We start from the raw sequence: 288358 nt of genomic DNA, 5'->3' as shown, positions 1-288358 counted from the left end.
AAATTCTAGAGTATGTTGTCAGTACATCTGATAATTTGATTTTGAATGATGTTTGTGTCATCACTAAGTATTTTAGTCAGCAACAACAATGTTGGTAATATGTAGTGATGCTTTTAACAATGAGCTGAAAAAGAGATGCAGAAGCCCTGGTGTAAAGCTGGCAGTGAACAGAATGGATGACTCCTGAAGCCATTATCTTCCAACAGCTTCTGAGGTTCAGTTCATTTAAACTTGCTGCTTTTGCATTTTCATCAGCTTCTTCAGTTTCTTCTATTTAGTCAAAACTGTGCAGAATTGGATTTCATAAAGCTATTTTTAAACAGTTTGGAGCTTCTAATCTACAAGACATGAAGCACTCTGAGCATTGCACTTCTCCCTAAATATCTTTAGGTTGCATGTTGCTGTTTGGGGGCTATCAAAGGCACAGGAGTCCTAACAGATTATTAACTGTGGCCAGCTATTGTTTCCCCCATTCTGGGCCTTGTTGCACAGTGCAGCTCATTCCATTGGAAATGAATCCTACTGAAGTTGTGCCAGTTGGAAAGTACCAAACATGAGAAATATTTGGTGTGATCAAGTGCCACATTTGACAGAGAAGTTACCTTGGCTTAAGCAATTGATCATGTGGAAGATTTGTACAAAAGCAAAGAAAATGGAAAAGCCTGGTTGCTCAACAATGCAGATTTATCTTGCTGCCCATAAACATTGATGTTAAGGCAAAATGTGTTTATGTCTGGGGTCCTGTGTTGCCAATCTGTTGACAGCAGAAGTGGTTTATGGGGTGTGCATCCCAATCCAAGGGCTCCCTGGTGGCCTCCTCTTCACCCTTCCCACCAGAGAGTGGTGGTCTCTGTGCACATCTCTGTGGTTGTGCTTTAACACAAAGCTGTGATGTGACCCAATTGAATACAAAAATACTCAGTACTAGCAGCTGGGAGCCAATGGGGCTTAAATTCACCTTTTCAGGTTCTGGAAGTGCCCAGACCCTGATGCAGCTGCCCATAAAAGCTGGCACAAGCTCATACACCAATTGCTGACCAGTCCCAGAGTGGGACTTACAGTCCCACTCTTTGTCTACCTGCAGTCAGCAGACAGAAAATGCATGGGCTGCTCCAATTAGTGCCTCTTGCTCTGATGGCTTTGCCATTTATGCCCTGAGGAAGCTGCAGGTCTCTGTTGGCTGGGGCTGCATGGGCTGTCTGAAGCTTTCTGGGTGCTGTGGCAATCCAGCTTCCTCTGATTCCAGTCCATGGGATAACTCAGAGCAGCCAGGTGCTAAAGGCAAGCGGGGCTGGGGCCATTACAGTGAGGTGTCACTGCACTGGGGTGACAGGGGACAGGGGCAAGGTGACCTGGCCACCACTGGTCACTCTGGGCTGCTGGTGAGGACACAGCAAGGGCTCTCCAGTGCTGGAGCCTGGGTGAGGTCACCTGGACATGCTCACCTGGACATGCTTTGCCCCAGCTCAAGGGATGGGGATGTGGAGTAGCTGCTGCCTCTTCCACCATTTGGTCCTCAGGCCCAGGATCACTCCCTGGCACTCTTCATTAATGGAGACTATATCGCATTGCTTTGCTTTCTTCTGGGGTTTTGGGGTTGGTTTGATTGTTTTTCTGGATGGGATGGGAGAAGTGATATGCCAGGATTAGTAGGAAAGCTCTTAATTTGCTGCTTATTGGGTTTTGTGTGTTTTTGGTTTCTCCCTAAAAGTCTTGTCCTAAAGAATTCTCCTGTGGCTTGTCAATGCTTTGCTTTGTGAACATTTAATCCAGCGTGGGCTTCAGCAGTAATTAGTAACATGGATATTTATGGAGACATTCTAACCTGCTTTGTTCATGAATATTTCACCATGGTGGAAATTTCACACCCAATAAATCACTAATGAAAATGTCATTTCCCAGCTGCATTTACCTGATGTGCTGTTAATCTTGCTGTACCCATTGGAGGCAGAATTACTGTCAGATTTGCAACACAGAGAGAAATTGATTTTTAATTAGTGACCCCAATAGTGTAGGTTAAAAATTATTTTTTAAATGGTGATTTAATGGTCCTTTTCATATAATGGCATCAGCTTCATTGCCTGTACTGATGTTTTCTAGGCTGCCATTCAAGCAGATACTTTGAAGGACAACAAAACAAACGTTGGGATTGAAGGGATCAAGGAGAGCAGTGGTGTGGGGAAGGTGGCTCTGAAAGCAAGAAGTGTCAGAGAAACACCATGAAACCCAGTAAGTGCCCTCTGTATTGACAAATCTCACAAGCCAAAAGTGCCAGTCTACTTGCATTTGGTCTCTTCCCAATGTGGTCCTGAACTGGGCCATTCAACTCCAGGATGACATTCCATGAAGGAAATTATTAAAAGATAGATTATCATGTTTTGAAAGATCATAAATTATTTTGCCTAACTGATGAGTTTTATCCATTTTCCTTCAGTAATTTATATCATGGCCAGCATTCCTGTGGACAGACATCTCTAATTTAAGGGAAAGCAGAATGGCATAGCACAAAAAGAGTGTGGCTTCCCTGAGATTGTCACTGCAGGTTGATTTACTAAATGAAGAACGTTAATGAAATATTAGAGTAGGATGATCACTGTTAAAAATGACCAGGAAAAAGGGTATGAATCATGCCATAGGAGGGAGCTATAGCATTCTCCTTTCCTGAAAGTCAGGCTCTCTAGCTGCATTTTATTATCCTGCATATTGCTGATTGCAGATGCTCACAAAAAAAAAAAAAAAAAAAAAAAAAAAAAAAAAAAAAAAAAAAAAAAAAAAAATTATGCACTGGTCAGGGCCAGTGAAGCTGTCAGCTCATTAGATTCTGTCAAAATCTGGATTTGCAGAAATCAGGCCCTGCTTCTGAGCTCGTGGGGGTGTGTGCCCCTGCACAGACAGGTGCTCCTCTGTGTAGCTGTTGCAGGGAGACCTCTGCAGAGAGGCTGTGACACCACCAGCACCAGCTCAGGATTCTCACCTGGAGTCTGCATGAGACAGGCTTGACTGCATCTGTGTTGATGAAGCTCTTGATAAGGCCATATGTTTCTCATGTGTCTACTGCTGTGACTTTTCCTTCAGGAAGGATAACCCAGGCTGTCTGTGGGCTGAATTTTGAGGTCTCTTTGTCTTGATTGTTGAACACACAAGTTGAGCAAATATCCATTATGTCTGATGTAAGGCCTTTTTTTATAACTGTTGCTAAAATATGAATTTAAAAGCTTGAACTACTCATAGTCCACCAAAACCAAACCCAGTTTTTCTATTCACATTGCTAGGCTTTGGAGCAAAGCTTAATTCCTGAATTTAGAGCACTCCTTGTATTTCATGACTAACAACTGCATCATGTTGGAGACCATGGAGCTGTGACATGACTAAACACTCCTGTCCCAGACTGCAAGCTCTTTTCTATTTTATAGAGGCTTATAACTGTGGTGTTATTCACTGCCTTGAGATGACTCCTCTCTCTGAGGTGCTTTGTCTGAATCAGCTCTCCAAAAGCAGCTCTCTCTCACAGGAGCCGTCCTTGCCTTCAGCAGAAACACAGGGCACGCTGAGAAGAGAAGGCAAATGTCTCTGTAAGAAACAGATTAACCATAAGAGTCACTATTGATTCCTTGAGCTGGGTGTAGGGTGGGGGTGTGTGCAAGCTCTCTCAGAGGGAAAGCACCAAGTAAGAAAAGCAGCCTGCTCTGTACATCAAATCACGCCCCAGGGAGTTGTAGGGTAACATAAAAATGATACAGTGCCTTTTGAGGGCTTGTTCATTTGTATTCTGTCTTAATGTGCATTTGCACCATGTTTTGGTGTTTGCAAAAGCAGAGTTGATTTGGGACTATGTGCTTTCCCAGTCCCCATGCTTCCAGGCTGGTGGGACAAAGCCCCCAGTTCCCTCCTGCTTCCCACAGCTTTGAAGAGCAGCCCTGCTGTACCTCTTTTAGGCCACTTTTTTTAAACTGGAGTTAACTATTCTGTGTTGGTGCAGTTTGCCAGCAGATTTGTTCCCCCTGTGCTGATGAGAGAGCTCCAAGCAGCCTGTCCTGAGCTCATCTGAGCCAACCCTGCAGGGCAGGTGGAGTTTACAGGAGTGGATCCCCAAGCTCATATTGTCAAACACTTTGACAAAATGGCAGATGAAATTCATTGTTGATAAATGTGCAGTGATGCACATGGGAGGAAAAACACACTCGGTGATGGTCTCTGAACTAGCTATGAACTCCAAGATCTCTTTCCTGGGTGGTTTTATAGGACTATCCATTATATTGTCAATTCAGCAGCAAAGCAAAACTAAACAAACCAAAACCCCAGCTAGAATGGGAGTAATTACTAGGAAAAGACTGGAGAGTAAACCAGAAAGCATTGCTGTGCAGCTGTATAGATCTGTTGTGTGCTCACATTTTAAACACTTTGTCCAGTTTTGATATCCTACAGACCTCCCCCTCCCATTTCAAAAGGAATAACACAGGTGGGAGCAAGCCACCTTCAGGTAAGATGGTCTCATGTAAGATCAGTTAAAAGGAGGTGCTTCTCCACAGAGCTGTTTGAGCTGTGAAACTGTGCCATTTATTGTGGTGGAGATGGAAGGAGCAGAGAGGTGAATTCTCAGAGCAGTGAGGTGCATTCATGGAGAGGTTTGTGTATGGTACCTCTGGCCCTGCAGGGATCTGAGCTGCTGGTCAGCCATGAGGCACAGCAGGGAGCTCCCACTCCCTGGAGGTGACAGATATGTCAGGCACTCTGCCCTTGGCACCTAGACACAGGAACCTGGACCTTTGAATGATCCTATACAACCTGTCTTTTGTCTCTGTCAAGCCAAAATCCTTGCAAGACTCTTGAGCATTGTGGACACAGATTATCAGCAGGAATTCCTAGAAAGAAGCCTCAGTAATGTCATTCAGCCAGATTTAAGGAGACTGCATAGCCAGACATGTGTCAGATACCCACAGAGCTCAGTACAGAAGCTTATTCTCCAAATATGACTGCTTTTTAAAAGTTATGAACACAGGGGACTTGGCGCTTAGTTTAATTTGAAGTTTCAGGAAGATATGAATGGTTCTGAGACAAATATTTGAGGAGACTGTTCCTTTGGAAGCAAGCTGGCTTGCTGCTTCACCTTTCCATGCTGTGAGCTCTCAGCAGTTACTGGTGGAGCATTAATTTTTTACTATGAAATGCAGTGTCTCATCTTTCATTAATAAATTTTCTCAGGAGAAGAGGTGATGGCATTTAACTGTCAGGACAAACAAGGAAAGCCTTGTGGAAGCTGAAGATTCTGCCTGTTCACCACCAAAGACACTGCAAGGGCAATGGAGCTCTCAGATCCCTGTAGAGGTGCAGTCAAATTCAAAAGATCTTTTCCTGAAGGCCTAAACCTTTTCAGAGAATAAAACCAAGCCAACAACCTCTGCTTGTGAGGGTTCCTCTGGGACACCCTGCTGTCCTTGCTTTGCACTGAAATTTCCAGAAGGAAACAAAACAAACACATCACCTAGTTTGAACTGAAATTGTTGCCTAACTTTCATCTCCAAAACTTTCTACTCTAAAGCTACAGAAAAGAACTTTTATGAACCTGAAGACTTCTGTCCTCCAAGTTCTGCTCACTTCATAGCTGAGTCTGAGCAGCCTGTAGGATGAGATGAGAACTACCCCCTGCCTGATGGATCCAGGTGATGCTGTCTCCCTGTTATTGTATCTTTCTCCACACCTTATTGCAGATAGATCTCTGAAAGTTCAATGGAACAGCCAGTCTCAGCCAGCACTGAGAGAAAAGCAAAATCTTCAGAAAAACAATCTGAGATTTAATACTGGGATATCCATATTTTGGTGTCTCTTGGGACTCATTCAGGATTATGCTGTGCCACTTAAATAGTTAATTCAGAGTTCTTGTGATTTTTTGACCTTGTGTGTCACATGAGTGAATAGAGCCTTTCATATCAAATGTAATTCCTAGATACCCTCAGTGTGTAAGGGAAAATATACATAACTTGCCTGATAAAGTCATGAAAACCTAACAAATAGTGAAAAATGATGGGAGGTTCTAAGAGGGGAAGAGCTGAGTATGTGTGGAACTTTTTACTATAAAAGAATGTCACCTTAGCTCATATAGGCTTCTCATTTTTGCAATTTAGTATTTAATGAAAGGGGGGAAGAAACCCCGTCCACATAATGCTTTAGGGAGTTTTTGATAATCTGTGATTGATCCAGACATAAATGGCATATTCCAAAAGCACTGTGTCTATCTGAAGCCAAGATTTTATTCTGATCACTGGATTAGCCAAAAAAAGGAATTAAGGTTGAAATTTATGCTTCAAACTCTGCCTAGTTCATTAAAATGAATCAAAGGAAGAAGAGCCAAGGGAGCCACAGGAGCCACCAAGGGCTGCTCTGTCAGGTCACTGCTGCAGCACTCACTTGGCTTTGTGCAGTGAAAAGACCTCCAGAGTTGGAAACTCTGAGTGATAATGGATCTGGGCCACAATATCTCTTCCTATGCTATTTTCTGATTTATTGACGACTTTGAGGAGGTGACATAAGCTGAATCCTGAAGCATCAGCTTTTTCACTTGTTTTCTTCTTGAACAAGAAAGTGGAAGGGAGAGCAGAGGGAAGGCAAGCAGGATGCAGCTTCTCCCTTCCCACTGACCAGGGAGCTTGCTGTGGGACTGAAGGTCAGAGAAATCCTTTAAGAGATTGAATGTGAGGCAGGCAGGTGGTTTTGCTTAACTGATTTATAGATGTCTAAGCAAGATTCTCCCACAGCTCAATCTCTCTGCATGCTGTGATACTCCTCTGCCTTCTGAGCATCAGCAGTTGTGCTTTGGCTGAATCCATACGTGAAGCAAAAAGCCACAGCTGGCTTTGTGCTGGAGAGGGCCAGGAGAACTTCCACAAACAATCTGAGAGTTGCAAGGTCTGAGGGCAGCAGTGAGGTCTGCAGGAGCCCCTGTGGACAAATGGGTATTTTATTTTACAGGTAACAAAGTTGTTACTGATGTGTACAAAGGGATGGGCACACTTTGAAATTTATCCTTTCTAGGCTGCTATGTTCCAGCAGTACATAGCCAGAAGGTGAATTTTTGTTCTGCTTGGTCTGGTTTCACTGCTTTAAAGCAGTGTCCAGCCGTCAGAATTTGGAGTTGATCCCTGGCCCCACACAATGGCTCCAGGAGGCATCAGGACAATGAAACCCCTGAACTCTGCTGTGCCTTTTGCAGCACTTTACCTCTGACAGCTCTTCTGCCAGTCAGTGGTAAAGTGGCACCACCTCTGTCCTTCTGCAGGCAAGCAGGAAGGGTCTGTGCTGGATTTTGTAATGCAGGAGTGGAGGTAACCACATCAGCTTTACTGAGATAAGGCAGACAAACTGCCCTGAAAAAATCTGGTTTGTTGTAAATCTCTTCCCAATACCTCTCTTAGGCATTATTTTTAGTACAATTTAGTGTGGTTACCCATCAGACAATAGAATGATGACTTGCTATAGCTAAAACATGTATTAGAAAAAAATTATGTAAATAAGTCAGAGGTAGTCCTAAAAGAGAAAGCATTCATTGCTAAAAAATGTACTTCACCAATGCATAATTCAGGAAAAGTCATCTGTGCACATGTCCTTCCCCTACTTAGACTGAAATTAAGACTTCCAAATGTGTCTCCTGGGGCCAGCCTGCTCTGTCCATGCTCAGCTTGGCTGTCTCAGAGCAGCACCACTGGTTGTGCCCAGTGCCACCACTGTGTTTTATTTCTTACTGTATTCACTGTGTGAATGCCCTGTTGGGAATGGCTCAGATTTTCCAAGATTTTCCAAGCTGTGTGGGGTGTTTAAAACAGGAATGGAGGAATAGAAGGGGGGAGGGATTGAAAACTGATTTAAAGTATTTGAGTTGTAATTATAACTCATCTTCAGTTCTTGGCTGCTTCAGTCTTTCATTGTCTCAGGCCTCCATTGCTGAAGGGTCTGTAGCTGTGTGGTTTTATGGCTCTTTGAAGATGTAATTGAGACTGATTTGTAAATATCCTCACCCTCTCTGTATCTTCTAGCCTCTGAGTGGGATTTTTCTGCTGATTTTCCCTTTTCCCCATTCTTTCTGCATTCTCTGTTTACTTATATGTTTGGTTTTTTTGGAGAGATTGTTCATCTGAACTTAGAGCCCTCCATTTTTTCTCTCCATGACTTTGACAAAATCTCTTGGGAAATTCACCATTCTGAATTCAAGAATTTCCAGGCTGTCAGGTACCTATGGACCCTGAACACATTGGCTGGCCCAGATGGTTTCTATGTTCTTTAATATAGCAAAGTTTGTCCTTCAGGTTTGGTTTGGATTATCCTTCCATTTAATTTAAACAGAATCACCTTCTTCCTACTCAACACCAATTTATTGTTCAAAGTCACACCTGTCATGCCCTCATTGCTTACAAGACTGAGTCTAGAATAGCAAAGCAGTTGTTGGTTCTGTGTCTTAGCATCTTGGACTTTATTCCTCTCAGATTAATAAAGAAACCCCACTCTTCTCAGGGGGAAAAAGAAGAAAATCAAAGGCCAGATTTACAAAGTGGTGGGAAGTTTATCAGAGAGCCTGGAGCTGAGCAAAGATAATTTAATTCTGACGCAAGAAATGCCAAGGAATTAATTGAAATGGTACATGGCTGGAAATAGTTGCACTATGGCTATGAAACCTGAGGAAGAATGTTTAAGAAAAGACTGGATGTGGCACTCAGTGCTGTGGTCTTGTTGATAAAGTGGTGTTAGGTCATAGGTTGGATCCAATGATGTCAAAGTTCTTTTCTAACCTGGTTAATTCTGTGATCCTGTGAAAACCAACTTAGATCTGGCAGTGGAAGTCATTGGCACAGCTGAGTGTGCCAAGAAAAAGTGGAATCAGTGACTGAGGCTGGAGCTGCTGAGCTGTGGAGCTCGTTTGTGCCCCAGTGTCAGCTGCAGGGGCCCTGCCACTGCTGGCCAAGGGCAAACCCTGCTGCTCAGAAGGGCTCAGCACTGGGCTGCAGGGATCATTCATCACAGACGCTGCACTAGTTAACATTGTTAGTACTTGCATTAACAATGCTACTAACTGCTCGTATCACAGAAGGATTCAGAGATCATTTTTCTGCATGAAATGTATGTCAGTGGTGAGGAGAGGCTTGGCTGAGGCTCTGGGTGCTGTGCTGGCAGCAGCAGCTCCACTCCCAGGTGCCTGCCCACGTGTGAGAGCAGCTTCCCACCATGGCTGGCAGGGGCTTGTTGGAGACATTGTGGCAGAGACATTTTTTGAGTAGAAGGCAGTTGCTGCATCATCTTCATTATACCTTCCAAATAACTGGAAAACACATTCCCTCTCAGTGCTTCTTTCCTAAAAAAAACCTACTTGAAATCTGGAACTCCTGAAAAATGTGAGTCAATCACTTCTTACATCCAGCAATTCTCTCAAACAGTGAATTTTAAATAAACTGAAAAGAAGGTCTTTCTGGCTTGGGTCAGGTTTTATCTGAAGGCACAGATCTGAGCTCACAGGTGGATCTCTCTGGATCCCCAGGGGTATCTGCCAGGGGGGTGTGGCCCCCAGAGCTGTACATGCTGTGGTGAGTGAATAGTTTGGCCTTTGACCCTTTATCAGATTTATCTGGAGTTTAACTCATTGCTTACACTCAGCTCAGTGACCCAGCACAGGCCACCTGCTAATGAGCCATCAGCACTGGCCATCAGCCTTGGCTGCCTCAGTATCCACAGCCTGAACAGCCACACCTGCTCAGAGCAGTGTCCTGAGGCTGTCCAGTGTCCTCCACTGCTATTCCAGACTCACTCTCTGCCTTTTGCATTGCTGCTCACGTGGTATTTACTCTCTGCTTCCACACAGGTGATTCACTGTGCTGCCTCTTGGTTTCTAAGTGCTTACATTGCCAGAGCAGCTGTGGCTGCCCCCTCCCTGAAAGTGTCCAAGGCCAGGTTGGACAGGGCTTGAAGGTAGCTTGGGATAGTGGAAGGTGTGGAACAAGATGGGCTTTCAGGTCCCTTCCAAGCCAAACCATTCTATGAATCCATGATTTTCTACCCTCCTATCTAAATTATTATCTGCCTGGAAGCTATAGTTCTGTTATCTCAGCTTGTGCCCCCTTCTACACCCAGTCCCACCTTGGCTCCACACCAAATCCTTCATCCCTGCCCACAGGGTGACTGCTGCACCATTTGGTCACTTTTTATGGAGCAAGGTGTTATCTTAAGTGTGATCTGGTATTGACCAGTTTTATTCTATGCTTTTTCCCAAGTCTGATGTATGGAATTCTGCAGAAGTCGACCTGTGGGCTAACCATTTGATCCCTGCCTAAAACAGAGTGGAGAAACTGGTTGCAGTCATTCTTCTCCCTTGATCTTGGTAATCTCAGCTGAGGTTAATTTGTCAGCAATACAAGCAGGGGAAATGCAGTGTGCCTGATCTGCATGAATGGAGCAGGAGAAAATGCCTTGTGATTTAAATTAATATTGATCCCACTAATAGGAATCAGAGAACCAAAATAAATTACATAAATGGAATAATCAAGACGAAAAATTTCCAAAGAGTAACCTTGTGTTAATGGAGCTGATTTTTCTGATGTCAGGTAAAGACAGGGAACGATAACACACCATTTGTTTGGAAAGATAGTGGGCACTGCTGTCTCCTGCTCTGACTTCCAAGGACTGCTGAGATAGGAAATTATTTCTGAGGACCCGAGATAGACTTGAGAAAAACATATTTTTTTCTGTTTTGCCTGACTCTCTGTGAAAACATCCAAAAGCCTGAGGCTGCCACCACATTTTCTGTGTCTGATTGATAGCCCTATTTCCCTTCATTTGGGGAGTATCCCCAGCTGGCAGGTGTGAGTAACCTTTGCTGGCAGGAGCTCAGGTGCTGCTGCAGGCAGTGCCTGGGAGCTCTGTGCTCCTGCAGAGGGGCAGAGCAGCAGTGCAGGTGTCAGGAAACAGGCAGGGATGAACAGGAGCTGGGGTCAAGGGAACAGTTCAAAGCTTCTTGGCAACAGCCAGGCAGGGTAGATAACATTTTAGATGCTGCTACTCATGTAGTCCCATATCAGCCCTTGCTGCACGTGACATTGCTAAACAGATATTGCCTAACCTGTAACTCCAGCTGTGAGCACTGAGCTTCAATCCATGGGGCAGGAAGGAAGGGGATGATTGTGGGAGCACACTCTGGGCACCCTGGCCTGGTACAGGCTTCTCACAAGGACCTCATGGCCATGTTTTGTTCTGCAGGTGGCACAGAGCAGCAGTGCCTCTCGTGGGATTTGTGCAGGAAGGTTTGTGAGCATCTTTGCCCTCTGTGGGCAGCCTCCTACAGAAACAGGGCACTGTCACTGCTCCTTGTGGGCAGGGCAGAGGAGACAGCTGGCTGGGTCTCTGCTTGCCAGGTGCTGTCTGCTTTGGGAGTAGTTCAGGAGACTTCTCTTGCTGAGGAATTGATAGCAGAGTGGGACTCAGGCAAAGCTTGTCAGCTCTGGGAGAAAAGTCTTGGTAGAAACCCTCAGTCCCACCCATGCTCACCCCTGAGTTCTAACACAGCCAGGCACCAGAAGCACTTGGCACATTTTGTCTCAGGGTGTTCAAAATGGCAGTGATGCCTCATGGGGTGCTTATTTCAAACTGCTCAAAACCTGGTTGGAGATGTTCTGGAGATGTTCTCTTCTCCAGCTCAGCAGATCAAGAATTTGTTTCCACTCCCTACATAGCTCTGTCAGCTGGAGTTCAGGTATTCACTTGAGGGCATTCAGTGACACACACACCTCACTGGGGTTTCCCCAAGAGCAAATTTGGAATATGGCATCTCCCCTTCAGCAGCTTGATCTGTGCCCTTCCTTACTGAAGTGTTCTGTCAGCTTCTCCCACTGCTTTCACCCCTGACAGCTACCATGGTGAAAAACTTTCAGAAACAGACTGTGGAAAGGAAAAGATTTTAAACAAAGTTTGACATTCACTTAAGTTCCTTCTGGAGACTTTGAAACAGCTCAGGGAATTTGGATGTGTCATTTTCATGCTTTCTAGTTCTGTTCAATTTTTATTATGTAGACTTTATTTAAATGTCTCAGACTGCATTAAACATTGCTATTACTGGATGTGGAGCTGTGCTGGATTGTTGTGTCAAATGTATTACACACTGCTTCTTGTTTTTGAAATTTAACATTTTTTCATGACATTTTTTTGACATTATAACTTTAGTCGTTCAAACTTGTGTTACATCAGTACTTTCTTGCATATTTAATACATTTCAGTTCAATTTCTGCAGCAGTTCCCAAAGTTTTCAGGCAAAGCCTTCAAAAATATAGTAAGTATATAAATTAATATAAATATAATATAACTTAATATAACTCAGTATATAATATAAATTAATACATAATTAAAAAGTTTTGAAGAGACTATTCCAGCTATTTTCCCATGGTGATTATTTCCCTGTGTTTGGTAGAGAGCTTGTGTGCTGTGTTGCTCTAGGATGCTGCACACACAAATTCAAGGGACATAAAGGAAAGACTGAGACAGTGGATCTATGAAACAATATGGCTTCATAACAGCTGAAAAGCTGCATTATCCCAAATACTCAGAAAATAATCTTTCCTATCCATTAACTGTACTGGTACTGGAAGAACATTTGCTATCAAAAAGAAATAAAAACAGTCAATATGGAGATCTTAGAAATATTAGCTGGATGTCAGGGAGGGAAAAGCAGAGTGTGCACATATGAACAGAGGACTTTTGCTGAATTGGAGATTAGGCTTCTCTTAATTCTGTCCCATTATTGTGCATTCAGCATGTGCCTGCCTTGTGTTTACAGGAGCACATCAGGGAGTGCTGCACAGGGATGCTGATTAGCACCCTGAGCAGCACCTTCTTCCTGCTTCATGTCACTCATGATGTGAGCTGCTCAGGGGAGAAGCAGAATGCAGGGGAGAATTTCATGCCTGAATTTTGAGCTGTAGCAAAGATGAGGTGCCTGTGGTTTGAGGCATAATTTTCCAGCTCTCTGGGTTTTCTTGCCTGAGTGTGGGACTGGCCTAAGCCTCCTTTAACACTCCCAGTGTTGGTTAAAGGAAACTTGGCCCCACTGCCTTCCTTGTAATTGTGTTTGCTGAACTGTGTGTGTTTCCTGGGATGCTGGGATGGCAGGGCCAAAGCAGGAAAATGGGAGGTCAGCACAAAGCCATGGGAAATTGTGCAAAAAGCAAATGTGGACATAGAAGCAGGGGAAGGAGACATGAAGGAGACCAGGATGCTGTGGTGGGGATGAGGGAATGCAGGGATGGAGCAGCTGGGAGAAACTGGAGGTGGCACTGTTGGGAGACAGTGACTGCGCATCTGGTTAGGGTCTAGAGACTGTGCAGAGGTACAGACAGCCCTGAGGGATATTGAAGGGGATGGAGAAAGTATAAAGGGCAAGAAGCAATAAGTCCTATGAAAAACTTTATAGAAATATTTGAACCTCTTATATAGGAGTCCCTGTGAAAGTCTATAGTGGCTATAACTATAATATATTCATCCTGGGGCCAATAATAATGTTTTATGGAAAAATAAGCTCTGATTTAATTTCTTCTTCATGTTTCTCAAGGGCAAGTATTCTTTGGTAAATATTCTGAACTGGTTTTAGAGCTGGACTACAATTTCTCAATGCAATTTTGTATTAAAGCTATTGCTAAAATTCAGAATCAATTCATGAGAATGGTGTTAGCTCACTGAACTTTGGAAAAGCAAAAAGAGAGCACAGATAGGAACCTGCCTTGCTGTCCTTTTCACCAAGTTTGTGTGTTTTACATTGTGAAGCTGAAAGGCCAAAGCAGCACTGGGGAAATACACTGGTAAAAGAGAAAGTTGTTCTTCCCTTCTTAATTAAAGATAATGAACAATTTAAACTCACAGTTGATTGTTAGAGAACCAAAGCCAGACCCATGAACTTTCCAAATGTACTGAAGTTCCCTGAAGTCTGCATCAGTGAGCTGGCAATGGCTTTGTGTGTAATCACTTGGCTGGATTATTTGGTCTATTTTTCTTTTCTCTTTCCTGCCTGACTCTGGCAAATAACCTCCAGCAGAAGGACCTATATTTGCTTTTTTCTGAGCTTGGTCCTATGGCTCAGCAGCAATTTCAGTGCCCCAGGCAGCACATGCAGTGTGTGCTGGGGCTGAGGTGGCACTGAGCAGTGTCAGAGTGATCCTGAGTGATCCTGATCAGAGGGACCCCATCCCATGAGTGCAGTGGGAGAGTCCTGGCTGCAGTTTCTCCCAGCCTCCCACAGCAGGGGTGGAAAGCTTTAGCAGCCCTTACCCTGCTGCCAGCCAGGCTGTTGCACAGCTCTGTGGCCCAGCTGCTCACAAGGAGAGAGCACCAGGCTCCCATCAGTGACTATCATCAGACTGATGGCAACAGGGAAAAGCCCCCATGGTCTTGTGAGCCCCAAGGGCTGTGTTAGGGCATGCCAGAGACACTTGAGGTACTTCAGATGGGGCTTCAAAAAGGATTGGAAAATGCCCCAGACCCAAGGGACTCTCTTGTTCTGAGCCATTCTTTAGCTCATATGAGGTCTCCTTTAAAAAAAACCAACCTTTTTTATCAAGCTCCCTGACATGCAGTGGAGCTGGATTCAGCAGGTTCAGATTTACTGACTTGCATTCACTGTGCCAGCTTTTGCTGGAGAACAAAGTTGTGTGGTTTTAAATAAAGTTCTCATGTAAATGTAGTTTAGAAGACTTTTAAATAAACAATGAATATCTTCTGTTTCATCCATGAATATAAATTTACATTAATCTGCAGCTAAGTTAACAAATGCTACTTTTTGCTTTAAATACCAAATTTGATGAAAAGAGTATTTTGTGCCAAACTGGTTATAATGATCGTGTAATTGAGGAAATATATGAGACATTAAAACTCTGTGGCATCTCCTTCCCGTGCTAAAGACTGTAAGAGGGATTGATGGGACCAATAAATCCTTTCCCATAGGGAAGAGTGTAGAAAAACCAGGAAGCAGTACAAAATATATCCCACCTGGTACTTTTATGGCCCTATCTGAATGCTGTAATCATTTTAAAGAAGTGTTGATTAGTACCAGCAACAGGAGTTGAATTGGCAGCATCAGTAGCATCAATTTCAACAGCAGCACTGGAGGTCCTTTAGTTCCCATTTTGTGGCTTGGATGCAAATGATTCATCCAGTCAGCAGGTGCTGTTCAATCCATACTAAATATATGGAGCTAACAGATGAAGGAACGCAGAATTTGCACTTAGAGAAATAATTGAATGCCTCAAATGTCACTAAAATTCATTTATTTGAAAAAACATTTTATAGTGCAGACAGAAAGTAGGCAAAAAAGATACAGGCCCAGCTCCTCAGGAGAATAAACATGGCCAAGCCAGTTTATCCTAACTGGAAGTCTGGCATGGAAATAGTTCTTTCCCTGTTATCTGGAGTTTCTGTAGGTTCTACATTTGAACCTCTTCCTGCTAAAACCCACTCAAGCAGCAGTGATTGGCTCCAGTCAGATCATCAAGATTCATCTGGCTGAGCCTGAAGGAGGAGAGGCAAACCATTGCAACTCAGAGAATTGGGAACACCTTTCCAGAGTTGCATAAATGCTCTCCATGAACCTGGAAACCAGCATGATGACATGATGCCATCAGCAAAAAGCATCAATGATTATATTTTGCAAGCAGTTCTTGTCTTTCCATTCAAATCTTGTTTGTTGGGGTTTATGTGTTTCAGTTTCTTCCTGCCTGTGGTGTCTGAGGCACACTATCAGAATGGGAATTGGAAGTCCACAAGCAGCAGACAGTGGAGTGTTGATTATCCAAGGTTCCATACTGACTCAGGCCATTGCTGTTTCACTTTCCTGCTGGCAGATGTATGCATTGAGGCTCATTGTTTCTAGCACTTTTACATTCAGGCTCCCCATCAAAGTTTTGCAAAATGTCAGTTCTGTCACGTATCAAAAGTAAACTGAGGCCATCAGGGGCCATCTCTGAGCAGTGAGTGTGGAATTCAGAGGGTTTGGCAGGATTTGCAACAACCCTCACCTGGGATAGGCTGGGCTAAGCCAGTCCCATTTTCACCTCAGCAGGTGAAATGAGAGCTGTTGGTCTGCCAGTGTGCACAGGGTCCCAGCACAGTGAAATCCACTTATCCACAGAGCATAACATATATTTTTCTCCTCAAAGCCCTTTGACACCCCAGCAGTGTTGTACCATAAATATAACTTTTGCTCTACCTATTAGCCTGGCATTTTCTTTTTGCACTTTTTTCCATGGAACCAGTTTCTACAGAATTTGATGACAAATTGGACTTAGATCAGCAAAGCCTTGAGCGAGCTGGCCATTGATCTTGTGGCAGAATATATTGCTCTGTTATTCCTGGTGGTTCAGTTCCTATCACCATTTCTTTGTTTCATTTCCTTATTAATAAAAGAAGGGTGGCAAATATCTACTGTGTTCATTATCTTTTCTACACCCCAATTTTTTTCTGCTAATTTCCTGATTAGCAGAAATTCCTGATTCCTGATCTTTCCTTCTTATTTTGGTACATTTTCCGTTAAGGCTTTGTAACTAATGGACTCTACTAATTTCCTTTGAGACAACATTCTTAATTGCTGTAATTCTCACTTATTTCTTTTAGGCATCCCTGCTGGCATTGATTCATTTCAATTTGCATTCCCAAATACTCTTACTATAAATACCCAATACATGTAGGACCTGGTCTCTTGTCCTATGAATGCTATACAGATTTTTTTTTGCTTTTTTTTTTTTTTTTGCAGCAAAACTAAATGGTGTCTTATGCTGTAGCCTTATTTTAAAAGATGGGATGTTGTGCCTTGATCATGGTTGTGCTTTGGGTTGGTGGCAAAGTGCCAGGGTGATGTGTTCCACTGTGCACACCTGCCATTTTGGAATTATTTTGAGAATTACAACCTTTAGGGGGTTTTTAATACCAAATTGCCCAAACAGATGAGTTTTCCAGGGATAGAAGTGACAAGTTATGAATAGGACTTGCAAATCTAGAAAAAAAAATAACATGTGCTGGTGACACAAGATTTCTTTATATAGAAGAAGTGTGAATGAGATCATGTGAAGCTGAAGGTCTGCAGCCTGATGAAGGCAGCAGGAACAGCAGGACCAGGCCATTATACAGAAACATTTTACCACTGCATTCACCCCAGTGCCAGGGATGATCCTGCCCCAGGGCAAGGCTCTCCTGCCACTGCCCCCACATCATGTTGGCTTTGAAGTAAACAGCATTGAGTAGATATTTTTGCCACTTTGAACTCATTTCTTGCAGGCCACCAGAAAAGACACAAGGGAAAGAGATTTTAGTCTCAGCTATAAATAAAAAGGAGAAAAGCATAACAGCTCTCTGTCCTGTTCCCAAACTCTGCCTCACTTGGACCTCCAGGTTTCTCATTTGACTTTTCACTCTGTTATAGTTACTTTTTGCAGGCACAGAACTTCAAAATGAGATGAAAATTACTTGGTTACACTTTAGAATGAGTGTGTCAAGATTGCTCCAAACACAGTAAAAATATCCTCTACAGAGGAGTCCTATTTATAGATCAAAGAAATGCAACAGATAATCCACTATTTTGTTAGTATCCCTACAAAAGCATTCCCATGGAAGGGAACATGAAATGTGGCTCTGCAATCAGCAGTTGAAGTAGTTGCAGTTTCTGTATTGATGACAGAAAGTTGCAATGGGCAAAGATTGCTGGAGTGCAGGAAAATAGGAAAGGAATTGCCTTTTCAGCCATTAAGATGATCAATCAATGAATTATGACAAGAATTAAAAGCCTAACACACTAAAATAATATTGACACTGGTGATTCAAATTGCTTTTATAGATTACTTCTGTTTAAATCTGTGTCCACTGCACATCATTTACAAGCAGGTGCTGGGCAGCACACACAACAGGCAGAGGCAGAAAGGACAGAGATCCTCCACTGAAAGGGTGGCCAGGCACTGGAATGGGCTGCCCAGGGAGGCAGTGGGGTCACCATCCCTGGAAGGGCTCAAGGAATGGCTCCATGTGGCATTCAGTGCTGGTTTGTTTTGTGTTTTATTAAAGGCTGGACTCAAGGATCTTGGAGGTCTTTTCCAACCTCAGTGATTCTATGGTTCTATGATTTGTGCTAAAGTGCAGTTCCAGGGTGACCACTGGCAAATATTTGTTGCACCTTTTACTTTTTCCACCTGTGTTTATTTGGAATTCTTTACTTGTTTTTCCATACTCTAATGTCTTTTTATTTAATGGAAAGTATTTGTGACCTATCATCATGTTCAGCAGAGAATCCCATTCTCCCCTGCCTCATTGATTATTGTTGTAAATTTTCCATTCACTGACAAAAATGAGTTCTGTTTTTCTTGTTCTTTATGAAGTATAAAGGGGTTTCATTGCAATGTCTTTAATGCCAATTAGAATGAAATGCAACATTGCCTGGCAGGCAAGCTCACCTGCCAGGCAGCCTTGGAGTCCAGATAAGGCTGTAATGTGCTCTGAGAACAGGTTGTGCTGCTTTTACACCTTCTGTTGTCATCTTTCCTCTTAACTGATGTGCCTTCACACTGCCCTGGGTGCCTGGTGCAGGCACCTTTCCAAAGCAGGCTGTCCCTGTGCAAAATTTTGTGCCCCCAGGTCACTTACCTTCAAGTCAGTATTAGCACCAAGCTGGACACACTGTGATGTGCTGAGAGTGGACCAGGCTTTCTCTGCAGATTTGTTGTGGTTTTAAGTAATAATAAATTGGCTCATTCTCTTTGTGTCTGGGCTTAAAACAGAGATAGATGACTTCAAATGAGAGTGAATTAAAATTCAAGATGTGTTGGGAGCTTGAACAAGCTGGGCTGGGTTCCAGGACGCTTCTTGAAGAGACAAAGACAGGAGGGGAGACAGCAGAAGTGGTGAGAGCAGACAAGAAAAAGTGAAGTGGTGGCTGGCAAGGAGCAGGGAGGGAGTGATTCCCCCCATGCTGAATGGGAAGTGATGTGAAGGAGGTGCTGCTGGGCCTGTACTCTGTATAGAGCCAACTTTTGCTTTAAATTGGTTTTAAGTTAATCAAACTAGGAGGAAAATGCTTTAAAAACATTGCCCCTCTTCCCTTTCATTCTTTCCTCCTACAACTGATGCTGCTTCTGTCTTTGCCATTTTCTGCTTTTTCTCATTTCTACTGTCTCTGTGCAAAATGAAGGAAAATGCTCCTTTTTCCTTGATTCCCTCTCCTCTCAAGCAATCCTCTCTAAAAGAAAAATCTGAAAACAGCTGTACCTCCCTGGGAGTGTGCAAGGCCAGGCTGGATGGGGCTCTGAGCAACCTGGTCTCATGAGAGGAGTCCCTGCCCAAGGCAGGGGCGTTGGAACAAGGTGATCTTTAAGGTCCCTTCCAACCCAACCCATTCTATGATTCTGTGACTCTGTGATTCTGTGACATGGGAAATGCTGCTTCCTTCAGGACAAGTCAAATATCAGGGAGGATATTGATGGCCTGTGGGAGAGTGGGAGAGAGGCTGCAGCCGGAGGGGTCACAGCCAGGATGAGGAGTAGGCTGAAAAAGCATCTCTTTTTCCAATTACCGTTTTGTAAAAAGTGTATATTATTTTTTCTTTTTTTTTTCTCTTTTTTTATTCCTTCTTTTGTAATTAGGTGGCATTCATTGGTATTTTCTTATGAAGAAAATGATGAATGGGTCTTCAGTTAAGACTATTTTGCTTGCAAATGAACTTAAAATAAGTCCATTTAATAAATTATAACAAATGTAATAGAGCTGAAGGGAGGGACAAGTAATTTGTTGATTTTTTTTCCCAAATTAATACATAAAATAAATTTGAGCAATATAATTTTCAGCTGGCTTCATAAAAATAAATAAGCATATTTTACAAAGCACTATTAAAGCAGGAAGAGATGTAAACTAGACAACATTGTGCTCTGACTGGGATTTCATTTTTGCAAAAGAAAGGTGTACTTTGTCAAGGAAAATTAATACTTAATGGTCTCATCCTCTGAAATGTCAAAGGAGATATGAAAGATTTTCTGTTATTATGCAGGATTTTCATCAAGGAAAGCATGTGCAAAAGGTATCCAACCTGCTGCAGAATTGCTCCTCCAGCAGTTTTTCTTGTCTATAAATTCCCAGAATTAATTGTACTCTGCTGAGCTCCTCATACAATGTTAATGCAAACACGTGTGACTCAGTTTGTCCCCTGCACTCTGGGGGCCTTGTGAGTTCACCTGCTGGGTTTAGATGTCCCATGGAACAGACCAGAAGCCAGTCTAAGCCAGAGGTGGAGGTTAAAATCTTGGATAAATTCCTGTCCTAATGGAGCATAAAGAGTCAAGCCAAATTTTGGCAACTGCATCCTGGGCTGCATCTCTGGCAAGAGCAATCCAACTCTTCTTCCTTCCCTGAATTCAGCATCTGCCTCATAAATCCTCCTTCCTGGGACTGCCTGACATAGGAGCACACTTATTTAAGGTCAGAGCTAGCTTTTGATAGCTTCCATAATGGTGACTGCCATTCTTAAGAATATATACTGTAAGAAATATAAATAGACTGGCCTTTGCTGCCTGCTGCTGTTTGTCAAAGTTCTCAGCTGTAAAAAATAAATATGATGGTGCTCCTGGACTGTGCTGACTGGAGCTGTGGGCTGAGCAGAGAGTGGCAAATGGGTCTGCTCTGCCAGGGGCTACTGAAGCCATTTGTTTGGGAAGGGAGCTGTTGTCACTCGAGTCTCAGCAAGCTCTGGCTTTCCCAAGAGCAGGAAATCTCTTCTGAAATCATATAATAGCTTGCACCAAAGTAACACTGTGGAGCTTTACTGTACTCTAGAAACCTCCTCCTCCCCCAGCTCTGCTTCTGCCTGGGCATTCTCTTCACATTCAGATGTACAAGTGGGAGAAGCTAAGTAGGGCTTTCTAGATTACACTTCACCAAGTGAAAATGAAAGCCAGAACCAGTAACTTCAGCAGGTTTTGAGAGCAGCTGAAGAGTCTAAGGGAGTGATGTAATGTGCAAAACACATAGAAGTTCACCATGGAAAAAAATAATCTGAAGTGCTGGCAAGGAGATCTCTCTGTTCTTATGCTAAAGCACCATAGAGATCCACAGAGGTGTTTGTGTGACTGACAAAATCCAGCTGTGTGTGGGGATATTCCTTCCTTGGCCTTTGTGAGCAGCAGTAAAGATGATGGCTGAGGCTTGCTGGGGTTCCCTGGAGTGCAGAGGGTACTTCACTGGCACAGTAGATCTCTCTGGATGCACCACTTCTTCAGCACTTGGCTTTTTTGTCCTTTGTACCCAAGATCTACTCCTGGAATAAGGCCAGGATTATAGTAAAGGATGCTGATGCTATGGAATAAGTGTTTTCATGTGCTGTGCAAAGTTACTTCTCTTTAGAAAATTTTGTTGTGCTGGCACAGCAAAACTCTGGATACCTGTGCATGTCCCTCTTGTCCCAGTCAAGCATAAAGGGCAAACTCTGGGATGTGCTGCTGATGCTTACGGGCTGATAAAAATGCCTAAGTGACTCATGGATTCTTGATTCAGTTGTTCAAAGAAAATTGTTACAGCTAAGGTTGAGATGTACAGATAGTTCAGTCATGTCTTAAATGCAGATGCAGCACCACAGTTAGATGTAGCCTGTGGCATTTAAGATTTATCCATGATATGCAGAGTGGCTCAGTAACACATCTCCAACCCTTGTTCTCCTAAGGAGAACAGTGTAGATAAGTTTGTGGAAACATTTTTGGGGAAAGAAGCAAAAAATCTGCACATCTGGTCCAAAATTCAAAGTGAACTCAAACTCAAACATCTGGGGCATTTTGGAACGGTTAGTTACCATCTGGAAAAATATAAATACATCCCTACACTCTTGATATTCAGGTTTGAAGTTATCTTACATGTAGCTCTTGACAGAAATCTACAGTCTGGATCACTCTAGTCTTCTCATATTCCTTCATCCTTACTTGTGTGACTCCATGCTCAGATCTGTGGCTTGGCCACTGATTTCACATGTAGGTTTTTGTCAAAGTTTCTAGAGCAGCTGTCATGCAGAGAGCTCAGCTGTACAATTCACAGTGGCTGAAAGGTGAACTTGGAAAAACACAAATGTAATTCACATCTTTCTGCTGGTTGCATTTTATGGTGTACACTTCATATTCAACTTCTTAGTATAGAAGATCGTATGAGGACAAAATTGTGGGATTTTTCTATCACAGCTCTTTAACGTATCACCACGCTTATTTTCTTCAAGGCTTCTGACTGTAACTTAACATACATATTAAATAGGTTACACTGAGAATATTCCTGTGCCTCCACTTAGATATTACATCATCCTAGCCTTCACTTGTGACTTTTCCCCAGCTGGGCACAGGCTTTGGCTGGGTGGAGAGTGCTGAGGTGATGCTGCAGGCAAACTCCTCAGCTCTGCTCCCACAGGCGAGGGTGGCTTCAACACTGGTTCTTCCCCCAGAAATACAATACAGCTTGTCAGTGTTATAACAACACCTGTGGGTGTACCAGTTCTGGATTTCTCTGGGTCTGGATTGGAGGCACTTGAGACAGTAGTTCATGTTCAGACTCAGGTGTTTATTATTTCTTATCAGTAAAACAGTCTCACTACTGTGAGTCCAGCAGCTTTTCATTAGAAGGCACAGAATGGCCAATAATCTCTTGTTACAAGGTCTTTTAAGACTCAGCTATCCAATTAAGAACTGACACCTGGATTATTTTCCTTTTTAACCCAATAACTGATCCCAAAGAGCCCACAATGGGACTTTTCTGCCCAATTACAAAATGCCACCCAAACCCATGAAGAAGGAGGAAGAAAAGGCACGAAGAAGAAACCCAGGATGACACCCTGTGCCCTCCATCTTGCTTCCATCCACAACATACTAAAAATCCCAAACCCTCAATTTCTCACCAAGTGATGCACCTACACTGCTCTCTATAATCTATTTCACACTTTTGTGGATTCTAGTCTAACTTGAAGTCTGGGAAACTTTCTCCATGAATGAGGGTCAAAGTCAGTGCTCCCCTGGGGGCCAGGACACCCCAGAGCAGACAGAGAAATATTCCTGGTGCTCTGGGTTTCCACAAACACCCTTTCTTTTTAGGAACACAGCCTCATCTAAGCTTGAGTGAGAGCTTTGTGCTGCCTTTGCTGTCCTTGCTGAGGCGTGGGCGCTCAGCGGCAGCAGCCAAGGGGTGACACCGTGCGACAGGGGATGCCACACACCACACACACACTGAGCCAGCCAGGAGGGGCTGTGTCACCAGGGGTGACTCGTGTGAAGTGAACCGAGTTGGAAAGCTGCTGGCTGCTGTCCCAGCCCTCGGCTGGCAAGGAGGAGCGGGAGGAGGCTGCGGGCAGCGCGGGCTGTGGGCACAGCCGGCTGTGAGTCAGGAGCTCTGGGCTCCCCCCAGCACAGCTCCTGTCTAGCACCACAGTGACTCTCCCTGGGTCACACCACACTCTGGGTTTCAGTTACCAGCAGATTCAGCTGTCCCTCGTGAGGGATTTTGACCTACCATTGATCTACCACCACTCCCAGCCCATGACATCTTGTACCCCTCTGAGACATGGCTGGAATCGTGTCCTTGGCTGTCAAACTCTGAGCATCAGTACAATGTCCTCCTGTACAGACCAGCAGGTGTAAACTCTGCACATTGCAAACCACTGGGAAAGTATTCTTTCCCGATCTGTTGAAATTTTGGAAAGATTTCAGCCCATGCCTCCATCACGCTGTTTTATTCTGGCAACACACATTTGGTTAAAATAACATTGAAAACACTTAAAGACAAAGAACAGAGAGAGGAAGGAAGAAAAATCTTGGTGAAGGCTGAAACAGATTTGCTGCATCTGTCCCTCATTACCCTGTCACCAAGGGGTGCTTTTTGACAGCCTTTATCTGCTTGCATTTCTGCCAAGTTTGGAAATACACCTTGTTCTAGCCTTTCCTGTGAATTTCTCTGCCTTTATGGTTTCTTGGTATCAGGTGACTGTCAAGGAAACACAACTCCCACTCCATTTAGGAAGTACACTTTTTAACTTTAGTGTAGGTAAAGCACTGCTTTTGTTAACAGCCAATGGGAAGATCCCAAACCTTTAGAATGTTTGTGAAACTTCACAAATTTTCCCTAATAACTTGAAAATTTTTTTTGAGAACTAAAGCTTATTTCTGTCCTCCTTGCTTTGATGTCTTTATAAATGCTGGAAGACTGTCTCCCTGTCTGCTGTGGCTCTACATTTATAGCATGCTTACAGCAAAATTCTATTTCTGTTTGTAGTTGTAAGAACTCCCAGGCTGATCCTTAAATAGATCTGATTGCTCTGTAGTCCTTATTGCCTCAATTTGTCTGAAAAATATTGGTCTATTCTTTTGAGGTTATAAATGCATGCCCCTTCTGTCTGCCACCAAGGGTTTCATTGGTGTAAGTAGTGCAGAATACTTAATATCTTCCACATGTGGATTAAAACAGGCTTAATGGAATATAAGTATTTATATTATTTGAATAAACAGTATCTGCTTTTTTTTTTCTGGTTGTTAATTTTGCTCATTAATTTTGTTCATTTACTTTGAGTGTTTTGTTCTGTCTAACAAACCTGTCACAGGGATCAGTGAGAGCTGAGATCAATAATTGCTGGAAGCAAAAGGCTGGAGGCAAGCTGTAGCTACAACAGATGTTCCAGATCTGACTGGGCATGCTGAAGGGCAGTGCTGGCCTCTTATGTGACAGTTTTCCCTGACATATATGGCACTGTCTTTGCAGCTCAGGGGAGGTTTCCCTGCTGGAAGGGTTAATGTCACATCTGTGTCACTCCTGTAGGGGTCAACCATTGCTGTAATCACTCTGGTGCCATTATAAGGTAATGTATTTTCTCTTCCTTTAGTGCTGCAAAATGTTATTGATAGGTGTGTTTGGAAAATGTTACTTATACTAAAGAAATGATTGGCATTTTTCTGCTACTTAAAGCTTTCTTGGTTATTTTCCTTGTGCTCTTTGTACTTTGCTCTTCAACTCACACTTAGGGCTGAGTGGTTGGGAAAAGGGTCTGTGGCAGAGTGAACTGAGATCTTTGGAATTACTGGGGACTTTTGTGTCAGCAAACAATTCAAAATAAAGCTTAAGGAGTACATCTGTCAAATGATTTGAAGAAATTTGAAAGAGTGGAGGATACTGGTGAGAAATTAGGTGTGGTTACAGATAAGACATTTTTCTAAAACAAAGATAAATAATCAGGTTTTGAGATCTGATCTGAGGTTTTTATAAAGGGTTTTCTGTCTCAAAGGGAAGAGGGATGCATCTGAGGCCCTGTATTGCTATGGACTTTACAGATCTTGCCAGGGGGAGGCATTGTTTTAGGAGCTGTCACTGTAGAGCTTTGGCCCCTCCAAAGTCTCCAAAACGTGAGCTCTCCTTCACAAGCAAACCTTGTGGCACCTGCAGTGGCAGCCATTGAGAGCGTGTGTCCCCTTTGTTGTGTCATAAAACCCACTGGTTTTTAATAGAAATGCTGTGTGGAATAAAACCCATTAGTTTTTTCTTTTTTAGCTTTTTAATCAGAAATCCTGGGAGCAATGTTTGTGTTTGATTCCTGCAGGGTCTCTAGCTGAGGTCCAAAGTCACAGCCCAGGGATGGCTGCAGTTCAACCAATACAAGACTTCTCAGATTACCCAAGGTAGTTCACACCCTGTGTACAACCTTCACCTCTACCTCTTAAAGAAATAGCTGAAAATATCTTTGCTCTTATGTTTTCTTCCTCTGAGATATTTAAAGCTCAAGCCCTGTGCAGTGTTTTAATATAATTGTTATGTACAGTTCTCCCTGTGTACTTGCTCACTTCAGCAAACAAAGAATTGCACATCATTGATGTTCAGAGTCTGCAAAATTTATTCCCCAGGGTTGTTTATACATATGCTTGTTTATTTTTTTTCCTCTCCCAATGCTCCTATATGTCAGATGACAGCTGGGAAATTCAAGATGTGTCTCTATGAAATGAGAAACCATTTTGTGTTGTTTTAATAGCCAAGGCAGCAGTTCTAGGAAGGAGGCACCACCTTAAGGCCTAAAAAACCCCAAATATTTATTTCTTGTTCTGCTCTGAAGTGAGGTTCCTGTGCAGCAGCAGTAGGATCAGTCCTGGGAGCCCAGGTGGAGTGTGGCCAGTCCCCAGCATTTTTGGGTAACAAGCAAAACAGCTGTGACACTGTCTGCTGGAGGCTGGTCTGAGCCTTGCACTAAATCAAGGATCACATGGAAGATATTTCAGAGCTGTGCAGGTGATAGTTCCATAAGTGAAGGCAAACACACTGTCCATCAGTCAAACTGGGTATGGAATGTTCAGGTCTGCATCCAGGGTGCCAATTCCTGGAGTCTCTAAGGCTGCAGGTCCAGGGGCTGGGTTGTTGTTTATGTCTGGAGCACTCACGTTACGTGGTGTCACACCATACACTGCACACAGGCACAAGCCACACACAGGTAGAAAGTCTGCCCTGATTTGGGATGGATTGCTTCATGTCCATGGATAAATAGAGAAGCAGTAAGGCCAATCCATGGAAATGGGTAGCAGCCCAAAAATGTAAGCACTCTTCAAGAAGCACCAGGCACACTGCAGCTACAAAAGGCAGAAAAAGGGGCACATGGATCAGCCACAACATGGCTCCTTCCTGATCTTTCTTCTTGGCACCAGCCACACACCCATGCACTTTTCACTCCGTCAGCCCAGGTTAGGTTACACCTAGGGTTGGGCTTCTGAAAATCACAAAGCCCAGAGCTCCAGGCACACTGCAGCTGCAAAAGGCATCCCAAGGGGAACACAAAACTGCCACAACATGCCTTCCTCCACAGCTTTTCCCTTGGAATCAGCCTTACCCTAGGCTGGGTTTAGTGCCTAGGGTTAGGGTTAGGGTTCCAGCTAGGGTTAGGGTTTTTAAACCAGAAATCCCCGAGCTCCAGGCACACTGCAGCTGCAAAAAGCATCCCAAGGGGAACACAAAACTGCCACAACGTGGCTCCCTCCCGGCCTTTCTTCTTGGCACTGGCCTCAACACCATGCACTTTTTACTCCCTCACCGTTGCTCCATAAGTTGTGGCTCTCCTCCTGCTGGGGAAACCCTCCTGGCATGGCCAAATCTGGCCCCAACACCAGGTCTCTGTTTGCCAGCCTGCTCTTGCCTCTGGCATTTTGCTCCTGGGCAAGGTGCAAAGATGTCTCACTGAAACATCCTCATCTGCAGAGGAAAGATTACAATACTTTTCTTCAAAACAGGGATTTTGCTAGGATTAGGCAGTTAATGTGTAAAGTGATGAATGTCCCTGTTAAACACCAGGGGCATCAGTGTTATTGTATAAATAGCAAACAATAATAAAACTATGAAATTGGATAGGCTTCTTAAATAGTTATTTCTACAGTCTGCCAATAACATAGTTTTTTAATCATTCTGAAGCAAATTTGCATGCAAATGTTTCTGCCTCCATTAGCAGAACATTTTGGCAGTTTTTAGTTTAAAAGACAATGTGAGATTAGAAATTAGAACCTGTTCTTCTCTGGCTGACAATGGAAAGCATCTGTCAGAATCCAAGAGATTTCTGCTTCTAGTTAAAAAATGCCACTGTTGCTTAAAGGAAGTATAAAGGAAAGGGAAAATGCCATCTGAGATCTGGTAACATCAAAGGTGGGAATAGTTAAATCCAGTGTTGTGTAAAAGCTTACCTACAACCATCATGGGGGGGAAGAGTACCTGGTAATTTCTTGGCACGTGATCTGCCTTTTGAATTTTGCAAGGTTATGTGTGTTTGATCTCACCCAAGCACAAAAATCAATGAAACCCAGCAGAGTTTTTGGGTGGACTGTGAGGTTTTGAACAAATTCTAACAGAGTTCAGAACAATGTGAGTGAGGCAAACAGATTTTGCTTGATATGAGCTAAAGGAAAATCAGATTTGTTGCCTGGAATCAGAGTCAATTAATGGATTTCTCTGCTGTTTTGAATGCCTTTTCCTACTTATCTCCAATTTTTACTCTCTTCCTCAGAACTGTTTCTGACTTTCAGATTATATAAACAAACATCCTTAGTCCCCATAAGGTGCAGTGTGGTGTTACACCTATTAATGACAGCTGCTGTCAGAAATGCTCCCAGCTCCACTCTTGGCATTGCATTCCTGCTGTCCCCTCTGCACTCGATCTTGCAGAGGTGGCTGGCCAAATTTGTCAGGAAACTATCTCAGTAAAATACCCCCACAAAACCCCATGGCCTGCCTGTCCCCTTTGATCAGCCCAGGCATCGATTTCAGCACAGGCAAGGGGACAGGACTGTGGAGCAGGGACAAACTGTGGGAGGGAATGCAAACTGCTGGTTCTGACTGAAGCCTGCAGCTGCACCAGGAAAATATAATGTGAATATAACTTTATATATAAAATATGAAGTGAAGTTCCTGTGATGGCACTCCTTGAGTGGCAAAGGTGTGATGTAAGGTGGATGAGCTCACACCTTTGGCTCAGAGAACACAGCCCCTGCCCTCTCACAAGGAAGATATCAAAGAAGATGTTTTCATTTGCAGTGTCTTAAAAAGCTGTTCTGATTAAAAAAAAAAAAAAAAAAAAAAAATCTGTTGAGCTTTTGCATTTGTAATGTTGGGAACTGAGCTCTTGTGTAATATGACTCCTGAAGTTTACTAAGGTGTACAAAATGCTACTACTCCTGTAGTAATTACTAACAGCTTGATTGACTGAAAAAGAGCTGTGCAATTTTGTTTTGCAGCAAAATGAGATCCCACTTTCTCTTGGGACTCTGTGCACTGTGTGGTTTCTGCAAATGGCATCAGAGGAAGGAATGAGTTAATCTTTTCCAGTTGATACCTCTCTGATACCTGCAAATTGAATGGGGTTTGATGTATTTTAATTCTTGGCTCCACACAGAGACCAGGTTTGGGATGGTCAGCAGGTAAGAAGGGATAGCATTTCTGAGCTTAGCATGAATCATTTCTATTCTATTTTTTTTCCTGTCAGACTTTAAACTTTACTATTTTCTGCATGGTTTTCATGTACTTTCCTGCACCAGGATGAAATAAAATCATTTCATGCATGACAAAGAAATCTCTGGTCAGTTCTGTTCTGTAAGACCACTGTTGGAAGCTTTAGATAAGTAAAAGGACAACATAACTTTTCAATATCTATTTCAAAGACTTTTTTTTCCTGCTTAATCTTCAAAGACTTTTATTCCATCATAGCTGACATAGTTTGATCACTAATGTATCCACAGTGCTCTCTGTACAGAATGTGGGCATTCCAAGATGATGGGGGTGGTGTTTGCCATTACTGACTGGGTTGGAAGCCACGGGATCCTGCAAGGAAAAGTGTCATCTCTGGCATTTCCAACATCCTCTTATGCACAGGTAAAGCAACGGGAACTTGGCATTCAGAATAAGCCTGACAAGAGTCAGTAAAAAAAAATCCATACAAATAACCCCCTCCAAACCCTCAGGAGGCATTAGAATGAAAGCAACTGGTTTGGAGATTAATTTCTTAGAAATTTCTAAATGCAGAAAAATCTCCACACCTTTGAGTACTAATTGGATGCAAAGCCCATGATTTTTGCATTTGTGACAGGCAGTGAGTGGCTGCTGCAGGATGTGCCTGGGTGCCGTGTGCCCTGTGGCTGGCTCTGGGCTCAGGAGATGGATTTGGTGTCTGTTGGCTGCTCACCCCTCTGGCTGCAGTCACTGGGACTGTGCCACACTGTCTGGTGTTCCAGGAACTCCTGTTGCACCTGCCAGCAAAGAACTCCAGTGCTCCCCTGGACTGTGTCTAAAGCAGTTTCCCAGCCCCACAGCACTGGGGGATTCCCAGTGCTCAAATCCTGCCCAGCCTCAGGCCTGTGTGTGGCCAGGCTGCCTGGGGCCAGGAGGGCACCCAGTGCTGCAGGGCACCCCAGGCACCACGGGAGCACTGGGGCAGGCAGAGTGACCCCACTGCTCTCTCTCAGGGGCAGAAGTTGATCCTGCTCTGCCATAAGTGAGCTCAGGCTCAATCTGTCTTCGACAGTGAGCACGGCCTACTCAGCTTTCCTTACAGCTATTCATCAAAACCTCACCAAGTAATGCTTTCCCTGCAAAGCAGGGGCACAGCCTGGCATCTCCTTTTCCCTTTTTACTTAAAGCAGTAAATCTTCATTTTCTTAGAGCTCTAGGAGCAATTTCTAATCTCCATATATCCCTGCTTATAAAGATGTTACTTATGCAGACATCTCTTCTGCAAAATGTTTTCTGCCTCAAAACACTCAGTACCCTTCAAGCATTCCATTCCCCTTTTAACTCACATCTTGTTTCCAGCCCAGCACCCTGCCCAGCATCCTGTTCTGGCTTTGGCCTTCCACTGACAGCAGGTAATTTGCAACTCATTCCCCTCCATGTGAAAGCAAAGCTGATCATCAGCTTCTTCCAACCCACTCTCTCTTCCCTGAGATAAAAGGCTGTCCTTTCTCACAAGGCAGCAGGGGAAGCATGTCAGGAGAGCAGAGAATTACACAGCCACACTTGTCACATTAGAGGGGAGTCTGATCCTCTCCTTGGGGACCTGTCATCCCCTGTTACAGACCACCCCAGCAGCTCCAGGGCTCTCTCATTAGCATTCACTGTACTTAATGTGGAATTGTAAAACACTGAACTGGAGGAAAACAGCCTGCCTTAAGTCCCGTGGCCAGCTGCAAGCTGTCATAGCAAGCCATGCTCTTCCCGTGGTGCTGGGGCAGAGTTAGGCCAAATGTAAATGCTTGTGGCAACCCTGTCTGGCTTTTATTCAGAAATAATTTGGTAATACTCACAGCACTGAAGAAATGAGTATTATTGAAGAAATGAGTAATAAGAAATGAGTATATATTATGAGTATTCATGTACCCACTGGTGTTTGCTGTGGGTATTTTTGGCACACTCTGAAGAGGCTGCTCCAGGACACAGTGGGACAGAGGAGAGAGCTCAGGGTGCTGGGTGCTCCTGGGTCAGAGTGCCCTCAGCCCACAGCTCTCTGCTGGGCATCTGCTCACCCCACACTTGCCAGGCACTACTCTAAGTTCAGTGGCTTCACCAAGGTTTCTTAAGTTACAAACATAAGAAAGATGAAGATTTGAGCCCAGGCATGACCACAGAAGAAATACCAGAGCAAGAAGCTGGCTGCTTGCAGGGAGCAGCAGAGCAAGGCTGGCAGCTGCGCTGTGTGCAGGCTGGCTCTGCTGGCAGCAGTGCTGGCCAGGCCCAGCAGGAGGGGAATGCAGCAACCACACCTGCAGCAGGGAGGCACCACACGCTGTGCTGGGCTCTGCTGAGCTCACCTTTCCCCACTCTGTGCTTTCTTAGGGCTGGTGCAGGTGCTGCAGCTGCGGAGCTCCTGGCTGGTCACACCGTGTTTGTGTCACTGTCACTGCAGAGCCAGCAATCGGCTCCAGCCCCAGCTCAGGGCAGGTCACAGGCAGGGGCTGGGTGGGACTGAGCCTTGTTCTCCCTGCTCAGTTCCTGCTGTGACACCCCCAGCTTTGCACACCAGAATCACCAGTTCCTGGACACAAAATGCCACCACACTGCAAGAGCACCGACGAGTTCCCTGGGGCCCAGCTACGTCAGTGAATGGCACGACTTGTAATTCATCCTGTCGACAAGTGGGTGTGTTAATCAAGGGGAAAATTTGTGCAATTGGCTGATCCTGATTCCAATTAATTTCCCATTAACAGATTTCCTAAATCACTAGCAGCATGCCTGGTTACAGATGATGCCAATAACTCTTGGCACATATGGCCCTCCTGCCATTGTGGGGGGAGTGGGCTGGTGCAGTCAGAAGGGAGAACTTGGAGGATCCTGGTGCCTCTCTTAAAGTAAGGATTTTTACCTGAATATTTTTACAGAGGGGCTGCTTGCTGGAAGATATATGTCTTGATCTAGACTGATCTCTTTGTAAAGAGAAATTAGGTTTTGTGTGATAAGAAGCAAAATTTGCAGTAGCATGTGCATTGTGAAGTTTGATACTTTTGATTTCTATCCCAAATTAAGAGTTAAGATTCTGTCTTCTGATTCAGAAGACTTTTTACAGGATCTGACCTCTAAAACATGCAGAGTTGTGTGTTAGAGGAGGAAGAAACAATTAGCACACTTGGGTATTGTAAAGGTTGAATAGTGCTTCAGGTTCCTGCTGCTTTGCACTGTTCCACTGTTGAAGAGTTGCCTTAAAATCAGCCTATCAAGGGGACTCTTTCAGAAGAGTGGAGGTTTAAGGAGCTGGGACTTGCTGGATGGGAGCTCTGGATATAGTATCACCCTGAGCAGGACGATATAGTAAAAAAAAGTTACTTTTCATAGAGATCTCTTATAGTTCTGGGTATTTTTTTTAAACCCCTTCTTTAGTATATCAGGTTTCAGTTGGTAGGAATAAGGCCTTTTTTCCTTCCATGGGGGAGCTGCTGGTGCCTCATGGAAGTCAGTGGGAATCCTGCTGTGACTGCAGCTGCTGACCTGTGACTTTATCCTTCAGCTCTGTGCTCTGCAGTGAGCCACCTAAGTTTCCCTCTCTCCTGGGCAGTCTAATTTGGGCTGCTCTTGACTTCTGGTTGTGCCATTGACCCTTGAGTAAGAACTCTGCTATAGGAAAAGAAAAACCTTAGGGTGAACCCAGTGGAGTTACCAATGGTGGGCACTTTATTCAGAGTTGGTCTCAAAGGAGCTTGATGTCATCTCTCATTGAGGGTTGGCCCTGACAAGATTTACTCCACCTGTTTTCTACAGGTTTGTTGTTCCTTTGTCCCTGGAAATGTCTGAGTTTCCCTGCTTTTTGGGTACGTGGCAGCCCCTGCTGTGCCGTAGAGGGACTGGTGTACACAGAACATCACAAGTCAGTGTGCAATAACTTAAAGAATCCTTTGCCTCTGTTGGAAATGGCAGACTTTAGCTTGGGCAGGATTGTCTGCCAGCACCCCTCAGCCCCAGGTGGTTACCCAGTGCAGTTTTGGACCCTGCAGAGCCTGCATTCCCTGAGGAGCACTGCGCTCACCACCAGCCCTGGGAGCAGCTGCTGGAGCAGGATCAGTTACTCAGCCCTGGAATTTAAACAGCAGCAGCATGAGGAAGGGGGGAAAAAAGAAAAACACAGAGCAAACAGTCTGGCTGGGGGAAGGAAAATGAATTTTATTTTATAATTAAGCTACAAAGCAGGATGATAGACTTCATAAACTGAGTTCTGTTTCCCCAGACAAGCCAATTAATGTACATGGTTAGAATGATATGTGTTTTAACAAGCAGCATGAAGAATAGTGTGTTTCAAGTTAGGAAAGTTACAGTTGAAGCCTTTAACATGCACAGTCAGCTAGATACAAAATACCAACAAATCTATCTTAACAAGCTTTTAAAATGTATTTGGAGTAATGAGGAGAAAATATAGGAAGACTTATAAACACACATGAAAGTAATTTCAGCAGTTATAGATTGCATAGCATAGTGAAAGCATTTTAGTTACTGAGCAGCAGTAAAATGTGTTGACTGTTTAATTTGTACACAGTTTTTTTTTAATAGCATTTTAAAAGTTGCCTTTTGGTGGAAAGAATACATAAGGATGTCAACTTATTGTAAGGCAGATGGCTGATGAGAGCTCAAGTCGTCCTTAAGGTTAGAACAGTTGTGTGAGAATAATGCTCCTGAGGATCTGGGATGTACATGGCTTTGGATGGGCCTGTAATCCATTCCAGTTATGGATCCACCAGCAAAGGCATTCTTGGATTAGCAGCTGGATTTCAGGTGTTCTGCTGGGGCCTGTCCTGGCCTCGTGCTGGACAACCTGCTCTTCATTCCATGGGCCACAGAAAGGGCCTAATGAGAAATTGTCTTTTCACCAATGGCTACAATCAAAGGCAGCAGGGGTCCCATTGCTGTTTGTGAAACAACTGCACATTCTTTTCTTTATCCAAAAACCATGCAGGAGTCCCAGAGTCCTTATGAGGCCCAGAAACTTCGTCACAGATGTTTTTACAATTTTGTATTTTTCATCATAGTTCAGTTTAAAAGAACTGCACTTTGAGCAGTAGGAATATAATGATTCCTCACCCTGGCCAAGAAGTTCCATGCTTCCATCTGAGAGGCAGATGCTTTTCAGTCCTAAGGGCAGTAGTTTGCATGATAATAACAAAATTGTACAGACTTACTTGACCATGTAAGAAGTCCGTGTAGCAGATGGGCAGCAGTTACACCCACTGCACATCAGCAAAGGGAAAGGCAGTGGAAATGCTGAATGAGCTGCAAGTCTCAGGAGAGAGGGAATCATTCTGTAAGGACTAAATGGCAACACAGATGTGCAAGAGCAGACCCTACACTTCAACAGCAGAGCATGCTGTTCTCTCTGCATGCTGCAAAGCTCCTTTTTGATGATTTGTCTCCTCCCCTACCCTGGCAATGCCTGAGGAGAATATCTGATTGTAAGGCAGGCTGAGGGCAGAGCTGAGCTCTAAACCCAGCAGCCCTGGAAGTGCTGTGCTGTAGTTCTCTGACCCTTGTTTTCTCTAAGAAATGCTCAGCCATTTGGTCTGATACCAATTGAATACAGCCACAGGTCTTTGAGTTGGAGGTTGTTACTTCAGGGATTGCAGATTTCATGTTCTCATTGGTTGTGTTAAGCTGCTGTTTCTTGACTGCTCATCAATGTGTTTGAATGGCAGGATCAGCAGCAGTGATTTTTGTGCTGCTTGGGTGGGGTTCATGTGTGACTCCCAGATTCTGTAGGCACAAGCCAAGGAGTCCTGGGGGACCTACCAAACCCATGAAAGAGTCCATTCAGTTGTGTCACTGCTGCTGAGCTAAGGGCTGAGGAAAGGCTCTGCTATGCTGAAGATTAGTAAGAGGCCTCAAAATAGCAGCCCAAAGTTTACCTCTCTTTGTGGCTTTGGTGCAATACCCTATGAATCAGCAGCAGTCAAGCCTTGTTCCCATCTCTTTTTCCTCTCTGTGAGATGAAAGACCAGGGCCCCACTTTCTTGAGTAAGAAAGTTTCACCAGCAGTTCCTTCTGCTTGTGGATGGCCCAGCTGTGTTCCCCGAGCAGAGAGCCAGCTCCAGCCCTGTCTGGGCCAAGTTACACTGCACCATCTGCTTGTCATTACACAGGAGTGAGCTGCTTTTCCATCTCTCTTGCACACCTTAATATAACACTGCTGCACTCCAAAACATGCAGGGGGCCTCTTTGCAGAGGTGGATTGTGCACAGTTCAGCTCTGGAGGTGGCATTGGTGCTCCCATTCCTCCCAGAGGTTAACCTGCTGATGCAGCCATAAAAAAGGAAAATTGATTACTAGTTTAGATTAAGCTGTAGCTTTATTTCTCTTATTTTCCATGTGTTTAATTTATCTCTACATTCAGGATCCTTCATGCAAATTATCACTGACTCTGCTTAACTAATTGGTACTTGTATATGCAAGATTGGTGATCACCTATACTAATATTATTGACCCCTGTTTGCCCCTTAGTGTTATCTATTTTTCCCAGGTGAATGCAATTAGAGTGTAATTAATTATCAAATAGCTATGTTCCTTTTATTCTGAGCATTGTAATAATCACTGAGATTGGCACAAAATCCTGAATACGTGGTACATTGTTTTGTGCTTTCCCTATAGAGTCCATTGGAGATTTCCTGGACAACAAACACAAGTAGTGGATACATAATGTATTTCCAGACATATAAAAGTTTCATCCTTGCGGGCCCACTGGGAGAGGGATGCTTGAATGTAACTTTTAATTGTAGAGCTGAGAAATGAAATGCAGATAAGGGATGGTTACTGTAACTGGCACCAGACCAAAGTAAATGTTGGATGCAGCTATCCGTATCCATGAATACATGAGTAACTTTATGCTCTTGCGTTGTTTAATTGGATTCTGTGGGACTGTGAATTTGAGTACTCTTATTCATGTGTGGGTGTTGTCTGAGGATCAGGCTGTTGCGAGTGCTTTCATTGTGGCAGAGGAACAATTTCACGGTGGCTGTGGATGAGGCAGTGTCTGACCCTGCTCTGCCCACCGCGGCCGCACAGATCCCATCTCCCGGGGCAGCGCTCGGCACCGTCGCAATCACAGCAGCACGAGAAATTATTCCCAATAAAAGCTGCAGGCAGGCTCGGGGTGCTCTCCCTGACGGCTGGGCGAGCTGCTGGCCCTGAGCGGCTCCCCGGGCCCCGGTCCCAGATCCCGGGCCCCGGTCCCAGATCCCGGGTCCCGGTCCCAGATCCCGGGTTCCGATCCCTGTCCGGTCCCGCGCGGGCTCCGCGCCCCCCCTGAGCCGGTGCTGCGGCGCCACCTGGCGGCCAGGGGGCGGAGGCGCGGCCGCTCCCGCGGGCGCTCAGGTGAGTTTAGGCGAGCACAGTGGGGCTCAGAGTGAGCTCAGGTGAGTCTAGGGGAGTACAGGAGGGCTCAGGTGAGTTTAGGGGAGCACAGGAGGGCTGAGGTGAGCTTTGGTGAGTTTAGGCGAGCACAGGAGGGCTCAGGGCGGGCTCAGGTGAGTTTAGGCGAGCGCAGGAGGGCTCAGGGTGGGCTCAGGTGAGTTTAGGGGGGCTCAGGTGGGCACCGGCCGCCCCTCCGGCCCGGCGCACCCGTGGGTGCCGCCCTTGCCCACCCCTTTGCCCAGCCCCGCTGGTCTCAGTTAAGCGCAGGCGGGAGCGCTGCCCCTCCATGAGCACGGCCCCGCCTGCGCTCCGTGCGCTCGGTTCTGTCCGGCCGTGCTCTCCTGATGTTCGTAACAGCCCGGAATTGACATTCAAGAGAGAAGAATGCTGCGTGTTCTAATGGTTTTCCGAGAAATTTTCCAAGAGCGGTGCTCTAGTGCTGAGCTCAGCTTTCCATGGCAGGTTTTACTGGTTTGAGATGGAAAATAGCTGTTAAAAATGGAGAGGGAGGAAAAAGAAAACACCTCAAAGTCTGGTGATGACAGGTTGGAATACAATTATCTGAGCTTCTCCTGGCTGGAAAGCCCTGCAATACTGAGGGCTGCAGGAGACTCTTGGAATGATACTGCAAGAAGCTTGAAAAATGTGTTCCATATTGTCCCTAAGCTTTATGTGGCAGGGTGAAACAGCCAAATTTCATTGGTAGAACACATCAGAGTTCCTTATGTAATTCTTCTCTTTCATCACAGTAGTTTTACTTGTGTTCTCTAACATAAGCACTTACCTGAATATGCTGCGGGCATTCTAGAATATCACGGTGTACCTGTGGGCTACACAACACAAATTAGAGGATTTGAAGGATTTATCAAGTTACCACTTTTCTTGCCAGTTTATGCAGCTAAGAAAAGGTGGACCATGAAGTCCAGCTTTCTAATATCCACAAACAGATTTTGGGGCAGAGAGGCTGATTCCAGGTCCATCAGCTGTGAGTGTGGCTTTGATGATTCCAATCAGTTTCCTCTGTCAGAATGTGAATGGAGCAGAGCAAAGAGCCAGTCCATTTTTAACTCTTCCTTCTGATTAACGAAAATAGTAGCATGTAAAGGTAAAGCTTCTTCCCCTAAATCAGGATTTGCTCCCTGGCTGCCATGTAAAAATAACTCCAGAACAATATCTGGAGACACTGGACCTCTCCTCTTTCAGTTGTATCACTTGGAAATTGCTCATTTGCTGAATTGAGGTTGTTCCAAATCTTAGTTTGATGCAAGGCTTGGATTACACAGGCTGTTTTTCAGTGGGATTTACATGAGAAAAGATAGCGTTCTCCACACTCACATACTTTCATTTCTGCTTTTCATTGCTTTTCTTAGTTTGCTGCAATACTGAGAATTGCTTTTCTCTTCACTGAGGGAAGGCTGGTGACTTTGACAGCTGCTGGGGTATCCATAGTCTATCACTCACAACAGCAAGTCACAAGAGCTGAAATTCTGCCTGCATCTCTCAAAATAGGTTAGGTAGTTAGCAGAAACATTAACAGAGCCATTCCTTATACATTATGATTAATTGAGCATGAATTATGAATTATAGTTCACATTTGGTGCTCAGCGTGCTGCTTAGGAACACTTGTCACATGTGGTACTCTTCCATTTTCTAGAAAGAATTAAAGGATGTTTACAGAGGAGAAGGAAGTATTTTGATGTTATGTGGCATAAATTGGAATAGCTTCACTGTTCAGTGATTTTAGTTTGGATTTCATCCAGCATTACTCAAGGGATAATTTTACCCAATTTTTATTGTGTTTCTTCCTTCAGATAGTTTGTTGTTTGTGGGTTGTGTATTCCCTCTCCTCTCCCATTTCAAGGGAGTTCCTGATACTCAGGTCTGTGACTTCAACTTTGTTCCTAATCTAGGTGCTGTAGGGCCGGCCAGCAATATTCTGCTTTTGGGGCAAAAATAATATTTTAGGCTTTACATCTGTTTGGAGTTTTTTTTTAATAAGGCAGAAAATGAGAGTTTTAAAATCAATGTTATTTCACTACATCATTAACATAATGGTAGTGGGGATGAAAGAGCTGTACTGAGCCCAGAAGAAATATTAAAAATTTAATACACTGCATTACATGTAAATCTGGACAGGTATTTATGCCACAATTTTTACAAAGCAGGAAAACATAACTACATGCTGGGACTGAAGAGGTTGTTCTGTTCTGGTGTTATGCTAACATTACATTTTTTGGCTGAGTTCTAAACAGAATAATTCTGGTTAAACACCCCAAAAATTGTGGTTTTTTCACCAAATTCACCCCAGCCTCTGAATCTTCTAATCCAAATCCCCCTCAGTTTGTCCCTCCAGCACATTTCTCTGTGCCACCTCTTTTCTCTCTGTCCCAGCCATGACCTTCAGCTCCCAAGGAAGGTCCTGATTGCATGTAAAGCCCTGGTGACAGAAAGGGGATTGCCTGGGCTGGAGACAGGAACTGATTTGCACCCAGGGGCCTCTGCTGGGCACGTCCTGGGGAGGGCTCTCAGAGCAGCACGGACCCTGTGACTGTGACACAGCAACAGCAGCCTCTCCCAGCATGAACAGCCCCTGCAGGCCCTTCTTTCACTCCCACATCTACACTGCACATTGCAGATCACTTAAATCTTCTCTGGGGTCTGTTCTTTCTTCATTATGTTATTATTAAAATAATCAACGCTTAGTGTTACTTACAATGGGATCAAGTGGGGGGAAAAATGTTCTTCAAGCCACTGATTTATTTTGAAAGTAATTCTGCCCTGTGTTTACTTATACAGATAAATCCAAGGTTCTAATTAAAACAGCTGCATGTGCAAATGTAAATGGATTTTTGCTTCTGCTTTGAAGGTGCTCATACATAGGTCTTGAAATTTCTTTGTGAGCCTCATGGCTCTCCCATGGGATGTTTTCCACAGGCCAACCACAATGTGGGTAATCAATTGTAAAGAACAAATTCTGGTAGTGAAACATCAATTTTTAAAGTAACTGTGAAGAGTAAATTGAAAAGAAGATGTAGTTTGTCTGTAGAAAATTCCCAATCAGAGAAAGTGATGATGGTTTAGAACTGAGGATGTTATCCAGTCTTAGAGACCTTATTTTTACAAGCTCTAATACTTTTGATTTTGAGAAAGATCTTGCAAAACAAGATCCCTCTACATGTAATTTATTTAGAGGCAAGTATGTGCCAGAAGAATACACAAAGTAAACCAGAAAACATAGAATCACAGAAAATCTGAATGAAATTAGTCAGCAAAGACTATGGCATGAACACTATGGCAACCTTCTTATTCAAGGAAGGTATAAGGAAGGGTTGTCTGGATGTTATCCACAGTCTCCTAGAGACAGGCCTTGACAAGCCTAAAAAACAAATGTTATTTATTGTCTAAGGGCCAAGGGTACCACAACAGAGGAACTAGTCCATATTACATCAAATCTAAATATTTTAGCAGTAATTATGGTTATTGTATACAGAGTATAAATATACATTAATAGAATTTTTGAACTGGTGGAATTGGATTGATCTGGAAATTCTCAATTAAAGTTCCCAGTTCCTACAAACTGTTAACCCACCCCTACTGGCACTTAGTGCCATGTCTTAACTTGTCCTACCTCATTATTTAATTAATATTTGTTTCTGTAACACTAATTTTAATAGTGTAGTTTAAGCATATGAGCTAATCTGAAATTCTTTATAATTAAAGTAGAATATATCACTAAAAATGATAATTTGTCCAGAACGACCTTTTCCCTACATTTATAAATTGAAAAAAATATTAAAAAAATCACAGGGACCATTTTTGTAATCTTCTTTCAGCTTGCACAGACATTAATTATGCCTTGGACCTTTTAAAGGGATTTTTTTCCCTAAACCTGCCTTGATTTGACCTTTAAACTAGAGATGATGAAGATTATTCCCTGCAGGTCCAGGGTGAGGTGTTCTATCGGCGGTTTTGATCCCAGCCTCTCTGTGCAGTGCCCAGCTGCAGAGTCAGCCAGCCCGTTTTCCTCACCTCTGCAGTGCTAAACAACCTAGCCTTGGTTTCTTGATGTGAATCTTGATTCTCTTTTATTTTAACAAACAATTTCAGCCCCTAGAACTTCTCAGCCAAAAGGGTGTTCCTCCTATCCCCTGTGCTTTCATCACTCCTTTGGTTTTGACACCTCTCACTTTATTAACTTCACCCACTGTGGGTGTGGTGCTGGATTTAGTATTCTGATCATGGCTGAGACAGTATAGGGTCTATATAGCTTATTCTTTAAATGCTGAGTCACAGCAGGATTGTATTTGGGCCATGAGGAAAGAGGAAGATGCCCATGCTCTCAAGATTTCTGCAGTTTCTGTGCCTACTGAGTTTGTGGTTCTGTTGTGGTTTTGCTGGTACATTTTCTTGCAGAGGGAGGCTATACTACAGTACTTATCTTCTCTGTGCTTGTGCTGGCTCTCGGGGGAAATTTGGCCTTTTTAGTATGCAGTTCAAACACTGTCTGAAAAGGAGTCATGGTTTGGATAATAATTTTTCAAACAAATTTAATACACTGATTTCCTTGGGATGAAGATAAAGTACCATTCCATCCAAGATGCACCTAAAGGGCAACTTGTTTGAGTTAAGTTTACTGAAACAGAAGTGACAGAATATCAATTTGTTTTCTAACTTCATGTCATAGTTGAGAATCAAATAAGCAATTACACAAGAGTAAATTGGATTTATTTCAGTATCAGATTTGCAGTTCACTTGTTGGTTTATTTGATTGAGATAAAATAGCCCTTCATTTTACAGTAAACATGCTCAAGTATTACATTTGTTTTTTGGCTCCTTCAAGAGCTTGTAGTTCCTCAGCCTAGAGTTGAAAACATTCCTGATAGATAACATGTGACTGGCTGACTTAACACCAGAAGCCTCCCCTGTAGCAAGGTGAGGAACAGTCCCAAATGTCTCTCGCTTTGCAATGAGGTGACTTCTAAGCTGGTGCCAATTTATTCATGTCAACTTCTTCCATCATTTGCATTTACCAAAACACCAAAATTAAGTGTAAAAATAAGACTTCATACATATGTATTTGCTTAGTTGAAGGCTTCAACCAAGTGTAAATATAGATCCAAGTTATATGACCCAAATAGGGTAAAACTTTATCTTTTGTTTTAGAAATATGGCATTTTAAGATTCTTCCTAGATTTTTCCAAATGTTCAGATGCCTATAAATAATCCAAATTATCCTACTAAAAGGAAGCAAATTTCAGCAGGCTTCCTCTTTCTGTTTACCAAAGAGCTTTTACTGTAATTTGCTTTGTTACTAATTATGATTTACACAAATGTTGCTGCTCCCTAACGCTACCTAAGCTCCTAGACAGCTCCAAGTATTACTGCAAAGAACTGTATGTGCTCACTTCTTGGCCTCCTGCTCAAGGTGATGGAATTGCTTCCTTCCCCTGCACTCACCCACCATGTATTTTGCAAAACATGTCAAATTAGACTCTCCCAATTCCATTTTCTCAATCTGAATTAATTCCCATGGTGGAGAGGAAAAGATCATGTTGCTTTTGTTTCAGTTCATCTTTAATACAGAATTATTTTGGAACATTCTATTACAAATTACTTCTGTACTAAAAAAGCACATTTTTTATCTAGAATTGTAACGCCTCTCTAGGCCAAACAGAATTTTGATGAAATGTATGAAGCTTTTTGCCAAATCCCTGAGCCACTGAGAGTCATTCCATTCTACACAAATCAAATTCGTGCATTTATAATAAGTGTTAAAGAAAATCCAAACATGACAATTGAGGTTTTACAAGCCTGAAAATTATAGCCTAGCCATGATGAGTGATGTTCTGACAGCAATGAAGTGAAATTTGGCGGCCCAAAGCCGTATTTAGCTGTTTGCTGCAATGGCTGTGCTCACCATGAATTCTGAAGGAGAGATGCAATCTCAGCCATGCAGTTGCAGTGCATGCAACATGCAAGAGACAGGGATCTGAATATCTGCTGGCAGCCAGAGGGGTGAGCTCAGTCAATTAAAAGCTGCATTAGCCTCTGAATGAGGGGCTCAGAGGAGCTGCCCACACAGGGCTCTGCTGGAGCTCACAGGCACTGCCCAACCCCGCTGCCACTGCCCGCTGGGGTGGGAAATGCAGCTTGGTGGGAGCTGCCAGCCTTCCACAAACACTGAATTCAGGCCTCCTGTTTCTGCTCTTTGCAAGTATTTCTTAAGCTATTGTTGGATCTTCTTATTGCAGTTGTTCCTCTAGATTCTTTCAATGAAATAATACTATATATTCATCTGGGTTTATTTTTCTAGCATCCTGATTTGTAGATGGGAAACGTCAAATTCATCTGTGTTTCCATGTGTGCCCCTTTGCTTCACCTGCTAGCACATTCTGTAGTATTGCAGCATATTGGGATGGAAGGGATCCTTAAAACTCATTTTGACCTCGGGGAAAATCAGAAGCACTGAAGCCATTCCAACAGCTTATCCATCTAAACCATTTTTGGAGTCCTCACAACTTCCCTAAATGATCCTGACAGTGCCTAGAAAGTTTTATTAATGTCTTTCTAAACATTTTCTTGTTGTAATTGAACTCAGAACAATTAATTTCTTTTCTCTTTGCAGCAGTCTTATGTATATTTAAAGGCCATGAGCACATCTACTAATAATGTCCCAAGATACATAATACATATTTGCATGTATCTTTTTTCCCCCTTATGACACAGCACAGATAGGCTGTGTCACGGAATTTACCATTTCCAATGTTACCCCATGCTGGATTAAGAACTTGGATAGTTTGCTCAATGACTTTCAGCAAGGGGTGGTAAAGGATACAGGACTTTCTCCTCCACAAGATTTTTAATTGTTCCTCTGACACTTGTGCTTGGTCAACAGTAATATTTTGCAGGTTAGTCTAGAGGAGGAAGCAAATGGAAATGTGAGACAAAGAACAGCAGAGGCAGAAGTGTTTCTCCATGTTCAGAGTGCTCATTTTCATTTCTCCATAGTAAGGCTAAGTGGTTTTTTTAGCCCTTTTGCACAATTACTTAGAAACCTGGGGAGGGGTTGCTGTTTTCACTCATTTTCACTTCCTTTCCAGTCCAGCTGTGTCAGAGGACAAGATCACCATTCTCAAATAGTCTTCACTGCTCTGAAGGAGAGCAGTTTGTGAGAGTGCTGTCTAATAGGCTTCTGACAGAGCCAGCTGGGTAAGTTTAAAATTTATAAATGGATAGTCCAAGCTATGTTAGACAAATTTGCTTGAGGAACTGTAGGAGTGTTCCTGTAAATGTTTTCAATAGATTATCTCCACTAGGGCATGGTGACAAGTACTATCAAGCCTTGGAGGACGTAAGAAAAGTAAGCTGGACGTGTGATTCAAAGATACAAAGGCTCAGATCTTGCCACAATACTGATTTTAGGGGAATGGCCAAGACCCTAAGAACAGGCAGCAGTGTTTTGCAAAAGAAGGGTTAGAAATGTTAGGCCAAGGTGAAGCTAAGAGGTGGTGCCCCTGCAGCCAGACCCCAGGGTAGGAATGGTATCAGCCACTGACTGCTCTGGGTCACTTGCATTGCTGTAAGTCAGGAGCCAGCACAGTGAAGTCCAAAGATGCCCTGCTGTAAGAGCAAAATCAGGCATTTTTTCCATGTGCTGGGATTTATTTGCTGTTCAGGATTTACAGTCATCTCTGGGAATTGCTTCTTGCAGCCACAAAACCAAGTATATACTATACTGAAGCACAGCAATAACAAGATTTGAATGTCATTAGGGGCTGCTCCTACACATCTTGTATTAAAGCAGCTAAGTGTTTAACCCATGAATAGAACTCCTATTATCTTTGCTTTTGAAACCTCAGCATAGATCACTTAACCACTCTGCAAGAAATCCCATGAGAGACCAACAACAGCAGGGAACAAAGTCAGGCAAGAAATAGCAGATTGTATCTTCTAGACCTTTTTAAATACATTTTTCATATGAGTGCAGGCAACTTGAATATTACTCCTAATATAGATTAATGTAAAACAGATTTTTGCAGAGCATGAGGCTCTGAGAAGTTGGCCAGATAGTTTTTTCACTGAAAAGCTCTGCCAATTATATACAGCACAAAGTAGAGAATAATGCATGAAATGCATAATATGCCTTTTTCTTCACTACATGGGACTTAAATTATACAGATCCTCTTTGCTTTTTTCATCTGTGCTCAGATAAATCTCAGTCTGAGGTAAGAATCTGTTCCAGTGGAGCTTATCTAGCAGAATGAGGTACCAAATTTGTTGGTTCAGTTTCCAGGCAAGAATGTGGCCATTTGAGAAGTTTCAGTATTGTATAGGATCAGCTATAGTCTCATCAACAGTTGTGTAAATCTGGAGGATCAAGGTTAAGAAGGTAAGAGCAATGTGAGATCTGCCTGTATATAACTTTTTGAGAAGGAATCTAGAGCCTCTTTTTTGGCTAACAAGCAAATTACCTTATTCACTAAATTATATTTTATGAATAGCAGCTGATCTGCATAGCATCATTTTGTAAGGCCTTAACTCAGCAAAGCTCCTAAGTACATGTTTTGATTGAAGCCCTTGCATATGTCCTCAAATTCAATGGGACCATAAATATCATTAAGTGCTTTCTTGGGTTGAGACCTAATTGCTTGAATTTAATAGGAATTTCAGGTGCTTATTTACATCATGAGAGATATAAAATATTATATTGTAATACTTTCCAGCAAAAGAAAGATCTAATGCAAAACTTTCACTAATCAAGAAAGGTGTGTGCCACTATTACATCAAATTGCAATACTAGAAGCCATCCCAGGGCAAAAGAGCCACATGTCACATGAGTCACCTTGTTGAAAATGCAGATTGTGTTGAAGATCATTGTGTTGTGGATCATTCATGTGTTGTCAAAATTCACTACAATTCAGAAGTTGGATTAAAATTCATCATAACATTTTGTTTGATCTTAAGGGTGACTTGCACAATATATACAAATAACTTGTTATATGGACTTCCTAAAGAATTTATCTTATCCTGTAATGTGGAGAATACTTGAATTGTTTTACGAGCATGGTGTAATCACTTTGGATCTGCTTATTTTCCACTTCACTGAATAATATTTATTTTCTTAATTTTCTCTGACTGTACAAGAAATGTAACACCTTTTAGGATCAGTCCTGGGACAAAGTATTGCAATTTAAATTCCAATCCCTAATCTGTATTCTGTGAGCTACACTTTAATCCATGGCATCTACTTGTCTATTCAAAAGGCCTATACATATATATCCTGGATTTTGTGCATAGAGGCATTTAGGTATTTGAGCAATTCTGCAATGCAGCATGTGAACTGCACAGGCAGGTGTCTCCTGCAAATCATCTCACCACCACAACAGTGGCAAACACTTCCTGGCCCTTTGGAGCAGAATGTTCTCCAGGTGAGTTGTCAGATGTGTGTCATACCCACAACTTAATAATGAAATAGGTGGAAGGAACCAGTAATTTCAGCACTGAGTTGTCAAGGCAAGAACTCTACTATTCAAAAGGTAGAACTGCAGTCATGTAGGTATCTCCATCTTATAAGGCAGACCTGAATGCAGTAGAAGCAGCAGAATTTAGTTTCTCCCTCAGTGAGATCACAGAGCAAACAAGCCTCTGCCTCCAGCAGCCCTCACTGAAGAGTCAGCACATCCACAGTGTTTCTATGTGAGATGAGTATCAATTTTAAAAACTGATGGAGCTGCAATGGTGGGCACCAAACCATGCCCTCCTTAGAAGTGGTTACAACAGGATGTGCTGTACTGTGGTGTAAGTGGGCCATGTCCATGCACAGCTGATTTGTGCAGCTGCAGGCTGACACACCAGCACACAAACCACTGATTCCAGCTGTGTGCAAACCAGCAGTGAGCAGTAGCCTCTGCTCAGGCATGGTCAGCAGCACAGCTCTGCTAATTGCAGGGGAGCTGGTGTGTTTTGTGTGAGGTTGCTGATGTGGGCAGATAGGTTTACCAGCTCTTTTTCCTCCCAGCTCTCAAATTCATCAAAGCAGAAATGATTATGAAGCCCAAACCATACAGACCAACACTGGGATTAGCTCAGTTGTTTGGAGCACAGTGCTAATAGTGCCAAGGTTGTGGGCTGGATCTCTGTATGGGCCATTCACTTAAGAGTTGGACTTGATGATCCTTGTGGGTCCCTTCCAGCTCAGAAGATAAAATATATGACACAGTCATCTCTGCCATACATGGACTAATGCCTTACTTTAAAAAAAACCCCTGTATTTCTTTTAAGGCACATCAAATACCTTGTCTGAAAACTTCCTTTTCTTGTAGCATCCAAATTACAGCCAAACAGGTTTTTGCACCTGCTTTTGCTAATGACTTTCTAAATACAGAAAGATTAATGATAGTTACCAAGTTTGTTAGCTCAAATTTGTATAATTGTCTTTGCTCTCTAATACCCCACATAGCCCATGGTGTTGGCAGACGGGTGTCAGAGGGAAGCTGAAACACTCTTTTGCCAGCTCATCTGTTAGAAACTGCAGCAGGAAATCAGGCTACCTGTTCAGTTCCCCTCTCCCAGGGCAAATGGCACAAATGCACTTCCCCCACTCCCTGCCCTGGGAAGCTTTGTCCAAGGGTTTGGAAACTTTATGCAGAAGCTCAGGCAAATGTCCCTGTCACACACTGGTAAAGAGTCCCAGCCCCACCTGACACATTCTGCTCTCTGGGACTGCCCAATGTGTACAAGGGACACGAGTGCCTCGGTGGTAGAAAATAATCTGTTGAGGCTGCCAATGCTGGGTTTGACATACCATCATAAACAATGTTTCCTGACAGAAAACCTGATTTATGTTAAATCAACCACCACAAAATGGCTCTGTTTATGAAGAACAGTCACACTATTTAATCAGATATGTTTTCAGAGCAAGCTTTTATACAGATGAATTTGTATCATATCAGGAGGTTAAGAATAAAACTTTGTCTTTAAAATACTGTATTTTCCAGTGTTAGGAAAAATGAAAGACTATGGAAATCTTCTTTAAAACCTTGTTTCCTTTCTAGTTATTCTTCTGTCAGCAAGTGATAGCAATAATTCTGTAGAAGTTTAGACACATAGAACATATTCCAGGTGATTACTGGGATAAATCTCTACATACACTTTGCACAGGTATGTCATCATAGTAAATGTAGTCTAAAAACTGTTGGGTGTCCTGAAAAACTGGCTAATCATGTAAACACAACCTACAAAGTCAATCTTAATGAAAAAGTCTCTTTATTCCATCTCTTCTCCTCTGATTACCTTCCATTGTGTACCACTTGTCTTTTTCCATCAAATGGACAGAAAAAAAGCAAAACCTAGGATGGAAGCCCAAGCCAAAGAAATCTTCTGCATCTAAACAAAATGATATTTGCAACAGGCAGTGGTTAATTCTAATTTAGATAATCCAAAGTAGGTCACCTTCATGAGTCTTCCAGACTTTCCAACTTAGCAACTCAGATGGATAATAAAACAATTTTTAGTTAATGAGAGAACATCAGAAAAAAAAAGAACTGCAGGAAGCTGTGAACTGCAGTATCTCCTCACTGAGACAGAATGCCACATGGCAAGAACAGATGGGTAATCCTTCCGTGATTATCCTCGACCACTGGCTGAAAGAAAAAGCTGTCACAACATGGAGGGCTGTATATAAAGTACATCTACAGCCATTTCCCCTTATTGATAGTAAAAGGTTTTATATGCAAGACATTATAAAGAAAAAGGGATGCTTTAATGTGATGGTGAAGGGAATAATTCTTCCATTTTCCTTCACTTCCTGAAGTGGAGCATATGCCAAGGTCTTGAACTAAATTTATCTCTCAGAAGGAAGGTGTAATATACATCCCACATCCATATCAGGTATTTCATACAAACTGAACATAGAACCTGCTTTTATTGTTGTTGAATTCTGACACAGTATGTTCAGTTGATAATTTATAGACAGTGTTACCAGAATGAAATGCTGGTGTCAAAAATTTGGCCTTTGCATATTCATTGACACCAAAGTTTGCATTTGTGATGTGGCAAAATGAAATCAGAGTGGATTAAGAAAGGTTTGCTGGAATCTCAAATTTTACAAAACCACCAGTATGGAAGGCATTTCTTGCATGCAGTGCTCATATCTCCTTTGACTTTAGTTCTGTCCATGCACATAAGAGAGAACCTGAACTTTATAACCCACTTGGAGGGTAGCCTGATATAAAATGAGTACCTGGCAAAGAATCTTGGTTTTGTTTATGAAAAGAAAATATGAAAAAGTGCACATCCATGGTACAGGATACCTGAGTAGGGAAGAACACACATGTAAACCATAGAATGACTGAATTGCAGAACATGAAGTTAATGGTGGTTCTGTGGTTCCAAAAAAATCAAAATACACTTCCTCTACCTTTTAAGTCTAGCAATATACCAGTGTTTAAAAACAGAAAGCAATGTTTTGGGAACTTGTTGCAGAGCAGGCAGTGACCTGTAGTCTGAGATGGTGAAATTCTCAAGGAGTAATTCCTTACCCTGTTTTGCTCTTTCATATTTGATGTTTAGACTAGTAAGACTGCCAGACTCCCAGGGAAAAGGTCTATGTCCTCCATATGCACTAAAGGGATTAGGAGTCTTGTGTTGTTCTGGTAGTGATGGAAGCTAAAAAAAGAAAGACTTTGTCACTTCAGGGAAGAAGCCCAGTCTTCAGATGACATTGCTACTGCATATTACTCATTAAACAGTCTCATGGCCTATTTCCAACCTTTTCTATTCCTAAGGCACATTGGTTAGGTGCTGTGATTTTTTTTTTTTTTTTGATATCATAGGAATATACACAAATTTGCTATTTGTTCTGTATTCTTCACAGATTTTAAGACTGAGTATTTTAGAGATACCCATTCTTGGACAAATCAGTTCATTCACCTTTTTCCCCCTTCATCTCATAACACATATCTGAAATCTAAATTTTGGTGTGATAAGGACTTGACTGTTTTTAAGAAAAATGCTAATCTTCACTCTGAAATAACTTAGTCTTCCAGTGATTACAGAATGTGCTTCGAAGCTGCCTATGAGTCAGGCTGTGAGTTGGAGTTCAGATAAGCCTGCAGTGTTTGTTCACCAGATGGACCATAAGCTCTGCAAAGTAGAGCAAAGGATATTGCTTATTAACACTGCTCCCAACTTCACTTATTTCTTTGTACAAAGTCTGGTTACTTGATGCAATTTTAGACTGTATTTACACTGTTAGGAGGAGGAAACAATTTTTTTTATAACAGGATAGGCAAATCTAGCAAAGTAGATCAGACTAAAATGGAACTGAGTATGGTTCCTTTATTACATCATTTTAAGTAGGCAAGATTGATACCTTCCACTTCTCAAACACACCCACACTGAATTTACATACCTGTGCAGTGGCAAAAAAATATTTAAATCAATTGTCTTGAGATTTTAGAGCAAATTAGCCCAGTCACAGTTGTTACCTGTGCTTAAAACACCAGCTCTTTGACAGTTATGTGCAACCAACATAATACTTATATAAGAATCAAATCTGGTTTTTCTCTTATATATTTTGTGTTAGATACTAATTCTTACCTAACATGGGGAATTTTCAGTGGTAACTCTCTCAAGTGTCTTCTGTGTAACCTGATTAAATATTTTCTGATGCAACACAGCTCAATCAAGATGCCATTATTCATAAATGTTATAATAAGAAAAATAATTTAACAGTTTTATGCAATTCCTGATTTTAGTTTGTTCTTTGGATTGGTACAGTTAATTTCTTCAGTTTCTGTGATTTTTTTTTCATCTTCATATTCTCAAGATGTTCAGCCTTGCCCTCTTCCCTTTTTAGTTTGAATCAGCACAAGAAAAAAGTTATTAGTTATATTCTCTTCCTTCTATTTGGCTGTTTTCTTTAGCTCAGAAGAAGGATGTTTCGAGCAGTTAGTGATCATTGGTTATACCACAATCTCAAAAATGAATGCCATACCTACTGCAATGTCCTTTCCAGATTTTACATGTCTCTAAATATGGGGAAAGGAGGATGTTGAAGGAGGAGTCTGCTCCTCTCTCTGCTCTGCTTTTTCTGTCAGTGCAGAAGTGTCTCATGCTGGGGCTCCCACCCATACACAGGGCTGATTTTACACTGAAGACTCAGATCTTTATGGCCTATAAATTATTGTGGTTTGGATACAAATCTTCTCTCCAGAAGGGCTTTCAGTAGGACATGTGTGAGACTGAGCATGCACTGCTGTTCCTCACTGCCCTATCAGTCACAGTAATTGTATACAGAGATTAGGAACACCCAGAGACATTTTCCAGTATATATGTTACCCCATAAAATCTGGAGGAAATTTTCCAATAGGTCATAAAAATTTTAAGAACTATGGATCACAAGTTCATCCCAATTACTGCTGTGCTCCTTTTATAGAAAGCAGCGTTGCCCTGTGCTGAGGTATTGCCTGCCTTGGATGTTGCTGTAAGGGCTTTTAGCCATTTTAGGGTATCCATGGGAATGAGTCTCCCATTTCCCAATGAGGCATGCAGGACTGGAATCAGGTCCTGAGGCTCTTGGGAGTGCTTGGTCATTTGGCCTGTTCAGAGTCTGTTTCTTTTCTGGCACCATGAGCACCTCCTGCCATCTACAAGCCCAAGAGAAGGCTGCAGGGAGCAATCATTTACTAAGACCATAATTTCCTTTTGAAGAGAAAAGCATTTAATCCCAAACAGAAGATGCTTTCATCTTATATTTGTCAGCGAATCTGCTTGACTGTGTTTACAATGCCCAATTATTTGATAGTTTGGAATAAAAATTATCCATCATCTTCCCAAGCTGTGCAGAACCTGTCAGAATATTCAGGAACACTTTGAGCCCTTCTCATTTCTTTGTTCTATCAGCTCACTTCACTGTACTGTGGGACCAGCAAATCTGATGCATGTGCAACTGGTGTGGAAGCCTGACACTGTCAAAATTTGTTATCATGGGCTCTCTGCCACTACCTCAGCTGGCAAAAATGGGACACGGTTCCACTGCATGAATGGAAGGTCAGCCAGACGATGCTCTGCTGTCACACAGGAGGAGCCTTTCTGGGCTGACTTTCCTGGAAGTTACCAATGATGTGTTTTGACCTCTCTGTTTTAGAGACGCCTCGCAGTCAGCGATACTCAGAGAGTGGCACTCCTTGAAACTGACACATGCTTCATCTGCTTGTGAAATGTTGCAACGAAAGATACCTCCTGTAAAATTTTATTTGTAGCCTCACTGGATCATTAGGAAAATTCCCTTTATAAAGGATGCTTATTATTACTTGTTGGAGTATTATTACTTGGAGTATTATTACTTGTTTCATTTTCTTCAGATCAGAAACTAAAGCACTTTCAATGGAAACAAAATCCCGCTGGTCTGCGCAAATCCTACCTGGCTGTCATTTTAAAAAGCAACTGTTCTTACCAGGAGATAATATTTTTTACCTTTGGATTTGGTTTGTAAAGTGGAATTAGGCTTAGAAAAAGAAGCACTGTGCAGGCAGATTAAAAAACCCTCCCTACTTCAGTCCTATCATCAGATAATGAGATCTCTCAGATTAGAAAGCCAATATCAGTACGGGAGAACAAGGCAGCTGAACTCGTCCGTTATGTTCACTTTTTGAGACACTGGGCATTTAGTTACAGCCGCCTTGAGCCTGGTCCTTGCAGACCTCACCGGGCTGCGGAGGTGTTGCACCTGGCTTGCTCTGGCTCTCAATCCGCTGAGGTGAGATGATGCCAGGGACCCTTTTGCTTCAGGAAAAACAAAACCAAAACCAAAACCCATCAGCTTGGGGAAAGCTGGGCCCTTTTTGCCGGTGAGCGGTCCGCAGGCGGGGGCTGCCGCCCGCCAGGTGCCGCGGCCGGGCGCGGTGAGGCCGCGCTCCCTCAGAAGATGGCAGTCACCGCCCGCCCGCCGCCGGCCGCCCCCTCCCTCCCGCCCGCCCGCCCGCCGGGAGCCGCCACCGCCCCGCCCCGGCCCCTTCCCCTCACGCAGCGCCGGGGCCCGCCGAGCCCCCGCACCGCTCCTCCTCCGCCTCCAGCCCACCCTCCTCCTCCTCCTTCCTCTTCCTCCGCCAACCCCACCCCTGGCCCCGGGCCGGCCCGGCCGCGGGCTGCCGCGCCGCCAGGGCTCCCCGCCGGCTTCCCCCATCCCCACGCGCCGCGAACACCTCCTCCTCCTTCCCCCCCTCCCTCCTTCCCCACCTCCGCCCTCCTCCTGCTGACGTCTGGCTCTGCCCGGCTGAAAACTCGGTGCCGCGGCGGATGCGGCGGCTCTCGGGAGCGCGGCGGCGGCAGCAGCAGCGAAGATGGTGGCGGCTCCGTGCGCCCGGCGGCTGGCGCGGCGCTCCCGCTCGGCGCTGGTGGCGGCGCTCACCGTGCTGCTCCTGCAGACCCTCCTCGTCTGGAATTTCTCTTCCCTCGACGCCGGCGAGGAGCAGCGCGGCGGCCGCGAGAAGCGAGACCGCGGCGGAGAGCAGCGGGGGCAGCCGCAGCGGCGCGGACCCGCCGCCCCGCACGGCAAGGCGCTGGTAGGCGGGGAGCGGGAGCGGCGGTGTCTCACGGCGTCTGGCGGCACTTCTGCCGGGACTGCGGCGCGGGCAACTTGGGGAAGCCGCCCCGGGGCTCGCGTTCCCGCGCCCCGCGTGGGCGCCTCCCGCAGGTGCCGCGGTGCGGGGCCGGTCCTGCCCCGGTCCGGCGGGAGAGCCCGGGGGGCCGCGGGGCAGAGGCAGAAAATGGATCCGTGGGATCCTCTCCCTTCCCCGAGAGAGGCATCTCTCGTCCCATCGCCCGCGCTGCCTGCCGCGGGCATCCCAGCATCCCCGAACTTGGCGGGAGAGCCGCCTGCCCCACACCGTCCTGGGGGTTTGTTTTACTGCTACTTTGCTTTTCCCAGCCGGTAAAGCGCACAGGGGCTATTCTTTATTGCACAGCTCTAAGAGGCCCGGGAGGTGATGGGCAGTGAAATGTAATGCAATCATTTTATTAACCGCTGACAACTCAGGGACACTGAAACTGTGCCCACACAGGATGAGGACCTTGTCTTTTATCTCATTCTTTTGCAAACTCTCCAGTTTTCATTCAAATGTCTCAGGCCTGAAACCAGAAGGGGTTGCAAATCTGGCTCTATTGCCTTTTGAGTTTTCTATTTTTGAGTTTTCTATTTTTGAGTTTTCTATTAGGCATGTGAAAAAGCAAATTAACAGTGTTCTTGCAAACCTCAGAGATGTTTGTAACGCCAGTACCAGTATTCTCCAGCTCAGGAGAAGCTTCCTTCCGTTTTCATTTTATTCTTTCAGCAGTAGGCTTACATTAAGTACGTGATGCCTCTGGAAGTGCATGCCTAGTTTTGTCCGTTTCTCTATTTTTGTTTACATCCTTGAGCGAGAAAGCAGGAACTTGGGGCACAGAGGTGATTTACCGTTGTAAATTACAGTGGGTGGTTTGGCCTGAAAAGGCTGCAAAGAGCTGAGCTCCCAGCACACGGGTACTCCATCACTAACGTTTGGGACAACTTGTCGTACGGACCCATCCACTGAGTGCAGATCCTGCTCTGCTTTCTAGATGTGAAAGTTAAAATTCTAGTTTACTGAATTCAGCTTTTGTTTCTACACATAATCTTATCTTGGTATTTGCTGTGTTCATAAATGTAGCTATTTAAGCTCCACTATTTTTCCTCCATCACCTTGCCCTCTGCCTCTTTTCCTGTCCATCAATCCATCAAGTCTTTTATGCTTTCATCTCATTCTTCTCCAGCTTTTCCTTCCTGATCTCTCCACTGTGGGTTACCAAGGTTGGCAGACGCTGTTACCTGGGCAGGCAGGGGGCCGGGAGAGGGCAGGCTGCACCTGGAGCTTCAGCCCCGCTTCCCAGCTCCCCAGACTTTCTAGGAAATGATCCTCTTCTGTGGGCTCAGGGCTATGTTGGAATATGTTCTCTAAGCAGTTGTCCTACAAATGTCCTGGCACAGTGTCCAGTTTGCCCTGGATGTGCTGGAACGGGTGCTGGGTTCGGGTTGAGAGCTCATTGTTTCCGTGCTGGCCACACGCAGACACTGAATGTGAGTGTTTTGATGCTGGCAGTTATGAATCATGCCTTCTGCATACAGTTTTGATCAAAGACCTAAAGATGGAGCACTGGGGTTCTGAATGGAAAACATGCTTTAAAACACATGCTGAGCGCACCTATTTTCTCCTCATTATCTAAATGACTGGTATGGATCACACTGGGCTGTGCCACAATGTCTGACTTTGATATTAAAAAAATAAAGGGCAACAATGCTCAAAGCAAGTGGCAGCACTTAACAACACTTGGTGTAGAGGTGATTTGGCAAGGCTTCTTCAAGATGACTTTATGGTACTTGTGGTTTTGCTTAGCCTGCACACCGGGTAGGGGCCGCCATCCTTAAAGTTACTTTGTCAGAATACAAAACCTCACACTTAAGCATCCATCTATTGACTGCAATGTGTGCTTGGTGGAAAAGTGACAGGGATATTGTCTTTGTGCAGCCTTCTGCCTTAAAAACTTGGCACCTGTGTTAAATTGGTAGGTGAAGTTACCAGTCTTGCTTATGTTACCAATCTTGATTTCTGACTCAGTTCACGAGGAAAATCTCTGAGAAATGGAATTGTGTATCATCTATGCAAAGGAAGATTTTTTTCCTGTTGCATTGTTTGCACATTAGAATGCAATTTATGTAATATCCAAGCAAAGTTAGTATCCTTCTCGATCCAAGTTTCCCATAGTTTGTGTATGTCAAATTGTTTTGCAACAGTTGGAGAGGCTGACTGGTGTGAATACAGTGGTTCCATTATATCCACATGTCTTGGGTTAAGCGCATCTGAGGGGCCCTCCAAGGATTTTTCAAAGATTTCTCAGTCTTGCATTTTAACCAAAAATAGTATTAATTTCAATGTGTCTTTGGTCTGTGAGTGGAATGGTGAGTTTTAATGCATTTTGAGGAATATATTTTTGAAAGGCTGCTAAATGTTCACCTGTAATGTAGTACTTGATCATGGGTTTTGTACTTTTTTCACTTGCCCTGCTAACTACCCTTATATGACCCTTCATACTAAATAGATATGCAAAGCAGATTTTGGATACTTGGCAGAAGACAGTGCTTTTCAAACCTATGCCTGAAAGTTGCCATATGAGACTACAGTGCTTTTCTTTATCTTGTTTTTAATTTATCTCAGTCCTGTGTTAAAGACTGAAATGGAGGTCCCTATTTTATTTTACTGAGTTAGACATAAGTAGTGTGAGGATTTGGTAATTTGTGTCTGTGGGAAAAGAAACATAATCCTTTAAACCAGGTGTTTAACATATATTTAGATTTTTATTAAGTGCTGTCAGATACGTGCAATAAGCACTATCATTTGGTAGATAAAATAACATTGTGCTGTAGTAAAAGGTTTGCCACTGTACCTGCATGTAATTGAATGGGAATTGCCAACTTGGCAGGAAGAAACAATTTTGAATTGAGCAATTTTGCAACTGAAAACACTTACTGTGCTAGATCCCCTGACCAGCTACACCTGGAGCTTTCATTAGTCATAAGCAGTTTCCTGCAGTTGTTCTCTATTTAATTAAATCAGCTTATAGATATTTCTAAAGAAGTATCAGATGTATGGTTAGCACTGATTTCAGTGTGTACTTGCAACCGTTCTGGCAGCTGCACCCTTTGCTCAAGCTGTATTCATCAGGCACAACTCAAGTGTCAAAAGCACAGAAGAATTAAGCTCCCTTCTGAGAATGGGTTGATTTTTATGGAAGGGTCTTTATCTTTGAAAAGTGTGCAACAGCTTTTTGTGAAAACACTGTAAGCATGCTGCTCAGTCTGGGTTTCCTTAGTGCAGCCTGCTGGCAGTGGTGGAAGGGGCTGGTGGATGGTGTGTATTGGGAACCCAAAGGCAGGAAAATGGGATGCAAATGTCTGCTTTGGGGCTGCTGAGGATGAGAGGGATGTGGCAGCAGAGCATCTGCTGCTGTGATGTTGCACTGACAGGCTGTTGTGCATCACAGGGATGCACTTGTGCTGCCCAGCTGTGGCCCCTGCCTTGGAACTGGGAGTTGAAGGTGCTGTCTGTGGGTATGTGCTGCTCCTTTGTGCCTCCTGCTAGCCTTGGCTTTCCACTGCTGCCTGCTTTGCCATAAAGCAGAAATGCCAGGGCACTCCTCCTGTCAGTTCGGTGAAATACAGCTCTTGCCTGCTGGTGTGGGATCAAAGCATTTCTTCAGTCTGAAATTTTGTGTGTTCTTTTAAAGAAATGGTATGTTTCTTTCAGCATGAAGCTGTCAAAGGAACCAAACATATCGATAACTCAAAATGTTGAGAGCTGTAGAATGAAAAGAAATGTGTTTGGGGTCAGTGAGCAGTTTTAATTCCAAGAAAAAAGTTAAGCCAGGGATGACAGTCCTGAGGATCACCAGTGCCTCTCCTTCATTTCATATCTGTAGTGGGAAATGTGGTATTTCTCCTTCTCCTGGCAGTATGGAGGGTGAGGCTGAGTCCTCCATGGGTTGATCAGCTGAATGTGCTCAAGCCTGTGTTTTCTTGCTTTTTCCTTCCTTGTCACCTCCTGGTGATTCATGCTGAGCTCCACCAGGTTAAAGGTGCAAGAAGCAAAAAGTAATTACAATGTGTGCCTAAACTCTGTAATCCCTGTTGGCTACTGGAGCTAGGAAAGGCATCCAGGAGCTGCTCTGCTCCATGCTAAGGGTTATAAAAACTGGGATCAGTTCTTGTAGCTAGAAGCAAAGCAGCAGCAACTCTAATGCTGGAAAACACCATGGAATCATACAGGAAAGAAAACCCAGGAGGGGTTTACTCCACTTTCTCTAAGGTTCATCCATCAGTTATTTCCCCCAGCCTTTTCCAAATGCTTCCCCAAAGTAAGACCAGTGCAGAATTCACCTTTTGCATCACATAAAAGCTTGGGATTCTTTCAGGTTTGGAGATGAGAGTTTTCTTTTGAAGTGTATTTGCCCCTGGAATGTTTAGATTGTGCAGGTGGATTCCCAGCACTGTTTTGCCAGAAACAAACACACAGCCTGGACCTACCCTGTGCTGAGCATCTGTGTGGGAGGTACAGGACAAGTGAGTTTCTGGATGGAGCACAGCTTTCAGTGCAGCACCAGTGGTAAAGCTCAGCTTTGCACAGGGGTGGCAGCAGCTGTGCCTTGAAGGAGGGAGCCTCTGCCATGGGTGAGGAACTGGGCTGCTGCTGGAAGAGTCACTGTAGTCCCTGGCAGTTCACTCTACAGAGCTGCACTTAAGTGTCAAATAAGCTGTTATGCTCCATAAAACAAATGGGTTTTCAAAAGGAACTATCCTGTGGGGGGAAAGAATGTAAGAAAATAAAGATAGTTCAGCTGCAACTCTTCAGGGGCAAGATTACCTTCTGCACTAGCTACCAAAGATTAGGAGCAGGCCTGCCCTTAATAGGCCACAGCTGTGTCTAATAAGGATGAGTGCTATAAAAGAGTGGGTGAGGAGCATTGTTGCAGTTTGTTGGCTGTGCTGTGATGAAGAAGGAGTCAGTGCTGTGAGGAGTTGCCCATGAGAAATCACCAAGAAGGTATGGGAGCTTTGCAATGAGATGACAACACTATCCCACCACTGGTTTATCCTTTTTGTTTCAATCAGTGAATATATAGGTTCCATATATGTAGACACAATCAAATGGTAGCTATCTGAATATATTCCACTCTAAGTATCTTGTTGATGTAGACCTGTGGCCTCAGTAATTTAATCTGAACACGGGAAATGAGGGAAAAACTGGTTTTCAGAAAAATTTCCAGACCTGAGATGTGCTAAGAAGCTTTATGTGAGCTAATCATTTGTGTGTTGAACTTCAGTCCAGAATGAATCCATCTCTGGAAACGGAGTCTCACTTTAGTACACCAGACTCAGTGAAACTGCTGAGTTAAGGTACTCTGCATTGTGAATAAAATTAATAGCATCAAGCTATTATGTGACCAAAAATGATATATTTCTTAGAGAATGGGTCCATAGTACTGACTTGACTGTTAAATACAGTTTTACTTATTATCAGGGGCTTAATCATGCTGTAATATGGCTTTAATAACAATTGAGAAGGAGAATGGAGACAACTCATCATTTAGTAATGGCAAAGGGGGGAGACAATTCATCTGCAGCTGGAAGGTGCATAATCATTTTTGCAAAGTCTTAGCACTTAACAAGGCACACGTTAATAAAACAAACAAATCTTTGCAGCAAGAGAAGTAATGTATGCATCATTTAAGGGGAGTATTAGAGCCAGATTAGACTGTTGGGCTCCTGCAGCAGTTACCTTGTTAAGCATCTTCTCTGCAGGAGTGTGGGAATGTGTTGTAGGAGATGGATCAGAAGCCTTTTCCAGGCCACTGGTGTATTTTTTGTTGTGTTGTTTTTTTATTCCTTAATGTGTGATGGGATTTTGCAGATGTTCCCTTTGAAATAGAAGCATTTTAATTTTTTAGCAAGAGAAGACCAGCTGTTGTACAGGGGTTGTACAAATCCCATTTACTTCCAGTCAGCTATTGCAAAATGGGTACATTTTGGTGTAAAAGGCCCTCATTACCTGCCACATGTTTTGGCTCTATTCAGAAACATTTTTTCAAAATATTTCTTCTTTTCAGCATTGGAAGTCTGTGATATGGCATCTTATTAGTGCTTGCTGAAGGGCCAAGAGTACAATGGAAGCATGAAGTGATCTTAATTTGTAGCAACAGTCAAATTATATAACCTCAAGGATTAATTTTAATCAAATACTTCCTGATTTTTCTTTATAGTGTTAAAATTAGATCTGGCACTTCACTGAAGCTTTTGCAGTGACTCTTTAATTGGAATACAATGTCCTGTATTTTTTTTTTTTTTTGGCTTAGGCTGATGGGATGTCTGATTTGGACAGAGGCAGGAGCATCCCTGTGTGGATACTCAGAGGGCACGTGGGTTCTGGTGTGTATGGCTGGAGTGTGAGGACTAGCAGTTCCAAGGGTTTGAATCTGAGTTTTAGACTTGGAACCTCAGTCCTTCATTTTTTTTGTTTAAGTAATACTAGGCCTTTGATGCTGTTCCAGAGAGCACATGTTGTCCCAGCTCTGTGGGACAAGGGAAAGATGAAGTCTTGGTTGCATACTCTCATCAGTAACCTCTTGACATCTTTAGCAAGGTGTTTAGGGCCACATAGCTGAGGTGACAGGTAGTTTTGGGCTTTTCACTTATTGGTACTCCAGACTAGTCCTCTTTGGTCTGATAATTGTGGTTTTTATCTCTTTCCTCCAGAGGAGCCAAGCCCTGACAGGTCACAACTTCAGTCCTCCCTTTCACACTTGGTGCTGCTGATTAGGGCTGTTTCCTTTTGTGGCTGTTTGGGTGTTTCCTTTTTAAGCTTGGGTTGAATCTGTTGAATCTCAGACATGTGGGGTCTGAGGCCTTCTCATGAGCAGAGTTGAGTGTCTCCAGAAGGCAATTCAGCTCATTTGAGGTGTGCATCTGTGCAGAAGCCTGTGCCTCTATGCCAGCAAGGCAGGGCATGGTAGTGGTGCTCAGGTACCTGCCATGCATGGAGGAATCCATTTCTCCAGATGCCAGGTCTGCTGTTTGTCTTCCCCAGTCTGCAAAGTGTGCTTGATTGCTTCATTAATGCCCCATCCTTCAAGGAAGCAGTGTGGGTTTGAAGTGATCTGCTCTTGTGAAGCAGTTGAGGTCTTCAGCAAGGACCAGGAGCTTGTCAGCTGCCATGCATTGGTATAACTCCATTAAAGTCAGTACAGACCAGCTGGGGATTCTGGACCCACAAATGTAATTATTGTTATAATGAGAGCATCAAACAAGTAATCATTATTTTTACTCTCTCTTTTCATTTCAAAATGAGAAAATTATTTCCTCTTGGATCAGTGAAAGTAATTTACATTATGCACAATAATGGTCTACATGAAAATATAATTATTATTCATTTGTATGGCACCATCTGGGCACTAGAAGCTTCACAGACACATGTGAGGCAAGGTCCCTGTCTTGAAGAGTTTACAGGCTGAGTAGCAAGTTAGAGCTGCTAGCAGCTAACCAGAGTCACAAATGGAACTTTTCAGTATTACCATCAGGGACCTGTTCAGCACAGGACTTCCACAAACCCTGCTTCAGTGACTCCTGCTCAGAATTTCTCTGTGATTGGCACTATCCAGCCTAGGGGTGGGATAAGTTCAAGGATTGAGTAGCATGAAGGGATCAAGAAAGAGCACAGCAAGAGGCTAGTATTATAATTGGCTGCCCAGCTAGTTTTGGGCAAGTAAAGGATAATTCCGGGCTTCACTTGGAAGCACAAAATGGTTTTCATGCCTTGTGGATCTGTGCTTCCTATGGAGTAATTCCCAAGCTTTACAACAAATACAGGACTGAGTGCTTCACTGAGTGTGAGTGTGCTCTAGAAGTGAAGAGAGCAGGCTTTTATAACTGTGTGGATATAAAAATTGAGCAACATGTAGCATTACCTAAACATATATATGGAGTAACCTTGCTGAGTACTGAAAGGGTCAGCACAGGACACTGAAATCATATGACTTCTTATTTTTAGAGATGATTAGAGAATTCCTCCAAGGGACAAACTATTTATAACATGTCTATAATTTGCTGCTTTTTTTTTTCTTTATGATGAAATTAAACCAATAAATGAATACCAGTTAATTAAAAAAGTTAGCTAAAAAAGATTTCACACTAGTGTGTGGTTGACTCTGAGGTCAGATCGTGAATGCTTCCCACATATATTTTGTTTTCAAGCTACTGTTCTGTTGCTGTTCTATTATTAGAGAGTAAGTGGGATGCTTATTTAAAACAATTCTACAAAGCTGAATGACACTGCAAACTTGAGTTTAACTTGGATTTGGTTGAATGAGTCATGGACACTTATTTCTGCTTCATGCTGCAGCCTTTGCTTGCCCTTCAGATGTACTTTTTGGTTCAGTTATGTTGGTGAAATCTGAGTATTTTTCTTCAAGCTGATGCTATTCGCTGACTTTTTGTGGTGGTCAGTTTTGGATTTCATGCTGTCTGAATTTCTGAGACATATCTCATTTTGTTCTTAAAACTCATCCTATTTCTGGTTATCTTTGTTCTTTATAATTGTCTTCTTTCTGCTTCAGGAGCACACATGGTTCAGTTGAAGTGTCTTCTTTCAAAGAAAAAGCGTGTGAGGTTGTGACTGTATTGACTAAAGTGAAGCAAGCTCCCTGAAACTACATCCAGCCTGTGCACCCTTACTTGGGAGAGGCACAACAAACCTGAAAAATGACATTTCTAGGGGAATTTTTATGGTTCTTTAGAATTGCACCACTGTATGTCACAGAGTTCTACCTGTGGACTCAGTGGGGTGACAGCTGACACCCATCATGAGAAGTCCCACAATTGCCATTAGTTGTCATTAGTTATTTAAGTTACTAATTGTCATCAGTTATTTAAGGAACTTTTTTCTCTGTGTACCTGGAACTCTAATTAAATAGATGGCCATCTGCTAATTATGAAAATGTAAGCTGGAGTTCTCTGTGGAAATAGAGTGTTACCAGAAATCTGGGTTGGAGTCATCTTGAACAGGCATGTAAATAAAAAATAATCTATTATCAAGCTAATCCTGCCTTGTAGAAAAGAATAATCTCATGAAAAGTAGCATCTTGTCTGCAGAGATCCACATTTGGCTAGCTGGGGATACGTCTTGGCACCTAACTATATTGACTTAGGTGTTTACAGGCTTGCTTATGCTCTTATAACTTGGTGTGGGTGCCTGACAGCTGTTTAAATATGTAAATAAGAATTCAGGTGGCTACCTTATGGCACCTAAGTTCAGCAACTTGGCCCACAGTGTGTAAAACCAAGGAAACAAGCAGAGGAGGAGTGAATGTAGTAAACAAAGCTGTTAGTGTGTATGCACTACGAGAATAATAATACTTTTGCACAGCTACTGTGCCTCAAACTGCTTACATTTTGGCATTCACTGGAATTGAGTTTAGTCACTCAGTGGCAGAAATAGAAACTTGGAGGTGCTGCCTGCTAGCAGAGTACATGGAGCAGCACCTCAGCAATGAGCTGCCTTTTTGGCAGTCTTACAACAAAAGATGTGAAAGTCTTCAGTGCAATATTTTGATAAGTCATTGATACTTATTAAAATAATAATTATGACAATAATTATAGCTGTAGCTGGCTCTGACTGAGCTGCTAACTGAGTAGAGGACAGGGGGAGGAGGGTTATGAAATGTTCTTGTGAGCCATCTGAGTGCTGCTCCTCAGCTGTGGGCACACAGATGGGGATGTTTGTGTCTGTATTTTTGTGTATCCAGGACATGGCAGTGCCTGTGTGCTGGGTTAAGGGTCAGGGTTAGGGTTAGGACATGGCAGTGCCTGTGTGCTGGGTGGGTTTAGGGTTAGGGCATGGCAGTGCCTGTGTGCTGGGTGGGTTTAGGGTCAGGGTTAGGGCATGGCAGTGCCTGTGTGCTGGGTTAAGGGTCAGGGTTAGGACATGGCAGTGCCTGTGTGCTGGGTTTAGGGTCAGGGTTAGGACATGGCAGTGCCTGTGTGCTGGGTTAAGGGTCAGGGTTAGGGCATGGCAGTGCCTGTGTGCTGGGTTTAGGGTTAGGACATGGCAGTGCCTGTGTGCTGGGTTTAGGGTTAGGGTTAGGGCATGGCAGTGCCTGTGTGCTGGGTTTAGGGTCAGGGTTAGGACATGGCAGTGCCTGTGTGCTGGGTTTAGGGTTAGGACATGGCAGTGCCTGTGTGCTGGGTTAAGGGTTAGGGTTAGGGCATGGCAGTGCCTGTGTGCTGGGTTTAGGGTCAGGGTTAGGACATGGCAGTGCCTGTGTGCTGGGTTTAGGGTTAGGGTTAGGACATGGCAGTGCCTGTGTGCTGGGTTTAGGGTTAGGACATGACAGTGCCTGTGTGCTGGGTGGGTTCCCCAGGAGAGAGCTGGAGATTGCCAAGCAGTCTGTCCTGCAGGCATCTCATTACCCCTGTGCTCATGTTCCTAATAACAGAGATATGATCAAACAGGTGACAATGTTTTACAGCAGTGCAGTGATAAAAAGGTGCAATAAGCTCCTGGCCATCTGGCTTTCTGTAGTTAGCTCTGTGATATTTGCTGTGTCTCACCTTCACAGCAAGACCACATCATCCCATCCCAAAGCCTGGGTCAGGCCTCAGTGATACTGAAACCAAAGGAAGGATGGGTAGGTTTTGCAGGTAGCACTGTAGCTGTGATGACACTGTCCTGAGCCTTTCTAATCTAATTCAGTATTAAACATTTACCCTGCCCAGGCTGCCACCACATGACCTCCTGTGCTAAGTGACTGCAAGTGATTAATGACTATTTATTAGGAGAAGATGGTCTCAAACCTGCTCAGTTTACAGACAGTGTAAACAGAGATTTCTGCTCCTAACCCTTAACCCCCAGTTAAAAAATATGGTGTTTTTTTCTCTTTGCTTTCTTTTGAAGTTGATGTTTTTCATCCCTGGATGTCTTAGAAAAGGAGGCTGCACTGGCCTTTTCCTGTCCCTCTGTGTGAAGCTGCCGTGGGCATCTAGGGTGTGAATTTAGGGGTGCTTGCTCCCCTTGGTTAGGGCTTCAGTGAAATGTGACATGAAATGGGCAGGAGGACAAGCTCCTCTGTGGGGAAGAACAAAAAGTTGGGTCAGCTGTAAGGCTCCATGGGGCCTCTGAGAGCACAGCTAGTTTAAAAGTTGGATAAATGTAAATGCATTTATTGTGCTTTCAGAGGACAAGAATTTTCCAGAAGTGAATCTTGTGACAAATAGCCATTTTAAAAGGTAGCTGATGCAGAGAAAGAACCAGGTTAATTTGGAATTTTGGGTAGGTTTGTGTAGCTTGGGACCCTAATTCTACAGGTGCTGTGGGATCTGTGGGTTTAAGCATGTATTTTACACAGCAAAACTTGACCTAAAGGTATTTTATGTGCAAATTGTTACAGGGTTTGTTTGCCATTATGCAACCAAATATGTAAGTTAAAAGACTTCAGACAAATTTGATGCAGTTATTCAAAGTGGTTTGGGGTTTGTTCATTTTAGCACCATCATGAGTCTGGACAATGATCTCCCAGAGTGTGATCAATAGCTTATTCTGTAGTTTAAGTTCTTCAGGGGATTTTTCACTTTCTAGTTGCACTGATGTAAATTTACAGTCATTCTCATATCAAGGACCTATGAATGAATAACTGGAAGGTGAAAAAAGGGTCTTGCAGGCCAAATGGTTCATCAAAATCTCCATTTTTGGACAATGTGGACAGCTCAGCAACTGCTGGAGCATTTTGTTGCTTTTGAAGTGTCAGTGTAACTTAGCAGAGCGTATTCAGCAGTCATGCCCTGTGCTCCTGATGCTCCCTGTTTGTGGAGTGGTGTCACCTGGAAGGGATAAGTGAAAGGAAGCCCTTGAAATTCATACTCTCCTGGATTCAGCCTCAGGGGTGTGTTTCCAGTTTAGTTACTAGAACTAGCCCAGCTTTGCTCTAAATTCTGCCACCTAAGCTTCAGTGCTTTCAAGCCTTTGGTAGGCAATGAACGAGGTGCTGTGTGCTTTGTTTGCTTCTAAGTGTTTGTGTATTATTCTTAGTTTTAGCACAGCCTCGTGTACTCACTTCCTCCTCATCCTTGAACAATTCCCTCCTGTTTCTGGGGCTGTTGTCAGTGGTTGCAGAGGCTGCTCCAGGCTCCAGCTGGGATCTATGGCAGTGACTTCAGCAGCTCAGCTGGGACTGTGTTGGTAGGAAGTGGATTAAGGTAACTGGTGAGGAAAGTGCTTCAGGTCTCTATTGCACACTTGGTAAATAGTAACTCCATTATGAAATACTATTTCACTGTTGAATAAATTGGTGTGTGTTTTTTTTTCCTTGCTTGCTGTCATTGGTAAATTGCTGTCTTCCTAACTTGTGTTGTCCAGTTTGAAATACTGTTTCCTGTTGGCTTAAAATAAACCCTTCTGCAGCATTTTCCTGTTTTATGTTGCCTACAGAGAGCAAAACGTATCCTTAAAGGTTTAAATCTGTTGCTACGGTTAGGATAGTAGTTTCATAGCAACACAGAGATACCACAGGTGTTACAATCATCTCTTTAGAAGAGAGTTGGTGGTTTGGTGGTTTCTGTGTTTCTCCCCTTCCTGTTTATTAGAGTAAAATGTTCAAGACTCGGTTTTGCAGCTCTCATGCAAACAGAGGCATGCATGCATACCTGTATTCCATAGTGGTCAAATATTTGTGGTCAAATATAAGCAAGAGTTGCTCAGGCTAGAATTTTCCAGACTGAATGCTGCTTAGAAAGATTTTACTTTGCAGCATGCAGTTTAAACAAGTCTAGGATGTGGCAAGTCATCACTTCATCAAGTTCATGCTCTTTTAGTAGCAGATTCTTTTAGAAAATCTTCATGTTTAGGGTTGGTTCTACCTTTGATCGTTATCCTGTGTAAGAATGATGTGTGGGAGATTTTTGTACAGGACTGATATTGAGACATCTTTGTCAGCTAAATTCCACCTTTCAGTGTTCTCAGTTGTTTGCTATAGGATGAAGATGCAAATGTGTAAGAGCTCAAGTAAAACAGCACACTGGGAATAACCTGTGGTTCTTTAGAGCCACAGTGTCTTCATTAGGACATGGAGTGCAGATGTGGATATAAAATCAGTCAAGAATAGTCTTGGGAATATGATTGTGTTAGGGTGGGTTTTTTATACAGCCTTTGTATTTTCATTGAAATTGTTAAAGTGAAACGGGTCTTCAAATGAAGATTGTTCTGTTGTCCTAAAGTGTTCCAGGATGCTAGGAAAAAAAAAAGGAAAATATTTTATAGTAATTTATAAATATTGGTTCTGTAAAACTAACATATAATGTTCTTTTCTGTTCTGTGTTCTGAATGGAATTACCTGTGGTAGGAGAGATTGGTGGTGCTGGGCAGTTACAGCTTGAATTCCTGCATATTTCTCTTGGCAGTGGTGGAATTATTTAACAATCACTCTTCGTTTTAGTGGTTTTATGAGTGCAAAACCTAAAATTCAGGACTTTTAAGAAAACCTCTTCATATTCTGCTGGCCTTGTTTGGTCCCAGTGAAAGTTGTGGAAAGTTAATAATTTAATCCCATGCTGAATTACTAAGGATGCTCATGTGGGAAGACTGCACTGAGTTTTGCATTATGGAAATATTATGTTGATGGAGATGTGTTGAATCCATCTCTGTTGCATCTTGCTTTAGCTCTGCTTCTCTCAGTTTTTTACAGGTCATGTGCTTCACTGTGTGACTGGTGGACTTCCTTGGGCCAGATTTGAAGGGATGGCTGGGGTTTCTGAATGGGTTTAAAATGCCTGCTTTGTATTCAAGTGGATTACCTGTGTTAGAATTTAATTTAAATGTATTGATCCCCACCTAAGGAGATACACAAATTACACATAAGTGATGATCAGCCCAGGCATCTGCCAGTGTGAGATGAAACTGCAAACATTTATGTTGAAGTTTATGTTTATGCAAACATTAATGTTGTTGTTTTGTATTCAGATCAGCTTGTACAGTGTGTCAGCTCCAATGGCTGGTTTATGGTGTTTTTAACAGTTGCCGTCAGTGGTCTTAGTGTCATTTCCAACCTAAATGATGCCATGATTGTATGAACTGAATTTTGATGAAAAATAAAACCAAGCCTCAGGGTCTAGAAGAAAGGTGCTCTGTCTGTGTGGCAGCAAGTGGAGGTAGATTCCCCTCCCAGCTTTACAAGTGCTGCTTGTGTGGCCTCTCCTGGAGGAGGAAAACACAGGCTGGCTGGCTGTGCTTCCCAGCCCAACAGAAGCACTGAGTCACTGGACAGGGACCAGGCTGGTGTGTACCAGTGCCTGGCAGGCAGCAAACACATGGGCTGAAGCTGCTCTCAGGAGGGATGTGGCCACACATCCGTGTCTGTTTGTTCTTTGGGGTTGTTTTAGTGACAGGGTGGCTATCCTGGATAGAGCAGTCACCCAAAGGAGCTGGGAGGTTTAAAGGGCATTCATGGCTTGGTAAGTGACTCACTGAGGAATGCAGAAGAGAAGGTGCACTTGAAGAAAAGCATGAGATGGTTTTTTTGCCACAGTATCTGTTGGGTTTGCTGTGACTAAGGAGATGGCATAAATGTACTTTGCTGTGACAGATTCTTATTCCAATACCAGTGCAAAAAGTGGCTGTTCCCTTCAGCTTCTGAGTGTAAGTCATGTGCCTGGCATCACCTTGTGCAGGATTCCCAGAAGCAGAGCTCTTTTCTCTGTTTCAGTTTCAGAGTCTTGAATTTGTTTGAGCCCAACCTGAACCTGTCAGTTACAGAACAGTTGCCAGCCCTCGAGGTGCCCAGGTGGGTTGTGCAGGCGCCTTTCCTGCCCCAAGAGAAGAGACCCTTCTACTTCAGCTGTCTGATAGACCCTGGTTTGGTGGGATGGGTGGTCCAGGTGTGCTCAGTGATGGTTAGATTCTGTTACCAGTGCTGCAGGCTGGGGTTGTGCCTGGCTCACTTTGCAGCAGCTGGTTCTGTTTTGGAGCAGTTGGTGGAGGGAGCTCATTCTATCTTTTTTCTCTACATCAGTAATCAGGATCATTTTTCTGTGAGCTGCACACATCTGTGGCCCCAAACCTGTCTCAGCCTGGAGGAAGTCAGTGAAAGGTAACATTTCCCACAGCTCAGTGCTCTCTTGCCAGTAGAGGAAGCAGTTTATGCTGCTTCAATTCTATGCATTTTATTTTTCAGGATTTAACACAGATATTTAGGAAGTCATTTGGTTTGCATGTATCAGCATAAATAAGAGTATCTTCTGAACATACCTAGTTGCAAGCCTAATATTTCTTTTAAGATTACCAATCTCCTTTAGTGTGTGTATGAAGGGGGAAAAAAACCCAGCAAACCCCCAAACCTTTGGCCTTCCAGCTGCTGACTGTGAGCATAAGTCCTTGAGAAGAATCTTCTCTATTATCCCTAATGCTCCAAAGCTTGCTGAATAAACAAAATGAACACAGATGCTTCCTTGCTGGTGAAACAGTTCATACAGAAGACACTACTCAAGGCATTGCTCAGCTGCAACTTCTGTGTGCAGAAATCTGTGGACCAAACAATTCAGTCCTACCCAAGGAAACTTCCTGTGAAGTGGAACAGGCTTGCTGAGCGATATGTTTTGTGTTAACAATTTATTAACCACTTAATGAATTACCCAGATGTGTTTAAATCAGCCAAAAGCTCATTTCTTGCCACATGGAAGTGCTGTGAGGATGCTGCCATGTGCTGAGGTCAAGTCCCATCCTTGGAGGAATGAGCACGTGAACAGACATTTGCCTCCCATCCTGGGGGGCAGTTATGTGGCTCATAATTGAGCAAAACCAGAATCAGTACTGTACAGAAATCCTTTACAGCTGTTTTAATTCTGGGTAAACTCAAGTTATGCTGGTTTTAACAAGTTTGTAAGAAACGTTCTGCATAATGAAAAAGGAATAACTCTGAGTTGGTCGCAGGCTGTATGTTGTGACAAAGTAACTCTTTGCTATTACTCTGGTCAAGTTGCCTCCCAGCCTTTTTTTTTTTTTTCCAATTATTTTCCTTATTTAGACAATTTTTTGTGAGAGTAAGATCTTTAGGCTTATAGAACAGAGTTTGATAATGTAGCTGTGGAGAAGAAGCCAGAAACAATGTCCAGATCCTCAGTGAAGCTGTGCCACAGCAGTGGATGTGCCCTGGGAGCAGAGGGTGCCTGCAGGATGCCCTGATCTTAGACAGCCCTCACAGTTTGCCTACAGACAAGGTCAGGGTTTGTAGAGGAGAGCTGGAGCAGGTTAAGGCTTTAGGGCAAGCTTGAGCAATCTCACCACTTAGGCTCTGTCTGTGTCTGCAGGACCTGCTGTTGTGTTAAAAAAAATAAAAATGAAACACTTGGCATATGTTTGAGAGGACTTGTGTTTTAATAATGATTTCAGACTATGCCTTTCATGGATATTTAGAGGTATCCCTTGCTACTGGAAGGTAACTTTAGTCACTTAGCTCATGAGAAGTTCGAAGCAACTTGTGTAGGATTAAATTATTTTAGAGCAGCTGTTTTCTGTTACTATGCTACTAACTCCTGACTTGCTGGTTGCTGTGCTTATCCCCAAATCCCTTTTTGTTGAAAGCTGGCTGGTTCATTCCCCACCAGGCTGAGCTGCAGTTGCTGTTAGCCCAGGCAGTGTCCTGTCCCTGCTGATTCACCTGCAGGACAACCCATCACTGGGGCAGAGATGAACTCTCTGTTTGGATTCTCCCTTAGCATGACATGGAAATTTGCTTTCATGTCCATGTCTGTGCTCCTCTTTGCTGACACCTTTCTTCTTTCTAAAGATCAGATTTTCCTGTTATCCATTTCATTTTTATTCTCACTGATGTGTATCTCTACTTCTGTTCTTCCATTTCTTTTCTGAACAAAGATAATTTATCGTTTCTGAGCTTTTGAGTAGCAGTTTTGTCACCTTTTTGCTGAGATAGACCAACTTTGATCAATAGCAAAAGAAAGTGGTTGTAGAAATTCACATTGTGCACTTGCATACTCTGTAGAGTGTCTTTGTAGCTGGTGTTTAGCATAATGCCTCTGGAAATGTATTTCTGACATGCAGCTTTTATTTGTGCAGCAAGGGACCCTGGCAAATGCTTCATGTTTGATATGAGCTCACAGTCCTTTCAGATATTGAATAATATGAATGAGGGGTTATCAACACCTTCTCAAAGAGCACTGCAGTGTGTGCCCTACAATGATGCCATAATATGGTGTGGTGTAATGGGGAGGTTGCAAACAGTGTTTGAAATACTATAAACTGTATCAACACTAAAAGCAATTAAATGTGGAAGGAATTTCTTAGCAAACCTGTGAATTTTCTAATGTTGAATTCTCTTAAATGAAGACTAGAATCTGTAGGGGAACTCAAAGTTAGTGCAGGTGTCACAGGGTAATGTCCTGGCCTCAGCAGGACATGTCTGTGCTTGTGGTGTGTTGGAATACCAAAGGGCAGACAGGCAGTGGAGCTCAGGCTGAAGGTGAAGTACTGTTCTTGATAGATTTGTGTGTGATTCATCCACATCACTGTGCTGGAGCTTTGTGTGCTGCTAATGTTTCTGTTAGCTGGGCTCAAGGACACTCTGCTTGGTATTTCTAGTTTCTATCTTTTCAAGATCTCTTATGAGTTAAAATAAAATGGCAATGTCCATTATCCTTTAATATGTAGCATTGAATATGTAGTGAATTCTCAACTCCTCTGAAGTTGGTGGAAAAATTCCCAATCACAGAATTAGCTAGGTTGGGAAAGACCTTTGAGATCAAGTCCAACCTATTACTTTCAAGGAGTTAAGACTTACCTTAAGGCTTGTTGTCCTTTGAGTTATAAAGTCCTGGCAGAGCTGTAAGACCTGAAATATTCAGTGGTGATTGGTAGTGACTGACTGCAGTCAAAGTCACCTGGAGCTTTTCACCAAGTTGACATTTCGTTCTCTAAGCTCAGGTCAATGTTTCCTGTAACATTTCTTACTCAAAATCAAGTTCAGCTTTGGTTCACATCACCAAAGAGGCAAAGCAAGCTCTGCCCTCAGCTGAGGCAGTGCAGTGTGCTGTGACATTTATACTGTGGCACATGCACCAATGTCCTGAGCTCATGTTTAGGCTTCTTTTGCCAATGCAAAGCATTTGTGGATTTTTCTCCCTGCTTTTGAAACACACTTGTCTCAAATACGGTATAAACAAATGCACTTAGAATAAATGCTCCCCTATCCTCCATTTATTGACAAATCAGCCACCCTTACTTAAATATGTATATGTACAATGTACATTGCTATGTTTGTGTGCATATATATGCATATCTCTATGGTGGAGGAGATCTCCATGTGAAGCTAGAGATCAAAGGGTGAATGCTCAGCCTTAAAGGCAGTAGAGTGTCAGCCCATCCCAGCTACTGTATAAAGATTGATGTAGGACTTTGATGCTGCATGAAGCAGCTTTAGATTCCCAGTGAACACTGTTTTGTTGCTTAGAGGAAGGCAAGGATCTGTGGACAGGGAATCTTGAGGAAAGAGAACTTCAACAAATAACAAGGTGAAATTTGTATTCATGCACAGCTCAGGTGTTTGGAGATGTAGGCTGTGCACAGAGTTGTGCTGCTGTGACAAACCAGCTTTTTATTCTTAACAAAATTGTTGCTATTAGTCTCTTGCAGCACATCCAACAGCTCTTGTCACATTTGATTTCAGGTTAAAGCTGTGTAAAGGTTTTTTTAAAGGAACTTTAAATTTTTCTACTCTGTTAGTTGGGAAGTGATGCCTGCCTGGTACTTTTGTATTTTTTTTTCCTTTTTGAAACTTTTCTCTGTGGTATTTATAACAAAAATTGCTAACTAAGTTTTGTTTCATGTTCACTCCATGACAAAATAACTGGCACAATTTTTTCTGTTATAGCTGGAAGGGAAAGCACAATAAAGTAAAGATTTGGGAAGGGAAGTAGTCTGCCTCTATCTAAAACAAATGTTGATAATCTGGTGACCTTTCTAACAGCATAAAGGTGTGGTATCTTGTATTTATTTGCAGTCTCCTTGGTTATAGAGTTTGTAGTGGGATCCTGTCCATCTTTTGCCAATTTCTGTGGGCTTCCCCCCAGTGTTTATGTTTGTATCATCAGGAGTTTGGAGCATAAACAGTTCAGTTTCTGCAAAGGAAAATGAGCTCTCGCTGGTCTGCTGAAGTTATCAGCAAAATAGATGATAAAGAGGTGAGGAATGATGAGTCTGCAGAGTAGTAATGAGCAATTCCATTCCAGAGCTGTTGACAGGACACTGCTAGAGAAAGTTGTGAGAAAGTGATGAGCAGCATCCTGCCATGATTGGGCATTGCCTGAAAGATTAGAAACAAATATTCAAAATAAATTACCCATTTTTATTGTTGCAATGCATTTGTTGAGAGTTTCCTCTGAGGTTCTAAATCCTGGACTAAGATTGGTAGTGCTTCTTTGTATAATGGAGATGATAGCTTTGTTTTAAAAGCTGCATTAAAAATCTCTTTGTCAAATAAATAGCTGATCCTCCTTTCTTCACTTGTGTTCTTTCCTGTACTTTCAAGAGACCTGAAGAGATGTTTTCCCTGTGTGTATGAGTTGCTTCTCAGTTGCAGACAGGGCATGTCATCCTAATTTAACAGAGCCTTGTAACCTCAGCTGAGGTAACAGCTTGTCACAGGTTGGGATGGAGGGGTGATGCCTGTTAAAACCTTGCAGGAGCTGATGCACAAAGTAACTCTTATGCACCTCTATTTTGAGTTGCCTGTTGGCATCTTTCTAGCTTGAAAAAATTGAAAGGACAGATATGACAGCAGAATGTAACGTGCAATGACCTCTGAGCCTTCTCTCAAAGTAAAACATGGTTGCAGTTAGAAAAACTTATTATTTGATGCTCCAGATTAAATCCTGTATTAAACTTGGAGAAATACAAGATGACATAGCAAATGAGGTGCTGACCTTGTTAGTTTGTCATCTGGCAGTTTTTCAGAAACTATCACTGTATTCATTATTTGTTCTCTATTTAAATTAGTTCTTGCTGCCACATTTCAGTTGGTAATGCAGTCTCTAGAATTTTAAACCATATTTAAAATGTATCTTAGGGTAAGAATATATAATGAACCAATCACTATTCATGATAAAGCATCCAAAGATGGATAAATTAATACTATGTGACGAGTCTCTAGTTTTATAATTTCAAATTAATTCATAGCCTGAATTATTGTTTGATTACTAAAGCATTGATAATTTAATAAATCTTGAATTTCTGAGTTCTAGCAAGAATTTCAAATTAATGTTAGAAGTTGCAGTTCAGGCCTCAGTGAAGTTGTCCAGCACTGCTGCAGTAACTTCACCTCAGTTAAATTAAATATAGAATGATCTTTATCTTGGTTCCTGTAGAGAAGTGAACTCTACACTTGAGCCTTGTGAGGCAGACCCTATAGGGATGACTTTTGTTCTGCACAGTGCAAGAGTAGCTTCCCTCATTGTCCTGTGTCTCCTCCTGACTTCAGAGGATGTTACAGTTTATTACTGGGACTGGGAGAAAGGATCAGTCCATGCTGGGAGGCCTCTTGACTCTGCAGGGGTAATACTGCATACAAGGGGACAGAACTCGGAAGTTTTATTCTTGCTGACCTTTTTTTGTGGCCTTTGGTGGCCTCTGTGCCTCATTTTCTTTCTGGATTGAGTCTTTTGTCTCTTTGGATCTTGTAAGTTTTCTTTGAAGCAGGAATGTTATTTTGCTGTATGTTCAGCACAGAGAGGCCCCCACTCCCAGTGGGGTTATTCAGGGGCTTTTGTGTCACATGTAAGGATGCTCTGCATTGTGAAAAAGGCAAAGCAAACAAACCCAGAGAGGAGAATGTGCTTCTGGTTTGAAGGCAGCTTTGCACATAAATATCTGTTTGACTTCAGGAAACTGCAGTTTGTTACAAAAGAAATGTTTGGCTGCAGGTTTCCACACACTTCCAGACTTTGAAGTCTGCATCTTCCCTGCATCTAAATGGTTCAGGAAAAAATGCCTTTTCCAAATGACTATTTTGCTATTTTAACAAAAGTAGTTGGTCGTAGGACTTTTGTGGAGCTAACATTAGAGGCAGGCTGCTTGCTTTCTATTGAAACCTCTTGGATTTGATGGCAAGACTCTTAGGGCTTTATTATTATCTCCTGAAATTGTGCTTAGTGGGGTTTACATTGCTCTATCAGTTTGTCTTTAGAGCTCTGTTACTCTGTTTGCATCTTTGAAGAGCTATTCTACAGCATACTATTTACTAGGAGTTTTGATTCATTTAGCACTTGTTGTCTCCCAGCAGATTGATTTACAGACATGGTTTGGTATGTGTTGCTGTTTGCTGCTTTCAGAAATCTCATGTTGGCAACAAAATGCTGCAATTTCCTAACTATGGTAGTTAAACCAATCCGTGAACTGCAGGGATGGTAAACCTTTCAAAAGTTAAATTTTATCTCATAGAGGCTTATTACTCTGTGAGGAATAAATTACTTCTTTGTAACATTTTCTGCTAAGATGTTCTTCCTTTAGCTTTCTGATTATTCATCAACTTATCAAACTTTTCTTGTTGCCATTTATCCTTTTGTTTTAAATACTTCATAAGTTCTGATTGATTTGCCAAATTTTCCTAGTTTGGGAGAGAACAAGTTTGGGAGCTCTGAAACAGTAGCTATAATACAATACCATAAGAAAATGCTGTGGTATTGAATACAAATTCAAATAAAAATTGGCTGGAAACATTAATTTTCTGCTAAATGCTGCTACATAAAATTCTCAGGGATCTCACATAAATGTTTAATTCCTACAAACAAAGCCCTGAGCAGACACTTTATCTGACTCATTCAAAGTTAAAAAAAGAATTAGTGCTCTCTTTGGAGTGAACCTGCAGGAGTTTGGAAAGTTGCACTGTTAATGTGATTGATTTTTATGTCAAGGATAAATTTTTCCTTCAACATCCAAGTGCAAAGGTTCACACGCCTGCATGGAATAACTAATAAGTGTGTGTGATTTTCAAAGTCTTCAGGAGGCAAAGGAGCAGAGTGTTTCCATACAAAAATGCCTGTTTTGTTTCTCTGGAGAGCAAGAGGCCTGGGTGGACTCTGTCAGGGAGAAGAAACTTGTATTAGGCTTTATTTCAAGATCCTGTCAGATGGGTTTGTGTGATGGGGATGCACAGCTTTTCCCTCTCCAGGATCTCTGGCTGCTGTGGCCTGATCTGCATTTGAAGAGTCTTTTGCAGGCACTGCTTGGGGTGTGATGCTTCAGTCCTGTTGTAAAATCACAGTTACAGATATTGGCTCATTCACAGTGCCTCAAAAGCAGCCAGCCCTGTTAGGACTGTACATTGCAAAGCCTGGCAGTGGTGGGGAGCCCATCAGAATTGCACCTGTGTGCCTTGGGCAGCAGTGCCAGTGGGCTCTCAGTGGCCCCAGGGGTTGCAGCAGTGGGGCACCCACCCCACAGGGGCAGCTGAGCATCACCTCCTCTGCAGCTCTGCTCATGCAGGGAGCTCCCTGGGACATGTGCCTCAGGGAAGAACAGGCATTAAACACTGTCTCACATGCATGTGTGTGAGCAGAGAGAACAAAATCTTAGGAAAAATAAATAAATTTGCTTTTTTCTGTCCAAGCATTCTAGTCATAATGGATGGAAAAACAAAATACCTGAGCTTTGATAACAATGTGGGTAGCCTCTGTCTTCATCTGCATATTTATTTTCACCAGTCTCATCTGAAGTGAGCAGGTTGTGTGTCCTGCACAGGTGCAGGTTTCATTTCTACTCTCCTGCACATGTCCCTGGTCATTGCAAGCACTTTCTGTCTACAGAAATGAGTTGGTGTGAGCTATCATTGTGTCGGTGTTGATTTCTCAGCTGCAGCATATTTGGGTGTAAGGTGATGATCCTGAGCCCCCAAATTAGGATGTATTGCTTTTGCTCCTAACTGTGTTGGTTGGAAATACTTTCAACATTGCTTACCTGCTTAAAATCATTTTCACACAGTATGGATTAGTGTGACAGAAACCTTCCATGCTGCTGCTTAGGTAACAGAAGGATGAATACTTAAAAGTGAGTAAATGACAAGGCAGGAGTTTTATTGGGTGTAGGGGAACTGTTCTGTGCTAGAACATAGCTGTTTCACCTGCCTGTGGGGGTTTCTCATACAGTTTTTCACCACAAATCTAATTCATGCATGGCTGAAAGTCTTGTGCAAAGGGATTCTAAATGCTAGGCAGAGGATTCCCTGAGGAAGTTTGACAAACACAGTAATATAGGTTATTGCATGTTCATTACATGTTTGTAGGCCTTTTTTTAAAAAAAAAGGGAATTTAGATGTGTCCTACAATGCAGATTCTGAAATTCTGATCCTTTGGATAAGGTAGCAGAGGTATTGTTAATGAAAACTGTGTTGGGTACAGCAAGGATTGTGGGTTCCTAGCACTTGAAATGATTGATGGAAGGAGATGAGCAGAAAAGCAAACAGCAGAGGATTATGTTTCAGGGCAGAGCTTAAGCTTTCAGGAAGAGAAAGATTTTATTTTTGCTGAAGTGTCTGTCATGGAGATGATGCTAGCATTGGGTGCTTCACTATGTTCTGCCAGCCCCTGCTGACAGGTAGATGCTCACAAAGAGGAGCTCCCATCTGTGCTTCCTGTAAAGATCTGTCTCAACTTTCCACTTTTAAACTTTCTTTCTCTACCTCTTCCTCCCTTTCCCTGGCTGTTATCACTGTTCCTTATCTTGTCACCACTCTTGGTTTTTGTTTTTCTCTTTTCCGCTGTGGATCCAGCTGTGTGTGCTGTACTCTCACTGCTGCAGCCCTTCCTCTCTGGGTTTCTGCAGGGAGCCTCAGCCCAGCTCTGCTGGCTGCTCGTGGCACCCTGTGCTGAGGCCAGGCCATGCCTGGGCCAGTTCCTGTTTGCTCAGAGTGCTGTGTGGGGGCCACAAAATGGCCCAAAATGGCCCAGCTGTGCAGCCACCAGTGCTAGCTCCTGTCCTCTGCTGCAGGGGGGAAAGTGGGACCAGCAGCACACAGAGTTGGGATGTTAAGGGATAATGTGCCAGGGAAGTTACTGCCACCCTGAGAGGTGACTCTCAAAAGTGCTGCCTGTGGCTTTCAGAGGGGCAGAGTTGTCTCTGGGGAAGTTTCCTAACATTTGTTAGCAAGAGAGTGGATTTTTGAAACCGGTAATACTTGCATAAAGTAACTGCCTGAACTTTCAGGGGTAGTAAAATCAACCTTAGTCTGGGTCTCAGCCAGAGTCTTGAGGAATTTCACTTACAGATTGGATAGTCAGTGTAGAATATCTGACTTTTTATTTATTTATTTGTTAACATTGGGAAATGCACTTTCATGTGTAAAAACTCAGTGTAAGACTTCAAAGAACTAGAGACCAGAAGAGACATTAATGCTCTGCCACCCTCCTAGTGTTGTCATCTTGTTCTATCCCATCCCTTACAATATGGTCTGAATATACAGTACCTGGTAATGACTATACATGTGGGATAATGTGGGCATTAAAGTAAATTCTTAATCTCCTAAAGTGAAAGCATAGAAAACATTCAAGAAATTTTATCTAGAATTTTCATAGACCTAAATTCAAATTTTCCAACTTCTGCTTGATATTAAGAATTATGGTTAATTTCAAACCATTGGATTTTCTTTGTGCTGGAAGATCCATTTTCTGTCCTGTTTGCAACAATAGTTGAGCAGATACCTGAACTCTTAACAGTAGTGTCTGGAGTTTTGTTTTACAGTTTTACTGTGTGGAAAGGTGTAAGACAATGTCTGTGTTTTTACCAAATGGAAAGAATTTCATCAGGAAATGTCTCCACTCCAAATACGTCCAGGTTTTCTTTACTGCAATCAATACAGTTATTCATGGATTTCTGCTCCCAGCTCTCCCGTGGCTATATTTAACATATGTCATTGTACTGGGCTACATCGTTTTAAGAAAGTTGTTATTGTTGTACAGATGTGTGTGCAGTGAGGCCAGGGCTGAACACAGCCAGGGTGCTGTAGAAATGTCTCCTGCTCCTGTAAACATGAGCAGGGTGCTCTGTGTGCTGGGTTTTGCTGAGGGCTGCTTTGTGTTGCTGTAGTGGCTGCAGTTGGCCAGCTCAGAGCATCATCCATGGTGTGCATTCAGCACCTCACAGCTTTGCATAAATACTCAGATTACTCAGATAATCTGTGTAGTGCTGAAAACAATTTGCTGCTGCTGCCTATGGCATTATATATCTGCTTGTTGTGATGAGATGTCCTCTGTTGGCAGAACGGATTTATTTTATTTTTCAGGAATTTTGAGTGTTCTGAAATGAAGTGACTTTTTCTTTTAAAGGTCAGTGGTTACATAGACACAATTAGGAGCATCTTTGCTGTTTTTATTGACAAGGATGAGCCAACCTCACATGTGAGAAGAAAATACTGTATTTTATTTTATTTTTTCTCTCACTCACCTGCTGTCTCCAATTGATTTTCTGTTGAAATGTGATGCTAGGCAGTCAAAATGCATCATTTAAAGTAAAGACTGCTTCCAAACTGAGCTTTAGGATTTTGGGGGTACATATGTGGAACCCACTTCATTCTGGGTGCAACTACCCACAATTTTCAAGAACTTCAATAGAGTGCAGATCTCTGGCACCATCCAGAGGGCATTTCCCACTTTTTATTTAAGTCCCAGTTGAATATTTGTTAACACTTGTAATTTTGAAGAGTGTTTGACACTTAGACATGCAGATGCCTTTAGTGTTGAGTGAAATTGGCTCCTTTTGGAAACCTCAGCTGTGTGTCCTTCAGTGGGACAGTTCCCTTCATTGGGATCACCATTGCTTCCTACTTACATCATGTTGGGATGCCCTTGTTTCTCACATACAATTTCCAACCTGGAACCCTGCCAGCATTGCCTGCAAGAAGTTTTATTGCTCCATTCTACAAACACAGCATTTAAACAACAACAACAAAGTCTAATGTATGGCATGTTTACTCTGGAAATGCTGTTGTGCATGGGATCTGGATGCCTGCTCTCTGCAGCTTGGGTTTGGAATGGGTGTCAGTGTTGGAGTGCCCTGTGGGGTTTGGGATGGGGGTCAGTGTTGGAGTGCCCTGTGGGCTTTGGGATGGGGGTCAGTGTTGTGTGCAGCCCTGTGGGCTTTGGGATGGGGGTCAGTGTTGTGTGCAGCCCTGTGGGGTTTGGGATGGGGGTCAGTGTTGTGTGCAGCCCTGTGGGGTTTGGGATGGGGGTCAGTGTTGGAGTGCCCTGTAGGGTTTGGGATGGGGGTCAGTGTTGGAGTGCCCTGTGGGGTTTGGGATGGGGGTCAGTGTTGTGTGCAGCCCTGTGGGGTTTGGGATGGGGGTCAGTGTTGTGTGCAGCCCTGTGGGGTTTGGGATGGGGGTCAGTGTTGGAGTGCTCTGTGGGGTTTGGGATGGGGGTCAGTGTTGGAGTGCCCTGTGGCTGTGCTTTCTGGGATGAGAGCACAGGCCAGGCACCCTGGGGTGGGTATCAGCTGCAGAGCTGGAGCTGGTACCTGTCTGAGAGGCAGCAGTGCTAGAGCTTGGTTCATTTCCACAACATTGTTTTAATAGGATGCAGTTTACTGAGGCAGAGAGCAAGGCCTGGCTGCAAACTGACCTCAATTAATACAGTGAAATTTCCACCCAGCTTTAGGTAGGAATTAAATTAATTTTTTATTGCTAACTTTTATCTCCTTACAGTTTTGATTTAATAGGCCAATGAGGAGTTATGATTATATTCATTTCAGGTGTCATCCCTTTAGGGTAAAGCCATATTACATGATTTTGAAAAAGAAGATAAATGCAGAGATTATCAAAAAAGTAATTTTTGTCATTTCAGTTGCTCTGTTGCAAACTATGGATTGCAAGTTAACAAGAAAATGGGGTTGCAGCCTTTTTTGAAATGCTGTCACACCTGTTTTTGTGGTGAGCCTTTGAACTCTGAAAGGGTGAGAGCCCTCAGGCAAAGGAGGTACCCCCATGATATTTTGCTGAAGTTGGGCTGTAGTATGAATTTGAAATATCTGAGGGCTTTTTTCCCATCAAATTGTTTTAGATTGGATTAGGTTAGAGTAATCTACTTGACAGTTATGCTGAAAATCTGCAGGATGATCTGGTAAAAAGATTCCTGATTTTGTTTGACCTCAGTACAAGTGTGGTGCCTTGTAAATGTGTAGGGATATGCTGCCACATCTGACGAGGAAATGAAAGGTAGCCCGAGGCCTCACAAAGGGCTGGTGGCAGATCTACAATAAGAAATCAAGACTCATCTCCTGGCTGCCTGAATCTGCCCTTGTTTGTCTGGATCCATGTTTTCTTCTCATCAAAGAACACATCTCTCTTTCTGTCCACGTTATCCACAGGTACTACTACCTTTAGCCATTGCAGGTGGTCTCAGCAGTTTTGAAAAATTCACAGTTATTTACCAAGTGAATGGAAAACTGGAGCTGCTGGATGGCTCTAAAATGGTGATGGAATGGTGTGTCCAAGAGTTCAGCAGTTCACTGTGTGTGTGTGTGCATGCATCATTCATCTTTGCCAAAGCCCAGCTGTGTTTCCCTGGCTTGCCAGGCCTGATGTCCCAGCCTGGCTGGGATCAGAGCCCCAGACCCATGGCTTGGGCTCTTCCACAGGAGATTCTGCTGTGGACAGCTGCAAGGAGGAGCAGCCCTGCTTTGCAGGAGCTACTCAGTTGGTCATGTTTTCAACTTGATCACCTAAACACTATTAACACTATTATCTTAACCCTACCTTCTTTTTTTTTTTTTAATCAGTTGACTCAGCCTGAAAGTGGAACTATGACTTTCATGCTTGAAGTGATATGGTTATTGCAATAAGGATTTTAATAAATTCACAGCTGGCTGTGGTTTGCATAGTGAGCATAAATTAAGTTCAGTGAGCTCTACTGTGTTACCTCCCTGACATAAAAGCTACGTCAGGCAGAAATACTTAAATACACCCTGCAGAAATCCCAAACAAGTCCTCTCCTGCTAAGCACTCTGTGTAGGTTGGTTTAATTTATTAATAAGTTGCTTATCCTTGTTATTTACTGGTATGTGGGAAGGCAGCTTTTGTGTTTTTCTAAGCTACACAATTCAAATTGCTCTTGGCCACGATTTTCAATGACAGTGTATAGAATATTTTGAGGACCATCTGTATAACCCTGAGCTGGCTTCATGGTTACAGTGGCTGTGGTGTGCCAGGTCATCTGTGACAAGTGGCACCACTGGCTCCCAGCTGTTGGCTGTTGTTGGGAGGATATGAATAAGAACAGGTTATTTGATAGTCTGTGAGTGATCAACTTAGCTCTGCTATTTTTGTATGAACCAAAGTAAGGAGCTTTTGCATTACATATTAAGGTGTAGGAGGGCTTTGCTTCAATTTAGCTGGAGATCTTTTTATCACTTTCAGGATACTCTGTGATGGCATACTTCAGACTTCTGCTTGTACTGAGATTCACACCTGACAGTTAAAAAAGAATTGTAATTTAGGTTGCTTGCCTAACACCACTGTTTTGTTTTGCACTTCTTTTTATTTTTAAGCACTAGACCAAGCGGGATGGGGTAACTGTTGGTCTGCTGACTAGACTGGCCTTGCCTTTGGTTCCTTTGGAAGCAGAGCAGTGCAGAATGGCTTTCCTTCCCCACACTCCTGCATTAGTGCAGATTGCTTCCACTGCTGCTCTGAACGTGTCTAGTTACCTTCCACTGCTCTTTGCAACTTGTTCTTGATGCAGAAGTTGCCCAGAGCTTTGAGCTGTGGGTGCTACTGTCCATCCATTATTTGCATTGAATTTAAGCAGTGTCTGATGTCAGCTCAGAAATGTTTATAAATTGTGGTGCAAAATGTTAGATCTGGTGTATCTTATACATGCATCTGCTTCATCTTGTGAATTTCAATGGGCTTGACTGTTTGTGTCTGTGTGTCCATTACAAAGAGCTTGGAAAATAATATTCAAAATGTTATGGTTACACTAAAACTGTTGATGGCCTCCTAAAAATTGAACAGCAAATATCACCATTGTTTCATGTAGTGAAAGGAGAAAAATTTTAGCTAGTATTTTGCAAGAACTACAGACAAAATGGTGTGTAAATGGAGACAATGTTCAGCTGGTGTCTCAGGTTAGCTCTGTCTCAGCTGCATTTTGAGGGCTGGCTCTCTTGGGTAACTGCTGTTTTCAGGAGTCAGTCCTGGCTTCCTTTTGGGTTCAGTCAAGTAGCTTTTTGTCCAAGGAAAAGAAAAGCAAGGCCCTGTAACATCCATAACTGCTTGTAAACCCTCATAATCATTATTGGTTTAATTTGGCTGCCTCCCTCTGCAGTAATCCCAGGTGTTAAGTGTCCCCTGATGTCACAGGTGAGGGCAGCCTGGCAGGAGCCCTGGCTGTGTCCCTGGGAGCAGGGTGCCTGCTGGCAGCCACACTCAGTGGCCCACTTGCACCCCAGTGTAAAACCTGGCTGCGAGGAGCCCTTGGAAAGCCACACTGCCTTGTGCTGCACAAGGAAAATTGCTGCTCCTCAGGGAAATAACAAAGTTGGAGCCCTGGTGCTGATGGTATAGCATGCCAGCACAGAGAGTGTTTGCATTCTCAGAGCTCTCTGCCTTGCCATCAACAAGGACTGATGGTGCAGGACTAAAGGATTTGCCTTCAAGACCTGTTCTTGAGTTGCCATTAGAGTTTATTCATTGCCTGATACTTTTTATTTTCCTTAGACACCATCAACTGGCATATTTGGCTTTAGATTGGAAGGAATTAGTTTGCAGTGGATTGCTGTAAAGTAATACAATAATCTCCCTGTTCAATAAAAGTCTTGTTTATGTGGCATTGTTTTCTTCCCAGGATGTACATGTGAAAGGAAAGAGCACTCTAATTGCTCTTACATCCCATGCAGTGAGAAAGTGGATTTTGGAGAAGTTAATACAAAAAGCAAAGTTACTGAGTAGTCAAATGGATTTATAAAGTGTTAAGCATTTTAAAAAATACACTTTTATTGGCTCCTGAGTAGGTGATCAACTCATGTTACTGAATGTAGGGGTTTCTCTTGAAATTCCATTTTTAATTTTTCATGAGAAATTTAGGCTTAAGTCTTTCTTGCCACCTTAAGTTATTGAAGGCATAAAGGACTTGCTCTGGTAAATTCAGAGAAAGGTTTTCACAACCATTGTGATGCAGCAGAAGGAAAACAATGCATCTGAAGTTTTGGGAGAGCGTTGGTCAAAAAAACATTGCAGTGTTTCTCCTGGTGGGAAGGGTGTGGACATCTTTAATAGTCACTTACTGCAGAGTAATGCTCTGAAATAGAGACTTCCATATCTGAGAGTATAAACAGAGTAAAGGATTGTAATCCCTTAATGGTAGAGGCATTTTGTTTGTATGGGGGTAGTGCTGAGCACATCAGTGTTTGAGTGAATGAGTCCCTGTGTTCATGGAGAGTAATGCTTCCTTTCTCCTGCTGTGAAGCACTTATTAATTATGTGTTTCAAACATTACTTTATGGTATTTTTATCTCCTCATCAGTGATCTGCTCATCTGGATCTTTCATTACTTCCAGAAAGTCATGGCCAGGATTGATGCAAGCCAGACCACCCTGGCCCCTGCTCCTGTCCTCCTGAGGGCTGTCTGCAGGTTTGAGCTCTTAATTGCAGTACTCTGAGTCATCTCACTTCAGCATTGTAACTCCTCCTTTTCAGGGCTTTGTGTATTACTTTTCCTCAGCTAGCAATCAAAAATTCAGAGGCTCATTTCCTTGCTTCCTTTTTCGGAAATGAGCTGTCTTTTTTAGGAGAACTTGAGGATAAAGCCCATGCATTACTATTTAAAGGTCCTGATTAGCACATGTTGAAGAAGGTCATGAAGTTTCTTAACCTTCAGTCCATTAAAACAGATCAGAAGGGCTGTGCATTAAGTTTCTGCTTAGAAACCCTGCCTTCAGATAGCCTGTTCCCCTGAAGCAGAGCTCATACTTTCTCCTGGCCATTAAGGAATGAATGAATGAGAGGATATGTTTGGTTGCTTTCAAAGACATCTGTTTAAAAAGCCAGTGATTGCTGTTTTGATGATCCTCTCTTTACAAACCTACCCCTTATGTCCTTTCCAAAGTCAGATGTGGTGACTTGCTCTTTATTAATTGAAATGAAAAACATCCCCAAAGTCAAATTCTGATATGATACAGGTATGGAATGTGATAGGCATGAGCAGTGTCAGCTCAAGCATACATGCATGATAGGGCAGGCGCAATATTAGCTGATATTCAAGCAGACTTATGGTTCACTTCCCCTGAAATTTTCAGTTTATTTGCTATAAAAATAATACAAATAAATTAAATGTTTTCTTCTGAAGGTTAATTAGTACACAGTTTTAAAAAAATAAAGCCATTTCCTTAGAATTGAACACTGTCAAAATTGACAGATTTTGCTGTGGAAATTTTGTATTTTAAAACTTGTTACCTCTCTAAAATAGAATTATTCTAGGAGAGAGATAATGTTGAAAACCTGTTTTATTTTTCAAATACAGGAATCTTGTTATTTATAGTTTAAGAGGTGTTTGATATATGCATTGACTTTCCTTAAGGGAACTCTTGCTCTCGGAAACTACCAAAAGAATGAGCTGAGGTGTGTTTCCTCTAGATAAAACTGAATTTCCTATCTGCAGCCCAGCAGTCACCTGTCAGTTGCAGAATTGTTAGAATAAGAAATACCTTCTTCAGATTTCTTTTTGTCTGAAACACTTGTGTCTTGTATAATATTGCCATTAGCAATGTCATGTTCAGTAAATTATCTGCCTCTGACAGAGCAGCAGTGTTTATTTACGCTTTACATCAGTGATGGGATCTTCAAGAAAAGAGTTGTTGTACATGTAGCAACTTCTTGTAATTCTTTTTTTTTACTAAGCCTGGATGATCAGTCTGCACTCTTCTCAGAAGTTCTGGTTTGTTCCAGCCAGTAGGAAACTTTTCCTTATGCTTGGGTGAGAACCTGTCTACAACTTCCCACTAGTTTACAGTTTCTGTGTTGATTTACTTGAAGGTACCATGTCAGAAACTGAAGTAGGTACTCCTCAGTTTTAGTTTAAAAATCAAATATGCAAACAAACAAAACCAACAAACAATAAATCCAAACCTCTCCTCTGGGCATTTGAGATGAGCTGGGTTTAACCATTCTGCCTTTAGTTCTAGGTGAGTTTTTCTGTGCAGCTGAGGACTCAAGATGTTGGGAAACACCCTTTAAATATGTAAAATTCATTCCTGTCTTGTCAAATTTTAATTTCCATCATAGTAACTCCCTATCCCAGATCTGGGCACTGACTTACAGGCAGAAAGTGCCCATGTCCTGTTTTTGTGACCGAAGGCACCCTGAGTGCCAGAGAGCTGAGGGCTCTGTGCCTCACTGGTCCTGTCTCAGTGGATTCCTTGGCCATGGAGGAGTTCCTCTCTGAAACAATGATGTGCTATCTGCATCCCCTCTCTCTCTGTGCTCTGTTTTCTTCCACTAACTGAAAGGAAGTTGTAGTTTCACAAGAACCTACTTGGCTTTCATTCCATAAGGAAGATAATTTGTTTTGTTTTGTTCTCTTGACTGGGTCAGCAATTATATCATAAAAAGGATACAGCTGCAGTGATTCAAATCAATTAGCCAAAACATTTATCAAGGTACTAAAGCCACAAAATCACACAATTAGTGGTGAAGCAGTAACAGCAAGTTTGCCTTTCATCTCAGTGCTTTTACAGGTTCTTGATTCAGAGAAGTAGAATAGAGAGTTAAATTCTTGAGCATAGAGATAACTCTGTAATGAAAACCTCGAGTGACCAGTGTAGTTGTAAAATATATATTTGCCCAAGCAAATTGTCAAAACTAAGGAACATGGAGGTCAAGTGCCTCTGTGCCAAAATGTGTTGATATCCTTGTGGCATGTCTTCTGCTCTCAGCATAACCTAAGAGTACTTAACTGGTCTCCTTAAGCTGCTATTGCATTTTTTTAGATTTTTTTTACAAGTTTTACTGAGAGCATGTATTAGCCTGTAAATTCAGCCTTCAGCCTCCACCAGATAAGATACTGTGGAGGAAAATCTTTCAGCCCTGGGTTCTAGATGCAACAATAAGGTACTTGTTTATATGGTTTTTCAATCTACATTCAGAGATGCTAAAAGTGTAGACAGATTTCAAATGATGATTTAATTGTTTACAAGTGAGTGTTTTCTGCAGCATATAAAAGAGATGAACTAATCCCCAAAGGCTTTTTGATATAACTTGAACAGATGATTTCCTGACATTGTTATATATCCTGGTTTAAGGCAATGAATAATTAGCTATTTAAGTTTAAAAAAAAAAAATACCTTGAGAGCTAGATGTCAGCTGAAAAGCTGTCAGTAAATTGGGAACAGCTTTGCATGTCAAGTTGATTATAGCAATGAATAAAAGGAATTACAGGAAAATGAACCATGCAGTGTGCAGTTTTTAACTTCAGTCTCCCCACAGTTTCTCCCATCTCATTCTCCAGATTCCTAGGGTGCTTGGATACTACCAAGCTGTGGAGTTCCCTTTCACAAAATCCTTTACTGTGGGCAAGTTTTTCTTGTTGTTTACTCTTCTTCCTCAATGTGCAATGACTTGAAAGTTCACATTCAAGGATTTCCCCCCTCCAGCCCCAAGTGCCATTAATAGCATCTTTTGTCTGAGTTCCTGAAATCTGGAAAGCCACTTACACACAGCTTCAGTCCCAGGCAGCTGCCTGGGGTCAGGCAGGCAGCTCTGCCCCCCCTGCACATCCTGCAAGCTGCCATGTTTATCCTCCAGTAACAGAGATTATTTTATGTTTTCCAAAGTGGATTGGATGTGACAGAGCAGTTGCTAGGTCTGAGCTGAATGTTTGTGAGATGAATCTGAGCTGCAGTGAAGAGTTGTGGGGCCTTTTATTCACAGCCACAGACAAAACCAAGCCAGTGCTCTTGATCATAAGGCTACTGTGGACACACAAACTAATTAGGATCTTACAAATCTGTTTCATTGAAGCAGATGGGAGTGATTTAATGTTCTTTGAATTATTCAGCTTGAAAATAAAATTGTGCATCTATATTAAAGATATGAATTTAGATGGGCTGAAATCCTCTGACACCTCCCAGTGTGGAGGCAGCACTGACTGCAGTGCAGGGAATGGAGATGCTTTGGCAGGAATCAAAGGACTCATGTTCATGTTCTTACATGAGCAGTTGTCACTGTGCCATCTGAAGGCCAGTGCAAAATGAAGCTGCTGTAGGGCCATCTGGATGACAATTGCTGTTTACCAACACACAATACCTGTCTGATGTGTGCAAGTGGCAGATTTTGCCTCTCTGTCATCATTGTGGCTGTAGTGAGCCAAAGCAGTGCTGGAAGCCTGTTCCAGAAGAGAGAGGGAGCCTCTCTTGGCAGAGGCAGATGTGCTGGTTATGCAGAGGTGGCTTATTGAAAATAGGCTGCAGATGGTGTGACAGCAATGATGCATGGAAGAGGGGTTAGAGGGAAGGAAAAGAAGAAAAACCTGGAAATTAGGGATGGAGGTGAGAGGTTCCTCACTGACTGCTTCCCCACTCAGGCAATGAGCAGCAGTTGCTTTGCACTGCAATACTGCAGCCCTTTCTTTTGCCTGTGCATGTTTCTTGTCATGTCATCAAATGTGTGATGTGGAGTAAGGTTTGCTTAAGAACGGTTTGAAATCGTGGGGTTTGGGTACTGTTATTGTGTCCCATCTTAGTCCAACATGTTGGCTCCACTCATCATTTGGAAATAAATGATCCTTTGGGGCTGCAGTGATTTCCATGGTGGTGCAGCACAAGTCCAGAGCAGTGTGCACCAGGGTAGGGTTCAAACCTGAGCTCCTACAGTGTATTACTGAGCACTTGGCTGTTTATGAGGGGCTTAATAGCATCACATGAATGGATTGGTAGCTAAATGAAGGATTGACTAAGCTAATCTCTGTGAGAATCCTCTTTAATGAGTTAATGAGGTGTTCTTATGGGCTCCCTACACACACAGATGCTAATGAGAGCTTTTCTAACTTACCAAGTGATGAAACTTGGATCTGCATCCAGGCTGATAATAAAAATGATGGATAGGTTCTGTTATTTGGGAAAAATATGTTTTAGTTCTGGCATGAAAACTGCAGAAGGGAGCCAAAACTGCTGTTCTACCTGCATATTCTTTATCTTTTCCTGTAGCTTATTGATAAAACTCAAAGTCTAGTGCTAAACCCTCAATACTGCCCAAGCTGAAAATCAGCTGCTGTACTTAAAAAAAAGTAAATTATGTATTTCATCCTTTAAAGATCAATGTTACCAAATTCTGTTGTTAAAAGTTTCATTCAAACTTTTCAAAACGTTGTTTGTTGGGTCAGGATTTTTTTGGTCATATCTGTTGTTTTGGGTTAGGGGTTTTTGTTTGTTTGTTTCTTTAATTTTCTCCTCCCCTGTCATAAAGATTGGAGTGTAGTAAGTTCATGCAGAGGAAGTGTCTGGTCCTAAATGGATTTATCAGGGACTTTAATCCATAACCCCACAATTTTTTAAGCTGTATCAGGGAGATCATGAAAACACAACTTGGTGGGATTTAAGGCATTTGTGTTATTTTTAGTGGTGGGATTTTCTTTTCCTGGCTGTGTTGCACTGGGAGGTCTCAGCCTTCCTCTTGTCAGTGCACTCCTGCATTCCTGACGTGTGCCAAGGGCTGTGTTGTGCCACACATCCCGTTTGGCTCTTGGGCAGCAGGAAATGCTGTTGACTTCAGGGTGGCCAGCAGGGAAGGAGATGTGCAGGGCTGTGAGGGTGATGGTGACAGGCTGCTGTGGCTGCAGCATGCCAGCCCTGCCTGCCAAGGATCTGGGAGCAGGATCCTGGTGCTGGACGTGTCCCCCTCACCTTCCAGCAGCCTTGCACCCGTCAGACACAATCGAGCTTTAATGCAATCATCAGATTTTGTTGGCGTGCTCTTTAATCCTCGTTCCAGGTCATTAATGAATTTGTTCAATATGACCTCCCCTCAGCTCAATACAGTGCCATTTATCATTATCATTTGTTTACAGTCCTGCAGCCAGTTCTCAATTCCAGTACTGTGCTTGCCCCTTCCCAAGTCTTTTTGAATTAATTTTTCAATTAGGATTTCATGAGACACATGTGCTGTCCTGAAATCCGGGAAATATGACCTCCTCTGTGTTCCTTTCATCCACTGATCTCTAACTCTATCAAAGAACAAATAAAGCAATTAAATTTGTCTGGCAGGCTTTATTCTGTATGAAGCTATATGGGCTGTTTCTCGTTCTATTACCCTCAAGACTTTTAACTGGATTCTCTTAAAGCTGATTTTCCCTTGCCTTTCCCTTTCCCCCAAGACAGACCCAGGGCTGTGTTCCCAGCCTCTTGGTGTCCTCAGTTTATTCTTTTGAAAGATCCTTCTCATGAGAATAGCAGGATGGAAAGGCTCAGGGCAGGACCCCAGCTCTGTGCCAGGCTCTGCCCCTCTCTGGGAGGGCTCTGGGTGGTTCAGGAGGGTTCAGACCTGGAGCTGCTGCTCACAGCAGAGTTTGGTGACTCCCCAGTGTGGCTGTCACTGAGCAGCCGTGCTTTGCTCTGCTTTGAGAGCAGGGACTGCAGGGGTGTCTTTTTCTGTGTGCAGTGCCAAATCTGGTGAAAATGTGCTTTCTTTTTGTTGTTGTTGTTATTGGGGTGATGCCAACACCACTTAAGCTGGCCCACCACCGTGTCTCTCTCTTTTTCCAAGTGCTTTGATGTGGATTTCCAGCTCGATTACCTGTGATAGCTCCAAGTGCAGCGTGCAGCCCCTGTGCTGACTGGCTGATTTCTGTTCACAGCCCCCCTCGGCTTTGAAACTGGCCCTGCCCTGTTCTTTTCAGCTGCTCCTTTAACTTTGGAACATGTTCCTTACTGTGCAGGCTTTAATTTGCTTCTGGCAACTTACTTGTCTGGAAACTTGAAATGAGCCTGATCTTTAAATTTGGTCAGGGTCTTCTTGCTGATTTTATACACCGTGTCCTGTGTCAGATAATATTCAGGCAGATTGTTCTCATAACAGATGCTGACTGGAATGGTTGTCAGACAGGACATTTTTTCCCCTATAAATGCAATGCTTCTACTCTCAAGTGAATTAGTGTCTCCTTCCATTTGCTTTTTATGTAGCTGTTTAAGACACTTGGTTACTCTATAAATATAGACTCCTCCAGCTCTATTAAAATGTTGCATAAGGACATGTGTCATTTTTTTCTTTTACTTTTTTCCTTTCCATCACTAGAACTACAAATAACCCACATCCATGAGTGTAATTACACTCAAAATCAAGCCCAGGCAGTACCTCCTGGGGTGCCCTCTTGGAGGCTTCCCAAGCAGCATCTGCTGGGGAAGTGGGCATGAAGCTGTGGTTCACAGCAGCGAGGGCGTGTGGGACTTTCAGAGATGAGCTGGGGCATGGGGAAAAAGATCTTTGTCAGCAGCATCCGGTGCACTTTGCCATCTCTAAGCAACCCACTTATATTGATCCATTAGATTAGTGTTCCTTGCCTTTTTACACATTTGCATTTCATGCTGAAATTCCTTTGCCACCTGAAACCAACGGTGCAGTTTGTTAGAACAACTGAACAGTGCAGCAAAGCTGTGGCTCCTGCCAGCTCTTAATAAATTATTAAGGAAAGCAGGACAGTTGACCCTTGCTGTGAGCTGGTCAGATCTATCATTCTTAAGCACAGATTTGGAAAGTGGTGTTGGAGCAGCTGTGCTGTATTGAGGTGTCAGGGCTGAAAGATAAGTGTGCCTGGAGTTAATAAGTGAAAACATTAACTGTCTGTCGCTTGTACCTGTGAGACAGCGTGTCTGGCCTGGGGAGCTGGCATAGCCAAAATGTCACAGCAGTGCTGGGACAGCAGCATCTCAGTGGCCAGGCATATTTTACAGGCATCTGGGGAAACTCCCTCTGCTATCAGTGAGCTGCAGTTGCTGGCCCTGGCTATGTTCACAGCTCTGTGCTGAGCTGGCTGCAGCAGATACTTTCCAGGTGGTAAAAGACACCAAAGACAGGAATAATTCCAGCTTCATTTGTAACTGGAACAGTAATAGACAGAAGATTCAGTGTGTGGCTTAAATGTTCAGTAGGATGCTATGGATTTATTTTGGGTAATGGTTTTTATGGAGGTATTAGGGAGTGCTGGGCTATTTCTGGGCACTGACTGTTATTGTAAGCTAAGGAGTAATAGGTGTTGCTGCAGTTCAGGTTCTGTAGATGACTACAGTCTTCTGTGCAATTCCTGCAGACAAGAGAAGAGTTTTATCTTTACTGAAAAGCAAGGAACTAGCAGGTCTTAGATTTGACTGACCTGCTCTTCCACTGCTGGATAAGCATGTGATTGTTCATTTGGGAGAAGACACAGACCCTCAGATTTTTGGCTTTGAAGATTTATTTTACTAGCCAAGGATTAGAACAGTTTGTGCCAAAGGCTGCAGTAGTTTCTGGTGGCAAAATAACCAGAGTTGGGATAGACAGGGGAGGAGAGGTGGTGGAGTGGTAGCCCTGTATGTGTGGAAGTGTTTTGAATGTCTAGAGACTATGTTTTATACTCAGGGGTGTTACCCAAGAGTATAGAGCTTTTATAGAGCTGATCTTCATCTTAAATTTTGGTGGTGTCCTGGATTAACATGCCCTCCAATTCTTTGCACCTTCTCAGCAAACTAGTTGAGAAAATGATCTTGAGTAAATACATTTTCACCCAGTGGTTTGTGTTTAGTTAGGATCAGTTGTGCAATTTGGCCACACAAACAGTTCATTTGTCAAAATTAAGGGCTGGCAGAAGCCATGTGGGCTCATGTTGGTGCTGAAGAGCAGGTTGGTTAAGCTGTGCACCACTGAGGCTGTTGGCAGTGAGGGCAGCTCGGTGCTTTGGAGCAGCCCCTGCACACTCTGGTGGCCTGAGAGCTCACAGGAGCTGCAGCACCACCCAGCACCTCTGGCTGGGGTTGTTCCACAGCCACATCTTGTCACTGCACTCCACTCAGACCACCCTGGAAATGCTCACTCTTTGCAGACGTTGGTGCAGCTTCTGCTGGTGGGCAGTGTGATGAAAGTCAGCTGTGCAAGACCATTTTCTGGGTGATGCAGGATTTCCTGTACCCTGCCCTGCAGCTCGTGCCCCAGCTGGCAGGACTGGCACTGCTGGGAAGTCACTCTTCCCCAAATAAGTCAGCATGTGAGATGGCTGGTGCTGCAGAGGCAGCTGTTAATGTGACTTGTAGCCAAGGGTTACAATTAAGGTTACTGAACACTTCCTGTAATTAGAGGCTGGGTTTCAGTGCAGGGACGTGTCTGCAGGGAAGCTCCTGCCTTGGTGCCCTGGTGCTGCTCCAGGGCACTCGTGTCACCACCATCCTCAGGGTGTGTGGGAGGTTCCCTGGCTTGTGCTCCCCCTCACTAGGGGAGAGGTGGCAGAAACTCAGGGAAATGGCACTCCAGGCAGTCACTCCAAATCCTGTTGTCTTGTTTTACTTTTCATTTCTGTGAATGTACAAAGGTTTTGAGCCACATTGGAGTGTAGGATAAAAACCCCAGGCTGGCAGGCTAACAAACCTCTGGGTCATAAAATGAGTCAGCAGAAGAGACCAAGTGACAGTGCCCTGGGATAGCTGTAATCCTCAACTGCAAATTGTAAAAACAGCACTGCCCACACAGGGAGCTGCTGTTCCCTGGCTCTACCTTGTAGGCTGCAGAGCAATTGGAGAGAACATGTGAAATGTCACTTCTAGGTGAATATCTTGTATTTTTGTCTGAACCTGTGGTTTCATGGGAAGAAGTATTTGCTGTTGGTGCTGGCATTTGTTATTGCTACTTGCCTTCTTACCCTGTCCTAGCTGCTGGTTCTTCCTGCTTCTGCCTCTGCTGGCCACCTCTGCTGCACCAGCACAGCTCTCTTTGCCTAGTGGCATGAGCTGACTGAAAGAACTAATTCAGCTGTAAAGTGACATAGAACTAATCAATAAAACTAAAAAAGAACTTTACAAGCCAGTTCTCCTGTGTGTCTCAGGGTCCAGCTGCACAAAACCTGGAATCCTGCAGTGCAAGAGCTGAGGTTCTGGGGTAAGGGCACCTGTGACTGGCACTGCTGCTGGGGCCATTGCCTTGTGTCAAGCCACACAGAGATCCATGCTGACTCCAGGGATGCAGAGAAGTGATTAGCAATGAGTGAAAACTGCTCATCAAGTGTAAAAAATCCTTTGGAGTTTCTGCCCCACTCAGCAAAGCTGAACAGAGCTGCACTGGTACCAAAGGTGAGCAGTCCAGAGTGATGGGAGGAGCAGGGAGCAGGAGGTTTGTCTGCAGGAACAGCTCCAGTGCAGCCAGCAGCACTTGGAGTCTGAGCCCTGGGCTTTCCTACACTCAGGCTGAGGTCATGTGTGATTAGAAGATAGAGTCACCATAGTCAAACCTGGTGTCTCTTGAAACTGCTGGAAAATATCTTTTGTGGCATGGGGGAGAGGCATGTCTTGTGGTCAAGGTCCTAGACTTTGCAGGTTTCTCTCATATTTCCCACATGACTTTGGAATACTTGGTTTATTTGTCTGTACCTCAGTTCCTCCAACCCTTCCTATCTTTTAGTTTTGTTTTGTTTTGGGAAAGTTGCAAAGTATTTGAAAACATGTCTATTTCCTTTATGGGAGTGAGACATGAACCCATTATGAAAGACACAGTGGCCAAACCCCAGAGCTGAGCTGCTGCTCTCAGTGTCACCTTTCAGTAGTAAACAGAATCTTACCCTGATCAGTCTTTAGAGGTGATCAATGTGTCAGGCTGTTTATACAGCACTGCCATAGTGTTTACACTCCAATCCCACTACAGATTTCATCTGATCACAAGCACTGGAGATTAATGATTCACAGCACTTGAAAAATGGCAGGCTGAAATTTCAGATGGGATGATTGCTGTTGTCCCTGGGGTTTAGTTGTCACAGCTCTTGTGGTTCTGTGTCAGGCTGCTAAAACCTGCTAGAATTAAAGTGGAACATACACAGACCAACTAAAACTTTGCCTGGAATGGTGCCAGTTATTCTGTTTTTCCTGAGTGTTTCTGTATGATAATTTGCTCTCTTGCCTTTCATTAGCAGCTAATAATCAATGAGGGCAGGCAGGTTGGACAAAGCACAGAGGTTCTACCTTTAAAAAAGAACTGTGGTACCCTCATCCCTCACATGTGGGCTATTCCTGGGCATACTGTCATCTATAACTGTGCATCAGGCCGTGCACAGGAGCTGGAGGAGAGCTCTGGGATTTACCAAAATACGACATTTATTTGGCATTAGGCAGCTGATTCTAAGAACATGCCTCTTCCTGCAATAAGTCAAAGTGTTTCTGACTTTGGGCTTGAATTTTAAAACTAATTTTTGCTGTTGAAAATCAAATTTGACTGTATTTATGTCCTCCCACCTTCTTCGTCCTCCTCAGTTTCCTTATCCCTTATTATTACTCAATTTCCTTATTATTCCTTATCCTTTCCTTGCTTCAAGAGGAGAATTGGGATGTATTCTCTGCAGTTGTGTTTTGGGGACCCTCAGATCCAAGAGCTGTCCTGAGTGTACCTGTAACTGCACAGGTGGAGTGGGCAGCTGAGAACAGAGTGAAAGAAAACCTCTGTGCAGGGCAGAGGTGGCATCCAGAGACAACCCAGCCACATCCCTTTGTTCCACAGTCAGTGGAGTGCAGGCTGAGAGGCAGCAGTGTTGGGCATTGAACTGCAGTTGAGAGAAACGTTTGGGGTTTTTCCCTATTACCATCTCTAGCAATTGTGCAAAACAATATGAGCTGGGCAAGGAGTTAACCTGGATTGTTCATACTTTTGCCCATAAAAGCCAAGCTTTTTCTCAGATAATGTGTAAGTGAATGTGGCATTTGAGTGTTGTTTGTTCTAATGATGGGGCAAAACAATCTCCCTTGCAATGCTGCACAATGGTGACTGCACAAGTGAATACCACTCACCGCAGCCAAATGAGGGAGGAAATAAACAGGAAAAACTGTGGATCACAGGCCCATGCTGATGCATGGTGAAATAATGCCATTCAAAACCTGGTTTATATTTACAGCTTTCATTGGCCAGGAAGCTTTGGAAATTAGTAATTAACATAAGAAATCCGTTCTATTCAGGAAATATTGGACTGAGCTTGTCTAGCTTTTAAATAGTCTGAAGCCTTATCTCTTGCAGGAATCCCCTAATCTTTCCAGGATGTTTTATACATACAGTAGCTACTTCCTCTTATGGAAATACTGTCATTTGGAAGTGAACAGTGCATGTTGAAAAAGCTTTTGTCTGTAGTCAAATTGGCACCGACTGAGAAAATCCAGATGATCTCCCAAAGGGGAGCCTGTGCAGCTGAGCTGTGCTTTGTTACAGCAGTATTTTGCTTTTTGTATTTAAACACACTTAGTATTCTGTCTGCCCCACGCACCTGCTAGTGTTGTGATCCTCCTGTTATGATATAAATGTGAGTGGCACAATGGAGGACAGTGTTGTGACCAAACTAGCATTGCTTAAGAGTCCAGCTGCAAAATGGATGAGTTTATCCCAGCTAAGTCTCTGTGAGTGTTGCCCTCATTTGTTTTAGAGTAAGGCAGTCCAAGGACACAAGTCCTCTCACCTCATCTCTCACCTTCAGATGATTTCTTTCCTCCTCTGGCTTAGCTGATGACATGATATTTGAATTTCCTTGAGGTTTCTCAGTTTCCTTCCACTCTTGGTGTCGTTTGGCCCGTTGTCAGATAATATCTACTCCATCTGTGTCATCATGGAGCTCTGGTGTTAAATGTAACCTCTCATCAGCCTGTTTAGAGTTAGCAGTGTGACAGAGGCAATAATGGGCTTTTTCACCTGTGCACACTGTGCTGCCTGACCCATGGCTTGCTGAGTGGAGGAAAGGTGTGTCAAGGCTTTCAGGGCCAATTTCCTCCTTAAACTTTTTTTTTCCTGGGTTCATAGCTTGTTTTTCCTTTAGTATATTTATACTGATTGTTAAAAGCTGCTTTATAGGCATAATTAAAAGTAAAAGGGATATATAGTTTCTTGGAGGAAGCCCACTTTTTTTTTCCCCGTTCTGTGATTTAGCCAAAGTGAGAATCACAATGGCTTCAACTTCAAAATTAGTCTCAGGAGCCCAATAATCTGATAGACAAGAATTTTCTAAACTAAAAGTGTCTAACTGAGACAGATGTGATGGATTTGAGAGAAGCACCATTGACCTGGTTCCGCTCTGTTAGGCTTTCCAATTAAACAGGATGTGGAGAGCAAGACCTTGCAGAGTAATACCTGGACCAGCAGGACTGAGGTTTTAAATGTTCCTTATACTTTAAAGGATGTGCTTTTAAAGATTTTGCTTGAGAGCTAATCCCAGAACACTAATGATGGAGTTTCCTACAGGGATGTTATCTCTTGCTAACCTTTTAATTAACAGGCTAAATAGACGATTTTGTGCTTTTGTGTTTAGAAGTTCTTTAATGAGGTTTGAATCCTCTCGCCAAGCTAAGCCAACAGTTCAGATTTTGACACCAAGGAAGATGCCAGACTGCAAAAAATGTACAGTGCACTTGCATTATAATGTGCAGAACTGGAGTGAAGCTTTAATTAGGAAGAAATGTAATGGAAAACAAAATAGCCACAGCTAACTGCAGCTGTTGAGAGGAAAAATTTTGTCAAGGATGTGGCCAACTCTTTCACCATCAAGTCTTGTTCAACTTTCTGAAAAGGTCTTAATGCCTTAAAACTACAGGAGCACCAGTCAAATATTAGTCTGATGTAAAACCAGTCAGCTGTAATCAAAGAATTGTAAAAGAGAATCAAATCAAAGATGTCAGGGCCTGCACATGGCCCTCTGGTATACTCCTGTTACTGCAACTTCTTTTGTCATCCAAATATTGTAGAGATTCTGTGAGTTCTGTGTGATTTCCAGATGTCAGGAAAAGTGGTAAATGTTAAAAATGAAAAAATAATCCTGCATCCTGCTTCAAGCAGGTGTGTTTGTTCCTGATATCACTACTTTGGACCAATAACAGCTCAGAACACCTTCTTTTCCACTATTCCAGAGTAATGGCTGTTTCTGTCTGCTCTCTTTGTAGATTGAACCTCCTAGTCCCTACACCAGCTTGGAGACTCAGGTTAGTACCACCCCCACCCCACTTCTTTCTGACAAGAGATTCTCTGAAGGAGAGGGCTGGGCTGGTGTTGCCCACCACCTTCATGGTGTTTGCTGCTGGGGGTGTCCCTGCAGAGGGTGCAGGTGTAGCAGTAGCTCCTGACATGACTGGCTGGGCAAGGGCAGAAGCAGCTTCCTGACAGGAAGCAGCAGGTGCAGAGGATGAGGAAGGACCTGGTGTGAAGCTGCAGAGCAGCAGAATTGACTTGGGTGTGCTGGAAGAGAGGACACAAGGCAGAGTGAGCATCCTTTCATGGTGTTCTCATTTCTGTTTGTGTATTCTGCTTCCCAGCCTTTTTCCAATTCCTGCTGCTGGTGTTGCTCTCAAACACTTGTGCTGCTGATTTTTTCTTCAGACATTACAATGAAAGGTAATGAATCTGTGGAGCTGCCTGGCACCAGAAGGTCAAAATGACAGAAGGGATTTTACAAAGTCACTGATGCTTTGATTTGTGTTTTCTAACAAGGCAGCATCATTGATTTCCATTCTTGCTGATCTTTGGGAGACAGCAAGGGCTATGGAACTTGCATACTGAAGATGAGTGTTTATTCAGAACACATTTCCAATGCCCCTGAGTGACTGCATAAATATTTCTACCTTTGTCTTCTGCTCGCCTTTCTCTGGAGAAAGCTTTTGACTGTTTTGTTATTTGTTTCAACAAGCCTACTATATCTATTTTATGGACCTCACTTCAGAGCCAAGTCCTCGTGAGTCAAAACTGACAAGGAAGGATCACACAGAATTTGTTAAACACAGTGGCATTAGAAAGTGGTATCAAAACACAGTGTATGTCATAAAGTACTGATCTGTGCATGCTGTTGAACTAGAAATGCACAGTAATAATGAAGACTTACATTATTGCTGACTTGAAATAGTGTAAGAACACAAGTTTGTGTTAGTGAAGGTGCTAGGGGAGAATGCGCATGTGAATGTGAGCAAGAGAACTTTTCATTTGGAGGAGAAGGAAGTGATAAGTTCATCAGCTCCAGCTGCTATGAATTATGGCTGAGGGGTGCCTTTAGCCCCAATAGACCTCTTCCTTACCCTGCCCTGCAGCCTGCATCCTCTCTGACCTGCATGGCATTCCCTCTTCAGGTCCCTTAGCTGCTTGCTAAGACTCCCAGCAAGAGTGCCAGTCCCAAAGTTTCTGTATTTCCAAGGGACCTTAATATTTTTGGGGTCAGGGAAGGCAGAGATGCATTATTTAGTGAATAATAAAGGTAGAAATTAAGTGTATCCTCCTACATATTGGTATTTCTGGCAGTGTTACTGAAAGCCACGTCTGCTTTTGAAGCCATTTTCTGTAGAAAGCTGATTTCTTCTGATGTTGAAATAGATGAGGAGAGTCAAAACTTCTTACAGGCAATGCACTTGTGTGCCAAAGTGTTGTAGACTGGGGGACATGCAGGAGCTGAGAGCAGAAGGTGTCTGGAGTGGGGAGGGATCAGACTGTCTCTCTGTGAGAGGCAGAAGTGCATCTGGAGGACCTTCTCAGCTGAAGGTCAGGGTGCAGCTTTGGTTTCTAGGGATGTATTTCTCTTTACCTCAAAAACAATTCAGATTAACAGTGGAAGTTGATGGTTTACATCCTGACTAAGAAATTAGCAGTCTTAGCTAAAAGTGTCTCTGATTTCTCTGCTCTGAAAAAGCACTTTGAGAAGAATAACATCAGCAGCTTTAACATTTTACAGGCTTGAACAGGATGTTAGCTCCTATGGTTAGTAAAGAATCTCCAAATTTGCAGAAGTTTCCTGCATGCTTTATTCTCCTCTTTTTCTCTGGGGGCAGATGGGAGCAGAGCATTGCACTGCATTCATTTGAATGGACTGGTGAGCAGCTTCTCTGCTGGGTGGTTTCCTGCACAGCCTTGGCATGAATCAGCTCATTTGAGAGTTTTTCTCCACTGCCTTCTGGTTTCCTGTCTCGCCTTGGTTTGGTTGGTATTTTGAATGTTGACATTCCCAAACCATGCTGTGTTCTGGAGGCCTTCTCATGAATTTTTCATATAATTTCCCCTCCTTTCCCTGGTCTTTCAATCAGCCATACAGCTGTTGAAAATTTACAGGTATGGCTGCAAGTGGCTTTCTGAAGAGAGAGTGGGTGCTCTTCAGTGTGCTCAGCTTCAGCAGATCTCTTTGAACTCCCATATAAAGACATATTTTGGTTTGTGTGCAAATGAAGAGAGGGAAGTATTGACTTGAGAGCTAAGCAAGTGTTCTCCCTGATATTTTTCCAAGAAAAAGATGCACAATTCCCTCATGTTCTCTCTTGTAGAGGCTTATCAAAGCAGTTTGTTCAAATTGGACCTGCCAAATCACACTACTTGTGCTAATCAAATAATATAGTGGGGATCAGTGTGATTCATTTATACCTACCTGTGCTGGGACAGTGTGTCACAACTTGATACAGTCAGGTAAGTTTCTATTTTTCCTGGTTTCATTTTCTTTCCCCCAAGTGTGATTATATAGCTCACAAATAACTATTCTTCAGCTTTTCTCATGTTAAATGGTGTGTAAAAAGCATGAATAATGTAATTTATAAATTTGGTGCAAGAGATTAACAACTACTTAATCACTTCTGTTCAAGGGAATGGCAAATTTATTTGCAGTATGTTGCAGATGATTCTCATCTAGGGTAAAACCCAGAAACTTGGCCTTAATTGGAAAAAAAAACCATTTGAAAACAAGCCTCCCATTTCCTATCTCTAAATCTCACTGTGGGCTAATGCCAAATCCAGAGAGCCCTGAGGTGTTTGATAAGGTCACATCAGGATTCTTTTGAAGGGCTCAGGCTTGTTTGCCTGCACTAACACACAAAGAGAAACTGAGCAAACTCTGGGATGAAGCAAACAAAAAGAGAATGGAAGCTGTTTTCAGCAGCTTAGATGTTTATACATTACATCTGAAGCAGTTGTGACTGTTTGTGACTCCTTTTCTCACAATTTCGGATGTTATCTCCATTAATGAGATTGTGGCTCTTTCCATTTTGCACTTCCCATCTTCCATTTCACAGAAATAGCAGGAGCCAAATGGGACAGCTTTAGCAGCAGTTAGCCCAGAGATACATTTTGGCCTGGTTTTCCATTCCCTTGGAGTTTGTGATTGTCTCTGGGTTACAAAGGTGGTGGTTGCTGTCCTTCCAAAGCTGGGGCTTTGTGCCTGTTACAAGCTGTGTGATGGTTTTGTGCCTCTTGGAACTACTTTGATTTTTTTTTGTTACCTCATGTGTTAGAAACCTGGGGATTTTTTTCAGTTTTAGTAAATATTAGTGCAAAAACCACATGAATCCAGGAAGCTTGGAGCCTGTAGAAAAAGAATGTCTTGCAGTTTTTGTGACAAGATAATTGTGATTGGTAACACCAGAAGCATCGAGTCTTTAGTAAAATCCTGTTGTGAAGATAAAGGAAACTTCCAGGGTAATTGCTTTTCAGAATGCAGGTAAATATTTTTCTTCCAAAGCTTTAGTTTGGGGAGTGAGGAGGGATCCATGGCAGTCCATGACCTGCCAAGGCAAGGAAAGAGCTGACCTAAGGGGACATGGCCAATGGGGAAAGTTCTGCAATTTCTGGTGGTGACAGTGCACACGGTAATTGAGGATTTTGCACTCAGCTGTCAAAATGAAGAGGAAACAGCATGTTTTCCTTCCTGCTGAGGAACATGAAAATACAAGTAGAATTCATGAGCTTCCCACTGAAATCTTGATAAAGCAGTCCCCATAGAAGCATGCACTGCAATCAAATTGCTGAGCTGCTGTTCTCTAATAATCAGATACACTGATTTTGGCAAAGATAAGCCCCAAAACACAGTGGCTAGAAATATCCCCATTGTTAAATCACACAGGAAAGAGTTTAGGTATTATAAGGAGAATACATCTTCAAATGTATCTGCTGAGTGGGTCCCTTTTGGGTACAGGTGGAAAATTGCCTGCAGCACTAACTGGGTATTATTTGCATTGAAGATGCTGAGGTACGATCTCATGCAGTATTTTGGGAGGTTTCAAATTCTCCTGCACACACTGTGTAACTTTTGTTACCTACAGTCCTTGTATGGGATTCAGCCATGGATGCAGAATGGAAACTCTTAATGGCTTTGAACTCGCACCTATGAACAAGCTGAGAAGTCTGGCATTGAAGGCCACTGGAGTTCTTTGCAACAGTCTCTTGCATGAAAAGGCTACACACTGAGTGTTGGAAACCTTCTTCCAATGCTGGGAAGCTTGAATTTTATATGAAACCTCTTTAAAAATCAAGTTAAAAAAAAAAAAGGCTTACATAAAGCTTTCTAATTTATGTAATAAAAAAAAGGACCTGTCAGCTCACAGTGACTTGGGTGCTTGTAATAATGGGATTCCTTTCTCTTGTTCTTTGCAGGCTGTTTGATATTTTCAGCATGTTTTCAGTCTGCTTGGTGCTTGTAAAAGCTGTCCCATGGACAGGGCTGAGAATGAAATTTCCTCTGTGAGAGCTGCAGCCTGGGCGAAGTTCCCAGAGCCAGCACATGCAGAAGGGAACTTCTGGGATGGACAGGAGGGTATTTTCTGTTCTTACCTGAACTCTGCAGCCACAGCTTGCTATGCATCCTTGCTCTCATTTAATTAAGCCTGAACTACAGCTTGTGTTCTCTGCATGTCAGCTCTGGGTTGGATTTCTTTTTGTTCCCAGAAGCATTCCTGAGCTGTCCAGTGGCTTGTCTGCCCCTTCTATATGCTTATTTGATAAAACATACTTGTCTTTTCTACAAATGAGCAAGTTTTAATTGTCCCTAAGTCCATTCAAGCGTGATGAAGCTTCAGGAACATGAGCTGTTCTTATGCAGTTGTCTTTAATTATGAATATTTTTAGCAATGCACGTACCAAAGTCTTATGCTTCCAAGGTATGATTTTAAAAAATTAGGGAAATTGTGATCTTTCCCAGCAGTACCCTTTTAATTTGTTCTGCATTCAAAATGCTTAGCAGCTATAGCTACGTTTGGTGGAGGAAAGGAAATGGAGTTTTGTCCTTGTCTGTTTTTATTGTATAGGGCAAATTGGCAAAAGGGAAGATATGTTAATTATAAAGTATTTAAATTATGTTAATTATAATCAATTGCTCTCAGAACCAAATGTGTCATTCTGATTCTGCTGTACTGTAAAGCTATTCTGTGCTGTTACACTCTGCACTTCAAATGACATCACAGAATAGGAAAAATCTTGATTTTTTTTCCGAGTAATGGTTTTGGAGATAAAACATAAAATATTCATATTTGATAGCATGAGGTCTGGCTAATTGCTTAAATAAAGCTCTAAGGCACATCTTTGCTCATAACAAATAGTTGTACTAACAAAAATATTTGGAGACTAATTAAAGGCTCGGGTATCTGTTTCATTTCTTTGAGTGAAATAAATGTAAGAGTTGTTCTGATAAATATATCTAGGAATAAAGAGGTACTTCATATCTCACTGGTTGCAAATACAATATGTATTTCTGGCAGTTGCAATGTTGAAGTGAGGGCTGTAAAGGATTTTAGTGCTGCCTCCTTTTTCCTGTGTGTCACTTGCTGTCAGAACATCAAAACAAGAACTCACCTATTATTTTCCAGTGCTGTGCTGGGTGGGTCCATTCATCCCCTGCCAGGCTGGCATTGCAGAGCATGCTGAGTCACAGGCACCCAGTGAGCAGTGAGGAGAATGTGAGTTGGCTTGCCAGGGTGAAGGTTGTGCAGCAGGCAGGACAGAAAGCTGTGTGCAGGTGACCTGGTTCATGTTACCCTCTGTTTTCTGCACAGCATTTCTTGAAAACTCTCTGGGATGCATTTTACTTTGGGGTTGGTTTGAAATGATACTGAAACGTGGGGTCTGTTTGTGTTCTATTTCATTTTCTGTAATAGCTACAGCTGAACACAACTGAAAAGGCTTTTGTGATGCTGCTTTTTTCCCCACACACACTCCTGCAATTTTCCTCAGGTTATGCTGGGAATAGACCTCAGTGGCATAAATAGCTTTTGCATAGCAAAGTGATTTGAAGTGTTAATTCTATTAGTGGGATGGAGAAGTACAGCACAGAAAATAAAAATGCACCAAGAATGTCTTAGAAACAATCAGATAATAATTGGATAAATATAGACGTGCACAGCTGTGTTTTACATGCAGATCTAGTTACAGTAATTTTGTAGTAGCAGGGCAGTTTTGAAGTAGCTGTGCCCATTTTTGTGTAACACACTGGGACTTGTGTCTGTTCCTGTATTGCCCCTCCCTGGAGTCCTGGGGCTCTTGCTCCCAGTGCACAGCAGTGGATGAGTTGTGTGGAAGATCCTTTTGCTCACCTGCCTGGGCTGCTGCACAGATCACAGGGGCATTTTTCACATTCACCTTCCTCCTCCTCTGCCTCATTTTACAGCCCTGTTGATGTGGCTGTGCAGTCCCAGAGTCTGGCTCACTGTCAGAGCTCCCCAGTATCACTCAGGGAGGAATTAACTGGGCTGTAGGCCCACTAAAAGTCCATCAGTAGCTGGTAAATCCCACGGAGATGCTGAGCTCTGTGTTACCTGCTTCTGTGTTCTGGCTTCTGATTGGAAAAATGGCTGCAACTGGATGGGCTGTAGTGCTGAAGCCAAAGCAAGATTTAAAAGAAAAAACACAAATGTTTGATTGTTTTGCCTTACAACAGTGTTTATTGGCACAGTTGATGAGGATGCTGAGGCAGTGGGCAATCTGTCAGTTGTAACTCCCAAAGCTGGTAGCTGGACATTTGTGATAGAATTTGTCTGAAAACATGTTTCCATGGGAAATGAAGGATGGAAGCTAATAATCTTGGGTTACTTGAAATACTCCCTGTATTTCCTCTTCAGGAAAAAAAAAAACAAAATTGTGACTTGCTGGTGTGGCCCCTTGTTAGTACTGTTGGGAAATGTGTGGTTCAATGTCCTTTCCATGACTGAAACTCTTGTGCTGGCCCAGGCCAAACAGGTGATTTTTGCAGTGGAAAGGGCATGTCCCACATGCACCAGCTGCTCCCCCTCCCCTCCAGCACCTTCTTGTGGCATCCCAGTGGTGATGACAGGGACAGCCCTGGCTGTGAGCCATCCCATCAGTCACACAGGCAGCCTTGCCCTCCTCTATCAGCTGTGTTTCCAGCCACAGCAAGCCATGCATTAGATAAGGCTCTGTGAGCTCTTGGAAGCTGTGTCCAGTAATTGACAGAGCATCTGAATTTGAGGCTTGCCTTTCACAGCTCCAGCCAGAGCCTGCATTGCTGCCTGAGCTCAGTGCATTGTGTGTGTGTAGAGAGCTGTCAGCCTCAGAACAGGATTAGCAAAATCTGTCATGCAGCAAAAATACCAAGGCTGGGAGAGTCATGCCTCTCACACCAGCACAGCCTGGGGCAGAGCAGAGTGTGCCTCTCTGGTGTTGGGCATTCAAAGCCAAAGCATTGCTTGTATCCTCAGAGCAAAACAAAACCAAACACACCACCCTGCCAGGGTTTCTTCTGTAGTTTTCTCTGGTGGGGAGCTCTTGTCTGAGAAGTGGGAGCCCCAGAGGAGCCCTCTCCTTAGGCTGGGATGGCACAGCCCCTCTGTGGCTGCATCCCAGAGTGGCCTGGCCACACTGCCCTGTGCCCCACAAGTGCCACTGAGACTTTGCAGAGTGCAAGCCATGCTGTCCCTTGCAGGACAGGTCAGTTCCCTGCCCCTTGTTGCAGGACTTCAAATGTGCTGCTCAACTGGAGGAAAAAATCAGCAGTTTTAAGACTGGGGGAGCCTTTGGTGGTGGCTTCTGTTGGGTAGCAAGGGCCAGGGGCTGCCATTGGTAGTGGGTTAGTCATTTGTAAGGCCAAACTTGAAGTGGAGCTTCCAAGAAAGGTTTTGCTACAAGAGGTTTGATGAGCTCTTTGCTCTACTTAGAGAGTCAGCTGTAAAACATTTGTAAACCTGAAGCAGTTTTCATCTTGCTGCTTATGCATAATACAATTTATTACACATGTTATTCTATGACTCCCCGGGAACCTGAAAGAATTATTATTATTTCTTTGTTCCTGTGTCTTTTAGCATTTAATTGTGCTTTTTCCTCTGTAGTAAATGTTACCTACATTTCTAATTGCTTTTGACTGTCTTCTAATGTTTGCGTTTACGTACAGCAAACAAAATATTTTTAATAAATGCTGATAATTAAATCATGATATTAGAAGAGCAAGCACTTACTGTCTATAAAATGACACTAAGTTAATTATTTACAATTTATCTAGATGCTAATTTGGTTGTGGTCTTCAACAGTGTTTGGTTTCTTAGTAAGCAGGAAACAGGCGATGTTTGATGGCTGCTTACAGAGCACCTCTGGCAGCTCAGCTTTGAACTTGTGTTGGCACTGTTATCACCGTACTTCTAGCTGAACATAGTGTCTTGCAAAGGTCAAAAAGTTACCTTGGCTAATAGCTGGTTTGTTGGTTTTTTTAAGGGCAAAAAAGCAAAAGTCAGTTTAAATAACACATGAGGCGCCAAGTCAGCCTTTTGGTAACCTTTTCTCAAGGTGTGCTGATTGTTCTTTTGCCTATGAAAACAAGAAATGTTGTGCAAATGGGGGTCATTACCTTTTTATTTTAGTCATCAAACTGACATATTCTTCACATTCATTTTTTTCTCTTGTTGAATAGCTTTGTGTTCTTTATAGCCCAGCCTTTCAAAACTCACACACATAAAACTGTTCATGTTTTTTTTATCTCTTCTTTAAATTCTGATTTAAAGAGGAGCCTAAGTTTAAACATGCACAGGTCCCTGCCCCAGATTTCTTGTGCCCCCCAGTGCAGGAGTCCCTTTCTGGCTCTCCTGGTCCTGTGGTGGTTGGGTAGCCTGGCACAGAAAGTGCTGATGATGTGCCAGTGCTGCTCCTGTCAGTGAATTGGTGTTTGTGTGGGAGATCTAGCACACAAAAACTTGGCCATTCATAAGGAAATGATTTAGTTCAGCATGTTTTATTTAAAAGGTCCCTGAGAGATGCGGGTTGTGCTGTGCAGGAGGAGCTGCCCCAGCTGCAGCTGGGAGGTCTGTGTGGCTGCAGTGGGTGCATGTTTGCTGGGCAGAGCTCCTCTGGCTTTCCTGCAGGAAGGCTGCAAATCCCAGCGTGGCTCCAGCTGGCCTGAGGCAAACTGATGGACTTGGGAAGCCCAAAAGCTTCAGAGAAGCTAAAACTCAAATGAAACTCCTCTTGGGGTTCATATTCAGCAGTAGTGACCATGAGGAGCTGTGCACAGATGTGTGTGAGTAGACTGCAGATTTGATGAAGTGACTGGCTTCCATCTCCATGACAAACAGGTTTCTGGCATGTATCTGTTTCTTGTGGTGCCAGAGGGTGGAAATCCAGGTTGTGTCCGTGGCCTGGAGGATGCTGCAGAAGTCACAGCAAAATGCCAAGCAGCTTCTGCAGAGTTGGTGGAGCTGGTGTTGTGCCTGTGAATCCAGGGGTGTGCAGATCTCTCTCATGTTAAAGACATTTTGAGATTGTGTCTCTGGGTATTACTATATTTTAAAATATATTTGATATAAATTTCCCACTGTTCTAGCTTGAATTAAACATTGGCAGTTTTGGTGAATTGTGGTTCCAGCACAGAAATAGCAAAATTTTCCTTGCAGGCCATGATGCACACACCAGTTTGGGAGCTGTTCATTTACTGTGCAGTGAAGGAAGTTAGTAAAGACCTGTTTTGATTTATTGTTACACAAAGTGCCAGTATCATGACTGATCCATAGGTCTGTGCCACTTCTGACCATTACCTGAAAATTCACCCTGGAGTCCATGCTGTTAAAAGATGAGAGCAGCATTTCAAATTGCATTTGCTCCAGAGTGGATTGGGAGGCTTTGGCATAGTGCCTAGTTTACACTGAGCTTGCCAGCAAAGGAAGTTAATCAAAAATTGTTGGTCCAAGGTGAATTCTTGCTCTGTTTTAGTTTAAATTACTTTCTACAGTAGATAGTCCTACATCTTGAGCTAATCTGTTCAACTCCAGGAATAGGTTGTGTATTTTCAAAAGCATAATTTCCTTGCAAATGCTCCTGAAACAGCTGTCTGAGCCTCTGTGCTCCATCCAACACCAATCCAAATATTGGCATAATTCAGAAAATGGCATTTGTCCATTTGTTGAGTGGGAGAGTGGGCATTGCAGTGAGTCAAAGACCAGTGGTGTCCCAGCTGGTAATTTTAGTTTTCATTGGGATCATCAAACCCTCTCCTGCCCCTCGTGCCCATCATCTCTGCTGGTCATGAAAATGCAGAATTAGGAAGCTGGGGAAGGTCACCCTGGGAAATTCAAGCTATAGAGGGTCAGCAGGGCTTGCCTGTCTTCCAAGGTGTGCTGCCAGCCACATGTGCTGTCTGGCAGAGATGCTCTGTTCCCAAAAGAGGGTTTTTCACTTCTCTGTTTGCCATTTCTCTAAGTATCCCTGTTTCTCTTCAGATTTCCCTCCCTTGTCACCTCCTGATGTAACTGCTGCGGCTCTGACAGCATATGCTTTTCCTCCTAGGTTTCATGTTCTTAATTAGAATTTAACTTTTAGTTTGATGTGTCCCATTTTCTGAATGTTTTTCAAACTGAGATTCCTTGTGCCTAATGTCTGTGTTCCCTCCGTGGCAGTTAATTCTGTTCCAGTAATGTTTGCAAATATGCTGCCTGCAGTAGAACACTTTCTTGATGTCCTTATTTCCATTATTGTCTGCCTTTGTGATATTGTGTGTATCTGAATAAGTATTTTGATGTCTGAAAAAATACAGTGGAGGTTAAATTCTGTCAGTACTATTTGCTTTTTCTATCCAGATTCAAAATTATAGGACTTAGGCTGAAATCAGACTTGTCTTTCTACTTATGAAACTGTTGTTTTTGCTAGATATTTTGAAATCTTGAATAACTGTATGTTTCTACAAGAGAAAGTAATTTGCAGAGCTGAGTAATAGCTCTTACTCAGTAAAACACAAGACTTGCAAGTCAGGCAGTTGCATCAATGGGAATGCTTACTTGCTTTGGATTGAAGGTGCTGTTTAAGTGTTTCCCCAAGTCTGGGCCCTGATGCAAAAATATTTGCTTATAATTTCAGTGAATTGCCTTTTGCTGTCTTAATAGGCTTTTTAATTATTTATTGGCAGTGATGCTGAAAGGAGGTGAATTTCCAGGATGTGTGCCCTTTGAGTCAACAAATGTGAACAACTGCATTTAAAATGCCTGCTTCAGCATTCAATAGGAGAGAAGGATCCATTAGGCTGGTCACAATCACAGGAGTGCAAGTGCTGTGCAGAGACAGAGTGAAATTCCTAAAAATGCTGAAGGGTGTTTACCAGACTGCTTGAAGGCATCCAGCTGTCCTTGCCTGTGAATGAGTCCATAGAGCTGAGCAGGAAAAGCTTTTCTTGGCAATTGTAGGGTTTAGAGATCTGAGGTGGTTTTTCACTTCAAAACAAAACCATGTCTTTTGATATTTTCATAAAAGGTGGGCAGAAGATGCTCCTCAAGCCCAGTGCTGTGTTGTGCATGCACACAGCAGAGAGGTCCTGGAGGTTCAGGGGTTTGCCCTGCTGCTGAGCTGGAGAGAATCATGACAGTCACCAGGTAATACAGATCCCACAAGTCTTTTCTTTACCAGTGTTTGGAGCACAGTGCAAATGCTGTTGAGAAGTAGCATGTGTGCTGCAAACTTCTTAAACATCCATGTAGTCCCCTGGAGAAATTCCTTGTTAAAAAAGGAGAGGTTGGAGCAGGAATTTTATTTTCTCAGTCTCCTAGTTGTCATATTTCTCTGCTAAACCTCAGCCTTGCAGTAGCAAAGACAGAATGTGTGCCCCAGCCTGAGCAGCACCAGAAATGCCCATTTCACTGGGGCCTGAGCTCAGGCTGGGCACTGGAGCCTGGTGAGTTCTACCTCTGGAAATGGAAGTGCCAGGTACTGTGACCAACAGCCAGAGGCAAAGTCTTACATTGCAGCTTTAATTAAAGCATCTCAGGGAATTTGCATCATCTAAACATTATAATGCTCAGCAGGAACTTTGAGTCAAAGCCAAAGGATAATAAGAATTAAACCACATTTCACCCATGTACATTACAAGGATTTATATTCTTTGCTGGCACTGAATAATGCATTACTGTGGTGTCATAGCTGGTGTTACATATGACCTTATAAAATGCTGTGATCCTTTCAAGCATTTATTATTAAGTAAAAAAAAAAAAAAGTATTTTTTTTCTAGCTATCCCACTTTCATGGTTTTTTCAAGTTTAAAATTGGTTTTGGAACATAGCCTAGAAAGAACAATTACACTAGCATCATTATTTTTAGGAAAATTTGCATAGCTTGCTTTTACACAGGTATATAAAGACATAATGGTACTAGATGGAGAAGGATAGCTGTAAAGTGCTTTGCTTTTCTTTGCCAAAATTTCATTTAAGCATGAGATATCATCTCAGGGATTGAGAACAAACTTGTAATTTCAGAGAAAAATATGAAAGCTACTTCTCCAGTATAAACTTATTTTATGTGTTACCAGAGACTAACAAAAGTAATAGGAAATAACAAATAGCTTAAAATAAAGAGTATCTTGTATGCCTGTAATAAAGCATGTGTGCATCTAAGCAAGAAAGTGCACAAAAGGGAATCTGCACAGTCCTTATCAGTCACTCTTTGATCAGGTGGAGGAGAAGCCTTCAAGACCACACTGCATGTTGCAGCCAGGCCTCTAAGCTTCTTTATTTGGCTTTTTGGTTGTTCTCTCCTGTTACTGGTGTCCAACAGCCACTTCTCCTTGCAGCTCTTTGTCAGGGTGATGTTGTCTTTTACTGCTTGCTGACATTGATTTCTAGGCAGTCCAGGCCGCTAAAATTATTTTGAAGTTTTTCTTAGGTAAATAAGGTTAATGAAATGGAGGGAAATGCAAAAATTACTCATTTTGGGGTAATGAAGAGAATAAAAGGTGGCAGTTCAGGCTGACTCTGGGTGAACTAGATGTAAAGCCTCAGTGGAATCTCTGAGGTCTCCAGAGATGAGGTTCTAAAAATCCTCTTTGAGCTTTGAAATGTCACCAAATGTGCAAACCCAGGGCACTGGGAATATTTCCCTGTCTGCTCTGGGGTGTCCTGGCCCCCAGGGGAGCACTGACTTTGACCCTCACTCATGGAGAAAGTTTTCCAGAATTCAAGATAGACTGGAATCCACAAAAGTAGGAAATAGATTGTAGAGAGTAGTGCAGGTGTGTCACTTGGTGAGAAATTGAGGGTTTGGGATTTTTAGGATGTTGTGGATGGAAGCAAGATGGAGGACACAGGGTGTTGTCCTGGGTTTCCCCTTCATGCTTCTTCCTCCTTCTTCATGGGTTTGGGTGGCATTTTGTAATTGGACAGAAAAGTCTGCATTGTGGGCTCTTTGGGATCAGTTATTGGGTTAAAAGGGAAAATAATCCAGGTGTCAGTTCTTAATTGGATAGTTGAGTCTTAAAAGACCTTGTAACAAGAGATTATTGGCCATTCTGTGCCTTCTAATGAAAAGCTGCTGAACTCACAGCAGTGAGACTGTTTTACTGATAAGAGATAATAAACACCTGAGTCTGAACATGAACTACTGTCTCAAGTGCCTCCAATCCAGACCCAGAGAAACCCACAACTGGTACCACCACAACCAGACTCATAGACTAAGCTGAGGCAGGGCTGTGGTTGTTCACATGTGTACCTGTCTGCACAGAGAGCTGACCCTGGGCACTGTCCGGCTGCCCTGGCAGTGTCCAGCTGCACCAGGCCACTTCCCTGGTGGCAGAGGGCAAGGGAGGCTCACAGGAGATGCTCCCCACTGGTATTTTCCTGACAAAAGCCAGCCCAATGTCTGTAACACCTCTAAGCCTAGGCTGGTTGTTTCTTGAGCAGCTGAGCATTTCCTCTGAAGTACCACTGTGCTAACTGGGCTTTTTCCACAAGGACCTTTAGCATAATTTTATTCTTAATTAACTCTGAGCCAGCCTTCCAAACTGTTCCCATGACATGTGGCTAAAGCAGGACTGCTGTGTAATCTGTGCACCATATGTAGGTAGGTAGAAAAAAATTTATTTCCCCTTTTGGTCTCTAATTCTTTTCTGTAGCAGATTTTCTGTCCTGTAGCCCAAACTCTCAAATGCTTGCCAAAAACTTGAAAGGGCCTAGTCTTAGAAAACTTCCCCTTAGTTCTGTGCCTTCCTCTGCATCTGCTGGCATCAGCACCCTGTCCCTTAAACACTTTGCTTTAGTGTAAGTATTGCAGGTGCCAAGTGCAACCTCTCTGCTTTTATTATTATTTGTTGCTGTTAAATATATTTACTTAATATATGAAGCTAAAAATAGTTGTGCTTTTGAAGGTGGTGCTCTTGCTGGTTTACAGACTCTGCGTAGTTGAACTGTACCAGGATCAGATTCATATGAGGTTTGCCCAGTTAGTGAAAATGAGTTAATACTGATGTTTCTCCACAGAGCTGCATGAATACAAAATTTCTTGGCATTAGCTAAAAAATTTTAACAAGATTCCCTTGCTATTTAACAAAGCACTAAGTACTTGTCCAGAGAGCACAGTAATAACCTTCAGGCAGAATTTTAAGCACCCAAACAAGCTTAAGGCAAGTAATTTGGTATTTTTTGCATTACCTTTCATGTCTTATTCTTAGGGTTTGTTTGTGTTCTTACTGCTTTTGTGTGACTCAAAAGTGTACAGGCAAACACTAGCCAAGAGTAAGGGTTGTTATTTTTATTATCATTGTAACAAAGTTAAGCTGTCTCTGGGTCACTGCATGTTGAGCCCAGGTGATGCTGAGACCTGAGCAGGACAAAGGGATGCTCTGATGTCCATGGTGTCTTACAGCAGAGCACCAGATAATCTTGAACAAGGCTTAATTCTGCTAACATTTCTGCAAGTTTGTCTTGAACTTGTGGCTGTCATAAAGCAGCTGCTCTTCAGCACCTCATCCACCCTCCAGAGTCTCACTGGAAGGGGTTTTAGCCCTGTCTTACTCTTCAGTAACAGCCTGAGTGTCACTGGGTGCAATTCTGCATTTTCCACAGGGACCTTCCAAATATTTATGCTGGTGTTTGGTTGAGCTCAGTGGCTTGTAGTGTGATGTTTTGAGCAGTGCTGCCTTTGGAAGGGCCATGGATGATTCAGGAGGCTCACCAGGCCCTGCATTAATGAGTGTCCCATGCTCTGTGCCAGAGACAGCGAGCTGTGAAGCAACTGCAGTGAAGACTATATCCAGCTTCAGCTAAATAATTTGTTGTGCACTGTTTCTCTGTTTATGATTCAGTTTAAAGACCCTTTTAAGTGAAATTGGATACACTACAAAGTGTTGGTTTCATGTGTTTTATTTGCAGTTTAATCAGCGTGATCCAGCTGCCAGTGCAGGGGAAACCAGAGCTCGATTTTTAATTATCCCTGCTTTGCCTGAGTTAGGAATTCCCAGTAGTGCTGTCTGAGAAAAGATGCCAAAAACCGCATTGTTCTTTAATTAGCTGTTGTAATTGTTTCAGTCTAATCTCCATGATTAGCAGCAGCATTAAATACAGCAGTAAGAATAGGCCTGCCCTCTTTGTGCTGCCCTAGTAAACACAATATTCTTACTTCTGGTAAGGGACATAATATAAAATCAATTAGAAGCCAACTAGTGTTGATTGGAAAATGATAAAGAGCAGTTACCATGAAGTGCAGATTGCTTTGTAAAGTTGGTTTATAACCATTCTTCTGGGATGGCTTTACTGCCCAGTTTTGGGGAAAACACCAGAATAACAATCTCTTGCAGAGAAGCCTTTGGGGTCTTGCAGAGGCTCTGTCCTGTGTGAAGCTCTGATACAAGCTCTGACAATAATCTTTGCTGCCCCTAGGTTTAGTGCCTGTCCAGTTTTAAGGAGAGGGTCATTTTTACACCCATGCAAAACAGTTGTTGCATTGTTACATATGGGCAATTGCAGAACATTGCCCAAAGAGACATGTTTTTAATCTTAAGTTTAGCAGTGATTTTTATTCTGAGGTTCAAAGCTCCTCTGCAGTGGTGAAATTTACTTTGCAAAGAATATTTGTGCACAAGAATATGTGTTAGATTTGTTTCAGAATGGATTATGATACATAGATATGTAAAAACCAGAAAAGTACTTAATGACATAGAAGTACAACTCCCATGCCTGCTTTGATGGTGTTGAGCTCCCTGCTAAAGTACCAATTGTTACTGTAAAGTCCCTAAATACCTTTGTAAATTTGGCTTCAAGTATCAATACATGTGGGAAAAGTAGGAATAATGCTCTTGGAAAATGCAGATTTAAGTTAGGTCATGCAGTCTAAAGTGACCGTTTGTGAGTGTAAAATGAGCACTTCTAGAGGAATGTAATTGCTCTAGTAATGGTTGTAGTCACAGACTGTGGAAATGTGAATATTTTGGCTGGTGCTATGTTTTTGTAAAGTAGTTGATACAACCTTTTATGTCTTCTGCTGACATTTCAGACCCTCTGTGCTCCAGTGTCACCAGCAGAACTGGCAGCATGGGCTCAGGTTTTGGCTGTCAGAGTGCAGGTGTGGCACTGAGCAGGGAGAGGCTCCTCTGGGCATACACCCAGCAATGCTCTGGGGCTTGGAGGGCTTCTTCTTGCTTAAGTCCCATGAAGTAAGGTAATGTTATCCTCATTATGAGAGTAGAGAAAGAAGGTCTTGTTGCACCTAAACCCAAAAAAAAAATAAAATCAGTCCAACTAAACTTGCAGAAACACAACTGTAAATTACAGGTGAGCTGATGATGGACCAGAAGTGAGCTTATGTCTGCATTGAATTACTCAGTGTGTATCAAAACTACTCCAGTTTGCAAGTATTAAAAATTATCATTTTCTTGTCAATGAAACTGAAAAAACCTGCAATTATTTTATTAAATTCTTTGAGATTATCTGAAGTGTTTGCCATAAATTTTAGGAGGGCCAGATTAATGCTTCTGATGCTTTGTTTGAATAGCACTGCAAAAGAGCTCATCCTGGTTTACAGTAGAAATCCAGTTCTGTTAAACCACTAAAGACATCAAGTATTTGTCCAATGAGAAAACAACTCAACTAAAAATCTAAGTGTATTTATTAGATTATTCATTGGAAGATGCAGTGTTTGAACAACAAAAACTTCCTATGCACTCAATTGAGTATTTTTGGGGAAGCCACTGTGCAAGTGCTCAATATTGTGAAGCTGGATATTACTGAAGTGTGAAACTGCCCACAGCCAAGCACTGATTAAACAGGCTTGGCTTTGTACAACTCCTTATTCTTTCTGCCTGTAATGTACATATGGAAGGAGAGAAGAAAGATGCCATTTTTTTTCTCATTAGTTTATCTAAAATTTTCCAGTTTATAGACCTGATTAAAAGTAGAAAGAAGAAATAACCATATGTGATCCCAGTGACCTCAAAAACACATAACCACATTTGTTCTATCAAGAGCAGTACTTGATAGATTCAATTTAGTGATAATTTCACTCTTTGCTTTGCAGTAACAGCATTAAAATTGATCCACTAAAGTAGGTCTGTACCTGGGAAGGCCTGATGAAAACTAAATACTGCAGAGTGGTGACACAATCTTTCCATATTGTTCATGGATTCTTGTATTTTTTTCAGGGTGATGCAAAACCTCAACCTGTTTAGGAAAAGTGTGTGATTGTCTTTCATGATACTGGCTGGTTTGAAGTATGAATGTGATAAGCTCCAACATGCGTGGCCATTGCTGTGGTGCAGAGGACCATTTCTCCCCCAGACAGCCAATCTGTCCAGTTAAACTTCACTACCAGCAGAATTTACCAGCAGAATTCTGCTGTTGTTTCATTTCATGTAGGGCTTAAACCTGGTAATGAGCCAGAACACAGCTAGGTCTTGTACAATGTAGGCAGCACTGGGACACCTCCTTACACTGCAGGAGATACTAAACAGTCTAGGCCAGTTAAAGTATTGAAATCAGAAGAATTGAATCAATATAAGATGGAAAAGGCTGGAGAATTAAATCTGGTTTCTCTGCAAGAAGCAGTTACTGCTTTCCATCAGACACAGGAGGAAGCTGAACTAGGCATTAATTAGGTGACCATTTCTAGTGATGCTGAGGTGTAATCCCATAAAGATTTCTTTAAATCAGCATAAATAACCTGGGCTGGTGTCAGTGCTTCCATGCACAAAAGCAGACGATTTCAGGAGAGAGGAATTTTGAGTAAATGTGTGACTGCTGCACCCCTTGGGTTTCTTGTGTGTGATTTCTGGCAGTGTGTTGGAACCAGCAACTGAGCCAGGCCTTGTGGGATCAGGATGTCTTCCCACCAGCTCTGTAATTGCAGTAAATGGAACCAACTTTTTTATTTTACTGCTTCTGACAGTACATTCATACTGCTCTGAATTCCCATAAGAGAAAACACAGACTTAGCAGACTACATGCCAAATATATAAAGTTCTCTGCACAAAGGCCTTGTGGAGCTGTGTTGATTATTAAGTTGCTTTCCTCCATTGTCAGTCTCTGATTTCTATAGAAGTAAAAATGGTTGCAGCATTTCTTTAACTTCATATTTCAGGAAATGTCTTGAAAACAGCAAAAAAAAAAAGTTGGGAGAGTTAGTGAGCTCAGTTACCACCAATACCACTGGGATGAGCTGAAACTGGGCAGAGAATTTGAAGGTAGATACAGAGAACACAGCAGCAGCAGAGTTTTGCATTAATCCTTTCACCTCAGAGGCAAGGCAAAACACTTTTCTCATGATGGAAGCTGCTGTTATTCTTAGTAAAGAGGAAGGATTTTTCTGTCATGGCTTTCCGTTTGGTACATTTAAGAGAATTTCTTTCATAAACCAAGCCCTGAAATGTCTGATGGGAATGAGCAGAGAGCACCAGAGTACCATTGTGCAGTTAAGGGATCATTAGCTTTACAAATACTTAACCTATCAGACACAGATACATTCTAGGGTAGCATAAATGATCTCATTGTTATAAATGTACATTGATTCTGTACATTCACATTCTGCACAGCACTTCTAGAAACTGAAGCCAAGTTGCCCAAAAGAAACTGAAGGGAAGAGGCCAGCTGGCAGCCTTGCTGCTGGCAGCTTTGCTGCTGGCAACAATGGCCTGTGCTCAAGTGGGTTTGAGGAATTGCCCAGCTTTGGGAAGCAGGAGGCAAATCCTGACATGTCCCTTCTGACAGTGAGTGCTCTCGGCATTTGTCTGTCCCCCTGAGACATCTTGGAAATTACCTTGGAGTGGTGCACTGATACCACCTGTAGATTTTAAATACACACATGTGAATAATTAACTCTAATCTCTCTGTCTCACCAGCAGTGCACATAACAGCAGGATAGTAAAACCTGCTTTAGAGCTGGTGAAAAATCACCTGCAATGTCATGGCACTTGTATAATCCTGTCTTGTGTTTCTGAACCTGAATTTAAATAAATAACTACCATGCAAGCACTGATTGCAATAAATGCTGTTGTAGAGGCTCTCCTGCAGCTGTCAGCCATGGCCAATCCATGTTTGGGCCAAGGGGAAGATGTACCATCCTTGTAGCAGCTCCAGCAGCCTTGGCAGCTGCTGCTGGCAATTCTCATTGCCTAATCTTGCATCTAGAAACAAGCCAAGTGCAGTAATTGGCTGACACATTTTTTGCAACTGTTATTTTTTAAGATTTTAGTTAGCAACAAAGAAGACGAAATTTTCTGTTCTTTGCTTCTTGGGTTGCTGTGCAATTATGCCACTGATGTGCTCATTATAATTTGTCTCCACTAATCCTTAGGGACTCCAGAGAGCTGCTTCCTTTAGACTGTTGAGTTCAGACTGTACCAACTATGTCAACCAGCAGAACTTCTCTTTAGAGATAAAACTGCATTAGAATTGGAGTAGATTTATTTTGAATCCCACAAATGTATGTCTTGCTGTGGGACATCCTGTGGAGCTGGTTAAAAAGGTTTTCACTTAAACAGTCATCACTTTTCTTGTTGTTTAGTTGTGGGCTGCCATGAGCTGAGGGTGTGGAAGAGATGATTTCATCAGCCCCAGAGCCAGGTCCTTTCTCAGCCAGGACACACCCCACCCCTTCCAGTACAGAGAGCTCCTACAGCTATGAAATGCTCAAGAGTCTTCCCTAATAAATATCACTTGGCCTCAAATCTGTGGGATTCAAGCTGTCAAAGTGATGTGTAGTGGTTTTTTTCCACAAGGTGCCCCAAAAGGTTTTGTGTGGATGCCTGAGAAAAGCCACCCCCTTTGAGAGCAGGCACAAACCTGAAGTGAGTGAGGGCTCCGAGGCTCCCAGCTGGAGCCATTGCCAGTGAGGTGGAGCAAGAGCCTGTCAGCCCACCTGGCAGGACCAGGAAAACTTTGACTTTCTTCTCTTTTTCTTACCATTGATGCTTACAAAAGATGGAAGAAAAGGGAATCAATTGACTCCATCCAAGCATTTTTCTGGTTTTAACTCAATTCTTTACTGAGCAGTGGAAATTCTTTGATTTGCTGACTGAAGATCTGCCCTGATAGAGAAGGCCTTGTTTGGATGGGGAATTTTTGACTTCTATTTGTTTGTATGTGTGTGGTGGTTTTCTGTAGGTTATTTTATTTTCCAAACATAACTACTGAATTGTTATTCAAATTCCTGAATTATTGCAGCAGCAATCAAGGGATGTTGAAGGCTTCTATGGAAACGAGCTACTTTTTAGAGAATTACACTGAGAATTGCCCTGAAAGGGCTCATGGTGAGATTGTTTTCCTGCAGCTCCAGGGGATGGTAACAGAACTGGTGATCCTTGGAGCTGGGCTGAGTTTGGGGCTGGTTCCCTCCCAACAAGGCTCCATCAGCGCCGAGCCGGCGCAGCCGCAGCCACACTGCGCCTGCACAGCCCTGCTGGGCACTGAGGCAGCTCTGTGCTCCTGCACAGCCCTGCTGGGCATTAAAGCAGCTCTGTGCTCCTGCTGGGCACTGAGGCAGCTCTGTGCTCCTGCACAGGCCCTTTTTGTGCAGGGCTGCCCATGGGCAGGGACGTGGGCAGGGTAACGATTGCGCGGGGCTGCAGCTGCGCACAGGGCGCTCTTTCAGCAGCTGCCTGACGGTCACGTTGTGCTGGCAGAAAAAACACAGCCCTGAACAGAATCTCCAAGGTACAGCTGGGAAAGAACTCCTCTTCTGTACTAAAAATAAATTTAAAAATTAGCAGCAAACGGAGTTTTTCAGTTGAGTCAAAAATGTGTACTGTACCGAAGGAAGCCTTTCTGGTCTTTGGTTTGCCACTAACACCAAAAGATGTTTCTTTTTACTCTGAGCATTGATCTGCTCTGTGTTTGTACTTCAGCCGCTTAATGGCATCCCAGATCTTAAAATCTCAAAATCCAGATTGCCCTCTTGCCTCCTTTGCTATCACATTGTGGTGGTTACAGTTTTGCTCTGTCTTGGGTCACAGTTTCAGGTCTTTGTCTGCTCAAAATATGAACTACAAAGTATTTTGAAACAAATGAGAAAGAAAGGGTGAGGTAAAATTGGCAGACTGGTTAACTGGAGGTTACAGCAATGAGTTCATATTTTATAGCCTGCATGGCCTCAGTGTGAAAGTTAAATCTTTAACTAGAGTTATAAACCTGTCATTACTTGGCATATTATCCATTGGATGTATCACTTCATAGTGTCTTTTCTGGCCTTCTGGTAAGGGTGAAAAGCAAATACAGAAAATCCCAGAGCTTTAGAATAAAAAAAAAGTGATCTTCATTTTCCTGGTGGTCTTTATTTCACATAAGTATGTCTGGAAGAAAATATTTTTAATTATAATTTTATTGAAATCTTCCTGCTAATCATAGTGGGATTTAAAAAATATATTAAGTCTGTTTCTCATTTATCTTATCTGCTTGAAAAAGCCATTAAATTAGTTGCAGGGAAATCTTGTAAGAGTCTTTATAGCTTGTGTCTAAGCTGTAGGTTTGCCGAGGATCTAGAAAAGGGAGAGCCTGTGGAAATGTGCTGGTGCTGAGCCCCTGGGCTGTGTCAGTTCCTCCTGGCACCACAGGAAGGTGCCTTTTTGGCTATTGCTCTGCTAAGAGTAACAATAGCATGTAATTTCATTTAGTCAAAGATATTAACCAGGAGAAATAGCACGGGCAATCTTTTCTCCTCCAGGTTTTCCCACATCCCTCCTACATAAGGGATAATTTGCAGTGATGTGCTACATATATCTCTCCATGGATTTGTAGATAATTTCATAGCCTTGACCATCATCCTTTGTGTATATATTTATGTAAATAAGGTAGAGAGTTTTTGGGGGTTACATATTTCATAGGCTATCTGCTAAAATTCAGTATGTATTAGGACCTACTTGGGTCCTTGATTTGGTTAATTCTTTTTCTATATTAGGAAACTTCTTCACATGGAAGAAGTCCCTCTAGGGAGTTAAAAAGCATTCTTGCAACAGTTGATTTGTTAAAAACCCAGGAGATGCAAAACAAAATATTGTCATTTGTTGGCTCTAAATGAGCCCTTATGCTCCTTCAAATGGCAACAGAAATTCAGAGCCATGTGTAAATAGAATTTTATGGCTTGTCTCAGTTTCCTCCCAATGTGTGTCATTCTTCTTGCATAGCAGATTGCACATCTGAAATGATTCACGTTTCTGTCATTTCCAGAAGGAAATCTGAACAAAGAAAGACAAGGGTTATGGTGGGAGATAGGGATTGAGAAGTTAATATGTTCCTGTCCATATGCTTTATGCAATAGCTCCTAGGAGGTTATCAGGTGGAGATAATCAGGTTAATGAGGCATATAGGTAATTCCTGGAAAATACCTAATTTTGATACTATTTTCTATTTAACCCATCCTAACCATGTAGGGAAAATACAGTGAGTTCCCTGTGCTTTACCTCTGGGCAATGTGGCACCCCTGTTTCTGTTGGTGATTGGGAAAGGTGCAGCTCCCAGCCTGTGCCAGCATTTCCCTGGGAGGGGTGTGGGTGAGGCAGGGGCTGCTGTGCTCTCTGGTTGTGGGGTGGGTCAGTGGCAAAGGCAGTGGGGACACCTGGACTGAAGGGAGGAGCCCTGGGCAGAGGCTGTGGGCAGCAGCTCCAGGGTTTGGCTCAGGTGTGCAGAGCACGGGCTGTGTTGGTGGCTGCTGCTTGCAGTGACTGTAGGTGTGCCATGAGAGCTGCAGAGCCCCTCTCCACAGCTGCTGAGCCTGCAGTGGGTGGCTTGTGCCCTGTTTGATGTCCCCATAACTGCTGTGTGTGTGCTGTGGCAGTGCAGCTGTCGGATCTGCTCTGCTCTTTGGGGCCAGGCAGGGCTGGCAGCGAGTACAGAGCTGCAGCACAGTGTGACAGTTATCCTTTATTGGATGGCAGCTGGAGAGACTTCAGACTCACCTGAATTTGTCTTCTTGGGTCCCTAAAACAAGCACCATCTCCCTGTTTTCTTTTCTCCTACATTTCTACCTTCTGTCGCTTCTTTATGTTCATGTGTGGTCAGTTTTCTGTTTCTTCACGTTGATGCCTTTTCCTTGATCCTAAAATTAAGAATTAGACATGGTAAAGGGCTCTTCTTTCTGTATTTAATAAGGATCTTTATGGTGCAACACTTTGCCAAGGTGAAATACATCGAAATGCACACACATGGTAGATTACATATACAATTTTATAGACCTCATAAATCAGCATATCTAACAAAGATATCTCAATGAGAGGCTTGGATGAATAGCATGATGTTTTTCTAAAGATTTTTTCCAAAGCAATATTCTTCTTTAGACTGGCCTAATCTGAGTTTACAGGATGTATTCTGGAGGGGGCCTTGGTTTCTTAAGATAGTGTTGGGTTTTCCAGCCTCCAGCTACAAGGTCTTTAAGATGTTTGGTCTTTTGGTTTAACAGAATACCAAGACTGTCTTAAGTTATCAGACTTAAGGAATTATAAGTATGCATGCTAAGGGCACTAAGAATACCTAAAAGGTATATAAAAGAAAAGGCAAAAATTGTCTTGGCATCAGTGTGGCACTGATCAGTGGCACAGACCACAGCAATTCAGTGATGGTGATGCACTGCTGAAAAGCTGCATGGTCCCAGTTTGTCATTGAGTAACCAGGGTGGCTCACTGGACAAGTCATTCTTTGCTGCAGATGAACAATCAGGATAGCAGGGCCTGCTTGCTGCTCAGTAGTTTCTAAATTAATGGTGTCATCTGAGTGCAGCAGTTGCATCTCTTATTATAGCAACATACAGTTGCTTTACTGGTGGATAAAATCAGCTGTGGACCATATGTGTAGTTTCTAAGCTCTTTTGGATTTGCTAAAGTATTGCTTAATGATCATGTACTCAAATGTCTGACATCAGAATATCTATTATTTGACCTATAAAATCAGTGAAACACAAACTGGCAGCTGCCAGAACCCTGTCAGAAAGACTTCATGACTTATCTAAATTTAATATTGGCACACGTTCTCATATATAGACTTTGTGAGTTGGTTCTGAAGCCTCCCTTATGTAAAACGAACTGTCAGCCCAAATGAGATTTTGTTTAGATTTTTTAGAAAGGGAATGTTTGTTAAAGGAGTCCTGTTTTGATTCTTATGTAGGATACTTGCCCACATCTTTCTGAAGCAGTTCAGGAAGATATTTTGTGTTAATTTTTTCAGTAGAAGTTACTTATTGCTTGTGCTGCTACTGAAATGTCCAATATTTCAGTGGAGCTGTGTGTCATGGAGTGTTTGGGATGGAAGATGCTGTATAAGCATTAGACACATTGCATTTTAGTGAAAGCTGGCCACAGACTGCAGCAAGAACACAGAGATAAATCATCCTTGTTTTCTCCCCCTGAATTTGCTGAATCTGCAAATTGAATTTGCTGCCTCCTATTTTGTTTTAGATGAGCTGTAGTTTTCCCATGGAAAATGCCTCTGTTTCACTTACAGGTCTGGACAACTCTCTCACCTGACTATTATCATTGATTTTTGGATTCTCACAGTACTGTGGGTCAGCCCTGCTTAGTTCTATTTGTACTTCTTCGTGATCGTTCTACTTACACAGTGCTGTGCTCCCACATTTGTACTTCTCAGAGGGACCTGTGTCCGTGTCCAGAGCAGTTCCCTGTGACTGAGGAAATGCCTTCTGCTGGAGCTGAGCTGCTGGAAAACCACTGGGAACTGGTTGCCTCCCAGAGCTGCTGCTGGGCTGTGCAGGCTGCACAGAACCAGTCCCATAACCAGCTCCCATCCAGCTCTAATTTATTTGTTTTATTAGCTGTTTTATGCACATACTAGTTTTAGAGGGATGAGTGTCAGCTACGTGATAATTACAGCTATTCTCACTTCGAAATTAAAAAAATGAGACCAAAAAGCCTTAGGCTTCCTCCGGAGCCCAGGCTTTGTCAGCAGCCATGAGTCACCCTGGATTGAGTGAGTGTCAGAGATGAAGCAAATGTGCTGATTTTTCCTTTATTCCCTTAACCTTTTCTGAGCAAACAGCAGGAGTTGCCTCTCTGTGCCTTAGCACCTAAAAATTCACTGGGGCAGGAAAAGCTTCCAATCACAAACCTTGCAAATCTTAGCACTGGGAAGGTGCCACATCAGCAGCTTTATCTGTTGCCATTGCAAAACATGGAATTTTTTTTTTTACATTTAAACCACTTGTCTGAATATCCAGCTTCCTTTAACTGGATCAGCAAAGAGGATGCCTGTCAAAAAAGGCTTTTTCCTCCACCCACTCCTTTGCTTACTTTGTTGCAAAACAGATCTTTATAAGAGATGTTGCAAATTTATGAGGTTGCAGAGAAGACAAACAGGCTTTTTCCAGGCTTTTGTTTAAAAAGCTATTTGATAATATCAAGTGTGTTGATATTTGAAAAAAAAAGAGGAAGCGTGTAATATGTAAATGATACATAAAATGTAAATATATAATAAGTATGCATAATAATGACATCTGCTGTTTTTACTTTAGTCTTCAGCATATGTAGCATATTTCAGTTTCACAGTTTTATAAATATTTCCATTTTGTGTGCATCTTCATAAGGACTTTAATGGTACTTGAAAAGTAGGAGGAAGATCTCCAGTGTCAATACAAGCCTGTTTGAGGAGTGATAATTCAAGAGAGACTTGGGACTGTTGATGTTAGAGGTGGTAAATTAAAGGAAGGCAGAGAGTTGTGGAAACACTCAGTGCTCTTCCATACCGTGTCTCCTGGATGAAGGTCATTACCAGCAGGACAGGCAGAGACTTGCAGGGAGTCAAAAATTTGATTGAAATGTCTGGAAAAGGAACAAGGAATCCATTTTTATTTGTTTTCTGTGATAACATAAGCCAGATTTTAGAGGGACAGAAACTTTTTGTATTGGAGTAGCTTTATCCTGACTGTGAATTGCTTGGTTAACTATTCATTTTACACACATGAAAATATTCTTGTTAAAGAATACATGCAGCCTGCATGCATTTTTGAATGCCTCTTTCTTGTCTTTCCAAGACCACCATCATAGATGTAGGGGGGAGTTTGGGTAACAGAACCATGTGAAAGATGTTCAGCATAAACACTGGGACAGTGTTACCAGGCAGGGAGCATAACCTCAAACCATTTTATTTGTAATAGGAAAAAATACAAGTTCCTTTGAACATGATGAACTGCCCTACCCTGTGCTGTGGGGGTAATAAATGCATTATAGACCTGGTCAAATCCTTGTAGCTGTGGTTTGCTGGCTCAGCAGTGCCACAATGGACAAGACTCTGGTTTAGGACACTGGGGCCTTCCCAGTGACTTCCATTTGATTTGCCTCCACTAACAGTGTCATGGCCATGACTGCTGTGCTTGCAGAACAGTTTAAATGTGCCCTTGTGCCAGCTGGGCAGTCTGTGCCTGTGGACCAGCACCTCCAGACTGATCTGCTGTGGCTGCGGCTGGGGGAGAGGCTCTGTTGTTCCTGTGGGGGTCTCTGGGGCACGCTGCAGCCTGGGGCTCTTGGATTTGGAAAACCCTGGAGCCCTCAGCCCCTCCTTGTTTCAGCTTTGCATGGTGCAGTCTTGAGCCTTGTTCCAGCTCTTTGACAACAATAGAAATGCAATGTCCTGGGGAGTTAACTGCTAAAAATGTCAAACCCGTGTTTTTGGTCGTACTCAGATCTTTTCCAGTTTGACTAATAAGCCTTTAGCTCTAAACTACTAAACTAATTGTGAAAATGTCATTTTATCTGGAACTTGAGAAAGAATGGTAAGAGAAGAAAGCAAGCTGTTGATCCCAATTTGTTGTGTCACTCTGAGAAAGAAGAGGTAAGATGTTGACCTCAGGGCTTATTAGGGAGAGGCTTCAAAGGTTTTTTTTGATGACTTTCATTGCTGACAATGAACTGGAAAATACTGGTGGCTTTCTTGATCCCATTCAGGCCTCCTGAGCCAGCCAGATTAAGGTGTTGATACACCTGTGCCAGTTCAGCAGTGCAAGGGGCAGCCTTGAATGGAGGGTAGGGATGGATGAGGTGGAGAAACAGTGCAGCCCTTGGTCCTTGGCTGAAGCTGTATTAGAGCTTTGAGGTTGAAGTTTTGGGACATTTCATGTGTTTTCACCAGCAAGGCACTAGAGGAGGAAGCCTGATTCATCTTGGCAGCACTTCACAAAACCTACTGTCCTAACTTCAGGCAGAACCTGACCCATGGCTCTTTTTATGTTCCCTTATCTATTTAGAAATGAGTTTTTTGTTCCTTGTCTGACAGGTTTGCAGCTCTGCAAAGATTGGAACCCAGGCAAGGGGAGCAATCAGACAAAAGGTGAACTATTGAACACCAAAGCAGAAGCTGAGAGATAAGATTAAAAGACAAACATAAAACACATTGTATTTGCCATGGATGGCATCTGACAGGATGGGTGCCCAGCAGCAAGGTTCAAGATGGGGTCAGAGATTATAGTATGAAGGAGATTGAGGCTAAATAAGTGTTAAAGACACTTAATCCAGAGTTCATGTCTTCAAACTGTCCATAATTTCTAGAGAATAATCCAGATATTTATCAAACTCATTCTTTCCCATTGTTTATACCATGTATGTTCTGAGTAATATGTAAAACTTTTGCTACCTATACATTTACACTTACATTTTAGAAAGCTGCTTTGTTTTCCTTACTTCTTGCCCAATTTTTGTAAATTGCTCAGGGTCTTGGAGAGGTCTGAGCTCTTTGTTTAACATTCCTGAAAGCTGTCTACCTTCACATCCACATGTGCTGATGTCACAGTCTGACTTGCTTGACATAAGTTATTATTGAAGATTATATTTCTTCCCTTGTAATTCCTTTTTCTGAGCCATGCCTTACTCTTGCCTTTGTACATTTTGTCATTAAGTCTGCTTGATCATTTTTGTACTATCAAGAACTAAAATCTTTAACTGCTGGCACTTCCCCTGATCTTTAGTCAGTTTTTCTTAAATAAATAGTATCTGCCATACACTTGAGGTTGTACCACATCTGCATGAGAGGTAGGCTGAATAATCAGCCTGCTGTGGTCTTACCAGCCCAGAACTGAGCTCTGAACAAAGCAACATTACATCTTGTTTTCAGGATTCCTGGGTAAATTTACCCCTTGAAAAAAAATCTCTTAAGCTCTTAGGAAAAGTGTGGCATGGGTTTTTCTAAATCTGGAAAATTGTTTCAGCCGTGTTATTTCAGTGTTCCTTTTGCTTCATATTCTTTGTAATGAAAACTGACAGTTATTTTACATACTGGGAAATCTTGCATGATTGGTCTCAGTTCAGTATCTGCAGGAGGAAATTAAGATTACACTGCCTGCACACTAATGATGAACTTCCCATGGCTTTTTAATGACATTTTACTTTAAATACAAAGATTCTATTGTTGGCAAACAAGATCACTACAGTTAATCCTAATGATCAGGGTCATATTTGTGTTAATGTGATCAGTAATTAAAAGCAACTGCTTTGTAATATCAATTCAGTAAGTAATTAAATGCTGCTTTTTAAAGACTTTTTCTTTGCACTTAATGAATGTCAGGCTGACAGTCAAGAGGGCTGGTGTCAAACAATTTCTTACAGATACTTGTCAATTATGTTTTTCATGTCAGATAGTTGCCTTTATTTTGCACTCTTGGCTCTGCCCTTTTCCTATGCACTGGGCTGTGTATCTGCAGTTTTACTCCTCAGTGCAATGGCTAGGCCATTTCCTTGCTTAGACTGTGTTTTTATCAGAGTTCATGCATGCTTTTTTCTGGTGTTGAATATCCCTTATTTCACTCTGCCCCTCCAAATGCCTGGAAGAGCAGTGAAAGTAAATTTACTTTTCTGCCCCATGCAATCTCATCCTGGTTTTTGTTCCTTGCTCAGCAGCCTGTTTCTTTGAACATACTTGGAGACAGTTTTCAAGGTAGATGTGTTTAGAGCTTCAGAAATTTCATTGCCAGCCAGCTCACAACATAAATGGAATTCTATTGTAAAAAAGTACTGCTTCTTTATAGGAGATTCATTAGAATATGGGCACTGCATAGAATAATTAGCACTGCAAGCAGTTGTAGCTCATCATCTAGATTTGCTCTGAGTCAGACACTGGTGGTGGTGTATTTTGTGAGCAGAACTGTGCTGGAATGTGCTGGATCCCTGTGGGGCTGATGTGGCTCACCAGGAGTGGAAGACTTCCTCCTGTCCATTGACTTTGGGTGGGCACTGCCAGAATTTCACCTTATTTGTAAAACCAGCACTGAAGTAATACCCTTATGTGTGAGAACAGTCTTGTTGGCTGTAGAGAACAGAGGAATTTGTATTTATAGATGTGTAACATTGCAATTGGCTTTCCCTCTCTCTGTGGGTGGCTGATGGCAGATAAGATGAACAGGGGTTTTTCAGCCACTACTGTCTTGCTGCAATATTCTGTGTCAGTGGGGACTTTTGGCCAACTAGCCCACATTTATTCACTAACTGCAAAGGAAAAAGATAATTCAAGTGACTCTTAACTTATTTCAATCCTGTCTATAAAATTAACACGAGCCACTTGTCTGCTGGAAGCAGCCCAGCTCATGCCTTCAGTTGAAGAGTTAAGGATGATAACGATCTTGTTGCTCTTTCCAAGACATTCATTATGGTGGAGATTTCAACGCAATGAGAAAATGTTGCCTAATACATTCCTAAGTCTGCTCTTTTTTAAGTTCCTTGAGCAATCCGAGAAGCCAAAAATAGCCCATTTCAACAGTCATTCAAAGGGGCTGCTTTCAGAAGAATATAGAATTTATTTGGGCATAAACTGAGAATCTGAGCCATAGACAGAGACTCGTTGTTTCTTCTCGATGACGGCTTTTGCTGCTCTAAAGGACACGCAGGAATTAAACTAAGTGAAGACGACAGCTCCTTCTCGGCTTTCACCGCCTGCGAAACGCATCCTTTCACATGCGGATTTACAGCAGGCTTCGGCTCGCATCAGCTTTCTTCAGACCGGCTCGGCTAACATCATTTCATGCTAATAGAGAGGGAGAAAGGGCAGCACTGAGGTGCTGGCAGCGAGCGCTGCTCCGGCCCGGGGAGCGCTCGGAGCCCGGAGCGCGTCCCGGCATCGCCGCCCGTCTGCGGAGCGCTGGGCGCTGCCGGCGGTACCCGCTGCGAAAGCTCAGCTCCGGCCCTTTGTTTCCTTTGTGGCACAGGGGCTTTTCCCTCCTTCCTGTTTGCCCTTCAGCTCATTGCTGGCCTGCATTGGTATTCCGGCCAGCTCGGCCTTCAGCAAACATTTCTGTGCCATCGCGGCGGGGCAGCGGCAAAAGGCCGAGTTTCGGCATCTTTCCCGTGCTGCTTCTCCCGAAACAGCCCGGCCTTCAGAAAGGGAATTCTGTGCAACCTGTCACCACAAGGGGCTTCTCCGGGAAAGCCTTGAGGCGCACGTGGGTGTTCCTGGCTGCTTCCAGGGGAGGCGATCTGCTGCCGGCAGATGTGCACAAGGACCCGGAGTGTGGACATTTGCTGAATTTGCAATGCCTTTCACAGCAGCATCACTGAGACACAGCAGTTCATCAGACAAAATAGGATACTGAAAGTCCTTTCTCTTGGATATATGGATATATATTCTTGGAGATATATGACCAAAGGGCCAAAGCTTGCAGAATGGCTGTACTTGATCTGCCCCCATTGCTAAAGAGACACAGTGTGTGTCTGTCTCTCCCTGGCATTGCTTCGTGTGGATAGATCCTTCCTTACAAACCATGCATTAGAAGCTGTTAGCTTCAAATCTGTAATACCAACAGTTCCCTTAGGCTGATTTCTGGCAATGCCCTCATCTCTGCAGTTGATGCATCCTACGCGAGATTTTAGGTAGAGATTTTCTTCCTTTTAAACCCTTGCAAATATCACTCTGCTGAAGCGTTATTATGATGTTGGTGAACATGTAGCATTATAACTGTCAGGTGTCACTTTGATATTTGGAATGGTTGGCATAGTAAAATTACTAGTGAGAAATACATGTTTTGAAAGATATACATAGGATGATGTGTGAGCTATCATTGTGCTGCCTCTGCAAATGAAACTGTGTTCCAGCAATCAGAAAATTCTCAAAACAGTTTCTTTCTAAAGAATTACAGTGCACTACAGTAATTGTATGTGCACCAAGGTTGCTGTAGGTTATTAAATATGCTTGTAAAAGAGAACTCTCTAGTGTATAAAAAACTAAATCCTCTCCTACACACCATGTTTGAGATATAAAAACAGAGATAGAATTTTCTCATTTGTTCCATGAGAGAAAGCACCACTGGATGTGTAACATCACTGACACCTTGTCCCTGGAACTGAAATGTGTCTTTGCCTTTCACCCCATCACAGTGCTTGGTGGGAGTTCATGAGTGCTGCAAAATCAAGAAAAAAATCCAAAGAGCAGCTGTAGAGAAAGGCAGAAGTAGTAATCTCATCCTGCAATCATCCTTCCAGTGCCCATTTAATTCCAATTAAGTGGAAATAATGCCACTGTTGAGTATCACCACTGTTCTATTCCCTCACAGCATGTTTTGGACTAGTGCTGTTGTTATAGAAGACAACTTACCAAAATCTCTGAATAAATCTGATAAAATCCACACAATATCTATTTGTAGATGCAAATTTAAAGTTTCCCTGCTCACTTTACATTATTTTTTTGGTTTAGAATAGTAAAGTATGAGGAAGACACAAGCAAGAATTTCTAGATAGGACTCATTTTTCATCATTGTTTCTCTGCCTTCCATTTTTTTATGCTCTAGCATAATGATGTTCATTAAAACAATTGAGTATATTGTGATTTGATTTTTCTGTGTGGCACAGTCTATGAGCTAAGTTAACATTATGCTGTGCTGCCCATCTGGTTCTGTCAGCTGAGGATGTGGATATGCTGGGATATGATCACTGTGTGTGGAGGGAGTCCTTGTTTCTGACAGAATTGTAAGTGTGGAGTTATGGAAATATGACCATTGTTAAATGCAGTGTAATTACAAATAACTGTTTTGACAGCACTGTGCTTACAGCATGAGGGGAAAGCTGCTCTGTGGCTAAAGAAAGTTGGGCACTATACAATCTGGTGTTTGTCAAGTGTACTCAGTGTGTTTAGTACAGTACAGAAAAAGGGTTTCGTCTCCATAGTGAGTTGCTATTCAAGAAAGGGAAGAGGGCAGTTTCCTAGAAAACTTTCTGATGTCTTTTCCTAATGCATATATTCTTCATGATCTTTGCTGGAGCTAATAAAATTTTGAACTTAAGTTTTTGAATTTAAGGTGCATCTTTTTTGGTGTCAGAAATTTTTATTTTGCTCTATCTTTTAACCCCAGAACTCTGTCATCTTTCATCGTGTTGTTAAAACTGCTCATTTGTATTGCTCTGAATGAATTTGCAAACACTGAGAATGCAGTGCCACACAGCCCACCCCTGCTGAGGCCAGTCCCAGGCTGAACTGCTGACAGGGTAGCTAAGGAGGTGGGTGGCACAGCCCATAATAATCCTCTGGCTTTTGCAATTTTATTTTATGGATGTAACTACTGGTCTTGCAGAAGAACTTTGAAGGTACAAGCCAGTATCTGGCACATCCCCAAATCCAGCAGCAGGTAACTGCTGCTCACCTGCAGTCCCCCTGCAATAATCACCTGTGTGGAAGTGTTAATATTTCAATCTCACCCAAAACAAGAGGAAACATGGAAGCCTTTCATTTCTATGTGCTTGGCTCAAAGACTCCTTGTGGTGCTGGTGAAAAAAGATTTGAATTAATCTATTTCTTTTAGTGTTGCTCATTTTAATAGGCTTTGCTCTTCATGCTTGTTGTATTGTAATTCTGATTTAACAGCATTTATCAGTAGAAGATCACTGCAGGGCCTTTAATGATTATAGTTGTTCGAGCTGATAGTCTGAGACTATTAAATAAGGTCCAATTACTTCCCATTTATTTGTGTTGTTTTTTTCCCTCCAAGTAACAAAATGTAATCCTGAAGTTCATTATTATTCTTTGTATTGTATTCATCTAAATAGATTTTCTACCTAATTAAGGCTGAATAGGTTTGTGCTAAACTGACTGTATTTTACAAGGATGTTTTCATTTGTGTGAGAGGGCGTCTTTGGTTTCTACCATCCATATTCTGATTATGTTTAATTTCTATAGCTGCCAGAGATTTATTGTGAGTCACAGCAATTCACCCTGGGCTGCTCAAGATTGTTTAGATTGGAGTTGGAATAGGCATCCTCATGAATTTAGTTGGAATCTAGTTAATAACAAGTCACCAGGAAGCAATTTCATGTGTTTACTACTGCTCTGAAAGATATAAAATCTATATTGGATGAAAGAAATAGAGATGAAAGCTGAGGAATTCAGTTCAGATTAACCATGTTATTTTTTTTTATGGGTTAGGTCATTGAGAGGAGAAGGCAAAAAAAAAATAGAAATGAAAGTTGGCTGGTAATGGGTATTCAGTGTGGTTATCATGTCCATAGTTTAAACATGGAAATTATTGAGCTTTACCCCTGTTCTTACATTGTGTTCTTTATTTACATACTATCACTTTGGGGCACCTTTGTCAAACAATGAAGCAGTACAATTTGGTGAGAAATAAAAACACAGAACATCTTACATTTTCCTTTCAGTATCAGAATAGCCATCAGGAAAAACAATTGTGGATTTATCAGTTCTTGACCTCACTTGCTGAGCTCCTGTTAAGAACTTGTGTGGCATTAATTAGTGTCTGCTCTGCTCTACCTTGTCTCATCAACTGAGGTTCTGTTCAAGGATCATGAAGTATAGACATTCTTATAAAAAGTCACTTAAATACTTTCCCTTGAAAGTATTTAAGAAGTATTTCACAAGACTGACTTCCTGGTAAGCTCCTTCATGTCTGAACTCTTTGTTGTAAGATCCCCTTCTCTAGGGGAGAAGCTGTAGGAAAATAAACCTCCAGGGTTCTCCTGAGCTTTCTGAGGAGCTGCACTGTCAGGCCAGTCCTCCTTCGTGTCCTTCCTGGTTTTGTGGTGAATTCTGTTTGAAGATGTGGCTGTGCTGAAGTGGGTCCAGGAGGCTCAGTACCCCTGGTTAATGTTGCAGGACAGGTGCTTGAATGAACAGTGTTTTGAGGGCTTGTTTGCCTGGGAGCTGAGCAATGTCTTGTGTCATGCAGGGGTGGGTTCCACTGCCCGCACCCAGGCAGAGCTAAAGCTGATGGAGAGCAGAGATGGGAAGTGTTAAAATATGTGTGTGTGTATACACAGACAAAAAGCCTGCCCCAGCCCGGGGAGTGTTGCTGTTCCTGGTGGTGAATCCCTGGGATGGACTTTGCCAGAGGCAGAGCTGGTGCCTGAATCTGGAGTCCTAATGAGGTCCAGTGTCATTTGAAAGTGAGCAAAATATGTAAAGTGGGGGCAGTTATTGGTTATAAATCAAATTCTGTTACAGATTGAATACATTTGACTGGTCTGTGATGTCAAAGTGCAAACTTTCCTGAGAAGTTTAATTTAGCAGAAAACAAAGTGGTCAGTTTTGGAAGGACTGTGGATGTGTGCTTTCACAGCTCCCTCTAGCAGTGTTCCAAACTTTTTAATAACCAGAACATCTGAAATTACTGTTGATACAATTATGGCTTTTTGTACAGTTACTGTGCTAAGCTGGAACAAATGTGAAAATCTGTTTGGTCTCTTGAGGGATGCAATATTATTTTATTCCCTAATCTAAATCACTCTGAAAGTAAGTCACATGTTAGCAAAAACCAGAAAAACTATTTTGAAGAAAGGAGCCAAAGTTTTGAAGCTGTTTTCCTTCAATTTTAAACCAGAGCATCTTCCCTTAATGTGTGTATGGGATAAAAGGGGATAAAAGCAACTTCTATTAATGATGTTTTTTTGATGTTGTTTCTAGAGTTTTGGGTCACATTGCTGAAATTGGTGTTAAGGAAAAATAAAAATGGATGGCAACAGTTTTGGAAAGGAAGGGAAAAACAGTCCTCCAGACAATCACTTACCAGTGCAGATGTTCCAGTGGATCCAGTGCAGATCCCCTGTGCACTTTGTGGTGGTCCATCTGTTCCTCTGCGTTTTGAAATGCCAAGTGTTGCAATAGTTTTGGGCTGGCTGTGCCTGTATCTGTTAGAGCTGAACCTGAAGGACTCCTGCTTTTTCAAGTATCAGAATCCCCCTTTTAACCCAAATTATTGCTTTGTCTCATTTTCCTTTTACATAGCAGAAAGCACCGTGTTTGAAGCAATTACATTTTTTATCTTGGTCAGCTTGCAAGTCAATAAATCTATTTTCACCTTTTGCACCTCCCTCTCTAATGAAAGGCATAAAGTAGCGTTAATATATTTCTCACAAAATGTTTCTCCTAAGTCTTCAGCCACTGCCAATTAAAGTACAATGTACTTATTACAGCGAAACAGAAAAACATATGGAAAAATATAACTACATTAACATCTGCTGCCTTTCCTCCATCTGCTGTCTTTGGCCTCACTTTTGTTCAAACCTGCCAAAAGTACTCATTTTCCAAGGGTCTCATGGCACATCAACCACATCTTCAATTAAAGTTCCCAATTTCTTGTTTGTTTTGAGGGCACAATGGGATGTCTGCTCTGCATCCACGTGGCTGCATGAGGGCTTCAAGCAGAGCAGGGGTGGTTTCACAGTTTGAAAGATGTGAGTGTGGTAGGACAGGAGACAATGGGGTGACCACAGTGTAAACTTTGTGCTTCTGGATGCAAAAGTTTTGATTTCAACTAAGAAACAGCCCACAAATGCACAAAGATAAGAGCAGGAAAAGAAGATTTAATTGTAGAGATGCCATCCTCTGACTCCTCTGACAATTGGAAGGTCTCTTTACTGAAATAATTAACAAGCACTACAAACTAATATGTCACAGCTGTGATTAATACTGAACAGAAACTTGTTTTAATTATCTTTTCGTAGTTCTGTTTAAATTCTTCTCAGTCACAGGACAGGTAAAGTAGATGGTCCTGTGAAAGCTGAGCAGGTCTCTGAGGCTTTGACATGTGGTGCAGATTTTGAAGCTATTCCCCACCTCTGGGAGCTGTGAGCTGGTTGGATCCTGAACAGCTCACCCCAGCAAAGCAGCAGGTGCCTGTGCCAGCTCTGGGGCCTCAGCTGTGTGTGATCCTGCATGACTGCCCAGGCATTGCATATTTTCACAGGAGGTCAATAATTGGGTGCTTTACTATGTGAAAGGAGGAAAAATATGTACTTTTTTATAGTACAGGTGTTAGATTTATAGCTGGTCCTCAAGGCCAGCATGTCCAGTACTTTGTATTTAGAGGAAGATCTTTGTGTTTTGTTGTTGCTCTGTGTGTGCATGTGCACATTTCTGGTTTGTTTTGCTGTGTCTTTGAGATACCAAGCTTTTCCAGAGGAAGAATATGAGAATGTGTTCTCAGTACAAAAAGACAGCAAATCCTTCTGTGCTGGGGAGAAAATGAGTTGTCAGATAAACTGTAACTGTGAACATTTGCCATTCAGGGCTGGTTTGCACATGGTCCATCCGTCTGTATAGTATTTATAGGAGTTTGTTGATAAAGAAATTGTACAGTGAATAACTTTTCCTAAGAAGGGAGCATTTTCTTACTGTCAGGAGGAAGTGCTCTGCACAATGCAATGAGCACCCCTGACAGATAAATGCAAGCTCCTATTGTGTGCCTTTGTGAGCTGAGTAGGGTTTTCTTTTAGGTTCCCTACAAAGCCTGTGCAGAAGGAGCCTTGCAGCAGCACTGTGCCTCCTCAGGTGTGTGGCAGGGGATGCTGGAGCTGTGCCTGCCTGCCTGCTGTGGGCTCTTCCCTTGGCTTTGGTGCCTTGAGTTGGATCCCTCAGCCACTGGCTGTGTGCCCGTGCTGTCTGCAGAGCTGGTACACCCCTGGCTGCTGAGGTTTGGGTCTCTGCTGATTTAAATGTGCATTAGCTTCTCTCTCTGAAAGCAGATTTGAAATTGGTCTAATGCTGGTTTTTTGTGTATTGCAAAAATTACCAGTCCTATTGCCTAATCCAGGCTGCTGGCAGAGGAACTCCTTCTAGGGGCAGTGAGTTGTACCTAATGGCTTTGCAGTGTTCTGATCCTGCAGTGGGATGCCCCACTGAGAAAGGGCTGGCTTGTTGGAGGTTTCCTGTGCCCTGTATTGGAGCCATGGTCTTTATCTTTACCCTCCTGCCTTTAGCATGCAGGATACAGAACTGTACCTGTAAAAGTACAGGAGAATTTGTGACCTGGGTAACCCCAAATGCATGTTTATGCTTGAACATGCTTAGCTTGGATGCAAATATAGCTGACAGATGTGTCTTCTAAATATAGGCAAGCAAAATGTGAGGAGAGGCATCTGCAGGTGTGCAAACTTACCTGGGGTCTGGCTGAACTGGTGTGGGTTGTACTTGCAAAAGCCTCTGAGAGTGTTAACAGGCTGTCATTAAAATCCATTTGTCATTACAGACAGCTGGGAAGTTCTTCCAAATTCTCTGTGTTTGTGCTAGGTGCAGCAGCTGTTGCTGGGTCTGTAGTAGGTGACAGCAGCAATTTGTTCCATGGTTTCCTCAGTAGATTGCAAAGTCTCTGCAGAAACCCAGGCTTTCCCTCCTGAGATAGATGGGACTTTGAATTCAATCAAGCTCAGAGTACCTAAGCCCCAGACCCTCAATCACTGCAGATGAAGTGGCTAATACACCAAAGAGCATACATTGTGTCTGAAAAACACACCAGAAGTGGAGTTTGGAGAATTAAAATCTGTGTGTTCAACAGGGAGTGGGATTTGGAGCAGAATTCAAATTCTCACATTACATAAAATGGCTCTGAGCTTAAAATCTTATTTTTGCATTAATATTATAATACTATTTTTAACATCAATGGCAATCAGTATGTAATTGGCAGTGATCTCATGCATGCTCCTGGGTACAGACTGTTCTTTCCCAGTTTTGGAGTATTTGCTTGTTATTCCTGAACTGCATGCTCAGAAGAGGCCCCACAGTCATTAAAACTCTCCTTGCCAGGGCTCTTGCCATTGAGCACTCAGCAGTTAACCTCTCCTTGTATCTTCTGAGAACCAGATAAAGTTAGGACAGAACATTTCTGCTTGTGGCAATCCTTCTCTTAGGCCTGTGTTCTGTGATAGGCATCCACAGTGTCACACTTCATCTTGGAAATATGGTGCTGCAAAGTCTCCAGAGGTTTCTTTATAGCATCTTCCAGGACCCGAAACAGCTGCAAGAGGGCTGGAGAGGGACTTTGAGCAAGGGCATGGAGTGATTGGATGAGAGGGGATGGCTTTACACTGGCAGAGGTTAGGACTGCAGCAAAGGCACAGGTGAAACATGAGCTCTTGAGTGGCACGTGTTGTGTGTGACACCTGTAATAAATGTAATAAGGTAGCCTCTCAAATGTGTTGATTTTGGATATAGCCTCTTCTGGTCTATGCCTAGAGGGAACTTTGCTCTATTGCAAAGACCAAAATGGTGCTTTCAACAGCAGTGTTAGGTGTTGGTTTGAAAACACTGCTTTCATCTTTGGCTGTGGACACATAAGGGCTGTATTGATGGGCTTACACTTCTCATTTGGTCCTGGTTTGGCCTTCCATTTTTCCAGTGATTTGCAAGCACAGAGATAAGGAAGTGCCGCTAACAAATAGCTTGATAAAAGTTGAAATAAATGATGATTCAGACAGTGAACCTGCTGATGTATGTCCCATGGTACTGTCAGAACTGGGATTGCCTGGTTTCAAGATCATCTCTCTGTGAGATGACTCTGCCCTGTCTTGAATGTCTTAGACATCTGTGACAAATAAAATCTGCAATTAATCCAGAACTGTAAAAATAAAGTATTGCAGAGCAAGTAATACCCATTTTGTGTAGCCAGCTGAACACCTGATGTGCTGCTTTTTGCTTGTAGCCCTGAACTTCACAAATGAGCACAACTTAGTGTCAGCAGCTGCTGCTGTTCTAAGCTGGGAGTGCTGAGTTTCATTTCCTCTGCGCTGCAAACGTGTGGAACCTGTCTTGAAATCATTGTACTGTAAAAATCACACTTGGCTTTGGTGAAAGCAATCGAGAGGGAAATGCAGATCAAAGGTGGGTGGGGATTTCAGGTTTTGTGGCATTTAACACTTGCACCAGCAGGTGTGACATTGCGTGAGGCTGGGTTTGACTTTCCAGCTGGAGTATTTGTTATGTGTCCTTATGTTTCAATGTATATCTCTAGCTCTTGGTTTTACACTTGTTGTACAAACCCTGCTTTATTTTTAGCCCCTGCTCCTCTCAGAGAGATGTCCCTGCAGACACTGGGTGTGCACACCTGTGTGGTGGGAGTTTTTGTGGTGTTCACTGTCCCTGCAGGCAGGGAAGAGCTGTGTCTGCCTTGGAAGCATTTAGAATTCGTTTGTTTATTTCAGATTCCAGCATGTAGATTTGGAGAAGCATTTCCCAGAGGGGGCAAAGCACTTGAAAGAGGAAAACAGTCTAAAGAGGTGAACCATACACCAATAAGTCTGCTGTTTGCTTTGCCTTTTCTCCTGAGGTTTCATCCCAGCCCTGTGCTCTGTCCCAGCATGGTGGGATCACTGCTGCAGGGCTGGCAAAGTGGGGAGCAAAGATTCCCATTGAAACATCACACAAGTGTAGTGCCAGATGCTGTGTGAAACAAGGACTGCCCACACCTCCTCTTTTGGCATTTAGTCATGCTCCAGAGAGGTGTGGAAGGAGCAGCAGGGCAGGGTATGGGCAGGCTCTGTGCTCCCCAGGACATGGGAGGTGTGTGCCTCTCGCTCTGGTGCAGGCCAGGTCTCCTTTGTGGGTAATAGGCACTACTGGGAAGAACCAACAGCAAATCTCCTCTCCTTTCATTTCCCTTTTGTTAACATGCATTTGCTTTACATATTAGGATTTTTTTTTTTTAATTTGAAGACAAAAATCATTTCATGAGAGTCAGCCTGTGAGAGAGAATGTTGCCAAGATACGTAGAAATATCCTGTCATGGCATTGCCTTCGAGACCTTAGAAAAGGTTTATTGAAGAAAACAGAGTTGGTTTTTTTTTCTTTGAAGATCCATTGAAGGTACAGGACAAGTGGTGGGAGCTGAAATAATTTTATTTTTTTTTTTAGTTTGGTCATTCCTGGGAATGAAGGTTGCCTTGAAATGATATTTTATTTTGTTTCTCTTTGGCTTTCAATCAGCACCAACAAAGCTGGGGAAGGGGCTGGAGCACAAGGCCCATGAGGAGCAGCTGAGGGAGCAAAGGAGGCTCAGGGGAGACCTTCTGGCTCTCTACAACTCCCTGAGTGGAGGCTGCAGCCAGGTCAGGGTTGGTCCTGTCTCCCAGGTAACTTGTGAGAGGACAAGAGGAAGTGACCTCAAGTTGTGCCAGGGAAGCTTTAGATTGGATATTAGGAAAAATTTATACATGGAAAGTGTTGTCAAGCACTGGAACAGGCTGCCCAGGGAAGGGGTGGGGGTCACCATCCCTGGAGGGATTTAAAAGCTGTGTAAATATGGCACTGGAAGACATGGTTTAGTGGTGGACTTGGCAATGCTGGATTAATGGTTGGGCTTCCTGACCCTGAAAGTCGTCTTGTATTTAAATGAACCTGTGTGTCTGTATAATTGCTATTCTTTTCCTTAAACTAAGTTTGTGAAAAGAGATTGATTTCATGTTTTCACTTAAATGTTAGAATTTTATTTTTTTAAAAAAATATTTCTTCCCAAACTAGAAGTATTTTGTTTGTTTGAAAAATGTTTGGATTTTGGTTTGTGAGTTGTTGTCTGGTGTTGGGTTTTTTTAAACTCCTTTGCATTCATCTGTGTCTGACAGCTCAAACTTGTTGCAAACTAGATATTTTCATGGAGAAAGAATCCCTTTATTCACTCACTAAACAACTTCTTCTAATGAATAAGCTATTCAAACATTTCCCATTGCCAAGCTTCAGAGGTCAAACTGATACTGACTCCCTGCATGGCCTGGGATAAGTCATTATCTCTCTCTCCTTTCTCTGCAAACCCTGACTGTTAAATAGTTCCTCCCAGAAGAGGTGTGAGAAACAATTAGCTCATGCTGATAAAATGTTTTGAATACAAAATGTGGTTGATAGGTGCTAAAAGATGCTCCCATCAGTCATCATTAGTGATGCTGTCATTTCCTAGTCTCTGCTTTTTGGTTATGTGCTCCACAAGTGGAAAGGAAACAGGACAGACTCAAAAAATCTACCAATATTTTTACTCCTGTCTTCAGATGTTTTAATAACCATTCATCATTGATTTTATCTGCTACTGTTCACTTTTGCAAACAGAGATATTTCCATGTCCACGGATCTAAAAACTGTGTCCCCCCCAAGTTTCCACAGCTGGAGCAAAAGCAGCTCAACCTCACCCATCCCTGATGCAGACAAATATTTTACATGGTCTATTCCTTTTCCTTTACATGATAGATTTTGAATGTGGCAAAGCTGTGGGCTGTGTATTTATCTAAGAGCATCGAGGGGAGGATCATGATGGTTAAGAGCTGGCACCTGAGCCTGACTCTGACCTTCCCAGGGAGGGTTCAAACATGTAGGAAATCAAGGGAAAATAAAAAGTGCAAAATTGGGAGGGATTTGTTTTGTGGCAAAGCTACTTCACTGAAATAAAACTCAGGCTGTAGTCAGGTGGTGCTTTCTGCAGAGAAATGAGGCAGTTCTGGGATACCAAACTGTGATGGGTAATCACAAGGAGTGAAGGAAAGCATTGAAGGACCTGCTTTTGCTCCTTTGAAACCTGTGTCTGTTTTCTCATGGATATTTAATGGTGTCAGGGTGAAGTGTCTGGTTAATCACTGCTCACAAACCTGTGTAAAACCTCCCTGCTCCATCTGAGATAGGGCTTGGACTCTGGCCCAGTGAAGAAGAGATGCCAGTGCAGGTGACTTGGGCACCTCAGAGGCCTCTCAGCTTTGGTCTGCTGCAAACCCCAACACAGGGGTTTTCTGCAGTGTATTGGATTGTAATTGATCTATGTTTTCATGTAAGAAATGCTTGTCGTGCATGGGATGTGACTGTTTAGTAAGATGAGTGTAATTTTTCTCCCCATTTATAGGATGGCTATTTTTCCCACCGACCGAAAGAGAAAATGCGAACAGACAGCAATAATGAAAACTCGGTCCCCAAGGACTTTGAAACTATTGATAACAGTAACTTTGCTCCCAGGACTCAGAGACAAAAACACCAGTCTGAGCTGGTGAAAAAACCCCTTAGCAAACAAAAGGAGCACTTGAGAAAGAAACTGGAAGAGGAAAAGATGAAGGAGAACTTGCTGCTGGGGAAGAACTCCAACGAGGTGGTGCAGTTCAGCAATCCCCTGGGAAAAAACAGCAGCAACAGCAACAACCTGAAGGAGATTGACAGGTTTCCCACAGAGCATCTTATACAAAAGCTTGAGATCAGCTCCCCTGAACTGAAATACGACCAACCACCCAAGTGTGAGGTGACGGGCAAGGAGGCGATCTCGGCCATGTCCCGCGCCAAGTCCCAGCAGTGCCGCCAGGAGATCGCGGACGTGTACTGCCAGCACAAGCTGGGGAAGCTGATGCCGGAGCAGGTGACACGCTTCTGTGCCCTGGAGGGTAAGTGGGGAGATGGAGAAGTCAAACACTGTCGTGGGGGAAGCATTCTGTGTAATTGGAATGGCCTTCTGCTGACAGAAATGGCTTTATTGCGAGGATGTGTGATGGCCTGGCCCACGAAAACAAGGGAGGCTTTCAATTCCCTTTGAACAAGGGAATAATGTGGATGTCACAAGATCCCTGGTGGATTCCTGTAGAATTCACTTCCACCAGATTTTTATTGCACAATGTGATCTAGGTATTTAGCTGCTACTCCTGCTTCTTTTAGTTCTTAATCTACAGACACAGAGAAGCATAGTCAAAATCTTGCCATGCTGTGCAGGAGTTGTGTGCTTTTTGGTAATCAGAGAACAGCCATTGTGAATTTTGGAGCTTTTTGCTGACCAATGCATGAGTGGCATTGCTGTTATGGCTGTTATGGCTATTTTTCTGTCACACTGGAGTCCTAAGATTTTGATAATGCAGGTAATTATTAGAAGTATATTAAAAAAATTCTGAAAGCACAGGGGAAAATCCAATTTTGTGGCTGACTTCTATTTTTAATGTTCTTGAATCAGCAAAAGTTATTTTCAGAATCACTGCTGGAAAGTCAGTTACCTCTGCTGGCCTAAGCCAAGCTTTGATTGTTGCTTTGGTTTCTCCATGCCCTCTGATCACGAGTTACCTCTCAGCTTGCTGTCAGTTTGCATGTCTGAGCTGACCTTTTCCTACTTTTCAAAAAGTGCTTCATGTGCCACTGTTCATCCAGCTATAAGATCTCCATAGAGAAAAATGCCTTTAAAAAAAAATAGCATTGATCAGTTGATCAAAATGGGTATTGATCAAGGAGCAGCATTACCCACAGCAGCATTTGTTTATACAACAGTCCAGAGTCCCAGGCCTGTAACTGGCCATGCACAGGAGGATATGCCATGTCTTTGTCCAGGCTGAAAGTGCAGAGGGGATTTATAAACTAGGGAATAGGTCTTGCTTTGAGACTGTAGAATAAACATGGGGATCCATGGGAACCAGGGGATATTTAGTTCCTTTCACTGGGAACATCCTCTAATGGGTTGTTTACTGCACCATCACAAAGCAATGGTTACTGCAGGGTGATTTCAGTGTGGTAGAGAGAAGGATGGCATTGCTATTACAGAGATGAGGAGGTTAAATTCCCTGTACAGACAGTGAAAAAGAGGAGCTGCCCCAGAGAATGTATCCAAAAAAGCACATCTCCCTGTAACAAGATTCTTAGGCTTTTAATTTAGATGTTGCATCTTAGCAGGATGAATGGTCTGAGCACCCTCATTCCCCACTCCAGTGCATCTGTGACTGTTTGTTTTGGTTTTTTACCATGTCTCTTTTGGTGTTTTTTCTCCCTTTCTTATCATGGTAATACTCCAAATTGTTAAGCTGGGTGGGCAGACACTGGAGACAATTAATGGAGCAGGCAGAAGACACTGTGTTCAATGGGAAGAAGGGAAAAGGGACAGTAAAGGCAGCACAAGTTGAAGGGAAGACAAGAGAACAGTAGAGAGTTAAAAATGGAGCAAAAGCAGACATCAGTAACAGGATGAGCATCAGTGTCCTTGCTGTTCCTTCCCCCTTCATCCCCCTTCTTCCCTCAGGGCTGTGCAGTCACTGTGGTCTCTGAGAAAGCTGAGGGAGACCAGCACCTTGCAGACACTGCCCTACACCTTTGGGATCAAGAAGATGTCTTAGTAATGGGACCAATGCTATAAATCTTGTGTAGATAAATGTGTCCCAAATACAAATATGCAAGTGATATCCTGGCCAGAGCTGAAGGTGTGTTGTCATTAGTGTGGGCAGACACTGCAACTGTGCCATTTTGCACACACCTATGGTTCCATCACACCCTGCTTGGTGATCTCCCAGGGATGCAGGGTGACTTTCCAGAAGTTTTAAACAATTGCCATCCTTAAAAACAGATTTCTCAATAAATATTTACTGCTTCTTTCCTAAATACAGGATTTATCTCTTATGCCCTGCAGTCAGGATAATAGTGTGGTCTTAGAACCAAGAACAGGGTCACATTTTACACTTGAAGCCTTTCAGCATACATGTACATAGCACATTGGTATAAATGCTTCCATTGTAATGTCAGAGTAAAATTCTCAGGAAAACTGGGAGCTACAAATATGTCTAGCAAAATGATGAAAATGTCCAAATTTGATTAATGTAGGAAAAACTTATGTGGTATGGATATATACCACATTAAAATATTAGGTGCATAAAGATTGTGTCTAAAATTTTTAGGTTTGCTGAGCTAGAGTTTCATTTAGTTTTTTATTTTAAGTGGTGACACTTGTTTAAAAAGAATAATTCAGAGACATGTTAGCCTAGCCAGATGGATACATGTGGAAAATGTTGATTTTTCTTTGCCTCAAGGTTATTTCCTCCTGCCTATGCTGACAGCTGAAGTTAACCACTTCAACTGCCAGATTTCCTTGGCAGAAAGTCTGGACATCCTGTGTTCCATACAAGGTTGCTGTAGAGCAGATTTGGGAGCTTTGCTGTGGAGAAGTGCAGCAGCATGTGGAATGGGAGATGAGTTGCTAATGCAGGAAGCACCAGTGCACAAGAAGATTGGGTCACCAAACCTATGGAGGAGATCCAGACCTTGAAGTCATTTCCCAAATGTTTGAATACAGGACTGTCAAGACAGACATGGGGGAACCCCAAAACCCCATGAAAGCACATAGTGCCTACTGGAAGGCCTTGTATGTGTATCATTTGGTAGATCCCTTGAATTTTTAGGCCTGTTAAAGATCCATTGTCTGAGTTTCAGTGTGTTGTGGTCCCATATCTCTCCTCCCACTGTAGAACATAAATACTGCTGTTCTTCAGCCACAGAGTGACTCCATCCCTCATGAAAGGTGACTTCATCAACTCTGTTGGTCCTTTGAAGGAGTTGAGCTTGATTACAGAAGAGTTTGAAAGTATTGCACATCAGCTTTTGGAGATGTAGGACACCCCATTGGTGGGATTGCTGGTAGGGGAAGATGTGGTAGAGGCACTTCTTGTATTAAAAAAGTGATCTGGTGTTTTTCAGCAGCAGTCAGACATCTGGGGTCTGAGCCTGTGTGTTCAGCATGTGAGTGTTGTTCCCATCAGCTTGGTTTGAACAAAGGTTTCCTGTCTGTTTTCAGCAAAACTGTGAAGTATAAATATTTATGCATTGGAGCAGCACATTCATCCATTATCCCAACATATAAATGTGTTCCCAGTGCTGTGGTTTCCATTGAGATGTCATCCAGCTTTTAATCCCCTTGGATCTTGTCTCAGCTGATCAAAACCATGACACTGCTAAGTGCAGCTATCAATCATGGACAGGGCTCCATCCAGCCATTGTCAGAAATGTTAAGTGATACATTCACTTCAGTGCTTATCAACGAGAACAGGATCATACCAGCTGTTACTTTTTAAAGTGTTTTATTGTTTCCAAAGGCAATAGGCAAAGGAAGTTGATAATAAGGATCTTCAGTTATAAAAGGGAGGATTGTTAAAATCAAGAGCATGATGTCCCCTGCCTGACGTGCAGGTGTTATTTCCTTGAGGGCTGCAGTCCCTCTAAGGGCATGGCTGCTGGAGCAGAGCAGGACGTGGCACCTTCACCAGTCACCTGACTTGCAGAGCAGGTGAGCTGGCATTTCCCTGCAAGCTGGTCCTAAAAACATGGCACAAAAGCTATGGCACAGGAGATTGGTGTCGAAGGCTTTAGGTGCAGCCTAAAGTACCCAGTCACAGCTGAGAGCAGGGCAAGAGGCAGCTTGCAAGTCTCCTTTGGCTCAGAAGGGGATGTTTGGTCTTTGTAGAAGTGTGTTTTGGGGAAAATTGCATTCAGCAAATGTGACACAGGAAGTGTAGGCTCAGCACAACGTTAGATGAGGAAATAGCAAATCCAGTCCTGTGCAGGTATAGAAGATACCTGCAGACATCCTTTGGGGGGTTCCTTTTGTGTCAGGAGACATGGTACAGGGATCAGCAGCCTGTGGACAATGTGGCAGATGTTTCCTTGCTGGGGCCATGTCTGGCCTAGTCCTGCACAGACACAGATTCTCTGGTGGGCCAGACTCCCTTCTGCTCTCCAAAGCTGTCAGTGCATGTGGACCAGCTGCTTCCCTTCTTTGTCCATCATCATGCATGGTCCTCCTCTTGTGCAGAGGTACTGGGAAGAAGCAGAAGTTTAAATGAGAATTCTTGTCTCTAAAATACCCATTGCTCTGTACCTGGATAAAATCCCCCTGAACCAAGCCCAGGTGAGCTGATCTGTGCCATGTTGCCCCCCACAGAATCCATTATTACTGTGGGCAGGAGCACAGTCCTGGAATGGCCATTGTGAGCCTGCCCAACAGCAATGGGAGCACTGCAACTGTAATTACACAACTCCACATCTCAACATGATATTGAACTTGTGATTTCTACTTTCTGTCCTCCTGAGGGGAAGAAGAGCCCAGCTGCTGGCCAGTGCCTGGATTCAGTCACTGAGTTCTCTGTTTTTCACTCCATAGAGATCATGGCAGTTTGCAGCTCTGCACCCCTTGCCTTGCAGGGTTGCTGGATGGACACAGAGCACAGTTCCTGCTTGGTCACTGCCACCAGGTCAGGAGTCATCACAGGCACAGTGCCAGGTGGTATCTGCACCAGCCCTCCTCTGGGCCAGCTTCTCCCAGCTGCCATATCCACAGGGGAGACTCTGGCCTAATCCTTATCATTAATTACCCAGCTGGTTTTATTCTTGGCCCAGATTATGGCCCTAGATAGACCGAAGTACATAGCAGAGTTTTTTGAGAAGTGTTTTCTAAGATGTAGTTCTAGCAAATGAGAAGTCCCTAGGAAAGGAGAGCCACAATTGATCCTGATTTATTTCCTGTGGGTGTTTTTGTTGTCTTTTCTTAGTTTTTAAATCAAACAGGTTTTCCACTACCTTCATCCTTGTGGGCTAAACCCAACTTACAATAAAGTAGGAAAATAATCAAGCTTCCCTAATTCCAAATAATTTATCAGCACTGAAAGAGTTTTTTGCAGATCAGACTGCCTTCTCTCTGGTTACTTATTGATAATGCTGCTCTGGCATACTGAAGCAAGTGCTTTCAGCTTCTTAGAGGCTGCTGGGAAGAAAAATTTCCATTTTATTTTAGAAACACCACCTTTTGGTTTTCAAACCGAGAGAAAAGGGCTCTGGAGCTCTGCTTACGGAACAACACACAGGTAATAGCAATCTGAATGTCCATAATGTTTTTAGCTGATGACTACAAAGCACTCAGCAGAAGGAGGTGTGATTCTCAGGAAGGGAGAGGAGAAGCCACAAATACTTTTGGGGTGGAGCAGAGCTGTTCTTTAAGGCATGGAAATGAGAGCATCCTCTACAGAATTTTAAAAGAATGGGAGCTGTAATGAAGCAAACAGAGGATTTCATCTGCTCAATATGCATGTATGCACACAGTGACATATAAATGTGCGGTTTGTTTAGCTTTTAACATTTTGGCAGTGCATTTTTGGACTCGCTGGGTTTGATCTACAGATCATTGAACCCCAGATTTGTCTTTTTCTGCTGGTTTCAGGATTCCAAATGACATTGGCTGCTGCTGCTTTCCTGTTAATCTGTTAGTGTGACAGAATCACTGTGGTGAGCTATACACAATTTAAGGAGCATGTAAGAGCCACTGCACATGCAGCCCAGACAGCATTTTAATTTGCTACACCACAGATGACTCTGGTTGCAGTAAATTTACTGTGAGTAGACTAATTGCAAAATAACCCTAATTGAGTAGTTATCAGCAAACAACATCCTGTGGAACAAAACTGCTTACAATTAATAGCATTTAAGCCATGCACTGGTATTCTGCAGAATGCTAAGATGTAATTACACCGTGTAGAGAGATTGTGTTCTGTTCTGCAAACCATGTTTCCAGCACTGCTTTCATTATAAAGGGCCGTTTCAAGATTCAGTACTTGCATTTTAGGCTAAATGAATTTATGAAATAAGTGATGTGTCTCTCCCCTTAACATGTGTGAGGCATAACCAACTCTAATAAAACCAGTGAAGCTGTGGCACTGTCAGGACAAAAATGAGTGGTGCTAGTGTCTGGTCACGTTAGGCCTGTCTGATCACCCGTGGGTCTGGAGGCTGCAGAATTGGTCCCCAAGAGCAGACTTGCAGAAATCATCTGGCACATGGCATCTCAAGGAAACGCTGGGAGCAATGCATGACACAAGGAGTGGGGGGCAGAAGGGATGGAAAATTTATGGTCAGCAGCCCTAGTTCTCACCAAGCCTCTGTTTTGGAAAATGTTATCATTTTATGGAGCATTAAAGGGGGAGCGTGGGCAAGCGTGGGAGAGGATAATGGCTGAGGATGTCCTTGCTGCAAACCTCCTGGGAAGAGAGAGTGAGGGTAGCAGAAGCTCAGTGAATATTTTGATAAAGATTACTGTGTATGTATAGAGATGAAAGAAAAGTACTTAAGTGATCATTAATGCTTCCCAGTGATCTTGAAGCGTGTGGACAGTGATGGTGGGGAAAGTCAAATACAACTATGGCTAAAGAAAATTGTTCATATGAAGGTATGAGCTGGGAGGGAGAAAAATCAGAAGGACCAGGAAACCCAACCCAAAACAAAAGCACCAAACCCAGCCTCCCCTGTACAAGGAAAATTTGAGCCCTACTCTTTTTCATGCATAATGTCTTTCATATAAAATTGTTGTTGGACCTCTGGAGTGGACCCATTATGCTGATTTTAGTAGACAGACCCTGAAGAGGAAACATGGCATCTAATTATCTTAATTTTATTCAATGCTAAGCAAGCAGCTGTGTACATTAGTACTGGACTGAGCTTGAGTTAAGCTTCAATGTTATTCTTTCCTAATTCAACATTCCAACCATAACAAAACTGTGTCAGGGTGTCAGTGTAACATACTAATTGTAAGCAGGCAGCTTTTAGATTTGCTTTTTTTATAAGTCTAAAATGCCATCAAGGACAAAGGAGCACAGATTCAGCTCTGTCTTTCTAACCACTGCACTTCTCCAAGTACCATTACTTAGCAAATACTCAGTTTTCATGGGAATCTGCAGCTGATGAACTATTATTTTGAGAATAGGGAAGTGTTATGTTCCAGAAATGCCATGCTAGCTGCAGCTCGAGGCTGCCACAGTTTAGTTTGAAGCCAGTGGCACTGAGTGGATTGCTTTTAAAATAATTGGGGGGAAACTATTGACATTTAATTTCTTCCTCTTGAGCCGAGACGAAGAATTTTTCTGTTTTGTGGCTTCTTGAAACAATGTCTTGAATAAATACAGGGTTTGTTACTGTATTAAAAATATAATTAAAGGGAATGCACCCTGCTTCAGGAAGGTTTTTAAAAGGGTACATTTCTTTGATGTATTTCGGGAGTCACTGAGCTTTATGAGATCACTGGTTTGTAATGGCTTCCCCTGGAAATGAGGAAGAGTTGTTTAAGAGATCTAACTCTGAATTAAAATGCCAGCAATCTAGGCAGGAAGCCAATCTTACAGGACATTATTGCCATTTTAAGATTCCAAACCATAATTTGTTTCTGTTGCAAATATTTCTTATGCAGAAGGTAGTTTTAAAACATCCATTTTTTTTCTCCGTGGGTAATCATGACTTCCATAGAAAAACTGAATGACAAGAATCTGTAGCTGAGCAACCTTGAAAAAGATTTTGAAATTGCTCATTGTATATTTAGTCTTCCAAGTAAACGCTTGTCTTTGATAGTTTGAGAGCGTGTTAGAAGTTGAATAGCCCTGATTCACTGCTCACACTATTTTAATATCCACCTACCTCACTGATTTATCACTTAGTTGTGTCAAATAAGTTACTCCTGATTGGCACCTTTGTAAGGAGGAGCAGAGCACTCCCATCTCCCAGTCCCTACTGCTGTCACCAACAGGCTCAGCTGAATGCACAGTAAAGTCTGAAGCATTTTACAGTTTTACTATAAAATAAGATATTGGTTTAAAGTCCTGGCCCTACTGAAAGGCCCATGGCAAACATCCATCATTTTTCCTCTCTAGCTTTCTCACCACCCCCCAGGGAGGCCAAAGAATTTTTCAGTCCTTTCTTTTAGGGCTTGCTGCAAGCTGAATGATCTCTGTCAACTCTTGTGTTCAGTGCTCACCCATTTGTCCTCATCCACAGATGTTACTGTAAAAATGATGGAAGATCTAAGCCAAAAAGCAAAATTATGCTGCAGGAAAATCATTGTCTAGTAACTCAAACTCTGTGGTCTCTGGAAAATAATTTGCATAGCAATTGTATGTGCTTTCAAATTGTGGAATTTCTAGGATTTGTTCTGAAGGCCTGAATTGCTTTTTGCCTTTTAAAACAGAGCCCTGAGAGCACTGTCCAAACACTCCCTGAGCTCTGTCAGCCTTGGAGCCCTGGGGAGCCTGGTCCAGGGCCCAGCCACCCTCTGGGTGGAGAACCTTTTCCTTACATCCAACCTGAACCTCCCTCAACAGTCTGCAACAGTTGTAGGTCCTGTCAGAGAGCACCTCAAAAAGAGCTGTCAGTCAAAAGCATCTTTTTCTACAAATCTCATTGGAAGCCTCACTACTCAGCTGAAGTTCAGGGCAGCCCTCGGTGGAACTAGAATATAATTGTTTATATAATTCTCTTTATTGCAGGGTGATTCTGTCTCTTTTGTGGAGACTTTCTTGCCCATACTAATGGAAGTGTTTTGTTGAGGTCTTGATTAATTTCTGTAACTCATTACAAGTTGTAAGAGAAACACTTTGCTGGTGAGATTGCACCTTTGTTAGTGACTGGCTGTAAACAGCAGCTCAAGCAGCCTGCCTGCTTACTCACCTGTGGTTTTAATGGCAAATGGAGGGTTCCAGGCAGCTGGTGGATATTGCTGTGCAGTGGAGCATTGCAATCCCTGCTACTCTCAGGCTGAAGCTCTGTGTGTGTTTCTGTGCTGCATAATCATGTGGAGCTCGACAGGAGTATGACTAAACAGAACCATACATTGTCATGTTCTGCATCTATTTCTGGGCTGTGATTCATTCTGGGCAATTAAGTGAATAGTAGAGAGGAAAAGGGAAGTTCAAAAGAGAAATTTATTGCAATATATGTTTTACCCGTTTGTACTTTCTCTTCTGCATGGGACTGAGGTGTGGGTGCTGTGGAAGAATTTCCCTGTGGCACTCTGAGCAGGTTTGAGGATCTGTCCCCAAGTCATTCTCTCTATCTGAGAAGTCTCTTTGGTCATTTATTCAAAAGCATGTGAGGAATATACCCCCTTACAGAAGGGAAAGCTGGACAGGAGAACCCAGCCTGGCTCATTTGGCCACCCTGTCAGAGAAAGAAATGGCTAAGGAGAGGTGTGTGTGAGATAAATGTGAGGAGAGCTACCAAGAGACATTATAGAAAAGATTTCTGTATAACACACTTGCCAAACCAGAGCAGAGGGAGGTTACACAGAGCTGAAGTGGTTTTGTAAACAAATCTATAATTTTCTGCCAGGAGGTGATCACAGAGCCAAGCTTCCTGTGAAGTGTTCAAAGCAAAGTGGGCTAGAGGTGTAACTGATGTAATAAAGTAGCTTTGCTGACCCCTCTTAAGTGATGTCTTACTTCAGTAAATTTATTCTATAACCTTTATCAGTGAACCATAAAATGTCTCTATGCACTTCTATCACCAAAATTTTAAATTCACTTGAGAAATAAACAAGACAATTTTGTTCTTACAGGAGCAAGATAAAGAGGTAGGGATTCTTGTCTTACCAGTCTGTGGAAGTTTATAGCCCAAAGCAAAGCCCATCCATCCAGCATTTGGGAATAAGAACAGTTGTATGGCAGCTCTGATTCTGAAAATGTTCTACCTTGCAGATCCCTGAAAAGCAAATGAGAAAATCACTTCTGACACGCTCATGAGGAATAGTACAAGGAAGCTTCAGACATCTCTGGCATTCTTAACCTGGTCATCAAAAAGGAAATCTTAGTGAGAAATCCTGCTAGATTCAGCTCCATCATTTACAATTGAAAAGGCTGCAGTTAGCACACAAGTTCACTCATTTTCATTTCTCTCAATCATTTCTGGCCATTTGTAGACATAATTTGCCAAACATGCAAACATTCATGTTGTCATGGCATTTGCTTTCCATTGCTGCAGCCTGCAGAATTTTAGGAAATAAATCAGGGATGTTAGGGGGCTCCTAATGGGCAAACTTGAAATCACTCAGAAAATTCTACTGAAATCCATTCAAGCAGAAGGATCACTTCAAGAAGAAGAAAAAGGAAAGATGCAATGTGGTTGCTCTAGAAGTTCTTAAAGAGCTCTAAACTAAGGAGGGACAGCAGGAATATGCTCCATTCCACCATATCATGGGCCAACCAAATTAGCACTAATAGAAGTTAAGTCCTAGCCTGATACTGGGAAAACTTGGGTTTTGTTCTTTGATGTGGCACAGGCTCATTGGGACACCTCAGACAGCTCATGTCATGTTCAGCCCAGGTATTTAACTCCATTGCAGGTTCATGCAGAGGAAAAATGGGGGTGCTGATGTTACAGTTAGTTTGCTATTAATGTGGATTTTAAATCCTGTTTATCAAGAGACTTTGAAATAATTTTGTTTAAAAATAACAGGGTTTTTTTTTTTTTTCTGAGTTCCCTATGGATTTTGCTCTACAAAAGTATCTTTGAGGAGGAAAAATTCTCTCTTTTCTCTCTTTTCTCTCTTTTCTCTCTTTTCTCTCTTTTCTCTCTTTTCTCTCTTTTCTCTCTTTTCTCTCTTTTCTCTCTTTTCCCTCTTTTCTCTCCTCTTTTCTCTCCTCTTTTCTCTCCTCTTTTCTCTCCTCTTTTCTCTCTTTTTTTTCTGGTAGCTATCAGTATGTCTGATGTTTTTGTACCAGACCAAATCTGTTCCTTTTGTTTCAGGGTGCTTAGGAAGTGAACTGTGGTTTTACTTATCATATATTTCAAAGCCTGCCTGGTGCTATATTAGTATCCACAATAAATTTCCCAAGGTAAAGTGACAAACCAGTAATTTTTCATTATGAATCAGCTATCCATGAAAGATTGGATTGAGGTCAAAATTTATTACCCTATGGAACTGAAGCCAATATTTAACATAATGTCAGCTATCTTGATATCAGAGAATTTTAATGGCCATGCAATTTTATTCAATGATGAAGTTATTTCAGTTGTGTAGTGTGTGTCTGGGCAATTTGATATACAGAACCTTGAGATGAAAATTGGATAAACATGGAAAATGGTGATTGATTGGTGGAAGGTTGCAATAATGTCTGCCTTGATATACCTTTTATTGTTAAATTATTTATCTAATGCAATCTCCTACACTTTTAGTAGTCTTTAAGTTGGCATTAAATCGATGTTTAAGTCTTCACAGTCAGAAAGGCCTCATAACTCAAACTGATAAATATCTTCTAACACATCAGGAGGAATAATGATCCATCTTAATATCTGAAAGTAAAAAAGGTGTTATTCTTTCTATTTTCTATGAATCCCTATCTTTATTCAGATAGTAACTGAATCTAGTGAAGAGTGAATAGAAATAGTGAGTTCCTTTCTGCCTTAAAGGCAGCAATATTTTTGAAAATTAATGCTGGAATTTTCTTCAAATAGTAGGAGGCTTTTCATTTTTTGAGGTGGAGATAGAAAAAAATATCTTATGGAAAAATAGTATCTCCAAATGAGTTTTCATCTTAAAGCATTACAAATTTATTTCAACCATGCCTAAAACCATCCAGCTGCAATACCACAGAGGTGCCCTAAGTACACCTTCAGTACTTGGTAAGTTTGTCCAGAATTCAAGTAGAATGTGAAAACCTTGCATCATCCCTGAATAATACATTGCAGAGCTGCTGAAATATTTCATCATTTGCATAAATCTTGTGTAGAAGTAATTGTGATTTGACAGTTTTCTTTTCATTATCTGAGTTGAGAACTGAAACCTGTAATTGTTAGCTGGCCTCAACTGGTGTAGCTTCATGTGGATAAAGCAGTGAACCAAACCAACCCTGCAGCTTTTCTAAAATGCCATCATCTCCCTTTCGAGCAGCATCTGCCTGTGCTGAGGCAAAAAGAGGAAATCCTACATTTCTTCAGACTAATTGGATTAAGCTAGACTGGAAATTGTGTAATTCTATGCAGGAGACATTTAGGAACCCCCAAAACCTCCAGCTTCAAAGGGCAGTTTTTGTAGTAGTTCAGGCTCCCTACCTGGGCTTGTTTATTGCTTTGAACATTGCAGATTTACTTTTATGATTCATAATCATCCATAAAGAAATTCAGCTGTTATTTAAAATGCTCTGTTGGGAACGCTCGGTAGTTATTAATTAATAATGCATCAGTAAAGCAAGAGAAGGGCAGGTAAAGCTGCAGCTACAAGTATTGGCTGGGTCTCTGCTGCCTTCAGAATTGTGAGTATGTCTTGTTTCCCCAGGGTTAGCTCATCCTTGTGACTCTGGGTTCTCCTTTTCATACTCCAGGCACTTTCTGTAGAAAATACTGACTGGTGCATGAATTTATCCAAAATTAAAAGTAAACCAAAATGCCTGTTAATGTTAACAGGTATAAACTTACTCCTAACATTTTTTTCAGTGCCAGAAACCTGTCAGGGACTCATGAGAACAAAAAATAACTCAGTAATTTCTTTTAAATGAAGAAAATTTAGGGCTAAGTATAGAAAAAGAAAAAAGCACACTAAAATCTACTTTGAAGTGCTTTTATATACTTCTAAAGAGTTTTATAGATAACAGTGCCACATGATTGCAGTGACAGTGAGGATCAATGCTGTGAATGTCAGTCCAAACCTGGTGTCAGTGGGGTTAGAGATGGACCAACTGAATGTTGCTGCTTTTGAAGAAAAGAGAATGAACTGCTTGGAGATTTCCTGTACCCCCTGCTGGCCCAGAGCTAAGCTCTTTTTGGCAATATTTTTTTGTATTTTTGCTTTCATGCTGATTACCACTTTTGCAATGTGTCCTATTTTTGTGTAGTAATTGGTAATCTGGAAAATTTACTTGGTGTGCAAGATTTAATATTAGGTCCTGCTGTCATGCTGACAATGAATGAGCTTTTTGGACTCTATCATATGTTCTCAGCAGGCATGTATGTAATTAAAATGAGCCCACATTGAGTTTCATATTAACACTCAAATCACCTTTGGCAGAAGGTCTCTGTGTTCTTTTGGGATTATACTCTGGGGCAATGTGATTACAGTGTCAAGTATAATTTTTACATTTAAATACTTCTTCATTTACAATAATATTAAACTTTTCCATACTGGTTCACTTTTGGATTTATAAAATGATTTTGTTCTAATAAAAATGTTGCCAGCACAGGCATTCTATGTCAGATGCTGTCTTCAACTCTGAGAAAGTTGTGCTGATGAACAGTAAGGATTTGGTGTCAGGAGACATTGGATTAGTTTACATAAAAATGCATTGCAGAAATTAAATTATTTCATAAAGTTGGTACTTGCTGTGAGAATAGGGTGATCCAGTCTCATAGAAAAAGGGTGAGAATGAATGGGGTGTGTGTGTGTGGATAAACAGTTCACCTTCTAGCAGTAGTGTCTTGAGAAATAATATGAAGAGATTTTTCATCATTCTTTTAATGTCAAAATAAAGATAGGGGAAATTAAATTATACTTGAAAGAAATTGCAGCTCAGGTGTTTTTGATTCTTTTAGCCATAGTGGAGGATTGTTAAGGAGGCTCAAAGTTAATCCGCGTTTTTATAGACCAGGCACTGTTCAGAACTGGAACATGAGCAGAATTTGGCTCAGACATGCTAATTCTCTTTTCATACTGATTTTACACTGTCCATTCTCCATTGATTTCAGAGGGGCTGCAGAGCGGGAGATGGACTGAAATGAATTCAGCAGATGAACTGAACGAAGTTATGTTGTTGCTACTCATTCACTACCTCCTTGCCTTAACAAATGATATTGCTTCTTGGCTCAATTACAACTCATCCTGGGGGGGTTTAGCTTTTAGGCTGTGAGGAGGCTGAGCTCCTGATGGCAGAGCCTCCCGGGGGTGTGTGCAGAGCTGGAGGTGTCTCACAGCTGAGACCTCGCTGGTTCCTGGCCCTGCAGTGCTGGGGCTGCTCCTCTCTGTGCTGAGCTGCTGCCATTGGGGTCCCTCTGTTTGTTACAGAACTGTTTCTTTAACAAACCTGCTGGGGCTTTTTCCTGCCTCCCTCCCTGAGGTGCTGGCTGAGGGCTGTGGGCACTGCCCTGGCTGTGCAGGTCATGGCAGCTCTGAGCCCCCGACAGCCTGGGAGCCCTCGGGTTGTTACTGCAGTCCTCTGCCAACATTTCTTGTTTTTCCTGGGCTCTTTTTTAAATAAACATGTCATTTTACAATCTGTGAGATGCTCCTTGCGTTTCACACATTTTCATCTCCTAAATTAGGTTTACTTAGCAGTTTTGCAGCCAGTTGATGATTTTCATGCCCTACTGTACCATAAAAGCCAAGTTGTGAATGAATTTGTTTGGGGCTCTGTCATTCTAGAGGAGGAACTGAATTACATCTCAACACGAGTTGAGATTGAGTTTTTTTATTTTTCTCTTTTAAGCCTCCCTTTGTGATAGAGATGATCAAATAACTTGTGTATGAATGAGAGATGGCAGGAGGAAAACCCATATGTGGGAAACCAATACTGCTGGGTTACATCTAGACCTTCAAAGCAGTTTTTAGCACTTGTTTTACCTAATTAAAATGCATAACAACTTGGATGTGTGCCCTGTCTCACAGTGTGCTGCAGCTTCTTTAAGTCATTCTGGAGATCCACATTAATGCACAGCTCCCTTCTGCCAGCTCCCCAGATTCAGAGGGGTGGGATGAGCTGTGCATGGGCAGAGGCTCTCTGTGCCAGGGTCCAGCTCAAACCCTGCCAGCACTCATGCAGCAGTGCTGGGAGCCAGGATCAGCCCCAGCTGCAGGAAATGGAAAGTGCTGGGGCCAAATTTAGTACCTCTGACTGCTGACGTGAAATGAGGTTGCAGAATGGGAAGAGACACTCTGAGGGGCAGAGTTAAGATAATTTGAGAAATTATCTCCATTATTATTTTTGCCTGTAAAAAGTCAGCATGATTTTTTTTTGTTTCAGACATTGCACAGATACTCCTCTTGTGCAGAATAGAGAAGACCCTTCTACGAGTTACTGTTTAAGCAGCTCCTTGACATCCAAGGGCATCATAGACTTGTTAAAATCTGAGAGAAATTTATAACTCATTTATAAATTATGGTGTTATTGCGAGAATGCATTTTGCATACAAATTCTCCCCAGATGCTTTTAACAGCAGCCAGTAACTTATTTAGTCAATAAAGTGATGTTTTCTGCACATTGGATTTTTTTAACAAAACTGTAATGTCAATTGAAATACAGAAAAATCACTTTATGTTGCTTTTGTTGAACATTTTCTGATGCTGGCAATTTGATTTTCCCCTTTGTTTTCCTCTAGTGGTATGTTAATGGGATCCTTTTATTCTGTGATGGAGTAATGGAGTGCAAGTCCTTTATTTTAGCAACAAGACTGCTGTTTTGTTCTATCCTTTGCCCATCACTTTAAGTGTGAATATACATCCTCGTGAACACCAGCCCAAACAATTTCCATGAGAACATTTAAAAAACCAAGCTCAGTTAATTCATACTAATTTGTTCCTTGCTGGCAAAAGCTTTGTATTCAGGGTTGTTTTCCCTGTTGTTTCAGAGGGGTGAGTGTTGGGAGGGCTGACCCTGCCAGATGTGTCAGGGCTCAGGGGTTTGGTGCAGCTGGAGCTGGAGCTGGGCTGCTCCAGGCAGGGCTGGGGAGGGGGCTCTGGGGCAGAGCAGGTGCTCAGCAGCTTCTGCTGAGTGCACGTTTCACTCACACAGAACCCATCACAATGAAGCATGGAATTCAAGATATGATTTTCAAGGCACCCTAATTGGATTAGAGGGATTGTGTTAAAGATATGTTGGCTATGAAATGTTTAGAGGATTAATGCCCAATGATTTTTTTTTTTTCCTTCTTAAACCATCTTTACTAATCCCTCTTGATCAGAAGCAGCTTCTGGAAAGCATTCCAGTCAGGAAGGAGAGCCCAGCCCTACCTCACCCATCTCAGGAGGAGAGACAGGTTGTTATATTCACTGCACAGACCAAAATTCTCCATTTTAGTCAGATCCAGAGTACTCATTGTCACTGGTGCTTGTTTTTTCTGAAAATGTGAATATTTATGTCCTTAACATTTCCCATATTAATGAACAATTTTGGGGTGTAAGGGTGGCCAGTGCAAGAATTAACATCCATCTGTTTTGTGTTTTAACCTGTCTGTATATGCTAAAATCTAGCTCAAGTAGTGCAGTGTCATTTATTAATCAGATGTTATTGTAACTGAGCATACCATATAATTACATTTTTGAAGTCTGCTGAAGGAACCAGTGTTAATTGCTTACAGTAGAATCTATTTGCTGGTGGAAGTGTCACAATATAATTATGTTGTGTTCCTCTGTCTGACAAGCATTACTCTCAGAGAAGATTGGTCCTTTTTTCCTTCTCTGTTGAGTAAAATTATTCACATTCCACAATAATCCTTTATGCAGCACACATGGTAGCAAGGAGGACACTGGTTCTGTCTGGAAGCACAAAAGCTGATCAATTATAAAATAATTCATGTGCTGCTTTTCACATGGGCAAATGAGAAGTACTTTGGGTCATTTGACAAAACCATTGCTTGCCAGTGTCCTTTGACATAATGGATATTTGACAACAGTTATGTGTCAAAAAATCAGTTATGCCGAAAAATGTATAGTCTGAGTAGAGAAACTGTGTTTGTTTCTGGGGGAAGCTTGTTTTTTAGATGTGCTGTTTTACTTTAAATGCTTCAGTTCCCTCTGTTTCCTAGCTATCTACCAGTGGAGACAAACTCAAGGCATATATGTATTTATTGTACTTAGACATACATGAATCTGATATCTGACACATCTTTTGTTGCCACAGTGTGAGATTCTTAGCACTGCTTAGTCTTTGAAACCTGTAAAGTTTAACTCAAAGGGATGCAGGGGAAGCAGATCCTGACAGCTTTGCAGTGAATCTGCACAGACCTGTGCTATCTATCTTTTCTCTTTCTTTTGACTGTACTGTGAAATTCCCATTAATTTCACTGTCACTGCAAGTGCCAGCTAAAACATGAGGCTAAACTTTCCCATTTTGCACCATGTTGGCACAGGGGACAGGTATGAGGGTTGATTTTTGCTTCTGCTAGTGCAGCCTTTATTCTCAGTACCTAACTTGACCTTTTCAAACCAGCTATGTAAAATACATGTGAAAGTCTTTATTTTTTGGGTCTGTTTCCAACACTATGTTCATAATTATCTTGAACAGAGAATAAAGGCAGACTCTGTCCTTCCAATCCTACATTCAAAAAATACAAGACAGATGTAATGGAATCTCAAAGGGGGGATTAACTTTGAGTTAACAGACCAGATACTCATATGGTACAAATTCACTTGGTCCTGGCCTTACACCAGCTGATTGTAATGATTAACTGTTAATTTCTTAAGGTTATTTGGGGGAAGAGATACTCTGCATAGGACTTGAAAGATGCCAGCACAGTAAAACAGAAAGGTAAAACATTGATCAGGCAGGTAACAAACATGCTTTTATCTACCTATTCATTTCTTGGTAGTCTCAGCAGTACATAATATCTCCTGGGAGGTTATGTGAAGTAGAGATGTGTGTAATTGCTTGTGTTTTCACTCCTTATTGATTATTCTTGCTGTGAGCATGAGAGGAAGAGATGGTGTAAAGGTTACAGCGTGCCAGTCTCCAAACACACTGGAACAGACACTCCAATCAGCAGAGGCTGTTTCAAATGCTAATTTGAAGTATAAGCCTTGATATACTTCTGTTGATATTTTGCTTAGTATTTGTTATGTTGGTTGTTCCATAGTAACTGATTGACTTTCAAGTTTCTGTTCCTTGAAGGCTTAAACTTCCTGATGATTTTAGGCGGAAGAGAAAGTCTGCACTGAAATAAGGGCATTTTCTGCATTTTCTTCTTGTCCTGCACAAGAAATCTAAAGGCTTTTTGAAGGCAAGGGAGTGAGGCTCTTCAGAGAAGAGCTGACTCCAAAGCCCATTGTTGGTTTTGGCATGAAGGGTGGTGAGGCTGTCACTGGTGTTCCAGTTGGGATGAAATCCATCTGCAGCAAGAGGGCTGGCAGCCCCTGGAGTGTAATTCAGGCCACCTAAATCAGTAGTTGATTGTTCAGAAAATGCAAACTGTGAATGAGGTTTTATAAATGTTTCAGTCTGGCTTTGTGTCATCAGTTTTCTTGGGAGTGGTGGGATGACTTTTCTTGTATGACAAATTCCTGTTCTCATCAGTTTGGGGCTGTTGATGGGAGCATCCTTAGCAACAACCAGTGGTGGATAAGATAACTAAACACATGCTTCATTTCAATCCCTTCACTTCTTGCCTTCTGTAACCTTTCCCCTCCTACAAGCACAAGTCAGCTCTTGGAGCACAAGAACTGAATGAAGTCTCCTCCTGCAGCGAGCTTTCTGTCAGAAGAGGGTGACTCCACACAGTGAGAAAACTCTCACACCTGATGTGTTAGCCAAAAATACAGGGCTGCTGTTGTCCCTTTTATCTTGGGTGTGTTGTCATGGAACTGGTGCACTCAGGAGCTGCTCCACAAGTTTTGACTCTGGGCTGGGAATGGGCTGTGGGTTTATCCTGAGAGCCAAGCTTGAAAATCTCTTTTATTTGAGTTTCTTTTTAAGGCTGTGTGACAGAGGCACCTCTAAATAGTGGTCTTCCTCTTTTTTTGTGGTTTCCAAGGGTGCTACCTCTTAAATGTTAAGTCAGAGAGTCAAAGAATGGTGTGGGTTGGAAGGAACCTTAAAGATCATCCTGCCATGTGCAGGGACACCTTCCACTAGACCAGGTTGCTCAAGGCCTTATCCAGCCTGGCCTTGAACACTTCCAGGGTTGGGGCATCCACAATTTCCCTGAGCAAACTTGTTCCAGTATGCCACCATCCTCATGGTAAAGAATTTCCTCCTAATATCAAAGCCAAATTTCCCTTCTTTCAGTTTGTACCCATTGCTCCTTGTCCTGTCCCTGCAGTTCCTGACAAAGGCTCCCTCTCCTTGTAGGCCCCTCAAACCCTGCAAGGTTCCTATGAGTCTCCACAGACCCTTCTCTTCTCCAGGCTGAGCAGCCCCAACTCTCTCAGCCTGTCTCCACAGGGAAGGTGTTCCAGGTGTTCTCCTATCCATGGCCTCCTGGGCTGCTCCAACAGCTCCATGTCCTTACCTTGGGGCCATCAGAACTGGTTGCAGCTCTCCTGGTGGGGTGACAGGAGCAGAGCAGAGGGGCAGGGTCCCCTCCCTTGACCTGCTGGCCACGCTGCTCTGGATGCAGCCAGGACTGGCTTGGGTTTTGGACTGTGAAGCCAAGCCAGGGTGTAAGGTGCAGGAGGAATCAATGTTCTTTGCAAGGAATCTTTGTGACTGTTCTTGGATCTGCTTTACTTTACATCTCTGAAGTCCAGTAAAGTCACTGGATGTAGTAAAAATAGCCTGATGCTCATTTAAAAGGCATTTTGTATTCATCCTAATAACACTGATCACGATGTGCTAATTGGCTGTTAATTGATATGATAAACACTATTATTACAAGATTCATTCTAATTCAACATTAATTAATTTACTGTTGCTTTTGAGTGTTATTTATTCATGGCAGTCGGTAGGAATAGGGAGAAAATGCTTGACTAACACACTCCAGCAAAACTACAAATAATTGAGATTTGTCTCCCAGGAATGCTACCATTTCCATAATTAGGATAGTCAGAAAAGCAAGCTTGTTACAGAGATGATTGGCCTGCCTAGATAAGTATTGTAGTAAATTAAGTTTAGTGTGTGTTGCAAGTGCAGTATAGTGGAATCTGATAATTACTTGGTCATTTGCAAATCATAAAAATGGTTTCAGTAATGATCCAATACTGACTGCAAGATAGAACAAATTTTTTGTTTGAAATATGGTAGGCTGCTTCAAACCAAATGCTGCTTGCTTTTGCTGGAAATTTAGTGAATATGGGTGTGCTGCTGCTGCACACACACACATACCTGGACCCTGAAGGTTGATTTTGAACAGTTCTGTGTTAGCCCAACTGCTTTTACAGGTTTGTGATACAAAAAAATTTCTGTCCTTGTTCTCAAGGTTTTTATATTTCTTCATTTACAATGAATTCTGCAAATCACGTGAAAAAAAGACACATTCACCAAATTTTCTGGTGCATGGTGTTTTCTGGATTTGTGTAATGGATGATTTCTTGAGTGAGTCTTGGAAATGCTGCATGCAGCACAAATGTTACACAGCTGTAACAGGAGGATGAGAAAGCTGGGGTAGAAGTGGTTTCTTTTAAATTCCCATGAGAAATATCTTTGGGGTTTTTTTCCCTTAGAATAAAATAAAAAAAATCATCTTCTTATAATCCATCTGTGAATATGAAACACTTCTACATGTATCCTTTATCTTTCTATCTTTCTTCTTTCATGCCTTTTATTTTTCTGTTCATGGACAGCAGAACTGAACCCACATCTGTAATTACAGTGAGTTTCCCTTTTTATATAAATTTTTCAGGGATGCAGAGCTGCTTATCCACTCACAAACTCACTGTAGAGAATCTCCCAGTGATCTCATGGAGGGAATTTCCATCTGTAAGGCAGTGACTCTTCTCCTCTGACTGCCCTAAGTTTATGCTGTCACCCTCTGAAATGATTAAAGAAGACTCAGAATGGCCACATCAGCAGCTCCTTTGTTCCAAGCCAGGGCTTCTTCTCAGCATGGAAAGAACATTATGAAATCTGTCTCTTTAATGTTAAATGCAGTAGCCACTGAGTGCTTCTAAATTATGTCTTACTGCTTCCCTCCTGCCTTGCATTGATTTCTTGCTTATGGGTTATTTGATCATATGAAGTTACAGAGGATCATAAATAGTTCCTGTGATTTTTGATAGAGTCTGAGACTGAAAAGTTGTAGAACAGGGTTGTTGAGATAAAATATTACTGCAAAAAAATTGAATATCCACTCCTCAATAGCAGCAGGATTTCTGATTTTCTTTTCCAAAGTGCTCAATGCTAACTCAGAGATAAAAAAATAGAGATAACAGTAGTTTTAAGGAAATCTACAGAACACAACTAGCAGTACTTCACTCTGTAATCATAACCATCCCTCTCTAATCCCCATGCCTGGGAACAGATGTGCAGAAGATCATCTCAACTGATTTCACCTCTCCTGCTTTGCTAAGTTAAAACCCACAAGGAAAAGCCACACCTATGACCAGTCATGATAATTTTCTCCTTCAGGAACTTGGCTTGCTTTGCTATAGCCCCTCACTGGCCTTGGGCAGTGGATGTGCTGGGCTCAATGGGCACACAAGGTGCTCATTCCACTTCATGGTAGAGATCTTATTCACCACAGGAGTCTTCTGCACAGTGAACAGACCAGACACCAGCGGGCATTTTACATATAAATAATTGTAATAATTTAAAATATATATATGTAATCAGTGCTCACCTGAAATCCTTTCTTTCACTGAAGATCTCCACAAGGACCACCATGGAAACAAGTGAATCATTTCTTAGACTGGAATTGACAATTGGCATCCCAAAGATGGGACTAACGTTGCTAAAGAAAGTTTTCTAGGTGCTTTCTAGGAAAAATTGTCTTTTCACCTAAGTACAATTAGCAGGCACTGTGCTTCAGAAGTCACCTCTCCTGTGCAGGGTGTCCTCACTGCAGCAAGACAGACCTTGCCCCTTGAGCCTGGTGGCAAGAGATGCCCTTGCTGTGATGGAGCACTGGGGCTTAGCTCCAGCAGGAGTTCTGGCTCAGCCCAGGGCAGTGCTGCTGTTAGCAGACCCTCAGACAAAGACTTCTCATCAGCTCCTGGCTCACTGGTGAATTGCTCAGTGACATTTTTTGTGGTTTTTATATAACCCTCCAACTACTTCTATTACTAGGTCTGATACAAAATTCTTGTGTCCTAAATGAAAACATTGTATTTATTTATTTATTTTTGGTCTTGCCACCATTTGAACAAGGCAAACCTGTTTGTGCTCTAATCAAACTGGGAAACTTTTTTAGATGAAAGCCAAGCCTGGAAATTTTCAACCTGCTGTGTTGTTGAGTTGTGAGCAATTGAAAAGGAGTTTATAGTAGAACTCTGAGTTCAGCAACTACCACTCAGCTGGCTGTTGCAGAAATGGTCCCACTGAAGGGAATGGAGCTGCTCCTAGGAGTTCAAATAGGGACTACAGAGCTCTGCCTCTTTGGAGTGATTATGGCTCATACTCCTGCTGTAATGACAGGGCTCCTGATTGCATTTATGGATGTAATAGCAGCAAATACTCTGCTGAACTGCACAGCAATAACTCTGCTAATGTCCTCTGTCCATTGATTCATGGCCCAAGGCACAGGGTACACACACAGCTCTGCTCAGATGGACTCAGCAGCATCCAGGTATCTCTAAAGAGGAAATCTGTTGGACTGCCAGGACAATACCAAACTGAGAACAGAAGGTGATGGATTGATTTACAAAGCATAAGATGGCTCACAAAACAGATTGAAAGATTGCTTTGTGCTGCTGGGGAAGTGTGATCCCATTAATTAACAGCAGAGGTAAGAGATCAGCAGGCTGGCTCTGAGTTGTATTGGAGGATGATTGAGCATAATGTGGCATCACAACAAATGTGAAAATGATTGCACTGTCTTCATTCTGGAATTCAGTAATACTGCAACAGTTGAAGATTAGGCTCTTAATTATGAGTATTAATTTCTCTGGACATAGAAAATACAAGCTAAAATTCCACTAGAGCTGAGATTCTCCTGTTATCTTCAAAAACAGGTGCAGGTTTTCCTGCTAACACATTGATGTCAGGACTGTCAGGCTTTGAGTAGGAAGCAGAAGGGGAGATTTTACTTTTCTTAGTAAGTTTGTGACAGAGCAAAGTGCTGTGGTTTTGTTTCCAGTGGAGGTAGCACAATAAATGCTCTTTGATACAAGGGCTGGAAGATGAGCTTGGGTGTGCACTTCCCCTTCTGCTGAGTTTCTCTGGGGCAAGGCAATGTGAGAAGCTGCTCTTCTATCCTCTGTTCCCATTGTGTAATGAAACAGCAAACTGAGGAAGCTTAAGACAAGTCCTGCTTCAAGGCCAGGGCTGTTTCACCTGTGCCAAAAGGCCATAAAGGGGATGTTCCATTCACTCTCCCCACTGACTCATATGTGCTAAGCAACTTTGAGGGTAGAGCTGTGCTCCCAATATGGAACTGTAACAATCATATTCTTCATGAGTTTTGTTTCACTTTGTATTAACATTGTAGGGGTTTTATTATGGTTTATAAAGCACTGATGGTTTTTGTTTTAATTTCTATTGACATTGTGGGCTTTTTATTAAGATTTGTAAAGCACTGGTCTGTGTAAATTATCCCAGAAAAAGGGGACCATGTAGGAAACTTCATTCAACAGGCAATACCCACACCCCAAGAAGCTTTCTAGGTGAGATGGAGTGCACCTCCAGTTCCACTGAGACTGCCCCAAGTGACCTGTGCAAGAGGAGCTGGGAATTCTCTTGTGTTGGCTTGGCTCATTTCTCTTGGAAAGGCAGATGATGGAATGGTGAGAGGTGACAAGTGTAGGGAAGGCTGGGAACAGGGAGTGCTGCAGAGGAAAGAAGCTGTCCCTGAATCCTCTATAGCTGCTGGGTGATAAGAAGGTGATCTTGGCAGCCGCTTCTTGCAGGACTGAAGTGACCGAGGGTGGAGCTGGAATCAGCACCCAGGCTGAGCTTTAGTGCATGGGGAGAATGCAGTGTAGTGGGGTACCCAAGTAGCTGTCAAATCCAAGTGCTTCCTTAAAATCCTTTTAGATGTTTTACCTCAAGTGAATGGTAGGATGTTAAGTGAAGCCATCTGATGCATTTTCTGTCCCAGCAGCCTGAAGAGGATGAGCTCCTACCTGAGGCAGCTCATTAATATGTAGGCACTGACATGATGAGCAAGGCTTTGGTCTGCATGAGTTTTATGGAAATGAAGTGGCTGGAGCTATTCAGGTCTTGACATTGCTCATACAGATCTGAAGTCCTGCTGTATTTTTTAGTAAGCAGATCCTCAGCTGAATGTTTCCTGCCAATTTCATCTTCTTTACAAATCAGGCTGGTTCTTTATCAGTGAAGTAGTCTGCAAAATAGAGGGTGCTAAGCAGCCATGAGCTAAAACCAGGGAAGTGACAGTACAGAGCAAAGTAGCAGGTAGTCTGACAGATGGAAAAATGTAGCATTCTTCCTTTGTGAAACTCCGGGTAGCCACAAATAGGATTATATTTAAAAAGCCATAATAGTATGCAGGTGGTAAATGCAAGTATAAAAATCCTAAACCTAAAAGAGAAGGAAAGAAACTAGCATATGAAAAAAAATGTTTAGAGGAGGAAAACAGAAAAGAACAAAATAAATCACTGCAGGAATTTATTAGAGAAAACTGATGCAGTGAGGTGGCATTTCAGGTGAAAATTTGAGAGGATTTTGTTCTCAGTAATTGCTAGATAAATGATAGTGTGGGTATTGACAGTGAGTTAGATTAAAATAAAAGGCCCACAATATAACTATTTTAAATTCCCTTCACCTTCTGCATATCATTGCAGAAAATCACTGATTTCGAAAGAGAGGTATCCAAAAATGTAATGAAAACCACTAAAAATATTTGAGTTCATTGATGGGACATCATCAGTTTGAAATGAAAACAGTTTAAAAGAAAAATGGCTTGTTTTTGCAATTGCAATTGCCCTTCATTCCCTGTCAGTTCTCTTTGCAAGCGCATTTCTTTCTCTCACAGTCCCTTTTTGTCCCTGTCACTGCAGAAACCCTGAGCATGTGCATGGCAAAGCTCATCAGCTGCACAGGAGAAAACAGTAGAACTGGGCATAGGCCAATGGCCATAATAAACAAACTGCAAATTATAGGATAAATTAAATTTAAGCTATCTTTGTAATGTTTTAATACTCCTCTGAGTCCTAGTGGTGGAGGGTTTTTTAAAGAAATACCATTTAAATTGTTTGTGTCCTGTGTAAAGTTAAGAATGACTTACGGTGCTGGAAATTTCCTAATTTCTGAATACAACAGGGGGCAATAAAGTTGCCTTAATTTTGAGCAGCATTTCTATTGCACAGAGATGTTCTGGAGGGGCTGTGGACAGGGAGGGTGTGCTGGGAGCCTCTGGGACTGTGCAGAGACTAACTCTGTGCTGTTGGGGATCTGAGTGTGCTCCTGGGCAGCGACACCGCTGCCTTGTAGCCCTTGACAGTCAGCAAAGAGCCCATTCTGGGCACAAGGGACACCTCTGACATGTGCAGCTTTCCTGGGAAAAACAGACTCTGACTTGGAGAAGTGTGCTAGGGAAGCTCTGCTGAGGAGAGACTTGAAGGGAGAGTTGGGGGAGGTGTTGAAACCATTCCCTTCTGGGATGTGCTGCTCCCATTGCAGCAGGATCTCTCTCTCGTGGCTGTCTAAAAGGAGTATTTCAATTACTCAAGGGCATTTCAGTACAAACAAGGTCATCAAATTGTTTTATCACCTAAACAGTGCTCTGCAAACATTCAGCTGGTCTGTTTTTTCCAAGTCTATACTACTGCCTTGAACAAGGAGGAGATGCCCAAGAAGGATTAGGCAAAGGTCTTTTTTCTGTGTCCAGCCTTTATTTTGTCATTATTACATTTGGAAAAGAAGAAAGCTTTTGGTATTGTTTAATTTTACCAACATATGTTTCCAGTTTCAAAAACCTGGGAAAAAGTGTCTTTCTCTCTCTCCTAGTCTCACTTCACTCTTGGCAAATGTCTTCTGTCATGTTCCTTATATCAAATCAAACAGACTTGAGCATGTGTTTTTAATAACTGTAGGAGATGTTTTGGAAGGTGCAGTGGGCTTTGTAGCTGCACTCAGGCTGTCTGATAACTGAGCCCAGGAACAGCCTCAAATTTGTCCTACATTTGCCTGGAGCAAATGTCTCCAATGTCTGCAGAAGGAGCCTTGAGGTGGTGGGGATGTGGAGGTGGGAGGAGAAAGGGGCATCACAAAAGGCACTAAGTGCTGGTGACAGCTCAGATCTTAGAAATTTGAAAATTGTACCTCTGGCAGGGGGGACACACATCAAGTATCCTTTAAGACAACACTATTCCTTTCATTTGAAAAATAATAAAGTTAAAATTTGCAAGAGGAAAATTTGGGCAGGAGGAAGATCTTTGGCTTGGAGGTACTTTCCTTCTTTGTCTGCTAATATTCAAAATTTCAGGTTCTTTCTAAATCATTTTTGTTGAGAAAGGTCCTTACAAGGTCAGACCACTGAAGAATGGTGTTGTTTCATTGAAGAATGAATGTTGTGTTTTGGATAAAATTATGTTTTTCTTACATTGTGTTCTAGTTTTTGAATTGCAGAGTGGGTACACAAACCAAAACCAAAGCACTTTAAATTTCTTATTAGAAATGTCCTCCAGCTCTTCAGTTTATCAGCACATCCTGTCTGAACCTCACACTGTGGTGTTTGCTTTAGAAAAGGAAGACCAGAAATGACTCTGTTAAAATAAAAATGAATAGGTATTTCAAATTGTACTGGAAGAGCCCCACTCCTCCATGAAAAAGTGAAGACATCCAAGTTGCATTTAAATGTTCCAGGGCACATCTGCTGTTACAAATAAATGCTATCTGTCAATAATCCTCAGCAGCTGTTCAGTAGCAGAGTTCCACCAGCTCCTCAGCAGAGCTGTGCTGACCATGGGAACGAGCAGCTTTGGCTGAACAGAGGTTTCCTTCTGGGGGAACACCAGCCTTGCCAGTGTTTGAATACTTTGAACACTAGGTACAAACTTGGAGGGGATTCCTTTGAAGGTTCTGTACTCAGGTGGAGCTTGATACAACTCATAAACATCTGGGTACTTGTCTGTGCTTGTGCAGCCTTGTTCAGGATGAAGCCCATGGGCATGGGCTGCTGCCCAAGGGGTGGTGGCCCTGTGTGGGGACAAAGGAGAGGGGTACAGACTGATGGGACACAGGCTGCACCGCTCGTGGGTGCTCCCCCTGCCCTGCAAAGGCCTTTGAAGAGGGAGCTGAGGTGGAATGTGTACTGCTCTCTGCACCCTGCCCTGTGGATACACTCAGAGATGTCCTGTGTTTTGTTTTTGAACAGGAAAAGCCAACAACAATGTTCAGTGGGATGAGGACTCCGTAGAATACATGCCAGCCAACCCAGTCAGGATCGCATTTGTCTTGGTTGTTCATGGCAGAGCTTCCCGGCAGCTCCAGCGCATGTTTAAGGCTATTTACCATAAAGACCATTTTTATTACATTCATGTTGACAAGGTAATATATCACTGGTTATAAATTGCCTGTCTCACCATCTGTCAGTCTACCCATCCTTGTCATCTTCTTCATCTTCCCTTTACCTCTGCTGCATAAAGTGCATGTCATTTTTTGTCTCTCCATCTGTTACATGTTTGGAGCCTCTTTTTTTTTTCCCTTAAATTTTCTTTCTTGTTATCTTATTTATGTAACAGCCTTCATTTCTCCTTCTCTGTGATGAGTATCTCCCCTTGTCTGTCTGTTGTACATTTAGTTAGCAGTAACTGATAAGTTGATGCAGAGTGAGGTGGCCCACTGGAGGGAGAGCTGACTTGAGGTGCCTTGGGCAAGTGACACACTGTAAAAGGGAGGTGGTGGCAGTCACCTCCTTTACAGAAGCCCTTTGGGCTCTATGATGACAAATGGTGAACAAAGTTAATCACACTGCTTAGTGATTACTGTAGTTGTAACAAAAAATACTAACCAGGGTTCTCTGCACATTTAGCAAAAGAAGGTTGTGAGCCGTAGTAAGTGAGGGCAAAGCAATAGCAGCATTCAGTGAGTCAAGAAGCAGGGTAGGCCTTTAGTGAACACAGGGAGAGACAATTTTGGACTGAATAACTTGAATGTATCACTCTTCTCTCCTGTAAAGCGATCCAATTACTTGCACCGGCAAGTGCTGCAGTTTGCCAGCCAGTACCCAAACGTGAGAGTCACCTCCTGGAGAATGGCCACCATCTGGGGAGGAGCAAGTCTTCTGACCACCTACCTGCAGACCATGAAGGACTTAATGGAGATGAGTGACTGGCCCTGGGATTTCTTCATCAACCTCAGTGCTGCCGACTACCCAATCAGGTACAATGAGTATTTTAAGGATGCACATGTTTTGTTCCTAAAGGAGGTACGGAGATAAGCAGTGATAAACAATGATAATGTCTGTGCTGTACTGCAAGAAGCAGAGGAGCAGTTTCTTTTGTTTTACAGCAGAAAACTCCTGTTGGTGAGCTGGTGTCTGACAGCCACAATTTAGCCAAGTATTCAACCCCCTGCCTGTACCCTGTGTGTCTTCCCTTTGCCTGGGGGGACCTCCACTGAGAGGCTGCTCCAGTCAGTCATTATTTCCCACAAAAGGGGTACCTGCAAGAGAGGATGAGGAAAGTAGCCAAAAGTGGGGGAGCTCAGCAAATGAAGCCCAGGCATGGAGAGATTGCTCCCTCCCAGGGCTCTGATTAACAGTGTCATTTGATGTCTCAGCAAGGGTTGAAGGTATGAATATAGATTCAGGTACTCCTCTCCCTTCTTTTAGTACTTTTTCTGTGGAGGATAATGGCTGTAAAAGTGACAAATAAGTTGCTAGGAGTCAATTATATCTTCAGCACCAACCGTGGCCTGAATATCCTCATTCAGATGGCATCAGGCTAACAATTTCACACACCATCACATGATAAGGCTTGTGATTTTAAATGAAATTATATTCTTTCTGGATTTACATCACCCAGGCCTCAGAGCTGCATTCAGTAAGTTTGCTACATTGTGCAAAAGTAGATAGTCTGTTAAAAACCCCAACCAAAACAAAAAAACCCAACAGCAACAACAACAAAGCCACCCAAAAAACCCCCAAGTGTCCTGAAACTGTTTTTAGGTTTAGGTTGTAAGAGTTATTAAGAAGAAGGAAACACAAAATTCTTGTGACTTCTGTTTCCCTCTATGCTGAAATGAACCAGTGAAAGGGGAAGTGACTTTCTTGGGCGATTTCCTGATGAGTGATGATACAACTTGGTTTTAATACTCCTGGAAGAGAAACATGCTTCCACTGGTGAGGTTTCTCCAAGATCTCTCTCAAAGTTTGAATCCCTTCCTGAAGGTGTTCTTTGGACAGAAATTGCCACTGAAGTGAACAATAGCAAAACCCCTGAGCCTATGCCTTAGGAAGGATTTTGTGAGGACTGACAAAAGGCTTTATTGCTGATGCCCATTTCTAAGCATTCTCAGTGAAATGCAACACATTTTGGGGAGAAAGATTAGAGCACAAGAGTTACTGAGGCTGCCTTGATATTAGAACATGAGGACTTAAATTAAGAAATCGTACTATTTAAACACTTCTGATGTGTTTAATCAGGAGAGGAAGAGAACTAACAATTTTGGCATATCAACCTTGCTTATAAGGGAGAGAGTATGTAGTTTTCTGTATATCTCTTGAGTCTTGGGAAAAGCTAGCTTGTTATTCCTGATTATTCACTTTCCTGGTGAGGGATGCTGTATTGATGCTGAAAAGTGGACTAATGCAGGACCATAAAGGAATAAGTAGGTGATGACACTGTGAATTAAACAGGATAAATTGTAGGAGAGTGCTGAAGGTCTGGTAGGGTTGTACACTGGTGCCTGTTGGTGAGTCCAGTTATCCTGTGCTGTTGAGCCCACCCCAACCACTGTGTGATGCTGAGGCCATGACCTGGGGCAGTCTGAACTGTTCCAAGTCCCCTGGGGAGCAAATCAAGCCCCAGGGCCAGATGGGGTCAGTGCCTTCCAGACATGGCCATCAACAACCACTGGCTCTGTGGGGCAGACTGCAGCTGGTTCAGCATTCCTGGAGCGTGTGTGATAATGCCATGATGTCTTGCAGTCATTCCACCTCTGCTGGAGAAATTCCAGGCACTTGTTTCTTCAGAGGGGGAGCTCTGGAAGGTGGTGCTTGTCCCTTGCAGCTGCTCTCAGAGCTCTGTGGTGCCTTCCTGGGGGCTCTCGGGGGCTCTCAGCACCCAGGCAGGCTCTGAGGTGCTCACTTCCCTTCCTGCCAAAGCACTGTTACCAGAACTGCAGGGAACATGCTTCCTCTTCATCCCATGATGCACTTCAACAAAAAATAATAAAACTTTTTAGTGCTACAACTTCACTGACAGTGAAGTAATGTTAAATATTTCTTTTAATATGGAATATTACAAATATAAACCATGAGAAGTCTTGTCTCATCAAATATATATATGAGTCCACTTAATTTTCATGGTGGAGGTGCTATAAATTATTATTATTTATAATCTTTAGGAAGGCATTACCTCCCTGCATAGCCCAGAGAGAGCTGATTGTTTTTTCAGGAAATAGTAAAGAGGGTGTTTGGGGGATTCTTTCTTTTCTTTCAGACCCCATGCCATGATTTGTTAGATAATGGGCTAGGGGCACATTACACTTCTCTCTGGTTAGTCATACTGCAGTGGGTTTTGCTAGGTTTCCCTATATAAGAACATATGAATTTTGTAGATTAATAGTTTTTATCCAGAGCTGCTTCATATTAAGCTTTTGCTTCCCATCTGCCATTCCATCTGTAATACTGAAACCTTTACTACTTCTCTTCTGATAATAAAAGCTAATCCAGCCTTCTAAGTCAAAAAGCCATACTCAATATGTGGGGTTAATACAATATGATGAAGCCTAAATCTGTCCAGGGAGCAGTCTGGTCTGTTCACAGACTACAGCAGAATTGCCAGGAGCCTTTCATCCTTCAGAAGAGATGTCCAGAAGCAGATGTTAAGCATCATAAAATATAAAGGCATGGGAGAAAAATATTAGAACTATTCATTTTGTGAGGGAAACAATTAAAAATATGAAGAATAAAACATATGCATGCCAGGAAAATCCAGATACCCTTATTATTCCTCCTCACGTCTGAATGTTTTGTTTGTGGAGTCTGTAGGTCCAGCACTAGCACAGAGGAGGTTCTAACCCATGTGCTTCTCCTTCTTACTGAGTGGAAACCACTGGCAAACAGTCTGGACATGAAGGTGCCTCCAACAAAAGTGTTTCCCTTTAATCAAGAGGCAACATGTTATTTATTGGCCTAAGTGAAAAGATGTGGTGCATTATCCACCCTTGACTTCATTCAGCTCTGTTAAATGTTCTCAACAGGAGAAGGAGGGGTGAAATGGTTAAAGACAAACCTCCACAAGCAACTCAGAGATGGGAGGTTGTGTTACTGTCCCTCCTTTTGCTCTGGGCTCGTGAATAAAAAAGGAACAGATTTGGAGGGTTCTCAAGAAATCATCTCTCACAGTCATTGCATTCACAAGAAATGGAAGAAATCAGCACCTTCCTTCCTTTTCCTTAACTTTTTTTTTTAATTTTAGTGGTATTTTTTTCATAATTTAAAGTCTTTTCTTTTGGGAGCCTCTTTCAAAACCTTATGGGAAAGCTATTGATGTCTTCAACCTCCTACTTTACATGGCTATCTATTTGCATTATTTATTGTCTCTGACAAACAGCATAAAGTAGTCAACCTTATGTTCAGGGACTGAAATTTCACTCCTAACAAGGTGAACTATGGTAGAGCATCTATTCATGCTGAATGTTTAATGTGCATTGCAGGAGTCCTTGGATAATGTGGCAGGTGAAGTGTTGCACCACTTAAATTAAGGAGTTTAATGAGATCATTTAACAGTGAATATCGTGTCAGTGCTTACCTGGCCACAGAGCTTGTATAAAGAATAAACATAATGCAACATTTGAACTATTTGTAATTTACAGTAAATCACTGAGCCTCAATCACCAAAGGGATCACCAAATCTAATTGCCAGCTAATGCTTGGTCTTTAATAAAGGTCAAGCAAAATTATTAGCAGAAGCTTGGGGAGTGCTTCAGAATAGTAAGAAAATAAAGTGTCTTATTGATGGAGCCAGGAATGCAGATACAACTACATTTTCCATTATATGCAATCAGGTATAACAAAAGAATTTAAATGAAACCCAGTGAAAGTACTTGTGTTTTGCTGCTTGGCATTATTTTAGGATGAAGTTGTGTACTTTCCAAAAAAGCCTGTGCTGGGAAGCCTCAGTTAAATGAGACACATTCAGCAGAAGTTTGGGTCTGGTGCTTGAATGGAAGGTGTATCATCATAAAAATAGCACCTGAGGTACTGCACACTGCAGGGAGTAAATGGGATGATCTGACTGGCCCTGCTCCTTTAAGCAGGTGCCAATATGGAGATTATCTCTGCCAATCAGAATAACACAGAAATTTAAAAACTGAGCTAGCAAATAACTATTGACTGACCTGCACTTGCTTCATTGTTATGCCCTCTGTTGGTCAAGGTGACATTGGTTGATAAAAAACCAGAGTGATGACATCTAAATGAGGTCCCTGAGCCAGAGAATATTTGCCAAGAGTAAAAAGGTGGGAGTGCAGGGAAGAGGTCTTCAGATTTTCTTCTTGTGGTAGGTGAAAATAATTACAACCAACAGATTAAGGAAGTTCAACCTTTGGAAAAAATGCTTTAGCACTTTTTCAAGTTATTTTTCAGGTGCTAGAACTACCTGGGAGATCATCTCCTTGTTTCTGCCACTGGCTCAGTTTCATCCCCTGCAAAGCATGGGTGACTGCCATTCTATAGAAACTACATCAGGGATGATTTCTGTTCTCTCAAGTTCACCATGACCTGCCCCAGTTTCACCTGTGACCAAATGACACAACCTTTGGAGCAGGTGACAGGGAGAAGAAAAGAGAATACAATTTGCCTGGAGTGGGTACACCAGACTGGAGCTACCCAGCTGCTCTTGCAAAACATCTCAGCTTTTGCAATGTGCAGGCTTGAAATGCAATATTGGAAATACAGGAAAATCTCCTCTTAGAACTGAAACAAAGCACTTGGCTTTCACATCCAGCACTCTGGCTCTGGGAGAAATGTCTGAGACCCAGCTGTGCCCTCTTGATGGCTGTGAGCTTAGAAATCCCAAAGCCAGCAGGGCTGATGAGAGCTGTGCAATGGCAAATAAGGCAAAGCCATTGGCTCAAAAGGCAGTTCCACTCTGTCTCACTTCTCATCAATTTGACTGGACTTAAGTCAACAATTCTGTGTCTCACTGAGATTCAGACTTCAGAGCTGTCCTCTAGAGATATCTCCTTCCTGGCACTACATAAATTGGTGCTGGACATGAAAGCCTGGATAAAGGATACTGACTTTCCAGGGCTGAGTTTGACCTTACACCCCATATGAAGTGTTGCAGTGCTGATCTGAAAAGCAAGCCCTGCCACTAGAATAATGTACCAGGCACTGGGCAAATAGTGCAGTGTTCTTTGAAGTGCCCTTTGCAATGTTATCCTGGGCTGAAGCAGTGCTCAATCCTCTCCCTGCATCCAGAGGGGAGTGCAGCTCAGGTAGCTTTTCCACTACAACATCTGTTGAGATGCCAGAGCCTGAGGTTTTTATCTCAGGATTGTCACCAACATTGTATGTGGCTTTGTTTGCCAGAATATTGTTATCTGGCAAGCCAGATGTCAATCCACTCTTAATGCTTCACAGGAAATCTTTTTTTCCTGTCCAAAAGGAACTTTATCAGTGTTTTTCTTGAATCTGCATTCTCTGAGAAGTTCAGATTTGCTTCTTTCTTTAATCCCTCAAATAACCTTTTCTTCTCTTCTTTCCTCACTTTGCCAGCACATTTGCTTGAGATTTATATATATTTTGAAAGTTATCTTTTTGATTTGCTGTTCCACCTCTGTGTTTTACTGTTAAGTTTCCAGTGGTTGGGAAAGCAGTGTGCATGGTCACAAGTGGGTGGGGTAAAATGTGGAAATTATTGTGGCTTAAAAATTTTATTTACCTCTGATGTTAGCATAATGTTTTCTTCAAGCTGGCAAATGTTAGTGATGGGAGGCCCACCCTTCCTCTGTGCAGCCACAGCAGCTGGGGCTATTCCTTCTGCCCTCCCCTCCTGGCTTTAAGGATATGAAGCAGCTTTTGCTTTGGGGAACTGACATCTGCAGCTCATAGTAACTCCTCTGAGTATTTGGTAGTTCTGGGATGTGCTCCATAGCCTGAGACTGGGAACAGGAGTAAAAGCACCCCCAACTGGAATTGGCTATCCAGGCATCTTTACTGTGCCTGCAGATTAAAGATGTGTCAGTAAGGCACAGTTTTAGAATAAGATTTTTACTCCAAGTGCTCTTGTACTTGGCAGCATTGGCACTGTTGATTACAGTGTGAACACGGAGCCCTTTCTCTCCTCCCATGAGAGCTGAGGCATCTGAGCTGGTGTCTGGCCCCTGGGGCATCTGCCTGGCAGACCAGAGCCCCAGATGCCAGAGCTGCAGTTTGATGGGCACTGCACCTCTGAGCCCTCTTGGGCTGCCTGGCTGGTGGCCCCTTCTGCTCTGGCTTGGCTCTGGGGCTGCTCACAGGGAGGTCCTCAAGCAGAGAGCCAAAGGGTTTTCATCTGTTTGCCATTTGCTTTCTGGATGTAATTTTTTTTTTAACTTATTTATGACTGAGAAAAAAGTCTGTTTCCTAAAAAGAGTTAAATGTGAGTCTGCCTGGATTCATTTGCCATTCAGCCTGATCTATAAACAGTAACAGCACAAATGTTGGGATAATGTGCAGTAAAGTTCCATCTTCTGTCATCGGGATGCTCCAGTAATGGCTGGAATAGTATTTTTGTGAGGGTGACCAGTGTGTTGGGGCACAGGAAGGCAGTGAGCAGCATGAGGGATCTGGCCAGCTCTGTATTTCTCCTTCACAGCTCCAGGGATGTTTACAAAATCTGTTTTTCACTTACAACTTGTCTTTGTGGACAAATAGTGTGGGGTGACGAAGCCAAGAAAAGAGTCCTTTGTGCAGAATGGCTTTTGTACTTCAAAACCATGGTTAGAAAAATTCCCCACTAGCTGCCCCATCCTGGCAGGCCCTTCCCATGGCATTTAGCTGCTCACTGCATTCCTGGGCAAGAAGCTCCAGTGGAGTTTGAGCTGCAGGGGGATGTTGATCATCAGGGAAATCCCAGGTGTGACTTTCTCCCTTGTGTGCTCTCCCACAGCTTTGCTCCAAGTGACTTTTACTTTGGATTAAGTCTGAGTTGTGTAATAGAAGCTGCAGAGGAACAGGTCCTTGTGATGTTTGCCTGGGGTTTGTGAGCAGAAATGTGAATGTGTCTTCAACTCATTTGAGTTTTGCTGGGTTTTTTTAGAAAGTTCAGTGAAATCATTACAAAAATTCCAAAAGCTAAAAGTGCTTGAAAGAGGGAAATGTTCCTATAAAGGCATTGCATTTTAAATGTGTTCTCCCTTCGTGGTCCCGCTGAATTCTCTCAGGAAATTAAAAATCTGCTGAAATTGCCATTAAGACACTCTTTTGTTTAGATTTCAGGATGCCACTTACAATAAAACAGCTGCAAAATAATATCTGGTGGCACTTCAAAGTGAAGATAACACAACATGTGCTGTTATACCTTTCCCAAGTCACTCTTAAATAGCTGTGAACCAAAAGGCCATTAAAGGGTGAGCCAAAATGTTGTTCTGATTCAGTCTTTTAGTGGTGATATAGAATAGGAAGGAGAGGGACAGATGAATAAATTCTTTCCCTTGAAAATAGGGCTAAAAGTCTAAGAGTTGAATGGTATTTGATGTTGAAGATTTTTCAGGTCTTGCAGCTCTGTAGACCAAATGCAGGATCTGTGAGCCTGCCCAGTGCTGCAGAGCTTGGGTGGCTCACAGGAGAGTTGGGCACCTCTCTGTGTGCTGTTCTTGGGCACCTCTGTATGTGGTGTTCTTCATCTTCAGGGATCTGCTGCAGAATGTATCTCTTTTTCCAAAGCTTCTTTTTATTTTTCTTTCTAGTCCTGACTGGTGCTAACTGGTCAGAACTTTGTATCTTGAGATATTGTGGGAGCTTTGACCTGGCAGTGCAGAAATCAGAAATCCCAGACCAATATTTTGCTGTGCAATCTGAATTAGAATTAAGGACTAGCTGGCTTTTACAATTGCACCTTACTACAGTGGAATATTTCTTTTCTGCTCAACCTGCACAGAGCATTTGTATGATACCTCTGAACCTGCCTGTACAAATAGCAGTGCTGAATGCCACTGACTGTTTGTGATGGCCCATCTGTAGCTCCAGGCTGATGGGAGGGGATGAGGCCCTAAATGGTTCATTGTAGCACATTCCACTCTGCTGCACGCAGTTTAATTATATCCATCATTCAGCATTACTTGATGAACCAGCTGTAGGCACCAGCATCCCTAAGCTTTCATCAGGATAATTGCACTCTTTGCCACATTAGGAACTGGTTTGGGGCCAAGTCTCTTCCAAATGCAGAGTTGATCTTGGTTTAAAAGTCTGCTGCCCCAAAGTCACTTCTAGCAGGTAATCTTGCAACAATGCATTCTTGGGACAGCTGAAGACTAAAAGGTCTATAAAATCCAAATTGGTTATTTGTGTCAGCTTATGGCTTTAATTGAGGCAGCCTCAGATGTTTTGGCAGTGGCTCAGATCATTGTATTCATATGATGGGATGCACTGTGCCAGTCAGGTGCGAGGTAATTCAGATGATTTCCATGGCAAGGGCCATCCCTGGCATGGAACTGGCCTGGGGGGGCAGCTGTGGGTGCTGGAGGGTCTCTGCTGTGGCAGGACACCAGGACTGCACCCCCAGACTGACAGACCCCACCAGGCAGAGCTCTGCCATCAGAAGCAGGGGGAAGGAGGTTTCTTTCTTCCCACTTTCTTGGAAGGAACTGAGCATTTTTAATTGTAATTGCTCAACAACTATCAAACCATTTTTCAACAATTAGCGAATCGTTTTTCATATTGACTTGTACAAATAAAATTTCAGATGCATGTGGGAATGTGTGAATTGGATGAAGTGAATGGTTGCTTTAAATCATATTTAATTTTAATTTCTCTTTTTGCACAAAACTCTTGATAATTTAATTTTAGAGATGGTGAAAAAAACCGCTGAATGTAAACCATGCAATGTAAAATATACACAGTATAAACAAACAAAAAGCTCCTATTCAGCCCAATATCTAGATTTTTTTCTTTTTATACAAAATCTCACTAATTTGAGTAATGAACTTGATCATTTCTGAAGCTCACTCCACTTGCTTATTTAATCAGTGATTATTGTTTTCATCAAAATGGGATGTATCATGGAGGCAGAGGAGGTTCTACATGAATATGCAGCAGCAGAGAAACACTGGAAAAATACAAAGCAGTGAGCATCATTCTGTACTAAATAAAATCCCAGTGCTTTTATAAAGCTAAAATTATATCATGTTTACTTTTAATAATTAAATATCCTTGGGTATTAGCAGCTGGTTAGTCAAGTATTTCAGTTCTCTCTTTTTTCAGATGCTTTCCAGCAGATATTAAGTGAACTCAGATGTTTTTGTGAGATAGGATAATCTTGTCTGTCTTAACTCTTTGTAGTGCAGCATCCTCACAAGTGATATTCTGGCACCCATAGGGCCATGGCCCATCAAGAGTTCATGGCACTTTAATGTGGGAATTCTCTACCCTGATCCCTGCACTGAGGCAGTGATTGGAAATTGAATGGTTTGTTATTATAATAACAGGCAAAGGCAACTTTGTGAAAGGCAAATTATCTTGGCAAATACTTTTCAGCAGCTTTAGAAATCCTGTAGTAATTGGCAGCAGTTAATTTGCTGCCACTCTGACACAATGGATGGGCCTTATGGAAAGTAATGGTTGCTTGGATTTTTCCTATTGAGAACTGCCTACCATGAGACAAGGCAGGGAAAGACAGAGCACCTCTGAGAGTGAGAGGTGATGTTCATCTATTACCATGCTGTCACACATGGAACACCTTTTCACAGCCTCTAGACTGGGAAACACCACAAACCCTTTGTTATGATTTCCCACTGCCTATTGCAGGAACACAGAGCTGGGTTTATGCTCTGGCTTACACAGGCATAAAGTGAGTGCACTGCACTGATTGTGGAGAATTACAAATATGAAAACAGAATAAAGTCCTTTGCATAGTGCTTATCAGTAGGAAAGAGGATAGGAAAAAAAGTATTTTTTTCATTGATTAAAGGATCTGCAAGAGGGAACTTGTCTCACTATTGAAGGTACTAAAAATATTTTAAGGAACAAAATATGGGTCATTTGTGTACTGCTTTCTTCAAAGATGCACTTTGGGCAGAAAGTGCATTTTCCAAGGTTTCTGCCACTCCATGGATTTTTCTTTTCCTAGTGAGAGAAAGCCCTTATTGTCATAAAAGTTTTAAAATAGAAAAATGCTGAAAAGGGAGATTGGGTTTTATTCTTTACAGGATTAAAACTAAGTAAATAACCTCAATAAATTTAGAAACTCTGGGCATGAATCCTCTTTAGACATGTGTCTCAATGTAAATAGCAGTGTGTGTAGGTAACCTCTTCAGGTGCACGGCTGCTTCCTGCTCACAGTCTATCAAAATGATCATTTACGTCAACATTCAACTTCCTTATTGGTGGAAATCAAAAATGTGATAGACCTTTGACTGTGTGATATTAAAACAGCCTTTCTGTGCCAAACTGTCAGCAGATAGTTTGTGTTCATTAGCTCCACACTCTGCATTCAATCAGTCCTTACACTCTTAATAGAAAAAGGTTAAAAACATTCACATTTGGACTTGTTGATGTCATCCACCAAATTGGTGCTTTTTTACCATGAAAATCACAATTCTTTCCATTTATCCTCAGCACAGCTACCTTGGAAAGTTGCTGACTGCAGTGTCAGTGGCAGCTATTAGTGGCTGGTCAGCTACAGTGACTAAGGGGAGCATTGGCCTCACTGTGCTCTGTGTGAGCCCATCTGCCTGAGTGTGACAAGATTCCAGGAGTGTGGGCAGGCTCACCTGCCCCTGCCTGCACTGCTGCTTCTCCTCCATTCTATCATTAATATGGGAAGAAGGCAGATGTGGCAGTTCTCTCTCTTAAATACCTTTCACAAGCCCCTGAACTTGCGACTTGTGAAACAAAAATCTGCTTGTGAACATGACTGCAGCACTGCCAAAAGGAAATCTCCTTTACCCAAGGCTGGCACCTTAGCTTGGGAAAGTGGCACTGGGGGATGTGGTTTAGTGATGGGCTTGGCAGAGCTGGATTCAATGATCTTAAAGGTCTTTTTCAAATTGAACATTTCTGTGATTCTATGTTTGGAGCTGACATAATGCTGAGTAATCATGTGATTCTATGAATGCTGAGCATTTTAGATCAGAGTGTAAGTTGAAGAGTCTAAACCCCACGTTGCTGTAATTTTTTCTGTGCTGATTTGCATTATTTTAATTTCCAAATTTGAATAATGGGAATGCTAGCAAGGCTTGATAAACAGTTTTTGCCAGCACTGATAGAAATGGATATTTTTTCCTGCAGTTCAACTAAACTGACATCTCTTGTGAATGTGGTGGGAGAGGAATTTTGCTTTACTACAGTATATGCCTTTAACAAGTTTTCTAGCTCTTATCTAAGTTAGACACACATCTCTGCCTTTACTTAAAAATATTTATTTGAAATAGGCATTTATAGGCCTTTCTAGCAAAGGCTATCTGTCAGGCACACAAATTCTGGGCCAGCAAGATGAAAAAATAAATAATGGTGGTGATATGCTGATGATTCATAAACTTTAATAAATAGAAAATTGTTTAACAAATCAGAGTGAAACATTTCCTTCCTTTCTAGCAAAATACCTCTGATCTACATGTATCAATACCAGGTTATGTAGGGAAGAAGTCATCCTGCACGTAGCCAATTTTCTGTGATTATTTTCATGTCTACCAGGTCTTACGGAGCTGCACATTTGGAAGGTACTTCAGAAGCCTTTGTTATTCAAGTATTTTTCAGTGCATTTGTTGTTGTTAGGCATACAAATAATCTAGACTTAGCAATTGCATACAATTAGATTTATGAAAGGAAAACTACCTTAATGTATTTTGTAGTTTTACTCTAAAATATAGTGACTTGCAACTTATGGTGGCTTTAAAATCAGAGAAAAAGAGCTGCATATGAAATGGTATTACAGAGTAGTGTTTTTCTTATTTACTTTTTACTGCAGCAGCAGGGATGCTGAGAAAATGTCATTGTCACCGACAAATTAAACCCTAGGATCAATTCAAAGGTACTCCTGGGACTGAGGGCATTTTGTAAAAATGTTACACAAACACCAGTGAGTTAAACATTGGTGACATATCAGTGGTGGGGATGGACAATCTGAGTTATGGCTGGATTGGCCTGCCTGGAAAAGTCTCCTTAGTAAATGTACTTGTGCCCTAAGAGATGGAAGATGAGCTTAAGGACAGCTCTCAGCTCTTGTCCTTGTGTGTAATCCTTGCACATCCTGCTTCTGGACACGTGGACATGTGGGCCCTGACCCATGAAGTGATTTATGACAATACAGTGGGAAAGTTGCATCATTTTGGGAGAGCTCCAAATGTGCTACAGTTCAGCACTTACTGTTCAGGGCTTCACCAGATGAGAGACACAGTGATTGCACCATTGTAGGGTGTATTTGATAAGGTCCTGGAGATTTTAAATGCTTGTGTTGAAATCGTGCTATAAAATAATTGGAAATTGAGTAATTTTCTTTTTTCCCAGTGAATATTTAAAGAAAGTCAAAAGCGACATTACAAAGTTTTAATGAGTGCATGTGGTGAGAATTTTATTATCATAAAAGCTGTAGGGTTTATCAGCTGATACTGGGCTGGAGTTTTTCATTAGCCAAGGGCCTTTCAGGGTTTCATGGGATATAGCTGGAAAATATTCCAAACAAATGAATATTCTATTTTAAAAGAATAATGAGACATTGAGGGTTTTATAGACTCCAAAGTTTGCTAAACCAATATCTCTAATTAGATGGAGAAACTCTCTATAGAGGCTTTGCATCAGTGACAGTACACACAGCAAATGTTTTAAGCATTTACATATCAAACACTGCTGGCAGCGTTTTGGCAGCAGTCCACAACTGCAGATAGTTTTAATCACATTTGTTCATTAATCCTTGGTGGAATTCTCTTATATGGTCTCTTTAGGATTTTCATTTAAGCATGTGCTGCTGCTTCTCAGCAGTGGGCTTATTTATTTATTTTATAAATACCATCTGAAGTCTGAATTTATAGAAAATAGGTTGTGGAGTGGCTCAGGAAGCAGACAGTGCAGTATATTCTATTTTCTCTCAGCAGATCTCCTTTGTAGCCAGGCATTTATGTACTCTCACTAGAAGAGGTTTATTCAGCAGTGTGCCATCCAAAAAAGACTTCCACTCTTTCTTGACTATGCAAGTTCCTTTCTTTTCCATAGGAAACAGACAGTGGTTGAATGGGAAGCAGTAATTGAAAGCACAGCCAAGATGAGTGTATTGCTAATAGAATGTCTCGAGCATCTCACAGCACTGGCAGGGCTGCAGGAGAGGAGCTCATCCCTTGTGATGAGTGATCAGTGCCTGCAGCACCCACATGCAGGAGGCTGACACTTTGAAATACTCAGGTGTGAATTCCCAGCCCAGCTCTGATCTCCAAGCACTCCAGCAGCTGAGCTGATGAGGCAATAGTTTTCTTCCATTATCTTGTTCCTCTGTTAAACCTGACTTGAAAGACAAAACAAACCATTTAAGACAACACTGTTGTAAAAGCTGAGGTATTAACTGTCACCCAGAGCCTTCCTCATGCAGTTGGCCTCTGAAATCATATCTGCTGTTCTCATTTTTATGGTTTGTTTTATGAATGGCTGTTGTTCCTGGAATCAGCTTTGCTGAGAAAGGCTGCCATGCTAATCTTTGTTCTGTGATGGATAGCAAAGGCTAAGTATAGCCTTCCCCTTTCTTTGCATTTTTAGATGGCAGACTTGTTGGGGGTTTTTTTCTTTCTTCAGCCTGGGTCGGGCTCTGCTGAGCCTCCCCTTGTGCTAAATTGCCTTTGGAGAGGCAGGAGGACTTGGGAGCACCAGTAAGAGGGTTAGGCTGTCTGTCCAGAGTCTGAAAGCTGAACCCTGCAGACTTTTTCCCACATTCTTCTCATGCTGCATTTGAGTGGTTGATCATCCTGCTGTAAGTGTTCCAGGAGGAGGTTTTGTAGGTTTCTGCTTTTTTCTGTTGAATCATTTGTCTGCTGCATCCCTTTGTAAGGGGACATGCTGTGCCCACATGTGTGCAAACTGGAGGGACCAGAGCAGGTCAGGATCCCTTTCTGGAGTGGGGAGATGCCCTGAGTGCTGCTGTGCCCCAGCAGAAGCTTTCAGAGTGCACTGGGTGCTGTGCAGGTGTGTGCAGCAATTGGCAAAACCCCTTCCCTGTCTCCTGGGCTGCTCTCCTTCCTCCCCAGCTCCTCTGTGCCCTGCAGTGCTGCAGAACCTGGGCAGCCAGGCTGAGCACAGAGGGATGGCCCAGGCTAGGAACAGCCAGGTGAGGAACTCTGCTGAGGGAACTCTTCTGCCACAAGGCTTGGTGGTGATGGCATGCCCTAATACCTTACAATACTGCCTTAATGAATATGAAATTAATAACTTACTGGAATCAGGGAGCTTAAGTATCATAGTAAGAATTTATTGAAAAGAAGGTAGCAGAATTTAAGGTGTTCAGTTCTTCCACTTTCAGGCTCTTCTGTGTATATCTGCATGTTTTAATGTGTTTAGCCACATTAACCGTTAATATAATGCTTAACTCTGAAGAGGTAAGTTTGCCCCATAATTACAGCCTTTTTTTCTCTGCAGTCTTTTCCTTCTGTAGAAACAGTTTCTTGGCAAAGAGCTGCTGGGGTTGCTGTAGGTCTGGGTTCTGTGGGGCTGTGCCTTCACACAGTCACAGAGTCCTGGGAAAGGAAACTGTGGGCATGAGTCAGGCAGGAACGAGTGGAAACACCAAAGCTTTGGGCTCTGGGAGAACCTTTAACAGTTTTGACTTATCTCTTTCTGACTGTATCTTTGCCTTCATCATCCCTGCTGCAGAGGCCCTTCATTGCTGCTTCAAACCACATTAGCCTCCTTGCCCTATTCTCCTAAACACTTCTGCCTTTGAGTTTCTTTTTTACCTGTTCAGCGGCTTTTGTAATCCTTGCCTGCCTCTCCAGCACCCCTCACCAGGCAGAGCTACTGCTGTGTTTGCTGCCACCACTGCTCACCATGGCCAGGGCTAATCCCCTCCCTGCACTAACTCCTTTTGTGAAGCAGCCAGCAGACTTGCCATTGGATAGCCCTAAGTTAATTAAGGTGAATAATTAATAAACCGAGAGCATTAATAAACTCTTTCCTTCATCTGATTCCTACACAGAATCAAACCATCTTGTTTCCATACCTGTGTGCTGCCAAAAGATTCTGAACTTTTGATCTAACTTAGCCAAATTGTTATTAACTTGCATAAGTTTTGACATATTAATAATTAATTAATAATCCCATTGAAGTGCCTGCTATTCCCTCCATCCTTCAAGCTGCCCATGTGTTAAAGTACCTTGCTGAATCAGAACATTTCTATTAACCATCACTATCCTCCAAAAGTAATAATATCTTGATTTCCTTTTCTCATATTCTCCAAAAGCTTTCCTAATCTGTTTTCACAGCTGCAGACTGAGGGCATCTCTGCTCTTTGCTTGGATTAGTCACTAGGGTTGGAGGGTTTGCTTAAAACCAGCAAGACCAGCACCGCCTCTTGCCCACAGGGTCTGGCTGTGGTTGTGTGCAGGGGCTGCTCTCTGCACAGACCTCCAGTGTGCTCAGACAGTGCAAACACAAGGTCACTGCTTCTCCTCCAGTTGTTCATTTCAGTCCCCATTCATTCTTCAGTTGTTCATTTCAGTCTCCAGTGTATAGGCCATATTCTGAAATTATTGCCATGCTCAGCATGTGCTTGCTGAGTGCCTGGTTTGCCTGCTCACACCCTGGGACACCTCAGTCCCAGGCCAGGGGCTGCTCATGAGGAAACACTGGTACCAGATTTTGCTTTGCTTTGGCAATATCTTCTGAATTTCCTTGTGGATATAGTCCTCACCTTTTTCTCTCCCTTAGACCTGTAACTCTAATCTTGACCTAATCCCAAGCAGGGTCCCGGCCTGGGGGCTCAGCCACATCCCCATCTGGGCAGTGCCATGGGTTGAGTCCCTTTTGCAGCCTCACTGCCTGCCCATGTGAGTGCTGCCATCCTTGAGCCCAGCCCTGCAGGGCTTGGCTGGGCTTTGCTGAGTGGCTCCCCAGCAGGTGGGCACAGTGCCCCTGCCAGCCCTGTCACCCCTGCAGGGCTCTGGGGAAGATGGGCACCCCCATCCCAGCTGGCAGACCTGTCCTTGCTGAGCACCAAATCTGCACCAGTGAACTCAAGCGTGCTTTGTTTCCCATCACTCTTCTTCACTTGTCATCTTCTCGTGGCAGCCCACACACACACAAGCTCTCTCCACTCTTGGAGTTCACTGGAGGATTCATTTTGCATTTCTCCCTGTGTGCTGCACACCTGAAATGCCCATTTTCTCTCAGCCTCTCTACACTCACGCCACCCTCCTCCCTGCCAGTGATACAGGTAACCAGCTGACAAATCCTTCTCCCTGGTGCCTTGCCCTCCAAGTGAGTTTAATAGCAAAAGGAAATAGAAGTGAGAGCTGTGTGGATGCATCCATCAGGCCCAGCCTCAGGCACCAGCTGCAGAAGGGCTTTTTCCTCACTCTGTATTCGTGCTGTGTTACACTGGGGAAATTGATACGAGTGTGATATGTAATATCAGTGTATTTTTAATCAGTAGCATGAACTACCCTCCCTCTCCACATGACTTTATTTCCTTCTTAAGAAGGCTCTGTTGCACTTGTTACTTTCTGTTTTACCGTGATAGTTAGTAAAAGATTTTGTGCCAAATTTATGCTCAGTGAATTATCCCTGAAATTTGTGGAGCTACAGCAGAATTTAATTTGGCAGTGTGGAGTTGCTGTTGCTCCCAGTGATGTCTTCAGCTGAAAATCTCTGCTTTTGATTGCCTTACTTAGAGAAAAAGCAGGCCCACATCTCCATCCTTGTACAAAGGAGTGCCAGAGGCACTGGCAATAGCTGATGCCAGAGGCACTGGCAATAGCTGGTGCCAGAGGCACTGGCAATAGCCTGTGCCAGAGGCACTGGAAATAGCTGGTTCCAGAGGCACTGGGAATAGCCTGTGCCAGAGGCACTGGGAATAGCCTGTGCCAGAGGCACTGGGAATAGCTGGTGCCAGAGGCACTGGGAATAGCCTGTGCCAGAGGCACTGGGAATAGCCTGTGCCAGAGGCACTGGGAATAGCTGATGCCAGAGGCACTGGGAATAGCCTGTGCCAGAGGCACTGGAAATAGCCTGTGCCAGAGGCACTGGGAATAGCCTGTGCCAGAGGCACTGGGAATAGCCTGTGCCAGAGGCACTGGGAATAGCCTGTGCCAGAGGCACTGGGAATAGCCTGTGCCAGAGGCACTGGAAATAGCCTGTGCCAGAGGCACTGGGAATAGCCTGTGCCAGAGGCACTGGAAATAGCTGGTTCCAGAGGCACTGGGAATAGCCTGTGCCAGAGGCACTGGAAATAGCCTGTGCCAGAGGCACTGGAAATAGCCTGTGCCAGAGGCACTGGGAATAGCTGATGCCAGAGGCACTGGGAATAGCTGATGCCAGAGGCACTGGGAATAGCCTGTGCCAGAGGCACTGGAAATAGCCTGTGCCAGAGGCATTGCTGTGGCACAGACTCTGCTGCTGAATGTGAAGCAGTGTGGCAGCAATCTGTGCCAGAGGCATTTAGGAAATCTGCCCCTCAAGGCAAAGGTTTCTGCAAGGTGAGGAGGATTTGAACAAATGCATTATCATCGATGGCGTGTTCAATACCTTTGATTTTCTCTTTAATGTCTTCTGGTGGAATAAGTCAGAGGTGATGTGCAGCAACCTCATGATGTTGGGGCCAGAAGGAGCACTTTGAATGAAAGCTTAATAGAAATTCAGTGTGGTGCCATGCTGAGCATAGAATTGGTTGACTGCATAAATCTAAATGTCAATTAACTAGAAAGTGTTACCAAATGGACCTATGATGTTTCAGTTCCATGTTGTCAACACTTGAAACGAAGCATATTAATTGATAAGGAGTAAAACTCTGTATGAGTTCATTAAAACAAAAAAATTAAAAATATTCAAAGTAGGACCAAGATACCTCTAGTGTTTTCAAGAAGAGAGAAAAGGTCAATTATTGATTACTTTGAGAGCTAAAGCATCATTTGGACATTTATAAGAATTACCTAAAAGCTGATAAGCAGTGAGAAGTTTGTATGGCAGCCCCAAGTCCTGATACACTTGGTAGAGTACTGCTGAATAGCAAAATACAGGTTGGTGAGCAATCTAGAAAGGATGATGTTTTATTGAGTGGTGTGGATTGTTACTTTGGTTGATTTGATTTTTATCCTGTAAGGAAATTAAAGCTCAAGCACTTCCAAACTTGATTATATTTCTAAAGATCATCTTTGCATGCTAGCTTTTGCCTAGAAAGTCACCCGAAGATGTCAGCCATTGAAACCATTTCATGTGGAAGCATTGCTAAGTAAATTCACTAAATGCCTATTCATCCCAGTAAGATGGAGAGTCACTGGAGCAGCAAATGTGAAAATCTGCACAGCTTACTATACAGAAAGCAGTTTCTGAGTTTGCCAAATGGAGATGCAGAGTCTGACCCTGGGAGGTGTTGCAGCTCACATGAGGGAGTAGAGGAGGAGGGTCTCAGGGCCCTGTCTGTCAGGGTGCTTGATTGACAGATAATTCATTTGGTCTAGATAATATCAATGAGATTATGAAAATAGTTTACTTGCCTGATAACATTTCCAGGTTGTTGCAGCCTGACCCCAGAAGTTAAACACATTTTGTACAGTTAAACACATTCAGGTTTAACTTGGTTTTCTATGGCTTATAATAATGAAATGTTTTCAAAATACAGTAGTATTGACAGCTCTTTTATCTGGAGTCTTTCTGCTACCAACTTCATTACAGACCATTGCTTAAATGGTGTTGTATCCATAAGGTTGTGGATTCAAATGCAATTCGGGAGATTAAGATTTTTTTAATGTGATTTATTCAGTTTTCCTAAATATGCTGACCTAGGTAAATAGAGAACATTTTTGCTCCACTGTTAAAGAAAGAACAGACCACAAAAGCTGTCAATGTAAATACATTCTTGGACATGTCAGCTGAAATTTTGAAAATGCTGGTGTCAGATTGCCTGTCATACTAATTGGAATTAACCTTCTAAATTCCTTTGTTCCTGTTGATTATACTGCCTTTTTGACATCAAAATTCTGTGCACTGTGCATTCCAACCTTGACCTCTTCTCTATTACACAATGAAAACAAATAAAATGCCAATAGATACTGAACCAAACTCCCTAGGAAATATCTAGCAAAGCATGTAAAATGGAACTATCAGTGCAGTCATCTTGCAGCTGGATTTTCATACTTAAGAAGTGTTGAGCAGTATTACTTCATGCATTCTCTGTTATAGTGCTTTAAATACCTGCCAAGGGTTGATAAGAAATTTGTTAAGGTGTAATAAATCTGTGCTTCCTTCCAAATATGCTTTCCTGAGCAGAGGGGGTCATTGAAGTTTAGCAGCAGGATCAAAGTTTTTTTTGGAACCACCTCCTTCAGAATCTGAGAATGGTCCCCAAATGAGAACAATTTATCTATAAATTGCTCTGGATGCAGTTGTTTTTTACAGTGTAATTTGTGCATCTTTTGTTCTTTCTCTCACAGGACAAACGATCAGCTCGTGGCATTCCTGTCCAGATACCGAGACATGAACTTCTTGAAATCCCATGGGAGGGACAATGCAAGGTGAGCTGGCCCTTTCCTCCCCTTAATTTAACCAGAGCACTGAGAATTCTTGTATGGTGACAGTTTCCAGTGTCACCTGATTGAAGAAATCCCTAATCCAGGGAAGAGAAGTGCATGAGGAGGAAACCCTTTTCTGATGGTTGTTTCTTGGCCCAGAGCGACTCCTTCGCAGAGTCAGAGGTGCTTTTGTGGGGAGAGAGGCTCTAAGCAGTCTGGTGTTGCATCCTCCTGTGGACTCAGCACAGATTGATGTTTTGTGAGCAAGTGGAAATTGCCCAGAGCCCAGCACTGGCCTGGTGGCCCCAGGCAAGGCTGGGTTAGCTGAGCTCTGCAGCACAGCCTGGCACAGCAGAGCCCCAGCTGTGGGAGCCTGTGGCAGCCTGCAATGCCACTAAGAATGAGGATGGTGGCTGGAGCTTATCACAGTCTACTAAAGTTTGGATCAAAATCCTTCTTCATCCACCCTGCACAAGCCTTGGAGAAGGAATGTGCTCTGTTTCCCACCACACATCAGTAGTACTTAAACTTTCCATTGTGGTTTGAGGGAGCAGCAGTGGCCAAACAGCATCTTCCAAAGGCTTTAACAACCTCTGCAGATGAAAGAAGTTTCCCATCTGACTGCAGTGGTCCTGTTTTCCTCTTTATTCATAGTTTTGGTGTTCCTCTTTTTTGCTGGTTTTGTACCATAACAGCAGTCCTGCTGCACTTCCAGCAATTCCATACACTGAGCCCCAGTGGCTTTGCATCTAAAAATATTGTTTTATTCTGCTTGGGTCACCAGGTCTTCCCTTTATTCTGTAAAATGTCAAGTGTACCCAGAGAATGTGACACAGTGAGTCATGTGTTCAGCACAGCAGGCAGGCAGAATAACTCACAAGTCTCTCTCTCTTTTTGGCCATTCTTACTCTTGTCACCAGATTTATCAATTCTGTCATGTTCCTGTTTAAATTAAGTCCTCACAAGCATTCATCTTGTGCATGCACAAATTCTATAGCAGGTAGTAAAAAATAATCCTGTGAGGAGTCATATTTAAAGCCAAGTCAACAGTTTTCACAGGAGAGTCCCTGGTTTGGGAAATGCAGAATGTCAGAGTGATTGGCAGACTCAGCTCTAGCTGGCAATAGTGATGGACAGCACAGTTAGTGTAGAAAAGAGGAGAGAAAGAGCCAGGGAAAAGCAGTTGGTCTCTTGCCTCCTTGCTCCTCTGGTGCTCCTGAGTCTTCTCAAATTCCCTGAGCTGGCAAAGGAAAATAACTAATGGATTATGACACACCAACATCAGGCTGGTTCAAACATGCCAACTTCAACTGGATCAGAACAATTTCAATCAATTAAACACACTAAGCTGGTACTAATTTAATAATGAAATGAGCAAATGTGCCACTTGTCCTTCCATCACAGGAATAGCAAACTCATTTAGTAGTTCAATGGTTCTCTTTGTATAAACAGCTAAATACCTTTTAGCTTATTACAACATGTCACTGTGCTTTATTTTTTTCCCTGGATTTCTACCATAAATTCCCTGTGCATCAGGAAACATGATCTGGGACATGAGGGCAGATTTGCCATCTCTGTCTGCCATAGTTCCCTAATCCCTGAGTCCCATAAGTGCTCCCACTGCTGACCACTGCTGGATGAATGGATCCTTTCACATTGCTCCTTGGCACGTCCCCAAATTTTCTGTCAGGGAGGTAGAGTGGCTTCCCTCCTCCTGCACAGCCCAGGCAGCTGTAGACACACTCAAGCCAGCAGCTGCAAACACCTCTGAGTAATGCTGGTCTTGGGTAAAAATTCATTCCATTGTTTCCAAAAGCTGATCAAAAAGTAATTATACCCTGTTTGTATTGTGAGTGAATTTCTACATCCACCTGGTGAGAGAGAATTGTCTAAAGTGAAGACTTGTAGCCTGATATTTCATGTTTAGTGTTTGAGTGACTCAGTCTTGACTGAACTGGTCAGTGTACCCTCTGCTCTCCCATCTGACACAGTTCCTGACTTTCACTGAGTGCCCAGGTGTGTAAGCTGTGCTCACACCACTCAGGTTTGTCCCTGCAGTCAGAGTGGGGAATTGCTCTGGGTTGAAATTCCTCTAGCAGCTCAGGCAGGTGAGCCCCACCTAGGCTGTCACCCTGTGTCCTACAGCCAGTGTCCCCAGGGGGCACAGGCTGTGTGGTGCTGCTGCTTTACAATATTCTCCCAACCTCTTGTGACCTTTGCCTGGGGAATTTCCACAGCTAAACTCAATGATTTGCTCATTCTAAGAGTAAGGGATGGGGTTTTTTTCCCTACTAATTTTTCCTGTTTTTAAATTTTGCTCTTTGCTTTGTCCTGTCACAGCCCAGGGGAATAGAAATACCCCATGAAGAGAATGGCATGGCCAAGAGCTTAGTAAGGTCTGGAAGAGAAGCAACAGCCTCGAGGGTTGGCAGTAAAAAGTTTAGAAAAAGGAAAAATAAAGTACAGCTTTTAGAACACAGGCCAGTGTCCATGTTATTGGGCAATAAAAGAAAACTCCCTTTGGATATTCTATCCAAAACACATTGGAACAGAATTGTTTGTTTAAAACAACTAATTGAAGCCATAATAAGGGAGAGGACACTGGCCTATATTGGCTGGTGCCCCATGTACAGTAATGATTTTGCTGGTCCAAGGTGTTTTTCTCAAAACATGGGACCTACTAATACAGGAGCACAGCATCTAAACATAATTGAAAGCAATGTATAATCCTTGCTGATACTTTTAATTTTAATTTGTGGATGAATAATGGCACCTAATCAATAAGCTTTTCAAGTCTGCCTTGTAAACAACTGAAAACTCTTAATTTTAAGTCATCATAGTCTTTGGATCATACAACAGAGAAAGATTAGAAGTGCCATCTCAAACCTGAAAGGCTTGTACAGCTCAATTACAGTATACTTTGTATTCAAGCCATGTGCACAATCAGTGCTTGTTTTACTGCCAAATAAGGAGAGAAATCAGGCTTCCTTTTATAGAGTTAAGTTTTCTTTTAGTTATGCCAAAGTCATGAAAAAGTGCATCACTCTGATTTTCCTTTAGTGGCTTCAGCAAAGAGAATGGACATGAAAATGGCTCCTTCACTCAGCTGGAAGCATTATTTCCTGACAGAGGTGGATGTATGAAATGAAATTGCACACAGTGGCTGGAGTTGTTACATAGTGCTTAGTGGGCAACACATTTCCTCCTATTTTCAGTGTCTTAGACTATTAAAAGCAGGTGAATAACCTGGTAGTTGTATAAGCTATTGCAATTTGGAATACACAGAAGATTTTTTTCTTTTTTGGCAGGAGCAGCACCTGGATGATTATAAAACATAAAGATAGTCAAATGCGACATCTTCAATGGCAGGCAGGAAGAGGGGGGGGTTTGTATAGAAACCTTTCCTCAGCAGTCATTTGGGAAACACTACAAAAATGCTGAGAAGGCTGGATGCTGTTAGATCTTAGAGAAATCTTGAGCTCATAGGCAAAATACAAACAGCTAAAGACCCTTAAAATTTTAGTATGTGTCCACATTCTTTTCTTCTGCTGATTTTTTCTCCTCATTACTGCTGTTTTAGCAGTTGTGTTGTCCTCTTTCTGGGTTCCAGATGATTTTAGAGGTTTTAGTGACCTGTATCAAAGGGCATCACAATCCCATCCCAGCTCTCAGAGGCTGGAGAAACCTCAGCTACCGAAGGACTGGGGCACATTCCCAAAATGTGCACTGCTGGCACACATCTGTTTCACCCCCTTTCAGACATGCCTTTTTTCCCCAGTGGCACAGGCTGTTTGTTGGTGTGCTGTGCATGGCATTGATGGGGGTTTGGTGGTCGGTTAGCAAATGGATCACACAGTAAACACAGTTGTGTATTGCACTGGTGAATTACCCAAACACGAGGGGAAAGAATGGATTAATTGTCACTGCTGTTGGAATAGCCTAACCACATGTCCTAGCAGCACTCACACTGCTGCTCATGTCACATATTTGGTGGCTCCTTTGGCACAAATTATCCTCAGCCTCATACTTTTTTTGCTAAATTTTTAGAACACTTGAGTGTTCTGGAGCACATGGACTAAGATCTATTTTTTGCTTGGAAGTAGTTCAGCACAACAGTTGCATGAGACGTGTAGTGACTGAAATAGCAACATGCATCTTCTCTGCAAAGAGACTGCACTTTAAAAATTTAGACATTACAGCTAACTTTCAAATGTTCTTAGTGCTTTATGCTAAGCATTAGGGGAGCCATAAAGCCTTTACAGCTTCAGCTTGACAATTCACCTCCTTGTAGGGCTTTTATTTCTGCTCAGTTTTGGAAAACAGAGCTCTAAGCTGTCAGTGCAAAGAGAAACAAAAGCAGCCATATATCTTGATGTGGGACTAAGCAGGATGTTCTTTGTTCTTAGAGTATACAGCAAGATCATCTCCTGGTTCAAGTGAGAAGGTTTGAAGTAGTAGCCATCCTTTATGGGGCAAGGACAGAATTAGGAAGGAGGTGGAAATTGAGATACTGGTAAAATAATCAGGAATCTTATTGCTATCTAAGAACATTGAGCAGCACACTTCATTTGCAGCCCTGTCATCTGAGGTCCTGAGGCATTTTATACAATGGTTATGACAGGAAACATCATTTGAAGCTGCACAGATGTTGTTGGCCCTGGTGTACCCAAAGGTCAGTGGCCTGATTTGGTAGCTTGAAAGCCTTTACAGAAGGGACTCACACTTGCCCTCAGTCACTAGAAAGGAGGTGAGGAGACAAGAAACCTTCCAGAGAAGACATTTATTGGAGACAAACAGATGGTAAAATGTCAGGTTTAATATCGAGTCTGTCTGTGGTGAGTTCATGCTACATTCTGCATACTATAATTTGCAGTTTTGCTTATTTAATATAAAAAGAAACAGAAACATTTGAGTTGTGACATCCCTTATGGTGAGAGGAAGCCATTTCATTTTTGACCTTCTAAAAGCTGTTTCAGTATTGCTTAAAAGGTACTGTGTAAGTGAAGAGTGGGATAAAGAAACCCACAGGAAAGTCTTTTAAAGTCTCTCTCGAGCTTTATGCTCCCAAGGAAATGCATGGAATTGTTGACAAAACAAGGCAATTCCTAGTAGAGTCATTACTGCAAAAAATAGACTTTGCAAGTTTCCTACAACTAAAGAATTTCAGAGGGTTTTTCATTTTGCTCCCTGGCCTGCAACATTAAAATATTGAGAAACATTGAGGCTTTTTAAGACTTTCTCTGAGAAAGAGACTTCTCCTTTGAAAGATAGAAAGTGGAAAGAAAAGCTTTTCAAAACCAGTGGAAGTTAATGTGTAGGAAAAGGCAGAGAAGAAGAAAGAATCATGAGAAATTTCTTCTAAAGAGAATGCAAAGATGTGCTAGGACTAAAGCATTAAATGGGTATTCTGGGAAGATTGCTTATGAAAGAAGCAGAAACAAATTATATAGCATATGAGGTGCCTATTGTGAGCTTGAAAAGTCTAATCATGTCCATATAGAGATGGAATAATGACCAGATAAAATGTTGTATTCATCAGCGTTCCACAGCATCTCGTGTGGAATACCCTAAGTGCCATGGATGCTTGGCTTCCATAAAGATGCCACTGATTGAGAAGGGACACATTGAACATAATATTTCAGGCTGAACTTGTGTCTTGAAAGAGATATTCAAATTGCTGTACCATTTTTGCTGCAATATAAATGATCTAAACTTTCTATTGCCCAGAGTGTGTGGCAGCAGTAGTCTGCCCCAGGTTTAACTGCACTCTTAATATAAGAGTGTTTAACATACATTGAAAACATGGACTGCCAAAAAATCCTTCCAGTGGAGCTCCTTGTTCCCATCACTTCCAGTTCAGCTTCTGCCACAGAAACTCCAGGAGCAAATATCACAAACTGCATGTCTGAGCTCTGCCTCCCTTTTGGTGGCTGTGTCACCTGGGTGTCCTGCTCTGGAGCCCATCCCTGTGCTCCAGGGGCAGCTGTGAGCTCCCAGCTCTGCCCTGCCCTGCCCTGCACATCCCCCTGCTCAGCTGCCCCCTGGCTCTGCTGTGGGCCATGCAGAGGTGCAGGTGACAAACACTGATCACATTTGAGTGACATTTCCTTGTGTTCCTTGGTAACTCCTGAGCGTTTAGCACAGTGGGCAAAACTGCTAAAAGCATTTCAGTTTGTGTGCTTATTTATGGCTTTGGCTTTTGCTCCTGAAATAAGGCCAATCAATAAATAATCCCAATCTTTGACTAGAGCAAATTCAGTCAAGAGAGAAATTCTTTCTGATATTATTGAAGTTTTTTCCTGCATTGTCATTAAGGCTTTGGGGGATTGTTGAGATAGGAATGTGTTCACTTCGTGTGTTTCCCTTACCCTGAGTAAGGGAATTAACAAAAGATAAGAATTCTGCTCTCACAACATTTTTGACCTCATAGCAATTGCATTTAGGATGTCACAGTTAAAGCACATTGAAAAGCAAGTTACAATTATTTTTTCTCTTCCATCATTTCTGTCTGTACTGAGAGTTATTTTCAAGGCTTTTTGAAACAGCAGGAATTGTTTGTTCTGTGCTTTCCACACGATGCCTGTCATACTGGGTAGAAATCTTCCTCATCTTGACAGACTAAGTAGGTGCTATTTCTGTTTGACACTGTTCCCCTTTTCAAGCTTCACCTCCATTTTGGGAGTGGGGGATCAGCCCTGGAGGCTTTCAGCATGCCAGGAAGGTCTCAGGAAACACAGTGCAACATCCTAGCCTTAGAAAAACAGATGAATAGCTGGTACCATAGAGACATTGTGTTTAAATAGCCAATTGTTAATTATTTCAGATGTAAATATTGTTTAACCCTTGGTAGAATAGAGTTACTCATGGAAATGGAGTGAAATCAGAGTCAGCTGGACTAAGCATACTCATTGAGGCCAGGATTTCTGCCCTGAGCAGGCAGGGAATGATTCTGCCCTGCACAGGTTTGGGATTCATCAATCTGTTTATTATAAAGAATTTTTCAGTGCCTGGTTTATGGATATGTGTGGTAGCCTAGAGATTGCTCACAAATTACTTCTTGCAACTGCTACAGTCAAGATTGTCAAATTATTGTTCAGTGCTTTCTAGTTGGTCACCTAAACTGCAAATTACTGTTTTGTGCTTCCCAGCTGATTGACCCTGGTGGGTGTTTCCAAGGTGGCTGTGCAAACACTGCTGGCAAGTGACTCTCACATTTCTCATCTGTAAAACTATTTACTTGACTTTTTGCACTGAAATGGACTTTCTTCCTCAAATTTTCATCTAAAAACAATGAAAAGAGGAGCAGATAAAGTCAAAGCATGCAGAGCTTGTCCACATACACTCAGGGAAACATGGACATGATGCTAGCAGAGCTCCTAGCTCTACAGAGTCTTGCTTTGACATTGACATTGGCTTTTGACTTGTGAGGAATTGTTTTATTGGAGTTTTGTAACTTTTATTCATAGTTCTTATTCTTAAATCCTGAATAATGATGCTGAGGTCCTGGGTAGGTGCACCTGGTTAACAGTGAAATGTCAATGGGAGGTTTTCTAGGAGAGAGGCCAGAAACAGGAAACATTTAGGAAGAAACCTTTTCACCTTAAAAATATATTCTTTCCAGAAAAACCCTTTAGTGATAAAATTACTGGTAAATGGCATTTAGCAATCTGATAGCCTCTGACACTTTAGGAAGTTTTACTCATTCATAAACTTCAGGAAAAAGAAAACAGCAAACTCTCTGACTTAATGTGTAAGTAGAGCATTCAGGAGCAGGGGTCTCTACAAGCTGCTGTGGTTTGCACTGTCCTTTGGAGAAAACTATGAAAAAGGAGGATATTTGGTTGTGACATTTTTGCTGATAAAGTAACTGTGTGGCAATATTTATTAGCAGTTAGAACATATCATAAGAGCTGAGCTGTGTTTATACTCATGTTGTAGGAGTATGTGCTACACAAGTTACAAATGCTTTATATGTTATACAGTCCTAGAATCTTGTCTGAAATGCATTTATAAATATTTAAATAAACTACAAAGTAAGAGGAGTTCCTTGAGCTGGATTGCAATCATGAGCTGCCTGGACTGACATCTACACTCAGTGACAGACCATGTGCTGCAGGCAGTGGAGTTTTCTTAGCAAAGTGTAAAAATAACTCTCTGAAACCTGTGAGGCTGCATCCACACACAGAGCTCAGTGGCACCTTTCATGTGTGTCAGTGTCTGATTGCTGAGCTCAGGTGCTGACACACCTTCTTAATATCCTGTCTTTCCTCCTTACTTTTGAGTGTAACCCCAGGCCCTCAAAACTGGAGGCTCTTTAGAAAGAATTAAGGTTGATAAGGGGAAGCATAAGATGTGTTTGTGAATCATAAGAGTGAGTGTTCTATGAAATAAGGCAAAATGGCATGCTTTTCTTCATCCTAGTCTTTTTTTAATTCGATTTTCTCGTGGTTGACTCTTTTCCTATCATTGTTTTCCTCCTGTTGTTTTCTTTTGGATTAGGAGAAAGGCCAGTTGTCTTCAGCTGATGATAATCTCTGTTGTATTTGGCCAACCATACCTTGGTTCAGTAGGATGTCATTGTTCTGGCCAGTGCATTTGCAGCTGGCAGAGGTATCCCAGTCTTACCTGATGTTCAGGGTGACATTCAGGAAGCACCTGAATTTTTCCACATTGACTAGGATTAAGGAAATGCTATTACTAAGCCTTTTTTCCCCCCCTACTTTTAATTTGGGAGTTATCTGCAAGCATTTTTCTGAGACCCAAGAGAGAAAGACAAGAGGAAACACCACCCTTTTTTTGCATTTCATTGCTCTTTATGAAGCTTGGCCTGGCTTCATAAAATTTACTGATTTGGTATTCCCTTGAGAATAACCAGAAACTAATGAAATACAGCATGAGACTAGAAACAAATCAGTAGGGTCATGCTTTTGCCCTCCATCTCCCTATCTTTCTTTTCAGAGGTGGCTGCAATCATTCTTGGATGGCTAGTCAAGAATCTTTATGAACTCTTTGTAGTGTCCAAGAGGTTCTCATTTCTTGGGAAGGCCTATGTGGCATACAAATACCCCTTTCCCTTTCCCTCAGGCAGTATTCAATATGCTTAGAGTAAGTTCTTGCCTGCCTGAGTGCCAGAATCTCTATTGCTGGAGTAGCTGGGAGCATCAGTCATCCTAGCAGAGAGCCCAGAGGGACAAAAGGGAACCTCATCCACCTTTTCCACTTTGGTTGCTCTTCAGCTCTCTGTGCCAGCAGCCTCTCCTATTTAGCTTCCAGCAGATCTGAAATACACTTGGTCCCCTTGGCTGCCAAGGAACATAAATGAGCAGCAAGCCATCACCCAGTGGGGAGCTGTGTCTTCACAGCCCCTCGGACAAATCATTGCTTCGTAGGCCACAGAAATGATTTGCTTTGCTAATAATTGCAAATTTGCCTTATTCCAGTGAGGTGTTGTGACTGTGTGTGAAGAGGTTCAGTAAGGGTGATCCTTCTGAAAAACACCTCTTCAGCTGTTACGTATCTGAAACCTGGTGTGATGTTTCTAGGAGGGTTTCGAGAAGCACAAGCAAAAGGGTCATTTCTTAGGAGATCTCTAAAGGCATTGCAGCTCTTTAGCTGGGCTGTGCTGTCTTGCTGGAGGGTAAGTGATTGGAAAGTACATTTACTCTCTTCTAGGAACCCAGTTGTATATTTGGGGGCTGAGGTTTGTTGTGAAAACAATTGTACTTCCAGGAATTGGCTTATTTCACTCCATATCCTGAGATGTGCTTTTCCAAGCCATTAGCTAGGAAAAAAAAAAAAAAAAAAGAGCTGTGCATGTATAGAAAAAAGAGAACCTGTCAACTACTTTGGAAAACAGGAGGCTGTGAGTCAGGATTTGCTGGGACCTTCTCATCTGGAGCGTGGTCATGCTCCTCTGCTGCCAAGTTCAGACAAAAAGGCTGAAGCTGTTACAGTACAGGGGAGCTGGAGCTGGATCATGTCACACAGGCTGAGGCAGTTTCTATGCAGAGCAGTTTTGGAAATAGCCAGGTGGCTTTTTCTGTTTGAGGGTTTCTATTGCAGTCAAAGAACCTTCTGTTTGAAAAGGAGAGTAAAGGGTGATAAATTGGTAGAGATAGCAGTTGAAAGAAATTACTTCATGGAAAAAAACTTTATGTTCCTATTTAAATATAGTCGATAAAGGTCTGTTATTTTCTTAAAATAATTAACTCTAATGAGCATTTAGTTTTGAAGAGAAATAAATAAATGACCAAACTTTCAGGCACATTAATATTTGATTTGGAGATAACTGCATAAATATTGAATTTGAAGATTACATTCCAGAGCACTGCATTAAAATTGCAAGACTTTTCTATTATCCTTCATAATGGAACATGAAATTAGAAACTTGTTCATGGAAAGAAAAATTTCTCGACTCTCATTTACGCGTTTTCAGCGCTGTTGTGTTAACAGAGGAGCTCTTCTCATACTGTGAAAAGAGACATAGCTATCAGTAGGACATAGACCCTGAAGTCATTTACGGTCCTTTTGAAAATTAATATGCACCATTTCATAATTGCATCTCAGTTCTTTGATTGGTACAGAACAGAACTTGAATCAGGGAGTTGGCCTACGGGGTTAATGCTCATGTTTCCAGATGCAGGACTCCAGAAAGCTCTGGTGTTTGTTGTTCCTTAACTTTCATTCTTTTCCCTTACCTTCAGTAGCATGTGTTTGAGGACTACTAAAATTTCATCTTGGCTTGCTAATCCTGAAATGCCCTGGCACAGCTGTGTGAGGTTCAGGAAGGGAAGGCTCTTGCCACAGCTGCTGTTATCCTGCAGGTCCTGCACCCAGCGAGGTCTGGGGGCTGTGGATTGCTCTAGTGTGTGGTCAGTGAGCATTTGTTACTGCTCAGGACATGTGGGATGTGCCCAGTGCTCACATCCAGCCAGGGTGGATGGTGCTCAGCCCCCCTCGGTGCTAATTCACAGCTGCCCTGCTTCTCCTTCAGGGAAACCATTCCCAGATGGAATAACAAACACAAACCTGGATCAGACAGCCTCAAACGATGAGTGGGCATTCAGTCCAAAGCGTTTTCAAACACAGATTGATTTCCCAGCTTTCTTCTTTTATATTGGTTTCAAATAATTCATTTCCATAACTTTGCAGTTCTGCAGTTGCTCCTCTTATTCATGGTTCAGCAATAACAAAACATTGCTCCCCAGAGACTTGAAAATGGAGCAAACTTGCTCATTCTACAGCAAAGACCAATACAATGGTATTTTTTTCCTTATTGGCTATATCCCTGTAGAAAAATAAATGACATAATAGCATAGGAGAAAATTGGTCATTTTACCTTTATGTACCTTTTTCTGTTTTTTAAAAACTGAATTTATTTAGAGAGAGAAGAATGGATTTAGTTCCTGTTCATGTTGCAGTTCTTCTGTGGTGGTTTGTTCAGAGTTAATGAACATTATGGACTTTCCTGCCTTAGAGTTCTGTCACCTGCACAGCCTGAGGACAGCAGAAGGTGTAAATAATATTTAAAAGCAATCTGTTGATCTTTGCCTCTGTAACAGAACATATAACTGATTAATCATTTATTAAACCTCTCTACATTACTTATGAGTAGAACAGAAATATAAACAAGTGACCTTCTGATCCTTTTTTGTTTGCTAAAGTAGCTTTTTATTTATAAATCTCCCGATGATAGCAAACTACAAATTAACATTTAATGGCTGCTCTTGCATTCCCTCAGATTTATCAGAAAGCAGGGGCTGGACCGGCTGTTCCTGGAGTGTGACACGCACATGTGGCGCCTGGGGGACCGCAAGATCCCAGAAGGAATCACAGTGGATGGGGGCTCAGACTGGTTCCTCCTGAACAGGAAGTTTGTGGAATATGTCACTTTTTCCAATGATGACCTGGTGACAAAGATGAAGAGGTTTTACTCTTACACGCTGCTTCCTGCCGAGGTACGTCAATGCAAAGGTTCCCTCTCTGTGCTCAAACCTGCAGTGTTTGTGCTTGTCCCAAAGATCTGACCAAAATGAGAGGGGCTTTCACCTGATGTCACTGGGCTTGGAGCATCCCACAGTGGGTAATGAAAATTTTACTTCTGTAATGAGTAAGCCCTGTAGGGATAGAACATCTTTTGCAGTTGTTTATTGCCATGTTTGTTTGTGGGACTTTTTTGCAAAGAGTGGCTTTGTTTTGTACTTCTAAGCCTATTAATCTGTTACTGAACAACCAAAATCCAGCTGCCCTTTGCTTGCAAATTGTTCCTGCACAAAAGCTTTTGAAGGATATTAGAGATGGCGAATTGTCTTAATAAGTAGCTTTCCTTGCTATTATCCAGCACTTTTCTTTAAAAATATAAACCCTGCAAACAAAGGTTTATTGTTCTGTTCAAAACTCAGCCAGAAGGCACAGTCACAAATCATTTAGATCACTCAGGAGTCGCTCTGGCTGCAAGTGATGCAGAAGGGGAGTGCACAGCAGTGTGGGGTTTTGCCTGGCGCGCAGCAATGTGCCAGCAGTGTGCACTATCTGCAGGGAGGGCACAGAGCTGGGGCTGGCAGCCTGTGCTACACCTGCCCCTGCAGGTACACTGCTCCCCGGGCTTGCCAGCCTCTGCTCCACATCCTGCAGCCCAAGGAAGAGCTATGACTGCCTCTAAACCCATAACTGCCTTGTTTCCTGAACATTCTGAGGGATGGGTGACACCGATCTTGCAAATCTTGCTCGTTAGCTTCTGGTGGAGCACAGCAATTGTTATCTTTTGGTAGAGGTTTATTATTCCCCACACATGTTGCATAATCTGCTTTTAATCCCGTTTCTGTTAAAAATCACCTTTTTTCTCTTCTCTGATAACCTTTTCATCCATTATCTAGAGAAATTCCTGTATTGCTATAAAAGGACACAGGGCAATGGGTAATTGGGTAGGGTTTTTTTCCCCCTCTCGCTTGAATGAGAATGGATGCCTTTATGGGTTTAACCAAACAGTTCAAGCATAAAATCCATATTCACTGGGCTGTCATTTAACATTAAAAAGGGTAGGGGGATTATTTGGGGGCCAGCCATGCTAATGTTATGCTGGTTATTTATAGATCTTACTATTGCTGATTTTAAAGAGAAGTCACTGCTCCAAAAATGGTCTCTTGCAGAGCTAAAATTGGTGGTATTCCATAGCTTTTTTCTATAAGGTTTTCTTTGCAAGATACATAGCTGGTTTTGTAAAATGGCCCTGCCTTCACTGACCTGTTAACCTGCTATATCCATCCCCTTTACACATGGTTTATGTAATAGCTGTTATTATGATGATATAATTAGGATTGCCCAATAGGAATTCCATGCTGCCATGAGTCAGCAAATAAAGACTTACAATTTGAGACGTAAATGCAGGAGGCAGAATGTCCTTTTGGTGCCTAGAGTGAACTGCGTGTTTCAGAACAAAGCCACTCGAGAAGCAATGCATTTCAGAGTGCTGGAGATAGACACCCACATAAGAGCTGTCTGAGACTGTATTTTTATCAGAGTAACCAGGGTGATAGTGCAGTTTTGACAATTGTTTTGGGAAACAACTTGAAATATGCCATTAGTACATTGTTCAGAAAAATAGTCTAAATCTGTTAGACCAGGGAGCAACTTACAGAAGGGAAATAATGAGCATTTCTTAGAATTGCTCACACAGCTGAAATAAAAATAAAATGATTGCTGGTACTGGTGCCTTTCCTGGAGTCCTTTGGGGTGCCAGTGCCCAAAGCTGGTCATTGCAGAAGTGCAATTATTCTGTGCCAGGTTATTGGAGCAAGACCTTAGCTGTGTGTTCTTACAGTTTGGTTGGGTCTGTAGAGGGTTGTGATTTTTCCATGCTCTGTGGAATACAGGCACATGGAGTGTGTTTCATAGGTGGCAAAACAACAGAGCTTGTTAACCCTGTCATTTCAAACTAAAATAGTTCACCTGCAGTAGGCTTGGGCCCATGAGCTGAAGTGAAGGAGAAAATGGAAATTTGAGGAGCTAAATGTGGTGATGTGCTCTGTGTTTGCTGCAGTCCTTCTTTCACACCGTGCTGGAGAACAGCCCTTTCTGTGACTCCATGGTGGACAACAACCTGCGCATCACCAACTGGAACAGGAAGCTGGGCTGCAAGTGCCAGTACAAGCACATTGTTGACTGGTGTGGCTGCTCACCCAATGACTTCAAACCAGCAGACTTCCACCGGTTCCAGGTAACTGAACACACCTGCAGAGAGGCTCTTCCCCCTGTACTGGGGTGGAGAGCTGGCTGAATGCATGGCTGCAGCAGGGAGAGAGAAGGGAAGCTTTCACTCCATCAGGCAGGTGGAGAAAGAGATGTGAGGAAGCTCTGATCTTAATTTCAGGGGAATGAAAGATAAGTTCTCCTATGTTTTGGCCCTGGAGACATACCACTGCATGGTAAGGTCACAAAGCTCCTTGGCATTGGTAATTGGCTGTGCTAGAAAGGAGGGAAGCTTGACACATCTCTGACTGTACCACTATTACTTGGTAACTTCTTGTGCAAATGGTTTTTTCCAATGTTCCAGCTCAGGTGCTTTCATCACTCACAACACTCCTAGCTTTCAGCTTTAAGCAATGTTTATCATCTTTAAAAAAAGCTTAGAAGTTGATCAGTGTGCGTGCTAGAGACTTACACAGCACAAGGCAAATCCATTTTCGTTATTATATTCATCAGCACAATCATATTAAAGTTTATCTCATGATTTTGGGAGCCTTAGTCATGAGTTTTTGATCACCCAGGTTTGGCAGGACTGTCTTGAAAGGTTTATTCAGTTCCTTTGAGACAGTTTCCTCAAGGCAGACATGAGAGCGAGTCCTGTGCTCCGGGGTGCACTCAGTCTCGAGGCTGTATCTGGCCCGTGCATCTTCTATTGAGAATGAACAGCCACTTGTTTCAAGGTCACCACATTTGCAATTCCATCCCTCCAGCTCCTCGGGGTTCCCTGCATAAAGCATGTTTGTTCAGGCTCTGTGTGGGATGGGGAATGTGTTACCCTACAGCACAGAAATGATGACTGCTCTGAAACAGAGATCTTTTCTTTGCTGTAATGTGCTGTCTACAAGGCACGCTTGAAGTCAGTGACACAGGCACTCACAAAAAGAGCAAATGAGATGTTATCTAAAGGAGGCTCTGCTGTCCTAAACACCAATTGCAGGGAATTCTCCAGCACAGAATAAATGGCAAATCTTTAAAAATTCCTGTCAGACTACAGAGCCTGACCTGCTCCAGGCTGCAAACCCACAATGATATTTCAGAAAACAATCAGGTAAACTGAGCTGGAAAGGACAGTTCAAAATTAGAATAGATGAAAAGGCAGCTTCTGACATGTTCTGGTGAGAGAGCCCCTCACATGAGCACACAGCACCACAAGACTGGGGCTTGCTGTTCCCACAGAGGCACAAAACAAGCCGAGATCACAAAGCCCACAGCATGCGCCATCTCAGAGCAAAACTGAGCATCCTCAAAAGAATTTTCCAACCATCTGGGACACTCTTGAACTCCTTGGCACCTCAGGACCCATGCTCAAGTATGAACAAGGCAAAACAAAGACTTTTTGAAAGCTAATGGTAATTGAGTAGCATATAAAGCAGTTATATGCGCAAGATTGTGTCAAGCACTGAGAAAAAATCTGGGCAGAACCATTCAGAAGTAAAGAAACCACAGCCACAAATGGCACCTCTCCCAGAGACCTCTTATCACCTCCTGGCAGCAAATCCATACACAGAAAATGCTGCTCTGCCTCTTCTGAGCCTCAGTGCCTCAGTCCACTTTGCTCCCTGCGTAACACGTGCCAGTGCTGCACTGTCTCCAGGCCAACACGGGGCTTTGGAGAGCACTCCCCAGCCCTCCTGCACTTGAAGAGCCTTCCTGAGCCAGGCAGCACAGGGTGCCTGTTGGTCTGAAGGGGTTTTCATGGAGTAATTATGTAGTTTTTAGCTGAATCTTAACATCACCCCTAACGATGATTGGTCCCAAAGGTGACATTTTAAGTCATCTTTGCCCATGGAGACAACCCATTGCTTAAGACAGAGTGCCATGTCTGAAAATGGGAACTCGGTGTCTATTGTTGCAACAGGCCCCTGGCTGGGTAATAATTAGCATAGACTCCATGATTCACAGAAGGCTGATTAATAATCTCTTTATTAAGAAATCCATTGCTCTTACAGACAGTTACAATGCAGCTGGACCTAATTGGTCCTCCAGTCCAAACACCATCACCACTGGCTAATTAAGAAAGCACCCTTTGGTAAACAAATCTCTGTAACACATTCCACATGTTCACAGTGGTGGTGTTCACAGGGGTCCCAGGACGAGGCAAGAGATGAGGATCTGGCTCCATGTTTCAGAAGGCTTGATTCATTATTTTATAATATATATTATATTAAAACTATACTAAAAGAATAGAAGAAAGGATTTCATCAGAAGGCTAGCAAGGAAAGGAAAGGAATGAAATGATAACAAAATCCTGTGACTGACCAACAAGTCTGAAACAGCCGGACTGTGATTGGCCATTAATTAGAAACAACCACATGAGCCCAATCACAGATCCACCTGTTGCATTCCACAGCAGCAGATAATCATTTTGTTTCTGAGGCCTCTCAGCTTCTCAGGAGAAAAAAATCCTAAGGAAAGGATTTTTCAGAAAATATCATGGCTACATTCACAATACCAGGTGCAGCGAGTTAAGATAAGAATTGTTTCTCATTCTTTTCTCTGATCTTCTCACAGTCTTTGTGAAAGTTGTGTTACTCTCTGTGGCCACAAGTGACTTTGTCCTGTCCTGTCCCAACAGCAGACTGCCAGGCCAACTTTCTTTGCCCGCAAGTTCGAGGCGGTGGTGAACCAGGAGATCATTGGGCAGCTGGACTATTTCCTGTACGGGAATTACCCGCCGGGCACGCCGGGGCTGCGCTCCTACTGGGAGAACGTGTACGAGGAGCCCGACGGGCCGGGCGCCCTCAGCGACGTGGCCCTCACCATGTTCCACTCCTTCTCCCGCCTGGGCCTGCGCAGGGCCGAGACCTCCTTCCACGCTGCTGGGGACAACAGCTGCAGGTCAGTGCTGGCCCTGCTCCTGCAGGGGACACAGGCACCGCCAGGCTCCGGGGAGACTCGTTCTGCTCGGCTGTGCTGCCTGGAGCCTATGGCCACCAGCACAGCCAGGCAGCTGCAAGTGCGCAGCGCTGATTTCCAGGAGTATTTATGGCCGTGATAAAGCCTTGGTTATTCCGGGTTGACATTATGTGACCTGTTTGCTGCACTTTTAAGGAGCTCCTCTCCAGCCTGATGAAGACTGACAGGATCCAGTTGGGCAGTGCTACCCCCACTGCTGCGTTTCCCTTGATTAATTTCAGCAAGTGTATTATAGCCTCAGCTCCTAAACCCTCTGTGTGATTGCAGCAGAGGTCATGTTCACCTCTATTATGCTTACCAAAAGCAGAGGACAGGATTTCAGAACAAATCTGAACACAGGCAGGTTAATGGTCCTTGCTTGTTTGTTTCCCTGGGAGCACACATGGAGTGCAGAGAGTTTGCTTGGCTCAGTTCACCTGCTTGGTGCAGCTCTCTGTGCCAAAAGTGCTGCAACTGGTAAGATCTATTAGCATCAAATACATAAAATATACGTAGGTGTTTATATATCTATATATAGGTAGTTATATTTATCTCAAATGAAATTCCTTATTCTTTAAAAGGAAATTATCCCTATATTCTAGATTCCTTTTTCACCTCTAAGCCTGGCTAAGAAGAATTCTGTCTAAAAGGGATTTAAAGGAAGAATTCCTGAAGTTTGACTTGCATAGAAAAGCTCTCTTCATGGTAGATGTTTGCTGCCTGCAAACACATCTGGAGCTGTTTAGATTCAAAGCAGAGATGGTTCTTCTTTTTAAGTCTTACTTTACCATCTCTTAATTCCATCTTCAGAATGTGTTTCTGGAGCCTGCCCACTTTTATCCTAATAGAAAACACATAGAGCCTAAATCAGCAAACACTCCATGTGCTTTGATGGATGGACATTGCCCATGTTGTGTTCTCAAGAGGGAACCAAATGTGCCTTGACCTTCCTAAATTAGTCATGGAAGTGCTGAGCAATGCCCCATTTAGAAAGATGTGGCAATAAGTGCTCCAGATTCCTATTAGACTTTTGTCAGTGAAGGTTACCGGTGCAAAGCAATAAAAGATCGATAACAATTAGATAGAAATAATCACTAGTAGCATGCCTTCCTTCTATGAAATAAAGGCAGACCTGAGGAAGTCCTGGGTCATTTGTCCTGCAGAGTGAAGCCAGCAAAGAGGATGGGGACTATGTATAACCAGTACTGAAATAATTTGAGAATTACTTTTGTTCTCAGTCCTTTTGCCAGTATTCTGGTGCTGATTTATATCAATTATCACTTTTGTTTCTGAGGAGCTTTCCATTGTACAGGAATTCAAGGTGCTTTTCAAGCTTGCTCAGATTATAGATAGGAACACCGTGACTGCAGCTGTCTCCAGGATAAAGCACAGCTCCTTCAGCAGGCTGGAGTCTCATGAAACAGTGCAGGGAGGAATTGCAAACAGTGATACCGAGTGGAGGCTTCGTTTTCATACCTACCTGAGCCCCCTCAAGACACTGTGAGTCAGCATCCAGTTCAGATCAGAGAAACATGGCTGATCTTCAGGTTTATGATTCACATTTCCTCTCTTCTGATCCTGTGCTGTCCTTCTGGGTGTTTGCACCTATACCTTTCCTCTTTCCCTCTCGTGGTTTTGCATGCCTCTAATGCAGTAATGGCAGGATTGGTTTGGGCTGAGCCCCTCGACAGTGGGCATCCCCTTTGCTGTGGGGCTGAGCACAGCCCCAGGCTGGTGGTCCTGCTCATGCTGGGAGGAAAGCAGCTCCTGCCTCAGATCCCCCTTGGAGTCAGGCCCATGCTGCCACCCACAGCAGCCCAGGAGATGTTTGTAAGAGCAGCTGCTTTGCACACTGTCCTAAGCAGGGCCATGCCCCCCTCAGACTGCCCGGGTTCCAAAGGAGATGGAGTGTCAGCATCTTCCGTGGGAGCTACATTAATGTGTGATTGAGATTTAATTCATTTTTTCCATCCCTAGGCATTTTTACTCTCTGCTGCCAAGAGGCAATTTACTCAGTCTATTTCAAGGATATTGTAAATATTTGCTGCTGCACACATATAAAACAGGAGGTCTTAGTACTGGGAACAGAAGTCAGATTGTTGCTGGCATTGGCTGTAGCTTTGCAGTGGTTTTGCTCGGTCCATCAGTGCTGGCCCTGTTGGTACCCTGTCTTCCTTTGTTGATTTCTCCAGCTCTAAGAGTCCCTTCTGGGGTGTTGCAGACCTCGTGCAATGGAAAGTCCTCCCTGGTGCTCATCCTTAGTGCTCATCCTTTAATTGTGGTAACAAGCCTGAGGAGTCAGGCTTGGCTGACTTACTGGGAAGGTGTGATGCTGGTTGGTTTAACTTGTTTTGCAGTTAATGTCAGTGCTATAAAGTAGCAAAATATTAAATTTCTGAGCTATGAATAACACATTTTTAATTATTTATGCATCCATATGTACCCAAACATTGTTACAGATGTTTCTGAGGCCATAGCAGACAATCAACCATACATTTTAATTATTTGAAGCTGTGACTACAATGTCTTTAAATCTCAGCTGCAACCGAAGGCTTCCAGATCTCTCAATGATTGGTTTTGCCCAGTTATTTGACCTTTTTCAAGGGTTTTTTTTTCTTTTTTTGATTATGAGTAAAAAAATCAGAGTAAAAGCAATCTCAAGTCTTTACAGAATGTGAAGTTTTTTCCCTAAAATACAGAGACCTAAAATGGGGACAGGATCCTGGTGTCCTTCACTGCAGTGCCAGCCTGCAGAGCCCTGCCCTTGGGGAAGGGTTTTGGGAATGGAGGGGGCCCAGAGGTCAGTGCCTGGTCACACAGCACTCCCTGCTGTCCTGTGCAGACAGGCACTGACCCTGCTGGGGCAGGAAAGGCAGCTCTGGAGCACAGGCACAATCCTAGGGCATCCTTTATCCTACAGTTTATCCGAGCAAACAGGGCTGCACCCTAACAATCTGTGAGTGTCTCTGGGTGCCCCTTTCTACCAGGAGAGGTGGTGAGGGAGAGGAGCTCTCTGGCACACAGAAGGACTCCTAAAGAGCTTTGAGCTGAGGATATGGAATTAATGAGCCTGTATTCTTAGTAACATATTTTTATGTTACGGGGTAATCGGAACAGCCTAAAATATTTGATAATGAGTCATGAACACGTTTGAAATCTCTTAATGTACAGTGGTGGATTTTCTATTTGAAATGAATGCTTCTTAAGCCACTAGCTCCAAGTAAATGGAGATTTCATTCTCTTACATAACTGCTGAGCATGTGCTGTTTTACAGATACTACCCCATGGGCCATCCAGTTTCCATCCACCTGTACTTCCTTGCTGACCGTTTCCAAGGCTTCCTGATCAGGCACCATGCAACCAATCTGGCTGTCAGTAAACTGGAAACTTTGGAAACCTGGGTGATGCCCAAGAAAGTCTTCAAGATTGCAAGTCCACCGAGTGATTTTGGGAGGTTGCAGTTCACAGAGGTGAGTGTTTGTAGCCACCCATGCACTCCTCTGGCATCACAGGAGTGAACACTAAATCATCAGCCTTTGGAAACTGGATTTCCATGGAAATTTGAGGTGAAAATGGCTTTCTAGCATAGTGTACCTCCTCATCATAGGAGAGGACACCATTGGCAGTTCAGGTCTGTGGTCAACACTCATTTCTTACATCGATCTGAGTGTTCTCACTCCCTTCTGTTTTAAAACCAAATGGAAGCCTTTTGTTGTTGTCAAAGGGGCTCAGTAATTTAAAAGTAACTTAAAAGTTTTGCCACTGTGTCTGTTGTGAGTGCTGTGAAAGGCTCCTGGGGAAAATTCCATTTTTCTGCAATTCCAGATGTAAATGGTAACATGTTTAACTGTGTCTCTCAAGAGTACACTAGAAAAACCTCTCAAAATTAGTGGTAGTCAGGTACTGATACCACATGTGAGCAGTATATTGATGTTGTAACACAAAAGAGAAAATTATCACAGCAGTGGCTGAGATTTCCCACAAACCCTGTTATTCTTCTAGAAATTTGTCCCAGTGTCTGTCATAGAGTATAAAAAATCTACCTAAAATATATCAGGAAAGTTGACCACTAATAGCACCTGACATCTGTGTTCTGTTTTAAAGATACAATTGTCTGAGCAGTTAATTTCATGATTTTTCTTGTTAAGCCGCAAATTTCAATTAAGGCCTAAAACTGATTGAAGAAATGTGTTGCAGTCATTATGGCTAAGTCCATAAATTACCATCTTCTTGGGCAATTAAGAAATGCCTAGGTGGGATTCAGTGTTTTGGTGTGCATGGCAAATCCATGACACTAATGTGCCATTAAAGAGATGGATGGAAATGTGTTTCATTTATCAATGTGTCAGATGGTAGCCTGCCATTTCATGCTGTGATAAATGTTCATACAAGCTCCAATTCTTGTGATTTGTAGGAGTATTTCTTCTGCTTATTTAGTACTTTTAAGAATTTAATCACCGGTGAGCTTTTTTGAGCATAAGGAAACATTTTCTTCTGTTTGAAACTCAAAAAAAAGAGTTTTGGTGGCTGCTTACTTGTTTTCATTTTATTTTCATCACCTAACCTCTTTAATTGTCTCTCCTTTCATAGATGATTCATATTTTAAAAGACCAGGACATACAAAGTAAATAATTACATTTTTAATTTTTTTTTTTTTACTTTCTGCCTTCCCTTGGCCTGTAGGGATCTCCTCCTCTGAGCCAAATAATTGTCTCATTACCCTGCTATAAATCCAGTGTTAACTTCTTCAGCCTCAGTGTGACTGGAAAGCTCTGATCTGCTACTTCTTATTAAAATGCCACTGCTTTGTCAAGGTCCAGCATGTGGAAAACAAACTTAGCAGTTTAGCTAAGAAGGAAGCATGAGTGTTCACAGAAAATAAAATTAAAATTTAAGTTTATTGGGACATAGAACTTCTTGTTTTTCAACAACTTTCACCCCATGATCTGGCAGGAATTTTAAACTGAATGGGGCTATTTTAGCTGGGAACTTTCTCCTCTGTCCCAGCTTTCAGCACTGGGGCCAGCAGGAAGAGCACACAAATAAGCTGCACTGAGTGTGCTCCCAAGTGTATTTGTGACCCTGGTGCACAACTGAGATTGCAGCAGAGCTGATGGGATCTCTCCAGCCCCTGCCTCCTGCCCTCTGCTGCTCTCAGACTTCATTCCCAAGGAGCAGATTTCACCCCACACCCTGGAAAGACAAGTGGGAGGGCATCAGCCAGCTGGGCTGCCCCACACCTGGGGGGAGCTCATGGCAGCATTTCGATGGCACATGGCTCCTGCAGGCTGAGTCAAAGCAAATAAACTCACAGGAAATCCAAGAGATGATTTCCAAGCCTGGAACTCCCACACCTCCTGAAGCTGGCTCGTGCACAATGCACACACTATGTGTCCTGCCAGCCTGGGTTCAGGCAGCTTCTCTGTGCAGGGCAGGGGATTGATTTGCTGCACAGAACTAAAAGTCTCAGCTCACCCTCTATCAGTTAAATGCTGTTTCTGGTCTTGTTAAGACTTGTGATTCATCACAGAGAATAAAATAAATTAGGTGGCAGGCAATTAGTGTGCATTGTGTGAACCTAATGGTCCTGTTTGTGGTGAGCAATGAGACACAAACCCATAATCAGGGTATAATTTATCTCGGGAAAATTTTATCTGGGTTTGAACAGAGATAGAAACAGAAATTTTGAACCAATGAGAGATTTCCAGCTTTCCAAGCATACCCCGTGCACAGTGCTTGCTCTTGAAGCCCAAAATAAAGGTGATTAAAATAATGATGTGGAAAATGTCAGTTTCTGTGCTACATCATAATTTATCAGATATTCATTACTGCTTGATTCCATCCATACTTGGTGTATTCTATTTGAAAGTGAAAGCCTACTCACAATGTTTTAAAGAGCTGTGAAACTTATTATAGGGCTGTAGTATCTCTTGCCCTGTAAAATCGGACATCTCAGTGCTGGGAACTCGGCTGTGTAAAGTTCAAGGGGTTATAAACCTCTAACCAGTGCTTTAAGTAAAATTCCCTATAAAATATTGTGCTTCTAAAAGCAGCTGGTACTGCAAGCTGTGCAGCATGGGGAAGTATGTCCCAGCTGGAAATGACATAAAGGGCAGATGCCATGAGCAGAGTGTAGAGCTCCCTGCCTCTCCCTCCCCGAGGTGCCTGTGCAGCCTTGCAGTGAGCCCTGGGGCACACAGGGATCTGGGGGTACCTGTCCTTCCCTCCCCTCCTGCCCTGCCCTTTGGCTGGAACTTTGGGGTTGCTTTAGGGAGCCCAGTGCCAAAGCTTAACAACCGGACAACAATTGTGTGACAATTTTTTCCCAAAAGCAGCCTCAGCTCTTCCACAGAGCAGTCTGATAAACCTCTGTGTGTGTGAGCACATCTCATCTTTTGTGCAGCCTGGCACGGAGCAGTGTCACCTGGAGGTTGGAACAAGGGCACTGTAACTTTCTGATTTATTTTCTCAGGGATGAGAAACTAGAGGGGAAATAGTTGGATGTCAGGAGTGAATGTTTAATTTTTGAGGATGAAGTAATTTTTCTGCAATGACTTCTTCAGTAAGAAATATTGAATGTGGTGGAAAGAGCTTCCTTACAGATTTTCTTTGCCCAGGAGGGTGTAGGTTTGTTTCACATGTTGTGACTTTATTCTTTCTAGGTCCCTTGAGCACTGGTAGGTGTGATATGGCTGCACCTCAGTGAAGGTTGGCAGAGTAGATAATAAGGCCTGGTCAGGAAATTTTCTTTCTCAGCTTATTTCCATACATATTCAGTCAGTCTTGTCAGGAGAGCACACACTGACAGCTCCTCGAGGCATTCAGTGCTTGGGTCTGATATCTGGGCTATGCTGTCTGCTTTGATTAGCTGGTGTGCTGGGTGAAATACCTCTGAAATTCCTCTGAAATACCACAAATGCTGTGTTGATTGCAGAGTAGTGGAAGACTCATTTTGTCTCATACTCTGCAGTGTCATAGCCTGGTAGGAGGAATTTGTGTGATGACAGATGGAGTTAGGATGGTAGGGTTTTATTTTACTGACCTTGTAGCATTTTGCTTGCAGTCCTCCAGTAATTTGTCTGCCAACCACAGGGATTTATTTAGAAGAGACTGGAGACTGGACAGTTTCCAGTACAGGTAATAGGCATCAGGTAATCATTATGTTCTGGGGATTTGGGGGTGGGGGGGAGGATTTAGGCATTATATTGGAATCACTTATTCTCATGAAGTGATAATGAAATCTAGAAGAAAAATCTCTGAAGCAAATGAGCTACAATTATCTCTTATGCATTCAGGAAAGCAGGTTCTGACCATGCCCTTGTAAGGTGAAGCTTAGGGACAAGGACAGCTCTGTGTGGGGAAAATCTGCAATATCCACATGTATTTTGAAAGTGGGGATCCTGCCTGTGTGTGCATGGCTCTCCAGAGGTCACCCACAGAGACTTTCCATACAGGGAAGAAATCAACTCTTTGGTCATCTGCACTGTTTGGAGAGTAGGGCAAAAGAAGACCAGAAGGACTCTGAGGGGTTTCATACCAGAACTGCCTCTAAAAGCAGAAGTGCAGCCCTCAGTGCTGTGGTCACAGGAGAATTGATGGAAAGGTTCCATAGTGCTCAGCCTCATAAACACCTTCTGGCTCTCATGCTGGGATACTGAATCTTCCTAATGGCCTAAGAAAGGCAGTTACTCCATTTCCATGCTGGCTGGTCAGAGATGCTGGTTTCAGTAGTGCACAAGTGTTAGTGGCAACAGCTTGGAAGTTTGTGGGTGAACCATTGAAATCCATATAAAGAGCTCTTGAACATGAATTAAGTATTTACACTAGATTGTGAATCAACTGGTTTACTGATAGTGAATAAATGAAAAACAATGTCACTATTATGACAATAAGAGTTTACAAGAGATAAATTCCCACATGGGGCATGAAGGGAGTACAAAGAGACAACATCTCATGGGTGGATTGTAGTAAAGGACACGATGTGACTTGTCCTGAAGTCAGCAGCTGAAGTGTCTTCCCTGGTCTTAGCAGCAGCTGGGCAGGTCTCAGCTGCAGGGTTCATCTCTCCATCTCTCAAGTGTGTAATACATTTTCATGACCCAGCAGATGATGGGTCACTTTTTTTTTCTGTGCATAGGCTGTGTCCAGCCACTGGCTTGGTCCTTTGTTGGCTGCTTCTGTGGCAGGAAGAGAGAGCTGCTATCAACTGGTGTGTCACTCTAAGATAAAGAAAACCTTTTTATCAATCAGAAAGGGAGCAAGAAAGCAAGCCTTCTTTCTTGCCTCATAATTTGTGTATGCATTATGATCTTAGGTCATGTTGCTTTTAAATGTATGTATAATTCATGTGATTAGAGAAATATGATTTGTGTCTCTTGAGAGCCCTTATTTGCCGTAAAGGTCTCAGGTGCTTACAGAGATGATGCTACCAGCCCTGTGTTCTTTCATTTCAGATTGGCACTGAGTGGGATGCCAAGGAAAGGCTTTTCAGGAATTTTGGAGGACTCCTTGGGCCAACAGATGAGCCAGTGGGGATGCAGAAGTGGGGAAAAGGCCCCAATGTCACCGTGACTGTCATTTGGGTGGATCCCATTAATGTAATTGCAGCAACATATGATATTCTTATCGAATCCAGTGCAGAGTTCACTCACTACAAACCACCTCTGAATTTGCCCCTGCGACCTGGTGTCTGGACAATAAAAATTCTGCACCACTGGGTACAGGTAGCTGAAACCAAATTCCTCGTTACTCCTCTCACCTTCTCAAATCAGCAGCCTATCAAACAAGGTAAGTTTTATTATTTGCTACAGCAATAATATAGATATTTTGTCTATTCACTGTAAATGCTGATGTTAAAAAAATGAAGTAGCAGTGTACTGGAAAAGGATTAAAGAAAGGGATTTTATAGATACTAAGTTAGAAGAAAATTTTGCACTAAGAGAAGTGGAAGTGTCTGTATCCAGTCAGTAAAACACAGCCACTTTGAACAAAAGACTATTTGTATCTTTAAATTATGCACAGTTCAGAATCCAGAGAACTTCAGACTCTCAATAATCTAACAGCTATCATAAAAGCCATCATTTAGAAATGGAAAGAAAATTTGACCTTTCTGTGCTGCTTTTCATTCATATTTCCTCTTAGAGACTTACATGTGTTTAAACTGTTTTCTTGACAAAGCCTGTGTGTTTAACAATAATAGCATTAATTTACAAAATGCTGGATTAGACAAAATTACCTTAGGCCAGAGCTCACCTGACATATTGTCAGGTCCAGGCATTCACTTCTGCCTGATACCTGCCAAAACCTGCTCAGCACTTGCCAAGCAAGTGTTCTGTGTTACAGAAATATCTACAAATACAGTCCTGGGAGCAGACCCACACTGACAGTTTTTAGAAAGAAGCTGTTTTCTTCCTTGCCACAGCAGCCCTGAGCCATCCAAACACAGAGGCCATTCTGGGGCTGCCAGGCTCTGCAGGCTCCCATGTTTGCATGGCACAGGCACCATCCAAATGCTTGGGTCTGCAGGCAGTGCCCAGGACACTGTGCTGGGAGAAGAGGGAACATTTTACAGCCACACCTAGATTTTTATTCAGTAAGATCAAAACAAGCTTGTTGCTCTGAATATCTTTACCATTCTTCTTAAAGTGCTCAAGTGCTTCCATCTGCCCAGTATTAATATTCATAACTTTAGACATCTTAAATTTCCTAGATACATGAATGATCCTATTAAGTTTTCAGAAGTTCTTCTTCCTGACAAGGCAGCAAATAAACTGAGTCAGGCATTTACCTCCCAGCATAACGTGCTGCTTCTGTAATGCAAACACCAGCAGACAACTGCTGAGAGCTAATGCAGCCCTTATCTCACTCAACAGGAGTTTGATTCCACACGTTTCCAGCACAAGAGTGAACTTACTGATTTCTGCTGCTAACATTTGGTGGCATCATTTCTTAAGCAGAAACGAAACCACCTCCAGCCCACTGCTGTTAATAGCTAATAGGCAGTGATAAATTGTGAACAGACACCATGTGAAGAAGGGATACATGTTCAAAGTTTGAGGCAGCCTGCTTCTGAATGCAGCTGCTACCAACTTGTCTGCTGGAAATTAATGAATTCCATGTTCTTTGGTAATTTAACATTTAAGGCATAAATTGGATGGAAAAGGTGGCATGTAGCCAGCAACCTTGCTGCTTTTCCCTACAGTGTGAGAGCCCCATGGACAGGTAAACATGTGTCAGACTTCAAAATAAGCCCACACTTTATGGTGTAAAGGCAAAACTCCCTTTGGTTCAAACTCTGAATCAGGAATAATTCCACTGAAATTGTGTAGCTACCCTGTATTGCCCATTGACACACTGGGCTCACATTTTTTATTGAGAAGCCTGTTTATTCTTGTGGTAACTAGAATCTACTACAGGAATGAAATATAAAGCTTGGGAACAATATTGTCTAGGAAGAGAGTCTCAGGAGTGATTTGCTACTGATGATGTGATGTGTAATCTGTAGATGACTGAGGCATGGAGGTAGAGAAGAAAGTTAATTACAGGGGCAGGCAGTGACACTGCACTGTTGTTAGAATTGCATTTACAATGCAAATTCCTGTTGGGTTTTTTTTTTTTAAGGCTTTCTGTCTCAGTGACACTATTGTGCTCTGTGCAGGCAATCATGATTTACCTTTGATTTCCAGATTTTTGTCAGTTTGTCATCACTTTATTCTTTAAAAACATTTTTCTCTGCCAAATAAAGGCATAATGAGAGTTTGACAGAAGAATTAGAACTTCTAAAAGAATGATTTCTGTTACCGTAAACAATTCAAACACTGCCAAAAATCTTCTAAAATGAAGGAATAGTATTATTTTCCTGTCTTAACATTGAAAATAAAACTGAAATACATCAGACTTAGCCCAGAGTTGTCAGTAGAAGATGGGAACATGTTTTATTAGGGATTTCTTTAAATCTTTCCTTTTTCCAGCCATCCTCCCTCACCACCACCACCAACCCCCACCCTGCCCTCCCCTGCCCTGATTAAAAGAAACAACTCTTGTCAGAAAGATTGCCCTGGACTGACACATTTTGCATGTCATTTCCTCAAAAATGGTTTTGCCCCTCTTTCTTCTCCACTCCAGATATAGAAAGTGGAGTCCACAAAGTTACAGACAAAAATCTCTCCATGATCTTGTGTGCAATTTGCTTTTGCCATTCTAAAAAGCATTTGCACAAAAACATCTTGTATCCTGAGAGCATGGGCATGACAACAATCCCTGTATTTCCTAAATCATTGCTTATCTACACATCACTTCAGCCCAGAGCACAACAAGGAAAAGTTGTTTTGGTTTCCCAGCATCATGAAGGAAGCCACTGGCTCTTCTTTTGAATAATCAAAGTAAAACACGTTCATTCCTGTATCATGACTCTCAGAATTCATAATTGCATTCAAAACAAAAAAATAATCATGGGACAGCTGCCAGCAAAGATGTTCTGTTTAGCAGTTTATAAAAACAGCATATGCCGCTCGTTTATTCAGGGTTTTTATTTCCAATTATTTATTAATTTTGGCCTAAATTCTTTGCATGCAAGTAAAGCCATAAAGGGAAATCAAGAGTGAGTATTTTCTTTGATGCTGTGTCCAGATGTGAGTAGCTGATAGAATGTAAGTTGTTTTAAAAATGCATATTCATTGACCTCTTCAAAACCTGAATCTGTGAGAGATCAGTTCTTACACGGAATTACTGAGGATACTGTTTGGGATATTTTCACTGTAAATATGGCTCCCTAAGGTATTTCAGTGGAGAGTCTATAATCTAATGTTACTTATTCCTTCCTGGTCCTTCTCCCCCTCCAGTCATCCATATCTGTGTCTATGTTCTCTGCTTTGAGTTGTGTCACTGATCACCTCAGCCTTCAGCTGATACTCTGGCTCAGGAGTGCCTGCAAGTATTTGCCTGGTTGGAGAAAGTAAAAAAGAAAAGAAAAGGAAATTAGGTTCATTTGTGATAAATCATTTGGAGAAATCAGGTTCACCTTCTCCACCAGAGTCTCCTTCCCTCTACCTCCTGCACAGACAGATTCCAGTTTATTCTTCTAAACAACAATTTTGAGGTTCTCACCATATGGTTGAGTGTGTCAAAGCCAAGAGCTCCACGCTTGTTGTAAAGACACAGGAGGGCTGCCAAGGACCAGCAGGATGCTCTAGGAATAATTGTGCCAAGACAAAGAGGGAATGGGATGTGAAGAAGACAAAACAGGGAGCAGAACCGTGTAAGATCACTGGCAGATCACACAGGAATGGGGGACTTTTGCTGGCAGCTTTAGGCAACCAGAATTTGAGTACTTGGAGACTCAAGCCAAATGTTCAGCTCTCCTGTGAAGGACTGCAGAGGCAGAAGCAGAAAACAGGTGTCATTCAGAGCACTTAGGTAGCAGCTCACTGACTGTAATCCAAGCTACCCAGCAGATTCAAATCCTAAGAAAACAGCAAATTCAGTAGAGGTTGTCTCTGCATCCCCATCATCCCACTTTCCCCCCTTCCCTGCTCTTTAAAGGCCAAGTGTGATCGACTCCCAGGGTCACAGTGAGGGGAACAGGAAAAGCCAAAGCAATTTCATTTATAAATTTGAGTTTATATTCACAGCAAAGTTTCCCCAGCACTCTCCCAGCTGGAGTGCCAATAATGAGTTGTCATCCATTTAATGGATGGTACCTGTTCCATTAAAGCCAAAGAGGTTACTGTGAGCCAGTAGCAGGTTCACTTCTGGGGCAGAAAAAGCCCCAAAACCTCAAGATGATAGTAAACCCTGGATTGTAAATAAATGAATACATTAAAAGCCCTTCCTCCTTCAAGCAAGGAGAGAAGTGAGAAAGAACAACTTCCTTTTTTGCTTTGCTTTCCCACTCTGTTCCCAGATTGATGGCATGTCCTGGACGTGGGGCTGCTGATCTTTGCTGCTCCCATGGAGCCTGAAATACCAGTGCCTGGTCCCTATGCCCCCTTTCAAGGGCTGACAGCATTAGCAGACACGGGTGATGCACTCAGGCACCTCCACGGCCTTTTGACCTAATCCATATTTATAGATCATCTCAATTAGCAGATACTGGGAAACCTTTGTTTTGCCCTTGGTTGTTTGCAGTGGCTCAATCAATTCTAATTGCATCTATACCGATTATAAAGTGGGTGGCAACTTGTGTCAGAACTGCTGTGATTTCTTTAAATTAACCAGAGGTAACATGACATGTTCTTGATAAACGCAGTAATAGCAGCAGGCAGGCGCACGACTGCAGAAGAGCAGACATGCCCTGGAATCATCATTCTGAGAAAAACCCTGAAGACAGGGATTTGCTTTGAAATTTAGTTCAGATCCAGCTGACAAGGAGTCGATTAGCTCCACAATGAGCAAATGCAGCACTGTCTTGTTTGCTGCAAGAGAAAACAAACAAAATGTCAATAAAAAATTACCTCTTTGCCAGAGGGTTTTAACACAATTCAAGTAAAGAAATAAAGCTGTACGTTCATGTTTCTTTAAAAAACCCACAGGTCTAGTGCCTTAATGTGTACCAAGATAACCACATTTTTCATTCCTTAGCCTGCTGTCTGTCTAAACTAATTTGCTTTTTCTGCAAAATGATGAACAAACCCACACAAAAATGCTGAAATCCCAGCCTGTATGGCTGGCCATAGGCTGCATGTTTAATCCAAAAGAGTTAGACCAAGGGTCAATTGAGAAATGTGTCCTCACATATGGGTGAAGAGCAAATACAAATAGGGGTCAAAAATAATCAAGTTTTTCAAATTTATATTTTCAAGTCAGAGGAATATATTTTGCATTGATACACATCCTCCTGAAGTCAAAGGGCAGGCACAAAATGTCTGGCTTAATGTCTGCAATTCAGCTAATTTTGTGTTGTTTGTGCTAGCCATACAGATTTAAATGTCTAAATATTTAGAGGCAAGCCTTACATTCTTCATTATTATTTTTTCATGAGCTCTTCCTCGTGACACTTGACTGAAGTGTCAGTGCTTCAAGAGAACACCCGGTAGCTCCAGCCTCCTTTTTTACAGTATATCAGGGCTTGGGAGCCTCACTGTCTCTCTTCTGTACCAGCTCAGTAAATCATGGAATCATGATTCTCTGTCATTTTTCCTTTAATGCAAAGAGGAACAGCCCATCTGCCATTGCTCAGATGAGCAGCATCCTCTCTGCTTCCTGCTTTGAACTGTTTGACAAAGCCTTGGAGGCTCCAGGAGAGGGCTCTGGGTCTGGTCCCCAGCATTTCCTGCTGATGAGTACATGTGACTCTGCACTCAGGTTGCTGTTGCCCAGCTTTTCCTTTCTAGGAGTGCTGACACCTACCTTGGGGTGCTGCTCTGCTGTGGGGCAGGCAGTCCCCACTGTACCAGGTCAGGGTTCTCTGTGTGTCTTCACTGGAGCAGCACCTTTCACTGTGGGCAGTGGTAGCCTTAACACAACCTCTGCTGCTCTGCCCAGCACTGAGTCCTGCAGGTTCCATCCTTTCCAATCCTGATAATCCACCAAGTCCTGAGACCTGGGACATGTACAAGGCTGAGCCACAGAGAACAGCAAGTTCCATTTCATCCTGTTTCTTGTCTGAATAAAGATCTCTCTTGTTCCATGCATCAAACACATGTGCAACAGGCATTGATTCAACAAGCTTGCTGAATTGCCTGTTTCAATCAGATGATCCTGCTAGTAATGCCAACTCTTATTTATTTGGGAATTTTTACTCAGAACGTTCCTATTTAACTAAAATGTTGACAAACAGTCTTCCATATTTAATTGCTTCCAAAGGAGGAAATTTAATCATGTGTACTTGTTCTATTTCTTTAACTGCAGTGCTCTGGCAGAGCACATTTCTGACACATGTGCACAGATTGAACTCATTTTGACTACAGGTTATTGTGTGTATCTGCCATTTAAAATACAAAGAAGGGTTTAGATAAATGCAGGAACAGTTAAATGATGTATAATGGTGATGGGCGTGTGCTGAACCACTTTAATTGGGGATTTGAAGTAAAGGACTTGCACAGTATTTGACATTAAAGACTTTGCAAATGTAATAGCAAAGCTCCAATTATACCCTTTTTCCCTCTAAATAAATACAAGGATTTATTTCCAGCACCTGAGATGCTGTCCTCTGCATGGAAGAAAGGACTCAGTGTCAGGCTGCAGTGCAAGCAGCAAGGACATGTGGAAGGAATTGTAGCTGTGAATATGTAATTCCTGGCCTCTGACGCTCGCTGAGCGCGGTGGCTTTCCTCGCCTGGAGCAGCCTGAATGGGCCCATTTTCTGTTCTAGACAGTGTGTCTGTTGGCAGAGCTAAACATATCCTCTGTGCTGCCAGAGTGAGGATGCTGGGGAAGGCAGCTGAGAGCGGAAAGAAATGGTTGGAAATTTGCTCCCAGCAGGCACTCGGTGAACATTTTTCAAGGGTCTCATCCTGATTTTATAAGCAGCAGCTTGGTGCACTCAGACTCTCAGAAGTCAGCCAACCTTTGACAGGGGCTGCCTGACCCACAGCGTCCAGTTTAGGTCTCTGAAAGAATTGTCACAGCCTGACACTGATTTTTACTGCCATATTGCAAATTTGGGTTATTGTACTGTATTTTGCTGAGATGGGTAAGGAAAGCAACCACAATGCAAAGTGTCATTAGGGAATGGTTGTGATCTACTGTTCAGCACAGGAGCTTGAAAATATAACTCTCACAGGAGACTACTTTCCCAGTGAGACTGGAGCACTTCCAGGAATCATGCTGGGGCTATGTGTGTTTCATTATGGTCTGGTCTGTCCAAGACCATGGTGTTGTCCTTTTAGTGCCACAAATGGAACCACCTGGGTTTTGTAGGCAGATAGAGAACAAATGTTCTGGCTTTTCCACAGCAGGGCAAGGTTCATCTGTTTAGGGAAAAAAAACCCACAACAAAACAGGCTCAGATCTTGGCTCTTTCTTCTAGACAAATCAATGATAGCACTTGGATGTCTGACAGGGGTTGGCAGACTTCTTGCACCAGGTGTCCTTGAACTGTTTCCTCATTTTGAGGTGCAGCCAGTCCTGGATGTCCTGCAGCTCTGGGGATTGGTTGTATGTGTTGATAATAAGGGTGGCTCTATTTTCAGGGTCAGAGCTTTGCCTGCTAAGGCAGCACTTGCAGGATGGGAATCACAGTGAGCAGAATCCGTAGTACTGAGCACGAGGAGTGCCAAAGCTGAGCACAACCCCTGGCGTGCAATGTGTGGGAAATGGGCTACAGCTCATCCCTCATCCCTTGCTCTTCTTGTTGAATGTACCTTTAGACCCTCAGCGGCGGCTTTTTCAATGCACTAACTTTGGGCTTTGCTCCTTTCCAGAGGAAGCCATCAAGCTGCACAGCGGGCCTCCAAAGAACGCGTACATGGAGCAGAGCTTCCAGGGCCTGAACCCGGTGCTGAACATCCCGGTGAGTGCCGCCCGCGCCGACCAGGCCCAGCGCAACGCGGGGCTCGTGGGCGCCCGCCTGGACGCCTGGGTGGACTCGCTGGTCAGCGGCGTCTGGTCGGCCGTGGACGTGTGCAGCGTGGGGCCCACGGCCTGCCCCGTGCTGCAGGGCTGTGCCCAGACCGCCTGGAGCTCCCTCAGCCCCGACCCCAAGTCCGAGCTGGGCCCCGTCAAACCCGACGGCCGCCTGAGGTAGCGTCCGCTGAGCTCTGCCCGCCGTAGGTTTTTAAAAGGGAATTGAACCTTGCTTCTCTGTGAATCTCACACCAGGTTTTAGAAACCTAAGGGGAAGTTACATTTTTTTTTGTTACTTATTGTAATAGAATTCATTTTAAAAAAACAAAACCAAAACAACAAAAAAAAGTTCCGAAGTTCTGACAAGGCCTTTGGCACTGCCCTCTCCATCAGCTCTGTTGGGAGCGTGGCCTCATCCCACAGCCTGTGCTGTCCCATTCCAGGTGCCACTGCACCCACCAGCCTGTGGGGTTGGAAACAGCAGCACCAAGCCATGGGGAGAGCAGTGAAGGAGCAGCTGCTAAAGGGGTTTTTTTAAATAAATTTGTCTGTGCCTCTGCTGTTTCATAGGCTTTCATTATTTTGCTATAATGAATAAATCACATCAAAATTCCCTTCTACTTATACTTTCTGGGGAGGTTGGTTCCTGCAGGCTGAAGCCTGTATGGCCACATGACCTCAGAGAATGTGAAGTAATTATGGTACAGCCTCACTTGGGTTTTTAATAACACAAAGTAATTCTGGACACAGCTGATGTCTTTATCCTAGTTAGAGAGAAGGAGCAAAAGCAGAAACTTTCAGATTCCTTTCAGAGATTTTTTTCACACAAATTTAGCGATAAACTCTAAATGAAACCAGTCTTTTGCTATAGTAGTCTTTTATGTCTCATGCAGTGGGGTTCAGGGTCAGTGTACTAAGAGTATTTATTAAAGAACAAAGAAGTTTTTTGAATTTCAGCCCTTTCAAATCTGCAGGCATTTTTGGAAGCAACCAGTACCTGAGTATTTTCACAGGCTGCCAGTAGAGCACAGGTGTGTGTGTATAGGCTGGGGTGGGTTGTGATGTGTCTGCTCACGCCCTTTGCTCATGAGCTGAGCTGAGTTTTTTCTCAGACAGTGGAGTTGTAAACCAATAAAATAGTAAAATTGGGACCTAAATCAGCAACAACAGGTTTCTTCCCTAATTTGAGTAGTGGCTAGTAAGTCTTAACACTAATTCCCTTCCTTGGTGTCAGATCTTCATCTCTTCCTAAAGAAGGATCCTTCCAGGCTTTGCCAGGGCAGCTGGAAGGCTGTGCAGGATGTGGGTCACTGCCCAAAGCCAGGGGAAGGAGAACAATGTCATGTTTCTCCATGCTTTTACTTTATTCTGTCAACAATCTACCCTTGCCTGTCTTCAGAATTCCTAGCAGGCTGCATCCTGTTTTAAATAGTCATGTTTTTGCATCATTTCAACCTGCATTTTCTACAGGAGGGAAAAATTAATTTACATTCCAAAAACTTTTTGAAATACAGGTTTTATATACAAATTCATCTCCAACGAATGTGTTTTACATTAGCAAAAACATGCACTTTGTTGCTGTTGCTGTGTTAATCTCTAGTTAGCAACAGAACCAAAAAAGACCATCAAAAGCCATTGGGTTAATTAGGAAAGAAGTCCTGTTGCTGCAATAAAGGAAGGTATCTGTTCACCCTTCTGTGTGCAAATGGATAGCTTTCTGCTGAGAGTGAAGTGTCCACATCAGGAGGGAAACAGACCCTTAGATCATTCCATAATCATGTCTCACAGGAAGGTTGAATTCCCTTTTAAACAACACTTGCAGTAGGACTGTAACACACAGATCCCCATGGCTTGGAGTATCTCTGTCATATTGGTTTAAAGCTACTTCAGTTTGCTTTGGACTTGAAATTGTGGTGTCAGCTGTGCTGGCATTAAGGCAGAGCATTGAAATGTTTATCTGGCACAAAAATGGATGCATAGAAGGAACAATTTAGGTATTTATTATTTATGTTTTAGTCAATGACTAATTAGTAGGTGCTGCTTTTGCAGCTTGAAGATTATGTTATTTTACTAACTGAAGCTGCCTTTATTAAGAAAAGGCCTTCCTCCCCTCACACCTCCCTTTCTTTGTTTGTCTTGATTTTGTCAGTCATGAGCAGTAGCTTTAGGAAAGTTTGTAGCAATGAGAGCTGATTGGAATATTCCAGTCAAGATAATGTTCCAGCTTTCAACCAGCTCTAGAGGCAAGCGTGTGTGAAACCAGGGTTGCCAACAGGTTTATGTAATAGAATCACAGTGTTATTACTTTTTCAGTAGGGGTTTTTAACAGTGCTTGTTTTAATGTAACATTCCTTTGTGAAGTTCATATTTTCTGGGGACCTCCAATCCTCACTGTGAAATCCAGGGCTTTATTCACACTGATGCAATGGTGACTGCATGGTCCAAGCCCTGCAGATTAAATGAAGAAGGTCACATTTAAGGCACACAATAAAATCTATTAACAAGCCCAGGCAGTGCTTGTTCTCAGTAAGACTCCTGAGGTAGCCACAAAATCTTCAGTCTGTCTTGCACATAAGCACATGTGTAGGGGTGCACCCACGCACACGCATGCAGATAACTTCGTTTTTAAATCTGATGTTTTTATTCTTAAGCAGGAATGTTTTTAAGTGCTTTTTTTGTAAGTTTTCATTAACTAGACCAAGCAGAAGGTGACGACAATCACGTCTTCTGCGGTTAGGAAAAAAGCTGCCACTTTTATCATTTGAAAAATAAGGTGCAAATTATTTTGTTTTAGTACAAAAAAGGGAAAGAAAACAGATGGTTGCTGATATATCCATTTGCATTATATGCTAGGTTTAAAATATCTCAAAGAAAATTTATATGAGATTATTTTCTGAAAGGCAAGACGCATTTAAACAGTGAAGTTTTGTAGCAAGCTGGCAATTCCAGTGCTGTTGTTAAAATATAGGATGTGGAGCTGAAGGGCTTGATCCTGCAGTCCTTTCTCAGGCAAAACTTCCAGAGTGCTAGTGCTAAATGAGGATTTCAGAGTCAAGTCCAGCATAAATAAAGGGTATGACAGTATTCTAGGGGTAAATGCTGTCTGAAGTCATCAAAAGATGTGTTTGAAGTCATCAAAAGATAAGCTGCTATGTTTGGAACATCTTCTGGGGTCAGTGTCACTGACCCCAGTTTTGGGCCTAAACAGCCACCTCTACTATAGCTGTTATGCAGACATGGATCCAAAAGATATATATGAGACTCAGTGTCTGAGTTCCAAAGTCCAGGAGTTGTGAATAAAAAACATATAAAGCCAGACTCTGCATCAGGGATCAGAGCTGTCTCTGAGGTGATGCTGTTAAGCCCAACTTAGTCCTGCTTAGTGGCTTCTCTGGTTTGAAATGGCAGCACTGGGAGCCTGGGAAGAACATTTTCAGTGGTCAGAAGAGAATAACTTCACAGATCTTACATTTGGTGAAAAGGAGAGTTCAGAGCAGGGACCCACAGCTGGTACAAAACACAAGAGTTATGCATCTTCACCTGAATGTGCAGGTGTTCTTTTCCAGTAACACTGGCCAGTCCTTGCTGAACAGGATCCCAGCTGGAAGCCTGCTTTGATCAAAATTCCTTTCAATGGGAGGGGTTTCTATTTCCATATGCACACATTTATCCTCTGTGTGTAATGCTTTGCTTTGTTTAAATTGTTTAAATTCCCTGCCCATTCTGCATGACAGCCATGTAACACTCCTGTGATCAATCTGTACTACACAGAAAGGGAATGTGGCAAAATGCAGAACAACTACATATGTGATTTAATGAATTATGTCCAAAGTCAGGCTCAGCGTTATGCAAACCTGTTTATATGGTAATGTTAAACCCCAAGGCTAAACGAAATAGCTCAAATGACAGTTTATTTTCACATTTGTCCAATTCCTTCTTTGATGACATTTGGACATTGAGTAGTAATATTTGCATTTTCATTTTCTGATATTCAAGGGGGGTTTTTTTAGAATTGAAATTATGTCTTCATTTTTTGTGCTCTCAGCAAGCAGAGAATTTTAACAATTCCTTCATGTTATACAAGAAAGTCCCTCTGTATCTCTGTTGTTAAGCCTTCATTATTGCTAAGCCTAGAGATACAGGAATGTGCATTCGTGTGTTACAAATTGACTTTCCTGGGTACTGGCTTCAGTGCACAATGCCTGTACAGTTGTTTAATGGTGTATTAACAGTGATCCTGCAGCACCTTCAAAAGTACCACCTAATGTGCATTCACTTTCCCTCCATCTCCTGCAGCACTAATTGCCTTCCTAATGAGGCTTCCATCACCCTTAGCCATGATTGTAGTGAGCACAGTAGTGAAGTCAGTGAATCAGAACAGGGATAGTGTAAACCTGACCTAAGGGAGAGAGAAAGGGTAGAGAAGATGCTGAAACTTTGCAAAAGTTTGACACAATTGCTTTGCAACAAACCTTTGAACAAACTGGGCTCCTTCTGGACAGCAAGGCTAAAAACCATTGATGCCCTGAGATCTCAGCTTTGGTAAACAAGATAGACAAGATCCTGACAGACAAGATCCAGATGTTTCTTGTGGCCCAGCAATGAGGACCAGCTTTCTGTGGATTTCTCTAGTTCTCTTTCATCAGAGCATCAGAGAATTGCCATCTTGCTTCTGGCTGACACACCCTCCTTGTCATCTTCCCAGCTCCCAAAGCTTCAGGAGTTGGCCACATGAAACCTTGGCCAACTCCAGCACTTTCCATAGAGCAGGAAGTTTTATACTTGACTGATCTAAATACCCTAGGCTTCTTCAGAAACCCAGCTGCAGATGAAGAAAGTTGCAGAAAGTTGGCTTTTCAAAGCAGCCTTCAGTCAGTTCAGTACTTGCACACAGGAAGGAGTTGGTGGAAGCCAGCAGTTACCTTGTCCTGATTTTCAGGCCTGAGAATCTGATATATGTAAGAGGAGATTTGGTTATTTGATATTTCAGTAACAGAATAAGACAGACCTGGTGGGACATGGTTGGCAACCTTTCCCACTGGCCTTTGCTTCAGTCCAGTTGTGAAAAGATAATGATCCATATGTGTCTTTATTTCTACCATTCAAGACCTCCAATGTGGTCTTAAGGATTAGTAGAACTTAAGCCCATATTAAATGACAATTGAAAACAATTTGAAAAAATGAAAAATTCATGTAAAAAACACTTTCCAAACCAAACCCTCAGGCTTCTGCCAAGGCAGCTCCAGAGATGATGCTGACAGAGAGTTGGGAGTGATGCAGTGTTAGAGAGGACACTGCCCTTCCAGAGGCCCAGGAGGAGTTCTTGAGAGCAGGAATACCTGCTGCTGAGCCCTGAGGGCAGCTGCTGCTGCAGCCAGGCACAGAGGAGCCAAAGAAATGTGAATTAAGATTGAGGACAGCAAGAAAGAATTTGTAGGACAGCACATTTTCCTGCAGAATCTTCAAAGGCAAGCAAACACCCTGATTTGTAATTCCCCACAAAGGTGTATTGTAGAAGAGATTGACCTTCAAAACCCTCACCACCATCATCACAGTAAGGGAAAGAATAATCAGGCTGAGAGCATTTAAACTCGAGCTACAAGGCCTTACAGCCTGTGCTGCCCAGGACCAGGGCAGCATTCAGGGGTCTCAGTTTCGTGTGGGGCTGGAAGCAGTTACCCTCAGGATGTGACACTGCAAGTACCACGTTGATTCCATTCCTTCTTACTAACAGTAGTGTGTTGATCACTCTGCTCTTTGCTTCTGCCTTGGTTACCTTCTTTTGCTCATGGGTGCTACCACAGCTGCTACCTCACTGTGTCTGCAAACACGTTTACCTGAGAACAACAAAAAAGGTACCAGAAATCTCCTTGAACTGAATGTACAATCTATGCAAATTCTCTTTCTACTTTGTTACAACCTAGAAGTATTACTTGTAACCTTGCCAAATAAACAGCAAGATACTGTACAGGTGCCTCTGATACCAGAGTGACGATTCTAGGCGCGGTTCATGGCGCTGCATTTGTATATTGTAATGACTCGGCTTGTCTTTGGTTCTGTTGTAATTAACACCCTTGACTGAGACAATAGCACTCCTGCTAAGGGAGCACCTTCAGTTTGCTGGGAATATTCCAGAGGAGGATGTCTATGGCATTTCATTTTATTTTCCTGCTTAGATCCAAAAAAAGGCACAGACCTGCTGCCAAAACTAGGGTGTTGTTTCAGCTTTTCTGTGGATGAATCCTATCAGCTTTGGATCACTCGGTGTCTGTTCCCATTGTGGCATCCAGTGTGTTGCCCCTTAAAGAAAGCCTTACTTCCATCCTTTCTAAATGTGGCCTTAAACTGTGTTAGGAACTTTGGTGTTGTCTGTGTCTTGCTCACTTTCTCTGTTTGTTGCGGAATGAATAAAAGGCACCTTGAGATTTCTATTACAGTTCAGTTGTGTTGCTGTCAGCTTACACTTCACAAATACAATGGAAATTGCTTAAAAATGCAGTCTTTAAGGAAAGAAAATGACCTTCCCTTCGGGCAAAAGGAAGTCTCAGACGTTCATATAAACCTTAGGAAATTATGAGCTCTGTTTCTTGCAAGTCACTGTAGATAAGAAACTTGGTTTAATTACATACTAAGTACAAACTTAGTAACTTCTAATTTATCTTCAGACTACAACAGGACAGACTGCTCTCAGTTGCACAAGACAAATTGTAGAGTAATTTCACTCATTTTAACATGCTGTAGTAGCTTTCCTCAGATTTGTACTGGTAGCTGGGAGAAGAAATATCCTCTTAATGGTATGGTCTTTAAATCTGAAGGACATCACCACATAGGGCCAGATTTTGGGTGTTGGTTGGGAATCAAACAGTACATTTAGAACATGGTTGTTTTGTCATAAATGCATTTGCAAAAATCTGGCATTTGGAGCTTCTTTCAAAGGTTGTCACAGTTAGCAGGAAGCAATGACTTCTGCTAAGGCTTGTCTATGTTGGGTTTCTTTAATACTTTCCTCCATGAGAAGTGTAATGTTTCAGTGAGTAGCACCAATATTCCCGGCAGTCTGCAGTGCTTTTAGGAATCCCACATCCTGTCCTATGTTGGTATTCATATGTGGATACAACCCAAAGGCAACTGAAAAGGGTTTACATATAAAACAAGATTTGTGAAACTAAAATAATTAATTCAATGTAATGAAATTATTTTTCTGACTTTGTCCTTTTGGTTCTGTTTTGATTTGATTGGATTTTTCTATTGCCTAACATAGTCCATAATAAGTTATTCCTAATCTGTCATTTTCAAAGACTGGTGGTAATATAGTTTTAAGAAATAACTATTTTGTTATAGATCATAATATGCATAAAATTGTACAGAAATATTTTGTAATCTATTGAATAAGAAAAAAGAAAACCATGTATATACAGGGAAAAAAAGTTTAAAAAAAATTGGAAATTCAAATGGAACACACTGAAAGATGTAGATATTTTGCTATTTATTTAAAGGAGTATTTTATGAGATATTGAAATGTCTTAAATTGACCAGTAATCAAAGTTCAAAGTCAGAATGCTTTTCTTGTAGTAGAATGTGATTTTCAGCAATTATTGCACTACCCGTTTTTGCACCCTTTTGTCTTTCATTTAGCAGAAACAATGTGCCTTAGCTGTATTCTTTGTCAATGGGAGTTTGGTTGTTTGTCCGACAAAGCAAATTTTTTTGCAGAAAAAGAAATGGATGTATGAAATACTGTATTATACCAAAAACACTGCAGTGTATATAATGCTTTCTGTCATACGGTGTTTTCAGATGCAGAGTTTTAAAATAAAAAAAAAAAAAAAGGCTGTCTTTAGGAGCATGTGCACTTTGTATTATTTTCAACACCACCCATGTGTGTCTTATTTGAAAGAACTTTGCTGCTCGGTGATTTTTAGGAGGGAAAATGGGCCTGAGCACTTCCAGCCTGTGATCCCAGTGCTGCTGCCTGGTCAGGCATTTCTCAGCCACACCCACTATGGGGGAAGCACTGATGAAACCTTTTGGGGATCTGTCATTGCTCACAGGCAGTGCTGCAGCCTCACCTGGGTGCTGCCCCCAGGGCAGGGGTGGAAGGTGGATGAACTTGGCAGGACTTCCACCACTGCCAGCACAGTGGGACCCAGAGAAACGTCCAAATTCTTGTTTTCAAACCCAGATGTCTGCTTTTGTGTCAGAGCCTCTCTGCTTTTTCCAGTGATGACAAGGAATGGTAGGCAAAGGATCAACAAGGAGCTCAGCTGAAGTGTTTCCTGAAGGCCATTAACCACGAGCAGTGCTGGAGCAGTTTCTTCCCTGTGTCCCCAAGGGTGCATCAGCCAGAGAAAGATTCTTGGGCTTACAGATGTCCAGCTGGGTGCAGAAATACAAATTAATGCAAGGGCTGGCTGGTTCCAAGAGCAGCAAAATATGTGTCCTTTGCCTTTAGTGCAAGGATGAGCTCAGAAAGACACATTTCTTCCATAGTTCCCTGCTGGGTTATGGACACGAACCAGCCATTGCCTAATGCTCACCCAGTGTGAGCACTTACATTTATTTCCATACCCTGGTCTCCACACAGAGCTGCTTCCATAGATATGATGGGGAAAAGTTAAATTCTCCTAAAAGTGGATGATTGGTATCTTTAGCACCATCCCCATGATGTATTGCAGGTTTGTCTCCCTGTGCAGCTTTTTGATGTGGGATGCTTGAGAAAAACTCCTTGATGACCTTCCAGAAGTCTTTGACAGCACAAGGAGCTGCATGACTTTTCATGCACCCCCAAGCCGTGCTGCAGGTTCTCTTGGCAGCCAGAACTGCATTTGATCTTGTGTTTTCTTTTCACCTGCTGTTCAGGAATTCCACTTTTTTGGCACTTAGATGCAATGAGGTCTGTTTAAACAGAGGAGGGAACACAGTGCTAATATTTTAGTCTTGGCACAAAGAAAAGATCTTCTGTGGAGGAGAAAAAGGAAAAAAAAGTCCTGCTTTCAAATTTGAAGCCTGGTTTTATTTATAGCTGGCATAAGAAGTATGCTCCGAATCCAGCTGCTAATAGTCATGGCATATTAAAACAAAAAACCCTCAACCTTTGTTTTTATTATCTCCAAATGCGTCATTGGCCACTGCTTTAAAGGAAAGGTTGAGGGGGGAGTTGGAAATCAGGCTGCTAGGTGCTCAAGTGTTTTGTTTGCCTTGTAGACTTCAGTGAGAATCTGCTCTGTAAGGCACAGGAATCCCAGTTCCCCATGGAGAGGCTGGTCTGAGAGAGTGTCACACTGGCAGGAAAAGCTGTGCCTCCCTGTCTGCTGGAAACACCATCACCACATCCCTGCATCTGCCATGCCTGAGGTCTCTTATTGTAATTATTATTTATAGTCTAGAACATGGTTAATTCACACTATGACACAAGACCTAGGGCAGAGCACTTTTCCAACAGCTGCCCAGTAAACCAAGTGCAACAGGAACGAGGTGTTTAATTGCCTTGACAATGAGGATTTTGAAATTTGGCATTTCCTCATCTGTTGCTAAAGAATCTATTGTAACCTATTTTCTAAAAATCAGAGGCTGTTAGTAATCTAAGGCTTCACAAATGCAAACAGTTGTAAATCTTCACTGTCTATGAATGATTAAAAAAGAGGAGATACTGAGGTTGTACTGAAGTTAAAACCAGACACGGATGGCAATTTTTCATTCTTCCAGAAAAGACGATCGTGGCTATTCTGGTGCCAAATCAGCCTTTGGCTGCTCCCTGCCCTGACTGCAGGGCTCTGGGCAGGGGCACAGCTGAGGCACCAACTGTGAATCCCACCTGGATGGGGAAGGGCTGAACCTGGAGCTGGGGGACTCTGGGAGGACAAGGCTCAGACACTTCATGTCCTGGAATAAATTGCCAAGCACCAGTTTGTTCTGGCCAGCTCTCAAGCAAAGCAGAGTCATGCCAGGATCCTAAATTCACAGGCAAGGAGTTTCAGGTTAATTTATTAATAGCATTAACATGATCCAAAAGTATCCAGCATTTTGCAGATTCAAGCCTCGAGCTGCACCCTCTTCTGGAAGACACCAGACTGGACTTCTCAGCTAAAGCATGATGTCAATGTACACCTCCACTGTACACCATGGCTGCCCCATCCTGGAGAAGCATTTGGATCCACAGCACTGGTGAATCTGGAAGCAAAGCTTTCTGCTCCAGCAGCATGACAGCAGATGCTGTGGCCCCTGCTGGGTCTCTGTCAGGCTGCTTGAATGGAGTGAAAAGACATTCAAAAAGTGGCAGGATTATGACATGGTTTGGGTGCCCAGATTTGAAGGTTTAAAACAGACATTTGTGCCTAATCGGCCAAAGTGAGTTATAAGATGTAAAACACTTTTTCCTTCTCACCCTGAAACATCCATCATGATGCTCTGTGCTGGTTCCAGGCTGACAGTGGTCCTTCTCTGAATTAATGCCTCCACCAGAGCAGGCAGTGCAGCTCTGCAGAGCCCTCGCCCCTGGCCCAGCTGGGCTGACACAATCCCTGCACGTGTCCACAGGTAGCACCAGGGCAGCAGAGCCTCCCAGCCTCCCTGGGCACATTGAAACTTCCTAAAACACTTGTCTGCCCATGGTGCAGTGTGTCAGGAATGATAGCTCACATCAATTATGGACCATCCTTAAAATATATTTGATTTCAGTAAGACAGAGGCCAAATGTAATACTTCAATAGGAATATAATGCTTCAATATGAATGTACTCCATATAAAAATACATATGTATATCTGTGTCTATATACACATAGCAGTGCCCCACACCACGTGGGCTGCTTTAGATTATTTGTATTTCCACTGCCCATAAATCATCCCAAATCTGGTGGCATGGCTGCAATGGAGCAATCTCTTCCCAGGGTGTTTAGCAGTGCACAATGTACAGCCTTCAAGGCGGAGCAGTATTTCACTTGTATAAATGAGTTAAAATAATATGCTCTTCTTAGTCTGCTTCTGTAATTGTTTTCTGGGTTTTTTTTTTCCCTAACTAGGACTTGCATAATAATAAGAGGGATTTGACTAGAAACATAAAGTACATTTTAATGTGATCTCATTTATGAAAGTCTATCACTGGATACACATGGCAAGGAAATGAAAGTATTCTTATAACAGATTAATAGCCAAGATCAAATATTTCACTCTCTAATAGAGTCTGCCTATATGTGCTTTAAATTCTTTGCTAAATTTAAATTTAAAAGGGCTTTTCTGGTGCCATGAAAGCAAGCCACTGCCTGCCACATCATCCCCGATTTTCCATTACTGCTCACTGATGGTTTGCATTCATTAGCAGAGGACGGCTCCAGCCCTGGCCTTCAGAGGAAGAAATTACTTTTTGCCTCCAGTAAAAAAGAAAAAGTGCTGTGAGCTACTTCCCAGCAGCCTGGCCACAGCAGGAGCAGCCAAGCCATGGGGGAGGCTGTCCCCTGGGGAGGCACAGCCCAGGGACCACTGCAGCCCACCACAGAGTGGGGATGCACTGGGACCTGCTCACTGCAGAGACCTTGCACCCCCAGGCAATTGATGCAATGCCCAAATGCATTTAAAAGCATGCATTTCTTTCCAGAATTCCCTCTTTAGGAGATTTTTTTTAGTCAGATTTAGTCCTTCTCTCCATAGGTCCAGTAAGTCCCTAACTCGAGGTTCACTGGATCAACACCTCACATTCCCTGGTCTCTCTTTGGGGAGCCAGCACCTCTGCTACTTGCTGACTCTAAGCCCCTTTCTTTCACATGGATAGGTAAGTGCTGATTTAATTTGTCCATTCCTTTAATTAATTACATCAGTTAAATTGGTATCAATATGATAATGCATTAGAATTAGCACTAGCTAATTATTATTAAATAAGAACAAGCTAGTTCTTATTTAGAGTGCATGAGCATGAGTGTGAACCAGCACCACAGAGACTGTAATGCTCTGGATCCACTCAGTGAAATGACATGATTTGTACCAGCTCACCCTTAATCCAGCCTCAAAAAGCAAACATTCTCTCTCTTTTGTTTTTCCCCCCACACTTGACTGGCCTCAAAGATGTCATAAAACAAACCAAGAAGTATCAACAGGAGACTGACACAGCAGTGACACTCTGGGTTTATTTTTAGCCCAGCTCTCTGCCTGGTGCATCTCAGCTCATGCCTAATGTGCATCAAACAGAACTAAAGGAATTTGAAAGTGCCAGAAATCAACTCAGAATCCCCCCAAGCCCCCCTTTCTCATCTTAATTAAAGGCAGATCTAGAGACTGTCTGTGGTGGGAAAGGGGCATCAGGACACGCTCTCTTCACCCCACAGAGGAGATTTAGGGTGGGGAGAACCCTTAAACCGCCTGTGTTTGCAGTGCTGCCAGCCTCATCCTGCTCTCTGGGCACGGAAAATGGGAAGTGATGGTTGGCTGAACAAACTTAACAACGTGTTTACCCTAAAACCAGGGGCAACAGCAGAGCTGAGCCAAATGCTGGTCCCACTGCTTGGAGCTTTGCAGCCTGCCTGCCCTTCCCAAATTACCTCTGTGCTGTCAAGACACTTGGCTTCTCTGCATCCCTGGGCTGATTAATCGAAAAAAGAAAAAAAAAAACAAACAGGGCAAGAAGAGAAATAGCGAGGCAGCGATCTGAGTCTGCACCCGCACTTCACTGTTGGTGTGTGAGCATCCTGCACGCCTGGGAAATGCATTTCAGGAACTCAGTGTTAATGGGCTTTGGTTTCAGGCTGCAGAGCAGGGCTGGCACTGCCCATGGGAACAGGCAAAGCTCCTTTGCTGGGCTCCAAGTGAGCCCAGGCACTGCCACGTGTGAGGCAGTGACCGCATTTGAAACTGCAAATTAGTCATGGCAAATAAATAACTTCAGAACAAGAGCTGGCTGAGAACTGCGGTTCACATTACAGCAATATTTTTAAGTCTTGAGAATTTCCTTTTCTCTGCTCCAGTCTGGACAAAAAGTGTCATTAACCCCAAATACTGCTGCTCACACACAGGCAGGCTGGGTTTCTTTATTTGCCAAATGTTTTGGCTGGATTTCCGACTACCTTTAACTTCCTTTTTTCCTTCTAATTCTTTTATTATTTTAGACGGTTTGAGCTGAATGAACAACAAAGTCATTAACTATTTAAAATACATTGAAATAACTCAAATTGTTGTGAAAAGAAGAGCTGAGTCTGGCCCCTTTCCATGTCCATATTTCATTACAGTAGAGTTTGTGTCTTTTGACAAGTTCATCCCTGTTTTATAGTGTGGTTCCACAGAAACCCAAGCATTACCTAGTAGCTCCCATGGAAAACCACCAATTACTGCCAAAAGCCCCCTGGGCAGCCCAGAAAGCCTGGCAGGGTCACAGCCATCCCACACATCCTGGAGCATGCAGGATCCTGCCTTGCCCCACTGTGTCTGCATGGGGATGAGCGAGAGCTCTGGAGCACCTGATGCTGTCACAGCCAGGGGAAAGACGAGCAAGAGTCCTTCCCCCTGCCAGGGAGGTGGGGGCACAGCCCTGGGGAGTGGAGTGCAGACTTGGAGCACTGTGTTTCAGGCACCCCTGCAATGTGGAGAGCCCAGGAAGGGACAGGCACTGCAGCCCTTGGGGCACGGGGGTTACCCTGCAGCCAGGCTGAGTGAGGATGCTGCACACACCCAGCGTGCCCTGCTGGGATATGGGGATTGCTGAGCAGCCCTGTCTCCCACGGGGAGGAGAGTCTGTGTTGACTCAGTTCTTTTGGTTTCATTTCCAAACAAGCTTAATATTCATTTTCAAGTGATTCATTCCCTGCTTTGCAAGTGGTTCTCCTCCCACAACCGGCAGCAGGACTAATTCAGATGAGTTACACTGGGGGACGTTTAAAGGAATTTTTTCTGACATGCTGGAAGAATTGCAGTGCTGTGAAAGTTCCTGTCCATGCACAGGGCTGATGAAGGGCTCTGGACCAACCCTTGAAAGTCTTCAAGGGTATTTATAAAGTAAGGAGGGATGGGGGAAATATGTGACACAGTTCCTTAAAGGCTAATAAAATCACCTCAAGAGCATGCTAGAGGGAGAGCATCATCTGTAAGTCTGGAGTATTTTTGGTTTAGTTTCATTTTCTCTAGCTCTTAATATTTTTTCTCTGGAAGTTCAGTGGGAAAAGGTAATACAGGGGGTATGAGCTCAACTTTTGGTGGGTGGGGATTCAGACCCCCTCTCATGCAGGTGCTATTAAACTGAAAGGCTTTGAATGGCATAAAATTCTCTCTGTGACATTTCTGATCATGTTAGGACAAAGATTTTCACCCCAGAGAATATTTCAGCAACACATAATTCCAAGAAATCTCCTTTTCTTCTGGATTTCAGCAAAGCTGGGGCTAGAGTTACCTGGAGACCTGGGGTTTAATATATTCCTTTTAGCAGAGCACCAGTCAATACTCTGGTGAGAAAACTCCCTCCTGAGACAGGTATCATCAGGAGCTTGGGAGTTTTGCTTACTATCTGACTTTTAAACTACTGTGAAAAAGCACAGCTGAGTGACAGCCCTGTCATCTCCAAACCTAACTGGGAAATCAGCTGCAGCATCAGAATATGTCAGAAGAGAAAGAAGCCTTTGCTGGCTGGGGAGCCAAAGCTGTGCTCCTAAAACCAGATCCCAGCGTGGTGACCCTGTCCTGCTCTGGGTTTTGCTTCATAGTTAGGTAAATCTCATGAAAGAGGTTTTGTGCTGTAAATTTCCTGTTCTGTCTTTTTGGAGGTGTTTTGTCACCCATCCATCACTGCATGGCAAGAGTGGTGAAATATGTCCACCCACACAGCAGAGCACCTGTCCATGCATGAAAATTTCCAGGGAAGGCTCTTTTCTTCTTCCTTGGGTCTGATGCATCACCAGTCACTGCAGCTGCACTCTCTGGATGCTGTTATTCAGACTGAATTATTTGTAAGTCCCTGAGGGAGTAATCAATACCAGCAAAGGGATAAATATTAGCACGTGCCCCATGTGCTGCCTCAGGGTTTCCTGCCTGCAGTGGGGACAGAGCTGCAGCGGGCTGGGGACACACAAACACACACACATAAACACACACATAAACACACACACAAACACACACACACAAACACACACAAACACACACACAAATACACACACACAAACACATAAACACACACACACATAAACACACACACACATAAACACACACACAAACACACACACACACAAACACACACACACACACATAAACACACACACACACACACACACACACACACACACACATATGGAAAGGAAAAGGCACTGATATCTCTGAAATGGTGCCAGTCCTGTGTCCCATGAGGAGAACCCTCAGGAGCTCTCTGTGACATGGACACAATCACAGATACAGCTCAGTGAATAAAGATGAAAGGTTCCAGGCCAATTGTTGGTCATGTCCACAGCTTCCTGCTGCTGTTTTATTCCTAATGATTTTCAGTGTTGCATTTATATGCTGACAAATATGCCGTTTAAAACCATTTTGCAAATGCCAGCCTGTGTAGCAGTTCCCTCATGTATTCCCTGTGCTCCTGCCTCTTCCCATCTGTCCCTGCAGGGCCTGAGTTCCTTCAGTTGGGCATAAATGAACCATTAGAAAGCCAATGTAACTGGGGAGAAGCTGAAGGATGATGTGTGGGTTTGGGCCATGCTGCTTCTGCAGGTCTGTCCCATCCTTTCTCCTGTTCTTGCACTTTGAGCCTCATTCCTCTGCTGACCCACCAGGAGCTTTACCAACACCTTTGATCCAAGGAGTGATGGAAAGCCCTGCTGCTTGTCCTGGTTGCAGCTTGTTACACAAGTGTTGAATAACCCATTGGGTAGCCCCAGCACATGCAGTGATTTTGGTTTTTCTCCCACTGGAGACGCTGTGGCTGCTGTTTAGCAGCTGCAAGGGAAGGAGCTCTATGGCTCCTCTCTTCAGCTCTCTGACCCCAGCACTCCCTGAGATAGGTACATTGTGCTGGCTCTGACAGGAGGGTCTGGCATAAAAAATCACACCTAATGAGAGATAAATGACTGGTTTGCACAGGAATTGTTGTACTCAACTGACCAGCTCCTGAGGAGATTACCATCCTGGGAGTTCCAGTCCTGTCTGAGGTTTTGGCACTCACAATGTTTGCATAAAAGCACTGGTGGCTCCCAGCCTGGTTGTTTGGTGTGACCACAGGGCTGGTACATCCCAGGCAGCAGCAAACACCAAACACCTCCTGGCAGGAGGAGGCTCTGTCTCCAAGGCTTCACAAGGCAAAGCAGAGACCTGAGACCTTTCCCAAACCTCATGACAGACAGAGAAGTAATTTTGGGATCACTCATTTTCCTGTCTCATTCCCTGCCTGCTGCATCATCCCCTGTCTGTTTGCATAAGGCACAAGGACTATTTTTAACAGGCAATTTGGTTTTATTAGTGACAAGAAGATAAATAAACACCCTGAATTCTTGGTTCCTGTGGAAATAGCTTTGATTCAAAATCCTTCCATTTAAGGGCACAGTCAAAATAAAGTTCCCCAAAGGAGAATGGCATTTTCTACAGTTTTTTCCCCAGTAGCCTCAGGGGGTGCCTGTAGGGGTGGGGGAACACAGGAGATGGAGAAGCAATGCTCCCCTTGGAGCTCTGCACTGTCCAAGAGCTCAGCTCTGCTCTGTGAGCACCCCAGAACTCTTTGAGATGGAATAAATCAGTCCTGGATTCCTTCAGATAGCCAAAACCTGTCATTTCCACTGTCTGACACCTGTACCATCTCGGGGGCTGAGAAATAGCCCCCAAGAGCAGCAGTGCCCCTAATGCTCCCAGAAAAGCTCTGGGAGGCTGCACAGAGCAGAAAAAGAGGGCTTTTTTCTTGAGCTGGTAAGTGTGGATGTTTTAGTCCCCTAGATCAAATCTAACTCTGCTGGACTCTTTTATCCTCAGTACATTCTTTGTAGGCAGAGAGGTTTGTAGCAAAACATCACTGAATTCATATATCTAATGTTTTTCTTATTACAAAAAAAAATTATTTTTGAGGGCAGAGCAAAAAATTAGTCCAATTTATATTAACTCTTTCAATCCTGAATAAAAGAGATGGAAGAAATATATGAAGAAATACTGACAATTTACATTCCTCCATGAACCTTCAGTCTTTCCCTTCCAGAGAAACAGGACTTGGCTCAGCACCATTTTATAAGGATTTAACCAACACTTAAAGGTTCATTGTTTGAAAACGTCCAAAAACCCAACAAGTTGCATGGCTCTGTTTTCTCCAGTCCTATTTACCTCCACACCCAGCAGCAGCCAGCCCTGTGTCCTGCATAGAGCCACAGAGAGCTGGGGCTTTTCCTGCTGTACTTTTGGGGGGAAATGAGGCTTTCCTGCACATGAACCTGCCTTCCCCATGGTAAGGACTGGCCTCTTGCTGGGACCAGTCCCAGGCACTCCCAGCCCTGGAGCCAGGAGCACCTGAGGGATGGGCAGAGGCCCCTGGAGCAGGAGCCTGGGCAGGGCTCAGGGCTTGTGATCACTGCACTCCACTCCAGCACATCTCTGCTTCTCAGCCTCAACAACACTGCAGGAACATTTCCTCTCTTCAGGTAAAACACACAATGTCTAGGCTTTTAACCTTGCTGCTGGGTTCTAATGTAAATTCCTGTGGAATTGAGTGTAACGTCTGCTTTAAGGAAGGATGAAAGACAGCAACCACAGGAAAAAACGCAAACAAACATCATTTTAATTTCAATCTGACAAAAAAAATAATCCTGTTTGATCCCAAATGGGAGCTGTTGGCTGTTTATTTTCCTATTTTTTCGTTTATCAGCCCCATGTTTACTCACAGAAATGTTTTATTATTCTCCATTTAACCATTAAAATGAAAGATCGGTCTGATTTAGATCCTAACATGATCTAGATGGAAATACAGATGGAAATACATCCCTCAGTGCACAGAACATAACACTGGATTTCTCATAGCATGTCAGTTCACAGAAGGCAGATCCTGCCCTTGCTTTTTGACCAGCCTACATGATTTTGAAGGGGGAAAAACCCACAGGGGTGTGAGGTACTCACTGCTGTGGCTTCCTCTGCATTTCTGGAGCAGAAATAGCTGACTGTAAAATTTGCTGATTATTTTCCCTTCCATATTGTTCACATCAGAGACAGCAGGAATGAATTTGGCCCTCATTTGTTTCCAAACACTGCAGCTGCAGCAGGCTTGCTCACTCAGTATCAGACTGCTTTGCTTGGGACATTCCCAAAGCTAGGACACAGCCTCAACATTTCATCAGCACTGCACTGTCCATTGCTTTTCCCAAATAATCCCTATTTACAACCAAAATTCTGGCCCTTACTTCCTTAAACAACACCATCTGTAATGCTCTAAGTATTTTATTTTCTTCTAGGTAATTGGAAATAAAGGGAAAGGGGCAGGAGTGTAACCAATGCACACCTTCTCAGCCTGAGAGCCTGGACCTCCACTCCAGTGGGCTCAGAGTCAAGCCTTATATATCTCAGCAATTTATAACCTGATATACTGGTGCTGTACAGTTCTCTCCTCCTCATGAGGGGGAAAGTACATATCTTTTACTATGCAGTAATGGCCCTGTCTGACAAAGCAATAAAAAATGGGACATTGAACAATATGTGCCCTTTCTGTGTGCCCTGCAGGTTTAGACTTTGATGCAAATATTTACGCACTTAACTTATTGCCTTGATTTTCTGCCATTTTGGGGAACTCCCACCACAGGAGGATTAATTTTCTTTACATAATGTTCTGTCCATCTGCTGTCCTTGTGGCAAATGGCACCACTTCCAAGGATGCAGCAGAATGCAGCGATGCAATATGGACACAACTTAATAATCATCAACCTATAGAAAGCCCACAAATGGCTAAATGCCAGGAGAGGGACAGGGGAGTTGCACTGAACAAGGGATCCAAGCAGGGAGAAAGAAGCACATTATGGCCATTTTCAAGAGCTGGAGGTTTAGTTAGCGATTTGTAGCAGTGTGTATTGATTTCCAGGATGGGGAATAGCCCCCAGGGGAGAAAGGGCAGCAGGGAGGAGCTGCACTGCCATTCCCATTGCACAGGCAATGATGGATGTGCCACACAGCCATGCTGGGGACAGTGCTAGTGAGGAGGCATCACCTAAATGCACCAAACACTCATTGCAGTGCACCTGACATCTGCTCAGAAGGAGATGGGCTTTGCTGTAAGGGCTTGGTAAGACAAACAAGCACAACAAACCTTAAAGGCTGGCAGGAAAGAAGAAAGGGCCAGAAGTCACAAGCTAAACATAAATTGATGCAAGGCAGCAATGGGAGCAGGACATGGGATTTGGGTGGTATCCCCGTGGCTCAGCTCCTGCAGCCCCATGAGCTTCTCCCAGCAAAAGCAGCAAACCCTGGGGCTCCATCCCAAAGCTGTGTGCCCACAGGAGCTTCAGGCAAGCCCTGTGTGCTGATGTGCTGCCTCCTCCACAGGACACACTGACAGCAAGAGCAACAGCCTCTCAACAGCTGAACCCCCCTGACAAGAGATTAACTCTGTATATTTATATACAGAACTCCATGTATTTATATAGAGATGTATTTCTGTGTCCCCAGACTCCAGATACACACATGCACGTATACACTTTATTCTACTCCTGTATTTAGTGCAGAATTGAAGCCTAGGCAAAAACAGGGGGCAAAACAGCTTCTTATGTTTGTCTTGAAGGAATGGGACCCCTAAAAGGCATGAGTCATTTATTCCCCTATGCAAGAGCAAAGCTGACTGCTTGCAAGCCATTTTATTAAAAGCAGACACTGAAACTTCATGAAAAACCCAAATATTAAACTGCTCCATGTGGAGCACAAATACAAACAGGCTTGTTTCTAAAGCCACCCCAACCTCTGGGCATGTGATAACTTCCTGAGCTCAACACAGATAAAACCAAGATTCCAGCAAAAGGACAACCCACAGCAGCTCTGGCTTCTGGGGAAATTACTCTTTCCATTGGCCTTAGAGATGAAATATTCTTGCCCTTCTTCAGCCCTGATGGCTCTGAGTGCTTTACCTATTCAGCTGTCCTTATCTCAGCCCACGAGTTTCTCCCTTTTTCCCTTTTGGCTGCCCCCAGCCCACGGTGGGACAGTGAGTGAGTGGCTTTGTGGGGCTGGGTCATCCCCTGGAGCTAACCCCTGGCACAGGCACAGATGAGTGACATCCAGGGGCACTGCTGGGCGCAAATGGCAGCTCTGCTGCTGAGCCACGTGCCCAGCTAGGACACATAACTGCAAACAGGCATTACCCAGGTGCCTCTGAGCAGCTAAATGCCTCTGGACAAACCTGTGTGACAGAATATGTGAGTCGCTCCACTGAGACCCTGTGTTTAATGGCTTCAGGATTTGTGGAGCTTCATGCAAGAAACCCAGGGAAGATAAGGGTTTATCTTTAACTTCAGCATGAGCTACAGGGATATTATTGTACAGAGCCACACAAGGCACCCATTTCCTTTATGATGCAGAGGACCTAAAAACAGGTGTAATGAAAAAAGAAAGCAGCACAGCACTTCTGTGGGAGGTTATGGCAAAGCTAAGCCTGTCCTTACAGCCCTGAGAAAACTCTGCCAGCCCCAGAATGTTATGCAGAGAGCACTGCCACTGTGTTTTCCCCTATTTAGATGCACATTTTTCACACAATTCTGATGCAGTCCTACAATATGAGCAGCTGGAACCTGCTGTACTGACCTGTGCACTGAGATTTTGAGTGCTTGGAATAACTGGGTTGTGTTAATGTCAGAAAGGAATTTCAGAGAGGGAGTGTTTTCCTGGCATGATTCTGCTACAGTAAGACCTTGATAGCTGTGTGTGTCCCTCCCTGCAGAAGGAAGCCACCAATGGCAGTGGGATCCCTCTGTCACCACAGCCTGTCACCAATGGGGAGCACACCCAGAGCAAACACACAGCCTGTGGTGTATGAACACCCCCCATCCATCCCCAGGAAAGTGCTGCTGCTTTTGCTTTGTTCCTCCTGAATTTCCTGTCCTGAGAAGCCTGTGCTAAGGAGCTTTAATCTCTAATTGTTATCGTGGCTGTAAATCAAGCTGTGTATTCCCAATATTGTCCCACCCCTTGAAAATAACCCAAGGTTGTACTCCCAGTGTAGCAGAGAAGGACCTTAGAGTGCTCACAGGTGTGCTCAGTGGGAAAAAACAGAGGAGGGACAGCATTCAGCCTTTCCTCTGCCTGCCTGCATCCTGGTGGGACACAGGTGGCTCTGAACTGAGATCTGACAACACCCACAGAGCACCCCAGCAGGTCAGGCCATGGCTTGGGCCATGAGGATGAAAATGTGTTGTGAACCTTTTCCCTCCTAAAGGCCAGTGGGGTAATGGGCATTGTGGCTGGGTACAGGAACAGCCCTTTGCCTCACCTGCAAGCCCCTGCTTTGTGCTCTCCTGCTCTGATGGGAGGTGCATGAATTTTACCCCCAACACACAGAAACCACACACCTGCAGTTACCAGGAAATTTCATGTGACTGCCACGGGTGACAACGTTCTAGGCAATATGATGTGGAAAATACACAGAGATGTTCTCAAAGCATATTTTTTTCCTGCCCTGTGAATAGCTTCTTTTGTTAATCATTTTCTTGTGATAACTGGGACATCAAATTATTTTGGAGTTGTTCTCAAAGGTGCATAGATACTTCATTTTTGTGCTGACAGCTTTAATTATTCAGCACACCATAGCACCGGATGAAATGGAATCTCAACAAAGGGCTCCTAACACCACAAGTAATAGCCAATTGTGAGGATGGCATGTTAAAATCAGCAGTGAAAAACAGCTTATACTCCCTGACCTCTACCCAGTCAAATCCTCCTGTTGCTATAGTTGCTGCTTTAGAAAGTGTTATTTCTCTCAGCTGAGAGTCACTTGTGAGACAAAAGGAAAGCACTGCCTTTCCTTGAATCTTTTCTGTGGTCCCAAGTCATTATATTTTATCAGTGGACTGATTATTCATTTAAAATGCAAACCTATTAAAAAATGTAATTTTCTCTCGTACCTCACTTGACATACATTTCCCATTTACTCCTGTGGAAATGCAGTGACTCTTTAACATCTTGAAAATTCACATGGAGTAGAAAAAAGCTCAGTCTCGAGTGTGATGTGGGCAATGGACACTCCTCAGAACTGAACTCTCTCAGCCCTTGGTGGGCAGCCCCACAGCTGCAAATGTTGAGCTCACTGTGCAGGAAAAGGAGTGCCCAGGGGATCCAAACCCCTCTGAAATGATCCCAGAGTTCACAAGTGTCCCAGATTGAGGAGAAAGCTCAAACATGAGTGGAAAATAGTCTGAAGTGCTCCTACGAGCTTGCAGAAATTGGGTGCAGCAGGACCAGTGGCAGGAGCTTTGTCTGCAGCTATGGGGATGAGATGAGGTCAAGGAACACAGAGAAACAGCAAAGGACATCCCAAATGACAGAGGAGCCTTGCAGCATCTGAGCCACTCCCTGGGCTGCTCATAAATACCTTCTAAAGTGATTTTCAGCATGGGAGAAGGTAGAAGGCCAGGCTGGAAAATAATTAAATCTAAGGAAAAACGGAAAGAAGAACGTGCTGAGGAAGAGGACCTTGCCAAAGCCCTTGGTTAAATGTGCAGTTGGGTTCCTGTCTGGCAAAACTCAAAAATACTGTCTGGGAAATTCACTTAGTTAAGAAGAGAAAGAAGAGTAAGAGTAAGTAATTAAGGTTCACATTATCCTTTCAGCCTGGCATCTGCTTAAATTAGCTCATTTGATCTCTACTTTCTCCTTTAATCTGAGTAGTTCTGAAAGAGTTATTACAGGACACGTGTCTCTGTTCTGGTTTGCCTGTTTTTGTCCTACTATTTATCCAATTAATTTATTCGTTCTGCATTTTAGATTCCTTTGTCTGCTTTAACCAATTTTCCCTCCATGCATTGTCTCATCTTTCTGCCCTTGCTCTCACTTCCTTCCCAAATGGGCTGGTTTGGAACCTATTTATATTTATTAGTAATGGAATTTCCGAAGTTTTTCTGAAGACTGAAACAGTCATATCATGGCCAGAGGACAAAGCCAGCCCAGATGCCCTGCAGAGTGAGTGCCCAGGGTGTTGTAGGGCAGGCATCAGCTATTTGCTCTCCCCAGGTCCCACCCTGCTCTGACCCCAGTCTGCTCACCCCCAGCTCACCCAGATTTCTGATTCCTCCTCCAGGCTCTGCAGATTCACTGGGAACCTGGATAATTTTAGAGCTGCCCAGGGCAATCCACAGAAGTGAACAAAATGTGCCCCAAAGTGAAGTTTTCCACCCATTCTTGTAGCCACTGTATCACCAGAGAGCCCCAAGTCTCAGGAGGCCTGGGTAGGTTCTTGCTCACATTGGTTTCCACACAGGTAACACATTCAGTGTTCAACCCTTCTTGGATTATTTTAAAACCTGGAAATGTTCACTTCCCAGGTGCCAGGGGTCACTTTGCAGCAAGAAAAGCAGTGTAAGAATTCAGAAGCATGGGCAGCCTTGGGCTCTGCACTGAAGATCCTTCTCCTTCACCATCTTACTGCTGGCTCTGTGGAAAAGGGCTCTCAAGGCTCGATACATTATCGAAGTTTAAATTAGGTCCATCGAATTTTATTAGCAAATTTCTACTTTGTTAGCAATTTCATGCTGCCTATTAACATTTGTTTTTAATATATTGTTATCATTCATCACAAAAAGCTAATCCTGTTAGCACTTTCCATATTGTATTACAGAAAACAAACCAGAAGGCTGTGGTTCCTCACCCTGCCATTTTCATATATTTATAGACACATCTCTCTCCCTGAGCATTCCCAGCCAGCTCTGCCCAGGAGGCCAAGTCCAAGGCATGGCTGGTGGGAAGGAGCCACACAAAACATGCTCAAGTGTGTGAAAATTAAAGATGAGCTCTTTCTAGGTGAAGTCATGAGATGCTCTTTTATGGACAGGAGCATCCTATCAAATCTGATCAAAAGTGATATATTTCCTGTTAGGATTTAAAAGAAAAAATGGTAAATATTCCCACAGCCAATACTATCATACTTAAGTCTGATTCTTAAATTAAAATACAAATAGATTAATTTTAGTGAAATTATCAATGAAAATATCTATGGATGTCTGAATTATTAATTCACTACTAAATACTACAAGACATTTCCTATAAGAGACATTCATGGCCATGGATGGATTTACAAAATATATCAAATACAGTATTTAAGATGGAAGCATAATACTCCTGCTCCTCATGAGCAGAGAATGTAGATCAGACTTTGGGATACGTATCAATGATCTCTGAACTCATCTTCTCCTTTCTTTTCTCCTCTGCACTCTGGAATTCATTATGGGGTATAAAGCAGTAACATCAGAAAATGACAATTACTGATAACCTCTTCAAGAAGTGGACTGTGCTCTTGGGATGGGAACTGGCACCTCCTTGTGCCACATGTACTGAGCTGAGCCCTGAGTAGGTAAATAGACACGTAACACTAAAATATGGGAAGAAATCACTATGATATACTGCAGTATCTTACCAAAAAAAGGTCCAAGTGTTTGTCCTACACAGCAGAGTCAGTTTTCACCTTGGTGGTGTATTTGCATTCAGAACTTTCAGGTTTCATAATGTTGTTTTCACTGTCACACCCGGGACCACACTAACATGGCTCCCATTTAATCCAGGGACTATCAAGAGAAGAAAGGGGTGTATCTTCTGCACAGTGCCTGTGAAACTACCCTTATCCATTGATATATTAAAATTGAAGTGCTATAAATTTCTGTTGTCATGGAGATACTTTCCATGCCACTTCATGATTGGCCATCAGAATTCACTTTCCTTTGGGTTTTCCAGCCTAATTAACTGCTATATTTTTGCTGGCAGAGAGGAAAAACCCACATGAACAGCTTTTGGATGGTGACTTCCTCCCTTATGGAACAAATTTCATTTTTGTATACTATTAAGGTAAAATGCTTAAGCGTGGCTTGCATTCCTAGTGCAGAAAAGGCAGCAGAGCTCTGGCAGGAGTGGGTCTGAGCATGCAGACATTTTTTGGATCTCCTGAGCAGGAAGCAGTGCAGCCTTGGGAGGGCTGCCCATTCCCAAGGCAGGGAGAGGGAATGGAGCAGGGACACAAACCTGGCCACAATCACTGCAGCCACTGCCACGGGCTGACCTCAAGCCCCACCAGAACAACAGCAGCACTTCTGACACAGAGACAAACCCAGGATTCAGGGACCTCTGGGCAGGGTCCAAAGCAGACTTGGGCCAAATTTAACAATGTTGTGTTTACTCGTGTCCTTGTTTTCTTCGCCCTTGTGTTGCTGGCTTCTCCTAAATTTATTTTGGAGTTCAAGGATGATTGATCAAGTCTGTCACATTTGGAGAGCAGGCAGGAAAAATCTCCCTCATTTAAATTGATATCTCCAGAAAATTCCAGGTTACCTGTACCCTTCCAAAACCTGCATGGTCAGGTGCTATTTCAAGAAAATGCCTGGTGGTAGAGGTTCATCCTACCCACTCCCTAGTGATGTGGTTGATTATAAATTCAAAGCTAATTTATGTGCTGCTGTACAGCCTGTAACATGGACAGGCCTGGAGATCAGTGTCCCCTATGCTTTTCAAATTAGAGTGTCTTTGATGTACTTCTCTTCCTGCCTTTGAACACTTAGAGTCCATTGGCAACGAACTGAATAATTTGGTACTAAATAGACACCCCTCTCTTTCCCCCCAAGAGAATTAGCATCAGGTCTTAATTTACTAATGGACTATAGACATCCATTAATGTAGTAATTAATTCAGTGCTAAAGTGCCTGTAAGACGGAACCACGCTGAGTGCACAGGGAAAAAAATTACAAGTGACATCTTCCCAGTGAGCATCACAGGGTTTTGGTGGAAAAGTTAATTTAACAAGGAAATAATGGTACACTTTATTCCTTGTCTACAGCTCTGTGTCTAATTGCAGCATTTGACAACAATCCTATGCTCAATTCTCAGTTTTTGGACTGAGGTCCAGGTTTTTCCATCTTCCAGAAATCAAACATGGAGGTGGTTCAGGCCAGCCTAAACAGCTCCCTCAGAGTTTGGCAGCTCCTCCTCGGCAGCGTGGCAGGGTGCTGGCTCCTGGCCCAGACAGCAGAGACAGCACAGGCAGCCATTGCATGTCAGCCACGGCAGTAACAGGGAGGGTATTTTGTGTACATCCCCCTGTCTGTGCCTCACATCTTCCAGAATCATCCCATCCTGCAGCCCCTGGGCTGGCAGCACCTGCCATGGCTCCCTCTTGATCTGCCTGAGGGGCTGCTGCTGAAGGAGGGGGGCTCCAGTGCCTGGGATGTGTCCCCAGCTTCTCCAAACCTCACCCTTGCTCCTACAAAGCACTGCCCAGTATTTGCCACTGTGCTGTGCAGCTGCTTTTATTGGTACTTCAAAAAGACAAGGACGCATGCTCCTCACCTTTCAGATTCCCTCTGCTGATTGAAATTAGCTGTCTTCCTGAAAATAATTACTGCCAGTGGCAATTATTACAATTAAAGTGTTTACTAATGGTTTGCAATGCCCAGGCTAAGCTAGGTATCACATGCCAGGTCATGAATGAATTTAATTAGGCATTATTTAGAACTACATCTTGGTTCATAAATTAAACACCTTTCCAGTCCTGTTCATTTGTGAGCTATCCATTGCATTCCAATGAGAAAGACAAATGAGCAACAGAGCAGTTTTCACTTAGAGCCATTCAAAGCTCTGTGAAGCAATCAGATTTTTTTTAAATGCTAGATTACATATTTTAGGAACACACCAGCCGATTCAAATAAACACACCAAATTAATGAGGCATAACAATTATGTGCATTCAGAGTTGACATGAGCTTTCCAATGGATTTCATGTGGTAGAATTTCATTTGGATGAAGAAGCTGGGCTACAGGGGATACCACAATCTTGAAAAAACTGCACCAGGTTATTATTGCTGCCTTTATGGGTGCTGTTTATATGGCTTCTATCATCACTTGCTCTTCAGCTCAGAACTCAAGCATGCTCTTGTGCCGCACAAGATTAACACTTAACTGATTGCTCTTAACTGCTAAACCCCTGCGGGCAGTGACAATGTGCCACGGTCTGATTGCATCAATAGAACAATGATTTCATTAAAGCTCTTCATGCTGCACTGTCAATATGAAGGGATGATGTGGGTTCTTCAGCCTCTGTGTTACCTGTGGTGCTTATTAGAGACTGCTTGGGCAGGATTGTGAAATTACACAGAGGAAAGGATACAAGCAATCCACCATCTGTTGATGGTTTATTGTGTGCACAAAGCAAGCAGCATCAGTTGTGCTATGCCCTGTTCAGCCTCAGTACTGAGCACAAAACAGCCCTCTGGATGTGTAAATATCTGCAGCACAGGAAAGACTCATGAGCTGAGAAGTTTCTGATCATCCAGCACCAGCTGAACGGTCTGGCTGCCCCCGAGCCACACCCTGAGCATGTCCTGGTTTGTTCTCAGCACAAATTCTTTATGAACACCTTTGCCTTCAAGATCATGTTTTTTTTTAAATACAGCACAAATCCTGGTTTGTTCTCAGCACAAATCCTTTATGAACACCTTTGCCTTCAAGATCATGTTTTTTTTAAATACAGGCAAAGGACTTGCCTGTGATGTAGCTGCACAGACCAGGTGTGAAGGCACCATTCAGATAGGGCTGGAGAACCTTGGTTACTGTGTGCCTTGGCATGCTGAGCTCCACATGCTTAGGAAACTCCATTTCAGCCTTACTCTGTGGTCTCCCAGGCTTCAGCCAAGGAACTTCAGAGGGGGCCATGCTGTTTTTGTCTCTGAACACCTCTCTTGCACCAGCCTCTCCTGCTCATAGCACAGCTTCCTCTTCTTCCTTTGTTTCCAGTTTGTCAGCTGCTGAGTGCCACCCAAGCTCAGGAGACTTTGCACCACTCTGCTCTGTGCTGTAACACAAGCAGCTCGGCTCCCAGGAACACATTTCCCTCCAAAGTTCCTGTGATCCATGTGTGACATCCATACATTAGATCAGAGATCCATTTGTCAGTCAGGGCCGATAGTGTGCTCACTGCACAGAGCATTATGGCACCTCATGAATATGCATGGACAGGGGGAGCATGCTTGGTACAAATGTGTTTACATCAGATGGGCTCCAGCAGGGACTTCATGTTCTAGGTGGGAGTATGTGTGATAACCTCCCAGCCTGGCACTACAGAGACATGTTAGCCACAAACTCATGTGCAAAAAGACCTGCTGCTGCTTTCCTTACCCATGCCTGCTGCTGGATCAGGCCCTCCGATATTTTTTAGGCACTAAAATAAACATTAAAGGCATCAGAAGCATTTTGAAAGTTGGTGTCTTGGCATTTTTCTCTAATTCCACCACTGAAGAGAGGAATACGGTGGTTTTTTTCAAAGCACAGCTTCTTCAAATGGATAGAATGGATCAAAAGAGATCAGAGATGCCTATAAATATCACACTTAAATTTGCTGCAAACAGAAAGCAACTGTGTGTCGATTGGAGCTGTGTTTACTCCTAATGCTACCAACAGCCACAGCTGGGCTGGCACAGAGTGGAGCAGGGAAATCTCCCCTGAGGCTCTTGCCTCTGCAATTTTAACAGGCTATTCTGGTAAACTTTATTGAGTATCTAGTAAATAATTTTTAAGAGGTTATATACAGGCTTCAGCCAGCTATGCTCAGCACTCTGGTTTTTTTCTCCCAATCAATTGCCCATAAAGTTGTAAGCTGATTTTTATCTCCCTAGCACACTTATCTAGTGTAATGGGACAGGGGCAGAGGAAATTAAAAACCCAGAGAAGATGATGACAGTGTGATAGCAAAAAAAGGAGCCTTTTCCTACTTGGTAAAGTTCATTCTGGGTTAAGAAAGGAGTAGCCTAGACAGAAATGAGGCCCCTCCCTGCACACTTGGCTGGTGTAATATTCACACAGTTTATCAGTCATGGTGCACTCGTGACCCATGAGCCCTCCAGCCCAGCTGCAGCCAGCCCTGCTCCTGCCCTGCCTGTCTGAGGGACCCACCCCCACATCAGCTCCAGTCCTGAGAAGAAATGCCCCCAAATGTCCATGAACACAGCACTGTGTCCCAGAAACATCCAGCTCACTCCAGCCCGAGCCCTGGGTGGTGAAAGCACAGCTCTCCATAAATGAGCTTCCACCACACCAGTGAAACTCTGTTTTACACCCACCAGTGCCCCAGCCAGAGCAATGCCTCCCTTACCACAGCAGAAGGGGGCTTAGCCTGTGGCAGCTGGTCACTCCACAACCTGCAGAACTGGCAAAGTTGCTTTCCTTTGGCCTTTGATTCCTGTTTTTAACAGGGATCAAACATATTGCTTTTAAATTTCAAGCCTTGAAAGCTAAAATTCACCCAAAGAATGCCCTGAATCACAAAGCTTCAGTGACTGCCTCCAAACCATCAGAGTGTTCCCAGAGGGAGCCAGGGCCCCTCTTCAGCCCCCCTGCCCCGGTGTTTGGTGACACGAGCAGTGCAAGGGGCCATGGTCCCAGTGCGGCACCAAGGGGAGCAGGACACGTCTTCTCAGGGGCTCCTAAACCACTCAGACACGTCTCCTCACAGCCTGCTTCCTGTGACCTGTGCACAGCCATCAAACACAAGCCAGAAGCAAAAGATCTGTGAAGTTTAAAAATCTCCAACAAAAGCTTTCCCCCCGCTTCAAGGCCAAGGAAACAAGCCGGCCTTGCAGCACGACGCAGAGAGGAGAACAGAGAGGAAAAAAAAGACCTCCTAATTAGAGCAAGATTCAATAAGCCCTAGGCTTGTTTTAAAATGAAAATGCTACCACTTCTTCTGCAGCAGTGACCTTACTTTTGCCTTGAGGATTAATACAAAGCACAGAGGCATTTGCAGTCAATGCTTTCAGTGGAATTGCACGGGAGCATGTGAAGTTTGGAGGATACTGACTTTCTGGGTCAGGGTGGAGTTGTCTCACTGAGATTTCAATTCATTTTCTTCCATTTTCTTTAACTGTCTATCAGCTTTACATCACTCACAATGCTCATTTCAGTTCCCAGCCTTTGTGGCTCCCAAATATCTTATTAACATCCATTAAATCCCACAGCTCCCTATGGGGACCGAGGAAACATCACTCCCTTCCAGGTGCAATGTGAAGCTGCAGGCTGCAGCTGTGCCAGATTTATCAGATTTTAGTCAGATTTGAATCAGACATTTGTTTCTCTTCAGACCTGGTTGCTATGTATGACAGCAGCTAATTTATACACACCTGATCCAGGTATAATTAGCTGAGAGTATAAGATATTATTCAATATATTATTAAGTGAATGAGATAATAATTTTCCTATGGGTTTGCATAACATAGCAGGATGAGGAGGAACTAATCTCTACATCCAGCTCTCACCTGCCAGCTCAATATTAATATAATTACTTAATATATTTTATGTTATATCAATGATATATTAATTCATATATTAATGCAATAAAAATAGCCATAATATTTGCAATTACAAACCCTCAGGACTCACATAACCACACACCTATCTCCTTTCTGAAGAGCAATTCATCCACCGTGGTGTGACCAAGGGCACTATCTGATGTACCATAATTTCACCTTCTTCTCCATAGTCCCATACTGCTCAAATTCCCAGAGTTTTGCAAAGATCCCATTCAGTCCCTTATGCCAGGCTGTGCTTTCATGATCGTACACTGATGACAGAGGTGTTGCTGCCAGCCCTGTGTTTGCTGTGGGTGCTGGGTGAGCTGCAGCACTGCCCACATCCCCTGGTTTCCTTGAGCTCAGTACCTAAAGTGTCATCTAGGTGAGGCTGTCTCTGTGTCACAGCACCCTGAAGCAACAGTACCACCCTGGGCATGACCAAAAAGTCACTCAAGAACCTGCTTGTGGGTGACAGAAGGATAAAATATTGATGCAAGGAAAAAAACAAGCTCAAAATCTATGCCAATATTACAGATGCAGCTGAGCAGACCGGAAGCTTGTTACTGGGTATTGCCCGTTTTTCAGCTGTGAAACTCCATTTGAAGGGGCAGTCAGAGGCCCTTTTTTCCTCCTCACTTTTCTATTATGTGTTATTCACATTTTCATGTGGTAGTTTCTATGAGAAATGCACACCTTCCAGCAACTAATAGAAAATTCAGATAATGAAGACTGCAGCTCCTGATAAAACATCTCCAGGAATGAATTAGCCCTAGATGGTTTTACTCTCTGCTTTTAAATCCATGTTTATAATGAATGAAGAACACCAGCTGATTTGAGAAATCAAAACCCCACTACAAATTACAGGCCAGGAAATACTTTACCTTGAAGGTGAAATTTGGACTATTTAACACCAAAGATAAAGAAGCCACATGTCTTTGTTTTACCTGCCCAGGCATGTTTTCATAATAGAGCAGCCTGGTGTAATGACATTTCTTATTTCAACTGTCCATTTGTCACAGTGGGTTTTCTTCCTGGTATAATAGCACAGAAAAAGACCAGAACTGGGAGCTTAATGTCTTTGTTCTTTGTTCCTGTCAGTAATTCTGATTCTCGTGTTTCTTGATACTACATGAATGCCAACAAACAGATTTTTGTCTTTTAGTCTGTGCAGTCCATTTCTCCAGACAAAGAGCAGAAGTCTCTGTGTCTGGCAGATGCCTGGAAGCTGTTCTGGCATCCTCAGGCCAGACACAAGAGACAGCCTGAAGGGCAGCTGCAGGATGGGCAGCTGGAAGGGGCTGGCAGGGGCTGGAAGGGGCTGGAAGGGGCTGGAAGGTGCTGGAAGGTGCTGGAAGGTGCTGGCAGGGGCTGGCAGGGGCACTCCTCAGTTCTGCCAGTCTGAGGGCTCAGCATGCACTGCAGCCATGGCATGAGAGAAGCAGGGAGGGAAAGCTTTTTGCTGTGAATTTTTGTAAGCACATCAGGGAATGGTGCAAGCATCTCATTTGTACTGTGTGGGATGTCATCTCTGCTGGCTCCCAAGGCAAAACCTTTCTGAGCTGCTGGCAGTCATGCACACATGTAGAGACAAGAGACACACTCATCAATGAAAAACTCTCTTAGATGCCTGAAACAAAAGCTCAGGTTCAGACTGTTCAGACATATTCTGATTTGCCTCTGTGACTTTGCAGAACAAGGGTCTGGAAGGTATGATTTTCTTTCTCCCATCTTATCATACTTCTTTGCAAAGAGTGTCCCTATCTCTTCACCCAACCTGGCTGCTGCAGTCTTTGGGCAGCTTGGCTGAAGAACAGGGTGAGGGCTGCAGGTGGTGAGGCAACAGGGGTCCCTGCATCCATTGTAGTCCCCTAAAACTTGTCTTTCCACAGGGTTGTGTGCCTCTCTTTCACCTACTGCAAAAGCTGGACCAGTAAAATGCTCTCCGCTGAATTTTACAGAGGGACAAGGATGGCATAAACAGATGTCTCTGGAAATCCAACCTTAATACTCACCAGTTCATAGCCCCCAAGCCATTCCCACATTTCTGTGGTGCCATTTGTTGCAGGCTTTTTCCTGAATAAAACACTTCAAAACTCTCCTGGGGACAAGCAGAAGCCCAACTTCTGTTTCAAGCCCTCTGCCAGAGTTCATTCTCTGGGTCACTGTCATTCCTCCTAACCTAATAAATTTTCCAAGCTGATTAATTCAGCTTCTGGTAACAAGTGGTTGTGTGGGAGGCTGGGATGCAGCACTGGGCACTGGCTCCCCCTGCACAGGAGCCCCAGCTGGCAGCAGCACAGGGCTGCAGGCAGGGGAGGTGCTGCAAGCTCTGACAAAACGCTGCTGCTCCCCAGCTCTACAAAGCAGCCTCTGAGAGTGTGCTGTCCCTCCGAGGTACAGAGATGAAAAAACCAAGATGTGAAGAACTTAAATATTTCATCACAGACTTTTCTCCATTTTGTTCTTCATTTACACTGGTAAGTTACACTTTTAAACGGAAAAAAAAAATTAAAATATTCTTTGTTGGGATGTCAGAGTGCACCTACTTCCACTCCCTACCTCCCAGGAGTGATGAATAAATATCACCTAAATGGGTCTCCACTGGGAGTGAATGTTGTGTCCACAGAGCTCCTCCATGAGCCACAGGCCATTTGCAGGAATATTTCTCTGGGATTCGAAGCTGGGCTTTTTTGTTAACAAAAAGAACTGCACTCACCTCCTGAATGAGTAGCTGTGTGTGCTGAAGAAGCAGATGCTCTTTCAGAGCCATCTGAACCACTGCAGGACAGGGACATCACAAGCTCATGTCTGAGCACTGCCATGCAGACCTTCAGCCAGACATGCCAGGCCATGGCAGGGCTCTTGGCGTGGCATCCTCAGGGAAGGAGAGGGGCTGTGGGCAGAGAAACCAGAGTTAACCATGATCACTGTTTTATAGAGGAGTTTTCTTCTTTTACAGGGGAAGAAAGATGAGATGGGGAAGAAAGGTCAAGCTAATAATGGAGCAGGGGAATAACAATGGAATATAAAAAAATAGCTTATGTCATAAAAAACTCAATCTTTCCTTTGGAATCAGTGCCTGAAGTAGGAGTTGTCCAGTGTGTTTACACCACCTTTCTAAACAATCCTGGGATTCAAGGAGAGGATATTGTCCCCAAACAGCTTTCCAAAGGGCTGTTGCACAACTGCAGCTTCAAAGGGTAACCAGCAGCAGTCAGCTGAACACTTCATCTGTACAAACTCCAACACCATTCGGGTGAGCACAGAAAACATCAAAATCCCCTGTATACAATAGAAGAGCCTGGAGAAGGGCTCAATGGCTTGGACCAGGAAGGACCATTCAATAGTTAGTATCAGTTATTTATGTATGACCCCTTCCAATGGTCACTGAACTCTCTGGTAGTGCTTTCAAGGCTTCTTGGCTCTCTCCTACTTCAGCTCTGTGTCAAGAGCAGAGTTTGGCACTTAAAACTACCTGCCTTCATCAAGGGGCTGAAAACAGCGACCTCCAGAACTCCCTTTTAGCCTCAATTTTTTATGATTCTAGGAAAAATCCATTTGCTTTCAGTGAAATCTAACACTGAGATTTTTAAAGGGATGTCAGATTTAGGTTACCATATCACAAAGAACTTAGAAGAACATTTGGTTCCTAAATCCCATGCACTCTAACAATTCCCTGGTCATTTTTTAAAGGTCAGTGTAATTTTTCCTTAGCCCTAATGATCATAAGTGAAAGTTAGAAACCCTGCTGCTCAGTGCCCAGGAACCAGCCCCAGTGCTCTTACTGGTCCCTTTTAGTGCTATAAACTCATTGCTAATTGCAGCAGTGACACAACTGGAAGTGCTAAGGGGAGATTATTGTAGCTGCAAAATGCCACTGTGCTGGCTGAAGCACTCTGCAGGATCTAATGCCTCGATTAAGCTTTCCAACATCTGCTCAGAGTGCAGCACAAGGGGGCTGGAGCCTGGCACTGCTGCTGTGAAATCACGGCAGCACTGGGAAATTCCAGTCTGTAACCACTGCAGGGAAGGGCCTGTGGCTCCACAGCTGTGGGGGAACGTGGGCCATGGGCAGGAGTCACAGCCTCTGCTGAGAGATGCCCTGGGCTTTGTGTCTGAAGCTCTGCTGCCACTGCAGCAGGTCCTGCAGAGGGGAAGGCAAAGCTCAGGCTGTGCCAGCCAGGAGGGGACAGATGGAGCAGCTCGAGAGCTACAGGGGGGATCTCCCCATGCTGGACACTGCACAGGCACTTGCCACCCCACAGGAGGGTGATGTGGCTCCTTGAGCCTGTTCATCTCACACCAGGGGCAGCCTGTGTGCTGCACACATGAAATCAGAGCAGGCTGGGCTGCTCCAGCTGGGGATTTGCTCGTCTGGAATGTCAAATGCAAGAGGCCACTGACACCACAGATCACAAAATGGTACAAACTCCTGCTTTCCCCTTCTTCTGACACCACATTGTTTGGCAGAATGGTCTGCAGAAAGAGGCCTGTGGCTGGCAGATGACCTGAACATCTGGCCAGAGATGTTCATGTACCAGGCAAGGCACATGTAGCTACAGGAACTCAGTGCAGAGGCACTCAGTGCGTTAGAGACCAAAGATCTAAATGCAAAACAAAATGCTTTTCCCAATACTGATTTTACCCCAAGAGGGTAAGGTACTCCAGCAACTCATCTTGTGTGTGCATGGTGTGCTCAGGTGGTGCATGATCCAGACAACAGAGACAAATAATCCAGGATCCAGAAAAGGAAATGACATTTTCAAAGCAATTTTTAATTATTTCATACATATGTTTGAACTTTCAGACTGCCCTGGGAAGGTAAGCTAAAACCCACAACTTCTTCCCATTGCCCCTTGCTGCATTTAACCTTCACTGAGGGAAAAAATACCCACAGTAATCCCATCAAGAAGTTGCTCTTACCTAGTGAAGGGAAAACTGCATGATTACGAAGCTAGAAAAGGTAAAAAATTGTAGAGTTACAAACACTTAAAATGCCTGCAAGGAAGCAGCTGGGCTTAATGTTGAAAATTATCAACCAAGTGCATTTCCAGTGAAAAGCCTTCGTATTCTGCAGGATTACAAGCCCAAAAGCTCAGTACTTAGAGTTTGCCTGGATACTCTACAAACACATATGTAACCATACAATTAATTCCTTTTTAAGTGTACTGCACAAGAATTTCTAGGGTGAGCTACCGATTTCCATAATCCTAAATCACTTCTTCCAGTGGGATTTTCAGGATGGAAAGCTGCCCATCACCAGCAGTTAGGGGGTGCCTGACCCCTCACAAACAGTGTCAGCAGAAAGACCACAAAGTGATAGATGAATCCATCTGAACATAATGAGAATTGGCAGGAACCTTTCTCCAGCCTGTTGCTGTGCAAGCAGAGCCCACCCTTCCCTGTGCTCCAGGGCACTGGCTCTGGTTTCATGTTCTCATGCTGTCCCAGCAGCTGCCCGGAGCACAGCCAAGCCTCCCCCACGTTTGGAGCCAGAGGCAGATGTGCCGAATTACTGTGAGAGCCTGATCTTGAGGGGTTTCCAGGGTGGTTGGAAGCTGAAAGCAATGAAAATTTAAAGAGTTTTTGCCTGCTTGAGACTTTCACCCTCCTGTTTGAAAAGTGAATGAGGTAAATTCACTTGGAAAAAATATATATATACGTGACACTTTCTTCTCCTTTCTTCACATGACTCCTGTAGCTTTCCTCATTCCAAAACCACCTTTTTTTCCATTTTCTCACGGACAATCCTGGCTTCACTGTGCCCTTTCCATAGACTCTCTGAGCCCATCACTCCCTCTTTTCTCCTTACCCCTTTCAATCTGGTTAAATTTACTTTTTCCTCACAGACCATTTCCAAGCAGTCTTTCCTCACCTTTCCATATTCTCATTCTCCAGTTATTTTTAAAACTCAATCAAAACACAAGGCTTTTTTTCTAGGACTTTAACTATTTTGTTTTCCCCATTTCCCTGTGGTTTTTTTCTCCTGTTAGGTGCTTTCCAGTGCTATTTGCATGAGAAACACCAGACACTGAGCTGATCTCTGTTAAGCAATAGTGTCCAGCCTGAGAGTCACCCAGGTGTAAAGAATAATCCTCGACGTGCTGGTCTGGGCTCCAGCTCCCACTTGCACTCATGTACCCAGAAGGCAGCAGGACAGCAGCCTGCAGCCCATTTTGACTTTTCCTGACATTTTTCTCCCCATGAACCTATTCCAGTAATTTATCTAGGCACTGGCCCCACTTAATCCACAGCCTCTTCTGTCCATTGGACTGAACAAGAATTTATTTCCCATAAAAGTAATCTTAACTCTTTTGAAGGTTGCCACCTTTAAGAACAACTGACATGCCTCACTATGTATTACTGAGTTATTTCTTATCCTGCTGATCATTTGCCCAAAAGCTGAAACCAAGTACCCCAAAGGTATAACTAAAACATGAAGGAAATGCACCCAGAAGGAGTACACCTCTCAAAAATAGAATTTCAGGATGGTCAAGCTAACAAATTCTGGGAAAAGAAGAGAAACCATAGAACTACAGAGAAGAAAGGAAACCCTGGACTTCATTTTCTGATATTATAAGGTTATGAGGGAATGAGATTGGCCCAGCTTTCCAGAATGAGCAATGGGACAAGATGAAAAAGACTTTGCTGCGGTCTCACTGGCACAAACACTAGAATTTCCACAGATGAATGAAGAAATAGAAGGTGGGAGGTGGTGTGTCATAGATGAAGAAAGATATCTGACCACATCTTAATCTTATCCAACACTATGTAGACAAGACCTGCCCCACAGACTCTGTGGGACACTGGTACACCCTCCTGAACCCACTGGAGGGACACCAGGAGCTGGCTCAGCCTTCTTTCCTCACTCTGGAAAGATGAGGCTGAGCAGAGCTCCCTGACCCAGCTGTGTCCTCAGCACTGACAGAAAGTGCAGACACCCAGCCTGAGTCATCTGCCAGCTGATGTAAGAGCATGGAGAGATTCCAGAGCTCCTGATGGAGACCAGGAATACCCACAGCAGGGAGAACTTCCATGAGATCCTTCCTGAGTCCTTCTTGGAGTGACAGAAGTTCAAACTGGACAGGAAAGGGTGCTAAAATTATTCATGTATGTGATGCAGTCAGAGACATCTGGGTTTGGATGGGTGCATCGTCATGGGCAGGTGACTGCTCACTTCTTAATAGGGTGAGGGGCACAAGGAGGAGGGAACAGGCAGCTGTGTGTGCTATTCCATGCCCCAGCATCTCCTGACAGTGAGCTGGTGGCCTCCCAGGCACACCTGGTGGGGTTCTCTCACATTTTCACAAGCTTTGTTTTTCAGGAGCAGTGTCATGACTGGTGCACACACAGATCCATGGAGGCAGGTCATCCAGAGGGGTCACCACCCAAAGAGAAGAGATGAGAAAAGACAAGGGTAGAGCCAGGTAGATGGAAGACTGCAAAGAAATTACAAGTGATGCATTAATTAACATGCCATCAAGCATTTCCATCACAGGAGCAGCTGAGGCACTGTCAGGTTGGTGGGGAGGTTGTGGAGAACAAGCTGAGAGCTTGAACAGATTTCAGAGAACAATTGCTTGCAACAGGCACATCAGTTTTGGAGAAACACATGCCAGCAGTCCCTGGAGGTCCAGGCAACACCCAGGCGTTACTGCTGGATTAAAAATTTCATGTTGAAACACATGAGTTCAACCCTGGGGAAAAAAAAAAAAAGTTGCAAATGCCCATCTTAGCTCTCATATTAAAAGCCCTTGATGAAGAGGGAGGAAAAAATATATTATATTTGTGCTTGAACCAAAATGGGACAAGTCCCACTCCTCCCCCACAGAGCACACACACTGGGTGTCAGGCTGTCCTGCAGCAGCAGCCACAGTGAATATAAATGCCATGAGTTGAGGAGATTTATAGCAAACCTTTCAAAGCCCACCAACTACTGTAGTTAACATACAGACTGCTGTTAATGCAACTGTGTAATTTAAGCCTCAAACTTTTCCTTAGCCAGAGAATTCAAATAAATTTTTAAAAACCCCACACATAAACTCTGCCAAAATTAAGACTTACAAATAAAAGTTATCAGATGTTCAAGCCAAATTTGCACACGCAGTGAGCAGATACCTTGAAGTCAAGGTTACTTTATGAAGCCAGGAGAACATGAAGGAATGGTGGGGCTGTGGGAAGTTTTATCTGGGCCATTTAATTGGGGTGTGTTTGGTTTGGTCCCCTCTCAGTGCCTGCCATGCCAGCTGGCACAGAACCGCAGCAGCCCTGCAGCCTCCTCCCAGCGCCTGCAACGCTGCCAGACACATGGGCCCTGCCCTATGGCCCTGCCAAGGGCTCCAGGCACGGCCCTCAGACACACAGCCCAGCCCCATGGCCCTGCCAGAGCTCCAGGCACGGCCCTCAGACACACAGCCCAGCCCCATGGCCCTGCCAGAGCTCCAGGCACAGCACTCAGACACACAGCCCAGCCCCATGGCCCTGCCAGAGCTCCAGGCAGGGCCCTCAGACACACAGGCCCAGCCCCATGGCCCTGCCAGAGCTCCAGGCATGGCCCTCAGACACACAGCCCAGCCCCATGGCCCTCTGAAAGCCCTCAGACACACAGCCCAGCCCCATGGCCCTGCCAAGGGCTCCAGGCACGGCCCTCAGACACACAGCCCAGCCCCATGGCCCTCTGAAAGCTCCAGGCAGGGCCCTCAGACACACAGCCCAGCCCCATGGCCCTCTGAAAGCCCTCAGACACACAGCCCAGCCCCATGGCCCTGCCAGAGCTCCAGGCAGGGCCTCTGAGGGTCTGCAGAGCCTGGAGCAGCAGGGAAGGGCCAGCATGGCAGGGACATGGCCCCTGCTCCAAGAGGGGACGTGTCCTCAGGGGTGTCTGCCAGCACTCGCTGCTCCCATCTCGCTCCCACAGAGCACCCAGCAGCAGCCAGGGATCCCCATCACTGCCACTGCCACAGAGCACCCAGCAGCAGCCAGGGATCCACATCACTGCCACTGCCACAGAGCACCCAGCAGCAGCCAGGGATCCACATCACTGACACTGCCAGAGCACCCAGCAGCAGCCAGGGATCCACATCACTGCCACTGCCACAGAACACCCAGCAGCAGCCAGGGATTCACATCACTGACACACCCTGAGCAAGGCAGGCCTGGGACAAACTCAGGAAAAGCCACAGAGAGAAGCCAGGGAGCAGCACCCCTGCTCAGGAGGGACAAAGCTACCAGAGATTAGTATTTCATGGCACTTTGGATAAACAATGAGAAAATGAGAGCATCCCAGTGAACCTGGGCTGTGAGAAGATTGCTCCACTTAGGAAGGTGGGGTGAGTTTTGCAGTGGGAAGTTTAAAATACTCAGAAAGGCAGCTGCCAGGGTTATGTGGCTCGCTTAGGTTGCTGTAGATTTTTTCTTATCTGCCAATGAAATTTCCCAGTGCCTTTAGCTAAATTAAAAACAAGAAGCCAAAGAAACAAACACCCTGCCCATCTGTGCCTCTCATCACGCCCTTCACAGAAACACAGCAATTAGTATTTTCCCTTTCAAACATCCTCAAAGGTCAGACCCCTTCTCCCTCAGTCACCACCACGCCAGGCAGAGCCCTCTGCTCATTTCCCAACACTGAGACCAACATTTGGCATCTGAATTGCTTTCAAGAGGGCATCAAGACTTTCAGAACCTGCCACTTCCCTTAAGGCTATTTCAAGGGGATCCCAGAATGTTTAGAAATTGAAACTATGCCATGAAGTGGCAATTCATGAAAGAATCACTGCAGGAAGCACCTTCAAAACTAGAGCAGTGAGCCCATCACTAGGCATAGATGAAGCTTCAAGTGCTATAAAATGCCCTTTGAGTAATTTCCCCACAGGTCAGTAGGCTTCAGCCTGCAGAATTGCTATGAAATGATAAGTAGCTCCCACCTGGCAAATGTGAGCGAACAGACGGCACCTCGACAGGAGAGCAGCGAGGCTGGTTGAGGTTCCTTCTTGCTTGGCAGGTTTCCAGGTGTGAAATTCAAGAGTGCAGCTTTCCACTCTGCCTTGCTTTAGTCAGCAGTGCCATTCTGTACCCTCTATGGACCTGTGGCCCTTTCCTGAGTCCTTTCCCATGTGTCATTCCTGGGAGCCTAAGAAATGGTTAAATATCTGTGAGTGAAGGATGCTGTTGGCAAGGGGTGACACCTGCCCTTCAGTATGCACACCCTGCTCCCACTGTCAAGGTGGATCAATGTTTAATGCAGCAGCCTTGACAGAGTGCTGCTAATAAAGATGTAGAGAGCAAACAACAAAAACATCTGAAATAGCAAGGCCACGTCACAGCTTGCTCTTCAGAGATCTGAGCCACTCTGCAGTGAATTTATGGGAGGCATCTTGAAAATGTATGAATAAAGGCCCCATCCTGCATCTGTGCCTCAGGTAATGTTCCCCACTTCCAACCACAGCTCAGGGCAGTGTGGACCCCACTTGTCCTGACCTCTGGTACATGAGGAAGAGGGGACAGTGGCACTGGTGTCCCTGCACTCTGTTCCTGACACTGACAGTGCTGGGCTGTAGGTAGAGCACATTCCCTGGCCAGTGTGGGAGAGGTGAGAAAAACCATACACACACTCCTCTTTCTTTTGTACAGGTTACCTTCTTGAATAAGTTGTCTTTCACAATTTGCTTTCCTATTAGAATATCTGTTTGTCCAGGCCAAACAAGCCCTCAGGCCCATAAGTTTATCAACACAAACAACACAGCTAATTCTTTGCCTTTAAGGCACCATGCTCTTTGAGCAGTTTACTAATATTGATAAATAAGGTTTTATTCTCTGTATTAAGAACAAAAAATCTCCACAGATTTTTTTTTTTTCAGTCCAGGGATTTATCCAGACATCTGGATGCTTTTTTGCAATTTCTCCAGATTTTCTTGGCCAGTACATTTTGCTGGAAATCATGAGATTTCCAATGGATTTTTGGTTTTCATCCAATTGGAAATACAGCAAGTGGAGTTTTTCCCTCCCAGCCTTCCAGGACTTCTAGTTCATGTGCTGGCTGGAATCAGCATATATAGAGGGGCATAAAAAGAAAGCCTTGATTAAGAAAAGCTGAGGAAATATTTGTACTTCAAAGGTATCTTTCCAGCTTGGGGTGATGGTTCTAATTAGTTTCTAATGAAGCAAAGCTGATGAAGCCCTGCTTTGTGGGACTGTTTCGATGACCGTTCACTGCAGACTAGGACACTGAGGAGGGAAGACCCAGGCCTGTGCCAAGCTCATGCTTACGATCAGATAGTGTGTCTGATGGGTATCTGAATTACCCAGTTCTTAATTAGAGATGGTTATTAGCTCAGTGTCTGAGCCTCTCCATCTCCAGCCTCCAGGTCTCTCTCAAGGACACCTGCTGGGACTGCTTTTGCCACCTACTTTGCAGCATGAATGGAGGGCAAGAAGATGACTGCACTGAGCTCAATGGTGTTTTCTGTCATGCCACCCTCCCACAAAAGGATGGAGGAAAGGGGAACAATGGAAAGGGAGTAAATTGTGGTGATGGGGGGGCAAGGCAGAGATCAGAAACTCTCATGTGGCAAAAAAGGAGATAGTAAAAGGAGGAGGAGATGGAGGAGATATGGTCTGAGACAATGGAATAATCTCCATACACGTGGCCTTTTTCTACCTTTCTCCAAAATCAGCCTAAATCTGGAAAGATACAGTAAAAGATAAAGGACCAAATCCAAACAGGACAGAGTAGGAGAAAAAAAAAATCAAGGTCAAACTGCAGGAGCAAGTGAAGCACCATGCCAAAGTGGGGAAAAGCATGGGCCATTTGGTGAGAAGTTGTCTCCTCCTAGAGAGGCACCACTGTTGGCTTGGTAGCACCCTGATGTCCCCTGTCCCCTGCAGCCATCAGCAGGTCAGCTCCAGCACAGCCACAGCCATCCCACAGCATAACCCTGCTGGAAACTCCTTCTCTGTGCACCAGTCCCACTTCCAGGAAATCTGCTTTTACTGCTCTTTGTAAAGACAGGATTCCAGGAAAACAGATGTCATGCACTTGGAAGAAATATTTAATTTCACCGGCGTGTGGTGAGCCCACAGTGAGTTTCAACCAGAGTGAGTGATAGAGAGTTTGCAAAACCTACTCTCTATAGAGCACAAAACTCCTCTGAAACTTTAACTGAGAATCACTCACAACATGTTTAAGGCTTCCAAATCCATCAAAGCTAACCAGAATTCATTAAGAGAGAAAATAAGATTGTAATTAATTAACTTATTGAAATTATGAATCAAGGACTACGCAGAAAAGGCTGTGCATCACTTTGCAAGTTATTCATTTAATCAAATAACTGGGCTGAAATATTTGCATTACTAATTGCACCAGAAAGTGCTGATCACAATGTTTAATAAATCCAAATTGTTAATTCTACAAACTCTATTTCAAGTCTGAGACATTTGTACATAAAGTTCCGCTGGTATAAAGGAAGTTTTGGGACTGTGTGCTCAGAAATTCCAACAAAAGATTCTTCCAAAGCACTCTAACACGTGGTCAGAGGAACAGCTGGAACCTCGCCCACATTATGCCACTCTTCTTCTGCAGAAGGTTCAGGACAAGGGGGTTGTTGTGACAACTCCTAAGCACAGCTTACAACCCAACAAGAGGACCCTGGCTCTGCAGTAACCACCAGCAATTAACCTTCACAGTTCCTGGTGAAATTAATCCTGGTAGCACCTCCCTAGGAAGAGCTGTTTCCAGAGGCACCACCCAAACCCTCAGCGGTGCCCCAGCTCCTGCACTCAGCCTGGCCCCACCGGAGCTGGGCTTTGGGGACATTGTCCTCGCAGCCCTGGGGTGTCGTGGCCGCTCCGAGCCCTCTCCTGCCCCGTGTCCTCTGCCACTCCCTCAGAGTGCCTGCGCTGCTGGCAGGGGCAGGCAGGAGCCACCTGGCCCCGGAGCAGCCTTTGGTAGCCCCCTCCCAGCCCACTCTGCTGCAGGGACTGGTTTTATTGCCTTGGATCCCAAACCCAGTGACAGCTCTCGTGATTTTTATGGGTTCAGGATCTGAATGTTTTATCAAGCTGTTACACTTCTCACTCCAGGCACATGGAAACACACCAGCCAAACTCATTTTCACTTTCTGGCAAACAAAGGTTCCTCTACTTTGCCTAAAACACCTTAATTTTATTTTGACTCTGCTATTTTCTACTATTATATCTCTGTTATTTCTGCTTTTCACGGATTTGGGACTTTTTGACTCTGTGGATAAAGCAGCAGAATGACAGTAACACTGAGGCATGAGGCCTCTCAAACTGCCTCAAATCAGAATAATTTAATTCAGCCATTTGATACAAATGCCAGATTATTAATATGCCAAGTACAGAGCTTCATTGCCTCAACTTTTCCCTGAGTTGCAGACATACTTTACAAGCAATAGACCTGTAAGGTTTTGTTTGGAGACACTGAGATGTAGTTTTTGCCCTTTTGTCTTTCCTGCTCTTTTTTTCCCCATAGATCTATTTGCTAAAATAAATTGAAATTGAGTAAAAGAATATAAGGCACAATTTATACTAGATATATCTGCAATTACTAACTCTGAATTAAACATATTCCTTCATGAATAATGAAGCAGAAATAGGCCAGAGGAAAAATGAGATAAGATCTTCAATCCATGTATTTTTAATTGCTTCATTATCTAAAATTTGGTATGAATAGCAGTGGATACAGTTTGCTGTTAATGCACAAAAAGAAATGAGAATTTTCAACCAAATCACAAAAGGCTATCAAAAATTAATTTTGTGTGCTGTGATCATTGAAAATGTAAGTGATTTTGTGGCAGAGTGACATAAAAAATACCATTTATATGCTAATAATGAACAAGTCATATTTTTTCATTTTGATGCAAAATAAATTTTATTTTCATTTTAATGAACTGTAATGAATTATAAGCTGTTTCTTTTTATCTTCAAGTAAAAGCTGGGGAAAAGATAATGGAAGGTTGACAAGAAGATTACCCCTGAATGAAAATAGGATGGAGCAGAGCATGACCCTTGCTTTGACCTGTTAAACTCCTCTGCTGACTTGGCAAAGCTGCCATTTAGGCCCAAGGCAAGCACTGCCCTTCATTGGACAAAAGAGAGAAAATCCTTCACCCTGGGTGGAAAAGCTCCACCTTTATTTCACACCAACACAAGCATCCTGAGAAGGGAATCTGCCATGCTCCCATCCACAGAGATGCAGCAGCTCCAAGCTCAGGGATAACTTCTGTATCCACAGATAAAAGCACAAGGTATGCTCATTGTATTGGCAGAACCCTAACTCTGAATTAAACATGTTCCTTCATGAATAATGGAACCCAAATAGGCCAGAGGTACTAAGGAATCTGATCCAAAGCCTGTTAAAGCCAATGAAATGTCTTGCATTGATGCATACCATATTAATAAATAATTATGGGAATTTTTTTGCAGTAGTTCCTTGAAGCACCAGGCACAGCCAGGATCTTTATCACTTCAATTGCTGCACACAACACAAGAGATGGTCCTGTCCTAAGGGCATTACAGTGCAAGGATAAGGCAATAGATAGTGAGCTGGGTAAGGGCAGGGAACCCAAACAAGCCCTGAGATTGTTGTGCTCAGCAATTATGTGCAGCAGGCTGGGCACAGCAGCTGCTCCAACACTTCTGAAACAGTCAAGCATGTACCAACACCAGCTGAAATCAATAGATATTGCATACTTTAAACACCCAGGAAAACCCAGCTCAGCTTTTTAAAATGAGCCAACCATAATGGAAAGCTGTTTTGACACTGCATGTCTTGTATTCACTGCTCCTCATTCACACTGGGGACTTTTCTTAGGGTACCTGAGAACAGCCTGCTCCATATGCAGCCAACTTCTTTGCCCCTCTCTCTTGTGGAAATGCCCACACATAATCAAATTCCAGCTTTAACTTCCTTTTTGGGGCCTTCTGCCTGTTATTTTAAACAACCTGTTGTGCACAGTGTTGCTGTGTTCACCACTGCTTCACCTACAAATGCACCGTGCTGCTGCACGAGCCTCACACACATCTGCAGAGGGTGCTGCTGTCTGGGGGAATTTCAGAACACCTCCTCAGAGGTTACAGTGCTTGTAGGTTCCAATTTGTTTTTTATGCATGATAATACCCTTAAGAAGCTCATTTTAAATAATTCCATCTCAAGAAGAGCCCTTCTGCTTATTATTTGGACTGGAGTAGTATCTGTAACACACTGATGATTGTTTATTAAACTTTGCCTTGAAAGAGTTAAATCTTGGCAGAAGGGCTCACAGCAATGGATGTAAGTTACAGCACAGGAAATTATGATATTGTATATGTATCTCATAGATTCCAGGAGTCTATATTAGGAAAAGTATTTCACCCTGAAGGTGCTCATCCACAGCTCCCTGCTGGGCCCATCCTCATCCCATCCTTGGGATCTGAGCTCTCCTCAGAACATCACACACATCTGCTCTGTGCTCATTGGTGCAAGTATTTACTCACAGGGCTTTGATTCTTGTGGTTTTTGTTGGGTTTTTTTCCTACAAGTTTTACCTTTGTTACTCCTCTATGAATCATGCACTTAGCAGGGTAAAAAATGCAGTAAGTAGCATTTTATCTTGGCCAACTGCTGGGTGAAGCAGGCAGTGATCAAAACCATTGCAACTCTGCTCCTAGGTCTCACCAAAATAGTTTTAAAAATAACCTGGGTAAAATTATGAAAGACATGAAGTGTTGCTTAAGAAACAAACTACTGAACCACTCTCCACACTAAAAACTAAAAAGTCAGAGTTGTTTGACAGCCCAAGTCAGGATATTTCTGCAGGTGATTCTTCAGGTTGAGTTTGGCTTTAATTTTGCAAGGGATTTCACTTCAAGGGAGAATATTGGATTGGAGAAGGAGACAGCAATATATTTTTTCAGCACTACCACTCTTGCAGCTGCATCATATTTTTATCCTGACAATTTCATTGATTTCAAATTTTAAAAAAATGTAGTAAGTGTTTTCCGAATATTGATGCTAAAAACAGAAGAGAGAAGGCTGATGAAAAATGGAGTAAAAACATTTTATTTTGCTCTAAAATTAAAGTGACACAAAATGTTTCTGGACATCTTGGTCTAACTTAAATATTTAGCCTGTGACATTTTGGATCAAAGGGCATGTAAACTGCAGCTAACAATTTCTGGTATTAAAATCTGTTTAGAGAATTGTGGAGGGTAACATAGCACAGAAAAATATAAAAGATGACAAAACTAGACTTCTAAAAGAAACCAGATAATTAATAATTATTACTGGAAAAAAAGAAATAGGAGCTGTGATAACAAGGCACCGAGTCATTAGACAGACATGTAAAGCAGAAGATGATAAAATAAAGAAAGACATATATATACTATTTACATGTAATAGCAATTTCATTCAGAAAGCAACCTGAGATTTGAGGGGAGTTTATTACAAGATGCAATCATGAACCTGCCCATCAAGAATAGAAAAATAACACAGTCACAGTCATGTCCCAGAGAAAAACTCAAAGCTGGACTGGCAGAAGCTCCCTCTGATATGACAAAAGAAATGTATGTGAGAAGTTGATTTTATTAGCATGTTGACAGCAAATCAAATTGACCAAAAAAGGCTTTTAGAGAGTCTGATATTGTCCAGTGCTAACAGCAAACAAACCCAAGCAACAGCTCTCCCCTCTGTGACCTGTGTGTGTGTCAGGGTCCCGTCCTTTCCTCGTGGCAGTTTGAAGATGCTAGGTTGGGTGTCATAGAGAAGGATGAACTACAAGGGGTTAAGGAAGAAGAAGAAACTCTTGGCCAACAGTATAAAGTCACCTGAAACAAAGAAACTCATGATCTTTGAACAGGCTGGCAGCAGAGCAGGGCAGATGAATCCCTGTGCTTGCAAACCCAGGATGGTTCCAAGATAAATACAGCAAAAATCAGGTGCAGACATCCATGAGGAAGTAAACAGGATTAAGACTTTTTACAGATGGAGACAACTCAACAGCCTGAGGCTTTGATGGCACACCCTTGTGAGCTCATCCCAAACCAGAAGAGACTGACAAGGACAGTGCCTGAGCATAGATGAACCAGCTCCAAAACCTCCTCTTTGCATTTCCCCTGGCTGTCTATTGCCCAGCACTGTTTATGCCTTCAAAGACTATTAGCAAACCTACCAGATATTTATGTTTTCCTTTCCTTTAGTGTCTGCTTTAATTTTTTTCCTTGAGCTAAATGTTTAAATTTCCAGTTGCTGAAGAAGGAAATAGCTTAAGATTCATTTGCAGACTTGGTTCTGTTTTTCTCCTTCTCATCTCTGGGATGTACAGAATACCCACACTGGCATGACAAGATCTCCAACACAAGGCTTTTTTGTAAATCCTATTGGCTTATCCTAATTATTTCCCAATTGTTATTGTGAATTCATTTGAAAAATAATAAAGAAAAGAAAATTACGAGAAAAAAATTAACGGTGCAGAAGACCCCCTAAATGAAGCTGAAGAGGAATGAACTATGTTTTCACTTGTGGAAATGTGCACAAAAAGACTACGTAAGCAGTAACAGAAAAATAACAGATGTTTACAAGAAAAAACCAAAACTGAAGAAAACATTGAGATATGAATAAACACAGTTTGACTCCACCAATTAGAAACATTTGTTTGATCCAACAATGAAGCTTTGACAAGTGTCAAAGTTTCTGTTTTAGTTACTGTCTTGACATAGTTACTGAAAATTGCCCAGATTTTTAAGGATTTGTCCTAATCACATAAAATTGTACCATCATTTTCTTTGGCTGCTACTCTGCTCAATAGGAAATCTTGCCAACAAGAGACATGTAAGTCTCAATCATGCTTGAACAAGGAAGACTTACAATTCAGTTTTCAATAAGACATAATGAGTCAGATAGAAGGTGATTTGCTTGCTCACATTGTTCAGGCAAATTATAGATTTTCTACAAGATCTCCATAATTTTTTCCAAATATAATTCTGTTATTGTATGCTGTGTCTGTAAATTTTCCCACTTTTTTATCATTCTATTGAGAAACAGAGCCTGGGAAGGAGGCAGATATCTGCCTGCTTGCCACACTTTTGTCTATTGGCATTTTCAAGAACCAGCAGTGGCCAAATCTGGGCTACACCAGGCTCTCTCCCTGACCCAACAGCACCAACAGAGGAGTTGAAGGAAATTTCTCTAAGCAGCCCCTGGTTTTAGACCTAGGAGGGGCTGCTTGCACCTCATGTTTCTGTGAAACAGGCAAGAGCCAAACTTTGGAGCTGCTCAGGAGCTCCAGGAGCAAGCAGGACTTGAGAATCAGAGGCCACAGCTGCTCTTATTCTCCTGCTAACGCTGTGCAGCTTGAGGAAAGGATGGAAATGTTCCAGGCTGGACATATCTTGGCATCAGAGCCCCTTATGGAAACTGAATTCAGCTGAGCCCACCCCAGGGGACATGAAAGTAAAAAACAGTTTGCATAAAGCCTTTCTTACTCACATTCAGTATATCCTCCTCCCTCAGAACCTCCTGCTTATCTGTCAAAGGCTTGCAATGGCTGTTTATCACATCCTGGGCAGCCAAGGATCTCAAAGCCTAGGAATGAATCTGAAGGAAGAATGGCAGGAGGGAAGAACACCCTTTCCACCCTGCTGCTCTTTCATGCAGTGCATGCCAAAATTAAACAACAGCTCAAAAAAGGCTCCATCTCCAGTGGTGTGGCACTGATTGTTGGTTCAATAACCACTCAGGTTCCACAAGCCCATGCATACAGAGAACCAAAGAGATCTATTACTGAACATAATTTTTTCCCCTTTGAGACAGCTCTGACTGTGATTGTGTGCAGAGAAGTTGAGTGATAGATCTGAGAGGAACAACGACAAAATGACAGGATGGGCACCACTGTGCTGGCCCCAAATCAGGCTCTGCCAATAACCTCCACAATTAGGTGGCCCCAGGCACAGATGGGTTCTTACAGTCATTCAGTCAGCAGTGTTGGCTGGATGATACAGGCATCCTAATTCATCAGTGATTTGGCTGAGATCTTGATTTGCTCTCTCTGTTTGCTCAGTATATGATAAATAATGTATGATGGATCTGGCTTTGTGCCCTGAAGGAAGGTATAAAACTGTCCCACCTCCAGACATGCTTTGTATTTTCTGGGTATTAGCTCCTGGTTTTCCTCAAGTGCCAGGTGGCCTCTGGACCATTACAGAAGAGCACTTTCTTCTTATATGAAAAGTTGGGTGTATAATGAGTGATACAAAACCTAACAACAAAAATCCCAAAATATACTGCTCCTTCCTCGAGTCCATAAAGTCAGTTAAGGGAGAACATAAATGTTGAGAGGTGTTGGTGCAAAAGGCAGGAGTTCATTTTACATCATTTGTGTCTGCTGGCTTTCAGAGAACATTGTCTGCAGATTTATGATTCACCAGGTAGCTCTAAGAATGTCTGGGAACTTTGGAAACAGCCCTTATTCTGCTGTAAAAGTGAATGGAAATGGAAGCTGAAGAGGACGTTGTGAAGTAATTGGGTTATTAACTGCTTCCATTCTGAATGACATGCAGGTGTACCCAGAAAATGTTCTCTATTATTTTTTGAACACACTGCACCAGTGTGCTTTTGCCTCCCTGAAACTCCTGTTTTCTTTCAGATTTTTCAATACACTTCAATTTGGCATGTGGTCACAACGAGGCCATCGCTGGGTATGACACTTAGGAACTGCTGCTTTTCAAGTGGCTGCAGTAGGAAAACCAAACTGCTTCATGCACCTGAGGGCTCCTGTGTCCATGGGCACTTGCACAGTCAGCTTTCAGTGCTGTGTCTTTGAAACAAACAGAATTTACAGGACTAAGGATTTTATAGCCAAAAATCACATCAAACCTGTGTCAAAGAACTCTGCTTTTTCACTTCTCACTTTTTTTTCCCTGCTTTTAAGACTTAAGCATGTGTCTCAGAGAAGAATGCAGAGCAGCACATGTAACCACTCTAATCAAGGCTGGAGAAGGCTCATGACTGACAGCCTGGACAGCAGTTGGAGCTCTCTGTGAGGCAGCCACATCACTTGACAAACATGAGTGCTCCTGGATAACTTGGTGTTTAAAAGCAGCAAAGTGCTGTGAAATGATGAATTAGAAAGGTTGTATGGATGCCTTAGTGAAAAGTAAAACTGCAGAAAAATAAAACCATGTCTTCATGAAGAGGAGGGGAAAAACAACCCCAACTGTTGAAAGCAGATGAATTGAAATGTGTTCACAAAAATAACAGAAGACAAATCAGTACCTACAGCAACCATCCCCACTGAGCTCCATCTGGAGATCGGGGAGCTGAGAGTGAAGAGAAGAGGCACAAATGTTGAAGTGTCTCAGGGAGGATATTACATCTGGGGGATGCCTAGGCAAACAGGTTCCAGACACAAAATTGATAACAATAATTTGTTGTTTGTTTTTTTTTTTTAAGGATGTTTTCCTAGAGGAAATAAAACATCAAAGGAAGTTAGCATGTCATGTATTTCAGATGCATCACTTTACACATAGCACAAATACATTTTTCTTATTATTTTTAGGGAAAATAAGCCCTAGGTACTCTCATACTGTCTTGGTAGAGTGTCAAAAGGAACCTGAACATTTCAGTCAGATCTTGTTTGGAGGGTACTGTAATGCATGTTATTTGGCAAAGAGATTTTCAAAGCATTGCCAAGCCTCAGTCAGTTTATGGATTTAAGACCTCAGTTGTTTAAAGCCCTGTTTACAAAGCAATGCATCATGTCACAGCATGGCACTGAAGTTGCAAATGGCTCCCAAATTTTGAAAAAACTTTATGCTGCAGTGGAATACAGATCACTCTGAGACACAGCACAGGCTTCAGGAGGAATGCAAGCATTCTCCTACACACACAGCGTGCCAGCTCCTGAGCTGGTATAAATCAAAGCAACCTTTTTTCAGATAAAGAGAACAATGGTGATTTATATCCACTGAATCATATTGAATATCTCTTGAGCAACACTGACCTAGGAGCCTCAGGACCAGATCCTCAGGCAGAGCTAGATGCTTAATTCCTGCTGGTGGCACAGAATTAAGTATCCAAACCCTTCCATGGAATTCAGTCTGAGTGAAACAGCAACGTACAGGCACATTTACAACATGCAATAAGTGCAGTGCACTTCATCCCTGTCCAGACCAGTTCCAGCTTTGGCAGCAGGAGAGCAGTGACAAGCAAGGCTCAGGTTAATTAGCCCTGCTAGGAGGGCTGTGCTGGGCTAACACAGCTCCCCAGGCCTGAGCCAGTGCCTCTGCTGAGCTCTCCCTGATGGACCTGCTGGTGTGCTTGCTGCTGGTTCATGGCTAGCTAACACCAGGCTGAGTCACACATCATGTTTGCACAAATGGCAGAAACCACGCATTCAACACAGTGCTGGGAGAGGGGAGCAGCATTTGGGATATCACAGCTCAGGTGTACCACAGGTTACAGCCCTCTCAAATACAACCATGCAGGGGTAGCTCTTTCACACAGCTCTGATCAAAGGGCCTGTTTAAAGAAAAGCAAAATCACTCTACTGATAAGAACGTTTTCATTTACCTGTATCTCTCTGGCAAAACAGAGTAACATGTAAGTTTAGCTATTCTGCAGAAAGGATCTGGGTACTGGTGAATACAAAGCTGAACATGAATGAGCCGTGTGCCCTTGATGCAAAGAAGGCAAATATTTCCAGCAACTTGCATTGGTAGAAGACCACCACCAGCACACACAGGGGGTGATTTATGTCCTCTACTCAGCCCTGGGGAGACAGGGCTGCAGCACTGCTTACCCAGTTCTGGACAAATAAATACTGGAGCCAATCCAGTGAGGGGCTACTAAAATGATTAAGGGCTGGAATCATTCGTGTGAGGAAAGGCTGGGACAGATGGGTTTGCTCAGGCTGGGAAGAGAAGGCTCAGGGGTGACAGTGTCTCTTTAATGTATGTGAATATCTGATGGGAAGCAGTAAAAACACTAAGCCAGGCTCTTTTCAGTGGCAGAACAAGAGACACTCATTGAAATATTGGAGACTCCATTTAAACCTAAGGAAAGGTTTGGCATTTTTAATCTTATGTTTGATCTCTCTGGCAAACACTGGAACATGTTCCCAGGGGAGCTGTGGTGTCTCCATCCTTGCAGATATTCAAAACCTGAACATGGCCCCAGGCAACCCTCTCTATTTGACCCTGCTCTGAGCAAGGGTGTTGGACCAGGCAGTTTGCAGAGGTCACTTCCAACCTCAGCCATTCTGAGATTCTGTCACTGCTTCACTGCAAATTACAAACCTGGCTGAAGGGAGAGGACAGCCTCTGGTAGTGGCAATCTTGGAAAGCACACAGCTGTGGGCAGGAAACTCTGTCCAAAGGCAGCTCTGTGCTCCAGTCTGCACTCTCAGCCAGGCACAGCACTGTGGGAGCAGCCCAGATAAACCTCAAAGGCATCCAAGTGATCACTGGTGTAATGTACAGAAATACAAAATAAAAGAGGATTTAACCAGCACCTGATGGGGTGCACAAATTGGGATATAATTGGAGGACAGAAGTACTAATGAGTTATTTAGCTTCTAAGTAACTTGCTGTAGAGTTTCATTACATATTTTTCATACTAACTGAGCATGAAAGTTTCTCTTCTGATGGCAAAAAGAGAAGAGATAAAACTCAGAAGCCTACGCAGCTTGCTGCCTCTTTCCTCTGCTGGAAAACGATAATTATCTCAGGCCTGCCTAATCCTGTAGGATTTATCCCAGATACTGTTAGTGCTTTCATTGTTCTGCACTGTGCTGGGCTTTTTCATCCACAGGGCTCAAAGTGCCTTACTGTGGGGAAGGCAAGCAGACCTCTTCAAAAGACCAAAAACTCTCTCCAAGCCATACACATTTTATGATGCATTCAACTCTCTTTATACATGATTGCCAGAACTGGGACAAGTGCTTGGCAAGTCCTATAAGGCAGAGGGAAGTTTCTTTGCATAAATTGGGAAAAAAAAGCCAAAACACCCTAAAAAGGACTTGGTGCTTAGTGACTGTGCAGAGGGAGTAAGGAGGTGCTGCAGGAGGAGCTTTAACCTCCACACTGCAAGCTCAGGGTGGACTCTCAGTCCTGCCCAAAGCACCAGTCAACCACGGGTGAGTTACAGCACAGTGCAGTAGGGTTTGACCCTACCTAAGGCAGGTTAGAACAAAGCTTCTTTTCCAGCTAGAGATGATAAAAAGCCTATCAGACACTGACAGTACATATGCCTTGCTTCAGAGAGCAGGGATGTGGTGATATGAAGTAAAGTCATATATTTACTTAATCTTTGAAAATAGATGGTGAATATCACTGGGGAAAAAAAATAAAGACTTCCTAACATGACTTCAGCACCTGAGGGGCAAAGGTTTTCTTTTAGGTGAGTCTCAACAAGGAATAGAAGTTATTTTCTTAGATATCTCTGGACTTTTCTTCCCTTTTTGACAGAACAGCAATATCTACTTTTTGTAGCTGAATTTTGCAGAAGGTCAAAGAAAGGTCTTCGATTTCTGCCCTCTGCCCATTAGGATCAGGAAATCATTATTTATATTCTATGTCCTGGCCCAAACCCACACAACAGTGCCTCCCTGTCGATGAATTTGAGGCTGGCCTTAGCTTAGCCCCTCTGAGCTTCCTCAGGAAGACAGAGCTGTTACAAGTGGTCATTAACTAGACAGGAATATCAAGAATGAATGCTTCAGTGTCAATGACACAGAAAAAGAAAAAGGAAGAAGTCTTCTGCCAAGAGGCTGTTGCAGCCCTGAATGGCACCAATTGTTTATCATTGCCTTCTGGAAGGAGCAAAGGTCTGACCCTGCTTTCAGCTTTCACTGGTCCCCAGCCTTCCCACTGACCAAAAGCCAGAGGAGTCTGTATGAAGTTGACATGAATGAGCAGCAAGCCAGAGCACTTTTTCAACTTTCCTGGGCTAAGACTTTACAGCTTATGCAGCAATAATGTGAGCACCTAAACTCTAATTCTCAAGAGAGGCATATGTGATAGTGTAATCTATATTACACTATCAACCAATGTATTTATAGCACCAGATCAGCCTTCCTCATCCTAAATTTCTACCTTGCAGAGTTGATAATTACAGATTTACTTAGCTACCGACAGAATCCTGCAAGCTCTTCATTATATATCTTGCAAAGAACTTCGTTACTGTGCAATTTGTGATGTGAAGGGTTTCTTAAACAGTCCTCCCCAACCATTTGAACAGTTTGACTCTTTGAATGGAACTAAGAGAGGTGAATGATCCAGAGCTCAGTGCTACAAGGGAAGCAGAGGATGCCCTCAGTTTGGGAGAGATGTCAGAGGAGTGGTTGAGCACAAGCTCCCTCCAAAGCACAGCAAAATCACCTCCAATCCACCACACCCTCCAATGAAATTTAGAGTCTACTTTCTTTGAGACCATCAAGAACATGAAAATATAATTCCTTTACAGTCTTCTCTCACTGTGAGAATAATTCATCTGTCAAAGGGCATATTTTGAGATGTAACACCTCACCTCAATGCTGAGGGGCTTGGAGCAGCTTGAAAACAGATCTCTGGAAGAAGGAATTCTTGCAGGATAAAAAGGGATATTGAATGCAAAGGGTTAAAGCCATAGAGGTGTTTTGTGCTGGCAGAAAACTCTGCTGCAGCCAGAGCAAGCAGAGCCAGGTGGTCTTTTGGATCAACTTCTACCTCAGATTTCCCAGTGCTGCCCCTCAATGGGGACTGCTCCTCTCACCAGATCCCTGGGTTGCTGTCAAGGACACTTTACTTGTGGACACATGTAAATAATGTCTGTTTATTCAGACTTGAACTATGGGCATATTCCTGTGTCCATGTCAAGGGCTGCCCTGGCAATTCCTGAGTCCCAGGACACAGGAGCACAGGAGCACCTCTCCCCAGCCATCACTGGGTGTTTCTGTGGAGGGATGCACCCCTGAGGCACCCAGCATGCTCAACTTGGTTAGGCAGCAACTGGGAGCTTTGCTCAGATGGCCAGGATGCATTGACAGCAGTACCTAAATGTGGATTTAATTAAGGCTGCTAACCCCTATTAGCATTTAGCTGGAGCTAGATTTTAACCATCATTAGAACCAGCATAATTGCCATATGTCAGAGAGCCATTTAATAAGCTATGTATCTCCACTATCTGTATTTCAAAATAAGCTGGAAATAGTATGCATTTTCTCTCCAAGACCCCTTTGAAAATCAGACTATTAAAAAGATCATACAGTGTAATATACAATATTTACTATTTCAGGTTTATCTTGCAGCACTGCAGTTTACAGCTAGCTACTGACTGGTAGCCTAATTTTGTAGATGTGTAAAATGTTGCAATAAAGAGGTTACTATGTATTTCAAACATTACTGGCCTCCAAGATCTGGGAAATTCTCGGTGAACTCACCGACACATTTTATTGGCAGTATAAAATTTACTGTGCTTACATACCCTTTAAAATGACAAATACATCAGAACTATCAAAATGCTGGGGTGAGATTACAGAGAACGAGTCAAAGATTTTAAATTAAATTCTGTGTCCCCCCACACGCCATCTGATACACAGAAAAACCCAAATGGAGTCACAAGAGAAGTGACAACACTTGTAAGGAAGTTTTTCTTTTCTCCTTCCAGAAACATTCATGGGGAATGGATAATGAAGCAGCATCCTGACAGCACAGAAGCCTGAGACACAACAAAAAGGCCTCATTGTAGCTGATATTTGAAATATTTCACCATGGCAAACCAACACAAGGCAAGACCTTTACATTTGTAAGACAAAAATGAACCACTTAAAGATGCTGTGGGCAAAGTCCTGCTTTACATTAAATGGAATTTATTGCTATATTATTAAACTGACAACTTCTGTAAAGCCCCTGATAAAGACATGCTGGCATGGCACTGTTCTCTTACTATTAATAGGAACTTCCAACAGGCAAAATGAAAGTAAATAAATGAGAAGACACTTCTCAAAGACAACAGGCATTTGAAGTGAAGATTCTCTGTCAGCCAGAGAGCATGTGAGAGAGAAAGAAAAATAAATATAGGTACAAACTCACAACCTGTATCTTTAATAAACACACTCCCTGAAAAGTGAGAGTCATCAAGAAAGCTAAATGCCTTCCAGATCAGTAATACATAAATTTTATCTATGTTTTATCTTTTTTGTCAAATCAAATTTGATCCGTTTCCATGTATCCCTCTCATTTTAATGAGGACATGCTTTATTTATTTTGGAGGAAGAAATAGTCCAACTGAAAATGTTCCTGCCTGATGGATTAGATTGCCTATGGTCCTTTGTGGCTGCTTCAACAATGAGTTATTTTAAGCCACTCTGGAGCCCTTCACAGGCTCCCTCTGGAAGAAGAGGCACCATGGCTCTCACAATGTCCATCAGCAGGAAAGCAAAAGTGGCTTTCACCAGGAAAAAATGGACACAGGAATATGCCCAAGTTCAAGTATGAATAAACAGACATTATTTACATGTGTCCCCAAGCAAAACACCAACAAAAGCAGCATATTCAGTGTCAAAGCTAGATTTTTTTTTTCAATTGTTCAGAACACACATTTTGCTTAAAAAAAGTAGCAACAAATTCAAAATCTCAATCATCTTGAAATTAGTAAGCACTTTCCTCCCTGGGAAACAGCTTTTCCACCCTTTAAGCCAGATTGAAAGGAGGTTTTCCACCCTTTAAGCCAGATTTGACTCAAAGGAGGTTTGCTATTCCCATGGCTGTTTAGAAAGTCCACATGAAATGCATGATCAGTGCTGCTGTGTCTGACTGCTCCAGTGCTCCTCCAAAATTAGGATCAAGAGTTGAAGCAATTCTTTACCCCTTCTGTCCCAGTATTCCTGGCCAACCAGCAGAGCTTTTTCCCCTTTCATACATATTTTCCATTCCATGTTTTCCATAGTTGTCACTGATACATCACCTGTCCCTCTCAGGTCACAGAGCAGGTAAAGCCCAGCTCCCCTTCCCATGCCCAGAGAGGAAACCCATGGAATGGAAGCAGGTGCCATGGAAACACAGACCCATCCCACCCTCACCCTCCAGACTGAGCTGACTTTCAAACCTCTGCTGATTGACATTCAGGAGCCCCACACAGAATTAGTGGCCATCATTCAAGCAGAAAGTTAATATCAGGTGGCACTATATAAATACAGATGCAAAGCAGAATAGGAGCTTTTTAAAATAATGGATGTATGAGTAATTTAACTAATCACAACAGTCAGTCTAGCAGAGCACATTCTTCTTGTACAGAAGCAAACAGAAAGCTGGGAAGTTATAAGCTGTGCTGGCAAATTAATCTTAGAATACAAATGTCACTGTGGAAAATTCCTAAATCCTTTCAGTCTTCTATTTGAATTGCAGGATCATTTCATTTGTTTTAAAAGTTGGATCCAGACCTGCATCCCAAGAGCTTGAACACTGAAAATGCATCCAGACCCAGAACAGGCTGGACACACCCCCTCTGCATCCCTGCTGGGAGGAACCAGGGACAGACACCTCTACAGAGCAGATGTGCAAATCTCCATGGATCAGGCTGGGAGGAGCCACAGGACTTGCTGGGGACTCCAACACTCAATTTTGTCTCCTTCAGCTTTGGCTTAGATGATGCTCATCTCAGTTTCTCTGGAGTCTACATTAAAGTCATCGGAAAACCCAAGATAGCTGAATTTTGAGGCACACTGGGACAATAGCCATGACTTCAAGTGGCACAATCACACCTTTATTAATTAATTCTTGCAAGGTTTCTAATGAGCAGAGATGGTTTGTATTCACAGGAAGCATTTGCTGCTGTTTTATAATATATGCAGTAATTATGCAGCTGATGGAGCCTTATGTAGCTGCTAGTTCTTTCCTCTACATAAATTAACAGCAGGATTTGTGTAATGATGGGATAATGAAGGCCTGGGTCATTGGTATTCATCTGTAAAAGGCCTTGAGAGGCTGGGTCAAAGACAGAAATGTTATTTAGCTAACACAGATAGAGACCATTGTTGAAGGATTCATAATCTTACTGCATTCAAGGCCTACATTAACTCCCTCCATGGTAAGTAAAACAACTTCTGGGAGGGTTTTTTGTGGGTTTGGGGTTCTTTGGTAGGTTTTCTGGCTGTTGGTTGGTTGGCTGGGTTTTTTAAGGGATTTTTTTTCAGATGATGGAGGAAAATCCCTTCCTTGTGAATCCTGTGGATTTGTCCTGGGTGTGCCATGGCAGGAGGGGCAGGCTGCCTCCTGCTGTCCCACCTCTGGGTCCCAGCACACAGGAGCAGTCAGAGGCATGGGACAAAGGCCTTCAGGTGTCCCAGTCCCCTTCTCACTTTTGTGTCTTCTGTTCCCCATTTGTGCTCACATCCCACAGCTGCAGGGCTCTGGCTTTCCCCAGAGCTGCAGGACAGGTTCCTTGGCTGCAGCAGAGACTGCAGGGTGTTCATTAGGTCATGTTAAAATTTCTTAGTGCCAGACTCCATCTGTTGGGTTTGGCAGAGCACATCCTTGTGCTGAGACAATGCCTCATTCCCCCTTTCCATTCTGAGCCCCCTCAGTGCCCTGGCACCCTCCTGGGGCCAGGCAGAGGGTGAGCCCCAGCCAGGGCAGAGACACTGGCCAGCCCCACAAGCCTCCTCTGAAAGGCTCAGGAGTAGAATACATTCATTGAAATGTGCAAGGAGCAGCGCTGTGACTGGGCAAACAGGTGTCAGGAAATACTTTTAGGAAGAGAAAACCCCCAGCTGAACTGCAATCTGCAGCCAGCCACGCTGCTGAGCAGGACAGCTGGGCAGCACCAGCTGCCTCCTGGCAGGTGAGCCATGGGAAAACTGAGCAGCCCTGGATGCCATCAGCACCATCCCAGTAGCTCCTCAGCTCTACAGGGATAAAGTTTCAAATTTTCACTCCTGTTCTTGCAGGTGGCAGAAATCATCCTGCCTTCCCAGGTGCTTCTGTCTGTATCCATCCCTGCACTCCCCTCCCATTCCCCTCACATGGATGCTCTCCCTCTAGAGCCATGTTCTGCCAGGATGTGACTCTAGAGAAGCAGACATGGATATTCCTCCTCATCAGTGCATCCCTCCTGTCCCTGTGCCTCCATCACCAGCTGGCACTCACAGGGGGATTGGCAATGGTGATTATGAGCTGGGATTAATGTCCTGTGGGCCCCAGTTACCACAGGACAGCTGGCTGGGAGTGGGGACAGCACTGCACATTCTGCTTTGCACCCAGCCTGAGCTTCCCTGTCACTGTGTCTGATTGACAGAGTGAGAGTTAAAAGTGACACTTGGTGGTGGCAGGTTTGCCACGTGTGAATGAAACCATCCCTTGCTGTTTTCATCTTTAGCTCCCACTAAAGCAATAAAAGGCCCTCCTGTGCCTCATTATCCACACAGCCTCTGTCTGCCTCCAAATGCTCTCTAGCTCAATGAACCATGGCTGCCTCACTGCAGAGAGGGCCCATGGATGGAGTCCCTGGAGGAACTATGGGAGAGCCATGCATGGATGATGGCAATCTAAACAAGATACTCCAGAACATCAGAGCAGATGATTGTCACTGGTTTACACACAAGCCAGAGAGGTTTAAGTTCCTTTTATCCATTGTATTTGCCAATGATATCACTTAAAAAATATTTGGATGGCAGAGACCTTTTCCTGATGTATCTGACTTATAAAGCACTTGGAGATGCCAGGGAGATGAGGAATGCTGCATAGCTGGGCTTAGGAAGGGTTTGAACAGTCCTTTTCAGTGGTTCTGAGTGGAGCAGTGATACCTGCACTGACTCTTACAGTCCCAGTGCCTCAGGGGAGAGCCTGAGTTCAATACTGCTAATCCTGGGATCCCCTCCCCTTTGATGTGTCCCTTCCCTGAGAATTACACTGTGTAAAACCACCAGTTCCTCTAACACCACTGCCTTTGGATCACATCTTTCCTTTGTTCTTAGCTGATAGGTGTTCAGACATCTGCACCTGCCTATAAAGCCCCTCTCCTTCCTCTGCTGTGACACATCCCCTGCAGCACCCAGCCCCAGCCCAGCCATCACCCAGCACACCTTCCTGCAGGCTTCCTCACATTTCCAGCCCAGCCTCATCTTTGCTGGCATAAGTTTTCCTGATTTTGCTGATCCTTCAGCTTCTCTTGTTCCCTCTGTTTCACAGCACTGAGGTTGTCCTTGAGGAGCTCCCCAGCTTTCTCTACCACTTCTGTTTCACTCCCACCTCTTTGTGTTAACACTTCTGCTTAACACTACACCAGCTCCAAAGCTACAACAACAGAGCCATGCTAAAGTTATCTGAATTTTGTAATCCTTGCTCCAAACCTCTGAGAAATTGCTCACTGACAGAAACCAGGAAAAGTCCCAGCCTCTGCAGCTGCTAAACCAAAAAGCAAAATGAATGACTATTAAATCTCTTTCATTGCCTATCTTATTCTTCTTGGAGCCAGACTGGAATGGCACTGTGGAATTCACAACATTTTCCCTCAAGAAAGTCACCAGAAAAACTTAGGGAATAATCTCTGCTCACTGGGCAGAGATCAGATCTAGTTCTGACCCTGTAGGGTCTTTGAGCTGGGCTTTGTGGTTTATATGCCTGAGAGGAGCAATGTGAGTGAACACTGTTCTCCAGATAACAGAGTAAACAACTACTGATAACAAGGATAATCACCATATTAACAGCAGAGTTAGAATGGAACTAATAATTGTTAATATCAATCACCTCATCATAAATTTATATATTTCACTTAGTTTAACAGAAAGGCTGTGATCTCAGTAACTGCACATGTCCAAAATTCCCACTTACCAAGAGCTGTGGGCAGTGTTTGAACATGGCAAGGTATCTGCTGGCACTACAGCTCCAGTGACTCAGTGGAGAGGAAGACTTCCTTGTCATTATTAGCTTAATGAGAATATCTTATTGAGTTTTGTTTCCTCCAGGACAGTTTATAGAGGTGTGTTTGCAATGGTCAAAACTCTGGGAAATGGTTTTTTGCACCCAGATGTGGTAGACAAGCAGCTCTCTAAAGACTGCATGTTGCTAAAGAAATTGGTGTCTGTAAAATGGAGAACTACTGGGGAAAGAAACAAGGAAATAGGGATTGAAAATGGCAGGACATTTAGCAGAATGTGTAAAATGTAAAACTGCAAAGTACTTGTGTCTATCTCTGCACAATAATCTACATCTAAATTTTTTTTTCTTCTGTGCAGAAACTGCATTATAAATTTAGTGAAAGTGGTGAATTTTAGGGACAGTTGCTGTCACTGAAGCAACATTTCTCATACCTTGGTAGCAGATCCAGGACAGAAATAGAGAAGGCTTCCCATCCCATCCATTCTCATTACCAACTCTGCCCTTCTTCCTGCAATCAACGTATGCACACATGCCTGCAGAAGAGCTTACAGCCCACTGCAGTTTCCAGACCAGTTCCCTGGACTGCTGGAGAAGCCAGTGTGGGTTAAGTATCTGGAGAGAGATTCCCAAAAACCTTTAGAAGCTTTAAAACCTTCGTATTTTGTGCTATATTGATTATTACTTGAACAAAGTTATGAGAATGAGATGGTTTGGTCCAATTGTTTTTCCTTGCCAGCCCAGGCTAGAAAGGCCAGCTATTGATCAGTGTCACACAAGCTCAGTGGCAATAACAAACTCCCAGCCTCCAGTCCTGATCCCCTGGCATGACCAGCACATCCAGACCTCCACACACTCCCCGTGAGCCCTGTAAGGCTCATGAAGCCATGTGGGTCTTGTCATGCAGATCAGATTAAAAGCTCAGAGCCCAGTAATATCCTCACTTAAATCAGCCATAATATGCTCTGTTATCTACTATAAAGAGAGCAGCAGAGATGATGGTTTATAGTCTCCACTTAACATATAAATTCAGCTGTGCATCTGTCCAATGCCCTCTTAAAGTACTTCCAAAGAGCTCCAGTAAAATGCATTATTCTAATTGTTAATCATCCAAACATCATATTTGAAGTGAGAAAAGCATTGAGAAGTGCCTCAAATACTCATTACAGTGGGAGATGTCTATTTCTGACATGCTTTTGTTTCCAGGAAATCCCTCATAGTCTCATTGGCCAAACAGCACATTCAGTGTCAGTTCCACAATCACAGAGACCATCCCTGAGCACAATTCCAGTGATGTGCCATCCAAAGCCCCTGCTGCTCCCAGCCTATAAGTACATGTAGGTCTATAAAGAAAAGAAGGTCTGACCTAATCAGTCACATGAAAGAGGCAGCAGCAGGGCTTCCCTGGATACACTCCCTCAGGACACAGGTACTGGGAAGCAGCCCACGGGTGTGTGATTAGCAATATCAGCACTCTCCCTGCAACCCAAACCATGAGCACAAAGGGGTTAGAAAGCATTTAAGCCTTTAAGCCCCTCGATCTCCCTCTGAAGGTGTCCTGCTATTCGTTTCTAATTCATTAGAGAATAAGTCTGTGATAAGCAAAGTAAATTAGATTCAGTGACATTCTGCTAATTGAGTCATCTTCCTCTGCCTGGCTTGGCTGGGTTTTTAATTAGCAGCTAATCTCATCAATATGGTGGGTGACTGGCAGTGTGCAGATCATGGGCGTACAACCGCAGCGAAATAGAAATAGAAGATCACGGCTCATTGGCTGACCCAGGTCTGTTTGTCATACACAGGAATAAATTGGGCAGATCTGCAGGTCATCTACTGACCTCAAAGTATGGGGAACAAGGAGGATAATGGAAGGTAAATAAACAAACAAACCCAGCAGAGCTGCTGGGAAGATCTGCAGCAGTTTCAGGGATGATGGAACGGGAGGGAAAAGGGCTCTGTGAACCTGTCCTGCATCCTGATGAAATTCTTCTGCAGTCAGGGACTGGAAATGGCAGGAATTGTGAAAGGGGCATTTCTATAATTGCAATTGTGTTAGTTTTGCCCTGTTGTAGAGAGTAACACTGCAGATTCTCCCAGATGTTGCAGCAAGCTCTGCTCTTTGCAACATGGAAACCTCCCAGTATTTGCAAAGGGTCAGCCAGTGTCTGGCACACGCCTCCAGGAGCTGCATCCACATCCAGAGTAACAGTAAATGAAGACAAAATTCTCCCCTGCAAGTCTCTCATAGAAATACACTCACAGCTTAACTACAAAGGTTCTTTTCAAACTCAACACACCTGCCTCAACAGAGCCCTGAGCTGCCATCCTGGGCACCACGGTTCCTGCTGAACTCTCTCAGAGGAGAAAATTTGCAGCACCCCTGAAACATGATCTAGACAACTTTTTATTGGGTTTGACAGCAAAACTGATTCTGCTGAGAGATTTACATGGGTGGATCCCAGTGTGGAGCCCAGGGATCCCAGCCTGCTTGCTGAGATCTCGCAGCAGGATCAGGCTCACATTTGTCTACATCTGTTTCTCCTTTACATTTCTTTTTAGACTTAGCTCTATGACATGAGATAACTTACTGCCTCAAATAAGAAATTTAAACCAGGGATTTATAAAGTACATTTATAAGTTTAAATCAAACATTTGATTCATAAAGCAAAGAACATTTCTCACACTGTAACTCTTCCCAAGCCTGACACCGTGCTACTGACATCAGTGAAGTTTTACATCAACATTAGAAGATGCAAGACCTTATATTTCATTTTTCTAAGTTATTTTTCATTTTTCTAAGGTATCTTTGAAGCAGACAAAGCCTGAAGCTCAAACTTTTTATCTATTTTTATCTAGCAGTTGTAGATTCATTAGGTTAACAGCCCAAAGCAGCCCTTCTTGAGCACAAGTTCAGTCCTTTTTGTCTCTCTAATGTAACTGTTAGTGGCTCAGCCTCTGGAAATAACCAAACAAATTGTTGTTCTGCATAAATACATTCTGACTGTATAAAGTATTTATAAATCACCCATGTCATCTAGGAGCTTGCTGTCTTATAACATGCTGTTTCAGTGAACAGCACTGACAATAAGTCCTAAACAAGTCACAAAAAATGAACATGGAAGGGTTGTGAACATCACCACAGTAAAACCATTAAATGTTGAAATTAATGTCTCTCTTTTAATCCCATAAAATAAAATAAAATAAAAAAGGAGAGGTTTTCTTTTATACTATTCACTTATATATAATTTAAAATGCAGCTCTTGGGAGCATGTTTAGGCACACACATGCTTTCAGAGAAGCAGAGAAAGTAATATCACTGTAAGAAATAGAATTATTCCATTTTTTCCTCACCACAAACAGCATCAGAGATGGTGCAGCCCTGCCTGGAGGGGAAATGGAGGAGAAAAACTGCAGGAGCAAGGGTCCTGTGTGCTGCCCCAGTTCCTGTTTCACAGAGCAGAGAATGAAGGCAGAATGAGAAGCATTGCATGGCAAAGCAGCCCGGGGGAGGTGTGAGGATTAACCCTGCAGCAGTGTGGGCTGGCTCCATGCCTTGCTCAGGGTGCCCTGGCAGGGCAGAGGCTCTGAGGCACCACGGAGCTGAGCCATGGCCACAGCTCTTGGGAGGAGCAGGAGAAGGCAGAGACTGCACCCATCAGCACAGCAGGGACAGCTGTGCTGGAACTCGGCAAGGAAAAGCTTTGTGCTCACAGAGGGCTCAGCCCAGGGCTGCTCCTTCAGCAAAAAGGGGCTTTGTCTTCTGCCCACAAACATCTCCCACAGCATTCCCAGCACCCAGCCAGCCCCTGGCCAACCTAAAACCATCCTGAACACCTGCACAAGGGAATTCTCCCCACTTCCTTTAGGGCAGAGCTTTAAAGTAAGGATTTCTACTGCTGCACATGCTTCTCTGGAAGTGCCCAGCCAGGGTCTGCAGACAGAGATGGATTCCCATCTGTCCTGCCTGAGATGGATTGGTGATTATCATCCCTTGATAGCAAACCCAAGAGACACAGCAACTTCTCAAAGCTGAAAACAGTGCAGAGGAGCCAAAAATAAATGAATCAATGGCTCAGGCTTATTCTACCTGCCCACCAAAAAACAGCCAACCAACAAAACAACAAAAAACCCTCAAACCCGTGTGAATGCTGCCTGGGCAGCCACATCCCAGAGCTGGTACTCAGAGCAGGAGGGCTGGGGCTGGTCCTCATGGCATGAGTGAGGTTGCTGGCTTCAGCAGAGAGTGACTGCTTCAGGAGCATTCAAGAAGAGAAATCCCACCTGGCCATTCCTAGGCACTTGAACAACTCATCCTAAGGGTATTCAGATACTTCCTCAATGTGTTTTTCTGCCTCCTGAGGGAAGGTGGAAGTGTGACAGCCACCTCCAGGCATGTGTGTGCCATTTTCTTCTCCTGTTCTCCTGTGAAAGCAAGTTGACCTCAGCTGCTTGCTGCAATAAATCTTCTCTCATTTTCTCCTTCCCTTATTCTTTCCTGTTTGAAGTTGGTTGCACGTTAGACTTAAATACATTATTCTCATTTCTCTAGGAGCCCTGACACATTGTTAAATGACCATGAATCTATTTTGGTTGCACCTTAATTTATTAACTCTCCTGCTTGCCTCCAGTGTTGGTGCCTCTATTGTAGGATCATAGGAGGTTTGAGTTGATTATCCTCCTAACTCTATTTCATATGCAGACCCATTCTTTCACTCTGCTCCATGTTATTATAATAAAGCAAAAAGCTCTCTCATTTTTTCATTTTCAGTTCACATTGGGATACTACATACCTTATTCGTTTCTTCTAAGTCCTTATATTCTTTTTGTTGTGTAATGCAGTCAGAGAGCACAGATATATTCTGCCTCTAAAAGCTGCTTTGCTGAACTTAGGGATGGAGATAATCCTATTTTCATCAAGTGAACTACTGAATCTTCACTCCTGAGAGCTCTTTTCCACATCACTGCCAGAAACTGGCCACACCCTCAGGGGCACATAATTGCCAGTCTGCACACTGGGATATTTCTTTCCACCTCTGGATGCTGATATCAGTCTCCACCTGCCCCTTGAGCTCCAGGGCCTCTTGGTTTCTCTTGGTTACAAAGCCAGTGAGACCTAAACACCAGCACTGCTGCTCATCCCCAGCCCTCCAACCACAACTGCAGTCTGCAGCCAGTCTTACCCCATCAATAAAAGGGCAGCTGCACTTTCTCCAAAGGAAAAACTCCGTTTTTGAGAGCTCCATGTGCACGTTGCTTTGCTCTGCCTCGACCACATGGCTACTTTATTTTTCATTCAAGCTGCTTTAAAGTCCTTGACTCACTCTACAGTTTGCAGCTCCAGTGCAGAGTTTAATAAATGC

At 43.1% G+C, this 288358-nt stretch overlaps 1 protein-coding gene and 1 long non-coding RNA gene across 4 annotated transcripts; one reads left to right on the top strand and one right to left on the bottom strand.

Moving 5' to 3' along the window:
* Positions 1-52405: 52405 nt before the first annotated feature.
* XYLT1 (xylosyltransferase 1) lies at positions 52406-229562 on the top strand. Of its 3 annotated transcripts, none has more exons than XM_071444154.1 (12): positions 52406-52952; positions 97110-97148; positions 139636-140161; positions 167385-167557; positions 168189-168391; positions 188003-188083; positions 199821-200037; positions 202119-202295; positions 204903-205162; positions 208494-208689; positions 213673-214006; positions 221581-229562. In XM_071444154.1, the coding sequence occupies exons 1-12, from the start codon at positions 52731-52733 to the stop codon at positions 221901-221903; spliced, it is 2751 nt and encodes a 916-aa protein (XP_071300255.1). In that variant the 5' UTR covers positions 52406-52730; the 3' UTR covers positions 221904-229562. The 3 variants fall into 3 exon arrangements, with proteins under 3 accessions (XP_071300255.1, XP_071300254.1, XP_071300256.1); XM_071444153.1 differs by having other exon boundaries at positions 52407-52952; positions 204900-205162; XM_071444155.1 differs by lacking the exon at positions 97110-97148 and having other exon boundaries at positions 52407-52952; positions 204900-205162.
* Positions 213104-286439, bottom strand: LOC139598156 (uncharacterized). The gene is made up of 3 exons (XR_011681814.1): positions 286350-286439; positions 254872-255048; positions 213104-213396 (listed from the first exon to the last, which is right to left on the bottom strand). It is a non-coding gene; the product is annotated as an uncharacterized lncRNA (long non-coding RNA).
* Positions 286440-288358: the final 1919 nt, after the last annotated feature.

This window comes from Agelaius tricolor, unplaced genomic scaffold (assembly GCF_023055355.1).
Source record: "Agelaius tricolor isolate 1412-34295 unplaced genomic scaffold, bAgeTri1.0.p SCAF_19, whole genome shotgun sequence".
Lineage (NCBI taxonomy): Eukaryota > Metazoa > Chordata > Aves > Passeriformes > Icteridae > Agelaius > Agelaius tricolor.
This window is presented reverse-complemented; position numbering and strand designations above follow the sequence as displayed.

What these genes read in the sequence shown, in the direction of transcription:
- XYLT1 (XM_071444153.1), top strand. Translation starts at nt 52,731, where the DNA reads ATGGTGGCGGCTCCGTGCGCCCGGCGGCTGGCGCGGCGCTCCCGCTCG. An exon ending in ACACGCTGCTTCCTGCCGAG is followed by an intron (nt 200,038 to 202,118) that starts GTACGTCAATGC and finishes TGTTTGCTGCAG; the next exon opens with TCCTTCTTTCACACCGTGCT. An exon ending in GGAGGTTGCAGTTCACAGAG is followed by an intron (nt 208,690 to 213,672) that starts GTGAGTGTTTGT and finishes CTTTCATTTCAG; the next exon opens with ATTGGCACTGAGTGGGATGC.